Consider the following 288358-nt stretch of genomic DNA (forward strand, 5'->3'; position numbering starts at 1 on the left):
GTGTATTCATGTGCCCCGGGTTTCCACTGCAATGTGCGCCATGTCCCCTGTAGGCCACATTCTACATGCACCACCGCCTGGGTTTGATGACTGCCTGTGCACGTCCAATGTCCATTTGTGTTGGGTTGTGGCTGTCTCAGTGGCTGGTATGCCGTTAGGTACATGCCACAATAGTTTATTTTTGCCATGCATGTAAATGGCCAATCAGGGGTCACTCTCTCAGGGATGTTCATGTTCGTGTGTTTTCCGGATCATCTACAGTGGTTTTGTGGATGGGTATTGCATTCATCTCACTTTGCATACCTGTGTCGTGCCTTTGGTGAGGTTGCTCTTGTGGGTCAGGGTGAGAAGCAGCGCTGCAACACAGACAAGGTGCATTGTGGTTGTTGTGGTCCCATGTGTTATGGTGTTTTGACAAGTGTGTGCCCATCACCTTCTGTGGGTCAGGTGTGGTGACCATGTGCAGGTGTCCTTGTGTGCACACATACAAGGAACTGGTGCTGTAATGGGGCTGGCTGTGACTTCTGGTGGCATGCAAGGCTTCCTGTGGGTCTGCCCCACAGGAAGGGTGTGTACTGATCCACTATCCATGTGCATTGGGCTCGGTGGCTCTCCATGTAGGCTGGTAGTGTGCTGTTGGGCAGCACCATGGAGTCATGGGTGGATACTGGGTAGCGAGCGCAGCATTGGCTGATAGTCAGGTCTGGGCTACAGGTCATCTGCACATTGAGAGAATGGAAATGCTTCTGATTCTTGTAGGCTGCCTCATGGTCCCGGGGTGCTACCAGTGATGTGTGCAGTCTAGGACTGCAATAACGTTCAGGACTTGGCCAACGGCATAGAACTGTACCTTGAGTTTGTTAACCTGTGCCTGGGTGGTGGGCAGTGTTATGTGTTCGTTCACATGGCGTAGCAATGCATCTAGCACCTGGCCCAGGACAGCACTGAATGTGGACTGGGCTATACCATGCATCATGGCAACTGTCTGCTGGAAGCTGACAGTTCCAAGGTATTGTAGGACTGACACAAGCTTCACAAGTGGGAGCACAGCGGTGCTGATGGCAATCCTGCAAGCTATGTCAACTTGGACTGTGTCCAGCAACTGGGTGATGGTTACCCTGTCCAGCCTGTACTCAGAAACCAACTGACCATCAGTCAGGGCCCAGGCTATGAGCCTGACCCTGGAGATGGCTGGCTGCCTTGCTGGGCCTGGTCTCATCCTCCTCCTCCCCAACCCCCACCCCCTGTACCCTGGGCTGGTTGTCAAGACTCTGTAGCTGGAGGCGTAGCATGTAGAGGTCCACTTCAAGGCTCCCGACTACACATGGCAACATGGTGTTAGTGAGGGTGTGTGGGTCTTTTGTAGGCCTCTTGTGTACATTGTTTCCACCTGTGGCTTTATTGCTGTCTTCTCCCTGCTCCTAATGGCAACATGGTGTTGGGGAGGGTGTGTGGGGCATGGGTGGGTCTTTTGTAGGCTTCTTGTGTGCATTGTTTCCACTTGTGGCTTTGTTACTCTCACATGTGTTATTTTTCCTCCAGCAGTTGGCCAGGGGTATTTCCAGCGGTATTAGCGCCGGTTTTTCGGCGCTAGGAGCGCTGAGGTTGTACTTGTGATAAGTCTGTAATAGCACCGGCTGGATTACAGTCGTGATCTGGCGGAGTGGTATTGGCGACGCTAATACCGTTACTGGTGGATTTAAGGGCTACCGCCCAACTTGTGATGAGGCCCATAGACTCCTCTCCTTTCTTCCTAAGAACTTAAAGTTCCTTCCAAGTTGCCTGTGTTTTAAGCCCAATGAGACCAGTTCCTCAACAATTTCAATTTTAACAAAAAGTGCCTCTTCTTCTAAACTTAAAAATACTTGCAAATTGTTTCAGGACACAAGCTATTCCCAAGAATCAATACTACTAAATGGAAACTGCATGCTAGCAAAGGAAAACACAAAGCAATCTTAGGCTGCACAAAAAAGGAAAAAAATAAATGTAATCAGGTCCATGTGCACTCCCCAAAACCTGGAAAGGCACCTTATGTTCCTTCAAGCCGGGAAAGCCGTTGGGGCTGGGTCAGGTTCAAGCCGATGTATCTTCTTTCTTCTGCTGTGCCCGGGACTGGCTGCCGCTGTGGCTTGCAGAGGCCATAAGGGATAGTGCTGAAACCTTCTTTTTGCTTTGTACCCTCTATACATTGGCTGGTGTTGGAGCACAAAGAGACCGGCGGGGCAAATGTGCATGACGCCTGGGCTGTCTTCTAGGCGCTGTGCCTTGAATCAGTTCTCCATCTCTGAGCTTACTGGAAGTTATTTTACAGAGGCCTGGAGGTCTCGGATGATGGCTTCCATCTAGAGTAGTTTCCCCCTTCTTAAGCAGAGCTTCAGACCAGTCACCTCTCTTGAAGAAGCATAAGAAGAAATGGGGCTTCGCTGGAGCACCAACAAGGGGCAGGCAGTGACCACGAATTACTTGGGAGCTACTGCTTTGTGCGGTTTACCACCGTTTTCTTCCACTCAGACTGTGAGGCAAGGAAAGTCAGAACATGTGGCTGGTGGTGGGGGCAGCTACCCTCTTTTTCTTCAGTCACACAACAGTGCTGCAAATGCCCCTCCTGTAGGGCACCGATAAACCTGGCAGGGTATATATTTTGTTTGCATAAGCTTTACCACTCATGCTGCTGCCGCTTCAACTTTTGCCACACTGTTGGCCTCATTCTAGGTCTGGCAGTCTGGAAATAAGGGTGCCGGTAGCAACATACCCTTTCCAGACCACCAGACTACGAGAATGCCTGCAAGGGCCAGATCTCCCGGCAGGTCTGACATCCCAGGCTGCCGCGGCTTATAATGTCCCGGTGGCACCGGGATATAAGGCGGCGGGAATGGTGTTACGAGGTCGGCGGCAATGCGCCGGTAGCACTGGCGGGTTTGTCCTTTAGTTCTGCACCTCTGTGTTTCCCTCTCCTTCTGTGTTTCCTTCTGAGCACCAGCAATAAGAAGTGTACTTCCCTCCACTTTATCTTGTGGATAAATGCAAATGAGGGCACACATGCTTTGCCTCAGGCTGGAGGTTGCAATCTGTTGATTTATTGATTTGTTGCATCTCTAACTCTGGGGGGAGGGGGGAATGCAGTAGACATCCGTGCTGATTCCTCCTTGTATTTATTTGGATTTAGTTGTCCTTTTGTGTATAGTTCAGAGGCTGTGACTACAGGATGGCCGCTTGGGGTCAGAGGCTGAACAAGAGACTATATTCTTTTATCCTGACTATAATGTCTGCCCTGGGGGCACTCACATAGGACGCCAATTGGGAGGGGCTGAACACCTACACCTAAGTTGTAGGCCAGCATAGTCTCTCTGACTTTGCATATGGTGCCAGCCGGAAATGACAACTAGTCGAAAAAAAGTAGAACAAAGCACCATTGTCTCATCCTCATTAATTCTTTGAGTAGAAGCGCACAAAACAGGAACACATATGGGCAGACTCATCTCCCCACCTCCCACGATTCCACTGCAGGAGCTCTCCAGAGGGCAGCAGGAAGGTTGGCAAGGAGTGTGTAGGTGGACAGGTTTGGTATGGGTGATCTGACACTCCTTTATCTCAACGATTGTTAGACAGGATCTCGAGAGGCGAGGCAACCGTGTTTTGGTTTGAAACACACCATGTGTCGTTGCTGGGTACATGATATCTAAGTGAAAGAGGCACCTGCCAAATGAGTGGGACAAATTGGTGTGCCAGAAAAGTTGGGGGGACAAACACCCTTGTCCCGCCCTAAAATTACGCCCATGGTACATCCGGACATGAAATGGTCAAGCTTGCTTGCTGCCTTGAACGATAACTTAAGTAAGACCTACGCGTAACCTATTCTTTGACTAGACCACTGACACCCACTCCCGTTCTCTCGCTCAATCACCGGAACTCACAGTTTTTATCCCTAACTCCGCACCATCCCGCAGTCCGCTGGATGTAGCCTACTAGGACACTGCATACTGACCCCTGTGCAAAGCGCTACATTGTGCCCTACTCAGACATTCTTGTAGGCGCCTTAGCTACAAGCCTATGGCACTCAAACCAAACTGCTAAATGCATTTCCTTGCAACCTTCTTATCTTGTTTACGAAGACAAAAAACTGGCACCGAAATATCCTTCACTCACCTTTAGCTATATAACCGCCATCAAGCTGTGGCACTAAATTCTCTTTGCCCTTGATTTCAATTGCCTATAGTTCACTGCCTATGGGGGATTGATAGCATTTCTTATTACTCTCTGACGCTAATTGCTTTTGCCTGTGATACGAGTTGCCAGTGGCTTAATACCTATGGCCACGTGAAACTAGTCTATTAGCCAGATATATGTATTATTTAATGATAGCCTCCGTGGCTAGACGTATTTGTCCTTATCAGCATTTTAAAGTCTATCGCATGCTACCCATTTACTCAACGAGATCACCTTTCACTGAAATCGTCATTCTTCTAACATTGCCTTATCAGCCGTATTTCCATGCTACTTTGCAGCTTGCCCCGCCTTTTACTTGTACTCCCAGCTGTTACTTGCCCTGCCTATTGACTACATACTTAATGGGCACATCAAGTTGGCCCTGGGCCCCTTTCTGCTGCATATAATTATGGCTTCTCTGCGCAAGTCTTCGCTCCTTGCCTAGTTAGCATTGCCTCACTCTCGGTTCAACATGCCCTTGTGAGCCACCTATACATAGCACGCCTCCTACATGCATATCATTATCAGTTAACAAACGCGGCCCTGTCAAATACCCTACTAACTTAGGTTTCTCCACACTATTGTCATTAGATAACTGGTGTTGTGCTATTTTGAGGCCTAGTCTGAATTGCACCACATTGGGACTACTACTGAGACCAACTGTCTGGGTCTGCTAGAGTAGTGTTTATACAATTTATCCCCTAAAGCCTAAGCGGCACACCTCCCAGATAACACTGACCCTTCTACTGGCCCATCTATTACTACTGCTCGCCCTCCTCCTAATAGGACCTAGCCTGCGCTTCCAGCCCGCTGACAATAACCCTTGCTATGGCTACTATCCTCCCTTTATTCAACACCATAACTCCTACCAGGTTCCTGCCCCTACTCAAGCCTAACCTACCGTTGCCCAGTATTAATGCTTTTACTGTTAACGATACACACTTCCCCATCACTCCTTCACAATGGATCAATCTTTACGCATCACTGCCCACTCCCAATCTTCCCTGCCCATTAAGCATAAGGAACGCCAGACTACGGTTGCTCTTCAACCACACAAAGATGGTCAACCTGCCGCGCATTTCCTCCACTAAGCGCAAATATATCCTCACTAAAGCCACCAATTCCCACACCAAGATAAGCCTTTCTTTCAAAAATGTGTCACATCATGCAAGCAAAACCTCAGTTGCTGCAGCACCCATCTCTGATGCACCAATCATCAAAGGAGCACTCATTAACGCCAGGTCTATTATTGCTCACGCCTTGGACATATCGGATCTCATCTCAGATAACCATCTTGACTTCCTGGCAATAACAGAAACTTGGTTACACCCAGCGGCAGGGCCATCTCTGTCCCTAGCCCTCCTGGAGAACTATACCATTATCAGTGCAGACAGAGATACCTGCAGAGGTGGCAGAGTGGCTTTCATAGCTAAAACTCAACTTGGACTTAAAGAATTCTCAAAAGAAGCCTTCCCTCTGGGTGAACTCCTCTCTGTCAAACTCCCTCTGACAGCCTCTCAGACCTTGCTGCTACATCTCATATATCGACCTCCGGGTCCCATAACCTCCTTTGAGGAAGACATCACGTTCCTCCTCACATGTAACACCAAACTGAGCTCCCAAATTGTACTGCTGGAAGACTTTAACTTAGGTCTCCACGATGTGTAGGACATCAACGCAAGAGCTGTAGAGAACACTAACTCTCAGCTTGGCTTTGAACACCGCGTCAGTGGGCCCACTCACAATAAGGGAAGAACTCTGGTTTCACTGGCAGACCTAAACTGTACTACCACGATCCTGGCCAATTCACTGTGCGCATGGTCAGATCACCATTGCATCTCCTTTACCATACAAGGCAGCGCTTGCCCTACCTCTAGTAGTAGCCTAGCCCTGCAGGTCCTATTTAGAAACAATCACAACATTACTGCGGTTAACTTACTGCCGTTACTAAAGCCCATTAGCACTCCTGCGAAAAGTTTAGACAAAGACCCATCTCTACTTGTGGATTTGTACAATTACACCTTGCTCCAACTTTAAACAAAATTGCCCGTTAAAACTGAGAAAAGCTAAACCAGCAGCCCACCTTAACAAGTGGTTCACTAAAGACTTACAAGCCTTATGCAGTGCAAAAGAATCACTGAAACTGTTTTGAAAAAAAAACCTACTCTCCCCAAAAAGGAAAAGTTCTCTGACACTGCTACCGCTTACAAAACAACTATATTAAATACTAAAAGAGAAACTTACAACGCCAGAATTCAAAATGCTAAATCAGGTTCAAAAGAACTATTCACTATCCTAAGGGAATTGGAAACTCCCGTTCCTTCTACAGAATCTTGCATCAAAGACGCCTCATAGTGTACCAGTATCCAAAAACATTACTAGACAAAATAGCTCTGCTGCAAACTAAAACAGAGGCTAAAAAGCAAACTCTGACTCTAAACACCAACTTCAACAAGCCTCATGACCCTCAGCCTACACTGTGTCACCCATTCCAATTTTCTCCAGTCTCTACTAAAGAGGTAGAACACATCAGAGCCAGCCTGAAACTCTCTAGATGGCAGGGGGATATTTGCCCAGCTATGGCTATAAAAGAGGGAGCAAAGGAACTCACGCCAATCATCACAGCCTTGAATAACGCAATCCCAAACAATCTCAAGGAGGCATGGCTCATGCCTCTCCTCAAAAAACCAAACCTAGATCCAAACATTTCTTCCAACTACAGACCCATAACGACAGTTCTGTTCCTCCTGAAAATCATTGTTAGAGCGGCAAACCTCCAAATACAAAAGCACCTAGAAGACAACAACCTCCTAGACTTACCTCAATATGGATTCAAACCAAGACATGGCACTGAAACAGCCCTCCTTGATCTTAAAATCCAAATGGACAAATCAAAAGACAAAGGAAATCTGGTCATCCTCCTGCTGTTGGCCCTTTCAGCATCTTTTGATCTTGTTGAACATCGGATCCTCACCAAACATTTAACCACAGCAGCCTACTTTTCCCTTAACGCCACTACCTGGATTGAATCGTTTTTAGCGAACAGGTCCATGAGGGTTTTTGCTCCTTCGGCATCTGCCGAACTAGTACCAATCTCTTGCGGGGTCCCTCAGGGCTCCTGTCTCTCTCCCACCTTATACAATATCTTTACGAAGTTCTACTTCGACCACGTCGGCGGATTAGGTGTCACCTTCACTAACTATGCAGATGACACCCAGATCCTCATCACTCTCACAGGCTGCTATGACAAAGACAAAATCTATCTTCACATCCATGCGTGGATGGCCATCCATGGCCTATGCCTAAACAATGATAAGACGGAGCTATTAATCATAGGCTCTCATTCTCGACTAAACTAGCTTGATAAACTCTACAAATCTTTCAACATTGATGGTAACATCAAGGTCTGCAGTGAGGTCAAAACTCTAGGTATCTACTTAGACTCCACTCTCTCTCTCCCTAGGCAAGTCAATCAGAGGTATTGCGAGGGGGGGGTTGAGCGGGCTATAAACCCGGGTCTTTCAGTTGTAGCCCCAGATAGAAGTTCAGGGGCTACAACTAAAAGGCTAGCTAGCCCCGAGTCCCAACAGTCTTGACATTAGTATCGCCCCAGATCTTTTCCAGACCTAGCAACACCCCTGAAGTCAATGCTATTGCCTCAGCTACAGCTTACACTACCAAGTTGATCAATGCCTGCAAACCCTATCTATCTACTCAGAGCTGCATTACTTTAGCTACAGCTCTGATACTGTCCAAACTTGACTATTCTAACACCTTATACCTAGGTTCTAATGTACGAAACCTGAACAAATTACAAGTGCTTCAGAATAATGCACTCAGAGCAGCCTCAAACATCCAGCGATCTAACCACGTCTCAGTAATAAGACGAGAGACACACTGGCTCCCAGTGCGAGAGAGAATCTCACTTCGAACCCTAGCAGTTACTCACAAATGCCTGTCCAGCACGGCACCAAAATATTCGATCGACAAATTTGTCAGGAACCAATCTTTCAGACCGACCAGATCAAACTATTCACATTGCCTCCACATTCCTAAGTACAAACTACAAAAAGCTGGCGGGTCCAGCTTCTCGGTGCTAGCTGCCAAGCTTCGGAACTCCCTCCCACAGCACTTCAAACCCAACCATCCTTCTTGTTCTTCAGAAACAGAGTAAAGGAATGACTTTTCACCCAGCAAAACAAAATCTCTTAAAATTCTGACCAGGTCTGATTTTTGGTACCTATTGACTTCATGTAACCTTGTTTGTCTGGTTTACATAGCCGCTGCCGGGCATGATAACTTGATTCTTGCTCATTGCTTTTTATCTGTATCAGTTGTTTCTCGTTGGACTTTTGTATGCTTAGTATATTAGGTCGCTATCCGGCTTGATAACGTGTCTAATCTCACCTTACCTTGTTCACGCTCTACCTATCCGGTATGTTTACTTGATATGTAACACAAGTCAACTGCTTTTTGTTTGTTGTGTCTGTAACTATTGCTCAAGTGTAATCGCCCAGATACCCTAGGGTTAGATGTGCTTTATAAATATATGTACAAAACTAAACTAAACGACCCTGATCATTGTTCCCCCAATGGAGCCCGCTGGTTTGCTGCCGGAACAGCCCCGTTTAGAATCAATATCAGGGAGGCATTAAGATTGGGCTGTAGCCATGACACTGATAAACAGGGCAGGTGGGGACCTCGTGCGCAGCAGGAGCAACCTTCAAGGTTTGGTGGAATTATGTGGCAATCACAAACAAATAATTATGGGTTAACCAAGTAAACTAAAAGTGTGCAAAAGGTCCAACACCCTGCAGTAAAAATAGGGACCATACAGTTATGTTGTACAGATTTATAGAGCGCACTACCGCCCCAAGGCATCTTGGCACTAGGAAACCACAATAAAGTCCACCTCAATCTGATCTAAAATAGAAATGTTTTTAGGGACCATCTACATTCCAGATGATCGGCCATCTGTTTTAATGTGGTTGGCAGGGCAGTCCACAAACGTAGCCACTGGGAATGCTTGGCCCCTCATCCTAGCATGCCTATAGGCAGGGATCACCAAAAGGCCAGCTGTCCGTGAGCGCAGATCATGCACCGGGCAGTAGCGAACACATTTTTCCTGCAAATAGCCAGCCCCAAGACCCAGCAGGGCCCGGTAAACCAGACACAGTGATTTGAAGTCAATGCGCTTGGACACTGGAAGCCAATGCAAGCGTCGAAGGGTGGGGGTGATATGGGCTCCAAAGGGGGAACCAGTTGCTACCCGTGCTGCCAGGTTTTTCAGCCGCTGTAGTCACTGGATCATGCCCTTTGGTTGGGCTATATAGAGCAAGTTACAATAGCCTATTCGACTAAGGATAAGGGCAGCTACCACTGGATGACAAAGATGGGGAGGAACCAATGGCAGTACCTTATGCAAAATCCTAAATTGGACATGCCCCGATTTACAAACTGCCACCACTTGCTGGGACATAGACAGGGCAGCAGAAAAAGTCACCCCCAGGTTTTTCACCACAGAAGCTGGAGTAAGGAGGTTGCCCAGCGACAACGGCCAAAAAGAAAGCACCCATAGTGACAACCCCGCCGGTGCAAAACAGAGAAAAACTGTGTCCTCGGTCTGTGGAACACTCGCGTCCCCTGCACACTCTGGGTTTTGTCTACCGACAAACAATAAGTAAACATAAACTCATTAGGACCGGTGTCCGTTAGGTTACGTAATTTTAGAAAGCAGAATGTCCACTTATGGCTTTTTAAGCAGTGGGATAACCATCGCCTGTTTTAGCGCGGCAGGAATATAGCCCATCTGACAGGAGACATTAACTGCTTTACAGATCCAAGGTAAAATCCAAGAGGAATTATCTTTCAGGATCATTAGGGGAATGGGATCTGAGGAGGATGCTGACTTCAAGCACGCAATGGCCTTGCTGATAACCGCTTCAGAGAAAAAGAGAAACTGCGCCCAAGTAGAACTGGGCTCGAGACTTTTCTCCTCCCGGGGATTTGGCCAAGAGATCACTGTCTACAGGACTAGCCTAAATATTAGATAGAATATTTTTAATTTAGCTGGTAAAGAAATTAGATAGGACATCGCAGAATTCCTGAGTTGGAATCACTGGGTTGGCCAAGGCTGATACTGATGAGAGTGATTTTACCACTGCAAAAAGCTCTCTGAGTTGGCTAAGTGCCTTATCAATTTTATGAGTCAGAAAAGCTTTTTTAGTTTCCCTAATTAATACATCATAGTACCTAGTACACTGTTTAAAGGCTATTTTTTCAGCCTCTCCATAGGCAGTGTGCCATTTTCTCTCCGCTTGCCTCAGGACAAGGCGAGCAGACTTAAGCTCAAAAGAGAACCATGGTTCTGATAGACGGTTGCAGGTCTGGACGCTCTTTAGAGGAGCAACTATATCTGCTGCTCTTTGAAGGGAGCTAGTAAGCACCGAAAGTCGACTACTGGCGTGGATCCACAGCTAGTATTAACCAGGCCAACCAGAGTCTCCAGGTCGGGACCACTCCACTTCCGTCGTAAAGCCTTAGGTAAGGAAACCTTAGGAGGTGGCTTAGGGAGTTGAAACTGAAAAGAGACCAAATAATAATCTGACCAAAGGACGGGCTCAATGGAGAGAATCCTCAGATCATCACGTTTTGCAAACAGTAGGTCTAATATGTTGCCCAATCTTTGAGTAGCTTCTTCTACAATTTGATTAAGACCAATATCTAACATACCATCAAAAAAGTGGGTAAAAATTGGAGGTTGCGAGGAGTTGAATTTGACATTGAGATCACCTTAAATCACAAGGTGGGCAGATTTCACCTGTAGCTCTGCAACAAGATTCACAAATGGATAAACAAATGCGTTAGCTGGCCCAGGGGGTCTGTAACAGACCAATAAATACCAGGAACAGGAGGCAGAGCCTCAAATCGTACCAACAGTGCCTCCATAGGAACTAGATGACCTATCGTCTATTCAGGCGGAAGAGCTTGCACAAGTGCGGGTGCTGACGAATCTGTCAACAAGGTTTCCATTAAAAATAGAAAATCCGGTGAGTGATTGCTCATCAAGGTATTAATGAAGAGTGCAAGGATCTTGTATTGAGGAGCATGGCACACATATCACAGTCGTCAACATCCATGTGTTTAGGGCTAATAAAAGACACATCCCAATCCCTTCGGAAATACTGTAGTGGGTGGTGCCTGATCCAGAATGGTTTTACGAGAATGCCACTGTCCAGGCCCTTCCTTGGCCCGGACGGGCCCAGACGGGCGTGACATTAGCACGACTTCGGCACGTGAGGCCCTCTCCCGCTGTGCTCGACTGCTGTGCTGTTGGGTGAGCCTTCCAATTAAGGGACACATGCAGGTAGAAGGCAGACTCTGGAAGTCAGTGCATGGGAAGAATGAAAAGAAAGCAACAGCAGCAACCAAGACGAGCCTCGGAGTGCCCTGAGGCCAGGCACCCACAGCCAGCAATTCTGGCTACAAGGAAATTAAAAAGAATTCAAATAAAAGAGTAAAATAAATAATTTAAAATGATTGTGCTTGCAAGTAAAGAAGCGCCGAGTCATGTGCCAAAGCAGCGGTTAGACCCGTTGCCTAAAAGGAACAGACAATTATGCTTTCAATGTAAAACAAATAAAGAATAAAAAAGGCAGGAGCTCAGAGCACCGTACTTGAAGTATCGCTATACTGTGGGCTGCAGGGGGAATGCGTTGGCACCTAAGCCTGTGGTGGTAGCAGTTGGAACCCACTCGTCAGGTGCAGAACGGAAGTGACCCTTGACTCGGAAGTGATTAACACAATTAAGCCAAAAGTGAAGTTTTGCACCCAGAAGTAAGTGATATCAGTGGCATAATCAGCTTCTCGTAAAGAATCCAGCGCTGATTATAAAAGGATCTCCTGTAAGCTAACTCACTGTGTTCCTGCCTGCGGCCTCTTTACATATCCCAAGCTAAGAAATCGAAAGAATCAAGACATTTTTGCAGATGTATTTTATAAGGTTACAGCAATTGTTAATAAATACTGTGTTTTAAAGCGGCAAAGCTGCATCTTGAGTGTGTTACAAGGAGAGTGCTCTGTTAGAACCGAGCCCTGCAGACAAGAGGCTTTCTGTTTGTAGACCCGAGTCTTTCGGCCTTCTGTTTTTCTTTTTCCCTTATCCTGTCTTTGCTCCCGTCTTTCCCACAGCCAGTGCGGGGGTATGGAGGGGGCATAGCTGGGACTGTGCGTTGTGCCCGGAGTAAGCTTCACGAAGGGTGCGGGAAGCAGAGGAGGATCAGCGGGAGTTCCTCTACGAGCGTGACCATCCAACAGGTCCCTCTTGGTAGGAAGGAAACTCTTTCTCTTAGCTGGCAGACGCAACTCATTCTCAGCAAATGGGGCACCGGTGAGGGAGCAGACCGCTGCATATCATTTTAGCTCCAGCACAGGACGGGCCACGAGGGACGGAGCAAGGGCGATCCATGCCATGCGACAGCCGTGAGAGGGCTACTGGGAGCTGAGGCCTCTCCAAGGGTGGACCACACAATGCAGGCTTATGGTTTCTCGTCTTCTGCATTTATTTTTTATACACTCCCTTACTTGGCAGCGCAGATGCAGAGGGCAGCCTCCAAGGCAAGGCTTGGGAGGCAAGGAATAGGGCTAGAAAGGCCTCAAGCAACCCTCAAGCAAGCCTCGGGATCGAGAAGAATGCAGTGACTGTGATCACTGCTTCCCTCCGGCGTTGTAAACCCTGGTGCCTGTTTAAGGAAAAAGTCCTACTGCCTCAACCAGGCACTGGTGCAAGTAAAGAAGAAAAGAGAGGCCTCAGCTCCCTGGAGTCCTACCAAGGCTGTTGCCAGGCATGGATCACCTCCAGCCCCACAGTGTGACGGCCACTGGATTAATGTGACCAGTTAAACAAAGCATTTGCATGCAGCAAGCCTGTGAGCAAGTTCATGGAACAATGTCTCAGTGGGCAGAAGCTGATTAGGTGTTTGTTATTTCATGAAATAGCTGACAAATAGCACTAGGCTTTCATTACATAACTACGTTGTAATTTAAATAGTGTGTTAAGTCCATTCTGGGGCAGACTTTGGTGTCTGAGCCACTAACCCCAAAACACGTCCTAGAATGGGGTAATTACTGCTTTTAGCACCCTGTGCTTACATCTGGGCTGTTAATATTTATTTTGGTGGGAAAGACATCCTGTCCCATATGGTGGCATGGAACAAAAAGGCCATTGTCCCTTTACCATATCCAGAACGAGAAGGCGGACCAGGTGGCCGGGACATGGCACAGAGGCAAGTAGGTAAGTGGGAATCACTAAAGGGTGGGGGGAGGCGTGGGATTCCCGTTGGGTTCTGGGTCTTCATGGAGGAGTGGGTGTGGATGTGATGTGGGGTGTACGCAGCCCGGGGCACTGGGTGCAAGACAGAGAAATGGCTGCCAGGGGGAGAGGCGCAAGAGGCTAGAATAGAACGAGGATGTTCATTACCGGGATACTCCTGCGTGCCAAACCTCCTGATTGGCCAGCACCTCTCCCAGGGTGCTAATATAGACTAAGGTTGAACGTGGACTGCTTTGTACTTGTCACGGTAAGGAAACTGTTTAATTGTTCAAGCAGAACTTTTTTCCCGACCGTCTTCCAAAGCTAATATTTTGGAAAGGAATCAGAGAACCCAGCCTGCCCTGCTCCCAACTGTGTAAGATTACCACACAATGTATTTACACAAATGGCAATTTTTTGGAATGACACCAAAACAAGTGTCTTCTTAAATGTTCCATGCGTGTTTTACATTCTTGATTCTTAACATAAATATAAGGCTTACTGAGCCAAGACGCTTGCTTTTCTTGTTTTTTTTTAGTTTCCAATAGATTTTACTCAAATAGTTGCTCTTCGAATTTTGGGAAGCGCTTGGCTTCTGCTGTACATTCCTTGGCTTTGAACACATGAGGCTGCTCTCGTTTCGCTTTGGACGGCGACCTTTCCAAAAGACCCGGTTTTCCAAGTAATACTATGAAGAAGTCTCCTCGCTTAATTTGTGTAGGGGAGCGGGGGTGAAGGGGCGTGGGGTTATAATCTCCGTCGCACCGCAACACCGCTGCCCCGAAAGATCGATTTAGAGATTTAAAATCTGCCAATGTGTCCTTTAACTGGATCACGGGGTACGATCTCTGTATATGGGTTTTATGGGCCGGACCCTAGCTAGGAAACACAGGTGCTCTGTACAGCTCTGTTAGTCTGTTACTGGCAGGTGACCACTATTTACCAAGTGATCTCTGCCAGGCACTTACCTGTTGACTGCAACAGACTCTCTGGCACTTCCCCCTCTGTGGAACCACTAGCACTTCCCTTGTCTCCTCTCTCTCTCTCTCTCTCTGCACTTGCACGTTCTGAATGCTCACAAGGCTTAGTAGGATCACCTCTGTCTCTGTTCATCAATGTTGATTTATTTGCCTTTTGTTCCCCTGTTCCCCTCCCCTCCCTTTGCCCTGTGGGTGCTTTGAAACACAATTTCTTGATGTATAAGCACCTTACAAATGCACCCTAATTAAATAAATACAATTTTTATCAGTAGTATTTCCTTAGTTCCTATGATCGCTGGTCGCCCAAGAGCCAGATCCAATATGGCAGCCACCTTGGGAATCCTCCTAACTTGCTTTCGTTTCGAGAACCTCCACACCAAAACGACACGTTATAGGTTGTATGGCTGACCATTTATTAGAGCATGTAGGGCCATAGCACGTGAAATGCCCCCTGCTGCATTACTTTCTTTTGATCTCTCAGCGATAAAAGAAGTGATCCAGTCCTCTGCTGATATGGGGATTTGAACAGCCATTTCCTGAGGTTTAAAAATATAAATCTCTTATTTAGACGTAGGGCCTCATTAAAAGTGTGCCGTTCCGGTAACAAGGGTGCTAGTAAGCGTACTGGCACCATTGTTACCGGACCGGCACAGGTCAGACCTGGTGGGCGGGACGGCACCCGCCGGCAGACTTTGACGGAATCACCGTCCATGTTGCACACGGTACTGGTGCTTCCGTCCTCCCTATTGCCATTGAGTCCTATGGGACTCAAATGGGAATGGGGAGTAACATTTTCCGGCGCCTGACTTCACGGACCGCCGGGGCTGTAATGCCTCGTTTATTCCATGAAGCAAGGCGCCAGAAAAAATTACAACTCCAGTTGCAGCCTGCCGGTTTTACCGGCATGGCTTCCGCGGGAGTTTTAATCAGGCCCATAATGTTTATCAGGCAGGGAAAAAGGGGACTGGGGGGCGCTGGTTTCTTATAGAACAGAGCCTCTTTCCTTCACGCTTCGGAATGCACGCCATCATGTGATGTTGAAGTTTTGAAGCTTAGCAGAGAGTTTCTTCCACAGTTTAGTCTGTGCATGTTTTGTTGACATGATAGCAAGTGGCTAGTGTGTTATTAATTAGCTGTGCCTTAATGTATGCACGTCGACATATGAACACTGACCATTTGAAATCTCGTCCTGAATGTCTGCACACAAGCAGAGAAACTCTTTCGTGTTGGGTCACTCGTCACGGAGCAGTTCATTGATGGGGTGAGGAAATTACTCCAGTTCCCCCGGATGCTACCATTCAATTCCTATCCTTTCCTTTGTCCTTATTTCCAGTTTGCTTGAAGGGAGAGCTAAGATAGCCAGAGAAGCTTGGTCAGATATCGCAAGGCGGCTCGCCTGCGTACACTGGGGGAAGGGTGCAAGGTGGAATCCGAGAAGCAGTCGTGGTCCATGGACGCAGCAGTGGCGGGAGAGGCCACATGGATATGGGTTTGGCTGCCGTAGGCGAGTCATCCTCCTTCGATGCAGGTTAACTTGGTCACTCGGGCGACAATAGAAGTGTGGGATGAAACGGAACGAAAGTTGGAACTGACTACCTTTCCCTCCCCATTTACACCCTTACACCGCAACGAGGAATTTGGGCCAGCAATAGAGGGGTCCACCTTTGTGAAGTGGAAGAGGAATAAAGGGTGGTGCATTAGTGACATTTTCAGAAAAGGAGTTATTTAAACGTTTCCAGAATGCAACGAAGAATTCCCCCTCAGGGAAGAGGATAGGTACCAGTGCTTTCAGATCAGACACTGGGTAATGCAACCATGTATCCGGCTGGCGCCATACGACCTCTGCGCCCATTTGAGAAACTAAAGGTCGAGGCGGTCTCCCAGAGAGGGTCAATCTCGAACATATACAAGATCCTTGCGACGGCAACCAGGACCATATATGGACCATACATGGCTAAATGGGAGTGAGACCTGGTAAGACCAATAGAACAGAGGGAGTGGGAGGAAGCTCTAGGAGCCATGAAAGAAGCCACCAAATGCATAGACTACAGAGAGACCAACTACAAAATCCTATTGGGACGAGCCAAGAATTCTCCCAGCAGAATGACAGATGTTCCAGGGGTAGTGGGCGTGGATGCCAAGGAACAATGTTCCATATTTGGAGGGAATGTCTAAGGTTGCAGTCCTTTTTGAGGCAGGTCCATGAGGCCATCATTGAGATAATTAGTAGAGTTGTGCCATGGGACCCGAGTATTATGCTTCTTAACATGAACTTGCCAGGTGGGAGATTCCACACTCTAAACTCCCGTCATCTAACCTATCACTGGCAGCAAAAGTGGTGATGGGGGCCGGTTGTTGAAAGTTAGAGCCTCCGCACATCACAAATTGGTGGTATAGAATTTGGCTCTTATGGGGCTGGAAAAAATCAGAGAGAGCCTTAGAGACACTTTGACGGCCTTGGTCAAGGAATGGGGATGGCTAGTGGACTTCCTCTCCAGAGATAACCGAGTGCTGAGCTGCCCAATGAGACTCCGAGCCCCGAATAGGTTTGACCTGGTATGACTGGGCAAGGAGGAACGAGAGGGGAGAGGTGCAGTTCCCCTGAAACAGGCGGAGAGGCTGCAACATCCTGGCAACTAGAGGCTTTACTGCTGTACTCCTTTGGTCAAGGAGGGAGGCAGGGTGGGAGGAGTGAGGGTTCCATATGTTAATATCCCCGCTAAAATATCACCATACAAAAATATCGCCATATTTTTGCGGCGATATTAACCCATGGAACCTGCGGTGGACACTCCCGCAATGCCCATATTATTTTAAAGGGAGCGGGGGACATCCCTGCAACCCCGCTCCCAAAAACCCCAAATATGATCCCCACTAAAAATATCGCCTATGGCCATTCCCGATGACCATATATACAGCAATATTTTTGGTGGGGATAATATTACCTGATACCAGTGTGAGTGGGAGTTCACGTCTATGTGCCCTCAATGGAGGACCATTTGTCTTTGCAGAATTCTATGACTGTTTTTTTGTGAGGGGGTTTAAAAGTTGCTCTGTTGTAGTTAATGGCGTGGGGGCATGCAGACAGATATTGTAATGCTTTGTTTGAGGAACTGAAACCAATAAAAATATGACAACAAAAAATCAACAATGGATTTGCTTTGTGTGCTAAGAAGTGGTCTTTGCACATTAGGGCATGAGGTTCTCGTTGGAGACCTTGTGTGGCTAGCACAGGCTGATATGATGAATTAATACTTGCAGAACTGTGGTGGTGTTTTTGCAATAGACTGTGCACAGGCAGGCAAGAATCTGGCAGCATCATTAACTGCCTGTTCATCGTGATTCAATTAGTCCCAGGAATTGGTTCGCCCCTCCACCCCTGAATTGTCCAGGTGGGTGTCAGCGATGTCTACAAAGGTGCGTTGCATCTAAAATGCTCAACATCGTCAGATCTGCTGGTCTTTTAAAGGTCACAACACAAAGTTAAAGATTAAAGAACATAAGCTCCAAACCACAATAATCAAAAAACATAGGGGAGGAATTGTTAACTAACAGCGAACTAAAAAGATGTTGGGAGGAATATGCGACAAAAACGTGCAACTAGCCAGTACCTCATCAATGGGATCCACACAACAAAGTGCTTTTAGTGGATGCCAGCTCAAGGCTATGGGATCCTAGATTAAGGGGATCTATTGTCACCCCACTAAATGTTTGGTGACAAATGGTCTGACTGCAAGGTTGGAAAGGTAGGGCTAGAAAATACCTTGGGTCTTTTAAAATGTTCCACCATCACCAGTAGTGTGGGACATGGGTCCTGCGCAGACTGGCTTCAAGGCACAGGACTACTAAGTAACGCACTGCAAAAAGGACTGCTGGGACAGGATATTGCATCCAATAAGCCACCTCTAGAAACGAATGATGAAAAACCAGGAATAAGGATGACATTAAATTGTCTCCCCAAGGATGTTTCTGTGTAAGAGGGATATATGCTGTGGTATCGCCCTTAGCTCCTAGAACAAAGAAGCGACAAAGAGATCAACACCGCCAGTGAGTTGGGCAGGCTGATGCAAGACCAGTCTGTGTTGAAGTCAAGGTTGCAAGCAGCAATATTGTATAAAAAGTGCTGGAACGAACATTGTTAAATGTGTGGGATGAAAGATGCAAGTAAAGCTAAACTGCTGATGAATGTTTGAACTTGAGAAGGAAAGATACAATACTGTTGACAGAGTGGTCCAGCACCGTGAATGTGCTCAATCAAAAGTTTCTGTAAGGTAACCTACCAAGAGAAACAAAAGTAGAAGATTGATGAGAACAATTGTGTGAAGTGAATCAAAGTGGTCCTGCAACGGTTTAAGCAAAACCCATCGATTTTGATATCAAGAGGGTCTGAGCCCAAACAAGGGGGATCCATAATCTGAGCCTGAATGAGGGAGACCAATTGTGAACATTGTAGAAAAGGAATCTGAGCCCGAATGAAGGAGATCTGTGGTCCGAGCCCGAACAAGAGAGACCAATTGTGAACATTGTGGAAAAGGAATCTGAGCCCGAATGAAGGAGATCTGTGGTCCGAGCCCGAACAAGGGAGACTAATTGTGAACATTGTGGAAAAGGGGTCTGAACCCAAATGAGGGGGACCTGTGGTCTGAGCTCGAATGAGGGAGACCAGTTGTGAACTTGTGAATGTGAAAACCCTGACAAAGGAAAGGAACTTTTGTGTTTTGTTTGTTATATTAGGTCCTATGCGTCATTGGGAGAGAGTCTTTGGCAGAATGCCCTGATGCCTATGTTTTGAACTGTTACCTTGTGGCCAAGAAGCCAGAGTGTGAGCGAAGCTCGCACGTGCTGCCTTACCCTGTGCTGAAAACGTGGGGAAGGAAAGCCAACTTCTCAACCACCCCGACATATTCTTTCTTGAACACTTTTCTTTTGCATACATTGTTATCCAACACCATTTGTATTTAGAACTAAGGATTGGCAATAGGTTTATTAGCATAGGCCCTTTTATTTTGACAGAGACGCGACTAGGACTATGTTGTTTATTATTTGATGGTCGTAGCATGCTCCCATCCTTAGATTTAGGTTTAGATAGTCATTCAGCCAACCTATTTGAAGTTCAATAAACACCCTTGAAATGTTGTCACTTGTGTCTGTCTTCACTGTTTGATGCCATGCCTTCCTTGCAGACTCCCCGTACACCTGGTTCAAAAGGAGCAGGGGATGACCCTTATTTCAGGGCATTTTAAAGTGAATCCCGTTTTTGAATTTGGGATGTGCTTTTATATATACACTGAAACGTCACTTTACTTGCGCAAATGCGCAAGGGGGAAAAGATATTCTCATTCAGGTGTCCTTTGTGAATTGGGCTTCTCCTTTTTCTGCTGCAAGTGAGGAGATGCACTTGTGCATTGCCTCACTTGCACCCAAAAATGTTTTGAGACTCTGGCCCAGGGATCATATGCACTTCAATATTTACTGTGGGGCCCACTCTGGTATTCAGATGGGTTTGCCTTGAATACCTCATCAGTGCTGCAAGGAGGTCAGGAAGCTGGGTTCCCCAAACCCTGTAAACCAATCTGTAGGCCAGCATGAGCTCCACAAGCATAACATCATCGCTTGGCAAGAAGACAAGCGTCTCAAAATATCTGCGGAAGGCAGCGATAATCTAGAAGTTTCAAAGGGCGAAAACATCCATGCATTGGGAATTCTAACTATGTGGTAACCCCTATTACCAGACTAGACATCTGTTTTTTCAGCAACCTGGGTGCTAGCTAATCTCCATATGTTTGCTTGTTTCCTGCTTATCCCACATGGTGACTGTGATGGTCACAAAGAGACTTCTCTCCCAGTACATCACTTGATCACCCTACAATTGATGGCTTGGAAACAGGAATGATATTGAGCTCTTTGGTGGGTTGGAGACAGTATATCTGACCACCCACCATCGCCCGGTATCACACGAGAGTCAATTCCCCCAGCTTTCTTACCTATACATTCCTAGGTATATAAAAAAGGAGGCAGCGCTCTGCAGGTTCCCAGAGGATTATGTCTTATGGCAGACTTTTACACCTTATTGAATATAGATTCTAAACTGTGGCTGGATAAACAAGATTAGTGTACTTGGTGAACAATTAACTACACAGGAATACCATTTGTTTTTTGTGATAGTTTAATATAAAACTTTTAACAAAGAAGAGCAGAGCTCACAGAGCACCAACTTTCCATTTCTTATCATTATTCACCATTCAGCATGATCACATTGTTCGTTAAAATTAAAATGGTCTTATCGTCATTCTCTTTATTCATATTTTATGTTAGCGCCTCTATGACTAATATGTTGTCAAGATAGTTGATGACAGCACAAGTCATCATATGGTTATTTCTCATTTAGAGGTGCAAATTTCCCTAAAGCTGTCGTTCTTTCCGTCTTGTAAGCTAGACATTCAACAACAAGATGTTTCAGGGATTCCACTCAATGTTTACAATACCGACAGTCGTTATTCAAGGTCTTTTTGTCATGTTTTAACAGAAGCAATTCTTTCGTTGGAAGTTCATTCAACCGCAATCAGAGGAACTGATTGCAGTGATTTTTTGATGGAATTTTTTGGAGCTAACTTGGGATTTGTTTTACTCCACGGGCTTCACCACTTAGATCTAAACTGGATTTGAGCTCTGCTCTAGAGTTCATTGCATTGATCCATCCGCCATACATTACCTTTTTTTTGACTGCACAAGGATTTGCATGTAGCAGCTTCAGTGTCGCTCCGGCATGGGTCAATTGTGTCCTCAACTTTATATACCAATCTTTCAGTAATCCTTGGTGATTTCCCTTCGTTGTTACTTTTAGTATTTAGTATGGAGGTGCAGGGTTTTCTGGAGACATCTTTCTCAATAGGCAGAGCGATTTCTATACAATTATAGAGTTCAGTGATTGTAAACCCATTTGGTACCGTATCGCAGTCATTGGTATGTTTTTTGGCAGTCGCAGTACTTTCCTCCAAAATTGTCCTTCTAGTTCTGTCCATAGAGTGTTATTAATGTTAAGACCCGCTTCGCTGCCAAAGGTTATTGTTGCTACAACTTTTTGTTGGTAGAACATTAGAACCGGCATTAATGAGAATTTGCCAACCTCACAATGTAACTTTGCCCCTTGTAATTTCAAGTTCATCATTTTGCCTTTCAGGTCCTCTATCCACTGCCAATCTCTTATCGACATGTTGAATAAGATGCCAGATATCTAATATTTTGAGTTTTTTCCAATGGTAGCTTGTTGACGAACCAGTTGAAATGTCTCCCTTTTTTCCCAAGGTTCACTCTGAGGATTACGAGCTATGACTTTTCAACATTAATTTGCATTTTGTTTTGCTGGAGATAAAGCTCAAGGCATGTTAGTAGATGCCGTAGCCCTATCTGAGTGGTATCTACGAGAACGAGATCATCAGCATAGGAAGCCCAACTGATCTACTGGCCATTTAATTTTGGTGGAAACACTTTGCATGTGCCCAAGACATTCGGCATGTCCGCAATATATAGTTTGAAAAGTAGGGCCGCGAGAGGGCAACCCTGGTTAATGCCCCTATTTGTCGCAATTTTTTCTGATAGCTCTCCTTCCTCATTTAATTTCACCTGAATTGATGTTTTAGAGTCCAATTGCATGATGTTCTCAAGTAGATCTATTGGGCAGTCCCAGTTTTTCAGTTTTTCCCCATAGAATTGATCTGTTTACTCGGTCAAAATCTTGCGGCAAATCTACAAATGCTATGAAGAGATTTTTTTTGTTCTTATTGCATCTAATTTCAGGAAATTGAGTATTGCAAGATTTACTTCTACTCCGACGCCTATCATCTATTATGTTTTTTTCGATTGCCCATTTTGCCAGCCTTTTCTGCAGGAACGTGGCAAAAATGTTCCCGATGACATAAGCAAGGCAATCAGACGGTAGTTTGCCGGATTTTGTCTGCGCCTTTTTTAAAAATTGAGCCCACTATGCTAATTGCCAAGAGCTAGGGATGGATTTTGATTTTGAGATAGACTTAAATAGGCTTTCAATGAAGGCTGCCCACTGGGTTTATTTTTTCTTTAGCATCAAGTTCGTGACACCGGCGGGACCTGCAGCTCCCGAGTTTTTTTGTTTCATAATAGCTTCCTCGATATCACCTCTGTCCCAATCAATATTCCAAGCAGATGTCGAATTGATAAGCACTAGGGTGTCTTGTGCATATTGGACATTGAACACTTGTGTAAAGTGCTCGACCCATGTTTTAGCATTGACTGATATTGTCAAATTTGCTATGTGTGTTAGGGAGCAAGTATTTATGATCGCCCACGTTTCTCAGCTCTTCATAGCACATATTAGTTTTATCATTTCTTCTGCTTGCTCTTGTTCTTGTAAATATTTTAAAGAGATTATCCAATTTCGATATTGCTGCCGCCGTTTTCTTTTCATTTCTATGAACTCATCAAGTGGGCAATTGGCCTTATACCTCTATCTTCGCACATTTTATTTTTCTCTTCTGTGATTTTTTTTTGCTGAAGGGATATTTATGTCTTAGGTTATTGGTTTTAAAGCCGCTTTTATGGAATTTAAATTGAGCAACTACTGGGCTATATTCAGGGCAACTTTTTCCTCTTGCATTGTTATTTTCAAATGTTGAAGTCAGTATTTCAATCTCTGTTGCACTTATGCGTAATCGATTCAGACTTTGGTTTATTTCCAACAGTGTCGAGTAGATCTCATTCGTTGGTGGTTGAGGTCTTTTCATTGTCAAAAGCAATATTACGGCATCATGGTCACTGTGCTTCATCTGGCGAACAGACCAGTTGTTGATTTTTTGTAATAGTTTGCAAGAAGCCCATATATAATCCAAGGTCTTGTGGACGTGTTTCCCTTTCCAAGTCGGCTGTGCTGGAATATCACCTGCCATTTGTCCATTTAGCATTTCACAATTCCTATTCGTCATATCATTCATCCAACGCTTGCCTCGAGCGGAGCTTGTTTCTGCAGTTAAATCTTAGATTTTTCCATTATTATCGATCCACGAATAGTTTAGGTCTCCAAATACCACAATGTCATAATTGTGATAATTTAACATGAACTTGTCGATTAGTGATGTTATGGACCCCAAAAATGTATTTGTTAATATTTTTTCAAGGTTCCAATATACATCAACTAGCAGGATGTATTCAGTCAAGTACCGATTGTCGTCCTTAATTTGGATGATCGAGCCTTGTACAAAGGCATTCGGTTGGAAGGATTTCAGCACTTGCTGGCCTGGTTTGTTCCTTACCATGGTTATTAAGCCAGAGAGCGGTCGACCAAATTGATTTTTCTGAGCAGGATTTAGAATCAGGGTATATCATCCTTTGCATATCGGCGCACTTCTCATCCAGGTATCTTAAAGGCAAATCACTGAGTAGCTGCCTTTTTGTATCTCATTATCCTGCAACATATAAAGGAAGCCTCTTGTGTTCCAAGAGAGCAAGGAACACTCCTACCCGAGGTTTGAGGCAGTAAGCTAATGATATCTCTCATGTGTTCTTTCTCCTTGGATGAGCGGGCAGACTTTTTATATACTGGACTCTTAGCCTTTTCCAATTTTGCTCTCTGCTCAAATCGGTCTCGAAGTCTGTCTTCAATTGCTGTGTTATCTGAAAATGTTGTGTCCAGTATCGCGCGTGATTTGATAATAGCTTGACTGCAAGAATCTGTGCTGTCGCTTATCTCGTACCCAAACATCAGCAACTGCTCTTTCGCTCCTATTAAGGATTTTGCAACCAGATGCGAGTTGACATGGAGGAGTACCCAATCAGAGCGTGATTCCGATATTCTACAATGCTGATGTCGTCAGACTTAATAGTCCACAGTATTGGCACACGATTTAACAGCTTCATTATGTTTCTTCGGTTTGGATTAGCTTCGCTATTACCTCTTAATACATATTCAAGTTGTATTTTATAATTCTTCCCATCATTTGCCTTAGAGGATACTTGCGCCTGTCTATTTCCTCCGCCTGTTTCCTTTGCTTGCGAGGTGGTATATTTTGGATTTAAATTTTGATTTTCTCCATTCAGCTGATTCAAGTTTTGATTTTTAAGCCCACTGATTTTCACTGATGTTGTTTTGTTGTTACTTGGAAGCGAGGAGCAGAGTCGTTTTTCGCGACTTCGAACCTTCTATGATTTGGAGAATTCACCTCTGCTTCATCACATCTTGTACTTGCGATCTCATGAACCAAGCTGTCATTATTTGTTTGCAAGGTCTTCTGATGTGAATGAGTCTCTCACATCTTCTTCTTCCTCTTCGTATCTCGGTCATTTGTTGGCATTTCCCACTTTTTCAGATTTAATTTCCAATGGGTAATTTAGATTGTTCGAATATCGAGATCCGAGGGGATGAGGTTAGGTTCCTGATGAACTTCTTTGAACTATTGGATTTGTTATTTCGGCCAGAGCCTCTATTTGCAGCTGGAACTTTAGGTAGTTCTTTAGTTTTAGGTTGCTCTCTCTGTGTTCCTGATGCGGTTTTCTTCGGGTCACTAAAGATATCGAAAGTGAAGGTTTTCTGCAAAGCAGAAACTATTTTTAGAGGTAGATGGCTGTAAAGACTGGAGGGGAATCTGTACTTCTGCTCTCTATATGGCAGAGGAGAGGAACAGAGGACCCCAGCCAAGATTCTCTATTATTGGTACGTATGCTGCTGGATCTCAGTGTGTCATTTGACCTGGTTGATCATCAACTTTTGGCCAAAGCAATGAGAGATAAAGTGGGATGTTCCAAAATGGCATTGAAGTGGCTGGTTTGCTTCCTCACAGACCGCCAAGCCAGAGTACACTGGGGAAACAACTTCTCCGACCCTATCTCAATATTATTCAGAGTCACCCAGGGAGCCAGTCTCTCGCCCATGCTTTTTAACATCTACATGTGTAATCTGTGTAGCATTCTGGTTGAAACAGGGGTTTTCTTCACTAACTATGTGGATGATACGCAGCTCATACTAGATTTAGAGGGCTCCCATAGTACAGACAGCAAAAAGATTGGAAATGTATACAGCAAAATCAACGATTGGATGCAGCTAAACTGGATGTGTCTTAATGACACCAACACTGAACTCATGCTGTTTGGGTCCAGCCACCTGCTAGCTAAACTTGGGGTGGAATATGAGTCTTTCCATATTAAGGATGCCATAATCCAAGTATGTAACCAGGTCAAAACCCTGGGCATGATGGTGAACTCCTCCGTCAAATCAGAAGCACAGGCTAATTATCTGCAAAAAAACAGAGCCTATTGCCTGCGGCTTATGAAGGCCATCAGCCCATTCCTAAATGAAAGCAATATGTCCACTATTGCCAGGGCCATTGTGTTATCCAGGCTTGACTACGGCAATGCCCTTCTTATTGGGGCCTCTGTTAAAGATTTAGCCAGACGCCAAGTCATACAGAATGATGTTGTGGGGCTTGTAAAGCATCTTAAGAAAAGGGACCATACAACCTTGGCCAGAAGATCACTTCACTGGCCCAGGGTGGAGGAGAGAATAAAGTTCAAATCCTTGACTCCTTTACATAAATGCCTTTACGGAAAAGCCCCCAGTTACCTCAAGAATAGTTTGGTATTATACACCCCACAGAGACAGCTACGCTCCGAAGGCAAGAGCTTATTGATAGTACCCAATTACAAGCTCAAGTCAGGCATGGGTAGATCTTTTGTAGTGCTTGCAGCCCAGCTGTGGAATACTCTTCCGACGACTATGAGAATGGAAGGTAATCACTTAAAGTTTAGAAAACTCCTGAAGACTCACCTGTTTAGGTAACTCAGGAGTTCCCAGCTACTGTTTTAGTTTACTTAGTTAGAGACAGGGTTTTTTTTAGATAGCTAATGTGTTTGTCTTGTCAAAGCGCCCTGATGCCTGCGGGCGGCCGGCGCTAAATAAAATGATATACATACATACATACATACATACATACATACGTGGTCGAGCAATCAAGGTCTAGCTTCTCTGGAGGCGATGCAGTCTGGTTTTTAGGTACAGTGTATTCCCCAAGCCCCCACAAAGGAATGTCCAAAGACTGTATTAGTTAAAACACAGTCTTTATATAATTAATATTCAAGGTTATGTACACTATCACAATAATTCACTTTGTGCTCAGAAAATCTACAATGGCAAATATATACAGTTCTGAAGTGGTACCACAATTAGTATCAGATCTCATTAAAGTGCATCAACTATACTCTGGTTAAATGTAACACAGATCACTTAATAAACACAAACAACAATAGACATAGGAGGAAAGCAGTCGGTTAGAACAATTGGCAGAATATTGGCCCCTACCCACTAGACACAGTTCTGTGTGGAGATCCCCCCCACCTAGGCATCCTGTAAAGATATATCACAAGCCCAGTCCACATATTGTTCTATAAGTCTTATTTCCTTCTATAAGGTTTCTACCCACCCAATGTACCGGGTAGAGCAGAGTTATTCGATGAGGCGTCGATGGATCCTTCTTGAGTGACTCCCTTTAAAGCAGGAGCCACGGATCGTCAAGAGACGTCGAAGAAAGTGAACTTGGCATCAACGGGATTGATGAAAAGTTCGATGGTGCCGAGACCACAGCGTCGATCCAGGCGGTGCTCATTGCCGACGTCCTGCGAGGATGAGGTGTGCAGGGCACCTCAGTGTTTGATAGTTCAGGACCGCAAAGAGTTTCTGAAGAACTGTGGCCCGACAAGGGCTGCGAGTCGTCAAAGTCTTTGTGGTCTGCGGGTGGCAGGAAACCCACCGGCGGATGCTCCTAGGTGCGTTGACGGCCTGGCCTTCTCCAGTGGGATAAGGCAGGCGGCAGTGCGGACGAGCGCATCCGGGAGCGTGCGGCTCCGGTTGTCGGTGGCACGGCGTCAAGCGTTCCCCTCTTCTGGGCAACACGGCTTCGACGGGTCTCCAGCGGTTACCGCGGTACTCTGAACCCTGGTCGACGGCAATGGACTTCAACAGCGTCAATGTCTGGGTGCTTTACTTCGTTCTCCTCGGCGTCCCCGTCTCCGGTCGGCAGCCTTTCGAGGGTCTGACTTCCAGGGAGCTTTGGCGAAGGTTAGCGGTGCTCGATGGTCCCTCGGAGCACGGGAAGAGGGTGTAAAGACTGGAGGGGGGTGTATGTACTTCTGCTCCCTATATGGTAGAAGAGAGGCACAGAGGACCCAGCCAAGATTCTCTATTGGTGTAGCAATGGACAAGCAATCAAGGCCTAGCTTCTCAGGAGGTGATGCAGGCTGGTTCTTAAGTATAGTGTAGTCCCCAAGCACCCACAAAGGAATGTCCACACACTGTATTAGTTAAAACACAGTCTTTATATAATTAATGTTCAAGGTTATGTACAATATCACGATAACTCACTTTGTGCTCGGTTATCTACAATGGCAAATATACAGTTCTACATGGTACCACTATTAATACTAGATCTCATTAAAGTGCATCAACTGTACAGTTAAATGTCACAAATTATTTCGTAAAGGAAACCAACAATAGATATAGGAGGAAAGCAAGATGATGAGAACAATAGGCAGAATACTGGCCTCTACCGTTAGACACAGTTCCGTGTGGAGATCAACCTGTAGAATAAAGATATATCACAAGCCCAGTCCATATATTGTTGGTAGTCCATATATTGTCCACAAGAATCTTTCCAATAGTTCAGCATCCCCAAAGTACCTGGTATTGTAGAGTTCCTCGCTGGGAAATCGACGGCCCTTCTTGAGTGCACTCCCTTTAAGGCAGGAGCCACGGGTCGTCGAACGTCCGGCGATGAACACGGTCAACTACGGCGGTGAAGTGGCAGCTCCGTTCTTAGTGGTGCTCGTCGACGGGGAAGCGTAAACGTCCTGCAAGGAAGAGGCATACGGGGCACCTCGATGTCGGTAGTTCTGGACCGCAAAGAGTTTGAAGAACTGTGGCCGAGCAAGGGCGTTGAGTCGTCGGCATCTCTGTGGTCTTTGGGTGGTGGGAAACCCACCGCCAGATGCTCCTCGGTGTGTCGACGGCCTGGCCTTCTCCGGTGGGATAAGGCGGGCCGCGGTGCAGACGAGCACGTCCGTGAATCGAAAGTTCTAAAGCAACAGGAGCACGGCAGCTCCGGTCGGCGATGGTGGTAAGCGTCAGTGGCGGACAGCGGTCTGCGTGCTTCTCTTTGGGATTCCGCGGCAGTCCCCGTCTCCGGTCAGCAGCCTGTCATAGGTCTGTCTACCAGGCAGCTTTGGCAAAGATCAGCTGGTGCACGATGGTCGCTCATAGCTTCGGAAGAGGGCGCCTTACCAGGTCCTCTCTGGGTCAGTCCTTGGAGACACAGCAGCTTTCAGATTGATGAAGTAGAGCAACAGCAAGACTTCTCTTGCAGCAGGGCTTCAATGTTAAACTTCAGTTTCAACTCCAGTTTCTCTTCAGCTTCTGAAAACTTTCCAGTGGTGAGAGGTCCCCAGATATACAATTCTGCCTCTCATCCACACTGCTGGGTCACACTCAGCAGCCAATCATACAGAAGGGCACAAGGGCACTCATGCAGTCAGCCAATCATGCATACAGTGCATTCAGGCCATACCCCTCCCTCTCAGACACTCACAACAAGGAATGTGTATTGGGACAAGTACCCAGCCATTCAATACTACACACTGCATTCATACCAGTTGCAGGCAGGGCTGTCTCAGTAATTGTGTCATACACCAGAAACCAGACATCCACAACAAGAAGTGCATATTGGTCACACACTCCATTCACCCAGATCCCTCCCGCAGGGTGTTCCCACAACATACAGTCACTGGGAAGGCTCCAGCCAGTCTGGCCTGGACTTCACAACAACACCATATATGGAACCTTCACCCAACATCCAGTCAGGGGGAAGTGACAGAGTCAGGGCTTCCCAGGACTTTGGGAAAACAAGGTAACAGGAAATAGAAAGCAAGCGGCCACAGGGGCCATCTTGTTTCCTATCAGGAATTAACTGATTCCAATGGCAGGGCCTGGATATCCCAAAATGGTGGATACTCAGAGCACCTGTCAAATTCAGCATGGAGCTGCCACCAGCCAAAACCCTGCTCTGTGGGCCACACACAGGTGCCCAAAAACATACCAGGAGATAGACACCCTCATCCAGATGGTCAACATACCTTCTGGAAAGGCCATCTGCATTATCGTGACTCTTCCCTGGTCTATGCTCTATGGTGAAGTCTAGCCCTTGCAGGCTAATAGACCACCTGAACAGTTTCGGGTTCTCACCCTTCATCTGCATAAGCACTTTAGGGGCTTATGATCGGTTTGGACCTTGAAGGTGGACCCGGTAAGGTAGGGCCTAAAACGCCTAAGGCTCCAAACTATTCTACAACATTCCTTTTCAACAGTAGCCCACCTAGGTTCTCTACCCTTGAGTTATCTACTGATGAATATGATGGGATGTTCTCGTCCTTTGTCATCTAACTGAGACAAGACAGCTCCAATTCCAGTGTCGCAGGCGTCAATTTGAACGATAAAGGGCTTGCTGTAATCAGGCACACACAACACAGGTGCCCTACACAGACTTTCTTTCAAGCCATCAAAGGCCCTCTGATAGTCTTCAGTCCAATTAACCTTCCTAGACTGTTTGGGTGAAGTCAGAGGTGTCAGGGGTGCAGCTATGGTTCCATACTCTGCCATGAAATTGTGATAATACCCAGTGAGACCCAAAAAGGCTCTCACCTGGGTTTGAGTAGTGGGAGTCTCCCAGTCATGTACATCCTCCTACCTCATGACCAAGATATGTGACTTTACCCTGAGCTATCTGGCACTTGGTGGCCTTGATAGTGAGGTTAGCCCTTTTCAAGGCCTGCAACACCTTATCCAGATGTGTCAAATGCTCTTCCCAGGTGGAACTGTAGACGGCAATATCGTCTAAGTAAGCCACACAAAAGGCCTCTAGCCCACTGAGCGCATGATTGACCAATCTCTGTAAGGTGTCAGGGGCATTGTTCAACCCAAAAGGCATGACCCTAAACTGGTAGAGTCCCTCAGGTGTTGAGAATGTCTACTTTATTAACGAAAATACCTTAGAAGCGGAAAACAAATACCTGGGAAAACTGCCATTAAGAGTTGTATCATCCTAATGAACGTCTCGATATAATATTGATGGACAGAAACATGTTGATAGACTTTAAAAGTCTCATTCTAGGCTCCCTTTCCCCTTAAAAAGAACAGCTAAGGGTAAAGTTTGAATTGCAATTCCCCCATCCATTCGGCCGGTCATATGTGCTCATGAGTTGCTAAGAGCCACCAGACATTATTCCTCAGCTGCGATATTAATTGCACAGTGGCACTCTGCTTGCCAGGCACCCTTTCTTTTTCCATGGTCACTGTGCATTAGGACGCCCACCTGGAAACAGACGTCTCCAAGCGCCATGCTGGACTGCCTGGCGGCACCATCCATTCCAGGTTGCTGAACACATTACTCCGACCACATCTGTTTTGAGAAGCAATAATACAAGCCAGAAAATTATGTCACCGTATGAAACATATAATGCAACAAGAATACCACAAAAACAGCTACCCGCCTACACACGTGCCAGGTGTGTCTAGTTGCACAACGTGCTACCTTTCATGTCGATCAATTATTTGCGACAGAAAACATAGAGAAATACATATTTTAATTCATGGATACAAAACACTTAGAAAAATTAAAAACAGGAGAGACAAAAATGCACATAACATTCCATAAGAGAACCTATACTGAAAAACAATTGTCTTGACCAGTTGGTTTTAACTGAACACATTCGTCAGATACTGGTGATGTAGTGAGGTTAATAAACAAATAAGGTGACATCCTATTATTAAATGAAACCTTGATGCAATTCACTATCCTTGACTTTGTTAATTTTTTTAGTCCTTTGCCACACAGCCCCCTAAAAAAGAGGACTCCGCAGCTCTAACTGCTTTATTTCACCGTATGAAACATTACACAATTTGACATTTTTCACAATGATCTAATGCAGGAGAGTCTGGGCCTTGTTGTGCAAAGAAGTTGGCCTGTGACATTTTGTTTGCTTCCATGTGCAGATCGTGTGTTTATAAAATGGAAAAGGAATGGATATTGCCCCTGCGATGAAAGTCCATCCTGGAAGCACCAAAGAAACCAGTGGAAACATACTGTTGCTGTCATTGTAGTGGCCTGTCCTGTTTTCATGTTCATTCACTTTTGCATGAGTCATGACAGGAAGACCGGTGACAGGAAGAGTTCAATTACGAGAGAAGAAGAAAATAAAGACGACGTGCTTACCAGACCCTGTTGTCATTGTACTTATTATATAATATAGCTGTCACCGTTGCCCTCACACTGGGACACAGCCTTCGTGACAAGGCCGAGTGGACCGCCATGTGCCTTCCGTAAGTCGGTTCTGGCATCGTCAACATCTGTTGTCGCAGTATTGTGCACGTCGCACAGAGACGCCCGTGCGAGTTCAAAACTACCGCCCCATCCGTGCCAGACATCGTACAGGCTCATCAGTGGAGCTCTGGCCTCCTGCGAGCACTTGCTGTGGCTTATTGATGCCATAAGCTCCTGCCTGCACATGGGGCCTAGGTGGAGCTGAGGAGGCCTGTTGCAGCAGCTACACAGTGGGAAAAGTACGCTCCTGCTGCTGGAACTACATCTGGAACTACATCTCTGCTGGAGCAGAAGAAGGCTCACCCCTCCAAGTAAGATCTCCAGACAAAGATGTTTACCTGATCTGACTGGAAAACATATAAAGCGGCCACATAGGCACCACAAGCAAGAGAAACCTGGTGCAGCTGACATGGAAAGCTGACAGGCCAGTATAGCATGGTACTGATTTTAAAGTCAGCAAATCAAAAGAGGTGATGGCTGGAAGATTTAGAATTAATCTTAACCTCTGGCATTGCTCTAGGCAACCATCCAGACCATGTTCTTCGCCTGCCAAGCCACTACAAAAGGGGAAAAACCATATGCAAATCATGCTTACTCCGATCCCAAAAGGTGCAGTCCAGCCCAAACTGCATGGTCATCTCCCTTCTGCACGAGACCACAAGCATCCCCAAACATGTTTGTCCTGGTTGGGCCTCATCAGTGAGAAGTAGCTTGGGTCTCTGGGCCTAGCAGGCATGGGACCCACGTCTTGGCATACCCGTCCCACTCAGGGTGACTAGAGCAAAACAAAGAGGTGAAGGCTGGAAGGTTTAGAATTAATCTTAACCTCTGGTATTGCACTGGGCAACCCTCCAAACCTTCCTTCTTCGACTACCAAACCATTAAGAAAATTGGAAAGACCATATGCAAATCAGGCTTAGACCAACCCCAAAAGGGGGAGTCCAGCCCAAACTGCTTGGTAACATCCCTTCTGCACGAGACCACAATCATCCCCAAACATGTCATAATGTCAGACTGTACACCTCTTTGGGCACACACACAATGTTTTCTCCACCACAGGCCACTCGTCCTGAAGCTCTGCACTACGCTGTAGTTACAATTACATCAATCAAGTTGTTATCGAAAACAAGAACATTGGAGGCAATGATGATGCTAGCGCGCACGTCTATGGCCATCGACCTGCAAGCAGACGCTATGGACAAGGTCAAGAAATCATAGTCAAACAGGGCACCTGTGTGTCAGGCAAACGGAACAGAATAGCAAGTGAATGCACACAAATAAATGTGCTACAGATGTGGATATGAGCTTCTGCATGAATGACTATGCCCAGCAATAGGAAATGTTTGTGATGCTTGCGGTGGGGATAACCATTTCCAGTCAGTATGCAGCAACTACAAGCATGGCCATCGCATAAGTGACACGAAAGGATCAGTGCGAAACTCAATGCCACCTCGGCATGAGAGATCACCCGAACAAAGACAAAGGCAGGAACACCCCGTCACAACAGAATCCCCTACCAGAAAAGCACAGGAGGCAATCAACATGTCATAAAGTGAGATATCTTGAGTCATTGTCAAGGCATAAAGAAGATTCAGACTCTTTATCTAGTGGAGAGAGGAAGAGAGGATAGGTATGTGCCATAGGAAAATTGACAGCAATTGAACACAGCCCTACATCATTACTATTAGTGAACAGCAGTTCTCGTGAGTTTTTAATTGACACAGGCGCGATAGTAAATGTCATGAAGAGACATATGCAGGATTGAAATATACCCATAGGGTTAGAAGAGCCGACAATGACATATGACGGCTGGCTCAGAAAAAACACTCCCATGCAAAGGGTTGTTTCAAACCGCATGCGCATACAAGGAGAAAACAGCAAAATTAATAATCTATGTTATCAAAGGGGACATATCAGGAGGATGTATCCTCAGCTTTCAGTCAGCAATGCAGATGGACCCAGCCCATATTCGATTTCGGATGATGTCGGCATACACATCAAGTGCAAAGGACATGGTGATGAAGCTACACCACTCGTTATTCCATGGCCTTGGTAAACTAAAGGACAGACAGATAAAACGGCATATAAATGAAGCTGTCAAACCTACAGCACAACATTACAGCAGCATCCCTCTCAAGGTACATTGGCAGGTGGAGGATGAAATAAAATCATTAATGGAACAGGATATAATCGAACATGTAAAGGGACCAAGGCCATGGGTGTCCCAAATAGTTACACCATGGGTGCCCCCAATAGTGCAGGTACCCAAGAAGGAGGCAGGTGGATGCATTCACTTGTGTGTAGACATGCACATCACAAACCAAGCAATAGAGAGAGAAAGGCACTTATCACCAAGGATGACCGATATGATGCACTTATTGCATGGTGCCACTGCTTTCTCAAAGCTGGACTTAAACAAAGGGTATCACCAACTAGTTATGCCCAGATTGCTGATTTATCACAACCTTTACGATACATCTTGGTTTGTGTTGATATTAAGTACTGCTTCGGGGTGTCATCAACGGCCAAGATATTCTAAAATGAAATTCACAAGATCATACGCCACATTCTGCAATATTTAACCACAGTGACAACATTCTGGTGTTCAGGGCAAACCAGGAAGCCCATGATGATACTATGCAATTAATCTCTTTGGCCTTAGAAGAGGCAAATCCAATGCTGAATGCAGACAAATGTGAAGCAAGTCTACATTAAACGTTTTTGGACATATATTCTCCAACAATGATCTCCAGCCAGATCCTGAAAACATACAGGCTCTGATCTCAACGCCAATCCTGACCACCACGTCTGCAGCATGATCTTTCTTCGGAATGGGCAGTTATTGAGCCAGGTACATTCAGGATTTTGCATCCATTAGCACACCACTGAAACTGCTTATAGTGATCGGATGAGAATTTCTGTGGTCACCAGACAGTGACAAGGCATTCCGCACCATTAAGGAACATATATCGTCTGCGGCGTGCATGGCGTATTATGATCTGGACCTTGAAATTGAACTCACTTTCAATGCCAGTCCAGTGGATCTGTGGTGGGCTATCTTGGCGCAGTTCAAACTTGGGTCTTCCTCACTACATCTCAGAGTATCATATGGCAGCCGTAAATTGACATCAACTGAGTGTGCATACTCACAGGCGGAGAAGGAAACTTTGGCAGTAATGTGGTGTTTTGCTTTAGCTTGGCCACGTGGGGAGATCTCGTGCTTACGCTCTCCGGACCCTTGCAAAATCGGTTACTGGACTCAGATAGGGAAATAATTACACATAAAACATTAGTTATAATTATAATATAAATAGTGGGTTATAGGCCCTTTGTCCATTCAAAATATACAGAAAAAAGAATAAACACATAATCAATTATACATAGACAAAGAAAAAACTCATCAAAGTTAAGATTGTTGCAGAATACACCTTCATCTTGGCCACTATGACACTGCTTAGTCCCACAGCAGGTAGGCAAAGAGATTGATCACCCTAAAGGGATCTGGCGGGAGTGTCCTCCCTCTCAGCGAGACTGTATCACCCGGGGTCCAAATTCGAACTGCTTTTCCAAGAGTAAAACCTCTTCTCTTTATGGGGCTACTTTCGGGCCGAATAGCAGACAATAAGCCTGAGGCTCAAAAAGAGTGGAATATTCCAGTTGGAAGCAGAAAAAACAGAGTTTCTCTCCTTGCTTTCTTTTCCATAGCCCCTTATCAATGCACCTGCAGAGCGCTCTGACTCCCTTTCTGGCTTGTCCTTCAGTGGACAATACAACAACTATTCTCCCCGGCACGGTCATCTGACATAAATATGTGACCTTGTCCTCGCTGCAGAAATACATGTTTACTTGCAGTAACACATGTTACTGTAAAAATGTAGGCTTTCATTGCTATTTCATTGCGGTAAATGGAAGTGAATATCCAAGATGGCTGCGCATCAGTGCCATGTTTTCTGGCTCATTTTGCACACGCACTACATGTGGTCGTGTGAGCACTACCATCTGTTTCTATACGGAAAATGATTCACCATCACCACAGACCATCAAGCCCTCATGACAATTTATAGCACACCCAACACCAAGATGCTGCCTAGCATTGTGCGATGGGGTTTACGACTCCAGGAATATCAATTTAACATTGTCCACAAGCCGGGCAAGGAAAACAATAGAGCTGATGAAGTCGCGTTAGCACCAAGGGCATTCCCGAAACCGCAAAAGATGACATCTTTTTTATTTTTTATAAACTTTATTTTTGGTTTGCATGTCACAGTACACTTGCTGCAATTCTCATCTACATGATACAAATATATGTTACACATTGATAAACCGAAACCCATTACAGTCTTTTACATCAGGTGCATGTCTTCGCATAACTATACAGTGTAAAATTACATTTGACTAATAGTTTGGCATGGAATATCATCCGCACTTTCGCTATCAGAGTTTTCCATGTCTGGTAAGGTATCGCCCGGAACAGGGCCCAAATGTCTTTTGGTTTGCATGGAGCAGGCATCATACCCACATAGTTTTCTTCACATTCATTTACATAAGTCAAAGTTGCGAGGAACTGTTCTGCTGTTGGAGCCTGACTGCTCTTCCATTTCTGAAGGATGCATTTCTTTGCTACTGCGCAGGCGACGTTAAACAGTCTCCTCCTTTTTTCCAGAACCTTTCCAATGTCGCCAAAGAGATATTTAGGAGGGTTGAGGTGTACAGGGATTTGTGTTATTTCCTCCAGGATGTTAGCCACTGTGCGCCAGAATCCTGCTATCTGGAGACAGGCCAATACATATGAAAAGAGTCCGCACCTGGGGCATGGCATTTCGGGCAGCTGTCGGATATAGCATTGTAGAACTTTGCCATTTTTGCAGGGGTAAAGTGCTGCTTATTCAGGATCTTGAATTGTATTAGTCTAAGGCCTGCAGTTAGTGAAATCTTCTTAGAAAGGAGACAGTATCTGGACCATTTCCCTGTCTCGATTGTGGTGCCCATGTCCTTTTCCCACAATGTCTTGATGGTGTTCAGTGTTTTTGTGTGAGCCTGAACTATATTGTATAGTTTGGATACCCCTGTGCCCGCCTGAGAGTACAATGACTGGCAACATGCATGTTCAGGGGGTTCATCTAGGAATGTTGGCCACCTTTCTTTGAACGCTGCTTTCATACGATGGAATTGTAGGGTGACCAGTTGGTTTCTCCCAACCGAGTCTACAAAGTCTTCAGGGGTTACAAATTTATCATTTGGGAACATGGTTTTCATTGTAAGATTGTATTCTGGGATCCAGTTTTTCTGGATGGATGGCAATGTCGTATGTCGGCTTAATGCCTGGGAAGTTCCAGAGCGGGGCCTAGGAGTCATAGGGGGTGTCTATGTGGAGTTGCTTGCTAATTGTGGCCCATGCCGCAACTGTGCAGGAAGCAGGATCAAACTTACAATCGTCTTTATGTGATTTTGTGAATATGATGGATCGCAAATCGGTTGGCTGGACCGAGTGTCGCTCGATGGGTATATGTGGTGATCTGTCCAAGGGGTCCTGCCAAAACTTTGCATAGTGTGCCTGTGCCACGTAGTAGTATAGTTCAAAATCAGGGGCAGCGAAGCCTCCCATTTCGTAGGGTTCGACCAACTTGTCCCATTTCATTCTGTTCGCACCTCCGTTCCACACAAAAGTGGTGGGCATGGATCAGAGATTGTCAAAGAAGGATTTGCCCGGCCATATAGGTACATTGCAGAAGATATATAGGAGCTTAGGGAGTACTGTCATCTTAAGTACCGCTATTCAGCCAGCAAGGGATATGGGGAGTTTAGACCAAATTTGAAGTTTAGAGTATATGGTTTGTAGAGTGGATTCATAGTTGTCTATATAAAGAGAATTCTTGTCACGAGAGACCAGGATTCCCAGGTATCTGATGTATTCGGGAGCCCATGACAGACCATGTGTGATTGTGGGCAAGTAGTGGCTCGTGTCAACGGAAAGATCTCGGATTTGGCAGTATTGATCTTGTAGCCTGAATGCATGGTGAATTTGGTGATCACGGCCAATATAGGGGATAAGTTCTTTTCTGGTTCCCGAAAATATAGCAGTGCATCATCTGCATATAATGAGATGGCTTGGTATACGCCGGCTATTTTTATACCCCTCAGGTCTTGTTCAGCCCTAATTACAGCATCCCTGCCTGGTTCCTCTGCATAAAGTGAATTGACTGGATAGGGTTCGATTGGTTAGAACTCTGGCTTTGGGAGAGGAATAGAGAAGTTTGACACAACCTATCAGATATATAGCCATGAAACCGAATTTTGCTTTTTCGGCGTCCAGTGATGTGGCTGCTGCTTGTGCCTCTGGCTTGATCTGTGCTAGGATGCTGAATAGTCTGTGCAGGTTTAGGGCCGTGGATCTTGTTGGGATAAATCCGCATTGGTCGGGGTGTATTAAGGTGGTCATTTTCGGGAACAGTCTAGTGGCCAGTACCTTTGCGTACATTTTGGAAATCTGTATTGATCAGGGACAGGGGGCAGTAGGAGGAGCGTTCATAGGGCGGGCGTCTGGGTTTCAATAGCACCATAATAACTGCATCCGACATTGACTCTGGGAGTGAACCAGCGCTCATAGCCTCTTCCCACACGAGAGTCAATATCGGGGCGAGTATCGGGGAGTATGTCTTGTATAAATCGGCGTTCAGACCGTCCGGCCTGGAGTTTTACCCGCTGCCAATAATTTGATCGCCTCAGCAATTTCCTCGCTCATCATAGGTTGTTCAAGGGTCCAGTTGTCTTCTAATGTTAGCCTAGGGAGGGCACTCTTACTCAGGTATGTCTTTATATTGTCTTGTGTGCATCTATCATGATTGGCATAGAGGTTAATGTAATATTCTGTGAATACAGAATTTATTTCATCCTCCCCGTGAACAGTTATTCCCTCATCTGTTAGAATGCTTGTAATAGGGGTGTGGTTACAATCATTGCGGAGTATACGGGCCAGATGGTGACCTGCTCTATTGCCCTCCCCGTATCTGCGTACCCTGGCTGGGATGGCCATGTATTGTTGTTCTTTGGTTGCCAGTTCATTAAAGGTTTGGAGATGTAAACTAATGTCAGCCAATGTGCGCTTGTCATGGGTCATACTATAGGCAGATTCAAGTGTTTGCAGGAGTGATTCTGTATTGTCCAATTCGGTTCTAACGGTTCTAAGAAGGCCAGTCGTCTTGGACATCAAATTTCCCCGAACCCATACCTTAAATGTTTCCCATATGGTTGCCCAGCTGTCCACCGAACCTTTGTTCAGTTGGAAGAATTCTTTCCTCTCAGTGTGGAGAGTTTCTACTACATTCAGGTCCTTTAATATGTTGGGGGGCATCTTCCATCGCTGTGCTGAGCGATTGATGTCGGGGAACAACATGTCGAGAATGACCGGGGAATGGTCCGAGAGTGTGCGAGGGAGGATTTTGCAGCACTCGATAGAGTTGATAAGAGGGGAAGAGATGAGCCAGTAATCTATTCTGGATTCAGTATCGTGAACTGAAGAATAAAATGTGTATTTTCTATCTGTTGGATGGATCCCTCTCCATGCATCGGTCAGGGTTAGTTCCTCTTGGGCTTGGCGTGTAATGTTGGCCACTTTAGTAAGGGTTCTAGGTTTACCTGAGGACCTGTCCAGTGTGGTATCGAGGATAGTGTTGAGGTCCCCTCCCCACAATACCCAGGCATTCGTGGTCGGGCCTATCTCTGCAAGGAGATGTATGTAGAACTCTGGGTCATCTAGGTTTGGACCGTATGTGTCAACCAAGATAAGTTGTTCGCCTGCCACGGTGCCCCAGATCACGACATATCTGCCCTGTGGGTCGATTTTGCTTTTCTCGGTGGAGAACCCCATTGAGGGGTGTATTAACGTGATGACACTTCTGTTTTGGGAGGAATATTCCGTATGATGCCTATTGTTTGCCCATTGCCGCAGGATACTCTCGTTGGTAGATTTTAATGCATGAGTCTCTTGGAGCATAGCGATGTGCGGGTGATGTCTGTTGATGTATGCTCCTACTTTGCTGGCTTTCGCCCTATTGTTTAACCCACGGATGTTCCAGGTAAGCATTTTCAGTTTTAGCCCCATGGGTGTTCTAGTTTTTTGCGTGCATAATGATAAAGCTTGGGAGGGTGGGTTTTCTCATAGAGGAGGACAGCGAGTGGAGCAGTGAGTGCAATTTTTACAATGAATAAGCAAACTGAACATTGTGCCTGGTGCCCAACTGGGGCCTTCTGAGGCGTAAACATTGTTCTCGAACAATAGAACCGTCCCATGTTGCCTGTACCCACCTCCTCCCACACCATCATGCCCAACTTGATGATGAACCCTTTTTACTAACTTGTGGATATTACCAAAGAAGGGGGACGAGTGCAGCAACTCCGCTGCGCGTTCGAGTGCTTCTCATCCGGCATTATTCAAGGATGGGGAGCAGAGGTGTTTTCCAGCTTCACCCTGCTTGCAGCATTTCCAGTGGCCAAGAGAGAACAATTGTGACTGCGACTGGGCCCAAGGAATTGTCAAAAGATGACAATTTTACCCATGAGATTCTGGGAAGACGTAGCAGTGGATCTTTGCGGACAGCTTTGTAATAGCAAATACATGCTGGTGGCAATTGATGAGATGTCATGCTATCCTGAAGTACAATTGGGGTCTTCCACGGGAGATCAGTCGGTCATTTCTGCCCTTGATAAAATATTTGCAGATTACAGAATCTCGAGTATTGTATAGTCCAACAATGGACCTCCATTCAGTGAACATGAGTTTTCATTATTTGCTGAGTACTTAAAGCTTCATCAAAAGACGATTACTCTGCTGTGGCCCCATGCCAATGGAATCATAAAAAGGTTCACGGCCAACATCAAGAGGACACTTCAAATATGTAACTTCACATAAGGGTAATTCATGCAGGCTATTTGTAATGTACTGAGAGATTACAGAAATACTCTGCTAAGTACCACTGGTGTCTGTCCGTCTGAGCTCATGTTCAATAGGGAGGCCCGCACCAGAATACCTCCCATGTCAAGGGATGGATGGGGCAGTGACCAAGAGAGCAAGGCGAGCCGATGAAGCTAACAAATTGAAGGTGAATGAATATGAAGAGCGCAGATGAGGAGCTAAAGAGTCAGACATCCAGGTTGGTGACTGCGTGGTTGTACGTCAAACACAGTCGCTAAAGGATATGCTTGCATTCAATCCCAGCCCGTTGACAGTGACGGATGTAAAAGGATCTGTGGTGTCTGCTGAACGTCAGTGGCATTCCATCATGACAAATTCCTTGTTTTTCAGTAGATTAATGACTGGCACTTTAGTAAAGGATGAGGATTCTGATTGCAAAGACTCCAAAGACAGTAGAGTTCTGATAACACGGATGGGGACATTTTCTTTTATTTTTTATTTTTTTATTTTATGTATTCAGTTATTATCATTATAACTGTTACATTTTCACTTAGCTCATTATCCTTCAGTTCATTTGTTTTATACTTTTAAGATACTTTACTGTCTTTAAAATTGCTCATTACAGCCCAATCTCCGTGGTGTCACGTTGCGGTCTTTATTTTGTATGTTCTTTCTCAAGGCTTTTCGTTGTGTTTTTCATTAATATAGTTCCAGAATTGCAAAGTCAGTTTCTTGTGGTTGCCTATTAATATTGTTTCCCATCGTTCGCCCTGTGTTTTGGGACAGCAATCTGTTGGAATCATTGCCGCAAATGTTTTTTTCTTTCTGTCTTCAAGGATTCACACTCCATAAAAATATGGTAAGATGTTTCAGTTTGCTCGATGTTATTGCAGAATCGAAAGAATTTTTGATCCTTTGGAATTTACTTAGTTTTTGCAAGTATCTCTCTAGTTGGGAGCAAATTCAATCTAAGCTTAAGGAATGTGTCCCGTGTCCGTGAACAGGGGAAAAGACCCAGATATTTTGGCATCTGATTGAGTTTTCGACAGTCTATCGTACAATAAAGTGATAGGTGGTGTTCATATTTTTATCTATAGTGTTTATCCTATTTGCTTTTTGTGTTTTTCTTTTTGCTTCCACTGGTCTACAAGTTAGTGTTTCTTCTGTGATGTTCTTGTATTGAATCAGTTGTTTGCAATTTTCTTTCCATGTATCCAATATTTTGTAGTTACTGGAATTGGGGCGAGTCTGCAAGCACTGTGTCGATGGCGTGTCATCATTATTCACAATCTTCCTATATAGGTCTAAGGTTTTCCATATTACAATGGATTCCATGGACTGTAAGGCCAGTTCAAATCGAATTCGAGTTACTGGGAAAGAGAGCGGTAAAGCTAGGACTTTTCTCCAGAACCTTCCTTCTATCACATCCCACGTTTTCCATGACAAGTTTAGGATGGATTCACTTCCATATGTAACTATTGCAGTTACCTTTTATCTGTAAAACATTGTCAGGGGTTTGCAGGAGAATGTACCATACTTTCTACGTAATATTGCTCCTTGTCGAGCCAGGCAGTCGATTTTGTCAATAAATTATATTTCCATTGACTTCCATTAATGCTTTGATCGATCCAGAATCCAAGATATTTTGTTGACGGAGACATTGGCACCATGGCTAGCAGCTGTGATGAAGGTCGTGACACAGTCACAAGATTAAATCCTTCCCAGAGGGTGGTTAAGAAGCTCCTCTGATTGGATTAAAGAAATAGGTTAATCCATGTATGTATTTATTTATGCAAGGGGGAGATGTAGTGTGCTGTCCTGTTTTTATGTTTATGCATTGTTGCATGAGTCATGACAGGAAGACAGTTGACAAGAAGAGGAGGAGTTCAGTTACGATAGAAGGGAATAAAGACAACGTACTTACCAGACCCTGTTGTCAGTGTACTTATTATATAAAACTAGTGTACAGACCTGTGTATACGGACCAAAGTACAGGTTTTCATTGGCACAGTAGGGCTACTAAATATCCAAAGCCAACAGCTCTCTCTAGCGATGACAACAAGCGAAGCTATGCAAATTGACATTGTCTCTATATATCCTAAGACAACAGCTCCCTCTAGTGGTGACAACAGGTGAAGCTACTGCATTGGACAAACATACAAGGACAACATACATCTGCCCTTTTATTATATTGTTAGATAGCTGTCACCGGTGCCCTCACACCGGGACACAACAGTCGCAAAGAAAAACAGTGTAAAAGTATTGGATTTAGTGTGGATACACGATTGTATCTTTTGTTCAGCTGCAACATAACTTTGTATTTTTTTTAAAGTATACCTTCTGGCAACATGTCTCAAAGGACCAGTGAATAATTTCAGCACAATACATAATGCAGTCTAATGACGCCTGTGTAGGATTGCTACTCTTCGTAGTCTCAACTACATATATTTTAAAAAGTGGAGACGCAATGCCACCTAGCGGCTATGGAGAGAATAACAGTCTAAAAGCAGTCTGCCTTTTAGTTGTGGGGCACATGAATATCATCTGTGGTTTGGAAGGCGGTCAGAGAAATTGCATCTTTCACAAATGAAATACCATTGTCTCTACTTCCTTCATCCTTCTCCCTGTAATTACTTGTGAGGTATCATCTTCCCCTGCCAGGAATCGCTTTTCTATTTCTTTGATCATGCCCCTACATTCTTACCCGAGAGTATAACCCTCTCTATCTCTCAGCATGCACTCGTATTTTACAGTGATCTGCAGAGGCTGCATCCCCACATGCCTCCTGTTGTCAAGCAGGATGGTACTACTACATCACAAAGTTCTTGTACCTTGTTGGTCTTCTCTGCTCATGTTGCGTACAGTTCTCACCAGGCGATGATCCTGACGATGCAGTCTCTGCTCCACTTACTCTTTGCCTTGCACACTGAGATATGACTCTCTCGTCCCATGCTTCTCTTTCCTCCCAGTAGGCATCTCTGGCTCTGCTCCCTTCCTGAATGTCTTCCAACCTGTTCTCTACTTCTACCACCTCTTGTTCTCCATATGATTCTGGTGCTTCGGGTGCTGGTGCAGTGATTGATGACTCTCCAGACTGGGGGAGTCAACTTCCAAACATGTGAACTCTTATAAGATTCAAAAAATAAAGAAAGTGCAGCCTCCAAAGCTCTCCCTTGGCGCTTCCACTTTTAGTTAGTTGGTATTGGTTGTCAAGCAAAAGTTCTTCCCAAAATGTGTGGCTGCCACACATGCAAATTGTCAAAAAAAAGTATGAATGGGAGGAAAACTTCAATGTGTCAACCTAAGTGATCAATAATATTTGGAATGCTTGTGGTCAGTCAATAGATAAATCAGCTCTCTGCATTTGCTTAGGTCCAAAAAACGATAAGAAATGTAAACGCATCAAGGTGTTAATTCACACTATACAATTGTTATCTTTGTAATCTTCTAATATTTCTGTAAGTATAAGTTATAATTTCTTCACTCAAATGATGATCAACATAGATTTTCACAGCTGTACTAATATTACAATTGTTTTCTCAACACGTGTTTCCCCATTGTTAATGTCAATGGTTCATCAGGAGAGAAACATTGTTGTCTACAGAAAGAAAAAAGAAAGAATAGATAAAATCTAAAATTAAATACAAAATGCTATAATGCACAACTAATTTTAAGTAGTGGAAAAAATGAAATGTTAGGTAATCTAAATGTAATTTGTTACACAAAAAATGAGAAGATTGAGCATATGACTCACCCTATTATACTTTTTTGTCCAATTATTCAATTTAGACTTTGAAGAGATACCAGATAAGAAATCTCTTTTGTAGGTCAAAATACATAGGTTCCTGAGTTTCCTTAGCAATTAACATTTCTTACAAGTCCTTAATTTGAGCTGATGTCTCAGAGAAAAAGAGAGAAAGAGAAGAGAGAAATATAGAGAGAGAAAAAAAAGGAAAACAAGTTGTGCTTTTATTTAGTAAATTGAGGGAAAGTACTGGATAATTCTATTTGTAATTAGCTTAGTAAGAGGAACTATTCATTGTTACCTATGATGGTAAATAAAAAGAAAAAGTGGCTCAGAATAGTTTATTGTTTTTACCTTTGAGCACAATTGTAAAATGTCGCCATGATAAGCCTGGTAGCCCTGGTGTCCTTGTAAAGGCACAACTTACTTCTGTTTGTGGAGGTATTTATATCGCAGAAAACGGCGCGAGAGCGCAATGACGTCACGCACATCGTAAAGTGTTGCTGCAGTCTCTGCTCCACTTACTCTTCGCCTTGCACACTATGCACAATATGACTCTCTCATCCTGAGCTTCCCTTTCCTTCCTTCTCTGGCTCTGCTCGCTTCCTGAATGTCTTCCAACATGTTATCTACTTCTACCACCTCCTGTTCTCCGTATGATTCTGGAGCTTCGGCTACTGGTATAGTGATCGATGATTCTCCCGACTCGGGGAGTCGACTTCTAAATTTGTGAACTCTTATAAGATTCCATCTTTTACCATCTGAGGTACATGTGTGATTAGTGCCTTTTTGTGCGACTTCTACAGGTTGACCGTACTTGGATCACATCACCTGATCCTTGTGTGGCAATTTTATTGTCTCCAAGTGGCCTTCATTGACCTCTGTCCTACGAGCAGCCCTGAGAGTGTCAATCTGTGCTTTCATTTGTTCTTTTGAATTCTCCAGACCACATTCTTCATGTTGACGGTGTCATCCTGTCTCACCTTGGATAGCCACGGATTACTTACAAGCCATAGTCAAAGCACCAGCACCAAAGTCAAAGATCGAGTTGCATTCCTTTCTTGGACTTGCAGAGTACTGTTAAATTTGTGCCATGATTTTCAGAGACCACAGCCCCATTAAGAGAATTGTTGAGAAAAGGGGCAAGTTATGAATGGTGCCAAGAACAACAAACAGTTTGAAGAGGTCAAGAGGAGAATTATAAATGTTCCATGTTTGCAACCTTTCAACGCTGCGTAGGAAATGTACACAATTACAGATGCCAATGCCTATGGGCTAGGGGTCACGCTTGCCCAGAAAAAGGGTAACACCAAACAAATGGTTGCATTTGCATCTAAAGCACTCTCAGCTGCAGAAACAAATCACTCCACGGCTGAAACGGAAATGCTTGCATGCGCCTGGGTGGTGGAGTATTACAGAATGTATGTATGGGGCACAAAGTTTCACTTGGTCATGGACCACAAACCACTACTACACATGCTAAGCCAAGGGGCCATGAAGACGTCCACTCCAAGACTGATGAGGATAGCAGCCAAACTGCAAGAGTACACCTATGAAATAATACATATAGCACTGTGGAAGAACGCGCAAGCAAACTGCTTTTCATGTCTACTGGAACACAGAAAATCAGCCACTACATTCCTTCAATATGAATGCGCGGTGCGTCGGTGAGTGATCTAAGAAGCCAGGAATTCATAGAAATTGGTGAAAGCCACTGGATGGAAGAGTTAGCCAAAGACGCGACCCTGGGAAGAGTGGCCGACTGGGCTCAAAATGGGGGACCCAGTGAAATAACCATTCCAGAAGGTTTGAGACCATACTGGAAAATGAGTGAAGAAATCTATGTAGCCGAGGGGTTATTGATGAGAGGGAATCAAGTAATACCTCCAGTAGGAATGCAGAAACTAATTTTGTGCAGAGCACACTCAGGCCATCTAGGCAGAAACATGACTATGCAAATAGTGCGAGAGTCATGATGGTGGTCCTGTATGAATCAAAACATCAGGGTAATCAAGATGCCATGAGTGCAAGAACAGTGACAAGCACTGTTGATCCCCACCGAGATTCCTGAAGGAGTTTGGCAGAAAGTAGGACATGAAACTAAAAACGTGATGGGTTGAAGATTTTGAATTCATCTAAACCACTGGCATTGCTCTGGGCAACCTTCCACAACACCGTTTTTTAGCCCGTCTGCGTCATTGCAAAAGGGGTATAGCCATATGCAAATCAGTCAGGTACAGCCACCAATGGGAACAGTCCTCCCCAAACTGCTAGGGCCATGTCCCCTCTACACGGAAACACAAGCAACCTCAGACATGTTTCGGCCCTGTTGGTCCTCCACAGTGAGTTGCAGCTGGGTTCCCTATGGCACAGTGAAGAAGAAACCCGCGTCTCGACCAAGTAGGACTTGACTTCATCGGTCCCCTGGAATCAATGTCGCCAGATCGTAAATATGGAGTAGTGATGATAGACTACCTGTCAAAATGGGTTGAGGTGGAATTTGTGCCTAATATTACCATGGGTAACGTCATTGAAGTGCTGAACACGATCTTTCAGAGGGAAGTACTACCCAAAGAGTTGGTAACGGACAATGGCGTCCAGCTGGTGTCAAGAGAAACTGAGGTGTTCCTGCAAAACCATACTATCAAGCAGGTCAAAGCTAGCCTCACATCACCACCAAGCCAAAGAACAAATAAGTTAATTGATGAACCCCAAATGCAGGGATCAATATATTGCCTTTTCTGCTGCTCAAAAGAATGCAGGGCTGCTTCCACTCTGGTGCCTCTGTGGCTATCACCTGGATTTGTCACACTGCCCCTTCCAACGCATTGCATTCACATCTGCAGCCGTCGTCGTTCCAGCCATTTCTTTTCGTCTGTACAAGATCTCTTCCTTTGCTCTGATGGTCTGGATGGTGTTGTCTAAGTCCAGCTCTTTTTCCAGTATGAATTTGCCCTGCAGTAGATCCCGCAGTTGATATGTACGAACAACGTGTTGCAAAACATGTTTTCGGCTTTGTAGCCCAACCTGCAATGTGAAGCTAGCTCTCTCATTCGTGTGGCGTATTCACTTTCCTGCTTCCTCGTATAGAACTTCAATCTGTGCAGTACCATATTTGCCTTACTGGAAAATCTCTTAATAGTTTTGAGAACCACCTCCATGAAAACATCATCATCATCCCCTTCTGCTGGTTCGGGCTTCAAGCTCGCGAATATCCTTTGCCCCTCAACCCCCATGGCGTGGGCATTCTTTCTCCCTGCTGCATAGTCCATGCCTTCCAGTGCCTCTAAGTATGTATTGAACAGTGGGTCCTACTGCGGCTCTGGTATCACAAGCCTACCTGGGGACTGAATAAATGCTGGTGGAGGCATCACACCCTGCATGTCAAAGCCGGCAAGTTCTTTCCACAATCTTTGTCGCCAATTATGTTGTGGCTTCACACAACGCGATTTGCTGATTGAGAGGTTTAATGTCATCACACAAGCAACTCTGCCAGATAACAGTTTCTTCACTGCTACAAATGTTCTGTATTAAATCAACTACTTCATTACTGGGTAAGAGTCTATTAGTTAATGGCAGTTGTTCAGTCCCTTGAAGCAAATTAGTGAAGGCCCAAGACTTCATTCAGGAGGAGCAACAGGGAGCGCCCGCTGGCTCACTCCGTTTCGCTCTTCTCACTGCGCTGTACGCGCATGTGCACTGCATACTCGCAAGGTGACGCTGCAGGCCGTGATCTCATGAGGGTCCATCCCCACAGTACCATTCCTGGCTACTCTATGGAAAGTCTGCGGCAGGGCTGGAAGGCTGGACCCAGGGTGTAGCAGCTCCCGGGCTCCTTCAGGGCTAAGAACCGGGGTTGAGTAAGATTGCTGCAAGTCTCAGTCTCTGCAGCACAGGGGACAGATGTGCGCACATTGATCTGCTGAGGGCCTGTGAGCAGAGCGGAGGTGGACTGAGGGCTGAAGCAGTGAATCGGCTGCCAAGCAAAGGGTGTGGAATCGCCATGCCTGGCTGTTCAGGTATGGAGAGGAGCGAGCTGGTCCCAGGCACGTACGCAGTGCCACTTGGGACAGCTATCTTGTTTGGGAACTCCATATTCACTTCCTAGTGAGCTTGGTGACGTAGACAGGGGTTGCTAGGATGAACAAGCCGGGAAAGTGGAAACATTATTGCATTCCGGGCATGGTAGTGTCAGGCAATTGCTGAAGCCTTCAGTCACTGCAAGCACCCGTTCCTGTTGCTCACAGAGAACAATGTGGATTCAAACTGAAGGAAAAGAAGAAGCACATGGAAGTGAAAAGAAAAGGAAAAGAAAGGTGAAAGGGGTTTCTGGGAAAGAAATATTGAGGCATGTTTTCAAAAAAGCTCTCTGAGAGAGGAAGGAAAAAGGGGAAAGAAGGCCAGGACGGATTGTTCGCCTTCCTCATCATCATCTTCCTCCTCTGCCTCCACAGTGGTCGCAGGTCTAGAGGATCCCAATGGAAAGTATTTGGACAAAGAGGCAATGGCAAGGGTACTGTTGCAAGTGACGGGTGCATGGGATTCTGGGAACAGTAGCTTGTACCAGGCGAGAGAGGCAGAGAAGCCCTCGCCTCCCCACTTTAAACATACCCTAAAAACTGGACTACCTCTTTTGCAGAAAGTAAAGGATGTGGTGTTAAGATAATGGAGTAATCCAAAGAGGGCCTGCATGGCAAGATTAATTTAAAAACTGTACCCTCAGAAAAAGGAAGAGAACTCTATGCCCCATTCTCTGCCCATTGACACCATTATACACAGATTTGTATTTGTATTTATTTTTTTATATAGCGCTTTACACCAAAGCGCTGCACAATTGAACAACTTAATACATGAAACATAAACAATATAATGGTAGAAGCAAATTACAATATGAATCAGTCAACAAAACAGTAAGAAGAGCAATTAACTGAAGGGAATGGGGGCCATAAGAGACAATATGGAACAATGTGGACAAGATCATGGTCTCTACTCTGTGGAAGGTTTAAACAGGCTCTTATCTGGCTTTACGATTAGCTACTTATGCCTCCTATATGGCAGAGACAGCATTGGGAGCAGTTAAGATGCTGACACAGATGCTAGAAGATGGAGTTGATTGTGCACCTAGGTTACTAGACTGGAAGGGCCAGGCTGAACCCTTTTCAGATCTGGCATACGATAAAGTTAAAGCAGCATCAGCATCTATGGTAGCATCTATTGTGGGTCAAAGACACATTCTGGTTTTCAATTGGCATATGGATTCCCATCAGAAGTCCACAGCAATGAAGAATCCTTTGAAGGAAAGTTGCTTTTTATAGAGGACCTAGAAGACAAGGTTCATAAATTATTTAGAGCAGGGAAGCATGGAGGAAAGTTACACAAGAAGAAAGATCCCAGACCCAAATGACATGAAGACAGTTCAAGGAAATATGACAGAACCCAGCCAGCATGTACATCTTTCATGTAAAACCTATGGCAGGGGGAAATAAATGACCATACAAAAAGGGGGGGAACCTCCTGCACAAGTTTGGAATCAAAAATCCTGATGCTAGTCCAGTGGGGGGGCACGGCTTTTGGTTCTTTGAGGGGTGATGAAAAGCCCTGCCCTCAGATGTAAGGGTGAATGGCATGGTAAAGAGGGGGTACAGAAGAGAATTTTCAGCCATCCCTCTCCGGTCAGGAGCAATCTTCACTCCACTGCCCTGGGGTGTGTCCAAAAGGCTAACAATGAAGGAGAACGTTCAAGATCTCCTGCAGAAGAAGGTGAACAGAAGCGTGCCTCTCTGAAAAATGTTTGCAAGGAACTTGGGGTTGGTCACCCTGAGTTACCTGGGGGGAACCCAGGCATGGACCCCCTGCTCACTGTGCTCAGAGAGGCACAGCTTCATCTCACTGAAGAGGCCCAACAAGGCTGAAACACATGTCTGGGGTTGCTGTTGGTACACTTGTTCAAAAGCGAATTGCTTGGCATTTCGGTGCTGGACTGCCCATGTGGGCGGGACAAAGACTGATATGCAAATGGATATTTCCCATCTGTGAAAGGTACAGTGAGCAAAAAGCGTGTGCTGCAGACTCTCAATGTGGGGAAAGAAACATAGAAAAGGATATCATGCCATGTTCTTTCTGTAGAGGGGTGCCTGCTACCTTTTTTGAATCATAGTGAATTGAAGAAGAGAGATCCTTACTCACAGGAGCAGGCACTTCCTCTATTATGCGTCTGTGCAGAGCTGCTGTTTACTTAAAAGGCACTTCCATCTGATTGCCTCCTCAGAGGCTCCATAAGAAACCTCACTGAGCTTCTTCCTTGTTTAACCATGCTTCGGCTGGAGTTAGGAAAGGTAGGAAAAGCAACCATAAACTACATTCTGTGCACAATAACTTCACTTCCCATAACAGGGTTATAGTCAGATAACCTACAACATATTTGCAAATGGTGCTGTGAGAAGCGCCTTTTATACTCATGTGTAAAGAACTGCAGGTCCTGTGAAGTGGGAAATGTCCTTCCTCTCTCCCTTCAGGGATCATCGCTTGCAAAGTATGAATGCTCACAAAAAAGTGGGTTTACCTCGTTAGTTGCGAACATGTTTATTTATGATTTATTTATGATTGGTTATTCATAACACGCTTAATACCCAGAGGTTTCTAAGCGCGGACCCTGGGATCGAACCTGTGGTGCTCCGTGTTGTCTTGCTTCCAAGGCAAGCACGTTGCCCATGAGCTATCCTCCCAAGACGAACATGGAACATAATGTTCACACAAAAGCACACCATTTCTGTGCTTAGAGAAAAATCAGTAGAGGGTACATTGATTGGGGATAGATACCATGAATATTCAATGGCTGGAGGGTCTCGTATGCTTTTCCTCCGCTTCCATTGATTCATTAATTCAGAAAGCGGCGATTTAGATCAGGGATTTGGTAGCAGATGTAATTCTCCTAGGACCTTTTTGGCCGAGGAGATCTTGGTTCACGCTTCAAATAGAGCTACAAATGGTGCTAGTTCTTTGGCTCATGTCTCTTTCATGTCCTTTAGTTCTCAATTCGGAGAAGAACTGTTACAGAATTTCACAAAGGGGGCCCTGGAGATTGAAAGGGATGGGGTTGCAAAAACAGGGGCAGAACCCTCAATTGTCTTAGAGTGCAAGGGGCAAGAAGGCAAGCCAAATTGAAAGTATACAATAGGCACTGGTTTATTTCTTCTAAGTGGTGCCAGAGAAACAGATGCCAGGCACTACAGTGTCCGATTCCAGCAGTCATGCAGTTCCTACATTATGGGTTGGCTATTTCTTCCTCATGGTCAGAATAGGCTGCAATCAGATGGAGAGTCAGAGGATGAAAAACCTCATCACGAGTTGGGCGATAACCCCGGCGGTATTACCGCCGTGGCTATTAGCGTTACCGCCAAACCCCCTGGCGGTATTAGCACCGGATCACAGGTTTGGCAGAACGGTAAGTCCCGATTCCCCATTAGGCCCATTCGGGAATTCCCCATTAGGCCCAATGGGGAATGTCCAGCGCTATTAAGGGTTACCGCCAAACTCGTAATGAGGCAGAATAAGTTAATAAAAGGGCAAACAAATTCCAGACCAGCTTGGGGGTCAGGTCTTCCTGCGTGTGATCTACCATTGGTACTAAAGGCACTGCAGGGGCCACCATTCGATTTGAACCTCTGGTTGATATCGAGTTGATGTTTTTCCCTTTAAAGTCAGTGTTTCTGGTAGCTATCACACCTGCTAAGAGGCTGGGGCAAATTGTAATCCTGTTACGTAAATCTTCATACTTAGTGATACTGTAGGAGCCGCTCTTTCTCAAATGTGATCCAGCCTTTAGGCCAAAAGTGGTATCCAAGTTCCAATTTGCTCAAGAGATTGTTATTCCTTCTTCCAGATCCTGGAGTCTCCAGAGGAGGCACAATGGCAATCGCTGGACGCGCGACTTTCAGTGCTGATGCACCTGTATAAAATCACTCCAGTGCGGAAGTCGGGTAGTTTGTTCATCATTTTTGGTGGTCCTTCTCCTCAGAGGAAGGCTACAATTCCTACTAATGGATTTGTGAAGTTCTTAAACCTGCTTATAATGACTTGGGGGTTGCCCCAAGATTATAGTGGATCTACAGGGTAGAACCACTAGGGGATGTCTGCATCAAGGGCTTGAACAAGATGTGTAGGGCTGCTACCTGGGCAGATCCTTACACTTTCACACGACATTACCACCTGAATATGCACTACGAAGGAGCAAGTTCCTTTGGCACATGTGTTCTGAGTGTAGGAATGTTGTAATGATGGACTTTCACTACGTGTAGTAAATTGGTGTTGGGTGTGTGGTCAGCGTGTCATTCCTCAACCCATTCCAATGGGGGCTTTGGTATACCGCAAAAGTAAGTACTGAGATGAGGAAGAAGAACATGTAGGTAATGATCATATTACTTACTGTTAATCTTTATTACTCCTAGTCCTGCACTTCTTCATCACAGTACTTACAACATGTCTCTCCCTCTTGATGGGACTGGAATGGGTCTTGGTGATATTTAGAATAAAAATATTGCATCCTGGGAGATAGGGCTTTTCATACTCTCAGGTAAAAAAGGAAAGCATGATCAAAGAAATGGAAAACCGGTTCCTGTCAAGAGGATGCACGCTCACAAGTAGTTACTGTGATGAGGAAGAGCAGGGCCAGAAGTTATGAAGATTACCAGTAAGAAGTCAGATCAGGATTATTTTGCCATTTTACGGTATCTTCAAGTCATTGGGAAGGAAATGCAGGTGGAGGGTTTCAGGTGACATAACGTGTCAACTAGAGAAAATCGAAGGGGGCCTCTTGTTGGGAGGCTTGTTGCTTCCAATGTACCTGCTATGCAGCGCACACAGTGCTGCATCCAAGCTAGAGTCACTATCAGCCTGGCCCATGACCGAGCAATGAGCCAGAACATGTGAGTCAAAACAGACACAAGAGCAGGATGTTGGTGCTCATGCAGAAGAAATGTGTTGCACATTTTTGTTGAATTACGCGCAAAATCGGTAACTAGCACTAAACTCTTTTTGCAGGTCTGAAATCTCATAACATTCGTTTCTCAGACAGCGGCATCCCCCAGGCCGTGGAGGACATGTTGTTTTAATAAGCTGTGAGCAGGGGAGAATGGGAGGTCTCTTTAAATTCTGGCAGGCAAACGACCCCCCCCCACCCCCACCAGATGTCAGCTGTTCAGGGGCAGCCTTGCCCCCATGTGAATACGGCATGGCTACCACATCAAGCCTGGGTTTTGGTCTTTGCAATCTGACATTTGTAGTTTTGAGCTCTAACCCTTTTCCCAGCATCCAGCCCCTTTACAGTATCATAAATTAAAAAAAATACAGAAAGCAAAGAAAATAAAAACAGGACTGGATTAGCAATTCACGTCTGACATCTGGCAACCCGAAAATTTGTGATGTTAATAAACAATGGCAACAACAGGCAAACAAGCATTGGCAACGCCAATAGTTTGGGCTTTGGTATGAGGGGCGGCGAGGATCTATAAGGAGGCTATTACAGCTGGCGCGCTATATGATGCTACATTAAAAAAATAGCATGCACTACTGCATACGGAAAAGTTAGCTAGGGGCGCTACAAACAGAACAGTTGGGATGGGAGAGTGCTACACCAGACTGGCAAGTATGAAGGTGTCGACGAGAAATCCCGAAATGGAGGAGGCACCCCGATAACCCGGGCGGTGTCCTCCTCCTAAAGACTCCCTCTCCCTCCTCCACAGGATGGAGGGGAGGTGCCCGCCGAAGCGCGGCAAAGCGGGGGAAAAACCCGCGAAACGGCGCAGCGCGCCAAAAAGGAAAAAAGCCAGCGAAGGGGGCAACAATGGAAAGGGGAGGGGCTACCCCCTTTATAGTGAGTGGGCTTCCCACTGCAGGCAGTATCCAGCCTTGGCAGTGGGACGCCCGCCTGCCAACACAGGACTTCGTTTTCCACCCACCCACCCTACAAACAGAACATGCAAGGAGGCCTGATCGTCGACGTCGCAGGACAACAGGTGGTGTGGCGGTGTTTGGGCAACCAAACACAAGAGACAGACTCCGGATGAGCCAGGAGAAAGCTGGAAGGGTCTTCGCTCTTCTCAGACCAGCGCCCCTTGGGAGCCTAACACGGCAGGGGCGTCTGGGGGGAAAAACAAGGGCTCAGCTTCCCCCAAGGAAACGGCACTCTCCCCGCCCCCGAACACCTGCATGGGCAGGCGAGGCTCAGGCGCAAAGGGTTGGGAGAGTTGGGCCTATGATGGACTGTTGGAAGGAAAGGGGGAAGCAGGTTTTTGTACACGGAGCAGTCGCCGCATCTTCAGAATTATTTCCACTAATGTGTGCAGTGGTGGTTATGATATTGTGAAAATAAATCTGCGGCCTTTTTATGCCAAACAAAGCAAGACTCATGTTACACTTTTCTGGGGGGAAAAAGAGGAATGAGTTATTGCTATGTAATGGGTCCAAAATGGACGGATGCACGGGTTATAGAGATCAGGTGAGATGGGGAGGACTGCAAAGAGTTGAAATGAAGTCAGCAGGGGCTGCAAAGGAGAATGTTTACACCAGCAGGGTCAATTAGAGTAGGAAAGATCAGTAAGAAGGGGTTTTGAAACAGAGGAATGTAGCGCCAATAACGCACGCCTTCAGGTAAACGTCAGTTATTGCATTCTCTTTCAGCTCGTTGGAAAAGCACTGGCACAGCCGGCAGGTCCTAACTTCCGGGCACTGGTTCAACTTGGCGATCCACTCAGCAAGTTCTGTTCGCTGTTAAGCAAAGGGGAAGCACACTTTAGAAGACACATTTACACGCATCCTGTCATTATTGGATGGCTTAATAACATAGTTTTTGTACATAGGTGTACATGTGTTAATAACCAAACAAATCTGTCGTACACGTAATAAATGTAAAACGACATGCAACACTTAACATAAGAAAGAGTAAAAGGATATTGTGGTTTAATTATTCCATCAGTAGAATAGATTATGAGTGGCGCGTGTCATCATCCAAGGTGAAAACATTGCCACTCCAAACATGTTCGACACTTTACTATAAGCACGACCGTACTTTTTGTATGTTTACTACTGTTGCTAAGTCAAGTGTCATGAAACCACACCCAGCATTTGTAACTTGACACGCACACTTAATAAGGACACAACACCAGAGACACTGAACATACGTCTTCTTTATTTGAATTCGAATGTGTCGCATGTCGTTTTACATTTATTACGTATACTAGATTTGTTTTGTTTATTTTTGTACATTCTTTTCTTTCTGTGTCGCTCCTTATAATTACTTCTTCTTCTTTCTCTGGCTCGCTGGTGTCCCTCACCAACCTGGTGTGCACTTGTAGCGCATCATTAGTTCTGCAGGCTTCTTGTTGGTCGCTTTGTGTGGTGTGTTCCCGCAGCAGCCTAAAGAGTGCTTGATGTGGGTTGGTGGCTTCTATATGCGCTCTGTGTACAGTTTATTTAATGGAGGCCATCAATGGTTCTGTCGTTCCGTTGGCTTGTGGCCCTTTGTGGGTGGCGAATGTGGTGATGCTTCTTGAGTCCGGGTGAAGTTCCATCTGATGGTAAGCTTGTATGAGGTCAAGTTCAAGAACGTGGTTGATTTATTCAATAACACAATCATGTACTCGATGCATGGACAAGGGTGCTGCTCCCTTTCTATGGCGGTGTTTGCCATCCTCATGTCATTGCATATGTGTAGTCAGCCTCCTTCTTTGGGTACGATGACCAGTAGGGATACCCATGGAGTGGGGCCCGTTGCTGGCTCGATGATGCCATCGTGTAGTAGTTGGTCGAGTTCCTTCAAAACAGCATCCTGGAGGTGGAATCCGACCCTTCTCAGGTGTTGAGGGACAGGTCTGACGGTGTCATCTATGTGTAGCCTAACAGGTACTCCCTTGAGTTTTCCTAGACCTCTACACAAATCTGGGAACCTGGATTGGATTGTCTCTTTCGTAAAGTGGTTTGTGTTTTTTTGGGTGGTGTTGATCGTGCACACCTGCTCTCCATTGTTCTGTTCTAGCGTGGTCGATTGGATCACCTTGCCCTCCTGGATGTGGATGTCAATTAGGCCTAGACAGCATGCTGTGTGGTTGCTGAGGAGGCAGAAGCCTTTCGTCGGGCTCCGAATGACGTGGATTGTGGTGTCTAGTGCCAGACCATTGTGTTTCAGGCGTTTCCTGAATCGTCCAATCACATGTAGGGGTAGTGCTGCCCCCATTGGAAGTTTCTTGAGTTGGCCTTTGCAAGCTCGGGTCTCTCTGGCATCTGCAGGAATTCCTGTTCCCCATGATTTTCACCGTTGCATCCGAATCGATGTGAAAGCAGAAGTGTTTGGTCCCCAAACTGACTGCTATTCTGGGCGCTTCTCTTGCTTCGTTATCATCATGGATGAGATTGACGTAATCATCCAGGTATCCTTGGTCATAGTCATAGTCATCTCCACCTTGATATTGGGAGTTGAGTTGGTGTTCACCTTAGGCCTGGTATGCATTTGGGGGTTCATCATATTCATCCCCGAATTGGGAGTACCGCTCATATTGATCGTAGCCTTGGTTGCTGTCTTGTGGGTGAGCCTCTTCTACTGCTCTGATGTATCGCCGCTGCCCTTGGTATTAAGGGATGTTGAGCCTGTTTTGGTGGGTCGGAGGCTGGGGGACAGCTTTTTTGATCTGCTTTGCGGCTGAGCGTTCATTTGCGGGGTGGGGAATGGTCTTCCTTCCCTGCAGACTGACTGGAAGTGGCCTTCCCAGCCACAGTTATTGCATCTTTGCGGCAGCGCTGGGCATGTCCTTGAATGTGGGAAGTTCATGCCACACGGGTAGCATTGTCTCTGGGACCTGAAACCCATCTGGCTGGTCATCCTGTTTGGTATGGTCCCTCGGTCCGTCGGTCGTTGTGATGGCAGTTGGACTGCAGCAATGGTCTCCCCTTTCTCATGTTTGGTATTTGGATTACCTTCAATGGAGGCTGCTTGGGCATCCATCCTCTCGAAGATCCAGGCCTGCTCGCTCTCTTCATCGATTCGGGGTTTCTTTAGTAGACGGCGGGTGGGAGGCAACCGTCTGTTATGCGCAGACTGATCACCTCATCGGTGGAGAATAGGTGGAACTGGCAGTGAGCGCTTTCACCGTAGTTGAGTGATAGATTCGTTGACTGTTTTCTTGGCTTTTTGCGTGCACTGATTAAATGTGTACCTTTCATAGTCTCTGTTTGGTTTGATGATGAGTTTCCTGTTGAGGGCCATGATCACTGTGGTGAAATCTGTCTGATCCTCTGGGGCGATGGTCTTGACAATCGTCTTTATTTCACTACCCACCAGATGGATGAACACGTCACATACATTTCCTGATTTCTATTCTCCCGCCGCATTTACAAAATGATAGGAGTCCTCCACCCATTCAATCGGCCTTGGGCACTTGTCTGCCTTGGGCGTCAGGGTGAACGGGAGTGCTTTGCGTAGTAGCGCCGCCTTTGATGAGGAGGCGGGGGTTGGTGGTGGTACCTCCTGGCTACTCATGATGGCAGCGTGTTGGAGTGCAGTCTGGGTTGCAGTCTTTGCCCTTACACGTGGACGCTTGACAAGGCTGTGATAGTGGTGGTGTCGGGGGGAAATTCTCCCGGGGTCGGCTGGGCCGTCCGCGGACCTCCGGGCAGGGAGGCCCCAACTCCTCCCGTATATCCCAAAAGAATGAGTATGAGACACACGCAAGAAGCAAGGTGGTTCTGCTGTTTATTAAACAAACGGCAGGGATGAGTCAAGGATCGTACGCGTCCGTCCTGACACTCTCTCTAATCGTGGGGCTCGCAGGCCCTTTTTACCTTAGTATGACGCGCTACTTGCGTCACCTGGGAAAGTTAGCAAAAAACCTATCGCCACTCTGGATTGGTTCCTCGAGTGGTAGGGTTAGTATAGCATACGTATAGAGAGCGTTATTAGTGGTTGAGGGTCAGTCAGGTTGTATACTTGGGTTGTCCCTTCAATTTGATACATGAAAATTGTTACATGAAGACCCCTGAGGATTGGCTAATGTTAATGGCGTCAGTGATAAGAGCCCCATGTTCTGATTGGTCCACTCGCGAGCCCCCCAGTCTGGGACCATTGCTGTTCCCAGCTCGAGGTGCACCTGTTATTTGCAACAATGTGTCACTATGGGTATGTGCAGACAATGTGAGGATTTATTCATATGCTGGAAGGCAGACTACTCCCACCGTCGCAGATGTCCATTGAGTCCCTTAATTGTATCTGCCTGTGTCTTGAAACGTGGGATCCAGGCGCCTCCCTCCTCCTGGGCCTGGCACCCTGTCAGGTTCGGCTTGGTCACGTGAGGTGAGACCGTGGTTGAGGCAGAATTCTGCACAATTAATATTGCATTTTCCACTGTGTGCCTGGCTTAATTTGCAGGTGTGACCTTGGCGTCGGCTTGCGGCATGCGAGTTTGCAACATTGAGCCCTTGACTGTCTGCTCTCGCCGGGCTCATTCTGCAAGGTCAGCAACTGTACTCTTGCTCATTCAATGTTCATGGAAGCTCTTGCTTGCGGCCTACTTGGGCCTGGTGCATAGGTGGAAACGTTTGATACACAGCGCTTTAGGTTATGGTATCATATTGCTTTATCCCCAGTATCATGTCTTCGTTATATTTCTCATTGCAATGCAAGGGTTTAGGAGAAGCGTGAGCAAGCATTTTAGATGAGTTCATTGTGCGTCGTGCGTTTCTGCATTTTGAAAAGCCTATGTGAAAAATAATAAAGATGCGCGTCAGTGGGTGTGTCCGTCACCTACGTCATAGCACTGAATATGTTCTTCGTGTGGATTGGTGTGGGAGTGTCCAGTGTGCATGTTTGCACGGGTGTGCTGACCGTTGGCTAGGTCGTCATGGCATCTCTAACGATGTGTTCATTTACTGTTGCATGGTTCAGTCGAGTTCATCCATGCTGCAGGTGTCGGCATGGGCAGGGCAGGCTGGTGGGCAGGCTGGTGGGCACATCCGTATGTTCTTGTACCAGGGTATTTGGTTGTCTGGTAGATGGGCAAACTCCTCTCGTGGCGGGTGTCTGGGCCTCGATCCTCTACGCCATCGGTGTGAGGGGATTGGTGGGAGCCTTTTGTTCCATTCTCCCACTTCAGTCCCCCCTCTGGTCGACTTGTCGACCACAAACATATCCTTTTCCTTATCTCCTCTCACTCTCCATATTTTAGTTACTCCTCCCAAATGTCCATAGTGGTTGACATGGTCTTCAAATGACCAATACATATATACACAGGTTCCTCCAGGTGTGCAGTATACCCATTTCCCTATGTAGCTCCTTGGGTTTCTTGGGTTTTCGAGCTTCACAGATGGTGGGTCCAGGTGGTTGGTGATGATCTGTTTGTGCAATTTCTCTCTCTCTTTTATTATTGTGCCTGTGTGTTGGCCATCATCTGCCGGCATCAAGGGGTGCATACCAACCATTTCGATCATTTCATCTGTGGTGCGTGCCTTCCCGGCCTTCCAAAATCTTATTATGATCAGTGCAGCTCCAGCCAGAATTATGCATCCAACTATAATCTTCAGTCCGTCCAACAGCCAAGATGGCATCCATGACCATAACAGTGAAAACCAGCTGTCATCCTTCTTCACTCCTTTACTTTCTTCCATCATTTTGGAGTGCATCTGGGCCAGTTGTGATACTGCTTCTGTCAGCGTACCATTGTCAGCATCGTTAACAGGAATGAATGTGCAGCAGGATTGTCCTATCTTTGCGCAAACTCCTCCTTCCATTGCTGTAAGGAGGTCCAGTACATATCTGTTCTGTAGTGCTACCATCCTTACTGCTCGCAGTTCCTCTTTTATTGCGTTGAATCCATTTACTGTAGAATTAATTGTCATCATTAGTTCCCATCGAGTTATCTGGAGTCATTGTCATGATCTCTGCTTCCAAAAGGTCAGGGTTTTCCCAACTCCCTTGGAAGCAGATCCATAACCCAGGTTCCGAGTGCCAACCAGTCCCAATTGGGACCTTTTGGACCCAGTCCTGGCGCCAGTGGCACCAGGCTCATAAATATGCCCAGTCCCAGCGCTGGAAGCGCCGGGCTCATAATGCTTGGGTGGACTTACCTTCAGCAGACCATGCTGCTTACTTGCCTGCCAGTTGAGCCTCTGATCCTCTTCTGTTTGGAACTACTTTTCCTGTTGGGTGGGGCTGGAGCCACTCCCTAGATTGAGAACACTGGAACTCTTCTGGAAGGCAGGAACTCTTTTCTTACCAGGAACTTTTTTCTTACTTAGGCGTGGCTGTGGAAGAAGACACCTAAGCACTACAGGAGGCTATTTAAACCACACCCGGTGGATGAATCTTGCTTTGCGTTATTCTGCAACCTCTGCAGCAGAACGCTCATCGTGTCTTCTGCATCCGGTCCTGGGCCTAAGGAAAAAGGCTTACCATCCTGAATCCAGTCTTCAGCAACACCTATAAAGACAAGAAAGAACAGGTTAGCATTCCGGCATCTGAAAGGCAAAGGCTTACCATCCTGAATCCAGTCTTCAGCAACACCTATAAAGACAAGAAAGAACAGGTTAGCATTCCGGCATCTGAAAGACAAAACAAGGTGCGTTTAAAGACATTGGGGAACTTTAATACTCACGTGCCATTACTCCTTTCCACATCTAATCCAGTGGGTATTCCGGCACCCTGCAGTCGCTCCGAACTCGTACCTGCAAAATAAAAAGACAGTTAGAGCGCATAGTGAAGCAGGCAACAAGCGCTTACTTACGTGCTTCCAGGCGCTTCTATTCATCACACGGGCTCCATCTTCAACTCACTTCAGCCCGTCATCCGCCATCGCCGGAACCCGGCAAAACAAGAGACATCATTACTAAAGACTTTAAAGACATTTGAATGACTCGAAACTTACCGTTCGTGCAGTAAACGACAGACAGCAGTCCTCTGAAGTCAAGAGGCCTGCGCTACCTATCCAGTGAAGAAACTGGTTACAGCACCCTGCCCCGAGGCAGATGGAGAGCTCGGCATTCACTTACCTAAGGTGAGAGCGTTAACCTTTGGGGGTCTACAGGAGAGGAGAAGAGGAAAGAGATAGGGACACCCCAATATCCCCAGTTCATTAACCCCATATTTTCTATCTGCAGACATCTTACTCTACACGTCAGGCATACAGTGCACAGAGGTCCAGCCCAAAGAGCCAACCGGGTGCTACACATCACCTTTGAAGATACGGTAGTCGCCCAGTCAAGACCGGCGCCTCTGCGAGAATCAGGTGAGCGTTACAGAACGCAAAGCCTACCGCAAAACTCTCGCCCAGGCGCTATGGAAACCTCGGATACTGACCCCCTAGCCCGGTTACTTGGGGAACTAAGGGCAGAAGTGCATGCAGCTCGTCAGGAAACGAATGCTCTAAGAAGGGAACTAATTATTTCCAAGGAGAGAACAGACAATCTTGCTAGACAAGTGCTACAGTCACAAGCCGGACAGACCCCGTTACCCGCATCAGGGGCAAATCTTCCTTCAACATCCTCTATGAATCCAGTGCAGATCAACCTACCTGGGAATGTACCTCTGGCTCCGCCCGAACGATTTTCTGGTGACCCAAAGAGGTTTGCAGTATTTATCAATCAGTGCCGGTTGCACTTCTTATGCCGGCCAGCAGCCTTTCCAACTGATCAAGCAAAAGTAGCTTTTGTACTTTCGTACCTTAGTGGCAATGCGGCAGACTGGTCGATCCCTCTAGTTAATCAAGATGATCCGGTTCTCCATGATTTTCAAGCCTTTCAGCTTAGTATGGAAAAACTGTTCGCAAGACATTCACAGGGGCAGGCCTTGGACAATGAGCTTCTTTCGTTGCGACAGGGTAATCAAGACCTTTTGGCTTATATTGCATCTTTCAATAGACTAATAGTGGAAACTCAATGGCCTGAGGACAAAAGGATTACGCTGTTTTATAGAGGTCTATGTGGAGAGCTCAAAGACGTTTTAGCCCAAGTAGTGAATCCCCCACAAGACTGTTCGGATTATATAGACTTGGTCGTTCAAATAGATCACAGGCTGCAGAACAGGAAGGCCGATCGTTCCAAGTTTGATGCTCGAGTATTTTCCAAACCGCCAACTCCTTCCAAAGGAGTAGACTCCGGGGAACCCATGCAAATAGGGGGTCTGAAAGGTCCTCTAACACAAAGGGAGCGGGAAAGGAGGAAACAGTTGCAATTATGCCTATATTGCGGAAACTCAGGGCACTTTCTTCGAGACTGTCCGGTGAAACCTGCCAAGAAGGCAGTAGGAGCTGCAGTTACCAAAGTTACAAACTCTGAGCAGGGAAACGACCTCGCCCGACAAGAATAGAGGTCCTCTTGCCGAGCGTGAAAACCAGTTCCGTGACCTCGCATTTCATGATACCTATGGTCCTCATTAGCCCTGATAATCCAGATCGATTACATGCAATTGAAGCTTACGTCGACAGCGGTGCCATCGGCAATTATGTGGATCATGAAATGGTTTTGAGGATGAATCTAACTCTTTGTCCCAAGGCTGTAAAGGACGTCATTACTACGGTGGATGGTACGGAGATAGCCTCCGGGCCAGTAACGCATACCACTCAAGAGGTGACGCTAGTAAGTCAAGATGGACACCATGAGAAGATCGTGTTCGATGTGATCAAGGCCCCTCAGTTTCAGATTATTCTAGGAATAACTTGGTTAGAGAAACACAATCCTCTGATCGATTGGCGAGCAAGAACGGTCCAGTTTCCAGAATGTGTCTCTACTTGTCACCCTCCACCTGGTGTTGCACTGGCTGCAATTTCTTCAGAGACTCCCCAGTTACCTCCCGAATACCTAGAATACCAAGATGTTTTCCGGAAGGATCAGGCTAACTCTCTACCTCCTCATAGGTCTTATGACTGCCAGATAGACCTGATACCTGGATCTACTCCTCCTTGTAGTAGAATTTATGCCCTCACCGAGCCTGAGAACCTTCACCTTCGACAATACCTGGATCAATACCTGGCAAATGGGTTTATTCGTCCTTCTAAGTCCCCTGCTTCTTCAGCTTTGTTCTTCGTTCCAAAAAAGGAAGGAGACCTTAGAACTTGTATCGATTATCGCTCCCTGAACCAGATCACCGTTAAGAATAGATATCCGTTACCTTTGATCCCTGAACTCCTGGACCAAGTCAGAAAAGCATGCATATATACAAAGCTGGATCTTAGAGGAGCTTACCACTTGGTACGAGTAAAAGAGGGCGATGAATGGAAGACGGCCTTCCGCACCAAGTATGGGCTATTTGAATATCAGGTCATGCCCTTCGGACTTTGCAATGCCCCGGCCGCCTTTCAATATTTTATGAACGATGTCCTCAGAGAGCTCATAGATGTGTGTGTTGTTGTTTACATTGACGACATCCTCGTTTATTCTTCATCGGAATCTGAACATCGGAAACACGTGAAAATGGTCCTCGAAAGATTGCGTCAACACAAACTTTTCGCTAAGTTGGAAAAATGTGTTTTCAACGTGACTGAAGTTGAATTCTTGGGATTCATATTATCACCTGGCGGAGTGCGTATGGATTCAAAGAAGGTCGATGCAGTTCTCAAATGGCCATCACCATCCTCCGTAAAAGGTGTGCAAAGCATGTTAGGCTTCGCTAACTTTTACCGCAGGTTTATCCCCGAATTCTCTCGAATAGTCCAGCCCATCACTGCCTTGTTAAAGAAAAACAAACGTTTTGAATGGTCTACCGAGGCGGAACAAGCTTTCCAGGATTTGAAGACTAAATTTATCTCTGCACCAATCTTAAAACACCCTCGCCCCGAACTCCCCTACATCGTGGAAACTGATGCTTCAAGCCTTGCCATGGGGGCAGTTCTATCACAAAAGGACCCGGTAACCAATCAGTTGCATCCCGTTGCATTTTGGTCCCGCAAATTCTCGCCTCCTGAAATCAATTACACGATTACTGACAAGGAACTTCTGGCTATCAAGTCTGCCTTTAAGGCTTGGCGGCATTATCTGCTGGGGGCCCGACACACCGTTACTGTGATTACGGATCACCGAAACCTGCAATATTTGAAGACCGCAAAAGCCCAATCCTCTAGACAACTCCGTTGGGCATTATTCTTTGCCGAGTTTGACTTCATAATTACCTATCGACCTGGTACAAAGAACGGTAAAGCCGATGCCCTTTCTCGGATGGGAGTGGAAGAACACTTGGTCAACCCTAAACCTGTACCAATCATTCCCGAACAAAGAATTCTGGGTGTAATCGCCACAGAATCCATAGAGGAAGTTAAGGATAAAGCCAGGCAACTTGTAACTCCAGCAGACATACAGAATTGGCATCTGCAGGGAAAGGACTTTGCAGTAAAGGACAACCTATTGTATTTCCAAGAACGATTATACCTACCCAGCACAGATTTACAGAAAAAAGTAATCTCTTGTTATCACGACTCTTTAATGGAAGGTCATCCCGGTATAGCCAAGACCTCAGAAAAGATCAAGCGCTACTTCTGGTGGCCGTCTTGGAAAAAAGATATCAGAGACTTTATAATGTCCTGTGGAGTATGCGCCCAAAACAAGAGTCAAAAGGAAAGACCAGCAGGCCTCTTACGCCCTATTGACATCCCACCTCGCCCTTGGCATACGCTTTCTATGGACTTCATCACCGATCTACCTCCATGCTCCGGATACAATACGATTCTAGTAATTGTGGACTTATTCTCCAAGATGGCGCATTTCATTCCGCTCAAAGGCTTGCCAACAGCAGCAACTCTGGCCCGAGAATTTCTCTAAAAGATTGTCCGACTGCACGGTTTTCCTTCGGTTCTAATTTCGGATCGAGGTAGTCAATTTATTTCTCATTTTTGGCGAAGTTGCTGTCGGTCGGCTCAAATTGATGTGAGACTATCGACCAGTCACCACCCTCAGACCGACGGACAAACCGAGAGGACCAATCAAACTCTGGAACAGTATTTACGGTGCATGCTGCAACAAACTAAAAAAACTTGGAAAGATATCCTTTGGATAGCCGAGTATGCCTACAATAACTCTGTCCATTCGGGAACTGGGAAAACCCCGTTTTTTCTTTTGTACGGCAGTCACCCTCGAACCTCGGAGTTGGATCCCCTCCAAGATCTTGAAACACCAGCAGTAGACTGCCTGCATTCTACAATCACCCAAGCCTTTAAGGAAGCTGTTTCTCACCTTCAAAGGGCTAAAGAACAATACAAGAAAGGAGCAGATCAACATCGGAAGGAAGCCCCTCACTATCAAGTAGGGGATCAAGTCTGGTTATCCACCAAATATCTATCTCTAAAAGGGCCACGCACATTCAACCCAAGATACCTTGGTCCCTATTCCATCACTACCATAGTAAACCCAGTAGCGGTCAAGTTGGACTTGCCCCCGCACATGAAGATACATCCGGTCTTCCACGTCTCTCTATTAAAACCCGTGCAACCTCAAACCCGACTAACCAAATCTCCAAAACCTATCCTAGTGGATGGAAAACTCGAGTTTGAAGTCAAAAGCATTCTGGACTCCAAGATCTCCAAATCTAAACTATTCTACCTAATTGACTGGAAAGGCTATGGCCCCCAAGAGAGATCCTGGGAACCTGCTGAATATGTCCACGCTCCTCGCCTAATCAAAAGATTTCACCGAACATTTCCTGACAAGCCAAAACCCCCGGAGAAGCCCGGTTTGGGAGGGGCCTTGAGGGGGGGTACTGTCATGATCTCTGCTTCCAAAAGGTCAGGGTTTTCCCAACTCCCTTGGAAGCAGATCCATAACCCAGGTTCCGAGTGCCAACCAGTCCCAATTGGGACCTTTTGGACCCAGTCCTGGCGCCAGTGGCACCAGGCTCATAAATATGCCCAGTCCCAGCGCTGGAAGCGCCGGGCTCATAATGCTTGGGTGGACTTACCTTCAGCAGACCATGCTGCTTACTTGCCTGCCAGTTGAGCCTCTGATCCTCTTCTGTTTGGAACTACTTTTCCTGTTGGGTGGGGCTGGAGCCACTCCCTAGATTGAGAACACTGGAACTCTTCTGGAAGGCAGGAACTCTTTTCCTACCAGGAACTCTTTTCTTACTTAGGCGTGGCTGTGGAAGAAGACACCTAAGCACTACAGGAGGCTATTTAAACCACACCCGGTGGATGAATCTTGCTTTGCGTTATTCTGCAACCTCTGCAGCAGAACGCTCATTGTGTCTTCTGCATCCGGTCCTGGGCCTAAGGAAAAAGGCTTACCATCCTGAATCCAGTCTTCAGCAACACCTATAAAGACAAGAAAGAACAGGTTAGCATTCCGGCATCTGAAAGGCAAAGGCTTACCATCCTGAATCCAGTCTTCAGCAACACCTATAAAGACAAGAAAGAACAGGTTAGCATTCCGGCATCTGAAAGACAAAACAAGGTGCGTTTAAAGACATTGGGGAACTTTAATACTCACGTGCCATTACTCCTTTCCACATCTAATCCAGTGGGTATTCCGGCACCCTGCAGTCGCTCCGAACTCGTACCTGCAAAATAAAAAGCGCTTACTTACGTGCTTCCAGGCGCTTCTATTCATCACACGGGCTCCATCTTCAACTCACTTCAGCCCGTCATCCGCCATCGCCGGAACCCTGCAAAACAAGAGACATCATTACTAAAGACTTTAAAGACATTTGAATGACTCGAAACTTACCGTTCGTGCAGTAAACGACGGACAGCAGTCCTCTGAAGTCAAGAGGCCTGCGCTACCTATCCAGTGAAGAAACTGGTTACAGCACCCTGCCCCGAGGCAGATGGAGAGCTCGGCATTCACTTACCTAAGGTGAGAGCGTTAACCTTTGGGGGTCTACAGGAGAGGAGAAGAGGAAAGAGATAGGGACACCCCAATATCCCCAGTTCATTAACCCCATATTTTCTATCTGCAGACATCTTACTCTACACGTCAGGCATACAGTGCACAGAGGTCCAGCCCAAAGAGCCAACCGGGTGCTACACATCACCTTTGAAGATACGGTAGTCGCCCAGTCAAGACCGGCGCCTCTGCGAGAATCAGGTGAGCGTTACAGTCATTTTGCGTTTGCGTAAGCTTGTAGTCCCGGATGTATTATTGAGGAGAAGAACATTGCTGCTCTGCTGAATAGTCTGTGTTCTGGTGGGATTGAAGTGAGTGCTGTTTCCGACCTTCCCCATAGGTAATTTCCTGTCAGAGGTTCTCCTTGTCTTTTCTTTCTATTCAGGACAGTGTTGTTGCTGTTGTTTTGGTTCTCTGGCCCCTTCTGAGGTTGTACAGATCTCTTCTTCCTCTTGTTTCCTTCATCCATTTTAGGGAAGTTCGCCACGTTCACATGTTTTTGGGGCACCACTAGTGATGGTACATTAACGTGTACCATTGTGCATATACCATTCCACAGAGGGGGCAGTGTGTGGTATGCCTTGTCTCCGCAGGCCCAGTAATGGTCCATTAATACTGCTGTTCCTGCTCCCCCCTCAGGTAACTCCATCACGCTTGCACAGTTGGTGTTGTATCCCACGTCCACTTCTCCTCTATGTTGGTAGCATACCTTAGGTGCAGACAGCGGCAGTATTGTTATTGGGTCTTCATCCTTCTCTATCCACGTTAGCATGGGTACGTACTTGACCCAAGTCATCCAACATCTGTCGTTGTGTTCAGCAATAGTTGTAGTATCCTCTCTCGTTACCATGTTGCTGCCAACCACTCCTATGTCCCATTTGTTGTCCAGGTACACCTTCCCTGTTATTATTACCAGTGGTCTTTCCCAACATCCTTGTTTACCAGGAACTTCAGTGGCGTACCAATCACATGGTAGGTATTGTAGTGTTACTTTCTTTGTTTCTCCTTTTTCAGGGCCACTTGTCATGTATCTGAATGCTTCAGCATGCAAACTGGTCTTGTGGTAACTCAAATAAGTCTTGAGGAAGTTGTTTTCGTATGGATATGTGTCTCGCGTTTTCCATACCAGGTGCACCGTCGTCCCTTGAAATCTCCCTTTCGTTTGGAACAGTGCCAAGTATACTATACATCGTGCTGTCTTTTCATCTATTTCCGTGGCAACGAAAGTTCGAGAAGCGCTCATGGCGTTTGGGATCAATGAGCAAACGTAGCAGCTGTCTTCTGTTGTCTGCTTACCTATTTGGGTCATGTGTTGGTACCACATGTTGTTCGAGACGCGGGCTGAATCTTGTATGTAGTTGTCAATACCTTTATTATCTGAGTATGTGCTGCGTTTAACCCTATTTCCCTTGTGTGGAATTTTGCTAGTACCACCTGACGTAACACCTGTTGCAGCCGTGGGTGGGGGTATATTAGGTTTGGGTACAGCCAAAATATTGATAGCATAACTTTTCTGTCATACAGAGGCAGCCAAGAACCCGGTGATCATCAAAATCCCTATCATCTTTATTACAGAGGCTAGTCTCACCGGCATTTTGCTCTTAACTTACTGCAGTCCGGCAGCTTATTCTTGCGACGTTAAAGTTGCCCGCCTGAAAATTCTCAATATGCTTGTTATTAGTGTTAGTTGTTGTTTTCAAGCTCTCCCTATCAAGTAGTCGTTCAGTGCCCAGGTGAAGAGCTGTTCCCATGCCAATCTAAGCGATCTATCTCTTAGGGCAGGCAAGTGTTGGTGAAGATGGGGCATTGATTGTTCTATGGCCAAGAGAAATGCTGTGTAGTAGACACGTACCCTCCTTCTTTTCAGGTACTTTGGCCTTTTTATGTGATAGACAAATTGGTGTGATAGCTCTTCAGGGTAGTTATCATCTGAGGGTAGCATCTACTCCTGGGCAATGAACTTTGTTAGTTATCTGTTTCCTTAGCAGTACAATAATACGCGGTACCTGCATGTGCGAGAAAGAAAAAGAGAACATTCAAGTGTTTACATGTGTATATATGCAAGACAATGTCCTTCAGTTGGGTGATTACTGTAGTGGGTAGGGGGGTCGATAGGCAGAGGGTTTAGAACTCAACTGGCGGAAGTGTCTTTACTCTTTGATCGTGTGACCATGGGGTGGGCGGTATGGGAATTACCCTTCTCTATTTCAGTATTTGTCTCTGGGGAGTCTGGGGGGTGGTAGGGTATGGAGACACTTAGGTCGACAGCTGTGGTAGAAGTCTCTTCCTCCGTGGGTGACGCTGTTGCTGTTCTTCCAATGGCCCTGTCGGTGACGTTAGGGTGGGTCTGGAGTTTGCAGATCTTTACGTCGTGTAGGTGATTCCAAGCACGTTTGTCCTGTAACTTTACTGCTCTCGTAGATACTTCCTCTACCAGGTGGGGGCCAGTGAAGCGTGGGCTGTTCCACTTTCTCTTGAAATTGCGGAGTAGCACATGGTCACCTTTAGCAATTTTGCACAGTTTTCCCTTGTCCAATTCTTTATCCGCGTCTTCTTGTTGATCACTCTTAGACCCGCCCCGCGTGCGCTCGAGCTGTTGAGACAGAAACACTACACTAGTAATCAAAGAAGACACATATTGGTACATTTCATCACCAAGAACAGTTGCAGTGTTTTCATAATCTGTGAATGCTCTTGATGTTGGCGTTAGAGGAAGGCGCATTTGACGTCCGGTCACCACCTCGTGAGGGGTGAGGTGGTGATCGGAGCCTGGTCTATTCCTTAGCTCAAATAGGGCTAGCGGAAGGCAATACAACCAACTCTTCTTTGTTGTTTGCTGTATCTTTGCAATTGCCTCCTTCAGTAGGCCATTCAGGCGTTCGCATATACCGTTGGCCTGCGGGTGATATGCACATGCAAATTTATGCTTGATGTTCAGTAAGGATGTGATGTGCTGGAACATTTCATTAGCGAAATGCGGGCCATTATCTGACCGCAGTACCTCGCACACTCCCCACCTGGGGAAAACCTCCCTCACTAGAAATTTAGCTGCTCTGAATGCATCTGGGTGTGAGCAGGGTCCTGCCTCAATCCACCTGGAGAATGGGCATACTACTACAATCATATACCTATTTCCTTGACATACGTTGATCATATCAACATAGTCAATATGGATGTGCAGGAAGGGTCCGTCTGGCCGGGGTATAGTACCTTTTATCACCTTCAGCGTGTGACCGGCCGTGAACTGTTGACATGTGAGACAATTGCTGATAAAATTTGTCACATGGGAATTTAACTCGGGACAGGACCAATCTTCCTTAATTCGTGCTGCAATAACTTCCTTGCCTGTGTGGGCTGGGTGGTGGAGTTGGCTCAGGGCGGTGTTCAATAGTGCCAATGGCATTACCATCTTTCCAGTGTTACCCTGGTGCCATAGTGCGTCAGTTGGTGACATTGTACATCCTCTTTTTACCCATATTTCTTTTTCTGCCATTGGTGCAGCCGCTTGTAGCTCCATTATCTGTGTGGCTGGGAGATGGGTGTACCCTTCTCTTATCAACATCTCCTTAGCTATCCCCCTCCCTCTCCCTCTCTCTAACTCTGGGGGGTTCCATATCTCACCAAAATATGCAGCATACTTCGCATGTGCGTCTGCTGCTGCATTCCCTTTTGAGATATGATCTTCTCCATTAGTGTGTGCGGTACATTTGACCAAAGCTAATTCTTGGGGGTCATTTATTACTTCAATTAGTTCAGCTAACAAGAGAGCATGTTGTACTGGGGTGCCGTCAGCTCTCCTAAACCCTCTTCTCCTCCATTTGGACAATCCTGAGTGGACAGTAGACGTGACATATGCGCTGTCAGAATATATAGTCACTCTTTTGTCAAAGCTTTCCTTCAATGCCAAGATCAGTGCAACCAATTCAGCTGCTTGAGCAGAGTAATGCTGTGGTAATTGTAAGCATTTCATCGCCACACACACCGGTTCCTCTGTCATTTTTACCACTGCTGCCCCAGTTCTCCTTATCCATCACTTTGGTCTATTGTTGATGACCCATCAATGAACAAGAGCTCACCTCCATCTAGTGCGTTCTCTTCAACTTTTCTAGTACATGAGTACATTTCGGTAGTCTGCGTACAATCATGTGCATAGTCTCCTTCCTCAATTACTTCTGCTATAAACCTTGCAGGGTTAACCGTGCTGCATCTAACAATTGATAATTCTGGTCTAGATAAGATCATCTCATAACCTGACGCCCTTTGCGTGGTTAGTGTGGATTTAGGCTTGTTCAATATTGCAAATAGTGCATGTTCCACAAATAGTGTGGTTGGGCACCCCATTGTTATTGATGATGCTTTCTCTACCGCAAAGGCAGCTGCGGCGAGACCTTGTTCGCAAGGGAAATGTCCTAACATCACAGGATCCAAGTGGCCGCTGTAAAACGCTACTGGCTTGTAACCCATGCTTGTTTTTTGAGCCAACACTGCTTTCATTACTGCTGAGTCGCAATGTGAAAATATAAAGAATTGTTGTTCATAATCTGGGGTGGCCAGTACCGGAGCAGTTGATATTGCATCTTTCAGTTCATCAAAGGCCTCTTTCATTTCCATTGTCCACCCCAACTTTTTCTCCCCTTTGTTAGCTTCTTTTAATGCCTCAACTAGGGGTCCTATGTATGAGCTGTAATCAAATACCCAGGCTCTACAGTAATTGCACAGTCCCAGGAACTGCTGCAGTTCCCTCACTGATTGGGGCAGCAGCGTTTTTGAGATGGCCTGTGCTCTTTGTGGTGCAATCTTTCTTCCGTATTGGGATATGAGCTGACCAATGTAAAGTACCTGTTCCTGACAGTACTGTAACTTTTCCTTGTCTACCTTGTAACCCTTTTCAGCTAATATTGTCAGCATCTTCAAGGAGTCCTCTCTGCATCTTCTTTCGCTTGTGCTGCAAATTATTATGTCATCAACATACTGCAACACTGTGCTTTCCACTTCAATGTTACCCAGGTCCATCTGTATTACTCTGTTGAAAATTGCGGGTGACTCGCAGTACCCTTGTGGCAATCTGGTGTGTTTCCATTTTGTGTTTCTGTACGTGAAGCTTGTCAGGTCTTGTGAGTCTGGGTGCAGGGGTATTGAGAAAAAGGCATTTTTGAGGTCTATCACTGTAAATCGTGATGCCTCTGCTGGAATGCCACACAATATTGTGGCCGGGTTTGCTGCTATGGGGTATTCTGCTTCCACTATGTTGTTCAAGGGCCTGAGGTCCTGTATGAAGCGCCAAGACCCCCCTTTAGCTTTGCGCACTGGGTATACAGCTGTGTTACATGGTGATTCTGATGGTACCAATATGCCATTATTTATAAGGGCCGTTATTGTTTCATATATGCCCTCATCTGCCTCTTTTGATAGTGGGTACTGATTCACTCTGGGGAGTATTGCACCTTTTTTCAATTTTATTCTTACTCCCCCTATACTTTTTATGCACCCCACGTCATAGGGACTAGTAGTCCATAATGATGTTGGTACCTTTGCCATATCCTCCTCAAAGAAGGGAACTGGGGTGGATGTGGGTGCTTCAAGTGCCATTGCAATTTTCTGTGCCACTTGTTTGTACGTCACTCTTAGCCATATTTCTACACTCATCATAAATACCATTTCATCTTCTTCCTTTTCTTCTGAGAAGAGCTCCTCATCTGACACCTGGGTGAGCCTACATCCCTCTGCTAGGGCTATCACTGCCCTCCATGCTCTTCCTTCTCTGTCTTGGGCATGTACTGCGATGTAATCAGCAGTTGCTATAATGCTCTCTATGTTCACTGAAATCACCTTTTCTTCTGGTTCATTGGCTGGTGTTTCTGGTCTAAACAAATAGGCTGCTGGCCTCCTCCAGATCTTCCCTTCTATTCCTGGCATCCATGCAAATGCCATGTCTGTCCCGTACTGGAACAGTTCACCATCTACTGGCTCAGCCCTAATCACTGTCTGTCCACAGTATGCTTGCATAATTTGTCGTGCAGTGAGCATGTTTATCCCTGGAGTGGAGCAAATTATGCCGTCCTCCGTAAAGGAGATCGTCATATTCAACCTGCTCATTATGTCTCTCCCCAGTATGTTTACAGGTGAGGCCCTAGAATATAAAAGTAGGGCTGACATGTCATAATCTCCTATTGAAAAGGGAATGTTATCAGTAAAGGGAACCAACCCTCTAGCCCCAGAGAATCCTTGGGTGTTCATGGCTTCACCTGACATCTTAAATTTACCTTCCCTTATGCAAGACCAGGTCGCCCCGGTGTCAACAAGGAATGATAATTTTTTGTCACCTATCGTTACCTCTATGCGTGGTTCCTCCGCACTATTAGGTGTTACCGACAGGATGGGACACACCAAGGCCGTCTGTGGGCTGTCCTATTGTGGGTATAATGATTGACCACTTCCTGTGTAAGGGTTGTGTCCCAGGACCGTCACCCTTCCTAGTTGTGTTTGCTGTAGTTGTGTATTGGTAGAGGTTATGTTATGGTCTTGAATTTGGGCAGGTTGCTGTACTTGGGGTTGTTGTGTTATCGCTACCTGTTGTTGTGGCAGTGAATATGTCTGTGGCTGTTGTTGTGTTACTAGTTGTTGCTGCCCATTCCCCTGTCGCAATGCCTGCTGTTGCTGGGTGCCCTGCTGCTCCTGTGTAGGCCCTTGTTGTCCCTGTTCACCCCATGATGGTGTGCCTGGTCTCACTCTACATGTGCGTGACATGTGCCCTACTAATCCACAAATCCAACACACCGGTGGTTCCCTGTTCTGCCATGGAAAGCTTCCTGAGTTGTCCTGGTATACTGGTTGCCCGGTGGGGTAGGAATTTCTAAATCCTCCTCCTTGCTGTTGTGTGTTATATCCGTATCCTCTCCCCCTCATCATTCCGCCCCTTCCCCTGTTGTAATTATAATATCCGGCTCCTGGCGTTGAGTATCCTCCTCCCATGTTAGTCGTGTATGGTTGGAGTGGCGGCAGCTGTTGTGTGACAATCTGTGATGATTGTATTTGGGAGGGATCTTGTGCAGCCACTACTTGTGTGGGGTTTTGAGTCATTGTTGTATGTGTAGTTATTAGTGCACCTTCCATTGTGTATTTAGTAAGTTTTTTCTGTACCAATTTAGCCTCTTCCGTTTTTCTATCCTCTTCCTTTTGTTTCATTTTTTCTTGCCATGTCCTACAATGATGCACTATCGTCAGTTGTATTTCTGGCCATGCTTTTGCTTCCATCCCCACTACTTTCTTCAGTTGTTTCTGAACTGCTTCTGGGAGCCCTTGCACTAGTATATGATAGAATATTGCTGGTGTTTTGTCCCATTGTTCTCTAGTTTCCATACGCCACTTCTCTTGAATTTCCTGGATATCATCAACAGGATCTTCGTTCTCACGCATCTTGCGTGAGGTAATTGCTCCTATGTCTGATGTGTCTGGGTACTGTACCCTCAGTGCCTGCCATAATGCATGTCTGCAGTTTGCGAATGGTGCCCCATCATGTGATGTGTTTGTTATTGTGACCCCGGGGAAGCCTGCTCTCTTCCAGATGTCATCTGCTGCATCCCCTATTATTGATATTAGAAGGCCCTTTACATCCCCCACTGCCAATTTCTGTCCTGCGGTGTGTTTTTCCATTTCATATATCCATTTTCCCGCACCTCCACTTAATGATGGTAGCCTGCACTTTATATTTTCCTTGTCTGCATGCTTCCAGGGGACGTATTGTGGTCTAACCCCTCCCCTCTCCAGAAGTGGCATTAAGTTGTGTCCTGGTTGGCCCCTTGGGTCCCACACAATCGAATCCGTACACCCCTCCTCTTCTTCCCTGTCTTCTACATCGTCAATGGGGTCCATATTTCCCCTGCTCGTAACTCTTTCTCCTCCATCACTTCCCCTTCTTTTATCATTTCCTTTATTTAATGTGGGCGTGTGTATTCGTTCTCCCTGCCTGCGTCCAGGGAGGTCTCTAAGCCTGCCTGCATAGGGTGTCAGTTCGTGGGGGAAGGGCACGAGTTTAGATGGGCATGTTGCACGTAATGAGCGTGAGGTAGTGGAGCATGTGGGACGGGATGGTGAGGGTGTGGCTGCACGTGTCTGTCTTTCCGCTATTCCTTGCTCTTCCTCCTCACTTCCCTCCAGTTCTTCCTTTCTCCTGCAGATCCATGGTGACTCTCCATTTGCCCGGGTGATGTATAATTTATCTAAGCTTTCCCTTTCACTGTCTCTTCCTTCCTTCTCCATTCCTTCTCCTTCCTCACTGCAAAAGTCCTCCATTAATGGCAACCCCCAATCTGTCTTTTTCCCCCTAATCGTTACTGTTTTTAAGTCTATTAGATCCGTTCCTCCCTTGTCTTCTTTGCCAATTGCTCCCCTTTGTGCTGATGTTGTTGCTACTTCTGTGTCTCTGTATACATACCTCCTTACTTCGCTCCCCCCTCTCCTATCTTCTCTTTCCCCTTCATTTTTCTCCGCTATTTCTCTACCAATTTCCTCTCTTTTCTTTTTCAATTCCTCCATTACACCACTACTCATCTTTTCCATTATCTTTTCTTCTTCTCTCTTCCTTTCCCATCTCGCTCTTTCCCGCTCTAATATACCCTCTATCATCCTCCCTTCTTCGTATTTCCTGGTCGTTTCTGATAGTAATCTTCTTTTCCATATTTCCATTTCCTTTTCTTTCTCTTCTTCCTCTCTTTTCTTGTCACGCAGTGCTGCTCTGGATACCCTTTCTGCTGCTGCCTTCACCCTTTCTGCTTCTCTCTTTTGTTCTTCAGTTCGTTCCCTCATTTTTTTCAACTCATTCTTGCTTTCTTTCCTTTCCCGTGCTCTCTCTCTTTCCTCTCTCTCGAGCTGCTTGATCAGTGCATTCTGCTCATCCCTTAATTCTGCTAATCGTTCCTCCAAAATCTCTTCCTTTTGTCGTAACAGCTCTTCCCCTTTCTTTTCCCCTCTTCCCCTTTCCTTTCACTCTTCCTGGTGTTATCCTCGTCCATTTTCCTTACTACCTCCTCCTCTTCTTCTGTTAATGAACCTCGTAATTTTAATAACACCTGCGCAGCTACCCACTCATCCTGTCCTATTCCTGCGATCTGCTCTTCGCCAATCCCCTCTTCCCCTGCGGGCATTTTCTTACGAGCTGGTCCCGTCGTACTAGTCTGCTCCCTTCCCGTGTGGCTACCTGTGGCTGTATATGGTGGCGGGCTGTATGCCGGGTTCGAGTACCCCTCAGCCGCCCTTAATTGAACCATGTCTCGTAGTTCTGTTAAAGGATATAACCCCCCTTCCTCCTTTTTCACTATCTTCGCTAGGGGTATATCGTCGTTCTGTTCCTTTTTTATTTCTTTTTCGTTTATGTTGTTACTCTTCTCTCCTCCCTCTTGTCTGTTCCCCGTGTTCTGTGTGCCTTCACTCTCTTTTTCCCCACTCTCTCCTTCCTCCTTAATCTTCTCCTCTTCCGCTGTTTCCCCCATAATGAACATTCCGTTTGGTCCTGGTCGGGACCCTTGGAACATCCTCCATAAATTAAACACCTCCACGTGGTGTATCAACTTCTTCCCCTTGTATGTGTTATGCAGATGGGTTAATAGTGAATGTTGGGTATATGGATCGAAACTGCCATTAGGCGGCCATGGTGTCGTCATTTTGCTGTCCGTCCCTTGTGTCCATTCTATGCTATACTTGATCAGTTTCTCCCTATGGGGTGACAGTGTTTTACATATGTGCTGTAACGGGGTAGTGAGGGTGTTCCCCCACCCTCCCGATCCTGTCCCGTATGACATAGTAGCGCTTCACTTGTTATCCTTCCCCTATTTGGTAGCGGTTATCTTGCTAACAGTGTACACTATACAGTCTTAGATCTTTACCTGGCCCCGTAATTTTGGGGACTTGCAATTGTCCGCTAAGGAAAAATAGTAAAATATAGCATTTGCATTTGAATATTCTTTTCTTTCTTTTCCCCCTTTACCGAACACCTTTACGGCCCCCTGCGGCCGAAGCGCGCGCAGCCCCCTGTGGCTGCGTGCCCCGTGCGACGTTCTTATACAGCCGTCCCACTTTCTCTTACCCCTCCTCCCCTTTCTTCACTTGCCGTGGCCGGCATTCTCCGTGCGCAGCCACGTCCCCCTTTTCACCTTCCCGCCGATCAACTTGTTACCGTTTATCTCCGTCTCCACTCCCTTACCATAATTCTCTTCCCCACCACTCTCCAAAATTAAAAATGCCTTGTGTTCGAGATATCCTATGAAAAGCCCTACTGGTGACGTCACCGATCTCTTCAAAACTACTGGTAAGTTCTTCACATGTTTTTTTTAAAGGTTCAAAATACGCTTGCAATCCACCCCCGTTAACCCCACAGCTGTCTTCCTGTCATGCCTGGAACAAGGTAATCAACAATATAATCGGACTGCGCACACTGCGTCGCCTCGCGTGTGATACGCCCCTCGACAGGAGGGCTTAACCAGCCAATTATCTTCCGTATTAGGCAACCAGCTAGCTACCACTTACAGGGAAACGTCATCTATCTATCGAGTTTTCCTGCTCGATCAATAGGGATCCTCATCTACTCATTGATCAATAATCACCAAATCGTAGGAAACCGCACACACACCCTCACACGTGGTCGCGACCTAGGCCAATCAGTGTCTAGGAACGGTCGCACGTGATGTTTTCGTGCTCCGCCCCCTCCTCCTCCGTAACTTAGCGGACTGCTCTCGCACTTGTCTGGCTACCATTCACTTCACCGTCAACACTAATTTATCAAACCTTCGCCGCGCACCTGTGTAACATCTCCCGCCTCCCGTATTCAATTCCTCCCCCCTCCCTCACAATTTCACATTGCTTGTTGTGCGTGGCATACTCACCAAGTTCTCTTGATGCGGGGCCGCTCGACTGCGTGCACCCCTCCAAGCGGCTCGCCACCTCCCCTCGTCTGGACCACGTCTGGACACTCGCCAACCGCGGGCAGGATACTTCTCAACCGGCTCCCGAAGGCCAATATCCGGATTGCGCTGTCCGGTCTTCTGGCAGTTCCGCGATGGTCCTGTAGTCCTCAAAAGGGGGCAGCGGCAGAGGGGGCCGCACCGCCGGGCCTCCTCGCAACGGGAGTACTCGGAAAAATAAAATAAAAGCAGATCTTAAACAGATCTCAGCAGTGCCTCCAACTTGTCGGGGGGAAATTCTCCCGGGGTCGGCTGGGCCGTCCGCGGACCTCCGGGCAGGGAGGCCCCAACTCCTCCCGTATATCCCAAAAGAATGAGTATGAGACACACGCAAGAAGCAAGGTGGTTCTGCTGTTTATTAAACAAAATGGCAGGGATGAGTCAAGTATCGTACGCGTCCGTCCTGACACTCTCTCTAATCGTGGGGCTCGCAGGCCCTTTTTACCTTAGTATGACGCGCTACTTGCGTCACCTGGGAAAGTTAGCAAAAAACCTATCGCCACTCTGGATTGGTTCCTCGAGTGGTAGGGTTAGTATAGCATACGTATAGAGAGCGTTATTAGTGGTTGAGGGTCAGTCAGGTGGTATACTTGGGTTGTCCCTTCAATTTGATACATGAAAATTGTTACATGAAGACCCCTGAGGATTTGTTAATGGCGTCAGTGATAAGAGCCCCATGTTCTGATTGGTCCACTCGCGAGCCCCCCAGTCTGGGACCATCGCTGTTCCCAGCTCGCGGTGCACCTGGTTTTTGCAACAATGTATCACTATGGGTATGTGCAGACAATGTGAGGATTTATTCATATGCTGGAAGGCAGACTACTCCCACCGCCGCAGATGTCCATTGAGTTGCTTAATTGTATCTGCCTGTGTATTGAAACGTGGGATCCAGGCGCCTCCCTCCTCCTGGGCCTGGCACCCTGTCAGGTTCGGCTTGGTCACGTGAGGTGAGACCGTGGTTGAGGCAGAATTCTGCACAATTAATATTGCATTTTCCACTGTGTGCCTGGCTTAATTTGCAGGTGTGACCTTGGCATCGGCTTGCGGCATGCGAGTTTGCAACATTGAGCCCTTGACTGTCTGCTCTCGCCGGGCTCATTCTGCAGGGTCAGCAACTGTACTCTTGCTCATTCAATGTTCATGGAAGCTCTTGCTTGCGGCCTACTTGGGCCTGGTGCATAGGTGGAAACGTTTGATACACAGCGCTTTAGGTTATGGTATCATATTGCTTTATCCCCAGTATCATGTCTTCGTTATATTTCTCATTGCAATGCATGGGTTTAAGAGAAGCGTGAGCAAGCATTTTAGATGAGTTCATTGTGCGTCTTGCGTTTCTGCATTTTGAAAAGCCTATGTGAAAAATAATAAAGATGCGCGTCAGTGGGTGTGTCCGTCACCTACGTCATAGCACTGAATATGTTCTTCGTGTGGATTGGTGTGGGAGTGTCCAGTGTGCATGTTTGCACGGGTGTGCTGACCGTTGGCTAGGTCGTCATGGCATCTCTAACGATGTGTTCATTTACTGTTGCATGGTTCAGTCGAGTTCATCCATGCCGCAGGTGTCGGCATGGGCAGGGCAGGCTGGTGGGCAGGCTGGTGGGCACATCCGTATGTTCCTGTACCAGGGTATTTGGTCGTCTGGTAGATGGGCAAACTGCTCTTGTGGCGGGTGTCTGGGCCTCGATCCTCTAGGCCAGGGGTGTGAGGGGATTGGTGGGAGCCTTTTGTTCCATTCTCCCACTTCAGTGGTGTTATTTGCCACTTTGTTGGGGTGGTTCTCTTCAGCGGGGGCTGTTCCTGTCACTCCTGACGATCAGAGACTGGGGTGTTATGGCAGTGTCACTGTGGGGCAGGTGCTGCTGTTAGCTGGTGGTGGAGCCACGGTCTAATGTGGGCAAACAGTTTCAGTTGTCGTGGAGTGGTGAACTGCGGACTGCACAGGAGCAGGCACATTGCGGGATAGCTAGATGACCTGACCTGCACTGTTGGAGGCGGGATAGCCCCTGGAATGCAGTGGTGGACTGCCACAGGAGCGGGCGTGCTGCGAGATCACTGGACACCCGGGCATGTCAGAGGCATGATCGCCTGTGAAAGCGGACTCGGGTGTGCAGGGAGAAACCTTGTCGCCATTTGTAACTTGGCATGCACACTTAATACGGATGCAACACCAGAGACACTGAACATATGTCTTGTTTATTTGAATTCTTCTCCGGAACTGCCATTCCCTCTCCTAGCCCTTCTACTTCCCTTTCCTCGCTCTCGCTTCCCGCCTGAAGTCCCTCCCTTAAAGGTGCAGAGACGTCTAACAGCATTCTAACTAAAAAAGGACACTTAACGACATCCTTGAACAAGTCATTAGGGACTTTTAGCTCCTCCATGTCCTTTGGCCACTGCTGTCCCTACCGTCCCCACACCAGATCTGCTATTGCTTAGTTAAAACAGTTTCAAGCTACTTGACAGGGGTTAAAAAGGTAATGTGCAAGGGCAGCTCATAAGGAATGCTGAGCATCTGCTCTATTAAGGGGTTCAGTGGACAACGGTTAACCGCCCTATGTCCAACAGCTCCTGCAGGGCAGGGGTGTACTTTTGCAGAAGCCTCCCTGGTCCCTTGTGGGGCAAAGATGGTTTGCTTGAGAGGCAGGTGGCGAGGGCAGGCCTGATAAATGGACCGGCCAGCGTCTCAGGGAAGGTGCTCAGAGAGCAGTGGCCATCTTGGGTACGAATGTGTTGCCAGCTCTCGGTGCATGTGCGGTAATGACTATGAATAGAACGCAGTGGAAAGCCTCAGTAGTTCCAGGCCACACACCCAGAAGGAAGCACGCCATTGCCTGCAGCAGTAAGAAGTGACAGAATGAGTAAGAACAGAAAGGAGAAGAGGAAGCATGCAGAAGAAACAGAAACAGAGGGTTTCGCAAAAAGCAGGCCAGGGGTTAAAACGAGAAGGAAGGATCACAAAGAACCATCGCTCACATCGCCGTTTTTACAGCATGTCTAAAACAGCAACAGAAGGGGTCATATTTAATGAGGCCAAAGGATGTCTTTGAGAGCAAATGTGTCAAGTACATTGATGAGTAAAAATATAAGTTTTAGAGAGTTCGAACTTTAATAAACCCCTCAGTTGAACAACTTCCAAGATGCATTGGCACATGAGACAGCAGCAGCAGCAGCATGTGATGCCCCAGGGCCATCTCACCTAGAGCCCCATGCATTATCAGACCCCTCCCTCAATCCCATCCAGACACCCTCAGCATCCTGACCCCTGTCTGGCTGAACTCACCTACAGGCCCATGCATTATCAGATCCCTCCCTCAATCCCGTCCAGACACCCTCAGCATCGAGACCCCTGTCTGGCTGAACTCACCTACAGGCCCATGCATTATCAGACCCCTCCCTCAATCCCGTCCAGACACCCTCAGCATCGAGACCCCTGTCTGGCTGAACTCACCTACAGGCCCATGCATTATCAGACCCCTCCCTCAATCCCATCCAGACACCCTCAGCATCGAGACCCCTGTCTGGCTGAACTCGCCTACAGTCCCAGCAGAAGCAGCCTCGTGCCATGCAGATGTACTCATTAACAAATGCGCCAGACCTTCTTAGTGCCCACAGGTTTATCAGCGCAGCCTGTCCCTGCAACAAATCTCATGCCTGTAGGTAGCCTGCACTAAGCCTGGGTGAATATAAATGTCTATTGTATGCAGGTGATTTGGATGACTCTTTCAGAGATTTGTGTGACAGATTCAGGTGGTGCTTAAGACATTTCATGCCTGAAATGTTGATTTAAATACCGGTCTGAAGCGTTCAAAACAAACAAAGTATACAGGCAATGGAATAGGTCAGAAGTTCAGAACCTTTGCTGACATGGCTGCTGAAAGAAAAGAAAGGCTGTCTGTTTCCTTTCTATATAAACCAAACTTAAATCTTTGTTTGCAATTGCGAAAAAAATTGTAATTAAAAAAAAATAATGTAGGGCCAGATTCTCTAAAACAGGGCAAATAAAAGGAGTGCAGAGAATGCGCTCACTTCAGATGCGCTATTTTCAGAAATGCTCAGGACACCTTATTCACAAAGGTTGCCCGTGTATTTCAGTGGGAGCTGGACAATAGCACTAAGAAGCGCTGTCCAGCGCTCCCAACACTAATGCATGACAGGCTCCCAGCAAGCACGTGGTACTGGGAGGGTATTTCATTGAGACAGGCCGTTAAAGGGGCTGTCTCTGTGAAATGACTTGGGGGGATGGAAAGGCTAGTGTGACAGCTGCAGTTTAACCCATAGACATTGCACTTAAAAAGAAAATCATCAAAGGGTAAGAAATGACCTTGCTATGATTTGCACCTCTCTATGCGCCTGTTCTGAACAGGCGCAGGGTGGAAGACCTTCATTTCTGGGCGTTTTAAAGTGCATCCCATTTGTCAATTCAGAATGTGCTTTAAAAAGCCGAGAAGAGGGGGTGCGGTGATGAGGCTTGCTCTGCGTTGAGTTCTGCTGTCAAGGGCCGGTCTGAGGGTTGAGCCCCCTCTCAAAGCCCCCGCTGGAGCAAGCTAACCCCCCCCCCCACAGGTTGCGCAGCCCCCAGGAGCACAACCCGGTCTGACTCCCGGGCCTCAGGGTCCAGGAAAACCCATTGAACAAGGCTCGGAGGGAGTAGCAGATAGCACCCCTGCCCCGATCGAGAGAAGATACCCAGGAGACAATACGGCGACAGTGGAGGCGGGAAGTGGCCTGCCCAGCCTGCGCAGCTAAACGGCCCACCTGGGAAGCGGAGACCGCCAAGTATCAGCCACTCACCCCCCTCAGAGGAGGCATAGGTGTAAGGGAACCGGGGGCACCAGGAAGATGACAACGGCCTGAAGGCCCACCCACAATAAAGCAGACGGACACCGGGGTGCCCATGGGACCCCCGCTACATTACAAGGTGAGTGGGGCCAGAGACAGCGGAAACGCTGGCCCAGAGGGTCTGCCTTCACTGCGACTGGGTTTTGCTCCAAAGAAAAGCAATGCAACTCCTTCCCTCGCACTCATGTACGGTGGGGTGTTTGGTGGACTGACGTCCCTCCCCACTCCATTGGAATGCTCAGACTGGGCTGGGGCTGGTGACTCCCCCCATGGAGTGGGGACTTGATTGGGGCCCTGCGCCCTCTATTCATCCAAGAGCAGGGGTGGGGATCACCCCCAAGGGCGCAGGAACCGCCCGCAACAGGCTAGGCGCCAAAAAAGCTGAGCCCAGCGGGCCCATTGAGGAGACTGGGTAGTCAGCCCCAGGAGGGGCCCCAGCCCCCACAAGGAAAAGTGGCCCCCAGGAGACCCCCACAGCAATAGCCCAGCTGGGGCTTGGTTTAGGAACTGGCCGGGGGGAGACCCCCACCCCCCACACAACAGAAGATGTAGGAGACAGCTGAAGAGGAGAGAAGGGGGCATAGAGGGGGCACATACAGTGAGGAAACAGCCCCACAGTGGGCCCAGGCAGGAGGTGGAGGAGACCCAGGAAACCAACTTAACTTTGTAAGAACCAGTGAAGGTGTGTGTTCCCAGGTGCATACCTGGGGCATGTGCCCGCCTTTTCGAAGACTCCTCCCACTGCCCCCAGCAGCAGAGGGCCCTAGCTTGGCAGTGAAAAGAAGAGAGGACACCGCATGGGGGGAGATCCGGATTGGAGCCTGCCCCCCCAACTGCCCTGTGGGGCCCCCATAGAGTCAAGTGAGATGGGACAAGGTGAGGGCCCCCAGGATACATACCTGGGGTGTGTGCTCGCCATGTTGAAGATCTATGTCACCTGACACCACACCCCCAGGCAGTGAAGTAGAGTCGGGATGAAAACTTGACGGAACCACAGCCTGCACTGCCAACGTGAAGGGGCGCACAAGGTAAGCAGCGAGAAGGCGACACAGTTTGGCTCTGGTTCTGGGGCAGACAATAGACTTCCAATCACACAGAGGGCGAGGAAGGAGATGAGCCACCCGGTTATCCCCCCCCACACTCCCCACCTAAGTGACCTGGACTCTGGGGAACAGAATAGCGGCAAAGGGCAGCAACAGAGTGTTGGCTCCCAGAAGTGAGTGAAGCGGGTCCTGCTAAAGAGAGGGCCCAAGAACAAGGGATTTAGGGACCAGGTGAGACCTAAGAATATAGAACAGAGCCCCATCTGCCCATGGACTCCAGGGCAAAATTGGGACACTTTGAATACCAGAAAGCAGAGCTGGGGAGTACAACAACTCACTCCAACATGTCGAAGGCAGGGAGCGATGCCATGTCCACCAAAAGAGATATCACCTCCCTCCTGGAAGAGATCAGGGGCATGAAGGCAGACACTGTCAGAAAAGTAGATAGAATAAATGTCAGAATCAACAGTATGGACGAGAGGCTCAAGGCAGTTGAGAACAACCAGAACGCCCTCAAGATAATGGAAACCCAGATAGACATGAGGTTGGCTGAGCTGGAGAGAAGGGAAGGTGAGGTGGCCCTAATAATTGACGATTTTGAAAACCGTGAGAGAAGAAATAACTTGAGATTCTTTGGGATCCCGGAGAAGGAGAGCGAAACTGAAAGAGACCTAAGGAGGACCATAGATGAGGTGGAGAAGGCACTGTTCAGAAATGAGAACATGGATGAACCCAAATTTGAAAGGGTCCACAGAGTGGGATCAACCAGGAGGAGCCCACCCGTCCACAGAGCGGGATCAACCGGGTGGGACCCTCAGTGCTCGCACACTCCCATAACTACCTGGATAGACAATAAATCCTGGAAAAGGTGAGGGGTCTGGGCTCAGTGTCCCTGGAAAATGTGAAGGTGGCAATCTACCAGGACCTGTCCGCACTCACGCTGATAAGAAGCACCTATGTTCCCCCTTAATGAAGTGGCTCAGTGAGAAGGGGGTGAGATACCAATGGGGTTTTCCTTTTTCTATATCCTTTGAAATTAAGGGTTAGAGCTATAAACTGGTGACGGAGCGGAGGAAGATATACCAAGGGCCACAGAGGAGTTAATGGGAGGAGATGGGCAGAGAATGGCCGGCGAGGGAAAGAGCCTGGAGGACAGGCGATGGCGCATAAAGGGTCCAAATAGACATAACGTTCCAGGCTCAAAAAAATTCTGGAAACTCAACTCCCCCGCGGCCGGTCCATCTTGAGCCGGGGGAAGAAGCCTGGAGGCATGGCGCAGGGTCTCTGTACATAAAATGGGGGGGGATTAGCTGTTAAATTGATTTAGTTTGTAAAGGGGGCAGAGAAGGGGGCTCGAGTTAGCGTGCTTAGTTAAGCTAGTCCTTGATTGGGGAGGACCTCGGGTGATTCAATCCCGTCACCTGACGGCGTTCGCCACTGAGCAAACAACTAAAGGAATCTTCACAATCGCAACAATACGATCCAATCGGTATGAGAAACTTATTTATATTTGACCTAAGTATCCAAAAAAAACAAAAAAAAGAACTTGATTAACCCGTGCAAGCTAATAAACATGTGTACTCACACAGTACCGGGAACTGTTCCCTTTTTGTTATTCCAGATATCTGCTAAGCGATTAGAATGAGGAACACAGCTATTTTCCGAAAAATAATGTATACGGCTAGAACATGAATATCTCAGGCTGCAAGTATCAGGTAAACTGTTAATTTAGCTATAGCATCAGGCAAATCCTAGCTATGTATATTTTACAATTAACATTAAGAGGTCAAGGATTTCAACTCACTGCAGCACCTATCCTCTCTCTCCCGCCACCTTTGTTTTTACCACCACAGCTAACAAGTGCCAGCCTATGACCGAGCAAGTAAAAAGGAAAAACACAGTGGGTGCTGCATATTTACAGCTCACTATGTATTCATTTGATGTAAGCACTAACCCCAAATAAACTACCAAAACCATAGGTAATTATATACCTCCAACTTTTTCAAATGATACTGTGCTCTGAGTGAAACAATTTCAGTAGTTTTTGTCTCCCAGATAAGACTAAACTTAGTCACATGTACGATACAATAGATGCAATTAAAACTAGCTATTTGCTATTATGAATCATACAGTGTAGTACAAATACCGCTAACCAAATATTTAAAGCCTTTGACTTGAACTTAGTACTTTTTATAATGTGAATGAACAGTTTTGTCACGTTTAACTTTACTGATCCTCCCTTTTTGTTTTGTCTACCCTTCCCTCTTCTTGTTCTCTCTCTCTCTTTTGATATAAGAATAGACTGAAAGATTATGTTTGCTAAAGCAAATTTAACAAAGTCTAATGCATATACAACTTGAAATTCTAAGTGGAATAAATTCTAAGTGGAAAGATTTTGTACGCCCTGAGGACGACCTTGGAAGGTCGAAACACATGTTGGCGTGGCATGGCTAAAAACTAATTATACCTACCTATTATACTATAAACTGAGTATGTCATAAAATACTGGTGAATAAGGGTGTTTATTTATATTCATACATGTTCTATCTCCAATGTGTTTCCAATTGTTCTTTCTAATCTAATGAGTTACAAACGATTGGTTTGACACCTTTCAATATTCATATTAATACATGTTCTACCTCCAATGTGTTTTTCATTTGTCCTTTGACATGACACCAACCATTGAATAAATTAAGCACTTACCTAGTGCTACTTTGTTTTAACAATGTGTGGCTCATATCTCTAGTAGGAGTTGAGCGCAGTCAGTGAGGATATCCTTTCCTAGTAAACTCAGTTTTTTGTAGGTGATAGTGGAAAATCACCTCACTCTCCCCATGGCTGCATCCCACCAAAGCTGACAGTTCTCAAACTTAACACAGACAAGGATTGCGCACTCCCAATTTAGGGGATTTTTTCACAAAAATTCACATTCCTCCAGAAAACACACTGGCGGAGGGGGTGTGAACCCAAATTACGCTCCCAGGAGGTGGGGGAAGTGGCCCCATTATGGCCTCCAATGTCAGGAAGGGGCGTGGGCTCACAATTCTGATCTCCCCTCGGCTGGGCTTCACGATGGAAGTGGCTCTGTCCAACCCCAATGGGAGGTATGCATTTGCAAAGGGTCAGTTGCATGGTATTCAGCTTATGATGGGCTCAGTGTACATGCCAAATGTGCCTCAATGTGAATTCTGGGAGAGGGTCAGGGATAAATTAATCAAATTTGTAGAAGGTCAACTAGTGGTTAGGGGGGACTTTAACATGGTGTTAGACCAATTAAGGGACGTAAGAGAATGGGGAGAGAAAAATAAGCAAGGCAAATTTGGGTGATTCGGAACACTTTAAACAGTTTAATGATATGCTGGGGTTATGCGACTCCCTCTACCCAATACCAGAAGGAGATATGCCATTCACTTTTTACTCAGTGGTCCATGATTCCTTCTCATGTGTAGACCTGGTTCTGGTAGACTCGACCTTAAAGGAGTGGGTATTGGAGTCACTGGTAGCCCCTATCCTGTGGTCGGACCATGATATGGAGACATTTTCAGTGAAAATGAGGGGATCACAGGGCCCCGGGCGGAACTGGAGATTAACAATTTCCTACTAAAGGATAAAGCAGTGCAACAGGAATTGATCAGGGAAATCAAGGAGTACTTCCACTTCAATGATACCGTAGAGGTGGGGATCCAGTCAGTCTGGGAGGGCTTCAAGGCAACTATTCGGGGGAGCCTAATGAGAATAGATTCTAAGAAAAAGAAAGAAAGGGGGAGAGCATGCTCTGTAAGACAATAGCGCGGATAGAGCTGGGGGAAACTCAGGGAAAGTACATTTTGCCTACTGAGGCGAAGGAATTTCGATGATGTAAAACACAACTGAAGGCCATCCTGACGCAGGACACAGAAATAAATCTCCTGTTCCTGAAGCAGAAATACCACGAGAAGGGGGACAGGGCAGATAGGATTCTGGCCTGGAGACTGAGGGAGGAGAAAAAGAGGAGGACCATAGAGGCTATTAAGACAGAGGAGGGGAGGTGCGTCCACAACGCCAAGAGCAGTGGGACTCAATTTGTAAAGTAATACAGTACTCTCTACACCTCGGAGTGGGAGGAGGGGAGGAGACCCAAATAGACAAATTCCTGAGAAGGTTACCCCTCCCAGCGCTTCCAAAGGAAATGCTGGAAAACCTCGAGAACCCCATAACTGTAGAGAATGTCCTGCAGGCCATCACGGGGATGAAGTTGGGAACAGACCCTGGGGAAGACGGTTTCAAAATAAAATTCTACAAACTATTTAAATTCATGTTAGTCCCGTTTCTAGTGAAGGTGTTTAACGCATGTCTGGGAGGTGATCCCCTCCCCCCACCATGATGGCTGCAATTATTGTAGCGGAAGGACCCCCCTAGATACTCTTCCTATAGGCCCATTTCCCTCCTTAATGGAGATGTAAAGATACTGGCAAAAGTCCTGGGAACGAGACTGGAGGGGGGTCTGTTACTCCTAATACACGGAGACCAGGTGGGATTTATTAGGGGAAGACAAGGATCAGATAACATCAGGAAGACTATCAATCTGATCCATGGGCCACAAGTGAAGGGCCTGGACGCATGCCTAGTTGCATTGATCTCAGAGAAGGAAGGCCTTTTACAGGGTCGAGTAGCCCTTCATGATTCAGGTTCCTGTGGAGGATGGGACTGGGAACAAACTTCCTTAAATGGTTGTAGAACTGTACAACATGCCCAGGGCGAAGGTTTGTATAATGGGGGGACTCACTGAGACCTTCAAACTCACAAGAGGTACTAGGCAGGGATGCCCCCTCTCCCCACTGCTGTACGCCCTTGCTATGGATCCATTGCAATTTGGATGAATGACCAAATCAAGGTCATAGCGGGGGGAGAAATCGAGTGCAAAATCTCGTTATTTACAGATGACATATTGGCTTACCTTACGAACGTCCAGGAACTCACTCCCAGCACTCATGACTCAGATTGCGGAATATGGCCACCTCTCGGGGCTCAAAATCAATGTGGGAAATTCTGCTATTATGCCGATACTAGAGCAGAGTCCCCTTTTTGGCTTGAAAGAGAGTTACCAAGGCATGAGAGTTAACCAGGGGAGCATTCAGTACTTGGGCATTTGGGTAACGCAGGACCTAGAGGAGATGGTGGAGACTAACTTCAATCCATTCTGCGCTCAATTGACGGCTGGCCTAAAGAGGTGGGTACCAACCCATTGATATTGACATGGTATGGCAGGATGACCTCCATAAACATTAATGTGCTCCCCAGACTTTTATACTTGTTTACAGCCATCCCAAGACAGCTCCCAGAGATGTTCTTCTTGGAAGTTACAGGAGAGCTCTGTAGATTTATATGGGGGAACAACACCACAAGGTGGAAAATGGCAACCCTGACCCTTCCAAGGGACAAAGGGGGATTCAGGTTCCCGGACATCTGCTTATAGGTTAAGGCAGCTCAAGTTAGGGGGATGCTGGAACACATGAGGGAAGATCTGAGGACCTAATGGATCTACCTGGAAGAATGTGTTGCACACCCAATGAAGGTCAGGGACTACTTTTGGTCCCCGATTAGATTGATACCGGACCGCCTTAGGTCCCACCCCACAGTGTGTTTTTTTTGGTCAGTTTGGCGTGAATACAGAGACACACAGGGCTATACAACATGGCCCTCCCCTATGTCTTCTGTATGTGGGCCCCCATTCGATTTAGGACATCAGGGATTAGCCCGCTCACAGAGGTAGGCGGATGCAGGCCTTGAAAGGGTGGGACAACTGTTTGAGGGTGGAAACTTCCAAGAATGGGTCAAGGTGCGAGATGTACTGGGAGGGGACTCGATTTCAATATTTGAATATCTCTGCATCAATGATATCCTGAAGGACCCAAAGTGGGGGGAAGGAGTGGCTAGAAAATTAACAGCAGCGGAAAAAGTACAAGACCAGTCCACAACAAGAAAGGGCAAACTGTCCAAGCTATACAAAGCCATGAACAAGACATGTCTGCAGGGGAGACAAACCTTCCAGAAGTATTGGGTAGAGTTGGTGGGGGAAGAGATTCCCGAGGCGTAGTGGTCACTATATAGAGTGGCCTTCCAGGGTGGATCGTTTACTTCCACGATAGAACACAATTTTAAAATGCTAATGGGATGGAACAGGCACCAGGTGAAGTTGTCCAAGATGTTTTCCGGTGCTTCTCCAATGTACCCTAGGGGTTGTGGGAGCCAGGGGACCCTGGCCCACATGTGGTGGTGATGTCCTAAGGTACAAGTGTTCTGGATGGAAGAGATCACAGGGATATGGATGGGCCTGGACCTGCTGCAAAAAGATAGGGAAGAAAATAGACTCCCGAAGATGTGGGAAGCAATCTTAGGAGCGGGGAGATTGGCCATAGCCCAGTGTTGGAAAAGTGTAATGCTCCCTTCGAAAGAGATTTAGGAGGGAAAAGTACAATCCATGATGATAACGGAGAGGTTGACAGTGGTGGTGAATGATAGGATGGATGAGTTTCAAGCATAATGGTGGGCTCTGCTGCTCAAATGGAGACCGGAGGAAGGTAATATTGTGGATTGACGAAGTAATTGAATGGAATAGAATGGGGGGAGAGGGGAGAAGACCCAGAAGGGAGCCAACAATGGTAATGAACAGATACAATGTGCACTTTAGCCTCTGAGACATTGATAAAAGGGACCTACACCACTGAACAAGTGTTGATTCAGAAGAGGGGTTGTGGGTGGCTGGCAGTGGGTCTTGATAGGGGGTTGGGGCGGGCGGCCGGGGTGGAGGAAAGGGACCGGGGAGGTCGGGAGACTTAGACTGTTGACGCCAATGTGGGTTACACTTGTATCTTCTGTTATATTGAAAATGTATTGTTCTCTTTATAAATGCTAATAAAACCAAGTTTTTTTTTTTAAAAAAAGCAGAGAAATGCCCCCACCATTGCACAAAGTGGGAAAAAAGGGCATCTGAATGAGCGCATCTGATGCGCTTTGTGAATTGGGCTGCCACATTTTTGGCGCAAGCTAGGAGATCCCCCACTCTCTCTCTGAAACTCCTAACTGCAAACCACGTCTGGCCAAATCATTCCCTGAGTCGGACATCTACCTGCACATACAGGTCATTTTTGTCTGCAAGGTCCTAGGGCCCATCAGTGTGAAGCTACTGCTGTATGAATACAATTTGGCAGATAACTAGAGTGACTAACCTTGGATTATGGCCTCCAGCCCCAACAGCAATTGTTTGCCCAGATGGGCAACAAGGCCCAGGATCCCACACAGGCAACTGTGCAGGGTAGATAGAGTATGACCTAATACTACTATCAGCCTGCCCCCTGCATACTAGGAAAGGAGAAATGCAGGCCTATGCTTTTCATATCCAGAGAAATTCTTTCTCCCAACCAAAACATCAATACCTCCGAGAACCCCCGGCACTGCCCTTGGGAATCAGGGGAGTTACCAGACAGCTACCCCTTACCTTCCATTCCCTGATCCCTGCTTCACACTTTGTACCTACTGGAGCACGAAAGTAGATAGAAGAGTGAGACAATGAAAATGGGGGCTGTCTGTAGAACCGATCAGGGAGGGGAAGTTAGCAGTAGAGCGGGGGCAGTGGGCGCAGGGAAAAGGGACCGGAAACAAGATAAGAAAGAGAGCTTGGTATCCCCTGCACATATTTAAAGTTTCTAAAACTTTCGTCGTGGAGGGGGCATACTTAACTGTTGTTTAACAAAATGCAAGCTGGCAAGAAGGGTGTATATAGAACATCAAAGCAAGGTGTTTGTGCAAACACACCAACCCACACACAAACAACAGGTTTGATTTCTGATGGGGGACTTCCTACCTCACCAACACTAAAGATGTGGACGGCATTATTCCTTCCAAATGTTTGCACAACACCCCCCACTCCAGAGGACTGATCGATATCACGCACGTACTCATGCATGGCATCCACATCGCACACGTTCTCCCACCCCTCACACTGACAGCATACCACACCTACCACTAAATCATAGAATATGCCGGCCTTCCACAGACATCATATTCGGAGTGCCTCAAGGTGCTAGCTTATCCCCAATGCTCTTCAACATATATATGCGCACTTTGTGCAGCCTTTTGGTGAAAGCTGGAGTGTCATTTACTAACTACGCAGATGACACCCAACTCATATTGGAGTTGGGGGGTAGGAACCATACCACAGACAGTGAAGTGCTCACCAAGGTTTATAAGTTAATTGACGACTGGATGCAGGCAAACTGGATGTGCCTGAACGACTCCAAAACCGAACTGATGCTGTTTGGCTCCAGTCGTCAGTTGGAAAAACTAGGGGTAGAGTACAATTCTTTTCAAATCAAAAACGCCATTATCCAGGTGGTTCCGAAGGTAAAAACTCTGGGCATGATGGTCGATTCAGTCGTCGACTCTCACGCCCAGACTAACTTCCTCCAAAAAAACTCAGCATACTATCTCAGGCTGATGAAAGCTATCAAACCACTGCTTACTGAAGCAAACAGGGCAACGATAGCCAGAGCCATCATCCTCTCACGGCTCGACTATGGGAACGCCCTGTTGCTGGGAGCTGCATCCAAGGATCTATCTAGTTGTCAGGTTATCCAGAACAACGCGGTCAGATTAGTAAAAAATCTGAAAAGGAGAGACCATGTTACAGAAGAGAGGCTTGCTCTGCACTGGCTCAGAGTAGAAGACCGTATTAAGTTTAAAGTTCTCTGCCTGGTACACAAATGCCTTTATGGCTCAGCACCTACCTATTTGAAAACACACATAATGCCCCACAACCCCATCAGAAATCTACGCTCGGGTGGAAAATGCCTCCTGCACGTGCCCAAGTTTAAGCTAAAAACAGGGCTGGGCAGATCCTTTCTTGTGCTGGCTCCTAAACTGTGGAACAGCGTCCCTGAATCACTTAGGTCCGAAGTTAATCACTCTGCATTTAGGAAGAGGTTGAAGACACACCTCTTCAGATGAGATCCTGGGCGTGGGTTTGCCATCAGTGACCCGGCACGCTATAGCCAGCTGTACCCATCGTCCGTCTCTTACGTGTTGTCTGTCTTGTAGTCTGGTAGCATCAGTGTTTTATGTACAAGCGCCCTGATGCCTTCGGGCTACCGGCGCTATATAAAAATTAAATACATACATACATACATACATGTATGACAGCAATAATCCCTGACCGCACCAATCAGGAATTTCACAGTCACTCACATCATCTCAGCCCAAAAATCCAGTGAGACGGGGAACACTATAGGTACCCTCCCTCACCACCGACAGATATAGATGCTTCACCAACCAATACTACTGAGCTATAGCAGGAAATCACCGCCACAGGTGGGTCCCTCAGTTTTAACTCTACATCGTCCTGAGCACTACGAGATCAAGTAAAGGGAAGAGGCATGCTTTATAAATACAGAACTACAAAAGGTCTGGTGCCTCATGAGATATATTTCCAGTATTCAATTATCTTACTACTCGGGACATCAATGGACATGGCATGAGCCAAAAACACCTGGGAACAACAAACACAAACAATAAGCAGTGGTTTGTCGTTAAGAACAATCCATTTGATGTGAATGATAATACGAAGGCGTATATAAAAACATAAAATGCAATCTCAACATTGTTGCAAGAAAAACATTCATACTCCACAGATATTAATCAATGTCAACTTAGGAATCAAGTGCCACCCAGTGCTCTATAATAAAGAAAGTATGACTTCAAAGTAAAAGACGTTGCAGAAAAGGGCAGGTCCATAAATCCCAACCAAGTATTGTGAAATAATAAATAATGATATTTAAGCTCACAATATAATGAAAATGAAAAATACAATTCTAAATATTGTCGGCCAAATAAGGTTCCCTAATCTTGACAGGATACATAGACAGAAGGGGGAACTCTCAAATATAAAATCTGGTCAACTAGCTGGTTGAGGTTATGGCAGTCCAGTCAATATCTTTTGTGGCATTCTTGATGTCAAAATCAAAGTTGTCTTCATGTACTCAACTACTGCATCTTTCAGCCTTCCGAAATACTAGTTTCGACTGAACTACAGGGCACTTAGTTCCATAAAAGATCAACAGTCTTCATCAGGACCCCAAAGAAAAACAACTTTTACTTTTTCCTTGGTCTTTCTTTCTTTTTTCCTAAAAGAAAAATAAACACAAGCCGACACTGTAAATTACAGCATGACCGCGCAAAAACAGAAAGAAAAACAAATACAACAATCACAGGGGAAAAGGTTAAACGCCATGCCAAACGATATGCATCATACCGCTTACATTCTTTTCAGAGGTCTATTCCTTTTGCAGTGCTAAGTCGCCGCCATTTGAATTCATGTTGTGACAACTTTACAACAAAAACAATTATATTAACAAATGGTTCAGCTTTGTCATACTGCTTGTTCTGAAAAATCAACAAGCAGGTTAGCGTATCCCTTGTCCCCCCTGGGGAGCCCGGTTCTGCATGCTCACATACCTCTAATACTTAATTGTCCTTCAGAAAATATATATGATCCAAGACGTAGTGCTCCAAAATCAGCTGCAAGCTTTATTCCCAGTTAGAGTTGCAGCTTAGAAGAAGCCAGCCCTGAGACTTGCCTAGAGCCAAACAGGTAAAAGCTTATATAGGTTTAGTTTGGAATAACCTTCTACAGTCACACGCAGAGGAGCCTGGGAATACCAGAGACTACTCTATTGCATAAATGGAGGCTCATGGAACATTGTATACCTTTGAAGTGTACATAGGAGCCAGAAGACTGCAACAAATGGAGGCAGGATAGCTCGTGTGTCTTGGAAGCAAGACAGCACAGCACAACACAGGTTCAAATCCCGATCCCGCACTTAGAAACCACTCCTGGTATTAAGCGCGTTATAAATGAACAATTATAATATTGTTCATGGTAGAAGGCAGAAGGTGTGCTCTATACAAAGGCCACATTATACTACATACCAGCTCTTTCTTATCTTCATTAGTAGATAACGTATAATTCAAACAGCATTCTTATGTGGACATGCTTTATTTCGTCCAATATTGTATCTGTGCTGCCCTCACTTTCCTCCAGAGAAGTCTGCCTTGGCTGTTTTACCTACATTGTTCTAGGTGGGCTATGAGCAATTGGTAATTAGCACAACGTTGCTCAGATCAGGGTCCCTCCTGGCAATGCATGGGTGGGAGTAGGACGCAGTCCATGACATAGCATGCAACTGCTGATTCCCACGGCAACACAGGTCGCATGAAGAAACTGTGAAAGCAAAATCATCCATTCACTGATTTTCTTAATTTTTGTTAATCTTTCTCACATTTATTCATGACATTCTGCTTCCAATTTTGGTTTGTCTTTCACATGTTTTGCAAATGCCACTCATCCTCACATCTTGGCACGGAGATGTAGTTTTGGATTGACACGCTGTAATGTGGCAGAATTCGCCATTTTGTGGCTGGTCTGCCACATTACAGCGTGAATCTCGCAGATTTTGGAGAGGGAGAGGGACACACACGGGAGCATCAGTTATCAGATCCCGACACAACGTCTGCACACTTCCCGCAATGCTTCCCGGAGTAGACCCCCATTTTCAGATTACACTGCCCTACACACAGCTCAGCTCACAAGAGTGGGCCTACAGGAATGAATTACAAAAATAATAAGCACTTCTAGGATAGAAAACATATTTACGTCTGGTACGACGTACTATCATCGACTGCAATTGCAACGCCAGGCATTTCAACGTGTATATTATAACGAAAATGTACATCACATTTTATTAGGGAGGTGGGAAAGGGCAGATAAGGGGTTGGGGTAGGGAATTGGTAAACATAGAAGGGGAGGTTGGGGGAGAACCGCCCCCCAAAAAAAAGAAATGTGATGAACGTTTTCGTTAGAATTTACACGTTCTAATACCTGGTGATGTAATTGCAGGCGATGAAGGAACATGATACTATCAGATTAAGGGCCTCATTAGGAGGTAGGTGGCCACCAAATGAACAGTGCCGGTAAAGGACCGGCACCGTTAATTCCGGGCCGCCCTATTACGAGGTCTGCAGTGGGTCCCACTAAGGAACGCCTGGTCAGACCAGGCTTCCATAGCGGGACCCGCTAGCAGACCAGGATGCTAACAATGGGCCCGCCATCAACGGGCCCGTTGTTAGCATCCTCCCCATTCCCATTGAGCCCTATGGGGGCTCGAATGGGGATGTACCGGGTCCCGCGAAAGGGATTTACCTGGCCCTCCAAGGTCAGAATGGCCCGATAAGTCCCCTTTTGCGGTACCCGGACCTGGTACCCGGTATGGGGTTAGCCATGCCGTTAAAAAAGGCATGGCTGCCTCCATACTCGTAATGAGGCACTAAGTGTATATATGTATTAAAATGCATGAGATATAGCAATTCCCAGAGGCAATTTGTTTGGTCGCATATGTATCTAAAATAGAGACAAGCTGAACACATTTTGTTAATATGTGCATTTTAAATTGTGATGGTTTCTAGATTCACATGCTGTTTATAAATTACGAGGGAGTCTTCATACCCCTTTTTTACGGTGTGTCTAGGGCTGAAGCCATAGGAAATGCATTTAAAATGGTCTATCAATGCAGCAATGTTTCGTAGACCTATGGACAGAGCTCCAGGAAATTGCTCTATAAATGTCATGGAAAATGGATAGGTCAGAAGCAGGCAGCTATTGGAGGCCTGGATAATGAGCTCTGGGGTTATGACCATTATTTATGGTTGGCCTGTGGTACTTTAAAGAAAATGAGAAGCTCAGTGCTTTGCCGGACGTGAGATCCTGAAATTACCTTTGGAGAAAATGTAGGGTGCTTTTAAAAATGTGGAACTCTCGCAGGATGACAGGCTCCCAAAGCCACCTGAGGCCCCTGCTAGGGCTATTTCTACTGATAATGAGAACCTCCCCACTCATTTTGCCTTCTGTACCCCAATTACAAATCTCAAAGTGCAGTGCCCTATCTCCTTAGCTAAGGAGCCCTTCATAACCTGTGCTCTTATTAATGCACGCTCCGTAGCTGAATATGCCCTTGAAATTAATGACCTCATTACCACCCACAACTTGGACGCCCTAGCCATTTCAGAAACCTGGCTTCGCGAAGCATCAGGTCCTGCACTCTCCCTAGCCATCCCCTCCAGCTACAGAATCTACAGGAATGACAGGCTCAGATCTAAAGGAGGTGGTTTCACCCTAGTGGCAAGAGACTCGCCTGATCAGGCAGGTTAACACTACCCTCAAAGAGAATGTAGACATACTCTCCTTTATGTTATCCCCCACACCTACCTGCACTATCTCTAGTCACCTCATTTAGTACCCTCTGGGCCCCCTACTAAGTTTTGAGAACCTCCTACACATCCTAGGAGATAATATCAAAGCCTCCTCTAAAATCAATGTCATGAGAGACCTCAACTTGGGCCTTAATGACCCTAAATACCTTCAAGCCTCCTCACTTGCTAACGCCCTTGGAACCCTAGGCTTCAGACACTGTATCACTAACCCCACCCAAGCAAAGGGCCGCACATGGGACTGGATTGCCAACCTTAACTGCCAGGTCTTGATCAGTTCTTACTCCTCATGCCTATGGTATGACCACCATATTATCGACTTCTCCATCCCTCACCCGAGGAAACCCAAACTCATTGCCACACCACTACCTATGGCACTCGCACGCAGCTCACGGAAGATCACAAAAGAAAGTATCCTGCCATGGCTGGAGACTCCCAGCCTTAAGCCTCCATTCTCAAATGGCCACAATATATGCCTCAACCCTATCTATAGCAGTTAACACCATTGCCCCCCCCCCAGGCCTGCGCAAAGCCAAACCAGTCAGACATTCTAACTCTTGGTTTACCCCCGACCTCCAAGAACTGCGCAACAAAAAACATCAGACAGAACTAATGTGGCAAAAACAAACCTCAGACACCCTGAGAGGAGAATTCATCAAAATATCTAAGCACTGTCAGCTAGTGATCATCTCAGCCAAATCCACCACCTTCAATGCCAGAATCTCCAACACCAAGTCAGACACCAGAGGGAAATTCACCATCTTTATCGAACTTTAGACCCCCGTGTCCTCTCCCCCTTCCCGTCCCAAGGATGAAGCCTGGAGCACAAGCATCCAAATGGCAATAGTCCATAAAATCAACACTCTGAACAAAACAATTCTGAGCAAACAAGCCGCATGCATGTACACCCCCAGGCCACAGCCACAGCCACCTCCCCAGTCAGCCCTATCCCCATGATCCCCCAGTTTCATTTCAAAGAGATCTCTGAGGTTGAAGTCCTAACCATCATCAAACGTCTAAAACCCTCGAGATGCAAAGGAGACATATGTCCTGCCTCCACACACCGTTCCCCACTACATTCATAAACTCCTCCTTCTCAACAAGTACAGTACCTGACAGCCTGAATGAAGCCTGGGTACTCCCCCTCCTAAATAATCCTTCCTTAGACCCCTCTATTCCTACCAGCTACAGGCCCATCACAACTGTCCCCTTCCTGCTAAAAATCCTGGATCGGTCAGCCTATCTGCAAGTCCAGCATTTCCTTGAAGCCAATCACATCCTAGGTATGCAGCAGTCTGATTTCCGCCCAGGCCATGGCACATAATCTGCCTTTCTGGACCTGCAAAACCAGTTGGATGAGATCAGGGGCAAGGGAAAGCTAGCACTTCTCCTCCTCCTTGATCTGTCCGCTGCATTGGACCTGTCAATCACGACATTTTGTGCCACCACCTCACTACCTCAGCCAGTTTCTCCCCTATGGCTACCACCAGGATCTCCTCCTTTCTTGAAGGAAGAGTCATGAGGGTATTTGCAGAGAACACCAATGCCGCGCCATCCCCTATTTCATGCGGGGTACCTCAAGGCTTGTGCATATCCCCGATCACATACAACATCTTCACTAGGCCCCTTTTTGACATCCTGGATTCCATCGGCACAACTTACACTAACTACGCTGATGACACCCAAATTTTATTCCCACTCACAGACAACTATGTGGACAACACCAACACCCTTAACAACACCTACTCCATGATTCAGTCGTGGATGGCGGCCAACCGCCTGTGCCTAAACGGAGACCAGGCCGAAATCTTGCTTGTCAGACCCGCAGCAGTTCTTAAAAATCTTAATGAAAAATAAAACTGCCTTCTATATTGATAACATCTTGGCCCCTGTCTCTGCGTCTGTAAAAAACCTAGAGGTCTACCTCGATGCTACCCTCTCCATGTCACGCCACGTGAACACTATTGCCTCCTCAGCATCTTATGCCACTAAAGTATTAAATGTGCGCTATTTACCACTCTAAAAGCTACGGAAATAGGTCGGCAGCAAGTGATATCTTGCCCTCAAACTTCCTACAAAGTTTGTAATAAGTAAACAAAAGAAATCCTGGTTCGGGAAGATATCTCACACTCACACCCTACACTTGATCAAAATTTCTAATCAATATAAATCCAACAACTGTATTGTTCTGTAATGAAGCAACGTCAATCCAAGAAGTCCATCATTGTAATGTTTCTCAAAGAAAAATGTTTTTAATTTGTAAAAGAAAAACAGCCGACATGTGTTTCGACCAAAGGTCGTTTTCAAGGCTGTGTAAAATTATACAATCAATCAATATAAAACAGTTTAGAAAGATTATAACAGAAAACCATTCCACATGTCAGGTCAGGATTAGAGAAAAATGTGCACCATAATCCAAGGTTTGAATCGTTATGAAAGAGAAAAACATAAATTCAAAACTATAAATCCGTTTTTTTCCACAATAAAGCCCACTCGTTATAACTACCCCAAATTGGACTAAGTTTGAAAGAAATAGCATTTGAAATTCAAAACTTTTAGCTTCATGCATAGTTAGTTATCCAGAGAGTAGAATTTTGGAAAGTCCCAAATTCTCACCTTGTGAAACCATTCTAGCTATACCAAAGTAAAAGTATTCAAAAATGAAATTGTGAATTTGTGAATATAACTCCATTCCCCTGTCAGTACTTAGGCATACACTGTTGCTGTAACTAAAGCTTACCCCCTGTATAGTTCACTGAGATTCACAAGTTTGAGATGTAAAAGGTAGCTCAGTATGCTTGATCTTGAATTCACAATTCAATTCCTCAGATCTGTGTAAGAGATTCCTTTTTTAAGTTTTAAAATTTCAAATTTTCCTCCCTATATAGTTGTGTAACTTTCAGATCTGTTTTCTTTTCTTTTTTTTTAACTAACAAAACCTATGCATTTAAAGTTTTCTTGAAAACGAATTGATGCTATAATAAAAAAAAATTAAAAAAAAGTTTTACATTTATTTTTTGTAATTGAATAAACATGTTCCCTAATGGGAAACACTGAATTCCATAATATTATGTAGTGCAGTATCATAGTTGTAAATGCTCACCCACTTTTTACAAAGGAGTCTGTTAAGACAAAAAATGTATAGCTGGAGGCTATAAAGTCCCAATCTCTTTAACACATAAAATGTGCGCTTCCGCAATCAGAGTTCACCTACAAAAATAATAAGCTCAATTCAAAACATGTCACTTTAATTTAATCGCCTCCATTGAAGCATTGTTTGGCTAAATAAGCAATTTTATACACTATGTCGTCCATTGGTATCCGACTCTCTATGGTCACTCTCATCACTATTGCATACTCTAATTGGTCTATTATGATGAATAAAGGGTTAAACTTAATATCATTACTATAACAAAATACCACATATCTTGTTCTGATTTTTAGTATTTTGTCAAAGGATATTAGATTCTTCTCAAACAATAACTAGTGAACAAATGCGCCATATTTTCTAAGATTGAAAAAACATTTAATAATGGTTTAAGACTCTCCTTATAATTAAATATATCTTTTTTTAACTTCCAAATCTTTTTTTCTAGAGTGAAGGTTTTACATTTTTTCATTTCATCCTCTAGTCATTGAGACGGCTGAGGAAGAATCCAAAAAACAAAAAGAAGATCTACTGGCCCTAGAGAAAAAAATCAATGACGAATCAACAATCCCAGAAACCAAAGCACTGCTTGAAAAAATAGAGTATGAAATGAAAAAATGTAAAACCTTCACTCTAGAAAAAAAGATTTGGAAGTTAAAAAAAGATATATTTAATTATAAGGAGGAGTCTACCTACCCGTACATGAATGCTAGTTTTTTTCAACAGCAGAATGCTAACCAAGTGGGAGGGAGGGGTCCGCTGGGAGGGAGGGGTCCCCCTTATAACAGAAACCGTGGGAACAAATTTGTCACCTTTTCCAATCCATCCAACAGCAGTGTTTCTGATTATTCAGCAGCCCAACCCTCAACAAGTCGAGGAGGCCAGTCACAAAGAGGCGCCCAGCCCCAGTTTTTTTCAGGGACAGGGGAAACGAGGGAGGAACAGACAATGGGGCAACCGCACAATGCCAACCAGACAGTGGCAACCCCCACAGACCAACTGGTAATACCGGTCTTCAACCTCAGTTCCCATTCCCTCACTGACACAGAAACTAGTGTTTTGAGTAAGGGGTTATCTTTTGTTCCCACTAAAATTGCAGATAAATTCACTACAGAAATAGAAATGAGGAATTTCTTCAGGTTGATAAGGCTCAAGTACTTTTTCCACAATCCAAAGGAGGGGTCCACCACCGAGGACAATATAACAGGACTAAAATCCCCCTCTTCCTTCACACCTACACCAGCTATGATCTCTCCCGAGATTCTGACTTTCGAAAATAAAGTAATAAGAGAATTGGAGTATCTCTTTAAGAAGGAAAATCAGCAAAAAGACAATCTTTCTCAGCCAGAACGCGGAGCTTTAAAAGACCTGGAAAATAACACTTCCTTCATCGTGAAACCTGCTGATAAGGGAGGTGGGATCGTGTTGTAGGATGTGAATGCATACAACATTGAAATAGACAAACAATTGGGAAACCGCAGATTAGCTGGCAACCCTACCACGGGACTGACGGAGGAAATTCTGAGCCTTATGAACCATGCACATGACCAGAAATGGATCTGCAAAGATCAATTTATGTTCTTGACCAGACCCAACCCGAACCACTCCAGCCTTTTATTTACTACCCAAAATACATAAGAATGCGACTCATCCCCCAAGTCACCCAATTGTCTCGGCAATAGGCTCCCTGTTAGAGCCCCTTTCCATTTATGCAGATTCTTTTCTGAGACCGTTTGTGGCTAAGATGAAATCATACATACAAGATACGACAGCTATGATTCACACTATTGCCAGCCTACATCCCGGGGCCAACGACTTTCTGGTTATCCTTGATGCAGAATCATTATACACCAACATCCCCCAGGACCATTGCATAGAAGTACTACACAAATATCTTGAGAAAAGGGTAGACCTCACAGTTCCATCTAACTTCATCATTGAATGTGTTAGGCTGGCACTGACAAAAAACGTTTTCCCATGCAACCAAACTTTTTACCAACAAAGACATGGTACATCAATGGGGGCCACATTCGCTCCGGATCTGGCTAACCTATACATTGACCATTATGAAACCAATTTCATCCATGCAGCGACCAATCCGTTTCATGATCACATCAGCTCATGGCACTGCTATATTGATGATGTTTTTATGTTATGGCATGGCAGCCAGGATCAGCTGGTTCACTTTCTTGTGTGGCTCAATAGGCAAACCCCTACGATTAAATTGACCATGTCCCATAGCAGTGAAAGCATAGCTTTTCTTGATCTGAATATCTTCAAAAAGGAAGATCACTTGGGCACTACCCTTTTCAAAAAACCAACAGATAAGAACACTCTACTACACTTTAGTAGCTTTCATCCATCCAGCTAATGGGAAAATTTGCCCTATGAACAATTCCTAAGAATTCGACGGAATTGCAGTGATATTGCTGACTTCAAAATAATAGTCAGGAACTAAGTGAAAAATTACGACACAGACAATATCCCCGCAAAATTATCAAGAGATCTATGAAAAGAGCACACAACGCCAACCGTGAGGTCATTCTACAAAAACAAAAAAAAACAGGATGAAAGAATCACATGTGTCTCATCTTTCTCCCCCCTCAGTAACGATCTAAGGAGGGTTATACTAAAAAACTGGAAAATTGTTCATACTGAAGACTTTAGACCCAACAGTCTGAGATTTGCCTTCAAACAGATGCCGAATCTCTGAGATAAATTAGTGCACACCTACCCGATGAACAAAAATGAGACACCGACACAGTCTACACTGTGGGGTCTACCGCCAGTGAGTGGACATTATGCATGCGGACAATGCTCAGTTTGCCACCTAACCAAAAATTTGAAACAAATTGACCTCAATGGTCGGATGTGGAAATATAGATGTTTTTCCAATTGCATGACTAAATGGGTGATCTACGGGATAAAATGCCCCTGTGGGTTAATATACGTAGGTAAAACCATTAGGCCCATCAAAATGCGAATTGGCGAACACCGTTCAGCTATTCGCAATGGTACCCCTGACAAACCACTTGTAGCCCACTATGCAGAGGCTAAACACACGTGTGAGGATATGTTCTGGTTTGTCATTCAAACAACCAAAGCCCACCCACGGGGTGGCAACAGGTACCTGTCTCTCAAAAAAATGGAACAGAAATGGATTTACAATCTCAAAACAGCCCAATCTGGCTTAAATATTGCCGTGGAATGGAAACTGTTTATCCACTAATGGCACACGTACTCATTTAGTTCCAACAGATCCCCCCAGACATCCTCCACTCACCACACCATGAATAACATTGCATTTTTAGATGGTAGTTAGAATGGCTGAGAGACACTACCATCTAGATAGAACGATCATGGTCAGCTAAACTTCAACATAGATTACTACGACACATATCACAAGATGGAACACAGCAAACCATTGTGATATGTAATCGTCAATAGGTAGGTTCCCCGACATGTACATATTAGTCTCCATGCCATTATACTATATACCCTGGTATAACTGCCCATCGTTGTGTACAGAGCGATGGCTTTCGTCAGCATTTGGAATTAACCTGACCCTGATTAAACATATTAAGAACCACGTGAGTGCTCACGATGTCTGTAGTAAGACCAGCTGACATCTGAATTTAAATTAGTAACTATGACAGCATTTGGCTTATATGTGCACACGACAAATATGCACCATAGCGGTCACAACAATATCCTTGAGAGGATATGTTCCTTTCGTTCCACACTTCCGCCCTACCCAGGGATTTGGCTTGCCTTTTATTGCTTGCCTAAGTCACTTAAACCTCATCCAAAATGGCTCCCCGTTCCGCAATGTGGTCTCGATACCTTAGCCTAAGGATGCCGACATAACACTGCCGGTAGTCCTTCTTTGACGTCTACGCATGCTTTTCGAATGCACAGACACCGCACGAACGAACCCGCGTTGCACAGCGACATCTTTTCACCGCGAGCATCGATACGAGAGGTAAGCCGGTTAGGACCCCTTATCATGCATATGTAGGAACTACACATCACACAAACGAACAGTGGCCTTACCTATCCTCCTTGCCCCCATGCAGGACTAAAACCCCTTGGAGCGAGCAACTTCCAAAGCCGACATATAATAATGAAATAGAAGTGACCAACTAAAGTCAGTACGCTGGATACTCACCGTCAAGTAAGTGGTGGGTACCGGGAACTAAGACACTGACAACAATTAAAAACAAAGCAGAATTTACATATACCTCTGTGTTTTATCTATAGACTCCATGATGCATTGTGGGAAAGGTAGTATCCAAACATCTCCATAAACTGTGTCCACCGCCAACACACAACGTGGGAATCTTTAATCAGACGGTAAATATCTATTACCTTTATATATAATTGTGACAGGAATTTTCCCAAAGTCACTCCCTTATTGATTAAAATGATGTATTGATCTACAGGTAGAACTCCCTGGACGGACTTATATGCCGCCATAACTAGATTGACTGAGTGCAATCGCCTCGCCCATCACACCTCAAGAAATTACCATAAGGTTAGAAAGCTATTTTATAATGATAATCACACCACTGACACAAGGCTTTTTTACATATTGAGTAAATCTTACATTTGCCTCAATTTTTATCCATTCCATAGGTGACTAGACTGACACATAGGCGCCATGCTGACACATAGGCGCCATGCTGACAGTGTAACCTAGTTCTAAACCTACTGTGTCCTGAAGACGGGTCCTGGGACACTATTGATGAGCTTAAGACTGCAACAGTGTTGTCCTTTGCCCCAGAAACACATCAGATTGTAAGCATCACGCAAATCAATGAATGCCTATGAACATTGGTGTTAACAACAGCCCGATTTGTGAAGTGGTATTCTCTCTCTTTCTATTGTGGTTTTTACAAATGATGAACGCTCAAAATGATGTTTTATGTTTTTTATTGTTATGTGTTGAGAAAATAATTATTAAAATATGCTAATTGTATTACCTTGATCGTGGTGGTAGATATAATCTCATGAAACTTCCACTTTGATGACTTTTTTTGATAAATAGCCCCTTTGATGTGTTAGAGGTGGGTAGCTAGTGGTTAGTGTACTTGTTCCTTTGATGTATCCTTCCTCACATACCACAGCCACCTTTACAAAAAACTGAGGAAACTTTTTTTGCTCACAACATTTTTTTACCTCCTAGTACAGTGTGTGGCATACCCCTTCAGCAGCACGTTTGTGCGTATTGTGCAAGTGTGATAACCTAAGCCCGCCCAGTGTGTGGCACAACCCGTGATTTGTTGCCGAGTTGGGGGGGGCCCTCAGCATGGCTCATCGATGACATTTGTGATGTCATCTTTGATGTCCTGGGTGTTAGTGTTAGCAGTGCACGGTGGCGCGAGTTATGGTTGCTTATGTTACCATAACTGCCGAATTTCATGGGTTTTTCGGTTTTACTTTGAACCATAACGTCCCTTTAACAACGTTTTTTCACTGAATTTCATAGGTTTTTAGTAGCGCAACTTAACCATAACGTCCCTTTAACAACGTTTTTTTACAGAATTTCATAGGTTTTTAGTAGCGCAACTTAACCATAACGTCCCTTTAACAACGTTTTTTCACTGAATTTCATAGGTTTTTAGTAGCACAACTTAACCATAATATCCCTGACTTCATATACATGTAACATAGAACATACTAACCCCCTCGTAGTGATTTTCATGTCCGCGGACTACCGCCATGTCCGCGGACATATCGAAAATCTGAGCGTGGTGAATGTAAATTTAAATAGTGTGCCATTTTTTTGGTTTTTTTTACAGATGCTTGACAGACACCTGTTATTTTGTATTTTTTTTCTTGTTTTTTTTTCTTACTTTACCCCTAAAATCTTCACATAACCTTCTCCAAAGCAACCCTTACATTCCAAAATAGAAAGGCATTTCCCGTAAAAGATAAAGAAATGCCATCTTCTTTCAAATTAACAGCATTATTGGCATCAATATTCTCATTGTTACAGAAGAACATACCAGCTCTTAGCATGAAGGAACACATGCCTCGGTTGATGACACACCTAGCAATGTTTTGCTGAGGACAAAAAACTGAACTATTGTCCCATATTGCCCTAGGTAGTAATCCAGAAAAAATTACCTTCGCATTTGGAAGGATCTTCATTACGGCTTGAACCAAGCGTTCCAAATCAGCCAACAAAGTAGGGGCACTGATGTTGCCCAAATGGAAAGCACCATAGTGCAAAACTACCACATGCGGACTGTTCATCATGGTCATATCCTCACAAACTTGTACAATTCCCTGTACATTGCAATCAGGCACAGTGCTCCACACCACCTTCACTCCTTTCACATCAAAGTTCTTTGCAACATGCCTGCATTGAGGGTACTGTTGTAAACCATACACAAACATATCTCCAAGCACCATAACTACATGGACGCTACTGCATCCATGTAATATATATATATATATATATTACACAGCCACAGTAGTGACTGTGAAGTTATGGTTAAGTTGCTGTTTCCATAGGAAGAGCACTTTTTGGGCGGCTTATAACTTCGCTCCCCCTGGATGAATCCTCACCAAACTTTGCACAAAAAAAAGTATATGGCCCACTCTGAATTTTTTTGCAAAGTTCAGTGATGTTTGGTCTAGGGGGGGAAATGGTATAGGGGGGGTTCCACAACGTCTTTTTTTCCCATAGACTGAATGGGGGGAAAACTTTGCGCACAGCTACAGGTCAAACCGCTGGACAGATTTTCACAAAATCTGCAGCAGGTATAGGGGCTTGGTCCAGAAAGCGTGCTTTTGTAAATTTGGTGACAATCTGTCCAGTATTTTTCTTTAAAACGACCAAAAAGTATGTCTCAAAAAATGAGTGATATCTATGTCCGCTCCGCGGTCACACTTCCCTGTGCGCTCCACGGACAAGATAACGATTGACTAAGGGTCTCGCGTCATGACCGCGGACACGCAACATCTCTGCTGCGAGACGTGTTCTGCGTCAGATTGTTTGGCTGCACCCGACATCTTGGATCCGCCGATAGCGGAGCAACAACCAGCGTACACATGCTATATTTATAAAACTCTTTTGCTGTGTCAAAGAGTGTTGGGACAGGTTCAGACAGTAAGATATGGGTGATCAATGCATTTGTTCTGGGGGTCGGTCTTCGCGATGTATTTTCTATGGCCACCTTGTACGCACAGAAAATTAGGGGTGTAATAACGGTAGCATTTCAGTCCATGCAGTGCACAGGAAACTTGTTACTGTTGTAAAGACACGCGTAGTGGTAGCGAACATTGAAATTGACAACATGCCATAATTGCAATACTTTTTTCCTATAGGTATTATTATATTCATTAATACGCCGCCATGGGTGTGACATGCTACAGTGGTTGTGGCCAGGGCCTAGAGTCTTGGATGCATGGCCGTCGGCCGAAGGCCTTACTTCCAAGACTGTAGGCCCTGGCCACAACCACCGCAGCACGTCACACCCATGGATACACCCGTAGAATTGCGTATCGATTGCTAAATTGTGGGGAATGTGTGCAGTCTTGGGTGCATGGCCAAAGCACCCAACAATAAAGTTATAAGTACTGGACGTGCAAGCCACTGCACACCCATCCCATGTAATATCTGTGGACATACAGCTAGTTCCAAAACTCTAGACCCTGGCCACAAACACTGCATCATGTCACACCCATGGATACACCCATAGTAATGCGTATCGATTGCCTGGTTGTGGGGAGTGTGTGCAGTCTTGGGTGCATGGGTGTGATATGGTGTGGTAGTGCATCACTCAGGTGGCTGTGGGGAGGGGTTGCAATCATGGGTATATGGCAGAAGGCCATTTCCCCAAAATCACATTGGTATGTAGTGTACTTATATGCCGCAATGGATGTCATATGATGTGGTAGTAGTGGCCAGGATGCACAGTATTTGAACAAAGTAATAAGCACTGCAGTTGTAAGCAACTGTGCATTTTATATATTGTACACCCATACATTGATAATTCTATGGCCTGAAACTCACGTCTGTAGCCTATGGCAACAAACTACTGCAACATATCACAGCTATTGGTACACTTGTACTATGCAACATCATTAAGATGGTTGTGGGGAGGGCGTATCATTTTGGGAGCATGGCCAAAGGCCATGCTCCCAAAACCAACTTTGTATGTAGTGAAATGAGAAAGCACAATGGTTCCGATATACTGTGGTGTTTCTGGCCAGGACCCAGAGTCTTGACTGCATGCCCAAAGGCCATGCACCCAAGACTGAAGTCATAAGCAGTGGAGTTATAAGTGACTATGGGTGTGGTGTAATGCGCTAGTTGTGTGCACGCCCTAATGTCTTGGCTGCATGGCTGCAGACGCTGGTCCCAACAGTAAATTTATAAGTAGCTAATTTACAAGGACCATGGTTTCGATATGCAGCAATCGTTGTGGCTAGGAACTATACCCTTTGTACTTTGGTCGTAAGGTGTAGGTCGTAGGTTACACACTGAAGATGCAAGGGCCAGCCTCCAGCCACTGCAGCATATTACTACCATAGATTAGACGTCTTAGATTCGCATGTGTAGAAAATGACTGCCAATATACTTACTCCTTACTTTGTTCAGAATCCACATATATTTTTAAATGCCTTTCGTACTTGGCGGAAGTATCCCTTTTTTAATTTCTGTGATAAAAGAAAAGGGTATGTTAGTCTTTGCATTTTATGAAAGCTTACTACATTGCATAATAGAGAGTTTACCTTTTTTCTTACCCTCATATTTAGTTTACAAACCATTGTACTGTGCATTGTGCTCAGTTTCTGTGTTTGCTTTTCTAATCCTTGGGTCTGGGGAAATAAAATCCTTGTCGGATTAAAAAACCTTCATTTACAATGGTACTAACTACTCCTTGTTTCCTTTGAGTGTTTCCTTCATCTTTCTGATTAATGTTACGTTTGTTGCCTTCCTGCCGATTTTTAACAACAGTTACATACCTGTAGGCGTATTCTAACTGTGCATTTGTTCCTACAGATCTGTGATTTTCATTTATTTGTGTCGTTGTTATATCCTGTTTCCTTCATCTTTCTGATTAATGTTATGTTTGTTGCCTTCCTTCTGATTTTTAACAACAATTAGATACCTGTAGGCTTATTCTAAATGTGCATTTGTTCCTACAAATCTGTGATATTCATTTATTTGTGTCATTGTTATATCCTCTTGGGCAATTAGATACCTATTGGCGTGTTAGAACTGTTTGTAGTCTTTCACATAATTTTTTGGCAATCTTGAAGCACACATTATTTATTAAAGTTTGGCTTTAAGAAGATTAAATACGCATTTGTAAAATTAGCTGGCAATCTCTGCTTTAGAGTAATGGTGCTATCATTACATTCGAACCATCCACATTTCTTTTTAATGTATGCAGTGTAGTGACCTCCATTAGTTGTAGTTCCTGCATGGTAGATTATATCTATTGTTGTAAAGGTTTTCTTTCCAAGTGGCACTTGACCGTGTGTGAATCCAGCCAGTTTGCAGTTGTTTTTGGTACCATCTGCATTATAACGTAGAAGCATATGTATTATGTAGGCACTATGTGATTGTATCAGTAAAATGGAGCGATTGTCTGAATTGCAACTAGTACATAATCTGCCATGGTTTGCATTCTGTACAAGTTGCTGAAATGGAATGCTTTCACAATTTGGTATGGGAACATACACAAATCGCTCATTTGGGATTTCATCCTGTATCACATTGCTACAGAGAGTGCATGTATGTTTCCACATGTAGGAAATCTGGAAGATTTCATTTACAGGTATGCTTTTGTTTTCCAATACTAATAGTAAGTACATTAGACATTCCTGTGGATCTTCTTGTGAGTTCACAGTGAATCTCACCATTCCAGCACAGTCGTCCAATTCTTGCCGTATTCCATGAACACTGTATGTGTTGTCAGGATTGCTTGTTGCATTTCTATAAAGCACTAACATTTGCAAACACTATTGGTCTGTACTGTGCAAGTAAATATTGTTAACAATTGGTGGCAATTGAAATAGAATATTCATTGCTACATTTGCATAGCAATTTACCCCACTTTCATTTGCAAATATGAATGGACCAGCTAGTTCTGTATCTGAGTGCATTTTTTGGAATTTCTTTTCCTTCTTTGCCGACGTCCCTGGTTTACATTCCCTAATAGGTTCTTCTTTGTTTGTGGTAATTGCTGAAACTTTAGCTTCTTTTCTTTTCTTTGAGGAATTTGCTGTTGGATTCTGTTGCATTTCTGTTTCATTTAGTTTTCTTTTACCACGTTTTACTTTATCTGGAACAGGATATTGTTTTAGATGAGGGGTGTACAGTGAACGCAGTCTATTGTATTCTAGAATGCAAGGAATATCAGCTTTGACTTTACTTGCATCAAAGTTCATTAGCAATAGACCGTCAAGTGTACTTAAACGTGATAATGCTACGTAACTCATGTCTTCCTTAAAGACTGTGTTTACTATATCTATGAATGCTTTGTCTAGGGTAAGACCTTGGGATTTATAAATGGTAACTGCATATGCAAGAGTTAGAGAAAATTGCTCTCTTCGTGCATACATGTCTTTGAAGAGAAGGAATCGAGCAATTGAGCGCCCTATCCTTTTCACTTCTGAAACTTTATCAAAGCGAATATTGACAAACTGAATGTTGCTGTCATGTGGGTATGATTGAAAGCCAAGAACTGTACCTAGTGCTCCATTAACTAGCCCTTACTCGACATCAAGGTTACGTTTAAGCATTACTCTACAATATAAGCATAGTTTTAATATTTTTTCCAACCCAGCTGAGTTGGAGATTGAATTTTCTAAACTATTTAGTCTTGTTGTGGCTTGCTCACACATGGATACTGTCACACCATTAACGTCTAGTTTGTCTGTGGCACTGATTTCCATTATTGGTTGCATTTATTTATTTAACATTGTTTCATTGAATTTGAAACAGCTTGCAAGAGTTGACATTAAGGCCATACAATTGACATTTGTGTGCGCTATTTGTTCCATAACATCAGTTGCACATGCATTATCGCCATAAAGTGCATGAATGTGCCGGTTTTTCAATACAACTTGTGGTTCTTGCGATAGTACACCAACTGTAATACTTTTTAAGATGTTGGCATAAGTGAGATTTGCAGATTGCCACATGTTCTCATTTAATTCTCTGTATTGGAAATGTTGCCAAAGGTTGACATTACCTATGCTACCAACTGTTTTCTGGCAGAGTTTGTAGCCTAAAGTTTTAAAAATAGGTTCACCTTTCACTGGTGTCAATTGCAGAAAATCTCCAAAAACGATAATGTGTTTCCCTGCAAAGAGTTCTTCGTTGTTACTTTTAAGTACTTCTTGCAATCTGAGGTGACTCAAAGCCAACATTAGGTTAGAGACCATGCTCACTTCATCTATTAGTGGCATTTTCATTTGTTTTAATACTCTGCGTAATCCCATTGCAGCTTCTGCAGAAAGTTTATAATAGTCTAATTTATTTTGATGCTCGACTGGAAGCAGTAGTAATCGGTGTAAAGTGACACCCCCTATGTTGTAGGCAGCTAAACCTGTGGGGGCCGTTACAACAGCTGACAGTTTGTTGTTTGTCAATTGTTGAAGGAACTTGCTGATGATTTTGATTAAGAATGTTTTCCTTGATCCAGCTTCACCACTCACAGTATAGGTTTGTAATTTTGGCAGGTACATTCTTTATTTTCGTGTTGTACACCATGTACAATTTGTTTTGTTATGTCTTCAAAAATGGTGCACTGATCTTTGTTAGGTTTTGCTTGTTGTATATTTAAGTCTTCTGTATCTTCTTGATACTGATACATGGTGTTTTCTACTTCTGCCATAGCTACTTCAGCCTCATTGCTATTAGTGGTTGTCCTAGCGGTTCTTGACTTCCTGTTACAGAAGGTTGACTACTGTCGGAAGAGTCCTTATCTAGTTGGGCCTGAAGTTCTTCTTTCTTTTGCTGCTCATTGTGTAACATTGTTTTGTACTGCGTAAAGTTCACATCGGTGATAGTGCTTTCATTTGCTTTGAAAGCATCTTCATAGCAGTCATAGCTTTCTAGTATGTCTTCCTCTTTTCTCCATGGTTTGAAAAGTTGTAACAGAGACATGTAATATAGTTCTTTCTGTTGAGGAGTTTTTAATGACAATTTTACATGATTAATTAAGCTTTGTTTGGTAAGTTTCACTAAGCTCCCTTCACAATTGGTCACTCTATATCTAGCTTTGCTTTCATCGGGTTTTACGTTATTTTTGTACGCAAAGTTTTGAGCTATGTGGTAGAGACATATGCTTTCCAAAGTGCTACTCCTGTTCGGATAGTATGTGTCCAGTAAATTGGTTTTTTTAGAATGTCTTGGCTGTTGGGATCATTTCTGGCAATTGTTTCTATGTCCTCATATGATTTTAGCACTCTTTTTCTAGATTTTGCAGGACCAAGACTTAGCCATACTATGTTGTCTGATTTTCCATACAAAGCAGTACCGGTTAAACGATCTGCTGCTTCATAGGCGCCACATTCTCTATGAGAGAGCATTTTTATGCCTAGGCTGTACAATTTCTGTGATAATGTTTTGTCTGATGCTAGGTCATCCCAGAGGTCCTGAATCTCTGTTTTTTCTGCTTTTGTTAAGTAGGCTGTAACATATCATTCAACAGCAGTTGAATTGTCTGCAGTGTACTGCACATCTATTTTGCATTCCATAAGAGGGCAATGATTGCATTGTAATCATTGATATATTTTGATTCTTCCCTTCTTTTTATGTAATACATGTTCTTAGGTGATTGACCTTTAACACTATGTCGAACTGAAGACATTAAGTTGTTTACTTCACCTGTTTCTGTAACTGGTCTAGGGAAACCAAAGCAGCATTTGGTGTAGTATTTACCTTTGTTTTTGTATTTGCGGTGACAATATTTGCCACCTTTGTGTCTTTGAAATTGTACAATCTGCCCATGCAGCTCACTATGTGTCTGTTGTGAAGGGATTTCACAAGTGACATATTTTTGGATAAACTGCAAAACAGTGCTATCACTGTCTTGACCAAATTTCGGTGCACCTTTGATCCATAACAGCATGTGAATATGTGGTGCTCCTCTTGCTTGATATTCTTTTCTCCAAAAGAAGTGTTGCACTTCTCCAAGGGGAGGAACAGTTTTATTGCAAATAAAGTGTAGCATGGCAATGAAACAATGATGGAAATATCTTGACACATTAACTGGATCTAGAGAGCAAAGTTCTCCAGGTGTTAATATATCTATGTTGTTTTTGTTGCTGTTTGCTATGCGTAGGAACTCATGTCAATCGTCCCATATATATTCTGCACAACTTAGCGTAACAAACCAAGTCGGTGGTCCAAGGTTGCTGATCATACATTGCACGTCTCCATGCCATCGGAACCAGTATTCCTTTATACCACGCATGTTTGCAAACAAATTTGTTATACTTGATTGTAAAACCTCATCTTTTTCCTGTACTTTTTGTATTAACTGCGTAGCTGACATATTTTGAAAGTGGGTTCCAGATTTCAAAATGTGTGCAACTCCGTAATATAGTGTTGCTAATTCACTTTCATAGAGTAGGTGGAATATGTATTCCACATTTTGTCTAAATCTGGGATCTTGTGAATACATTCGTAAAGAGCGGTATTCTGATGTCTCAATCTGAACGTGTCTATCGTCGTATCTTCCACCTTTGCCAGTAGGAAATAGCAGTGCAAAAGCACATGCTTCTATACTTTTTTCCCCATATACTCATTGGAGACCCTTTGGTTTGTCGCATTTGGTAAGTTTCTAGTGCATCATTTATGCTTTCATTGGAATGCAATGGATGAATTGTGTAATGGTCCAAAAGAGTGGATACTGTAGCAGGATCCAGAAGTTCGAATTGTCCAGTTTCTGATGGCTCTTGAATTATTTCAGTTGTTTCCCTTAAGCTTTCATCAATATTTATTTCCTTGTAGTACTCGTCATTGTCTTTTAGATATTGCAATGTTTGTCTAACTTTATGTAAGTCCACCAGTTGTTGCCAAATTTTTTTGTCCTTTGTTGGTACACCATTTACCAAGACTATTAAAGAATGCTCTATTGAACGTTGCACTCCTAGAGTGTGTACATTTTCCATTAGATATAATGGCAAATAAACTGCTTTGCCACGAATGCCTTTCACCAATTCAGAGGAAGGTAATTTTGCTGTTTTTGGATGAAGGCGTATAATTGCTTGAAATGGGTGAACTGTTTAAATTATTATGCTCTCATACAAATTGAGTTGTTGCAGGATTTCTGGTAGTGGGAACAATTCCAAATTATTTGTAATAGCACGTGAAGGAGTGTGGTTGTTTTCTAATTTTGTAGTACAGTAACTGGCGTTCAGTTAGTTCATATTTGTTTTCTGCTAAAAGGTAGAGAGCTAATTCAAACCATTTAGAGTCTTCATTGTCTTCTATTTTGTATGCTATGTCTACATTTTTTGTGTTCCTTTTGTAAAACGTTCTGCTGCAACACACACACACATGGTTTGGTACTTCAGCCGATGACCTTTTAAATTCTACTATTTCTTTTCTGTATGTGTGTAATAGAAGGTTGCTATGTGCAGAATTGTTGCTACTATGTTCTAAAACTATAGCATTTTGTAAGTGGCTTTCACTTCCAAAATACTTTCTTTGAATACGGTCAATTTCTTCTTGTAAGTATTTGGGTGTACCATGCAGAACATTGTTATTTAAATTGCCTAATTCTGAAGATGGACTTTTTACATAGTATATTTTATACACTAGATTTCTTACATTTGAATGATGTATTGATATCCTTTTGATATCATGGAAGGTGCTTTTGCAAATAGGCGCAGAAATGCAGGCTAATGAATGTCCTTGTAGTCTTGTGTATTTGCGCACTGGACAAATATCCATATTTTGCAGCACTTTCATTTTACTTTTGTCTTTACCTTTTACATACTGATTGAAGAACTGACGTAAAGATTTGAAAGCTTTGTTTGGAATGACACACATTGATGTGCACGGCCATTTGTATACTGGACGGTGTAGTTCTGCTGAATCGAGAGGTAATTCTGAGTTTTCAGAGGATACTTTTGTAAGCAGTGTTTCTTGTTCCATGATGGTTGTATTGATTTTCTCATACCCTCCTCCACTGCTATGGATGGCAATTGTGTTTGTTTGATTTTGTTTGTATGCTTCTTCATTAAAATATGGTTCTGTGGTTGTTGTGTGACTCCATTCACCACCACAAACATAAAAAAAAATATTTTTGTTCACATTCTGTTTATTGCTGAGTTTCTTTTGTAGTTTGGTACTTAGTTTTGTTAGTGCTTTCATCCTATTTAACACTAATATAAACAACTTCCTTTTCAGAAAGACTGCACTGTCCACGAGAGTTTGTAGGATTAACTTTCTACGGTAGGTTTTAAGGGGTGAGGATGATTTCAGTCCTCTTCTTAGTATATTCTGAAGGACTCTGTGATGAAACATTTTTGATAAAATACTTTTTTTACTATGGGTTCTTGGTACACTATCAGGATTAGTAGGAGCATTGTTAGCTGTACTGGTAGCCGATTTTTTGCCAACATTTTTGTGTTTTGTGACACATTTTGATGGAGGAGGTAAAGTTTTGGTAGTTGAAGCTTCTTTTGTTTTGCTAACCGACTGCATTAGCTGGTTTCTTCCAACATCCTCTACAAACTCTACAACAGATGGATGCTTAGATTGGGCACTTTTATTTTTATTTGCTCTACTTCTGCGTTCCTTTCTATGGAGTTGCTTTTTGGTAGGCATTCTTTGGCATCTGTTGAAAAAAAGGAAGGCATACTTTGGTCTGTTGTACAATGTATGTGTGCTGTGTGCATGCGTGCATGAGTCTGATGGGGAAGCTCTTTGTCATGGTGTGTGCTGTGTGCATGCGTGCATGAGTCTGATGGGGAAGCTCTTTGTCATGGTGTGTGAATGTGCATTGGACTCTTGCAATGATTTGGTAAGGCTATTTTACTGTTTGTATACTACTAAAATGTGCTTCAGATGAGAGTACAAAGTGGGCTAGTGGGGTCAAGAAGCATTATTAATAAACGAAATGCCATAAACTTGCAACAGAAACTTCTTTTCTAAATCTAACCTTCTAAGGATTCCGTATGTTATTTGAGTTCCAAACACACAGGGATTTGTGAGCCATTCTGCCTGTTATTCTTTGTTCAATAAATGGATATTTCTAAGTAGAATGGTTCAGAAATCAATGTTTGCTTTGGTGCCCAAATTAAACAAATAACCCATGCAGCCTCTTTGAGGAGTAGTTACAATATAAAGGTAGTACTGTACTTACTTTTTTTTGCAAAATGACCAGGTTTCTTCGGATATGTCGTCTGCAGTGTAGATGCTGTTGATTCTCAGGAGAGTAGTCTTCACTGCGATTCAAAAAAACAAAATTAATTACTTTGGGCCTCATTACGACCCTGGCGGAAATCGCTGTGCAAAATGCACCATGGAGCACGGCGGAAAGCTGCCGATAGCGCCATGGGGGTTGGCGGATTTTCCGCCCCATTCCGACCTTGGCGGGGCGGTAAATCCCCATCCCCCATTTTACCCTTCCCCATTCCCATTTTTGCCCCATAGGGTATAATGGGAGTGGGGAAGGCGTTAATTACGCCACCGTAAAATACGGTGGCGTAATTAACAACAAGGTCCCGTAGCGCCATGGATTTCTCCGCCCGGAAAAACCAGGCGGAAAACGCTCCATGGCGCTACGGGAACTCGTAGTAGGGCGGACGGGTCCGCCGCGAATAACGCTGGCGTAAACCCACTCCGCCAGGGTCGTAATGAGGCCCTTTGTGTGTTTACAGCAGTGCTGATACTGCACACATTAATTGTGCATCGTTCGTCAGAGCATTTTCCTTTCATATTTGAACCCAGTGCATGTGCGCAATTCACTTCACTCTGTGCAGGCTTTGCATGGTATTTGCAATATGTTACTTGCAAGTCCTTCAAAATTGCTAACTTTTTTAAGTTTATGAAAATGCCTTGTTTTTTACAAGGTGTACTATCTATAGGAGAGAGGTTTGTAAGCGATAGGGCATAGTAGTAGATGGAAAAAAAAATTCTACTTGCAATTTAAAAGCATGATGCTGAAAAATCGGGAGACCCTCAGAGGGAGATGTCACCGCAGCAATCGGGAGCGCTTACTTTTGTCATACGATTACATTGCAAGTAGCATTACTGTAGGCCGTACACAGTATACAACTCCGACATTTTCTAATACAAAATCGAGTTTCGCCCTAAATAGGCATGGTTGCAACGTTTGTATAGGTTATGCGGAAGACAGTAAATCATGCGGTTTGTCAATGATAAATCGGACATCTTGCACTTAAAAGGGGGAGCGCTGGTATGTACTGCCTATGCACATTTAGCAGCATTAATTTGTTTTAAATTAAATCATAAAGGTTGCACATGTTCTCTGATTAAAATATACATACCTGTACTCTATACTCATGCATGTGCGCATGCATGGAGCTGTATGTAGAAATTCGCAACACTTGCACAGTAGCTTCTGAAGTAGGTGCTTTGCAATGATATGCGACTTCCTTTCAGAATTATCAACAGTAATTTTGAAGTGCGCAATGTTCATGACGGAGTTACATTTAGCGATTTTCAATGAGATTGGTGGATGGTTGTGTGACTGCTTAGTTGTGTCCAATGAGGGACTCGATTTGCTACCGCTGTGGAAAGAGTGAAAGGACTGGGTAAGAGTTGCGTGCCGCACGTAGGCAACGCTTGTCCGTGGGTAGGGCGTGTCACATACGGGTTTCTACAGAAAATCCTGCATGGAAAGGGGACTGTAGGCAACAGCCAATCAGAAGTTCACATTACTCTTTTGTGTCGAAAGACGGTGCGTACACTGAAGATGGCAGAGGTGGAGAGGGTCAGGGTTTTGGCATTTTTGTCCATGCCTTACAACATTATGCAGAGAGTAGGCATGTGGCACACCATTTCGATGTGAGAGGAGTGGAGGTGTTGTGGAACGCTGAAACTGATGCCAATGTTGCGGCAATTCTGCAAGTTTGGAGACACATACGTACGATGACCTCTCCTCATGTCGGAATTTTGCACTACGGTGCTTGCCATTTGGGCTACGTGACTGCACGTACTTTGTTGGCAGATTTGGGACAGTTGGTTCAAGCACTCATGAACATCTTTCCAACTGCGAAAGTAATTTTTTCTGGTTTACTCCGCAGAGTAAAATGGGACAACAATTATTTTTTCTGTCCAGATCAAAGTATTGGGAGGTGTATCATTAATCACGGCATGCGTGTGTTTATGTTACGCGCTGGTATGTTTTTCTGCAGCCACGAAAACATTGTTCCAAGTAATGCAGATTATTTTGAAGCAGATGGTGTTGCGCTATCTTCTTTGGGAAATGCGATGTTCTTTTGGAACGTAAGGCTTGCTTTAGAGAATGTTCTGTAATGGTTGTAGGAGTAAAGTAAGGACAAAAAATACAAAAAAATAAACAAAATAACAGACGTCTGTAAGGTATCTGCCCAAAAACAAAAAAAACGGCTCTTTTCAGAGCCCACCTTAAAGGGGAATAATACTTTAATGTATCGTCGTCACGCTCTGATCCTATACATGTCCGCGGACATGGAGGTAGTTTGCAGCTAGCGCATATCACCAATGAGGATTCTGGGGTGGAGACGCATGCAAATGAAAATGAGCGGACTGAGGGATTGGTCAATAAAGTTCAGTGGGTGTGTTCTGAATGGCGAGATTTAGTAAGACCGTCTTCTCCCTGACAGGAGACCACACAGCCATGGCTTTGCGTGCTCACAAACAGATTATATGGATTTTGGGAGACTCATGGATACATTGGATGAAGGTGCATGCAGAAAGCTGCAGTTTATCTGCAGATCTCGGATTTCCTCATGTGGAAGTGCACTGGCTTGGCGTGCGTGGCATGAGGTGGCTGGACTTGGTACCTCTCTGTGTTACTTTATTGACATAGCGTCCTCCAGATATACTTATCATTCATTGTGGAGGAAACAGTTTAGGCCATGTCTCTGGAATTTCTTTGCAATTTGCAATGAAGGAAGGACTTGCGAAGCTCATGGACATGTTTCCAAATTGTCAAATACTTTTTTCCTGTATTGTACAAAGACAAATATGGCTGTGTTCTTCTGCTTTTGGTCCACAAATGGAGAAAGCGAGACGCAATGTGAATAAGGCTGTTCGTGCCTTTTTAAGAGATATTGGCATATCCTCATTCCACAATGAAACATTTTGTTTCACAGCCCTTTCATTTTCCGCAGAGATGGAGTCCATCTGACATATGCTGGCAATCAGATTTTTCTTCGCAATGTACAAAATGCATTGCAACCTCTTTTGGATTCACAATAACCTATGTGACAATCCCTTTTCTCCAATCCACAGTTTTTGACCCACACAACACACCACCGAAAGGCTCTTTTCAGAGCCACCACTTACTCCCAGCGTACACTTCATTGTGTTTGCTCAGCTTGCACCCTCCTTTTTTTTTTCCTATGACTGTCCCCGAACCTTTCCACAACTTCGCAGGGGTCTACAACAGTCACTTCATAGTTCTATTGTTAAACTGAGAAAGGCGGCTCTGAAAAGAGCCTTTTCTGTAGTTTTTGTTGTTTTCACGTTTATTGCTTCTCAGCACACAACACACTAGGAGAGGAGGCCAAAGGAGGGTAAGGAAGGGACACCAGCCACGGGGATAAGAAAGGGCAAGTGGACAGAGAAAGATATAGGGTGAGCTTCACTTAGGTAAGGAGCAGATCTTCTGGTGCTCCGTGACTGTAGCCTCAAAAGCACTTTGAAAACTCTCCCCCCTGCAGAGTACTACGTCACAATACATACACACTATTGTCACCTTTGAAAGGTAATGGTCAACAGCATTGCCAATGGCTTGTGAGGCAGCTGGAGGGAGGCGCTCCCCCACAGGAGTGTCTCTTGTGGTGGGAGGATCGGACTCAGAGGATGCTGTGGAGGAACTCAATCGACTACGCTCTTCACATGGCACCACCTTGTGAATGTCCACAGTGTGGAACGAAGTGAGGTGTCGCTTCATGGTTGTCGTACCAAAGCTGTACGCACCAAATCTCCCGCGACTCAGCACCACCTCGCACTGGTTACACCTCACCAGGTATGCACGTGCTTTTGGTACGTTCCCATAAACGGAAAACAACCGCCACACCCACAACTCCCAGCGAGTGCTCCTAGTGCAGAGTTCCTCCACTTCATTCTCTTCCTCCTCTTCTTCCTCGCTCTCTACATCCTCACCCGTATATCTCTCTGCAGGCCCTTGGGGAGGTGGTGGTGGTGGTGGTGGTGGCGGGTTTGGGGGTGATGCAGAGGCTAATGAACCAACAGCAGCCATGGAAGCCATACCGATTACTTTCCTTTTGGTCACTACAGCATTAAAGGCAATACACCTCAATCTGCTATAGCTAGAAGGACAATGAAGATGCGCTTGGGGGTGTGGCCATTTATAGGGGTGGAGGGGCATCTTCATCCCTGCAAAGCAGTACGAAAATTTTACACAACAAGTCCTCAGGTAAGCTATTGTCTGGGATATGTGAAATGATATTTTTACACTCTACAATATTTTGCCTTGTGTCTACAAGTTCTTTTGTACTGCTGCGGAAGCACACAAACTGCACAAATTAGTCCAAATTAGTGTGGTCACATGATGACGTTCTGAACACACCCGTGACAGCGGACTGCATTTGGAGTCCGCTGGACAGCAAATGCAGAGTAACAAACTTGCGCATGCGCGCAAGTGTCCTATAGACAGTGTTCGGGTTCTCAAACAAATTCAAAGTGCGACACAAGTGAGACAGACAGTTAGGGACAGGCGCAATGTTCGCTATACTTACGGTTGTACTGTGCATGTGCATACATAATATGCTCACTGTACGGATAGGACAACTCCATTTTGTTTGACTACGAACTTGCCGGCCACCGAGCCTGTTCTACGGATGCCACCATTTTGGCTGCGGACGATACGGACAGGTATACTGTCCTTAACACACTCCCATTTTGCTCATTTACAACTATCCCGGACACCTGGTGTGTTCTACGAACATGTTTCATCTCATTTGTAAGCGGCACAGCGAGGTATAATGTCCTTAGGATGCCCCTTTCTGTTTATGTGCGCACAACTTGAACAGATGTTGCGGTCAAACATCAACTCCATCTTACTTGACATTAGTAAGGGTAGGTGTACTGCCTTTACAACACCCACATTCCATTCCTTGCGGATAGGTCGAACTGGCGCGCTGTTCGCAAACATTTTAAGTCTTTTTAAAAAAAAAATGTTTTCCCAAAAACTCTATAACTTCAACTACTATACAAAAACATTCCAAACACACACACACACACACACTTCAATCCAAAGAAATAGCTGTGGAAGCAGATACTGACACAAATATAGGGGAATTAGGATTCAACACGGGCTGGTTAAGAGGAGAAGATTTGTGAGGGGAAGAAGGGATAGATATTTCGTCAAAACGTCTATTTTCTTCTTGAAGGTTTGGGGATGGTTCACTAGGGAATGGAGAAGCGGGGCAGGTATAGGTGGGACAATGGTAACATACTTTTCCTCTCACACAGTCCTCCAAAAACTCCCTTAAACTTTTAAAATCTGTCTCGTTTGTTAGCCTTTCTTCTTTTCTTTCCTGGTCTGTACAAAAAAATATACATATGTTAAATGCCTATGAAATACTGATCAGTATTTTGCCTACGCAGAGCAGTGTGTACCATTACCTTTCGTGCCTTGAAACACTTGAAACACTTGTGTATAGGCGCGTTACAAATGCCATATCATATCATATCATACCATTACACACTGTCTTCAGACATTTCCCCAATGCCGAACATTCTCCTACAGCCACTCCAAAGTACTAGCCATTTCTGTGTCCAAACAACAGAAAGATTACACACGCATACAAAAAAATGACCTTCACTCACTATTTTGATGTAATTTCCCTTTGTCCTACTGCGTCCGTCCACTGTCAGTCCAGGCTGCAGAGTTTCTATGAAGTGCTTACGATGGAGGCATCCTTTTTTATTTATGTTACCATCCATTTAATTCCACATGGTTATTAAATGTGTTGTTTTCATTTCACACCTTTATGTTTCCGTATTTACTTATTACTACTTATAATGTCTTTATGTCCTTCTTCTACATTGCAGATTTCTTGTGTAAGACAATAGTACATTTTCAGATACCCCCTGCATCTTTGGGTAATGTTGCTCCCGTCCGCCCCCTGTCCGCAAACAGGCGCTCAGTCCGTCCCTTTCTAATATCAATAGTGAGGGGGTTCTGTATGTTCTATGTTAAATGTATATCAAGTATGTACATTATACTACATATCTCCCACAATCACATGATGACAGTGTATATTCAGCACAACAACTTAATTGACACAATGCTATGATTAAGTTCCCCTTCCAAAAACCTGCAAAATTCACAAAAAAAAACTTTGTTGAGGGGACGTTATGGTTAAGTTGCCCTACCAAAAACCTGTGTACTTCATTAAAAAAAAAAATTCTACCTCCCCATTATGGTTCAAATTAAAACCGAAAAACCCCTGAAATTCGCCAGTTATGGTAAACTAAGCCCCAATACCTGCCATCACCACTGTGCACTGCTAACACTAACACCCAGAACATGAAAGATGGCATCACAAATGTCATTGATGACATCACTGACGACATCACATGTTTAGCCCCTTTGTTTTAGTTCCCTGCCACATATATATATGAATATTATATGAATATTCAGTACAAATACTTTGTTAAATGGATGTTATACTTCACAGTGAAACCAAAAAATACTGCACATTCCCCAATTGTGGTAAGCTAAGCAACCATAACTCGCACCATCTACGTGCATTGCTACGACTAACACCCAGGACATCAAAGATGACATCACAAATGTTATTGATGACATCACTGATGACATCACATCTGCATTTAGTTTTCACGCTGCTCCTCCACTAGTGATTGTCATTAGAATATTGGCCGAAAAGTGTAACAGTTAATTACAGAACTATCCTACGCCAACTAGTTCATTAAGCAATATATTGCTAACAAACTCCATTGAAATATACCTTTCTTTTAATACATGAACGCCCTCACAAACAAACGTAGTCATACAGGCCGATTCATGGAATTAATGTACGCCGAAAATTTCTTTGCAAACGTGCGATTGGCAGTGAAAGAGTGAAAATCGCAGTGCAAGTGCGAATATCGCAGGGAAACCATCGCACCTCTATTCATGGAAGTCCGTGCGCGAGTAAAATCAGGGATGTGCGCTGAAAAAGTGTGTCGGGGGGAAATTCTGCCGGGGTCGGCCGGGCCGTCCGCAGACCTCCGGGCAGGGAGGCCCCAACTCCTCCCGTATATCCCAGATGAGATAGAGTATGAGACACACACAAGGAGCAAGGTGACTCTGCTGTTTATTTATACAAAACGGCAGGGATGGGTCAAGGAGCGTACGCGTTCGTCCTGACACACACACAATCGTGGGGCTCGCAGGCCCTTTTTACTGCATTATGACGCGCTACTTGCGTCACTTCAAAAAGTTAACAAAAAACCTATCGCCACTCTTAATTGGTTGCTCGAGTGGTAGGGTTAGTATAGTACACATATAGAGAATGATATTAGTGGACAAGGTGTAGTCAGGTGGTATATCTGGGTTGTCCCTACGATTAGATACATAAGAATTGTTACATGAAGACTCCTGAGGATTGGCTAATGTTACTGACGTCTGAGATATGAGCCCCATGTTCTGATTGGTGCACCCGTGAGCTTCCCAGCCTGGGACCACCGTTGTTCCCAGCTCTCGGTGTACCTGTGATTGCAACAATGTTTCAATATGGGTACGTGCAGACAATGTGAGGATTTATTCATAGGTGGAAGACTGACCGCTCCCACTGTAGCAGATGTCCATTGAGCCTTTCAAGTGTATTGGCCTGTGTCTCGTAGCGAGGGACCCAGACGCCTTTTTTCTCCTGGGCTTTGGCATCTCGTCAGGTTCGGCTTGGTCACGTGGGGAGGGACCGTGAAAGAGGCAGAATTCTGCACAATTAATATTGCTTTTCCTACTGCGCGTCTGGTTTAATTTGCCGGTGTGACTTTAACGTTGGGCCGCGGAGTGCGAGGTTGCAACATCGTGCCTTTGAGGATTTGTTCTTGGAATGTGAGTTTGCAACATTACGACCTTGGCTGGTTGCTCCACTGGGTTCTTTCTGCAGGATCAGCAACCTGACTCGTGCTTTGTTAATGTCCACAGGAGCTCTTGGTTGAGGCCTACTTGGGCCTGGTGCATAATTAGTCCGTTTGGTGCATAGGTGCTTTTAGGTTATAATAGCATATATTTCCATGACCAGTATCGTGTTTCCATTATACCTCTATGGTGGTAATGGGTTTCAAGAGAAGCGTGAGCAAGCGTTATAAATGAGCTCATGATGCGTCTTGCGTTTCTGCATTCTGAAAGCCTATGTAAAAATAATAAAGATGCACGTCCGTGAATATGCCTGTCGCCTACGTCAGAGCACTGAGTATGTTCTTCGTGTAGATTGGTGTGGAAATGTTCAGTGTGTATATTTGTACAGAAGTGCTTCCCGTTGTCTAGGTCGTCATGGCATCTCTAACGACGTGTGGATTTTAGTCTAGCTGATCCGAACCGCAGGTGTCGGCATGGCCAGTGCGGGCTGTTGGGCAGGCAGATGGACACATCCGTATGTTCCTGTACCAGGGTACCTGGTCGTCTGGTAAATGGACAAACTCTTCTCGCGGCGGGTGTCTGGGCCGTGATCCTCTAGGCCAAGCGCGAGAGGTGAAGGACGGGAGCCTGGTCTTCCATTCTCCCACTTCAGTCCCCCCTCTGGTCGACTTGTCGACCACAAACATATCCTTCTCGTTATCTCCTCTTACCCTCCATATCTTAGTTATCCCTCCGAGATGTCCATAATGGTTTACATGATCTTCAAATGACCAATACATATATTCACATGTTCCTCCAGGAGTACAGTATACCCATCTTCCTATGTAGCTCCTGGGGTTCCTTGGGTTCTCGATCTTCACTGATGGTGGGTCTAGATGGTTGGTGATGATTTGGGTGCGCAACTTCTCCCTCTCTTGTATTATCACCCCTGTATGCTGGCCATCATCTGCTGGCATCAAGGGGTGCATTCCCACCATTTCCAGCAACTCGTCAGTCGTGCGTGCCTTCCGGGCCTTCCAAAATCTAATTATGATCAGAGTAGCTCCAGCCAAAATAGTACACCCCACTATTATTTTCAGTCCATCTGACAGCCAAGATGGCATCCATGACCATAACAGTGAAAACCAGCTCTTATCCTTGTCTACACCGTTACTTTCATCCATCATTTTGGAGTGCATCTGGGCCAATTGTGATACTGCTTCTGTCAGTGTACCATTGTCAGCATCGTTGGCAGGTATGAACGTGCAGCAAGATTGTCCTATCTTTGCACAAACTCCTCCTTCCATTGCTGTGAGAAGGTCCAGTACATATCTGTTCTGGAGTGCTACCATCCTTACAGCTCGCAGCTCCTCTTTAATTGCGTTGAACCCATTTACTGTTGAATTGATGGTCATCATTAGTTCCCATCTGGTTATTTGGAGCCATTTTGCGTTTGCGTATGCCTGCAGTCCCGGATGTATTATTGAGGAGAAAAACATTGCTGCTCTGCTAAATAGTCTGTGTTCTGGGGGTATTGACGTTAGTTCCGTTTCCGACCTTCCCCACAGGTAATTTCCTGTCAGTGGCTCTCCTTGTCGTTTTCTCCTATTTAGGACAGTATCCTCGCTGTTGGTCTTGTTCTCTTGCTCCTTCTGAAGTGGTGCAGATCTCTTTCTTCTCTTATCCCCTTCATCCATTTTAGGAAATTTCGCCACATTGACATGCTTCTTAGGTACCACTAGTGATGGTACATTGACGTGTACCATTGTGCACACACCATTCCACAGGGGAGGCAATGTATGATATGCCTTTTCTCCACAGGCCCAATAATGGTCCATTATTACTGCTGTTCCCGCTCCCCCCTCAGGTAACTCCATCACGCTTGCACAATTGGTGTTATATCCTACGTCCACCTCTCCTTTATGCTGGTAGCATACTTTGGGCGCAGTCAATGGTAGTATTGTTATTGGGTCTTCATCTTCTTCTACCCACGTGAGCATTGGTACGTACTTGATCCACGTCGTCCAACATCGATGATTGTGTGTCTCGATGGTTGAGATAGTTTCTTTTGTTACCATGTTGCTGCCAATTACTCCTATCTCCCAGCTGTTGTCCAGATACACCTTTCCTGTTATCGTCAGTAGCGGCCTCTCCCAGCATCCTTGTTTACCCGGAACTTCAGTGGCGTACCAATCACATGGTAGATACTGCAGTGTTACCTTCTTTGTTTCTCCTTTTGCAGGGCCACTTGTTATGTATTTGAATGCTTCAGCATGTAAACTGGTCTTGTGATAACTCAGATAGGTCTTGAGGAAGTTGTTTTCATATGGGTATGAGTCTCGTGTTTTCCATGTCATGTGCACTACTGTTCCTTGAAATCTTCCTTTCGTTTGGAACAGGGCCAAATATATTATGCACTGTGCTGTCTTTTCATCTATTTCAGTGGCAACAAATGTTCGTGAAGCGCTCATGGCGTATGGTATTAATGAGCAAACGTAACAGCTGTCCTCAGTTGTCTGCTTACCAATGCGGGTCATGTGCTGGTACCATATGTTGTTTGTGACGTGTGCTGAATCTTGTACATAATTATCAATACCTTTATTGTCTGAGTATGTGCTGCGTTTAACTCTATTTTGCTTGGGTGCAATGTTACTATTACCACCTGACGTAACACCTGTTGCAGCAGGGAACGGGGGTATATTAGGTTTGGGTGCAGCAATAAAATTGATAGCATAGCTGTACTGCCAGACAGAGGCAGCCAAGAACCCGGTGATCATAAAAATCCCTATTATTTTTATTACATATGCTAATCTCACCGGCATTTTGCTCTTACCTTGCTGCAGTCCTGGCAGCGTATTCTTGTGACGTTAAAGTTGCCCGCCTAAAAATTCTCAAAAGTGCTCGTTATTAAATGTTAGTTTTGTTTCCTTTAAGCTCTCCCTATCAAGTAGTCATTCAGTGCCCAGGTGAAGAGCTGCTCCCACGCTACTCTAAGTGATCGGTCTCTTAGGACCGGCAAGTATGGGCGGAGGTGGGGCATGTAATTTTCTATGGCCAGGAGGAAGGCTGTGTAGTAGACACGTACCCTTCTCCTTTTTAAGTATGTTGGCCTTTTTATTTCGTATACAAATTGGTGTGACAATTCTTCTGGGTAGTTATCGTCTGGCAGCACCATCTACGCCTGCACACTGAACTTGTTAATTAGCTTTTCTTAACAATACAATATTACGCAGTTCCTGTATGTGCGAGAGAAAAAAGAGAACATTCACGTGTTTACATGTGTATTGGTGCAAGCAATGTCCTTCAGTTTTAATTACAATTGTACTTAGCAGTCAATGGGGGGGGGTTTTTGCTCAGATGGCGGAAGTATTTTTACTCTTTGAGCGTGTGACCATAGGGTGGGCAGTATGGGGATCACCCCTTTCTTCGTCAGTTATCGTCTCCGAGGGAACAATTGGGTCGTTGTCTGTGATGAAACTTTCTTCCGCTGTCGGTGATGTTGTTACTGTCCTTCCAATGGACCTGTCGTTGGCGCTGGGGCGGGTCTGCAGTTTGTAGATCTTTACGTCATGTAGGTGGTTCCAGGCACGCTTATCCTTTAGTTTTACTGCTCTTGTTGATACGTCCTCCACCAGATGGGGGCCAGTGAACCTCTTCTCGTTCCACTTTCTATTGAAATTGCGAAGTAGTACGTGGTCACCTTTGGCAAGTTTGCACGAGTTCTCCTTTCCCAATTCTTTACTTCCGTCTTTTTCTTGATTGCTGGTAGACCCGCCCCGTGTGCGCTCGAGCTGTTGAGACACAAACACGACACTAGTAATCAAAGAAGACACATATTGATACATTTCATCACCTAACACATTCGCTGAACTTTCGTGGTCGGTGAATGCCCTTGACGTTGGTGTTAGGGGAAGGCGCATTTGACGTCCAGTAACCACTTCGTGAGGGGTGAGGTGGTGGTCGGACCCTGGCCTGTTTCTAAGTTCAAACAATGCTAACGGAAGGCAATACAACCAACTTTTCTTTGTTGTTTGTTGTATTTTAGCAATTGCCTCCTTCAATAAGCCATTCAGGCGTTCACATACACCATTAGCCTGTGGGTGGTATGCACATGCAAATTTGTGTTTAATGTTCAGCAGGGATGTGATATGCTGGAACATTTCATTTGCGAAATAGGGGCCGTTGTCTGATCTTAACACCTCGCACACTCCCCACCTAGGGAAGACCTCCCTTACTATGAATTTGGCTGCTCTAAACGCATCAGGGTGTGAACAGGGCCCTGCTTCAATCCACCTAGAAAATGGGCATACTACTACAATCATATACCTATTACCTTGACATATGTTGATCATATCAACATAGTCAATGTGAAGGTGCCGAAAAGGTCCTTCTGGCCGGGGTATGGTACCTCTTATCACTTTTAAAGTATGGCCGGCCGTAAACTGTTGACATGTGAGGCAATTGCTGATAAAATTTGACACATGAGAGGTTAACTCGGGACAAAACCAATCTTCTCTAATTCGTGCTGCAATTATTTCCTTGCCTGTATGGGCAGGGTGATGTAATTGGCTCAGGGCGGTATTTAACAGTGCCAACGGTATTACAACTTTCCCAGTGCCACCCTGGCGCCATAGTGCGTCGGTTGGTGACATTGTGCATCCTCTTTTCACCCATACTTCTTTTTCGGCCATTGGTGCAGCCGCTTGTAGCTCCATAATCTGTGTGGCTGGGAGATGGGTGTACCCTTCTCTTATTAACATCTCCCTAGCTATTCCCCTCCCTCTCCCTCTCTGTGAGTCTGTGGGGTTCCATATCTCACCAAAATATGCAGCATATTTCGCATGTGCGTCTGCTGCTGCATTTCCTTTTGAGACGTAGTCTTCTCCATTGGTGTGTGCGGTGCATTTTACTAGGGCTAGTTCTTGGGGGTCGTTTATTACTTCAATTAGTTCAGCCAACAAGAGGGCATGTTGTACTGGAGTGCCATCAGCTCTCCTAAACCCTCTTCTTCTCCATTTTGATAGCCCTGAGTGGACAGTGGATGTAACATATGCACTGTCGGAATATATAGTTACTCTTTTATTAAAACTTTCCTTTAATGCCAATATTAGTGCAACGAGTTCCGCGGCTTGAGCAGAGTAATGCTGTGGTAATTGTACACACTTCATAGCCACACACACCGGCGCCTCCATCATTTTTACTACTGCTGCCCCAGTCCTTCGTATCCCATCTCCTTGATCAATAGTTGATGACCCATCAATAAACAAAAGCTCACCTCCCTCTAGTGCGTTTTCTTCAACTTTCCTAGTACATGAGTACATTTCAGTTACTTGGGTGCAGTCGTGGGCGTAATCTCCCTCTTCAATTACTTCTGCTAGGAACCTTGCAGGGTTAACCGTGCTACATCTAACAATTGCTAGTTCAGCTTTAGACAAAATAATCTCATAACCTGATGCCCTCTGTGTCGTTAGTGTGGACTTAGGTTTATTCAATATCGCAAATAGTGCATGTTCCACAAATAGTGTAGTTGGACACCCCATAGTTATCGCTGATGCTTTTTCTACTGCAAAAGCAGCTGCAGCAAGACCTTGTTCACAAGAGAAGTGGCCTAACATTACAGGGTCTAAGTGACCGCTGTAAAATGCTACTGGTTTATAGCCCATGCTAGTTTTTTGGGCCAACACTGCTTTCATCACTGCTGAGTCGCAATGTGAAAATATAAAAAAGCGCCGCTCATAGTCTGGGGATGCCAGTACTGGAGCAGTTGATATCGCGTCTTTTAATTCGTCAAATGCCTCCCTCATTTCCATAGTCCACCCCAACTTTTTCTCCCCTTTATTTGCTTCCTTCAAACCCTCAAGCAGGGGTCCTATGTATGAGCTGAAATCAAATACCCATGCTCTACAGTAGTTGCACAGCCCCAGAAATTGCTGCAGTTCTCTCACAGTCTGTGGCACGGGAGTGCTTGAGATGGCCTGTGCTCTTTGTGGTGCAATCCTTCTTCCATGTTGGGATATCAGTTGGCCAATGTAAAGTACCTGTTCCTGACAGTATTGTATCTTTTCCATGTCTACCTTGTACCCCTTTTCTGCCAGTATCGTCAACATTTTTAAGGAGTCCTCTCTACATTTACTTTCGTTTGTACTGCAAATTATTATGTCATCCACATACTGTAACACTGTGCTTTCCACCTCAACGTTACCCAAATCCATCTGTATTACTCTATTGAAAATTGAGGGTGATTCACAATACCCCTGTGGTAATCTGGTATGTTTCCACTTTGTATTTCGGTAAGTGAAGCTTGTCAAATCTTGTGAGTCTGGGTGTAATGGTATTGAGAAAAAAGCATTTTTAAGGTCAATCACTGTAAATCGTGATGCTTCTGCTGGAATGCCACACAATATTGTGGCCGGGTTTGCTGTTACTGGATACTCTGCTTCTACTATGTTGTTCAAGGGTCTGAGGTCCTGTATGAAGCGCCAAGACCCCCCTTTAGCCTTGCGCACCGGGTACACAGCTGTGTTACATGGTGATTCTGAGGGGACCAATATGCCATTGTTTATAAGGGCCGTTATGGTTTCATATATGCCCTCATCTGCCTCTTTTGACAATGGGTACTGTTTCACTCTTGGTAGTATGGCACCCTTTTTCAATTTTATCCTTACACCCCCTATGCTTTTTATGCATCCCACGTCATAAGGGCTAATAGTCCATAATGATTTGGGCACCTTTGACATATCTTCCTTAAAAAATGGGACTGGGGTGCCTGCGGGTGCCTCAAGTGCCATTGCAATTTTCTGTGCTACTTGTTTGTGAGCCACTCTTAGCCATATTTCTACACTCATCATGAACACCATTTCATCTTCCTCCTTTTCTTCTGAAAACAGCTCTTCATCTGACACCTGGGTCAGCCTACATCCTTCTGCTAGTGCTATCACTGCCCTCCATGCTCTCCCTTCTTTATCTTGGGCGTGCACAGCAACATAATCAGCTGTTGCAATAATGCTCTCAATGTCCATTACAAACACCTTCCCTTCCAGTTCATTAACTGGTGTTTCTGGTCGGAACAGATAGGCTGCTGGCCTCCTCCATATTTTCCCTCCTATCCCTGGCATCCATGCAAATGCCATGTCTGTGCCATACTGGAATAGCTCGCCATCTACTGGCTCCGCCCTAATCGCTATCTGTCCACAGTATGCTTGCAAAATCTGTCGTGCTGCGAGCATGTTAATCCCTGGAGTAGAGCAAATTATGCCATCCTCTGTAAAGGAGATCGTCATATTTAACCTGTTCATTATGTCTCTCCCCAGTATATTTACTGGTGAGGCACTATAATACAAAAGTGGCACTGACAGATCGTAATCTCCAATAGATAAGGGAACGTTATCAGTAAATGGAACCAACCCTTTAGCCCCAGAAAATCCTTGGGTGTTCATGGCTTCGCCTGACATCTTAAATTTACCTTCCCTTATGCAAGACCGGGTTGCCCCGGTGTCAACAAGGAATGATAATTTTTTGTCACCTATCGTTACCTCTATGCGTGGCTCCTCCGCACTATTAGGTGTTACTGACAGGATGGGACACACCAAGGCCGTCTGTGGGCTGACCTATTGGGGGTACAATGATTGGCCATTCCCTGTGTAAGGGTTGTGTCCCAACACCGTCACCCCACCCAATTGTGTTCGTTGAGTTTGGGGTGGTGGTTGTATTAACGCCACTTGTTGTTGTGGCGGCGTCAGTTGCTGTGTTATTTGTTGTTGTGGCAGTGAATAGGTTTGTGGCTGTTGTGTTTGTTGTTGTTGGTCACTCCCTTGTTGTGACATCTGCTGCTGTTGTATGCCTTGCTGTTCTTGTGAGGTCCTAGGTTGTGCTTGTTCATTCCATGCTGGTGTTCCTGGCCTGACCCTACATGTACGTGACATGTGTCCTAATAGTCCGCAGCTCCAACACACGGGTGGTTCCCTGTTTTGCCATGGGAAGCTCCCTGTGTTGTCCTGGTATACGGGTTGCCCTGTGGGGTAGTAATTTCTAAGTCCCCCAGCCTGTTGTTGGGTATTATATCCATATCCTCTCCCCCTCATAAACCCTCCTCTCCCTCTGTTATAACTATAATACCCAGTTCCTTGCATTGGGTACCCTCCTCCCATGTTTGGTGCGTGTAATTGCAGAGGCGGCACTTGCTGTATTACACCTTGTGGAGGCGCTATTTGAGCGGGATCTTGTGCAGCCACTACTTGCGTTGGGCTTTGGGCCATTGGTGTGGGCGTAGTTATTAGTGCCCCTTCCATTGTGTATTTAGTAAGTTTTTTCTGTACTAATTTGGCCTCTTCTGTTTTCCTGTCCTCCTCCTTTTGTTTCATTTTTCCTTGCCATGTCCTGCAGTGATGTACTATAGTCAGTTGTATTTCTGGCCATGGTTTTGCTTCCATCCCCACTACTTTCTTTAGTTGTTTCTGAACTCCTTCTGGGAGCCCTTGTACTAGTATATGATAAAATATGGCTGGTGTTTTGTCCCATTGTTCTCTAGTTTCCATGCGCCACTTCTCTTGAATATCCTGGATATAATCAACAGGATCCTCATTTTCACCCATCTTACGGGAAGTAATGGCTCCTATGTCTGATGTGTCTGGGTACTGCACTCTCAGTGCCTGCCATAGCGCATGTCTGCAGTTTGCAAATGGTGCCCCATCATGCGATGTGTTTGTTATTGTTACCCCATGGAATCCCGCTCTTTTCCAAATGTCATCCGCTCTATCCCCTAATATTGATATTAACAGGCCCTTCACATCTCCTACTGCTAGTTTCTGTCCTGCGGTGTGTTTTTCCATTTCATATATCCACTTACCCGCACCTCCACTTAGTGATGGGAGCCTACATTTTATATTTTCCTTATCCGTATGTTTCCAAGGTACATACTGTGGTCTAACCCCTCCTCTCTCCAGCAGTGGCATTAAATTCTGTCTTGTGTCACCCTTTACGCTCCATGATATTGAGTCTTCACACCCCTCCTCTTCCCCCATTTCTTTTACTACTTCAAATTCTTCCTTACTACCTCTGCTCCTACCTCCCTCTTCTTCCTTTCCCCTTTTTTCATCATTTCCTGTGTTCAATATGGGTATGTTTATTTGTCTGTCTTGCCTGCGACTAGGGAGGTCCCTAAGCCGACATGCATAAGGTGTAAGTTCGTTCATGAAGGGCGCGAGCTTTATTCTGTGCAGAGAGCGTGCGGTGGTTGAACATGTAGGGTGTGACGTGGGAGGGCGTGATGGGGATGTGGGTGGCGTGGTTTCATTGGTTTGTGTTTCCCCTATTCTTTTCACTTCCTCCTTACTTCTTTCCAGCTCCTCCCATCTTCTACTCATCCAGGGCGAATCTATGTTTGTTCTAGTGAGGTATAGTTTATCTAAGCTTTCCCTTTCACTCTTTCTTCCATCCTTCTCCACTCCTCCTTCCTCCTCACTGCAAAAATCATTCATAAATGGCACCCCCCACTCTGCCTTTTTTCCTTTTATTGTTACTGTTTTCAAATCTATTAGGTCTCTTTCTCCCCTTTCGTTGTTACCAACTGTTCCCCCTAGTGCTGATGTTGTTGCTACCTCCCTACTTTTATATACATCTCCCCATCTTTCACTCTCCCTACCCCTCCCTTCTCTTCCTTCTTCACTTCTCTCCTCCATTTCCCTACTATTTTCCTCCCTTTTCCTTTTCAATTCCTCCATTACTTCGTTGCTCATCTGTTCCAATATCCTTTCATCCTCTTTCTTCCTTTCCCATTTCACCCTTTCTCTTTCTACTATACTCTCTATTACCTTCCCCTCTTCATATTTCTTAGCTGTCTCTGATATTATCCTCCTCCTCCATATTTCCATTTCTTTTTCCTTTTCTTCTTCTTCCTTCTTCTTCTCTCTCAGCACTACTCTTGATACCCTATCTGCTGCTGCTTTTACCCTTTCAGCTTGTCTCTTTTGCTCCTCACTTCGTTCCCTTAATTTTTCCAATTCGTCCTTACCTTCTTTCTTTTTCCTCACTCTCTCTCTTTCCTCCCTCTCAAGTTGTTTGATCAGTTCATTCTGCTCATCCCTTAGTTTAGCTAATCTTTCCTCCAAAATCTCTTCCTTCTGCCGTAGTAGCTCCTCTCCCCTCATTTCACTCTCTCTTGCACTATCCTCGTTTGTTCTCTTTACCGCCTCCCTTTCTTCTCCAGTTAGTGAGCCTCGTAATTTCAACAATATCTGTGCAGCTACCCACTCATCGTTTCCTATCTCTACAGTCTGCTCTTCTCTAATCCTCCCGTCCCCCATTGGTATCTTCCCATGAGCCACATATGGTGGAGGGCTGTATGCCGGGTTTGAGTATCCTTCAGCCGCCCTTAACTGTCCTTCTATTTCTCCTAATTCTCTTAAAGGGTACAACCCTCCTCCCTCTGTTTTCACTCCCGGTGTTATGGGTATCTCATTGCTCGGTTCCTTTTTTATGTCGTCTGATTTATCAATCTTTTCTCCTCCCTGTCTTTCGTTCCCCGTATTCTTTGTGCTTTCGCACTCCTTTTCCCCATCCGTTCCTTCTTTCTTAATCTCCTTTTCTTCCGGTGTTTCCCCCATAGTGAACATTCCATTTGGTCCTGGTCGAGACCCCTGGAACATCCTCCATAAGTTAAACACCTCCACATGGTTTGCCAACTTCTTCCCCTTGTATGTATTGTGCAGATGGTTTAGTAGTGAATGTTGGGCATATGGATCGAAACTACCATTAGGCGGCCATGGTGTTAACATTTTGTTGTCTGTCCCCTGGGTCCACTCTATGCTGTACTTAATTAACTTCTCCCTATGTGGTGGCAGTGTGGTACATATGTGCTGTAGTGGGGTAGTGAGGGTGTTCCCCCACCCTCCCGACCCTCTCCCGTATGACATAGTTGCACTCCCCTTGTTACCCTTCCCCTTACTAACAGTTTACAATATACAACCTTGTATTGCTTACCTCGCCCCGCAAGTGTGGGGACTTACGACAATCCTTTGACAAATTATGCAATAATAATAAATATGATGTTATATTATATTCCTTCCCCTACGGCCCCCTGCGGCCGAAGCGCACGCAGCCCCCTGCGGCTGCGTACCCCTTACGACGATCTTATATAGTCGTCCAGTTTCTCCGTTCTCCTCCCCCTTTTACACTTGCCGTGGCCGGCGTTCTCCGTGCGCAGCCACGCCCCTTTCCCCTTCTTCTTTCGATCCACTGGTTTATAGTTTATCTCCGTATCAGCTCCTTTATCATGCTTCTCTTCCCCACCACTCTCAAACCCAAAATTCCTTGTGCTCGCGATATCCTATTAAATCCCTACTGGTGACGTCACCGATTTCTTCGAGCTACTGGTACATTCTTGTTATGTTCTTTAAGTTCAAAATACACTTGCAATCTACCCCGCTAACCCTACAGCTGTCTTCCTGTCTCTCCTGGAACAAGGTAATCTCATCAATAATATAACCGGACTGCGCACGCTGCGTCGCCTCGCGTGTGATACGCCCCTCAACAGGAGGGCTTAACCAGCCAATTATCTTCCGTTTTGGGCAACTACGTAACTAGCTACCGCCCACAGGGAAACGTCATCTACCTATCGAGTTTCTTGCTCGAACAATAGGGAACCTCATCTACTCATTGATCAATAAATGTCAAATCGCAGGAAACCACACACACCCACCCTCACACGTAGTCGCGACTTAGGCCAATCAGTGTCTTACGAGCGGTCGCATGTGATGTTTTCGTGCTCCGCCCCCCTCTTTCTCGTGACGTAGCCGATTGCTCTCGCACTCGTTTCGCTACCATTCATTCCATTAGCAACACTAAGTTGTTTAAACCTTCGCCGCGCATCTGTACAACACCTCCCTCCTCCCTTATTTACTTCCTCCCCCTCCCTCACAATTTCGCATTGCTTGTTGTGCGTGTCATGCTCACCAAGTTCTCTCGATGCAGGGCCGCTCGACTGCGTGCACCCCTCCAAGCGGCTCGCCACCTCCCCTCGTCTGGACCACGTCTGGACACTCGCCGACCGCGGGCGGGATACTTCTCAACCGGCTCCCGAGGGCCAATATCCGGATTGCGCTGTCCGGTCCTCTCGCAGCTCCGCGATGGTCCTGTAGTCCTCAGAAGGGGGCAACGGCAGAGGGGGCCGCGCCGCCGGGCCTCCTCGCAACGGGAGTGCCTGGAAAAATTAAAAATAAAAGTCGATCTTAAACAGATCTCAGCAGTGCCTCCAACTTGTCGGGGGGAAATTCTGCCGGGGTCGGCCGGCCCGTCCGCAGACCTCCGGGCAGGGAGGCCCCAACTCCTCCCGTATATCCCAGATGAGATAGAGTATGAGACACACACAAGGAGCAAGGTGACTCTGCTGTTTATTTATACAAAACGGCAGGGATGGGTCAAGGAGCGTACGCGTTCGTCCTGACACACACACAATCGTGGGGCTCGCAGGCCCTTTTTACTGCATTATGACGCGCTACTTGCGTCACTTCAAAAAGTTAACAAAAAACCTATCGCCACTCTTAATTGGTTGCTCGAGTGGTAGGGTTAGTATAGTACACATATAGAGAATGATATTAGTGGACAAGGTGTAGTCAGGTGGTATATCTGGGTTGTCCCTACGATTAGATACATAAGAATTGTTACATGAAGACTCCTGAGGATTGGCTAATGTTACTGACGTCTGAGATAAGAGCCCCATGTTCTGATTGGTGCACCCGTGAGCTTCCCAGCCTGGGACCACCGTTGTTCCCAGCTCTCGGTGTACCTGTGATTGCAACAATGTTTCAATATGGGTACGTGCAGACAATGTGAGGATTTATTCATAGGTGGAAGACTGACCGCTCCCACTGTAGCAGATGTCCATTGAGCCTTTCAAGTGTATTGGCCTGTGTCTCGTAGCGAGGGACCCAGACGCCTTTTTTCTCCTGGGCTTTGGCATCTCGTCAGGTTCGGCTTGGTCACGTGGGGAGGGACCGTGAAAGAGGCAGAATTCTGCACAATTAATATTGCTTTTCCTACTGCGCGTCTGGTTTAATTTGCCGGTGTGACTTTAACGTTGGGCCGCGGAGTGCGAGGTTGCAACATCGTGCCTTTGAGGATTTGTTCTTGGAATGTGAGTTTGCAAAATTACGACCTTGGCTGGTTGCTCCACTGGGTTCTTTCTGCAGGATCAGCAACCTGACTCGTGCTTTGTTAATGTCCACAGGAGCTCTTGGTTGAGGCCTACTTGGGCCTGGTGCATAATTAGTCCGTTTGGTGCATAGGTGCTTTTAGGTTATAATAGCATATATTTCCATGACCAGTATCGTGTTTCCATTATACCTCTATGGTGGTAATGGGTTTCAAGAGAAGCGTGAGCAAGCGTTATAAATGAGCTCATGATGCGTCTTGCGTTTCTGCATTCTGAAAGCCTATGTAAAAATAATAAAGATGCACGTCCGTGAATATGCCTGTCGCCTACGTCAGAGCACTGAGTATGTTCTTCGTGTAGATTGGTGTGGAAATGTTCAGTGTGTATATTTGTACAGAAGTGCTTCCCGTTGTCTAGGTCGTCATGGCATCTCTAACGACGTGTGGATTTTAGTCTAGCTGATCCGAACCGCAGGTGTCGGCATGGCCAGTGCGGGCTGTTGGGCAGGCAGATGGACACATCCGTATGTTCCTGTACCAGGGTACCTGGTCGTCTGGTAAATGGACAAACTCTTCTCGCGGCGGGTGTCTGGGCCGTGATCCTCTAGGCCAAGCGCGAGAGGTGAAGGACGGGAGCCTGGTCTTCCATTCTCCCACTTCAAGTGCGTGGCGCACGCTGGCGAACAGGTCATCTAACGGCGTGTGCTAAGGCCACAGCGAAAGCGCACATAGCGCGGCGCACATAACAAAAGTAGGCGGAACACGGGGCGTGACACGCGGAATGGGGAACAACTCGTGAAAATGTGGGCGTCACAGGGGAATGACAGGAGGCAAGTGCGCGGAATGCCCACACGCTCACCTACAACACGTATTCATGGAATCGAATAGGGCAAACCAGCGCACGGGCAAAGACGCGCACAGGCCCATACACGTCGGCCACACGAAAGCAGGCGGTAGCGTCCCTGCGCATGAAAAAAATGTGCGCCAAAATGTGCGCTAACAAAATGCACGTATGCACAGCTCTGATGAATGTCCCATACTGTGGCCCTCTAGGTGCAAAGGGGTACGTGACAAACACGGACACCCGCTGTGTGAACAATAGTGTGTGCATGTATTTGGTGGGTGCGCGGGAATTTCTACACGCGATCGGGCCTGGGGGAGCGGGTACGTGTATTTCAGGGGCTCGCAGGAAATTTAACACGCGATCGGGCCTGGGGGAGCGGGGTACGTGTATTTCAGGGGTGCGCGAGAAGTTTCACACGTGATTGGCCTGGGTAAGTGTATTTCAGGGGTGTGTGAGAAGTTTTACATGCGATTGGCCTGGGTACGTGTATTTCAGAAGTGCGCGAGAAGTTTCACATGCAATTGTCCTGGGTACGTGTATTTCAGAGGTGCGTGAGAAGTTTTACACGCGATTGGCCTGGGTATGTGTATTTCAGGGGTGCGCGAGAAGTTTCACATGCGATTGTCCTGGTTACGTGTATTTCAGGGGTGCGCGAGAAGTTTTACACGTGATTGGCCTGGGTATGTGTATTTCAGGGGTGCGCGAGAAGTTTCACACGCGATTGGCCTGGGTACGTGTATTTCAGGGATGCGCGAGAAGTTTTACACGCGATTGGCCTGGGTACGTGTATTTCAGGGGTGCGCGAGAAGTTTTACACGCGATTGGCCTGGGTATGTGTATTTCAGGGGTGCGTGAGAAGTTTTACACGCGATTGGCCTGGGTACGTGTATTTCAGGGGTGCCCGAGAAGTTTCACACGCGATTGTCCTGGGTACGTGTATTTCAGGGGTCCGCAAGAAGTTTTACACGCGATTGGCCTGGGTACGTGTATTTCAGGGGTGCGCGAGAAGTTTCACACATGGTTGACCTGGGTACGTGTATTTCAGGGGTGCGCGAGAAGTTTTACACGCGATTGGCCTGGGTATGTGTATTTCAGGGGTGCACGAGAAGTTTTATACGCGATTGGCCTGGGTATGTATATTTCAGGGGTGCGCGAGAAGTTTTATACGCGATTGGCCTGGGTATGTGTATTTCAGGGGTGCGCAAGAAGTTTCACACGCGATTGGCCTGGGTACGTGTATTTCAGGGGTGCACTAGAAGTTTTACACGCAATTGTACTGGGTACGTGTATTTGAGGGGTGCGTGGGAAGTTTTACACGCGATCAGGCCTGGGGGCGTGGGTACGTGTATTCCAGGGGCTCGCAGGTGGTTTTACACACGATCTGGCCTGGGGGAGCAGGGTACCACTCACCATCTGCCTTGCGTGTAGAAGAACGCGTAGCCAACACCCACCCGCTGTGAAGTAATAGCGTGTGAACCCCAACGCCTGGAAAACACACGCACCGCACCCCACGAAAAGCACATACAGAGCAATGGAAATCCACAGGGGATCTTCAAGCCCTGCCAGGGCAACGCCCGTGCGCGATACATCACAGACGCGCTTACGCGCTAAGAGCCTTTGGTCCAATGAAATTGCGTATGCGTGCTGACACGCTTACGCGCTAAAGGCCTTTCCTCGAATCACACGCTGACGTGCAGAATTTTCACATGTCAAATCACTCCGTATCAAGCTGGCCACACGTATGCACACGGAAGACCACGCTCCTGCCCAGAAGGCCGAATAACTGCCCCCCAGAGCCCCGAGCACGCTCCCACCTGCCATCTGCTGCTGCCTGACTGCCTGCTGCCCATGTGCCCTGCTATTTGCTGCCTGCACATCAGCCAGGGGTGCAGTTGCTGTGACCACCCCTGCTGGAACTGAAGACTCCCGACTGGGATTCCATCGCTCCACAGCCCAGCTCCAGGACCCAGTTGCCCACCCACTACTGCCTCTGGGGTTGCCATGTCGGGCACAACACCATCTGGCAGCACTGGCAACCCCCAGCCAGAGAGGCAGAGGGCCACCAGCTTCAGTGCCACCGAAGTTGGTGTCCTGGTGGAGCAAGTCCTGGGGCAGCATGATGCCCTCTTCGGAAGTATGCGCGCCGACAAGGAAGGACGGACCAGGATCTGGATGGACATCGTGACTGCCATCAACGCGGAGGGGGTGGCAGTCCGCGACTACGAACATGTCAAGAAGCGCTGCGATGACTTCAGGGCCAGGACCCTCAACAAGGCCTGGCGCCTCGTGAAGTCAGCGGATGGTAAGGGGCGCCGGGGCCACCTGTCGGAACATCAGATGAGGGTCCTGGAACGCGTATCCCCAGCGCTCCACGTCCAGGTCCTTGAGAGGCAGACCCGTCTGGAGTCGAGCGGTAAGTGTACATGCATGCTGATTGTAAGCTGTGCGTTTGGTGGTGTGCCTGTAGTGTGCAGGTTGCACATGTGTTTTTGGAGGGCCATGTATGGATGTGTATGTACAGGGCCGTGGGGCTAACACATGCGAGTCCTCTCTTGTGTGAGACACATGGATGGTGCATGTGTGTGTAAGCTTGCATGGCAAATGCAGATTTCTGAACACACATGTTTGAATGACTGTGTATGTAAGTTGTCATGGTTGTGGTGTGACACATGGATGTCGGTTCCAGCGGCATGTATCTGCACCGTATACATGTGCATGTGTGTGTATCTGACAAGGGTGCAACAGTGATGCAACATGGATGCTTGGGACACTGATATGTAGAAGACTGATTGCCTGATGTGACATGGGTGCAAATCTCATCACTGCGACAGTTGGTGGAGGTGTACACATGCATGCAGGTGTGGTGGCGTGAGTGCATGTCTAGTGCACTTCCTGTGTTTAATGTGATGTCTGGCTCACCTTTGGCTGCTCATGCTGTTGTATGTGTATGGATGTTGCTGCCTGTTTCCATATGGCTGTGGAATTGCTCATGTGTGTGAGTTGACATGCCATGTGTGTTGGGGATTGTGATGCCATGTCTGAAGTCTGACACTCATGTGCAACTGTCATGTGTGTATCAGTCCATTGTACAGTGTCCTGATGCCTGTCTCCTCTCTCTCCCTGTCTGCAGCGTCAACTGATGAAGAGGGCGGAGAGGGTGCTGTGGAGCACAGCGGCGGGGATCACACCACCAGCCGGAGACGCAAGGCCCGGTTCCCCTCCCAGGTTGTCATCTTGTCGGGGAGCGAGGAGTCCAGTGCTGCGTCCCAGGCCGCAGCTGCCAGGGGAAGGTCCAAGGGCAGAAGATGGCACGGAGTCATCCAGGTTGATGGTGGGTTTGGGGGAGGAGGAGGCCGTGCAAGGGACAGAGACGGGGCCTGGAGGTGGGGATTCCACTGGTGCTAGTGGTGCAGCGCAGGGGCAGGGACAGGAGGCAGCACAGGCCGCTGCGGAGGTGCCTGTGTGTAATCCTGTCCCCGATCCTGTGACTGCATCATCTCACACCAGCAGGGATGCCTACGTCCAGACCCGTTTTCAGGGAGGGGATAGCCGCACAACAACTGACCTTCCTCTCCCTGCAGACGTGGCTATCCGGGAACAGGTTGAGCCTGTCCTGAGTGTGGTGGCGACGCGTCAACGGGCCATGCGAGGTGACCTGCGGTCTTTTCATGAGGAGACTTCAGGTATCTCGTATGGCTCGTTGACCGCATCAGCCTACTGGGACAGGTCACCCAGGCCGGAATCCTCCGTTTACTTGAACTTGCTACGACCCCCTCCTCACCTGAACCCCCTATGCGCCAGTTGTCCTCCGTGCCATCTTCCCAACCATGTATCAGCTGGGTGCCCTGTGGAGCTGCCTCTGACCGTGCGGCCAGGCTGGTGGAGGACACATCCCTGCCACAGTCGGGAGTCGGACGTCCAGCAGGGGTGGCCACCTCGACAACTGCACCCCAGCCGGAGGAGGATGTGCAGGCAGCAGGAGGCAGGGCACAGGCACAGCAGCAGCAGCAACAAGGTGGGAGCCATGATGGCTCGGGGCCTTCGACATCGGAGGGGCAGGCATCGGCCGGAGGGCAGGAGGACCCAGGACGGGAAGTGTCTTCCGTGTGGCAGCGGTTGGGCCACACCATAGATGCGGAGCGGCAGCGGGCGAAAGAGGCACGGCTCACGATGGTCAGGGCGGAGAACCCTGAGGCGGGCCGAATGCCTCGAGGCCATTTGCAGGGACCTGGGGGTCCGGATGTCATCGTCCCTGAGAACCCTCGGGGCCATGGAAGTAGACCGCCTCCGGGACATCGAGCAGGAGTTCGATGATGCCCTGGCCCGGGAAATCAGGAAGTGAGCCGTCGGACTAGCCCGCTGCCATTGTATATAGTTAATTAGTGTTAGGTTTCCTTTTGTTTTTATTTCATTTGGGGCGCTTGGATAATGCCCCACCTTTTTGTATATAGTTAGTTTCGTAGGTAGTTTCTTAGGTAGGTTTCTTTTCTTTCGTCGGGCTCATGGACCCTTGAACATTGCTTGTAAATAGTTGGACATTGGATTCATGTGGACTTATGATTTGGATTTCACCATGGAGCAATGGATTTTACTTTTTACGTTTCCTTTGGATTTGATTTGGTGGACGGAGAGTTTGGACAATGGATCATTAGGATTTCTTTGGATTGCTTATACTTTTCATTTTCTTATTTTTTTTACTTGCTTTTCATTTCATGTTTGACTTTTTTTATGATTTCATTTCATTGCATTGATTTTGGTCATAATACATTTTTATATTTTACTTCCATGTGTGTGATTTGCTCATTGGGTTCATGCATGTCAAAATGTGGGTTTACAGTATCAATGGCAACTGGTGTGTGTGTGTGTGACAGACATCTGTTGATGTACATAGTTGACTTCTGTCTTGAGATGGCCAAGTCAGTGTGGGGTGGATTGGGAAGATCATTGCGTGTCAAGAATGGGATGGCGTTCTGTGGTATTTTGGTGGACATGAGGCCCATGATTGTGCATCTTCATGTCATGTTGGGGTGGACATGAGTGGGGGCCTGCTGGCAGGTGCCTCTGACTGCTGGGGGTTGGGAGTGCAGGGGGACATGAGTGGGGGCCTGCTGGCAGGTGCCCCTGACTGCTGGGGGGTGGGGGTGCAGGGGACATGAGTGGGGGCCTGCTGGCAGGTGCCCCTGACTGCTGGGGGTGGGGGTGCTGGGAGACATGAGTTGGTGATCATATTGCAATGTGACATGTGGCTTGGCTGGGGGGCATGCCCATGGTGGATGGGCTGCCTGCCGGACATGACATGGGGTACAGGGTAGTCCCATGTGGTGTGTGCTGCCTGCAGGGGCCATGGAGGGGGTATAGGGGACACCTTGGAGGACCCACACTGCCAATTCATGTGTAAAACTTCCCGCGCACCCCTGAAATACACGTACCCAGCCCATTCGCGTGTGGGACTTCACACGCACCCCTGAAATACACGTACCCACCCCATTCGCGTGTGAAACTTCCCGCGCACCCCTGTAATACACGTACCCAGCCCATTCGCATGTGGGACTTCACGCGCACCCCTGAAATAAACGTACCCCACTCGCCCATGGCCTACCTATCGCGTGTGAAACTTCACGCGTACCCCTCAAATACACGTACCCAGCCCATTCGCGTGTGAAACTTCCTGCGCACCCCCGTAATACACGTACCCAGACCAATCGCGTGTGAAAATTCCTGCGCACCCCTGAAATACACGTACCCAGCCCATTCGCGTGTGGGACTTCATGCGCACCCCTGAAATACACGTACCCAGCCCATTCGCGGGTGAAACTTCCCACGCACCCCTGTAATACACGTACCCAGGCCAATCGCGTGTGAAAATTCCCGCGCACCCCTGAAATACACGTACCCAGCCCATTCACGTGTGGGACTTCACGCGCACCCCTGAAATACACGTACCCACCCCATTCGTGTGTGAAACTTCCCGCGCACCCCTGAAATACACGTACCCCACTCGCCCAGGCCCTTTCGCGTGTGCAACTTCCCGCGCACCCCTGATATACACGTACCCAGCCCATTCACTTGTGGGACTTCACACGCACCCCTGAAATACACATACCCAGCCCATTCACGTGTGAAACTTCACGCGCACCCCTGGAAATACACGTACCCCACTCGCCCAGGCCCTTTCGCGTGTGTAACTTCCCGCGCACCCCTGATATACATGTACCCAGCCCATTTGCGTGTGAAACTTTCCGCGCACCCCTGTAATACATGTACCCAGGCCAATCGCGTGTGAAAATTCCCATGCACCCCTGAAATACACGTACCCATCCCATTCGCGTGTGGGACTTCACACGCACCCCTGAAATACACGTACCCAGCCCATTCGCGTGTGAAACTTCACGCGCACCCCTGAAATACACATACCCGACTCGCACAGGCCCTTTCACGTGTGTAACTTCCCGCGCACCCCTGATATACACATACCCAGCCCATTCGCGTGTAAAACTTCCCGCGAACCCCTGATATACACGTACCCAGCCCATTCGCATGTGGGACTTCACGCGCACCCCTGAAATACACGTACCCAGCCCATTCGCGTGTAAAACTTCCCGCGAACCCCAGTTATACACGTACCCCGCTCGCACAAGCCCTTTCGCGTGTGGAAGTTACCACGAAACCCGTAATACACATTCCCCGCTTGGGGATTTTGATGCCTTTTCCTTGCGCGAGGGCGTTCTTGGGGGCGTAACTGGCGCTGCTGCAGGGTCGCTGCGCCACTCTGCGCCACGGCTGGTTTTGCAGGCTAAAATCCATGAATACGCTGTGCGCTGAAATTGATTCTATCGCACGGGAACACTGTGCGCCAGCCGCCTGCGCCACTTTTGTGCGAATTTTCATGAATTACCCTGATAGTCTGCAACATGTGCTACAGAGATGCAATATTCTACATCTTCCCATGTCCGCTACTACATTGATATATGCTTCCATTACATATTTATGCATACTGTGCTACATAAACAACTACGAATGCTTCCCTTACTCCATAATTGTACTACTACTCACAAAACACAAACAGACCACAATGTATACCAATAGAAGCATATACAGGGACCGTAACGTAAGCAAAAAAAAAACTGCTGTATTACCAGAAACTATTCATAACCGTCCTCATTACTTTCATGCACAGAAAACATTTCTGTGTTACAGGATTTCTTCTTATCCTCTGTATATGTATGATATGTTGTCATTGTACCCTAAGGAAAGTATTTTAGGAACATATGAGAAGGGTTATAACTACAAATATCGCACTTTTTACCTTTTTACTTCCTGACTAATAGTGAAGAAAGGCACCTGCCTTAGATATGTCAGTGAATAAAAAATGAGGGAGCTAGACATGTGACGTCATCAGTGATGTCATCAATGACATTTGTGATGTCATCTTTGATGTCCTGGGTCTTAGTCATAGCAATGCACGTAGATGGTGCGAGTTATGGTTGCTTAGCTTACCATAATTGGGGAATGTGCAGTATTTTTTGTTTTCACTGTGAAGTATAACATCCGTTTAACAAAGTTTTTTTACTGAATGTACATATGTATATGTGGCAGGGAATGAAAACAAAGGGGCTAAACATGTGATGTCGTCAGTGATGTCATCAATGACATTCGTAATGCCATCGTTCATGTTCTGGGTGTTAGTGTTAGCAGTGCACAGTGGTGATGGCAGGTATGGGGGCTTAGTTTACCATAACTGGCGGATTTCAGGGGTTTTTCGGTTTTAATTTGAACCATAATGGGGAGGTAGAAATCTTTCTTTTTAATGAAATACACAGGTTTTTAGTAGGGCAACTTAACCATAACGTCCCCTCAACAAAGTTTTTTTGTAGTGAATATATATATATTCAATGAAAAAACATTGTTAAAGGGACGTTATAGTTACAAGTAAAACCAAAAAAACCTCATAAATTCATCAGTTATGGTAAGCTAAGCAACCATAACTCGCGCCACCACCGTGCACTGCTATGACTAACACCCAGGACATCAAAGATGACAACACAAATGTCATTGATGACATCACATATCTGGGCCACTTGTTTTTGTTCACTGACATATATATCTAGGCCAGGTAGTTTTGTTCACTGACAGAATATTAAAATTCAAAAGGTGCTATAATCTAGACATTAACCTTGTCACATGTTCATAAAGTACTGTCCTTAGGGTTTGGTCTCAGCTCATGGTGCACATACATGGGGCAATAAGCAGGCCTCACACACACAATTCATTTGTATACATGAAGATAAACTGTAATGTTATTAACATTTTCTGATGATGCTGTTTCTATCTTCCTTACTTTAATTTCCCTCTATGTGCCTCTGATTTGTATGCATTGTGGGTCTTCATATGTATTGTTTGTACTAGCACAAGCGTGTAGTAAGTCTTGAATTGTTAGCTAGTTATTACATGTTTAACATTACTCAAAACTCTGATAAGGTAGCATTCATTATTTTACCATCCTAATTACAAGTTTATAAATATTACACTTCTATGGTGCATGCTGCAGCCATTGCCTATGTTTATGTATAATAAAGTCCCTGTATTAACAACACTACAGTACAATGTTTTTTTTTTATTATTATTTATTTATATTATATACAATATATACAACATATCAGCAACAGTAATATTAACAAAAACCAAATACAGGAAGTACATAAAAAGAATTAATAAAAAATATAAACAATCAAGACAAATCAAGAAATAACCTAAAAGAAATCATTAAACACATTCCAGATCTTCTCATATGTAGAACATTTACATTTCAATTTGTAAATCAATTTCTCAGTCCGTGACAGGTTATGCATTTCCTGTATCCACTCCTCATAGGAAGGTGAGACCCGCCCCTTCCACCCACGGAGAATCAGCCTCTTGGCCACAATGAATGCACGAAAAATCCACTTTTTGTGAGCTGAGCTGACATCGCCCAACCCGGAAACATCACCAAGGATTACCGTCCTAAAATCAAGGACCAGCCCACCCCCTGCAATCCTGTCAGACACATTACAAACTTCACTCCAAAAATCTATGACTCTCACACAATCCCACCACATGTGTTCCAATGACCCGACTGCCTGGACGCACCCCAACAGTTAGAATTGTCAGACATGCCTCTTTTATGCAATGTTTCAGGGCACCAATATACCCGGTTCAGGATCTTGATCTGTCGAGACCGTTCACCCAGATTCAGAGAGCACAAAGATACATTACTACACATATTCTGCCAATCATCCAAATCAATCTCTGATCCAATTTTCTCACTCCATACTCTCCGCAAATTGTCATTACTCCGAAAATTTGACACCATTAGTTTGTAAAGCCGACTGGCCAGACCGCCACACTTCCCACTAGAATCTGTCAGCAACGTGCACACATCCAAAGAGTCGGACCAGTCAACCTCACCAACCGCCCTCTTAAGCCGTCTATATGCAGAGTCCGATAAACCCTCAAAGTTCCATCTCTCTCTCAGCTCCGCTGCAGTCAACCATCGATCATCATTCCCCAAATCAGAAACCTGTTTAATATCTACCAAAAACCATTCAGGCCAAAAAACTGTCCTCAAATTGTCCCTAATCTTAGGATTCAACCAAATAGAGGCACTCTTACACTTGAATGCATCCCGACCAAGCCATGATAAAACTGCAATCCAAGACTTGCGCAAAAATGACGTTGCCAACAAATCACCACCCTGAATCTTGGTATTAGTGGTCAACAAGGCTGTCGGTCCCAGCGGCCCATAGGCACTCGATTCTGCCACCGCCCAGTTGTCCAATTCACTAGTTAAAAATGGAACAAAAGAATGAGCAGAAAAGGCCAAATGGTAGGCCCGAAAATTCGGTACTCCCAGTCCACCTAAATGAACTGGAAGCTGCAACTTCCATAGACTGAGTCTTGGTGGCTTTTTGTCCGACAAAAATTCCTGAACTAGGCGGTCCAAATCATTCCAGTAACAGCTCTTAATTTTCAGAGGAAGCATACTAGATATAAAGTTGATCTTAGGAGTTGTATTCATCTTCAGGGCATTAACTTTACCCCACAAAGAAAGATTAAGCAGAGACCACCTTTCTAATTCCGATTTACATTCTTGAATAACCACACTCATATTCTCATCTACCATCTTGGAAAGAGGATACGTCAGCCATACCCCCAAATAACGCAAGCGAACCTCACACCACGTAAATCCCTGCCCCGTAACCAGGGTCTTATCACATCTGTTCGTCAGAGGCAACACTTCAGATTTCAAACGGTTAATTTTATAGCCTGAACAATCATGAAATTCAGACAAAAGCCTCATCAAACTGGGTAGGGACACTTGCAAATTCTCCAGTACCAATAAAAGGTTGTCCGCATAAAGCCAAGCCTTTTGAGTCACACCCCAACAACTCACTCCGCGCAAATCTGGGTCATGTTTGATGCTAACAGCTAGAGGCTCAATTGCCAGAATGAACAACAGAGGCGAGAAAGGACAACCATGACGCGTGCCGCACTCCAAACTGAAAGGTTCTGAAATTACTCCATTAGTCCTAACGGCAGCAGTTGGTCTTGAATATAGAAGAGCAACCCAAGAGATGAACTCCTCACCCAAATTCATCCTCCTCAGTACAGAATATAAATAATCCCAACTCACTCTGTCGAACGCTTTTTCTGCATCAAGCGACAGGACAGCGGCATCACAGTTCGTCCTATCCGCCATTTCCATAGTAAGCAATAACCTCCTGATGTTATTAGATGTACGCCTATTTTTCATGAAACCTGATTGTTCCTCTCCAATCAAAGTAGGCAATAAGTGCACCAGGCGCATAGCTAGGACCTTAGCAAGAATCTTATTATCTGTATTGATTAGGCTAATCGGACGGTAACTGGCCGGGAGATTACAATCTCTACTTTTCTTCAAAAATACCGAAATAGACGCATGATTAGTACTTTTAGGCAGCATCCCAGTCCGTTTGCTAGAAACAAACACATCTCTCAAGAGCTCCAAGGCTGAGTTTGGAAGAATCCTATAAAACTCACAAGGGAGGCCATCAGGACTCGGGGATTTGCCTGTATTCAGCGCAGATCATCCCCCGTAATCTCAACACCAAGTAGATCACGATCGTTATCTAATACCTTCGGCATCGGCAAATTACCAAAGAAGTTCTCACCCTCACCGGTAATACCCGCCTCATTGCTATACAGATTCTCATAGAAGTCACGAAATGTCAAGTTAATTTTATTTGGATCAAATGTAATTCTACCATCCTTGTCAATAATAGATGTAATTGCAGACTCCGAAATCCTTTTCTTCAACCTGTATGCCAACCATCTGTCACAACGCTCCCCCTTCTCAAAATATGTACATTTAGAATAGAACAAGCCTTGTTCAGCCCTCATCGTCAAAAAGTCCTCCATTTCTTTTTTAAGTTTCTTCAAAGTTGCCAAAGAAACAGAATTAGTCGGATCAAGCATCAAATCTCTCGAGATCCCACTAATACGTAGATCTAGATCACGCCTCTTACTCTCCTCTTTTTTCCGTTTACCACACGACAGCCCTAAACAGACACCACGCATACAGCATTTAAAGGCTTCCCACGTGTTCTCAACACTGATCTCCTCCGCGCGATTCTCCATAACAAAGTAATTCGCCTCTGAAACAATCCGTTCTAAAATGTCATCATCTAACAGGATAGACGTGTTCATCTTCCATGAGAGATTTCTTTTACACTGAAACTTATGTCTCAACTTCATCTCAACAGGGGCATGATCACTCAATAAAATATTACCAATACCACTTGAGACAACACTCTCCGAAACATTCCCACCAGTAAACATCATGTCCAATCTAGAGAACACACCATGCGCACTAGAAAAGAAACTGTATTGTCGCTTGTCTAGGTTCTCCAGACGCCACGTATCTTTCAAATCGTGTTCTTCTAAAAGTGAATGAAGCGCCTGATGATGATAATCACAACGTAACACACGCCTGACCTGACTTCTATTCAGATCAGGATCAACTACTGTATTGAAGTCACCCCAAGCAGAATATTAGGATTATTCAAATCTAACAGGGTCTGTGCCACCATTCTAAAGAAGGAGCCATCATCCACTGTGGGAGCATACACGTTGCAGAGGGTCAACAACTCCCCTTGAATCTCAACCAGCAAAGCAATCATCCTGCCATCCTTACCCGCACATTCCTTCAAAACTTTAACAGGCAGTTTCTTACGCAACAAAATGGCCACTCCCCTCGACCTTGACGAGAAGGAGGATCCATAAGCTGTTCCCACCCACTCCTTTTCCAACTTAGAAATCTCATCCTCCAAAACATGAGTCTCCTGTAAAAAACATATGTCAGCATGCATGTCTTGTAACATTTAGAAAACCTTCTTCTTCTTTAACATATTATTGACCCCATTCACATTCCAAGAGACAACACACAGGTCATTTGAGGTCCCACCTGTGCAAGAAGTCATTATAACCTGAAAGTCAGGAACATCCAGAGCAAAAAGAAAGTAAAAAGAAAATGAAAAGAAACCAGAAAAAGAATACAAACATGAAAATGAGCCAAAAACACAAAATAACAAACCAAAAGAACAGATAAGACTGTGAAGTCTGTTCAGCTCAAAAAACAAATGAATCCACATTCGGAACCAATCCCAGGACCCCTCCCAATATCCAATAAAACAGAGCGACCTTACCCTACCTATAAAAATAAAACAGTGCATATGTAAAATCCAAAAAACTAACATTAGTGCACCCCCGACCCCCACCACCAATGACAAAACACAAATGTGTTAAGAGAATTATAGCGCCAGACAAAAACCAGAAGCCATAATCAAACAACCCACCCACCAGCAACCACCATAATATCACCTTCAAAAACAGAACTTAGAACTGCAAAATGAGTAAATAAAGGCCAAGGTGTATGGTGTCATGTCTGGGAACTAGTCAACCACATAACCAGAGTGAACAAGAAAACCATCAAGAAATGACCTGTCATGAAGAAAACGTTTACGCCTACATGCCTTCATAACAGAATACACTCTCATATATATGCGTTGTAAAAACATTTCAACCATGCGTAGAACCATATCAAAAGAGGCCAAAACTGTGTGCTAAATGGCCAAGGTAACATGTCTTTCTGCATTAAAAATTATGAAAACATGTAATGTCATATTTTGCACACAGACAATAATCTCGGTACGTTCCAATGTGCGGAGGAAGCAGATCTCACAGATAGTCCTGGCGTGAGGGTAAACACAAGCACATAGCCAAATGTCTTAATACGATCCGTAGATGAATAACCAATGTATCTGCATTTAGGTGGTAGAGTACTGAGGGAACCACAGCTGCAACCATGATCGAGTAAGGGCATGTGCAACACTTATATGTTACTCCATTAGTCAGGATAGTCGCACACATTAGAGTAGCCCCGCCATGTCACCCGCCTCGGTGTCAGGCACCCCAACTTCACCCTCTACCTGCAGGAAGACGACATCCCACGAAGGCAATGAGAGCAGGGGAGGGTTACTCAATGAAATCCCACTCACTCCATAATCCAGCATTCCCCTCAGTCACCAGATACCGCTCAGGTCCATCGAAGCCGATGATCAGCTCCGAACGGACGTCGCATCTCACCGCAGGCCACCGCATCATTAATCGAGCGAAACGTCCCCTTCCGGTAACTGAACGCAGACTAGTCAGCTGACAGCACGCCGCGTACACACGCCGCTAGGTGCCTTCCTCAAATAAGACCATAGGCTCCCTAAACACAGCACGAAGCGCGGATCGTGGCAATGGAATCCAAAGTAAGTCACGCAGAACACCAAGGTATGCTCCATACCATTCTAGTGCCTGAGCAGGATCAGACGTAGATTTCTCCCCATCAGGAAACACAATAGTCAGGACACAATTTCTGCTGAGAAAAGACTTCAGAGAGAGCTGTTTAGCCAAGTCTTTGGCTCCCTTTAACGATCTCCTCATGAGTAAGACTTCCTTAGGATAGTCAGGATAAACAAAGATGGATTTACCTTTGTAGGAGGCATTTCCAATCAATCTTGCAGCTCTCATCAAGCTTTCTTTTGATCTTAGGTTCATAAAAGAAATCAAAATATGCCTAGCCTTACCCCCAGATGTTTACCAATCCTGAAGATATTGTCAATGTCTTCAATCTTGATGGTATCACAATGAAAACAGTCTCTAAAAACCTGAAACAGCAGGGAAGGCAGGTCCTCATCCTCTCCAGAGTCTTCCAAACCGACCAATCTGATATTTCTTGCTCTAATCCTCAGCTCCAAATCTAGACGTTGGTCTCTTTCCTTTTTCAAATCAGACTTCAGGCTCTTGTAGGCTTGGAACCTGCCAGCAATCTCAGAGCTCATAGATGTGGAAGATTTCTCCAGCTCTGTGACCCTGCCATCTAGTTGTCCGGTTTTCAAATTGAGCTCAGCCATAGTCAGCTTAATCTCAGTAACACCTTGCGCCACCAGAAGAATGGTCTTGTAAACATCTCCAAGGCTTGGGGTTTCCTCCATCCCGGGAACCTGCTTGGATTTCTTTGAGGCATGGTTATCATTTTTACCAATCTTTTTCTTAGAACTCATTTACAATTTCTTTATAAATGTCTTCAGGGAGAGGTCCAGAGCAGTTGAGTTAAGCTGCTACTCCGCTGCCATCCATTCTCACTACAGTACAATGTTGATTAGGTGAGTACATTCTTTAATAGAATAAGTAGTTCATGATAGGTCTCCCAATCACCCCTGATATCTTGTTACCAACATTCTAAACACAACCCCTTGTAGGGACTTTTCATCAAAATTAATTACACATGTGATGTTATCAGTGATGTCATCAATGACATTTGTGATGTCATCTTTGATGTCCTGGGTGCTAGTCTTAGCAGTGCACCATGGTAGCGCCAGTTATGGTTGCTTAGCTTACCATAGCTGGCGAATTACTTAGGTTTTTCGGTTTTACTTGTAACCATAACATCCCTTCAACAAAGTGTTTTCATTGAATTTCATAGGTTTTTATTAGTGCAACTTAACCATAACGTCCCTTTAACAAAGATGGTTCAGTGCATGCTTCTTTCCTACAACTTACTAATGTCATACCTACCCCATTATAGCAACATTTGTATCCAATTTACAAAGTTCCACCTTAAAACTCTGCCTTCTAGCATCATTTTTAACAGCTCTATACACTTTTTGCAATATTTTCCACTGTTTTTGCATCCGTCGACGTGCGGAATGTTTGACATCATCGTGGACCCGGAAAGTGGCACGTGTCCATGCGCTCGCACGCGGCTTGATGACATGTCTGCACTTCGCGGTCGGGTCCCTGCTTCTAGAACAGTTCGGAGCAGCAATTTCTACTGATCTAGGAACTTTCAATCTCAAAATGTACCCTTGCACAGCTCCTACACCTATACTTACTCATTATCCATTAACAATCTAGTACAAAGCACGTACTTGGAAGAATATTAGCAAAACTGCTATTTATCATAAAAATGGCATCTGGTATTGCCATCCCTCCTCCCCAAAAGCCACCACCACCAACAGCTGGAGGACCTACACAAAAAAAGCACAGTACTGCTAAAGACAATAAAGACGACCAAGAAGATTAGGTAGAGTAAGTGCCTACCTCTAGCACCCAGATAGAATGATGGGTGTGTCAGTTCTTTACCACTGTTGGGAATGTACCAAAGGCTAAAGCTACCAAAGTGAAATGCAATAGCCGCAGACTACCTGAACAGTAGTCCTACGGGACCACCTCCATTCGCCACCACACAAAATCCAACCACCGCAATGCTCTCAGAAAGGTTGTTCCTTTTTTAGCAAGTAGTAGTCTGCCTTCCTCCACCTCATCTTCCTCAACCAATACTGTAACCACACAGCCTACTTCTGTGGGACACACAATCCCACCAGCTACCTTGAAAGCAATAAAAGAGGCTGTTGATCCACATCTTTCAAAGACAACAGTCCTCTGTTTATACTGCAACACACCACTCAGCAGCAGGAAGCAATTTTGAAGTGCTTTTGAAGCTGTAATCAAGGAACATGAGAAAGACTGCCCCCTACTATAGAAGTAACACACAGGCAGCATCTTCCCCTGTCCACCTGCCCCTCCATGTTAGTGCTTGGTGTCTCTTCCTTAATTTCCCTCCCCATTTTACATTCAAACCTCTCCTGCCAACAAAAAAAAAAGAAAGGTTCCTTTAGGAATCACCTTTCACAGTTAAAAAATAGAACAACAAAATAAATCATATAGACTCCATCTACTTTACATTTCTCAGTAAGGTACATAGACTCAATAAGATTTTCCAACATTTCCATTAGCATTTTGTGTTATTCTTAAGGGAATAATGTGGTGTTCATCCCCCGTTCCAGGGACTGGAATGGGGGATAACAGCCCGGGAGCCCAAGTTATCGGGCCAAGCGAAGAAAAGTTGGATAACGAGGGCTCCGAACCGTTATCCCCCCTTCCAGCCCCTGCAATGGGGGATGAAGACCATTTGCACCCCGGTGTCCCAAAGCAGGAACCTGGGGTGCTAAAAAATAAAAGGATTTTTTCCAAGATCGCCTCCATAGAATGGCAGCCTGCAGAAGGCGAAGAGAGAACCCTATGACCATATTACCACAAGCACATTTTTTCCATTTCAAACCTATCCCACTTTTGAATAACTTTGCCACAGCCGGTCCAAAGTGGACATGGCCAATTTAACCCCATTTGTCATCCCTCATGGTCATGGCCAGTAGCCAGATTGTCTTGGTCATGACCTTATGGCATGACCCAGACAATCTGTCCACTGCCCAAGGCCACAGGCTATACCTCAGTCACCAAGGTATATCACTATGTTTTACACCTACATTAGGACACTTGTCAAAAAATAAAACACAGGCACATTTGCAAAACCAAGCTTTAAGGTCCTTGCCAATGCTCCTTAAACAAATTTGCTGGAAATCCACCCATGTTTTATTTTTTCAAAAGTGTCAACATTTATGTGCATGCAATAGTCATATAACTTAGCCCCCACTTGACAAAACCCATTCACACTTTACACAAATATTCAAGGTTGGGTCTATAATCTATCTGAAAGCTTTTGTCCACATTCATCAAACGGCAACAAAGTTATAAGCCATCTAAAAATGTTGAGACCACCCCCCTCTAATTTAGCCCCCTCTTAACAAAATCCCACCAAACTTTGCACAAACATCTATATCTAGATTTAAAATCTTTTTTTTCAAACATGTGTGTATATTCATCAAATGGCACCACATTTATAAGCCTTTACAGTATTTTGGGACCCCCCCTCTAATTTTGTTCCTTCTTGACAAAACAGCTCCACACTTTCCAGACCATTCAGAGTCAGTTCTAGAATACAATTTCAAAATGTCATGCAGTTTCATCGGGTGGCGCCAAAGTTATAAGCCATCCAAAAACTGCTTTTCACCAACCTTGTAACGAAGAAATAGGCATAGATGGCCCCAAACATCTGAAGTGTTTGCGAACATCACAGGACTGTACCCGAACATCCGGACTGTTCGCGGACTTCAGGGATGAAAAACACCAGTTATTTGACTTCTTGCAGCCATATTCCACCCCTCACCTCCCCAGAGATTGTTTGATAAGTTTGACAAGTGCAATGTTGCGTTTTTTAATATGTTTTTAACATGGCTGTCCATGGAGACAACATGGCGGGTGTTCTGGAAAAATATGACGCACCTCGCGCTTTTCACCAACCAATCAGCGGGCATGTCGGATGTCCGTGGAGATCACAATGGCCCCTCTGCCCCTGTCTGCGGAGCGAACAGGGACGTGTGTCCGCGGACCGTACCCAAATATTCCAATTTTTTTGGGACCTACTTTTAGCCCATTTTAAAGAAAACTACTGGACGGATTTACACCGAAGTTACAAAAGCACGCTTTTGGGACCAAGCTACCACTCATGCCGCAAATTTGGTGAAAATCCATCCAGCAGTTTGGGCTGTAGGCGATAGCAAAATGTTTTTTCCATTGTATCTATGGAAAAAAAAATTGGGAACCCCCCTATAACTTTGCCCCCCCACCCCTTGATGAAATTTCACCAAACGTGCCATAATTCAGATGGGCCATATACATATTTTGCAAAGTTTGGTAAGGATTCGTCCAGGGGGAGTGAAGTTATAAGCCGCCCAAAAAGGGCTCTTCCTATGGGTTGAGCAACTTAACTATAACTACAGGGCCGCTACAGCAGGCCCTGTAATATACACACTAACAAAAAACATTGTTAAAGGGATGTTATGGTTAAGTTGCGCTAATATAAACATATCCCCATTGCTGAAAAAACAATGCTAAAGGAAGGTTCTGGTTACAGTGCCCTACTAAAAACCTATCCGGTTCACTGGAAAAACGTTGGTAAAGGGACGTTATGCTTCCGTTGCCCTAAGAACAACCTAGCGAATTCAATGCAAAAACTTTTGTTACAGGGACGTTACAGTTACTTTGCACTAACCAACTAACTTTGCACTAACCACAACCTATCCATACTATGGTTACAAGTAAAACTGAAACCCCCCAGAAATTCACCAGTAATGGTAGGCTAAGCAACCATAACTCACGCCAGCACTGTGCACTGCTAAGACTAACACTGATGACATCAAAGATGACATCACAAATGTCATTGACGACATCACTGATGACATGTCATGTGCATTTACTTTTCATGAACAGCCTGCACAAGGCATTCTCAATGTAATGTTGGCAGAAAAGTATCAGAGGTCATTCGGAGAGCTATCATAAGATAGATTATTCATTACACAATGCATTGCTATAAACACCATTGCAGTACAGAGTTCTTTCCAGTGTAGAAGCCAACTCATGCAGAAATGTAGGCATTGTCTACAGCATGCACCATAGAGGATCAATATTCACATTTTTGCCACGTTGGATATTAAAATGATGAATTCTTTTGTGTCAGAGTTTTGCATACTGTGGAACATGTAATAAGTAGCTAACAACATATTTGTACTACTACACATGAAACATAAAGAGACCACAAAGCACACAAATATGCCCATATACACGGAAAGTAAAGTAGGGGATGTCATCTTTGATGTCATGGGTCTTAGCAGTGCACGGTGGTGGCGCAAGTTATGGTTGCTTAGCTTACCATAACTGGCGTATTTCTGGGGTTTTTCAGTTTTACTTGTAACCATAGTTTGGATAGGTTATGGTTAGTGCAAAGTAACTGTAACACCCCTGTAACAAAGGTTTTTGTACTGAATTCGCTAGGTTTTTCTTAGGGCAACGGTGAACTGGATAGGTATTTAGCAGGGCACTGTAACCAGAACCTTCCTTTAGCATAATTTTTTCAGTAAAGGGGATATGTTTTTAGTAGCACCACTTAACCATAATGTCCCTTTAACAATGTTTTTTGTTTGTGAATTTCATAGGTTTTTAGTAGGGCAATGTAACGGGAACGTTGCTTTAGCATAGTGTTTTCAGTAAAGGTGATAGGTTTTTAGTACCGCAACTTAACCATAATGTCCCTTTAACAATGTTTTTTGTTAATGAATTTCATAGGTTTTTAGTAGGGCAATGTAACGGGAACCTTGCTTTAGCATAGTGTTTTCAGTAAAGGTGATAGGTTTTTGGTAACGTAACTGAACCATAATGTCCCGTTAAGAATGTTTTGTCACTGATTCCTTGTCTGCCCTCATGACGAAGTTGTGAGAAGGCCAAATTCCAGTGTGTATGTATCCATTTGTGCTACCCCTTCCCTTGCCTAATAGTGTTGGTGTATTTTAGAAATTAAAGGTGTACATGTTAAGTGTTGGTGAGAGTGTGAGTGGTGTTTCTTTTTTTGCTGCTTGCCGTTCCATGACCTGTGAAACAGACACACCGACTCTGCACTGAACACTGTGACGGAAAGTGTCAAGGATTCACCTGCGGGTCATAGAGTTGGAGAAAACATTTAACTGCAGGTGTGACAGTTTGTAGTGAGTCTAGAAAATGGCAAAGCAGGTGCGTTTGCTCACTAACATACTAGTGCATGTTAAGAGAAGTAAGCAAACAGCAGATTGTTAGGAGCGCAAAGAATATCAGTGGTGGTTAGACAGTACTTTAGCCGCATGGGTCTTGCTTTATCATTATATTTCTGCTCCACGTATTGAAGCTGTGTACTGAGGAGACCCCTGGCCGGCCCATAGAGTCAGGGCTTGCTCCAAAAGTACTTTAAAATGAGATAGTTGCACCTTGAGATGGATGGGGGGTACAAATTTATTACTCCAACACCAATCAATAAGGACAACTCAATGGTTTGGCAAACGGAGTCCGTTTAATGACAAGTACAAAAAACGGGGAGTCATGGCAATCAGCAGTGATGCGATAGTCCTTCTCACTTCAACTCCCCTGAACTTCATACAAAACACATTGTTTATGCTGAAAATTTGTCATAAGCATATACGGTGCGCAGGACCCTGCATCCGTTCATTGACAATTCCATTGTTCAAATCTGAAAGGACCTTTCTTTACTTCACGTTTTTCCTTTTCCAGTTGATTTCAATTTATTTTGGTCTTGTAACACATGCCAGCGAAGGAACGCAAGACAAGGGCCGGTACGGAAGGGGAAGCGCCTACAGGGATACCATAGGGGACATGCAGAGAGAGGGAAATGTTGGGTGCTCCTCACTTAAATAGCCTCCAGTCATTTTAGTGCTCCCGGACGGACCCTTACCAAGCCCTTTTAAGTAGCTTCCCTCTGTAGAGTAGCGCGTCGCAGCACATGCAAAGTACAATACCCTTTGGCAGGTAAGAATCATTAGCGCAGCACATGGTCTGCAAGGATGTTTGAAAGCTCTGGTGCCCTACAGGAGTGTCCCTGTTGTTGGCTGCAGCCTATGTGGAGAATGCTGTACATTAAATTACCCTACTGCATTGTTGGAAGGGTAATACCCTGCCCACTGTTCCCTTATGCTTCGATTGCAGTTCTCACCACATGCAGTACTGACACTTAATGGTACGCCATTAGCCGTAGGACTAGCATGCATGGAGATTAATGAATTCTGAAATACAAGAATGCTTACAACAACGAGAAACTGTTACGCTCACCTCGTCTCTGTGGAGGCATTGGGGCACGGTTGCAGCCCTCCCGGGGGTGAAGTCGCTTGGGTCCGACTTCGCCCTCTGCGCTTATGTGGTGACTGGTGGTAATAGGTGATGCTGCTCGGGACTGCTCCTGTGTGCAGAATAGGGGGCGTGAGTATGTCAGCTTGTGCACCTGATACTCTTCCAGACCCCTTCTCCCAAACCGTGGTACACGTGGGATGCGCTGTCCCTGGAAAGCTCACCTGTTGATTTGTTTTGGTGAGCACTCCATCCTGCAGCTTCTGGCAGGGGCACTTGTATGATCTGGACCGAGTTCCTTCACTGGTCCCTTGCATGTGGTAGGCCAGTCCTGCTGCGACTAAGCCACTATACCTCAGGTAAGTGTTCCTGTTTGCCTTTGTCTTTTCTCGTCTGTTTTTGTTGTATTGTAAAGTTTGTTGTCTTGCATTGCTGTCCGTTCTACTTTTGATGTTTCCACTTTTGCTTTCTTTCCTTGTAGGTGATGTTGCCGGCCCGGAAGAAGCTGCGGAGCTTGAGGCGGCATGCAGAGGGAATGAGGAACAAAGCTGCAGCAGTACAGTAGCTGGTAAATTGTTAACTAGGGGGAGCGCAGGGTTCAAATGCGGCCTGGCCCTAGGATGGATGGAGTTTGTGGATGCGGAGTACGGTGCTGCGGCCTCGGGATCAAGATCATTGGATGTCAGGCGATGAGTCTGCAGATGAAGCTATGAAGCACCGGTTTCCTGGAGGTGAGTATGCAGGAGAATGCCTGGTTTCAAAGGTAAGTAAACTGGTCCAAGCGGAGGTGAGAGTCACATTGCACGCGAGTCCACAGTAATGCAAAGCACCGGCCTTAAGGATGGAGCAGCTTATATAGCTGAGTTTCTGAAGCCATGCCCACCAAGTTCAGCCTGCCTGCCACACCCTGCCACACCCAATGAGTCAGCACATGAAGACCAGGCCTAGGGAGCCACACCCGATAAGTCAGCACATGAGGATGTTCTCTGGAATAAAGGCTTTCAGCTCCTGGGAAGTTCTTGTAAAATAAAAGCACTCCTGCACTGAAATAAAGTAAAAGCATTCCTGCACTGAAATAAAGTGTTCCTGTTCACATCTCTATATGAGCCTGGCGCCAAAGGCACCAGGACTGACTCCAGCCAGTGCCCCCGTGTTTATGGGTCCCAAAGGGACATAAGTGAGTCAAGTGACCCATTGCCCCCATCACTAGATGGTGTGGTTTTTGTGTTCTGGGGCCTATGGCCATGACAGCATTCTCCCTCGATGCCCCTCTCATGGGTGGTTCCTCCCTGACCCTGGTTTAGTGGGGCTATTGCAGTGGAGCTGCCTGATTAATCGTGGAGCGTGGACATGCTCACGGGGTCCCAGGTACGATCTTGGGGTCCATAACCTTTCCAGTCTATAAGGTAGTATAACTTGGACCGGACCATTTTAGAGTCTAGGATCCTTTTAACTTTGTATTCTGGTTCTCCTTCAACTATTTCGGGATCCGGTGGAGTATCGATCCGTGTACCTGGCCTTAATGGTTTTAGGAGGGAGACATGAAACACTGTGTTGATCCGCATGTGGGCCGGTAATTCTAATTTCATGGCTGCATGGTTAATCACAGCTTTGATAGTGTAGGGTCCCAGATATCTGGGACGGAACGCTCGTGGTCCTTTCAGGGGGATGTTTTTGGATGCTAACCAAACCTTGTCTCTGACTTGGTAGTTGGGAGTTTCCCTTCGGTGTTGATCCGCAAACTGCTTCTGTTTCTCTTTGGCTCTGGCTAGATGCTCTGCTGCTTCCTTAAAAACCTGGGTGATGGTTTTGGGTAAGGTCGTTACAGCGGGCATTTCTAATGTTTCAGGTGGGTCGAAAACAGATGTCCGTGGATGTCGACCATACACTATGTAGAATGGGCTTTGTCCTATACTGGTGTAAATGGAGTTGTTTTATGCATATTCTGCTAACCAACGTATGTCCTTCTAGGTATCCTCAGTTTGTTGCAGCATGCACCTTATGTATTGCTCGAGGGTCTGGTTAGTCCATTCGGTCTGGCCGTCGGTTTGGGGGTGATTGATGGCTTGTAGATAACCGGAGGTCGATTTTAGCAATTTTACAACACCTTTTCCAGAATGCAGAGACCAACTGAGTTCCTCGGTCTGATATCAATATTTATTGGGATCCCGTGTAGCCAGACAGTCTGTTCCAAAAACACAGTAGCCATAGTAGAAGCAGTTGGGAGACCTTTCAGGGAAATAAAGTGGGCCATTTTGGAAAACAGATCTACAACGACTAAGATGGTATTCTATCCATTACAGGAGGGAAGGTCTGTAATAAAATCCATTGATAGCGTATGCCAAGATGCTGGGGGTACTTCTAAAGGACGTAGCAGACCTGCAGGACTTCATTTTTGGGACTTGTGTTGTGCACAGGTGCCACATGTTGCGATGAACTGGACAATGTCCTTTCGCCAAGTTGGCCACCAGTAATTTTTCTTTATTTTAGCTTGGGATTTGGCTATTCCTGGATGCCCTTCTACTAATAAATCATGATAGTTTGCGATGATTTGATTCTGTAATTTCTTATCCGGGATGTACAATCGTCCCTGGTAGTATGGTCGGTTGTCCACGATTGTATACCGGTCTCCCTTCCCTAGCCATTCCTGTTGCGCTGGTGGACTCAGCAAGTGTTGCAGGTCAGATTTTAAGTTGTCTAGAGTGGTGGTTGCGGCAATCATGCCTTGGATTCATCCTTCAGCGATGATGGTCCCTGGTTCTGGTGTAGTGAATGCCTCTTCTCCCTTACTCATGCGAGACAGGGCGTCCGCTTTTCCATTGCGTACTCTAGGTCTATAGGTGATGACAAAGTCGTATTCTGCAAAGAAGAGAGCCCAGTGGAGTTGGCGTGATGATTGCACTTTAGCGGTCTTCAGATATTGTAGATTGCGATGATCCATGATGACGGTGACTGTATGTCTAGCTCCAAGAAGATAATGGGCCTCATTACGAGTCACTCGGTATGGAAATAATGGTGGCGGTAAATCCGCCGCCACCGTTGTTTCCATACCGGGTGATCTCGAGTCCTACAGACGGAGGTGTCATTCCCGCCAGGTCTGACCTGGCGGGTTTAACACCACCCGCCTGCAGGCGGATGTGGAAACACCGGCACCATCACAAGATGGTGCCGGTGTTTCCACTTCCCCATTCCCATTGAGTCCTATAGGACTCAATGGGAATGGGGATTTACCGAATTCCGCCTGCAGAATTCCCGGATCACTGGGGTCGTAATGCCCCGTTAATTCCGGGAATCACAGAGGTGGAATGGTAATACGAGTCCGGCGGGAACCTACCGGAATTTCAGGCACGGTTACCGCTGGACTTGTAATGAGGCCCGTTGTCTCCAGGCTTTGAACGCTGCATTAATTGCTTGCAGTTATTTATCAGTGATTGCACATTTCAATTCAGGGGCTGAAAACTTGCGAGACCAGAATGCCACGGGATGCAACCGACCTGTTTTGGGGTCTCGTTGTGACAGGACTGCTCCCATTGCTATGTTGGAAGCATCAGTTTCGACCACGTATGGAAGTTCTGGTCGAGAATGCCGTAGAATTGGTGCTGTGGTAAATGCTTGTTTTAGCTCCTGGAAGGGTTTCTCTGCCTCTGCGGACCAATTAAATTGTTTATTTTTCTGTAGTATAGAGGTGATTGGGTGGATGATTTGGGAGAACCCAGGAATGAACCGGCGATAAAAGTTGGCGAACCCGAGTACACTCTGTACTCCCTTTATGGATGTCGGTGAGGGCCAGTTAAGGATAGCGTCTACTTTGCGCCTGTCCATGCATACGCCCCGTGGTGTGAGAATAAAACCGAGGAATTCTACCTCTGTCACATGAAAGAAGCATTTCTCCCATTTGACATATATCCAGTGTTGGCGCAGTTTCTCCAAAACTGCCCAGACATGGTTGACGTGTTCCTCCTTGGTGGTTGAATAGATAAGAATGTCATCAATATAGACAAGAGCACAGATGTCCAACAGTTCACGGAGCACGTCATTCATGAAAAATTGGAATGCGCCGGGGCATTACATAGTCCAAAGGGCATAACCTGATATTCATAAAGGCCATATTTCGTGCGAAAGGTCGTCTTCCACTTGTCTCCTTTTTTGATTCTTACTAGATCGTTTTTGACTTGATACAAGAGCTCGGGATAAGCGGTAACGGGTACCATTTTTTTACTGTGATCTGGTTAAGTGCTCTGTAGTCAATGCAAGTTCTCAGGTCTCACTCCTTTTTAGGCACAAAAAAACAGGGCAAGGATGCAGGGGTTTGGATAGAGGAATGAAGCCATTTGCCAGATACTGATCGAGGTAGGTTTTTAGATGCTGGTTTTCCTGTTCTGTTAGGGTGTAAACCCGGCTGCAGGGAACTTGAGCTCCAGGTACCAGATCAATTTGGCAGTCATACGGTCTCTGCGGAGGTAGGGTTTATGCTTACTCTTTTTGAAAGACATCTTGGTAATCCAGGTATTCAGGTGGTAGTGAACTGGTGAGGTCCAGTATGGTTTCTTTCTTCAACGAACCTGGGTTGGTAAGACCTTTTAATGAGAATCCCTTACTATAACAGGTGTCGGCACAGTCTTGGGGAAAGGTCAGAACCCGTTTTCGCCAGTCATTCCTGGGATTGTGGGCCTCCAGCCAGGGCATTCCCAATATCATCTGAAACTGAGGAGCGCCAATGAGATCGAAAATGATGTCCTCTTGGTGACCACCCTGACACAGAAGAGTGACCTTCTTGGTGTAATGCGTCACTGGGCCGGATGATAGCTGAGATCCATCAACTGCTGTGATGTTTTCCGAATCCTGCTTCTGTCAGAGAGGAAGGCCTATCCGGGTAGCCAGATCTTGGTCCATGTAATTTCCCACAGCCCCACTGTCAATGTATGCCTCCAAGGCATGTACTTTTGACGGTTGCTTGTGGATTACCAGGAGCACAGGGATGACTAGATGTGAGGTCTGTATAGGTTCCTTTTCACAGCTCGACAAGTGGACCCCTACGCTTGCCGGGCGTTGGCGTTTCCCGAGTCCTGTTCTTCTTCACCCTTGTCAGTTGCTCCAACTGCTTTCCTGAGTGGTTTCACCAGGCATTCTCCGAGATAGTGACCTGCCTTACCACAGTACAAACAAAGCTGCTGCTGTCTCCTTTTCTCCCTTTCTGCCTTGGTGAGTGGCCTCCGCAAGCCTCCGATTTGCATTGGCTCGGACTGATCGTGTGATTTTGATTCTTACGGGGTCGCACGTAGACCGACCACCCCTCGGCCTTGGCCCGATCCATCTTCCGATCCTGCAATCTGTGATCGAGCTGTACTGTCAGGTCTATGTATTCAGCACATCTTTCCGGGGGGTTTACTACTTGGGCTAATACGTCCTTAAGTTCCCCTCGCAAGCCTCAGTAAAAGAGTGTAGTTCTTTTTTCCTCTGGCCTGTTAGTTTGTGCTATCAGACGATTAAAGGAAGTGATATATGTTAGTAAGTCTTGATTACCCTGCTGTAGTGATAACAGTTAATTGTCCAAAGCCCGCCCTTGAGTATGCCATGCAAATAGTTTCTCCATTTCACGCTGGAAACCTCCGGAAGTCTCGAAGCAAAGGATCGTCCTGGTTTACCAAGAGTATTGACCAGTCCGCTGCACTACCTCCCAAATATGAGAGTACTAATGTCACTCTCGCTTGATCATTGGGGAATGCCCCAGGTCTGCACAAGAAATGTAGGTGACATTGATTCATAAAGATGGCGTACTTATTCGGATCGCCTGAGAAGCGTTCTGGTGGGGCCAGGGGAACCCCCCCTGGAAGAACCACCTGTACTGGCGTGGGCTGTGGAGGTGCGGCAGAAGGGGCATACCCTGGCAGTGGGACCTGGCCTGCCTGTGCCTGAAGCATTTGCCTTGCTAGTTCATCTGTCTGCTCCCAGTTCACAATTAGATCTCTCATTCGGGCATTGGTTTCCTGTCTTGAGGCATATACTTCAGCCTGTAACTCTCCCAGTAATTGGGCCAACTGGTCCGTTTCAGAAGTTTCCATATGCCCTGGCAGAGATTCATAGAGGCTTGATGTTCTGTTATGCTCACCTTGTCTCTGAGTCATTGGGGCACGGTTGCAGCCCTCCCGGGGGTGAGGTCACTCGGGTCCGACTTCTCGCTCTGCGCTTATGAGGTGACTGGTGGTAATAGGTGATGCTGCTCGGGACTGCTCCTGCATGGAGACTAGGGGGTGTGAGTATGCCAGCTTGTGCGCCTGATCCCATTCCAGACTCCTTCTCCCAAACCGTGGTACCCGTGGGATGCGCTGTCCCTGGAAAGCTCACCTGTGGATTCGTTTTGGCGAGCACTCCGTCCTGCTGCTTCTGGCAGGGGCGCTTGTATGATCTGGACCGAGTTCCTTCACTGGTCCCTTGCACGTGGTAGTCCAGTCCTGCTGCGACTAAGCTACTATACTTCAGGTAAGTGTTCCTGTTTGCCTTTGTCTTTCCTCGCCTGTTTTTGTTGTATTGTAAAGTTGTTGTCTTGTATTGCTGTCCTTTCCACTTTGGATGTTTGCTCTTTTGCTTTCTTCCCTTGCAGGTGATGTTGCCGGCCCGGCAGAAGCTGCAGAGCTCGAAGCGGCAGCTGGAGGGAATGAGGAACGAAGCTGCAGTGGTACAGTAGCTGGTGAGTTGTTAACTAGGGGGAGCGTGGGGTTCAAATGCGGCATGGCCCTAGGACAGATGTTCTAATCTTGTCTTTCTTCTTCTTCACAGGGCCCGAGTTCATGGATGCGGAGTGCAGTGCTGCGGCACCGGGATCAAGATCACTGGATGTCAGGAGATGAGTCTGCAGATGAAGCGATGAAGCACCGGTTTCCTGGAGGTGAGTATGTAGGAGAATGCCTGGTTTCAAAGGTAAGTAAACTGGTCCAAGCAGTGGTGAGCATCACATTGCATGCGCGTGCACAGTAATGTGAAGCACCGGCCTTAAGGATGGAGCAGCTTATATAGATGAGCTCCTGAAGCCATGCCCACCAGGTTCAGCCTGCCTGCCACACCCTGCCACACCCAATGAGTCAGCACATGAGGATGTTCTCCGGAATAAAGGCTTTCAGCTCCTTGAAAGTTCTTATAAAATAAAAGCACTCCTGCACTGAAAAAAAAGTAAAAGCACTCCTACACTGAAATAAAGTGTTCCTGCTCACATCTCTATATAAGCCTGGCGCCAAAGGCACCAGGACTGCCTCCAGCCAGGGCCCCTGTTTTTATGGGTCCCAAACGGACATAAGTGAGTCAAGTGACCCATTGCCTCCATCACTAGATCGTGTGGTTTTTGTGTTCTGGGTCCTGTGGCCATGACAGAAAACACAGCTGTAGAGGAGGTCTCAAATAAAGCCTGTACTCCCATCGCCCATTTTGAAGTACCAGGAACATTCAAACGAAAATATGTGACGTATGATGAGCAAATAAACCATCAGAGAGCCGCAGTAGGGCTCTACCCAGTACCCATCAGGAGAGCAACACCTATTGAAGTGCCAATAACCAGATAACCATGGGCAGTTAGGTATCCATTTAGAAAACCCTACCAACAAATGAAACAAAATGAAGATTGCCTAAGTACCGTCCCGGAAGAAACCAAAAAGGTCTTAATGGAAGACGAATGGTGACGACAAAAGAGCCCGGACCGACTCACAGATAGAACAAATAACGAACCAAGAATGACATAGGGAGACGAAACGCCATGTGAAAAGAGAATGTGAGCTTATAGTGATAGGAAGCTATCAAAATGTAAGCGAGTTAAGCTGTAAGCAAAATGACTACAGTTGATCAGTTTATGCCTGTACATATGCTTGAAATGCAAGAAAGCTAAGAAAACAGTATGGCTTGCTATGCTTCGTAAAAGAAAAACGCGGCAAGTGCCATGTTTACATAATTTACCTCAAAACGAAGCACAGTATTATAAGTGCAAGTCCACTTTGCATGAAAAGCAGAAGCAATTTAGGTTACTGTAGGCCAAACAAGATTCATATTCTAGCAAAATGAGAAGAGACGGCTGAATCGAAACTCAGCAGATGCAACTCATGCCAAAGGAGCCAAGGTCATACCAATAGAAGGAACGAACAGTAGCTACGTCTAATTGAAACCTAAGAACAGAATATCCTGCCTCTGGAAGGTCAAGATAAGGAAGCGTAGGCAGGTGGCAAGCTGAATAAGAATTAAATGCATGAATCGAGAGAAACTAGGCACATTTACGGTCTATGCATCATGTGACCATCCAAGCGAGGAGAAGCAGGAGTTCACACCTATGCGTGGCATCCGCCCAGTAGAAGATAGCAGAACTTTCTCAGGCAGAAGATGCAGTTTTGAGGCCATCCACAGTAATATAATTGACATATTGTTGCTGAAGTGATGATTGATTGTAACCTTCATTGGAGGATGGCCGGGTAGCTGATGGGGCACCCTGCACCTGCTGTCCATTCTGCGTGCTGCTAAGCAAAGTGGAAATGTAGGCATGCGGTTGGTGCCAACCCAATCACAATGGACCAAATAATCTAGGGTCCTATAGTTAGTAGAGCCTGCATTCCCAGAACAAATGAAAAATAACACAGCGACATCGGTGTCTACGTAATGGGATAAAAGATTATGCAGGAGACCGGAAATAGATGCATGGCCTGAGCAAGTGCCTCTTTCAGCGCAGACGCACTGAAAATCGTGTAACATGTTATGCAATTTTCCCTCCACAATGAAGAACAATAATGTTGTCATGATCGCGCGTCACCAAAGTCTCACACAGACAAACCAAAATCAGTCACTTCATTGTAGGTACTCCATAGGAGTACAAATCCACATGATACAATCCAAAATGAGCAGCCACTGCACAGTGTTTTCCATTCACTTTCAATCAATGTATTTAGAACACCCAAAAACAAAATACACAGCCATAACCTCACCCTCTGCATTTCGGTCGACAAACACACCGTGTACCAAAGTCTGTGCATACAATCCACACCCAGAATCCTTATTGACCAATCCCGTAGCCTCCACAGGCCCAATTCTATGGCCGCCATCTGCAAAAGGGGCATATGTGACACGTGCAACCCTGCAACTATCGCTATTCCGTGGACTTTTTGTGATGTGCGCACACAGGAGTGGGGGAATACATTTCAACCAGGGTAGGGGAATTCATTAGTAGTGGCGGCTCTGAAAAGAGCATTTTTTTTGTCTCTGTCTCCCCTCTGTTCCACTTCCCTTTCCTCGGCGAACCTTTAAACACTTGTGTATATGTGCAGTATAAATGGCATATCATACAATATCACATCATATGATATTATACATACATTGCATTCATTACAACAGGATGCCTGCCACTTAACTTGTACACTTCACAACCTTTATTTCTGCAGCACCCAAGCACCCCACTTACTGCAAACGTATGAAAATTATCACAGGAATGCAACACTAAGTGTATGTTACCAACTTCAAACAAGTACATACAGTGCATGCATACAAACAGGATGCCTGCCCCTTACCCTACACACGTCCACCATACTCTTCCACATTTCTCTGTAAAAAGAGACCTTCTACCACAGTTTTTCCATACACACCACAAACCTTATTGAGCAATCTGTTTGACTGCACAGTCCCATTTCCATTACTACCATCCTGAAAAGGGCTGCATGTGGCACTTTTAATCCTGAAACTACCGTGGAGGTATCGTACTAGGAAGGTGTGGGGATGAGGGGAAGAAGTGTGAAACAGGTTATCGGATTGGGTCTGTTTTATTCCATTGGAAAAGAGTTTTTTTCTGGATTTTGTTTACGTGCTTACAAAGAGCTTTTTTTGGTTTTGCCCTTTATCTGACTTTCTCTTTCATTTGCCTCCTTACATTGTTAGAGGAGTGTCTTCAACAAATGTTGCACAGTGTACATTTTTTTAAAGGTGCTTCCATGAAAACACCTTTTGTGCTGTTTTTATAAGTATTTTTGTGTTTTGTAGTTCATCTCACATTCTTACAATACGGTCTTCAGTGCAGCCTGTAGATTGGAAAACAAAATCTTATTGCCACTGGTCGACAAAGAAATTCCATTAGCTTTGAAAAGGTGTATATATCGAGAACCAATGTTGTTCTCACAGGAGAACATCCCACTAGCACTCAAGAACTCCCATGCTTCTGTTGATCAGACCACTTCCATCCTCTGGCTGGCGACAACAATCATTGGAATAGTCCCACACTATTCGTGGTGGTATACATGAGAAAAGCACCTTGGCAGTGGGAAAAATTTGCTTCACTGCTTTCATCAACTTCTTCAGTTGACGGTACACACAGGAAAAAGCCATGGAACCCAAATGCAACGCTCCATAGTGCACGACCACACCATATACAGTTGTGAAAGTGGCCACTTGTTGACATTCTGCAAGCAGACCGCCGACATTGCGCCCATCGCCACAGCACCACAAAGCGTCCACTCCCTCCAAATTGAAATCACAATGAAAGCCTTTTTGGATGGCATGCTGGAACAGATCTTCCACAAAGCCATCACCGACTACCAAAACAGTGCGTCTGTCCATCTCTGTCTGCCACCCTCACTGCACAGAGTAATGGAAAAAAATGTTGCCGCCCTTTCCCAATCACCTGATTAGACAATCCCCACAGTCCCATTTCCATTGGCCAGCGTTTAAAGAAGTGCAGAATATGGCACATGTGGTTTCCCAAATCCGTGAGGGCTGCACCCCAGCAAAGCAGCAGCAGTCCTTCTTCCCTTTCCACTATTTTTTGTCCTTCACTACCTCATTGGCTACTGGTGAATACTGACACATGCATCCACCAATGGCATTCATGATTTTAGCATCTTACACTGTCACTTCTGTACAACACTTCATGTGTGCCGTTGTACAATAAGCCTCCAAGTGTCGTGTCATTGGAAAGCATGGCCAGTGGAAAGTTCATTAAAAGAATTCAAAAATTGTGCATCGACATTCATCCACATGAGCACCGATGAGCACAAATTGGATGTATGAAAACTTTTTCTGCAGTATGTTATCAACTTCAAACAAATACATACAGTGCATTCATACAAACAGGATGCCTGCCCCTTACCTTGCACACTTCCACCATACTTTTCCGCATTTCTCTGTAAAAAGAGACCTTCTACCTGTCATGGCCACAGAACTAAGGGCCAGTCCTCCCTCATCCCCGGGGTCCAAATGGACCCAGTCCTGGTGTCCCTGGCACCAGGCTCATGTAAAAGAGTGCTTAGCACACTCTGTGCCTAAGGCACGTGCAGCAGGGACGGGCGTGGCCATAGAACAACTTTGGAAGGCACGTGCAGGAGTCCCTGGGTGGGGCAAGGTGGAGCCACTAGGCAGGGCTAAAGGGAGGGGCCAGGGCCAGCCTATATAAAGCCAACCCATCCACATGCCTCTGCTTCGCATTGTTCTGCTTTTGCAGAGTAACGCTTACTGCTGTTCTTACCTGCGCACACACTTGATTCCAGCTGCTTCATCTCTGAAGACATCTTACCAGATTCCAGTATCTTCACCACTGAGGGTGCTTCTTACCTGCTTCCAGCCACTCCATCACTGTACATGCCTCTTACCTGTTTCCAGCTCCTCCATCACTGTGCGTACCTCTTACCTGATTCCAGCTACTCCATCGCTGTGTGCGCCTCTTACCTGAATCCAGCTACTCCATTGCTGTATGCGCCTCTTACCTGATTCCAGCTCCTCCATCGCTGCGCGTGCCTCTTACTTGATTCCAGCTACTCCATTGCTATGTGCGCCTCTTACCTGAATCCAGCTACTCCATCGGTGTGTGCGCCTCTTACATGAATCCAGCTACTCCGTCGCTGAGAGCGCCTCTTACCTGAATCCAGCTACTCGTTCGCTGTGCACGCTTCTTACCTGAATCCTATCACTACCAGAGTCAGAGCCTTCTTCTCACCTGATCCGGGTGTCCAGCTACCCGGAGCTCCACTTCGTTCCTTTTCTTCACAACGTCTTTACCTTGCAACCGCGGAGCTGCATCAAGCATCCGGACTTCGTTCTTCACCGTTGGCCTTCTCCTGCAAGAGGAAAGAGAGAACAACAGGTTACAATTCATAACAATAACGAACGCTTGGCCGCCATACCAGTGCCTAGAGTTCCATTATAAAGGTCAACTTACCAGTTCCATCAGGCTCAAGGAACTCCCCGGATTCGCTCCATGACTTCAATCTGCTTCTTCATACCTATTGGGATGAGATTAGACATTGCAAGAATTATTATCGAACAAGACAAAGACATTATAATAAATGAACTATAATCACAACCAAAAGACTTACCTTCTAAGTGAATTGGTTGCAGCTGGTCTGGATCAACAATTCCACAGACCAGTGAAGCAACTCGGTCCGCTCTACGCGTCCCTGCTATGATAAGCAGGATGGATAGCTCAACATTACAACACAACAGGTGAGCTTGCATGGGAAAACGCTTGCACATTTCATTTTGGCACGAGAGGGTCGAGGGAAGTTACGATACCCCCACGCCATTCTCATTAGCTCTCATCTTCTCTCAGGGGCAATACCAGCATCCAGAACAGCAGGCTCTGCAGCAACCGGGAGAGGGAGGCGATCCAGAGGAGCCAAGTCGAGGGAAGGCTCCAACCGTGCCCCAGCGCCCCCGCTGAGACCAGGTGAGCATAACACTACCACAGTTTTTCCGTACACACCACAACCACAAACCCTATTTAGCATTCCGTTAGCCTCCATTACTACCATCCTGAAAAGGTCCACATGTTGCACTTTTAATCCTGAAACTACCGCAGAGGTATCGTACTAGGAAGGCGGGGGGATTTTAGGGAGGGAAGAAGTGTGAAACAGGTTATGGGATTGGGCCTGTATTAGTCCATCGGAAAAGAGGTTTTTTTCTGGGGGTTTTTTGTACATGCTTACAAAGAGCTTTTTTTTTGTTTTGCTCTTTATCTGACTTTCTCTTTTATTAGTCTCCTTGCATTGTTAGAGGATTGTCTTCAACACTTGCTGCATAGTGTACAACAAAACAGCATTGCCAATGTTGGTCAAATAAATGCCAATTGCATGGAAACCTTGCAAATTTCACTCATTAATGAGGTCATAATCGGTGGAGAACATCCCAGCAGTGGCCATAAATTGACACATGCTACTGTTAATGAAACACCTTCAAACCTCTGGCTGGGGACAAATTACTCTGGCATGGTCCCATGCTCCCGTTGGTGACATGCTTGAGAAAACCACATTGGCAGTGTGAAAAATCTGCATCACTTCTTCCATCAACGTCTTTAGGTGATGGAGCAAACGTCCACATGGCATGTACCCCAAATGTAGAGCTCCATAATGCAGTACGACATCAAGTGTAGAGGAGGTCCCAAGTACAGCCCACACTCCAACCGTCCATTTTTAAGTAACAGGAACGTTCATGCCAAAGTTTGTGATGTATGAAGAGCAAATAAAATAGCAAAGAGCCGCACTAGGGCTCTGTCCAGTACCCATCAGAAGAACAACGCCTATTAAAGTACTGATACCAAGGAAACCATGGACAGTAAGGTGCCCATTGAGAAAACCATATCAACAAATGAAACGAAATGAAGATTGTCTAAGTGCAGTCCCTGAAGAAGCCAAAAAGGTCTTGATGGAAGACAAACGGTGACATCACAAGAACCCGGACTGACTCACATATGGAAGGTATGACGACCAGAGAATGACATAAAGAGATGAAACTCCATGGACAAGGGACATCGTGAAACTAAAGTGAAAGAACGATGTCAAATGCAAGAAGCTTGTGCTGTGAGCATGACAAAGATGTTCAACCAGTTTACGCATGTACATATGCTTAGAACCGCAAGAAAGCTAAGAAAATCGTGCAGCTTACTATGCTTAGTAGAAGACAGATTGCGGCAAGTGCCACCTATACATATCTACCTCAAAAGAAGCGTGTTATATAAGTATACTTCCACTTTGCACAAGAAGCAGAATCAACCAAAGGTTACTAAAGGCTACACGAGGAGAGCTTCATATTTAGCAAATCGAGAATAAGCAGCAGAAACGAAGCTCAGCAGAGGCAAATCATGCCTGAAAAGCTAAGGTCGTATCAGTTAAAATAGATGAACAGTAGCTACAATTAATTGAAGCAAAGAACAGAATATCCTTCTCAGAAAGGTCAAGATAAGAAACTGAAGGCAGGTGGTGGGGAAAAATGAAAATCAAATACACAAATTACATGAAAAAGAGGCATATTCACAGTGTCTGAATCACGTGACCAGCCGAGCAAGAAGAAGTGAGACTTTCACACCTACGCATGTCAGTGGGCCAGGCGAAGATATCAGAACTTTTCCAGACAGGAGATGCAGTCTCAAGGCCAACCACAGTGAAATATTTGACACATGGCCACTAAAGTGATGATTGATTGTAACAATAATTGGAGGAAAGCCGGGGGAGCTAGGGGACACCCTGCACCTGGCTGACCATTCTACGTGCTGCTAAGCAAAGAGTGGGGGTTGGTGCCAACCCAATCATAATGGACCAAGTAATCTAGGGTCCTATAGTTAGTAGAACCAATGGACGTCATACTTTTAGTGCCGTCTACAGTATCCATTTTGAAGGAAGGGCTAAGATGCTCCACCTGACAGTGTTTATCCAATCCCCTTACTCTGTTACCATATACAGATATAGTACTTATATATTGAAGTTACTTTCTTAGAACCAATAGAATTACATGCAAACTTTTAAGCATTAAACGTCAATGATGATGAGTTTTCAGTATAAAGATTATGTTTTTTATGAAGTTCGTTGGAGTTGTGAAGCGAGAGAGAAGATCACGCATCCGCTGATATTCATATGACTCCCCGTTTTTTGTACTTGTCATTAAACGGACTCCCTTTGCCAAACCATTGAGTTGTCAGTATTGATTTGATGCTTCAGTATAAATCTGCATCCCCATCCATCTCACGGGTGCTGCTATTCCATCTTAAAGTGCTATTGGGCAAACCTCAGCTCTATGGACTGGTTGGGGGTCCTGGTGCACACTTGGTAGCAGAGAATTGGATGGTTTATCGATTATCAATTAGATAAGACACCCATTGACCGTCGACATAAAGTAACTCTAGGTCCTCGGCAATATCACAAGTCCTTTGCCATCTGGCTGAGTAGATCGTGAAGCTCCCCGTAGATAGTGGTTAGAGTAAAAAGCAGAACCTGCAGGCAGAGGTCTGAACAGACCTGTGTTTCCCCACGTAACCCCTTCCCACTCTCATGGGCAGCTGAGCGGGCAAACGGCAGGAGAGGCGGTGACGAAGACGGTGATCCAGAGCATCCAGAGAGGAAACATGAGAACAGTGAGTAAAAAAGACTAAATGCTTTGGCAAAATGTGCATGCCTTAGAACAAGTAAGGGAAAGGTAATAGAGGGAGGAGGGAGAACAAAAATATAATTAGAAGTAGAGTAGAATGTATATAGATATATAAGGGGAAGGAAATAGCATTCAAAGAGTGACTAAGAAGAGAAAGGATACCATAGAGGACACCCGAGAAGAGAGAGGATACCGGGAGGGGGACACCCGAGAAGAGAGAGAGGATACGCCTAATTCCTACACTTTGATATAGCAGCTAGAAGAAACTTGCATCCATAGTCCTGAATAAAATAGGAACAAATAGGTCACCACAGCGGTTAAAGACGCTTGTGAAAGGGATGAGTTTACACTCCATGTCAGGGTAACATTAGGGGCAGAGGTCTGTGTAGCCTGCTGGAGTTTGTCTAGTCTGTTAACGTCTATCTTATGTGTTATTTGTTGTGACGTCATAGGATGACATTTTTACTTCGAGGAACTAGCATAAAAATTACACGATTGGATACTTGAAATATTGTAGAATGTAACTTGATGTTTGTTGATTAAAATAGATGATATAAAATGTTGTGAAAAAAACGGGGTTGGAGCCTGCGATGATTGGTGCTAGCTCATGCTGTTGAAATTGTTTAAGTAATGAAAGACACAACAAGCGTTATATAAAGAGAAAGTGAACAGATTTAAGCATGGAAGACATGACTCCATGTAACGCTCACCTGATATCCACAGGGACGCCACTCAGTCTGGTTGGGCCACTTCCAACCTTGAACCCCCTCCCTTGGACTCTTGTTCAGCCGAGAACCGGGTCTGAAAACACAGGAATTTGGGTTTAGTTGTATTATCTCTTCCAGCCTGGATCCCACCTCCCTTGTGGACCCCTTTGGTACTCTCCTCACCTTGCCTTATTATATGGTGTGCTCTCCGTCCTGCTGCTCTGTGCAGGGGCGCGTTGTTGGATGGGCACGGCGCAGCCTAGTTGCTTCACTGGTGCGGGCCCTCTTAGTCCCGACCTGCTGCGACTACCGTTTGTCCAGGTAAGACTGCTGGTTTGGCAGTTTGTCCTTTACTTTGCAATTGCCCCTATTAATGTCTCTCCTTCTTCCTTAGGTGTGAATGGAGTTCTGGTGGTGCCATGCTGCTTGGGGTTGTGCACGAGATGGTAAGTGAAAGCGTGATGCGCGGCGCTATGTGCCTTTTCTTGTGCTGACCTGTTTGTTCTCTCTACCTTAGAGGCCGCTACGATGTCCCGGAATGGATGCTGCCGAGAAGATGAAGATCGGTGAGTAAAGCGTAGCACGTGCCGCCTACTTGATCTCTAGAGCACTAATCAGTGTCTTCTTCCCTCTTGCAGGTCGTTCAAATGGCCCGGAATGGTCGTGGGCCACGGGAGAGTCAACCCCAGGTAAGCGTGCGCTTACTTTGCTTGTTTTCTATGTTGGAGAATAAACACTTACTAATGTTGCTTTTCCGTTCTCTTTTCTTCCCAGATCGAAGGAGCGCTCGCCAAGATGCTGTATATTCAGGACCCAGAAGCGGAGGACAGAAGCAGAATTTGCTTGCAGGTAAGTGTGTACTAACAATGTTCTTGTTCTTGCAGGTAACAGGCTCAGGGATGCAGATGAGGATCCAAACAGAATGTGGTGAGCTTCACGCTGCAGCTAGCAGAGTAACGCGAAGCGTGTTTCTCAGCTTGGGCATGGCTTATATAGCCTGCAGGTATCCCAGGTGCCCCTAGTTCTGACCACACACTAAACACTAGACCGCATAGCTCAGTTCTGGGACTGAGCTATGCGGGGGCATCCATGTTGTCCAAAGGCTATTGCAAGTCCCAGTACTCAAGTTCTCTGGCTTCACATATGGGCCTGGCGCCAAAGGTGCCAGCACTGACACCAAGAGAGTCTTGGGTGGAATGGTAAGGCCCTTGGGGCCGTGGTGCAGCCCTGGTGGCTTGCCTGTTAGGGCCAGGGGCAGGGGGCATGACACTCCATTGGTACACCTACGCAAACAGTTACCAAAACATGCACCTAAGCTGAAAAAGTACAGTGCAGAATGGGTTAAAGCAACCGCAACCAAACTGTTTATGCCATGGCTCCAGGGTGGATCGTTATCTAAGACGGTCCTACAACACATGACGACATACTTGCACGCTACATACACTGGATAAATGTTAGACAAATGCCTAGCTAGTTTAGAGCTTTGGAAGATGTATCAACTGGATAGGAGAAGGAGCCGACGTTAGATTGGATACTTAACATATGCACAGAGGTGGGTGAGACGCCTTCAGTGCCACCTGCCCCATCTGAAATGAAAACTGAGGGCAGTAAGGACGAAGGGTTATACCCACTAAGAGAACTTAAAGCAGCTACAGGGTATAGCAACCCGGCATATGAGTCACCTACGAAAAGTAGTGATGAAAACCCTGACAAAGAGAGATAGAGATATCCCCTCTAAAGTCCCGAGGGACAAGGAGAGAAGCGAGAATGAGAGAACGAGACAAAAGACCAAACACAAGCAAGTACATCTCTCGACACAGAGAGAGAGGGCAAAAGATGGAAAGGAAACAAGGATAGAACTGATGAGATAGCATTCACACAGAACGAATGGATGAGAGGTCAGATTTTCTTGAAACTCGATGGTAAAGGCATTGACGATGCGAAACAAAAAGGGAAGCTAGAGGAGTTACAGAGAAAGGAGAAGGAAAAAGAAAATGGATTGAGGGATGAAAGAATAAGGAAAAAAGACAGGCAGAGACGAGAACGGTTATATCGCGAAGAGCAAGAAAGGTTACACGATCATAAAAAGAGGGCAGCTAATGATCAGGACAGACGGGAGCAGCAAAGAATAGAAGAAGAGGAAATGATACAGGAGAAAAGAATAAAGAAATGAAGGGATGAAGAAATCCAAAGGGCAAATGAACATAGAAATGCAAAGAAAGAGGAAGAAGATAGGGTCTTAGAAGAAGCAAGGAAGCGCAGAGAATTCAATGACATTGTAGAATGTAAGCGAAGACAAAGAGCACGCGATCTTGAATATCTGGAAAGGGAGGTTAAGAAACCCGATCCAGTAGTAGATTGGGAAGATATAGAAGAATTCTTTCCTAAGTACGATTCAGTACCAGGTACGTCTAGGGCAGATATCGAGGATGACTTCGACACCAGAAGCATCAGAGAGACGATCGATAGACTATATGATGAAATGGGGCTGGATCAAGTACCTCAAGGGGGGGGAGATGAGCTTCTGGAGAGTACTCAGCTTTACGATGTGAAGGCTTTCCGAAGTAGTAGGAATAGAGAGTTGTCTCTTGATAGGTTGGAAATCAGTAAGAATAAGGAGGATGGGAGAAGTTGCATGAGTTGGACACAGACAATGTCAGATACCGAAAGAGAGGAGCATGAGGAAAAGGAGGAAGAGTGGAGACGCGAAAAATGATTCTCAGGAGGGAAAGGGACAAGATGGTCAGATTCTAGTGGGTCTGCACCGAGGGCATCAGAATCAGCCACACAGTCAGACTGACACGAATAAGTGTCTCACGGTCAGAGGGGGGTGACTCCACCACCCTATGTGAGCCGACTAAGGACATTGCCAGGTAGGCGGCAATGCAGGAACATTACTCCTGCAATATACAGAAGAACAATGAGAGAGGGCTACGCGTCCCAATTTCCATTACTCGAGAAAGATGGAATGAGACCACAGTATAGTATATTCCATGGACACACATGGATTGGGAAAACCTGAAAAATAAACTTCCAGTGTTGACATCGGGAGATGGAAAATGGATACACGAGCTAGAATAAATGACGGGAGGGAACACGTTAGCTATAGGGGGTATCAAAGATCTTTTAATTGCCATACTTGGTGATAGAGCAGACGATGTGTGGACCCGGGCAGGTTACCCTCGTGTGACCACAGTTAATACGGCGCATGATGGAGCACCATTTAACAATTGCAGAGCCGCGGTATGGAAAGCATTACAATTGCTATATCCAGATACTTCTGACATGGGAGCCATCATGACTCAGAAAATTAAGGAGTCGGAAGACCCTTTGCTTTACATCCAGAATTTCCAAGACGCGTGGATACACAAGACTAGTGAATCTTGGGGGAAATCTATACCCATGTTTTACCACATATTATGCCAAGGGCTGCTAGATCTGGTACAGAAACAGCTCAAGAAATTGGTAGGAATCGGGTCCAAACCATGGTCTGAAATACAGTTGACCATAGCGCACTATTGCAGGCTGCTGTAAGAAAAGAATCACAAAAAAGAGGCTGCACAAAAGGGCTAAGAGGCAAAATTAGTGCAGAAAAAATTGTCAAAGTTTGCCATTGAAGGGGCAATGATAACTAGCACAGACGGGTCGAGCATTCAGCAGGTCAATAGTCTGCAGAAGAATAATCAGGGCAATGCTGGGTTTTACCCAGGGGCAGAGGATTTAGGGGAAGAGGATGCAGAGTAATCAGGGAGGATTCCAGAATAATCAAGGAGTCTTTCAAAACATGCAAAATGGCAATCAAGATATGTGAAATGGACAATCAGACCACTGCCACTATGTTGGTTGTGTGGGATGACAGGGCATTTAGCACGCAGATGCAGAAGTCATGGCATGTTGCAAAACAACCACGGAACAAGAGCAGGTATGGTGAATCCATCTGTGTTTTTACAGCAGGGAGGGAATGGAATTGCACAGCATCACACGTTACAACAACAAATGCCAGGAGCGAAGCAAAGCTTGAACCTCAGAATTTGATAAGCTTTCCACAAGGTCAGTCGCAACAATCGCCTATGCAACTGTCACAGACAGTAAGTGCAGAGCAGGCTGTGAACCCTGGAATAAGATGTAATACTGGTGATGGAGGAAGTCCATTAACGCAAGGTGGGACAAAGTTGTATATGGACTAGGATAGCTCACTGAGAACCCTGATGTGTTCTATCCTATCAGTGATACCAGACCCTCACAAGGAACCAAGGGTGGATGTTGTTATAGGGGATAAGGAATATTCCTTCTTAGTTGACACGGGTGCAACATGCTCATGTATACATGAAGGCAAGTTTTCTCTATCTGGAGATGCTATAAATACTCAGGGCTTCACAGGAGCTACAAGTTGTGTTCCTTTTACAGACAAACTTTCAATCGCCATAGGAGAATGTGATATGAAAGTACCACTATTATATTCACGACAAACCCTAGTAAATATCTTGGGTCGAGATTTAATGACAAAGTTAAACATGACAATCTCGTTCACAGAGAAGGGCATAATATGTTCAACTCCAGGAATGCATTATTTGAAAGTATGCAAGATGATTAGAGCATACGCAGGACACAAAGCTATGGGAGCTACCCCATTAGAGCCAGAGATATTCACGTATGGAATACGTGTGCTAATGGCAGGGCTGCCAGGCCTTACAGACAAAACCATGAGGATCCCAGATGAATTTCTTTGTAGGCCAAGAATACCTATGCACGAAGAAAAGGGACAAGTATTTCCCTTGGTGATACACACAGCCACGATACAAGCGAAAATGGCTTTGATCGATGGGTGTGATGATGAATCCGACAATGGTGCACAGTAATCGCCATTGAAGAAGGGTACAGATTGACTCTCGTCACTGATGATGATCTGTTTAACAAACAATCAGATGGGGGAGAAACAACAGTTGAGGTAAATCTCACCTTCTGGGTAAAAAAGATCAAAAGAGAAGTGCCTCAAAGAATTATGTTGGCGCAGAACCGTCCAGAATATTTTGACGACAATAGGGCCCAGGTCCCTGTCTCAGTATGGACCACAGGCCCCTATGACGTAGGCTTATTGAAAGGAGTCAGAGAAGTCAAAATTAAACTGAAGCCAAGAGCAATTCTACCAAAAGCACGACAATATCCCATGTCCAGGGAAGCAGATGAAGGGATTTTTAAGACAATTTCAGCTATGATGGAGCAGGGCATCTTAGTGACGTCATGCAACACTGCAGTTTAGCCAATTAAAAAATCAAAGGGAGGGTCTTGGCATTTAATCCAGGATTTACGCCCGATAAATGATATTGTGGAGGCCGAGTTCCCTTTAGTACCTAACCCGGCTACAATTCTATGTAATATACGTATTGAGGCAAATAATTCATGGTGATTGACTTGAAAAATGCATTTTTCTCAATCCCACTGCACCGAGACTCACAAGATCTGGCGTAATTTATGTTCAGACAAATGCGTCTGAAAAGCACGAGGCTACCCCAGGGGTACTGTGAGTCTCCTATTTTTAACAGGGTCCTGCAGATGGACCTAAGCAATATTGCATTAGAAAGTGTTATCTTGCAATATGTGGATGACATCTTGATTTGCTCACTACAGAGGAAAGATGCAGACACGATTCTATTCAGCTATTGACCATATTGGCTGAGAAAGGATATAAAGTTGAGAAAGAGAAATTACAATATTGTCAGCAAGAAGTGCTGTACATAGGCCAGCTAATCTCACATGAGGGGAAAAGGGTTACACCAGAAAGGGCTGAAGCCATACTGAACACAGCCAAGCCACACACGATAAAGCAGATGCAGAGCTTTTTAGGTCTCTGCAATTAAGTCAGAGCATAGGTATTTGACTACAGTTCATATACCAAGCCCTTGTTACAGGCCCTAAAGAAGGCACAGGTGACAAAAGAGAAGATTGACTGGTCTGAAACCATGGAAGAAAGGCTTACTGAACTCAAGAGAGCCATTTGCATGGCACCAGTTTTAGGGATTCCCAATTATGCAGAGGAATTCTACTTGTTTTCACACACAAATGGCAGCGTTATGACGGCAGTGCTCACACAGAGAACCACATTGGGGTACAAACCCCAGGCCTATTACAGTGGACATTTGGACCCAGTGATGAGAGGTAATTTCCCTTGTGAACAAAGTTTAGCTGCCGCAGCATTCGCCATTGAAAATGCTACAACCATTGTGATGGGATGCTACATGACACTGTACGTCGAGCACGCACTATTTGCTATTCTTGAGAAACCAAAGGGCACATTGACATCTCAGAGAGCTTCTGCCTATGAAGTGATCATATTGAATCCATCAATTAAAATAGTCTGATGCAATATAGTGAACCCAGCTATGTTTATAGCTATGTTTATAGCAGAGCCAGTCACTAAAGGAGAGCCGATCCATGACTGTGCCAATTATAAGGAGTTCTATGACGAAATTCCCAAAGTAAAAGAAAATGCATTGTCAGAAGGAGAAATTGGCTTTGTTGACAGTTCCTCGAGAATCGATCAAAATGATGGGCAAAGATATACATGCGCTGCTGTAATAAAGCACACAGCAAATGGAGTATTTCGAGTACTCAGTGCATGATTACCATCACATTATTCAGCACAGGCTGCAGAATTATTGGCATTGATACTCGCGATTGAGAATCACGCAGACCAGGAAGCAACGGTGTACAGTGACTCCGCCTACGTGACATCAACAGTACACGCAGGCTAGCGCGTTAGAAAAGGAGGGGCTACCTCTGAGCGGCCGGCACGCCAGTGCAGCACGCAGCCTTATTGGACAGGCTCATTAAGGCACTATAGCTCCCAGTGGGCATAACAGTCATGAAAAACACCGCCCACACGAAAGGGACAGATTTTATCTCACGAGGAAATCAAGCAACAGACACGGAAACCAAACCTATAGCATCCAAGAGCGAGACGATCATAGATGTGGAAATCACTGATGTGAACAAAAAAAAGATTGTTGCACGAAGTGAACCTGAAAGCTACAATAACATGGGACAAACGCAGTTAATGGAACTCCAAGAGGAGGCACCACAGGAGAAGAAAAATCTCTGGAAGCTGTGAGGGTGTTCTTTAAACCCCTCCGAAAGCTTGTGGTGACAGGACAGCACTGGTAAACCGGTGATGCCTATAGCCCTGTTAAAAATAGCATTGGAACAGTTACACTATCCAGCGCACATGACAAAAGAGAATCTCGCAGCAATGCTCGCTGAAGACTGGTTCATACCAAACTTAGCAGAGCACGTTGCATTTTTTATGCTGAACTGTATAATCTGCCAACAGTTCACGGCTGGGCACACACTAAAAGTAATTAGAAGAGTCATCCCAAGGCCCAATGGACCTTTTCAGCACTTGCATGTCGATTATGTCGATATGATTCAAGTATTTAACGGGTATAGGTATCTAATTGTTGTGGTGTGTCCATTCTCTAGTTGGATAGAAGCAGGTCCATGTACACACTCAGACTGTACCTGTCCGGCTAAATTTCTAGTGAGAGAGATATTTTCCCAGGTAGAGGGTATGTGAAGTCATGAGATCATATAATGGTCCTCACATTGTTAATGCAGTATTCAAACAGATTAGCTTGTTGCTTGGTATAAAGCACAAGTTTTCATCGGCGTATCACCCACAAGGTAATGGAGTATGTGAGAAGCTCAACGGCTTGTTAAAGGAAAGGATAGCCAAATTGAAGCTTACTCTAAGAAAGGGATGGTTACACTGCCTTCCTTTGGCACTGTATGCACTCAGAAACCAGCCTGGTTCTGATCATCATCTTACGCCACACGAAATAGCAACAGGGAGAAAGATGCGCACTCCCCTGACAACCCGAGACAGAGCTATATGAGATGCCCAGGTGACAAAAAAATCTTAGGGTCTGAACTGCAAAATTACTTGATTTGCATGACATCTTGCCTTCCTGTAATTTCAGGCCAGCTGCAGTGACGGCGAAAAGGGTGCAGGGCAGCACAGAACACAGAAGGAGATACTACAAGGGACCAAGTTCAAGGACTACGCATTCCATCAATCTTCCCTGGAGACACCGTCCTGGTGAAGAACCACACGAGAAAAAAGTGGGACGAGCCAAGTTTCAACGGTCCCTTTACAGTTGAAGACTGTACTCCCTCTGCAGTGAAGCTACATTGGAGAAGGCCCCCTGCCTGCACCCCACCGTGAAGAGACTACAGATGAAGGGGAAGAACCACAGCACATGCACACGAGATCCATGACGAGGAAGGAGGACGCATGACCAGCAGCAAAGCAAAGACAAGGAACTTTTGTGCAAAAGTTGTGGCTTCATTTTGAACATTCCTCTGAGCAAAAAAGAGGTTAAGGACAAAAATAACTGACACTCTGTGCATCCTAGTTGCAGGGTGAAGAAGAAAAGTGCACGTGTAAACCACAACACAGTCTGTTGACTTTGAACTTGGGACTGAGGCATGCTGAAGCCTTGACGGGAAAAGAATATGCCAAATGTTGATCGAGGACACATAAATTGGAAGAAAATACAGTATCCAGATTCTTTCAACACAGAGACTTTGTTCTGAATCACTTATGGTGTCCCAAAGTAGCAACATCACCAAGGACGTGTTAACATATTTCGATCTAGTGCTGAGATCGTACCCTTCACTGGTGGGGAGGCTCACCAGTATCACTGACTTTCTTCAAGATCCTGAAAACGAAAAGACTATAAGGAGGCTGCTTACTGTAATTGCCGAGCAGTTCCTCCTGCTTCCAGAATACAAGGAAAAACCAAATGTCCCAAGCAGAGGAAGACGCGAATAGGCTAATCAACGTACTGTTCTTTCGTTTCATTGAAGACTGTCCAGATCTTGTCAGAAGAACTACAGACATTTTGACACTTCTTCGAGACCCAGCAAATACAGAACGTTTAAACATAATCCTGAATGGAATAGTTATCCATGTTGCTCTTCACGCACAACACAATTGCAGAAACTGGCCCTCGCTCACTGTGAACAAACAGTCCCAAACTTCAGCAAAGGCAGGACAAATGTCCCTGCCACCAGAAGATATCAGATTGGCAAGTAACGTCTTTTTACGCCTAATCGAGGATTTTCCAGAACTTGTGGGGAGACCTGTCGGCTTTGACGTACTCATGTTCATCAGAGACCCAGATGATTCTGCGCAGCTGGGCATGCTCTTGCATGGTATTGTGATGCAAGTGGAACTTTCTAACCATCAGCAGAACTATCTGTGAAGATTTTAAACTTTCCGTCAAGGGACAGATCGAAAGGGTATCACCAGAGACTTCACTTGAGTATACTGAGAAAACGAGATGTCTTCAGGAAGGAAGCAAATATGAGGCATCGATTGGGAACTCATATATTTTTAATGTACAGTAAAGAGTCCTGCTGAATCATTATCTGATTTTGACATTTCCCAATAGCCTAGCAAGAGAACTGTATCCAGAGATAATAGACAGTCTATTGGTCAGGCAAAGAGGGACAATTGTTTTAGTGTCTGCAACACACAAACAGAACCGGCAGAATCCAGAAATAATATTGTTTAAGAGTGTATTAAAAAATAGCATCTTTCACCGGACGATCGAGATGGGGATTCAAAGCAGCAACCTCGTCCTCCCTCAGGAGGAGAGACGTTCGTACTTTTATGGAAGTAAATGCTATAGATTGACCTATAGGTAATTATGTACTTATGTATTACATTCATCATTGTTTTACTGTCACTGAGGATTAAAACTGCTTTTTTCTTGGTGCAAAAAGCATTCGAATTCCAGTGCACCCACCTGTTGATGCACGCGTGAAGCCTACAAAGGCACCCAGACCTTACATAGTCATTCCAGTCCCCAGGAGATCTGATGGTGGAATGAATGAACTTGAGATGGATGTGATTAGCAATGACACGCACGCATTTATGGTAACAAGCTAATTGAAAAGCCGGAGAGTGGTTCGGCAGAGCAAGAATGGAAGAGGGTTAATGACCACCACACGCATGCAAGCAATAAGTGCACACATATCAGGTCTAGTGTCAATAAGAGCAGAACCTCAGGCCAAAGAAGACAAGTGGGAAAAACTGAATCTTTAAAGAGACAAAAGGAGTTGGAGAATGAAACAACTGAGACAGCATTGATGAGCACACATGATCCAATGAAGGGGACAAGTATGAGTTCTACAATACAGCCATATACTGGACCAATGGCAGAGTGGATATGGACATTTATAACCAAAAGAAAAAGAATGCAAGAGGAGAAGGAAAGAATTGCCTGACTTTTGCCTTCTCCACTAGTGCAGATGAAGAGACATGCACCATGGATCAGGATACCTGAGAATACTCCAGCAAGAAGAAGCCATACATAGGCATTCAAGGATGTAGTTGTAGCAAACTACATGAAAACCTTAAGAATCAAGAGAAACATGTAAGGAGATGACAGTGAACTAAAAGATTACTTGGACAGCACCGCACATTTGGGAAACAACATCTGGTACCAACACATGAAAGAAGTTGGAAGACGAAGTTCAAAGGGAGAATGCTTTGTCCTTACAGCATGGGGAAGTCAAAGATCTTCGTAGCTGTAGAAATTGATGTCCAGACAGCACACTGTATGTCACACGTGGCAATGTGCAAGACCAGAGGCCAGTTCATGGGTAGTGATGCCTCACTAAAATGGGCAACTGAACCAACAGATCCAAATGAAAATGATTATGTCCAGGACATAAAGACAAGAAACAATGGAAAGACGAAACACATTGTGATCAGATACGAGAAGCCTGGAGTTAAAGGAGCAGAAATCAGAAGAGAAGCAAACCAGAAGCTAAATGTACAAGGAAAAACTTCACAAGAGGTTTGAAGTTGGAAGAGCAAAGGCCAAATGTAGATTTGGGGAACAGTGCTTTCACCAGACGAATGGGAGAAAGGAGTAGTGATTTGCAGAGCATGGATGGTCATTGGAGCCTGCAAAGAAGCAATTGAAAATGCACAAAGCATATGCAAGCCATATGCAAAACTGCTAACATGGGTGGAGGACAGAGGAGGACCCCTGAAGATAGTACCACTGGAAAGCTCAAAATTGTGCTTCAGGAATAATGGCACAAGGAAGATGGGAGAGAATCAGAACTGTGGACGAATCTTTGATGCTCCAGGAGTGGAACTGCAATAATTATGGACCATTATTGGGCATGTGGATCCAAAGCATACATCAGACTGCCGAGGAACTGGGGAGGTATGTGCACATTAGTTAATGTCCATGTTCCAGAGTTGGTGATTCCAAAAAGTGATCTGAACATTGACAGTTTCCCGAAAGCAGATGTTCACCTGAGAAAGAAGAGATCTGTGGAACTGATGAACCAAATAAAGAGAGAGAACTACTTTTCTGCCAAATCAGAAGAAGTTTTTCATGCGATCCCGTATGAACACAGGCTGTTCAGCCTCCTCTCATCAGTGTTCATGACAATCTTCATGCTAAGAATTCAGGTTGGAGCCAATACTAAATGGTTGCAGATAACCAGATGGGAGTTACTGCAGACCATCAACACGACAATAAAAGGATTCAATGCAATCAAGGAAGAGTTAAGGGCGATTCGACTCATGACTCTCCAGAACAGATATGTCCTTGACATGATCACAGCTATGGATGGAGGTGTTTGTGCAAAAAATGGAGAATCAAGTAGCACATTTATGCCATCAAACAATGAAGAAAATTGACCTCTAACAGAGGCCATAGGTATGCTGACGAAACTACAGAATCAGATGATTGATGAAACTAAAGAAGTTGACGATGAAAGATGGTTTGGATCACCATTTTCATGGGTTCCACAATGGATGGCAGATGCATTCAAGTTCCTAGGAGCCCTGCTAGTGATGATATTGCTTGGATTTTGTGTTGTCAAGTTAATAATCTCTCAGTGTTAGAAAACTGCGAAAAAAGCTATAGGGATGAAAATCATGATTGATGTTGAGCCAGGATGGAAGCCTAAAGAACTGACTGACAAAGAAATAAGAGACTTTGTGAAGGCCAGCATTCATGCACCAGAGGGAACTAAGTTTCTATATACCAGGAAGCATAGAAATTATGTGGGAAGATGGATTTACTGCAGCCCAAATGGACAGTGTCAACTAATGACATGGAACAAGGACAAACACGTGAGAACAGCAGGAAGTTTAAAAGGAGCCATAAAGATATGGGCCCCAAGGAGACATTTCTTCAGACCATCATGTATGGAGCCAGAAGATGGAGAGAAAATGGACCCAGGCGATGAAGTGAAGGCGAATACAGAGGAACCAAAGAAGATGGATCCAAAGGAAGAGATGAAAGTGGTTGATGAATCGCCCAGAAGGGGGAGTGTAGAGGAGGTGCCAAGTACAGCCCGCACTCCAACCATCCATTTTGAAGTACCAGGAATGTTCACGCCACAGTATGTGACGTATGACTAGCGAATAAACCAGCACAGAGCCACAGTGGGGCTCTGTCCAGTACCCATCAGAAGAACAACGCCTATTGAATTACTGATACCAAGGAAACCATGGACAGTATGGTACCCATTGAGAAAACCATATCAACAAATGAAACTAAATGAATATCGTCTAAGTACAGTCCATGAAGAGCCAAAAAGGTCTTAATGGAAGACGAATGGTGACATCACAAGAACCCGGACTGACTCACATATAGAAGGTATGACGACCAGAGAATGACAAAAAGAGACAAAACACCATGGACAAGGGACATTGTGAACCTAAAGTGAATGAACAATGTCAAATGCAAGAAGCTTATGCTGTGAGCATGACGAAGATGTTCAACCAGTTTATGCATGTACTTATGCTTGGAACTGCAAGAAAGCTAAGAAAATTGTGCGGCTTGCTATGCTTAGTAGAAGACAGGTTGCAGCAAGCGCCACCTATACATATCTACCTCAAAAGAAGCACGTTATATAAGTATACTTCCACTTTGCACAAGAAGCAGAATCAACCAAAGGTTACTAAAGCCCCCACGAGGAGAGCTTCATATTTAGCAAATCGAGCATAAGTGGCAAAAATGAAACTCAGCAGAGACAAATCATGCCAGAAAACCAAGGTTGTATCAGTTAAAATAGATAAACAGTAGCTACAATTAATTGAAGCAAAGAAGAGAATATCCTGCTCAGAAAGGTCAAGATAAGAAACTGAAGGCAGGAGGTGGGTAAAATGAAAATCAAATACACGAATTACATGAAGAAGAGGCAAATTCACGGTGTCTGAATCACGTGACCAGCCAAGCGAGAAGAAGTGAGACTTTCGCACCTAAGCATGGCAGTGGACCAGGCGAAGATATCAGATCTTCTTTTCCAGACAGGAGATGCAGTCTCAGGGCCAACCACAGTGAAATAATTGACACATGGCCACTAAAGTGATGATTGATAGTAACAATAATTGGAGGAAGGCCGAGGAAGCTATAGGGCACCCTGCACCTGGCCAACCATTCTGCGTGCTGCTAAGCAAAGTGGAAAAGTATGAGTGGGGTTGGTGCCAACCCAATCATAATGGACCAAGTAATCTAGGGTCCTATAGTTAGTAGAACCAATGGGACATCGTACTTTTAGTGACGTCTACAGTAGCCATTTTGAAGGAAGGGCTTAGATGACAGTGTTCATCCAATCCCCTTACTGTGTTACCATATACAGATATAGTACCTATATTAAAGATACTTTCTTAGAACCAATAGAATTGCATGCTATCTTTTAAGCGTTAAACGTCAATGATTATAAGTTTTCGGTATAAATGTTATGTTTTTTATGAAGTTCATTGGAGTTGTGAAGAGAGAGAGACCATCATGCATCCGCTGATATTCATATGGCTCCCCGTCTTTTGTACTCGTCATTAAACAGACTCCCTTTGCTAAACCGTTGAGTTGTCAGTATTGATTTGATGCTTGAGTATAAATCTGCATCCCCATTCATCTCACGGGTGATGCTATCCCATCTTAAAGTGGTATTGAGCAAACCCCAGCTCTATGGGCTGGTTGGGGGTCCTGGTGCACACAATAGTACAGACAAAGGCCACACATCTGCAAAGGTTAACCATACTGCCGAAAGTGCCCTCATAGAGAGTGCCCCAGAAAGCCTCCACTCCTTCCAATGCAAAATTAGCAGCTATGCCTCTTTGCACGGCATACCTGTACAGATCGTGCACAAAGGTATTGCTCACTACTAGGTCTCTGCGTCTTTCCATCGCTGCCTGCCACCCTCACTGCACAGACTGATGGGGAAAAATAGTACCAGTCCTTCCAGTAAGGCACACCCTCTACACCTGATACTTCCCGCAGTTCCATTTCCATGTCCACCATGCTTAAAAGGGCAGGATGTGGAATGTGAGCTTTCCGAGCTACAGTGAGGGCTGCGCCCCAGTAAAGCAGGGACAGTCCTTCATCCCTTTCTACTGCAGCCCTGCATCCAAGGCGCTAGGCCCTCACCACAGACAACACATCATAGTACACCCTATGTTTAAATGCTCATGTCATGGCCAATGAACTTCCCATCTGTAATTGAGGGTGCCAGCTTTCACCCTGGCCGCATATTTGCATGCATGGCTGCATAACGTTGCGTTGGGTGTGCTGAACTTTATGTAGGTGCCTGTGTACATTGGCCATATTTTACATGTGTGCTGCTGAGCACTTCCTTTCATGCCGCAATATCGTAAAGCACTTCATAAAGCAAGGTTCATACACAGGACTAACCATAGCAAATGCAAATGGTCACATGTGGCTCCCTAGTGTGCAACAGGTGCAATGATCTACACCATATGCTATTCTACGCATAGCAGCTCACTTCTGCTGTTCTAGCAAGGCTACAACATACTCCTCAACCATTGTGTAACAGTCACTAACTTCAAAGACATGCAGAGTTACAACTGCATGCCTGCATTGCGTTGTGGTAGCTGTGGAGAAGGGCTACGCTGTTGAGTGCATGGCCTACATCCTACAGCCCTTGGCCATGCACCCAACAGTCTAGCCCTTGCCCACACCCACCACAACAAAAAAGAGCCATGCAGGCGAACATGTAGCCAGGTTCCATAATTCACAAATGCTACATAGGCACCAGCACTTCTACCCAACCGCCGCCCCAATAATCCAGCGATGCATGCAAACATGTTCCATTTACCATAATCCACTAACATACCACACTGGTTGGCACCCCTACCCACTTCCATTCACAAAGCATTCCATTACTGCTAACCAAACAACAAAACCTTGACACCATTGGTCCGGCTCCCATCACTCTAGTAAGTGCATAGAACCAGTACTGCATAGTGCATGACAACACTTATTAATCTGCACAATACAGAGTACCCAAGTACATATAGGAACCAGTACAACCATACCCTCTTCTATATGGGCACTATTCGAACACTGCACCCAGTAGACACGCTGCCACACTGCTCACTGCAGCATCTCCACCCATGCAGCGACAACTGTAAGAAGTAACTACATACAAGCATAAATGCACAGTGCAGTACAACACTTACTAATCTGCACAATGCAAACTACCGAAGCACATATTGCATCCACTTCAACTGTACGCTCTCCTATACGGAAAATATTCCAACACTGCACCTAGTGGACACACTGCATGACTGCTCACTGCAGCATCTCCACTCATACACCGACAACTGTAGGATGTTTCAACAATGACCACACCCATGCAACCAACCATGTGTGCAATGCTGCCAAATCACACACTCAAAGCAACAGTGTGATGCCTACTTGCAACAAGTGCATACCTTTTCAACCAGTGGACATACTTTCCCGTGCAAGGGCTGCAGCCATGCATGGAAGGAGCTACGGACTTACCACACACAACACACCATTGTACATGCTGTGTGTAAAAGTTCATGTCATGTGGAATGCACTCCCCTTCCACAATTCAGCCTGCCACCACTCATCACAGAAAGAAATCGCTGCTGGAGCTGTCATGCCATAACGAAGGCTGCCTGCACTCACCACACAAGGTGGTTGCCTGTAACCGCGAATTAGCACACTAGGGACGCGTACCGCTAGCACACCACCATCTTCTTCTAATCACATATGTCAGAGGAAGCACTTCTCACTTCCTCACACTTTTCATCCCTTCTTCCCACTACCAGATGCTGTACAGTATGTTTTCCAGGCTCTTTCGCCGCTGCATTATCCTCTGGTACAACATGACAGCGTTATCGAAAAGTTATGACGCACATCACGTCACCGCACACTGCAGCGTAATCAAATTTTTGACCATTCAGTGAACAGGGAAATGGGATGCCGGAGCAGAGCCAGATATGACTAATTTCAGTGGCCACATTTTAACGTACAAGAGCACCAGCCATGCACACAATGCCTTAGGAGCTTGGACACACACCACAAGACTATCTTCCGATACACCATGGCGGCGTTTCCCAAAAACGGTGATGCACCGCACGCTTCCCTCCAGCCAACCACTGTCCACATCCAAAGTTTGCTGACAACACGCCGCACCGCAAGCCAATGAGACTTCTGTCCGCATTACTTAATCGGAGAGACGCCATATGTTCAACCCACTGGAAGGAAAGGAACGAAGAGTCCCCTGTTAAACCATGATGTTCCTTTCCTGCCAGCGGGTTGAACATACGGCGTCTCTCCGATTAAGTAATGCGGAATACACTGACCAGAAGAACTATCTGCAGACTGAGAATTTGCACACTCTAGCATTTCAGAGATCTCCGGCCACACGCCAAACATCATGGCTTAACAGGGGACGGAGCAGCTCTTTCATATTGCCTGATCTTGAGGCAAGCTGGAAGACTGAAACATTGCAGAAAACAGTAATGGTCCTGAAGAAATTATTAAAACAACATAAACCATTGAAACCGGTCAACCTTTTTTGTCATGGGGGCGCCCATGACCATTTAGATATCCCTGACAATTAAGGGGGATACGAAAACATAGCGATACTTTCTAAAACTCACATTATGTGAGCCTTTTAAGGTGTTCCAGTTAGCTGGATACATTTTAACACATCAATTTAACAAGCACAACCTCTTGAATGTGGCAAATTTGATGCCCTAGGGTGAATAAAACATACACAGAAATTCCACGGCTAAATAATGTCCATGCTAGCTAATCAGCTGTTCCAACAAGATATAATAACCAGTCTTGTTGTTTGCAGTATCTAATAGGTTGTGCTGTGCTGGTTGCTGTTTTGTGATTAAATAATCGTAATGAAATTTGATATACCCATACAATCGGTAGAGATGAGGGACAGCTTCCTCTCCATCTATCCCTGTTACGATAGGTGTTGCACCATTCGCCATCTTGGGGCAGGCACTCCCGCTAGGGTCAGGGTGTTCTTCCTTCAGGGATAGATAGCACATTGTTTACCCAATTGTTGTTTGTTTTAATAATTTGTCAACCAAGGTTGCATCAACACTGTTTCTCCCAAAGAACCATTTATGTCACCACACACACCTAGCTTGGCACGATCTCGGGACGCGTGATCGCTTCCATGCTCCTGATACCACCAAGGATATGCCCTGCAGCTAGTCCGCTCCTGGCCCTGGCAACCAATGTCCATCCTGCTGAAGCCTGCCACTCTCTGTGGAGCCAGCCCAGTCTCCCGGCAAGTAGACGCGGATGGAAATCGCTGGCTCCCGCCCTTGAGGAGCCATCCCAACAAGAAGACCACCTCTGGAAGCTGACATCTGCTGCCGCGCTCCCCATGCAGGTGGATGACATGATGCTGCCAGTAGAAAGATCAGGTATGGCGGGCAGCAGCCAAAAGTATGTTAATGAGAGGCTCCGACAACAACCCTGTGTCTGATTGCTGGTGGGTTTGCAGATGTATTTTGCCCCGGGGCCTGGGGTATGAATGCCCCGATGCAGGCTGTGCTGCACGCTGGACCATTACAACGGTGCCCCATGCTCTTTCAAAGAAAGGCTGATCAGTGATGTCCATTTGTAACGTTGACCAGATTCTAAGAACAACTATGTCAGGGCGGGAAATGCTGGGTGCTCCATTGTACTATACAGTTGAATTGAGACTGGCAGTGAGCTGGATTTCAGTATGATAAAAGAGACTGAAAAGCGCAGAAGGGAAGGTCTGCTGCAAGGATCAAGATGGCAGGCAGCAATATCCATAGCTCACACTATATGGTCCGTACTGATCCCTGCATTGAATGCATATAGTCGTGTGCATGACCCTCGAGCAAACCAGAAGGAAAGGCTTCTGTATGGTGTAAGGAAACCATGGTATCAACAGTAAGACGATAGACACAAGTGATCACAGTTCAAGGGTGTTTATTGACATGAGAAGGGTTTGAAAAATCCCTTTATAATCCTAAATCTACAGATGGGAGCAAGCTACGACCATCAAATAATAATAATGCTGTCCTAGTGGTGTCTTGTCAAAATAAGGCTTATACTAATAAACCTATTGCCAATCCTTACCTCTAAATACGAATAGTGTGGGGGATAGTGTTTATGACAAAAGAAAGAAGTGTTCAAAAATTATATGTCAGGATGTTCAGGCCGTTGGCCCCCCTTCCTCCCTTCCCCACGTTTTCACCACGGGACAAGGTGGTTCACTCGAGCATATAACAGTCTCTGGCTCCTTTAGCACAAGGATACAGTTCGATATTTAGCATCAGAACTTCTGTACGCAAGTCTCTTTGCTTCTCAAAGGAGTTCATTCAGAGGGCCTGATGCAACCAAAATAAACAACAAGTTCTTTTCCTCTTTGAATTTTCACAAGTATTCACTTTAGGTTATTCACTATTTACCAGGATCCCCCTCAGTTGGGCTCAGATCTCTTTAGTTCAATGTTCATTCCCTGTGGATCCCCCTCATTCGGACTCAGATCCCTTTTCCACAATGTTTGCAGGATATTCTTTTCGGGTGACTCACAGTCCACCCCGGATCCCCCTCAGCCAGGCTCAGATCCCTTTTTATCACAATTAGTCTCCCTCAGCCGGGCTTGGACCAATTTCAATCAAGTATCGAAGACTGTCGAATGTGCACAGGGTTTGGCTTGACCCATGGCAGGACCACTTCGATTCACAACTTATTAATTGCAAGCCCTTTTGGTGCTTGAAGTTTTCAACAAAAAAAATGTTTTGGACTTCAAGTCCCATAAAGCACTTCTGAATATTTTGCTCACACTTCCCCAGCTACCCAAAACAGCCCTCTCACAGTTTGGGAGCATTAGGAGCAAAACGGGTCTTTTGCTTGAGGTCAGGGTCCTACCACCTGCCCCTCAATGGCCTGGGCTCTCTGGTTTGGCCCAGGGTGGGTGCCACCATGTGACCCGCAGCTGTCCCTGGTTTGGCCTCCTGGAGGCACAGCTTCTACTCCACACTGCAGACTCCCCTTTGCTCACCAGTCCAGTGTCTAAGAAGTTTTTCCTCCTCCAAGCCTTCAGGGTTTCCTCTGGCAACAATGGTCTCCCTCTGGCATCTCAGCACCCTTCAGCATCCCCATCTCGGTCAAAATGCTGTTTCTGGCTGCTGCTTTTATTCTCCCAGCTAGAGTTCATTGGAGTCAGGTGTGAGTAGTTGTCTCTCCCTGTCTGACTCTGCCTAACCTCATTATCAGGACAGCATGGAGACTGTCCATAGAAATCCATTGACAATTGATTCCTCTCGGTAATCCTGATGACTCCCTTCTGCCTCTTTTTCATCCCAGTCCTGGGGTATTTCAATAGGGGAATGGGGTTATGGGAATTATGATGTTCTACAAAAATGGGATAAAAATGTTGTAGATTTTTGTCAGGAAAAGGGGGTTGAATGTAGGGTTGTTGAAAAGTGGGTTTCGAGGAAAGAGGGGTAAAACTCATGTTGGAATTTAGGGATTGTCTTTGTTTTCCCTGATGGTTTTGCCTATTCCTTACAGAAAGGTACTGGGTTATGATGGAACTCAGTTTACAATATCCCATGACAACTGAGGGGATGTCGGGTAGGAGTGTATCGGAGCGGGAGGAATACCATGTCTCCTTCGAGGGCGTGTCTCCCATAGTCCCCAAGAACCCCCTGCCCAGGTGATCCTCCCTCACTTGTTCGCCCCCATGGTTGGGATCTAAGAGCGATGGCCCTCAGCTGGCCACCTGAACAAAGGATCCTCGGGAATAACTTGGGAGAAACACCTCAGGTTTCTCATAATGGACACCATGGTGCAGACAGTCAATGTATGATACTGGAGGATGGATGATTTACCTGTGCCCACGATCGCCAGTCTGAAAAGGTGGCCCATGCCAGCTCCCAACTGAGCCAGTTGACAAACCAGTAGCATAATCCAGTTGTGTAACAGATAACAGGGACTTGATTTGTTCTCCATGAAGGACTTCCGGCTATGGAGGACACCTGTCTCTGAGGGTGTCTCTCCAAAGACCGAGTTGCTGAATGAACTGCTTCCAATTTTGGGTATGCCACCTGCAGCTGCAAGCCCACCCCCCCGAGGACTACGGGCTTGGTGCGAGGCAGAGATTGTCGAATTGGGCCGTGCAGAATATTGAAGCATCAACGCCCATGTGCTATTAAGCCCCTGCTTGCAGGGTTAGGCCCTCAAACGCATCCGAATCAGAGACGGAGCACACGGATAATAAATGCCAGCCCTGCACTACATCACGCAGATCCACGCGGCACTCTACCAAAATGCATGTCCCAGCCCAACTCCAAGCGATCCTTGCTGACGCACGCAAGAGACAAATGGTACGGGACAAGACACCATGAAAGAGCTTAAGGACATCAATGGGTGGCTTAATATTCAGGCAGAACACACCATGGAAAATGAGCAGTGAATAAGCGCTCTGGAGGATAATCACAACACACTTGCATCAGAGTTTGATGCCATGATCAAAAAGTGCAGTGCCTTGGCGCCAGGGTCGAGGATCAAGAAAACAGGTCCAGGCGTAATAATCTGAATCTGGTTGGAGTACCGGAGAACACAGAGAACGTGGATCTAGAAGGCCTTCTATACGACCTCTTCAAGGATAAGCTAAAAATCCTGGATTCCTGCAGCCTGATTACAGAATGTGCGTACAGAGCCCCCATAGCAAAACCCAACGCAGGACAGTGGCCACGCATCATCAATTTATGGCTCCTTAACTTTCAACATAAATTTATAATCCTGAAAGTCTACCATGCAGTGGGCACACTTCAGGTTTTAATAACACAGCAGTCTGACTATGCAATGACTTCTCGGCAGAAGTCTTCAAACACCGAAAGGACTTTAATCCTGTCTTCAAATCGCTGAAGGGGAAGGGTCTCAGGCACTACCTCAAGTTCCCAGTGTGTGGTGCATCCAGCTCGACGGCCAGTGGCACTTCTTCAATGTCCCCGTTGAGGCCTGGCGATTCCTGCACCAATGGGATCTTGTCCCCACAGAAAACATGCCAGGAGGGACCTCCTGTGGCTCTCTGGGACCCCTGACCAAAGCCAATTCCGACCACCTCAGCCAGATTGAAAAAGACTGGTGGAGCACCAGTGGGGCCTGGACAGACACAAGAGAAACACCCAAGAAAATTATGCTGTGCAGATCGTCATCCTTTGTGTTATACTTCTTGCGCTCACACCATAGCTCTCCTGCTCACTTCCATGCGGGTGACTTTACCCAACTTCTACTATACCGGAAATGGGGACCTGGAGACCGGCCCTGATGGATACTGGTCGGAACGAGGCCCGGCCAGCCCTGCACACTACCCAAGGGCCCAATGGTGTCCGTCTCTCCACCCGGCATGGGACCACGAGACCCGACATGTTAAGTGCCCTTCTTCTTTCTGTTGTCTGACCAGATCGGCTGACTATTCCATGGCACTAGTCTTCTTGCTCCCTATTGACACTGGCAGCCTCCCTATACTTGTCCATCTCTGTGGCTCGCCGGAGACCGTATGATCCAGCTTCCATACCTCATATCCTCTATTGCGTATATCATACTTGGCAGGCAGTGGCCCTACGACTTTCCTTGGTATCTGATCCCATAATCTCCAGTGGGTGTTTGGTTACGTTTTTGTTCCACAACTGCTTGTTACCCATGACACATCGACAACACCACTGTTTGAAACGCTTGCTAATATTTACTCTTGTTGACTTTGTTTTTTTCGGTCCCTATAGTGGGGCCTTACCAATGCAGTAATCAATGGTTGGCCCATGGCGTGCTCCCCTTGATGCCTACTGCATGGGTTGCTGAAACCCAGTATGGGGAACCTGTTCTTACATCCCAGGTTTACAGGTTGCTTATTGGGAAAAGTATACATTACATTGGCTACATGTGCTTGAAAGTGTCCTGATATCTTGCTATATATATGAACTGGGTTTTGCCTATAGGTATCTTGACTGCACGTCCGCTACACTGGGCCCTTTTAGTTTGATAACACTAAACAACATGGGGAGGAGGGGCTGGGAGTGGGATGCACAACAGCACATCGAAGCCAGGATGGCCTCAACCGAGCCCACTATGCGGCCATATGTGATCCTTTTCCATCGTCGAATGGCCCTGCACCCCAGTTAATATTCTTGCTCAAATGCATCACTCTTAATGTTCAAGGGGTGGCCCATCCCATTAAAAGGCGCAAGCTGCTCAACTATCTAGGGGATTTACAAGGGGATGTAGTCTTCCTTCAGGAAACTCACTTAGATGCTGGTGAATCACTTAAATTGAAGAGGGGATGGGTTGGGGAGGCTGCTCACTCGCCATATCACAGGAAACGGGGTGTCTCAATTCTTATTCATAGGTGGATCCCCCTTAAGGTACTTCACACTGTGCCCGATAGCGAGGGGTGGTTTGTCATGATACACAGGACACTATACCAGCAACAGATTGCGTTCCTCAATATCGATGCCCCCATCGTTGATTCCCTGGGTTTCTTCACACACGCCTTTGCATCTTGTGCCACTTACAAGGGCTGGGTGACCCTCATGGGGGCGCACCTCAATCTCGCCCTCACGCCCAACATTGATCACCATGGGGCAGAGCATACTCCTCAACAAACCCCTAAAAGTGTGTTGCCCTTGGCGCACTGATGAATGAGTTCCACCTGGTCGATGTATGGAGGCATGGGCACACAGATTTGAAGGATTATGCCTTCTACTCTAACCACCATCACATTTACTCGAGACTGGACTATTGGCTACTCCCTTCCAATCCCCTCCACACAGTCTCGGGAGTCAACATACTACCAATGGCCATTTCAGATCACGCACCTGTCACCCTAACCTTCAAGCTCCAAGATGTAGCTCCCAGAACCCTGGCCTGGTGTTTAAATCTCATGGTTTTCAAACACCCGGACATTCTGGAATATCTTGGACAAAACACAGTAGATTTTTGGCAGATCAGTGAGCGAGGCGACTACACTGCTCTTAGATGTTGGGATGCTTCTAAATCCTACATACATGGACAATGCATATCCCCATAGGCTCACAAACGCAAATCATGGCTGACCCACGAGGCACAGCTTCTGTCTAACTTTTGCGCTGTTGAACAGACACATAGACACACACTGCCCTGAGGTCCATGCACAGATGATTAAACTATGCTCTGAAACCTCACATGTAGCCACAACACAAACCCAGAAAGCTTTCACCAGATGGACCCAACCCTTTTCATGCAGAAGGGGATAGACCTTCCCACATGCTTCCCTTCGTTCTTAAGAGTGAACAGAGCAGCCAAATCATAGACTCTATTCGAGACGAACACGGCACCCCACTCTTTGGTGATGTGAACATTAACCACAGGTATGCAGATATGTACAAGGTTTATAGGTGGGGGCTCCAGCGAGAGATATGAGTCAGTCCATGATTTCTCTGCTCGATACGACTCGTTAGTCGCTCGCCTGCAGACCTGATGACTTTGAACGCTCCTATAACGGAAGACAAGGTGGCTAAAGCCATAGTGGCCCTTGGTGCAGGTAAAGCCGCGATCTTGATGGTCTTCCCCTGGATCTTTACAAGCTACTCGTGGACACACTGCCTCGAAATTGGAGCAAGTCTTCTCTGAAGCAGTGGAAACTGCTCACCTCTCAGACTCTATGCTGCTGGCGAACATCGTGGTATTCCATAAGAAAGGTTGCGATCTATTGGAATGCAGCTCATATCATACTATCTCTTTAATAAACTTGGAGGCAAAAATCTTAGCAAAGTGCCTGGACAGGCTTATGCACACCCTAGTGCATAGAGATCAGACAGGGTTCATCATAGGCTGGCACTCCACATAAAATGTACGATGCCTACTTCATCTACTTACAGGCAATGCTGACCCCAAAGATGGGGTCCTATCCTTAGATGCCGAAAAGATGTTCGACAAGGTGAGGTGGGACTACATGTTCACTGTACTGGGTCAGTTCGGCTTTAGTGGACGGATTATGCTATTGATCAAACTGCTCTATGACAACCCACAGGCAGCCATCGTAACCATTGGTCGAACATCCAAGCCTTTCTCCCTAAACACGGGCACATGCCAGGGCTGCCCACTCTCACCCTTGTTATATGCACTTACCATTGAGCCGCTAGTCGTCCGACAGAGAAGATCCCCAGTGGATGGGCATTACCAGAGGCAATGAAGAACACCGAGTCTCGCTCTATACCGACAACATCTTATTGTTTATTTGCCGCTGCTCTAGTTGCCTTTCCTGTAAACAGACGTAAATGCAACAATATGGTTTAATAGCCGGGTATAGGGTAAACTGGGATAAATCTAAGGTTGTTCCTCTTTGGTTGGATATTCCGTGGTTTCCTGGCTGGGGTATTGCCATTTCGACTCCAATTACACTATATGAAATATCTGGGAATTCTGATTAGCGCGACGCTAATTGACCTGGTTGCCCTGAATTACCCGCAAGTTTGGCCAACATCAAATCGGATTTGACCAGGTGGCTATCATTGTCGCTCTCCCCCTCTGGTAGAATTAATGCTTTTAAAATGACCTCAATGCCAAGGATTCTAAACCACATGTCTTTGACGTTGCCAAGTGGACGCTTGGCATAGCTGACATGGAGTGGCTGCAGTATGCCACCCTACTGTCGGATATCTGACTGAACACGACCGATGAATCACGTGATAGCTGTCACGATGTGACCCTGGAATCTGTGGGCAAGATGGAGGGTCGGCAGTAGATCGCCTTCAACCCCTCGTTAACGGACTAGATGTCCGTGGTCCAGCCTTACATATTGTAGCCACGCCCCCTGCTCGTAGCGTTGCAACTTTTCAGTTACCGACGCTCGAGCTGTATCCCGCTGGTTCATGTGATTCCGTTCCTGTTCCTCGCTTGATTCTGTCCGTCCTCCCTCTCAGTTTCCCATTTACCCTTCGTGGCCCCCTTCTGTCCTTTGTTCCTCTTGTGCCCTGGCCCGGTAGCCGGCTCTGTTTTTGTCCACTTTCATTTTCAGAGCCAACCTGCGGTTCCTCCTTCTGACGTGCACTTCTGTGTGGGTACTTTGTATCCTAGGCTGTTCTCTGTGTCGGCTCCTTCAACAGGCAGTTTTGGAACTGCATTTCTATTCATTGGGTGCTTACTTATTTCCCTTTGTTCCCATTCCAGTTTCTTTTGTTAATTTTTCCCACGCTAGATCTCTTTCTTTCTTTCTTTCTTTCTTTCTTTCTTTCTTTCTTTCTTTCTTTCTTTCTTTCTTTCTTTCTTTCTTTCTTTCTTTCTTTCTTTCTTTCTTTCTTTCTTTCTTTCTTTCTTTCTTTCTTTCTTTCTTTCTTTCTTTCTTTCTTTCTTTCTTTCTTTCTTTCTTTCTTTCTTTCTTTCTTTCCCGCTGTCTCCTTCCCCCTCTTTTTTCTTTCTGGCAGCCCTTCTCCTTCATATGGACATATTTCTCTGTGTCCATACAGCATCAGCCCAGTCTTTGAACTCCTTTTTCTTTGCTACTGTTCCCTTTTTTTTGTCCCGGTCCTTGAGTCCAGCTCTTCTCCTACGACCCCTGCTCCAGGCCGGAGCTCTACATTGATTCTACCGCCTCTACTTACCTCCTTACTAACTGCCAGAGGTACGGCGTCCTACAAGACAGTGGACAGGTTTTTTTGTGCCTATTTTGGCTTTTTCCCTGTTAGGGGGCTGGCTCCTCTGGATACCACTTTGGCTGTGTTCCTTTGCGGTCAAGGTGGCTTCTGGGGGGGCCCGACCCTACCTACACGAAAAGAAAAGAGAGAGGAGAAATAAGAAGAAGAGGAAGACTCTAAAAAGACAAGAAGAAAGAAGAGGGTTGATCCTCCAGGCAAAGCTTCAGAGACTTCAGGTGAGGAGAGCCGGTGGAAGGAGTCCTCTGAAACTAACAACAGAAAACCTGTGGCAGTCGAAGCTCAACTGGGTCGTGCTTTGACAGACTACCCAAGACACAAGACATTTTATAGTATGTGTATCCCAAACAATCTGTCAAGAAATACCACGCTGGCTAGAGGTTGGTCTGAAGATCTGAACATTGAACTTCACGCTGGGGACATGTATGACTTCTTTCCAGTGACTAGGGAAGTGGTATATAGCACCAGGAATAGCCAAGTACAATAAATGATGCTACAGTGGGCTTACTTCACTCCCACTAGACTAGACTATTCAGTATGCAACTGACTCAATCTTCAACCTGTTGGAGGGAATGTGTACATGCTGGGACAATGGGCATATGTTCTGGTCATGCCCAAAAATTGTCCCTTTCTAGCATGGGGTTCATAGATATGCCTCTAGACTCCAGGGTGTCACTATTGAAATGTCCCTGAGGGCCATGGTGTTTGGAGCTAATGCGGAAGACTGGCATGAGGACTCACTCACGAGACAGCTCCTACACATCTTGTTCTTCACAGCCCGGAAAGTCATTCTCCTCAATTGGAAGGGGGAGAAGGGTGATGGCCTGCGCATAGTGCACCGTCATGGGTATAAAAGGGGGCAGGGAAGGTTCAGGAACAGGCGACGGTTGAGGACGAGCATTTGTCCGGGTCGCCTGCTCCTGAGCCTTCCCTGCGTGGGCCCATCGTTTTTGGCAGTTTAGCGGCGGTGAAGCAGGGCTTTCAGTTAGCGTTTAGATCATGCGGGCGGGTAGGTATAGCCAGGTGTTTTTTCTTTTTAATTTAATCAATAATATAGCCGGGTGTACCGTAGATAAGGTACACCCAACCTTACCTTGGGGGAGCGGCTCCCAAGCAGTTCGGGCGGGTCCGGAGGTGGGTTTCTTCTCAGCATGTCAGCGGGGTTTAGGGAGTGCCGACTGGGTTTCCGCTGTGCCTTGTGGGGGCGTTCCCTTTTGCGGCCGTGGCGGGGGAAATTATAACGGGCATTTTGTCGCCCCTTTTAGGAAAGTGGGAGCCCAGGATGCATCTGCGCTGGGCCATCGGCCAACTCCGGCGGCGGCACACGAGGGTGTGCACTTCAGGCGCGGTGCCGTATCGGGGCCAGCAGGGGCAGGGCAGAGCCCTTGAAGGGGCCACACCTGTTTTTGGATGCCGTGCCACAGGGTAAGCGGTGCTGGAGGGCAGCCATTTCAGCTGGGTGGCCAGTTAGCTTGTGGGGGGTACTGGGTCCCCCCCAAAAAAAGAAAAAAAACAATTGAATAGTCAGCAGAAGAAACCCATAGGAAACTCACCCTTCAGTGATCTGGGTTTCCTAGTACGGGCTGGGTCAGAGGCTCGTTACCTGTCAGCCCCCTTATTTGGGCAGGCCACGCATAGGGAACTTTTTGTGGCTCAGGGACTATCTGATTTTTGGGGAAGCAAAGGGCGATTGCACATGCTGTAAGAGGGCTGCTTCAGCAGGATAGTGGGGCAAGGGTCCGGGAAGAAGGGTTTGGTGGATGCCCAGGCCCTGAGGGAGGCACCAGATATTATCAGCAAGGCAACCAAAGCCCAGCTTGAGGGGGCGGTGGGTGAAGTTACAGGGGAAAAGGGGGCCGGTGGAGGGAGGCCTCAGCGGAGAGCAGCGGCAGATGGAGCTCTCGTTGCAGTGGTGGCGTTTAGCCCTGCGGCCAGTAGAGGAGAGGTTTGGAAGAAAGGGGGCAGGAGGAGCAAGAAGGAAATACCCAGGAGAGTGCTCAGGGGGTAAGGTGAGGTAGGAGAAGGGTCAGGGAGTGAGTTGAGGGATGGTGAGCCGGTGGAGGGCGCCATTGGTAGGAGATCGCAAAAGGGAGCAGAGCAGGCTGGGGGTGAGGAGAGAGGTGCTGGGGAGCAGAGAGGGGCAGTGATGCGGAGGGGCAAGGGAAGAAAATACCTGCAGAAGAGTGCAGGTGGGAGGAGAAGAGAGTGGTCCTCTTCGAGTAGTGAGGAAAGGGCCTCCCCGCCTGGTAGGATCTCAGGTGGAGGGCATAGTACGGCCCCCGTGGTTCCGGAAGAAGAGTGGGGAGAGGGCTTAATAATGGTGTGCAGTCATTTTTTCGAAAACATAATGTCGAAAGACAATAATGTCGAAAAAAAAATATATAAAAAAAAGTCGAATTCTTTTTTTAAAAATTATATATTTATTTTGGGGTCCGGGAATAAAAAAAAGGGGTAAAATAAAAAAAATAGAAAAAAGGGGGTTGGGGGTTCCACCCCAACCCCCCATGTTGAAAAAAAACATATTGAAAAAGAAATTGGACATTTTTGTTTTCGAAAAAATGACTATGAACCCTTAATAACGGCCCCTCTGCAGGAGGTGTGAGGACAGACTAGAGGGCGCAGCACAGCCCCTAGCACGGAGGACCAAAGGGTGGAGGAGAGTACCCCTTGCCCAAGAAGGGAGGACCAGACGGGGGTTCCTATGGCCCTGCCGATAAGACGCTGACAGAGCAGCGGGGCAGATGCCCCAGGCTCACCTGAGATGGGGCTGCCCGGCCCGAGCATGCGCTCGCAACAGCCATCGTACTACATTGGGGAGGGAGAAGGGTAGGAGGAGTATGTGGGACAGTGGGAGGATGAGGGCTACAATGGTTCAAGGGGGAGGGAGAGGATGAAGGGTGCAAGAGGGGAAGGGGAAGGTCAAGAATGGGGGAGGGTGTGCAGGGGGACGGTGGGCTAGTTGGTTAGGTGAGACTGCTGATATGTTTTGTCCCCGCAGCAGGAGCCCGGTGAGGAAGGAGAGGAGGAGTGTTGGAGTGGAGGCCAGGCTGCGGCTGGACCACATCAGGGCAGAAAGAGGTGAGAGGGAAGGGGATTGGTCAGCGGCCTGGCACAAAGGGGGCGCAAGGTGGGGGACAGTAGGGGAAGGTTTTGAGATACAGGAGACTGGGAGAGAAGGGCCTGTGGGCCATCGGGCCGCAGAATTGGGGAGAAGGGTATCTTCGGTGGAGGTGCAGAAGGTGAAGGTGCAGACGGACAAGGTGGATGAGCCCATTGCACCCGTGGCATCCGAGGTACAGGCCCCGAAAGAGAAGGCTGCGGAGGGTATAGGGAAAGATAAAATGTTGCCATATTTAGGCATTACGAAGCCATTGCACGCGCATTTCATGGGGTCAACAAAGGATAAGATATGGGCCGGGGAATTTGTGGACATGTTCAAGCTCCTACATAGAGAAGTGAGAGCGAGGGAGGGGTCTAAGCAGGAGGAGAGGGAGTTGGCTTCCGGTCCAAAGATGCCTGTGATGATTGAGAATTGGACGTCAGCTTTTATTATTTACGCAAGCGTTTACTGCGTGAAATTCCCAGAGAGGTGTGTTGCACTGTTAAAGTGACTATGGATGTGATAAGGAAGGCATTCACGAGATTTGGGTGTTTCACGTGGGTGCGTTATGATGAGGAGTTCAGGGCGAGGATAGCAGAGGACAGCCAGGCAGTCTGGGGGGAGATTGACATGGATCTCTGGTTGCAATGGATGGCGCCGACGAGGCCAGCTCCAACTTTACACGCGGCGAGTGGCTTACCCGTACCTTACCGGCCCTTTCTTGGTTGCCCCGCCCCAGAGGGGGCATGGGGAGGAGGCAGAGGTCAGCCTTCAGCAGCATGTTGGGCCTTCAACAAAGAAGGCTGCATAAGGGTGGTGTGTAGGCTCAGATACGAGTGCAGTAGATGTGCAAGGCGGCACCCAATCACGCAGGGCAGGGGGGGGGGCGAGGATCAGGTCGAGGGGTTTTGGGGAAAGGCTTCTACTCCAGTTAAGGTGAAGGTTCTGGAGAAGTGGCTTAGTTTTCACCCGGACAGGGAGTTGGGGCGAAGATTTTGGGAGCAGGCTTTCGTGAGAGTTTCAGGTTGGGTTATCAGGGTCCAAGGGTGTGGCGCAGGGTGGAAAATCAGAAGTCGGCTAGGGAAAATGTTGAAGTGGTAAAGGAAAAGTTGCACAAGTAGATGGCTGCAGGGAGAATGGTAGGGCCATTTGCAGATCTGCCGGGTGACTTGGTGGTGTCCCCATTGGGGGTCGTGCCCAAGAAGGTACTGGGGGAATTTAGATGAATACATCATTTATCGTGGCCAGAGGGCATGTCAGAAAATGATTTTATTACCCCGGAGGAGGAGGAGTGTGGGTTGTCAATCACAAGCGTGGATCAGGCAGTGGGTCTGGCGTGAAAGGCTGGTTGCGGGGCGTTCATGGCCAAGTGTGACATCAAGGCAGCGTTTAGGTTGCTGCTGGTGCACCCAGAGGATTTTTTGGCTGCTAGGAATGCAATTTGAGGACCGCTTTTACATAGACAAGGCCTTGCCTATGGGTTGCGCAAATTCTTGCGCCTTGTTTGAGCGTTTTAGTTCATTTTTGCAGTGGGTTTTTACATATAGCTCGGGTTCAGAAGGTGCATTGTATTACCTGGATGATTTTCTGTTTATTAGTGGGACGGGCAAAGAACTGGAATGCAAGGAGATGCTAGGGATTTTTCAGGCTCTGATGCAGGAGTTGTGGGTGCTGTTGGCAGAGGACAAAACTGAGGGACCGGCAGTGGTGTTGACCGTTTTAGGGATCGAATTGGATTTGGTGGCCATGACCTCATGCTTGTCGCACGAAAAGGTGAGCAGGCTGGTAGGTTTGCTGGAGAAGGCGGTAGTTGCACGGAAGATTACATTAGTGGAGATGCAGAGGTTAGTGGGGCATATTAATTTTGCATGTAGGGTAGTGGCCCCTAGGCGCACTTTTTGTAGGAACATGGCGCGGTCTATGGTGGGAGCGAAGTGCCCACATCATCAGATAAGGGTGTCGGGGGCGGTTCGGGAAGATTGTAGAACTTGGCTGCGTTTTCTGGAAGGTTTTAACGGGGTATCCATGTGGCTACAAGGGGATCCGGTGTCATGGGAAGTGCAAATATTTTCAGACGCGGCAGGCGCAGGGGGGATTTGGAGTTTTCTGGGGGGGGCAGATGGTGCGCAGAAAAGTGGCTGCCGCGATGGCAGAAAGAAGGCAGAAGCATAGCCTTTCTGGAATTATTTCCTTTGTTGGTTGCAATGGAATTGTGGGGAAAGGAATTGAAAAACAGGAAAGGAAATTTCAATATTGACAATGAACACATGGTTAACATTGTGAACAGGCAGCCGGCAAGGGACCAGAGGGTGCATTATCTCAGTTCAATGACAGAGATTCCGTGGACTGGCACCAGGAGTGAAGCAGAGGGGGCACCGGATCCCAGAGGAGGGGTGTATGGACAAAGGATGGTCGAGAGCAACAATAGACGGGAAGCTGGCGGGCATCACTTTCTATGGGAAATGGTTTTGGGGCTTTCAGCCGAGCGGCAGAGAAATGGCAAGTAGGATACAAGAGGGTTGGGCGAGGACAAATAGGAGGGAGAAGGACAGCAGGAGGCCAGTCATGGTGGCTTTTTTGGTCAGATTATGCCGGGCTTTGGATGGGGTCTGCTGGTCGGCTTGGGAGGGGGTCATGTTTTCGGCATGTTTTACTTGGTTGTTTTTTCAGGCATTTAGGTTGTCCCAATTGGGGGGGGGGAGAGGGAAGGTGGTCTGCAGTGAGACAATATTTATTTCTCGGAGCTGGGATTGGATATTAAGATTAGGAGGTCAAAGATGGATCAAAAATGAAGGGGCTGTTGGGTGTTGCTGGGGTGGGGTAGTAAGGAGCTGGCCCGGTAAGGACAGGTTTGGCTTGGAAGGAGTTATGTGAGGGAATATCGGGGTTGGTTTTCCAGCATGAGGACGGGGCGGTAGTGTCGGCAGCTCAAGTGTTGGGAGTAATGAGGAAGGGTTGGTGGCCGTGGGTGAAAACGCAGAGGAGTTTGGAACTCATTTGTTCAGGATGGGGGTGGCATCTGAAGGTAGCCGGTTGGGGTTACCGGAGGATAAGGTAAAAGCTTGGGTCGGTGGAGGTCAGGGAAGTACAAAGGTTATATCAGGGATTTGGGAAAGGGGCTGTCAGAGTGGGACATAGGGCAAAGGGAGAGACTGGGGGATTTCGGGAGGTTGAGGAGTGGAAAGTGACAATGTAATTTATTTTGCAGATGCGGCTCGTAGGAGGGGTGAGTTGCCGCAGATTTGGATTGTTGGACATTCGATTGTGAAATGGGCAGGGAAGGCGTAAAAAAGGATTTTTGGTACTCAATTGGGGTGCAGTTACAATGTGGCGCTTGTGAGATGGTCGGGTTTAGGGGGGCTTTGATGGGATCAGCTGATGCCCATGTTGGCGGAGCTGAATGAGCGCTATGGGGTTCTAGGAGGGGTGATAATTCATGCAGGGGATAACGATCTGGTCCGAGACACAGGTGTGGCTCTGTTGAGGAAAATGAAGAGGGATTTGGCATGGCTTCGGGAGATATGGCCCAAGGTAAGTTTGGTATGGACGAAGCTGTTGCTGAGGAGAGTATGGAGGGGCGGTAAGTGAGGGGGCAGTAAGGAGAACTAGGAAGAAAATCAATAGGGAGATGGTCAAATTTTGTAGTTTGGCGGTGGTGCCGGTACTGGAACACAGAGAGAAAATGTATGAGGATTTTTCGGTTTTCCAGGAGGATGGCGTTCATCTGTCGGTATTTGACATTGTAAGTGCAGGAAATAATTAAGAGTTTGGTGTAGAGGGCAACATAGTATGGGAGGAGCAGAAAGAAAACCTCAGGGGAGGGATTTTCTGATGCCGGGGGCATGGCCCTTTGGATAAGGGGGAGGGAAGCACAATGGCGGAATAGTGAAAGGAAGAGGGTGGTGCTGTTTGCACAAACGGGCTGCCCCGGGGGTACAAAGAGGGGGAACAGGTATTGAAGATGGAGGGGCATTGCCCCAGGGATAAGATGGGAGAAAGCGGGAAGGAAGGCTTGAGAGGTTAAGAAGACGGTAGGAAGCAAGGGATGGGTAGAGAGGAATTTGAACTGATTTAATTATTTAATTGTTGGGGGAATTGAAAGTGTTTGATTATTAAATTTGTTTGGCAATGTGTTAAAAACAGATATGTTAGTCTGTAAGGCCAGGGAGCCAGGTTAGCGTTTATTTGTGAGCTTTGGCCTGTCACATTAAAGTGACCTTTTCCACTGCAAGTGAGTCTGGGTGTTTTTGTGCAGTAAGCACAAAAGCTTCATGCCCCCCATGCATAAACAATGGGCAACCTTTTGTCCACAATCTGCTCCCTCAAGAGAGGCACCTTCAAATGTAATATGAACAACGAGAGAGCAGAAACATTTTGGGAACTCGTCGACCCCTTCATACGAGGCATGGAACCTTTACAGGTGCATTTCGATGGCGATTGACCCTGTCCTGGTCTCTTCTTTCTTCTTGTCGTGGGTGCTAATCAATTACCGATCTTTAACCAGTGACCCAAGTCCAGCATCCGAAGCCCCTGTTTGTGCACTATTTGTCAGACCCCAATGTGGCGCCCTAGCCGCTTAGGTCTCCAGGGAGCATGCAATGATAGAAGAAGGATGCTTTTATGCCAGTTACACTTTTCAGGCAAATTGTTATCTTTAGCAACTTTTATGACCCTTTGTAATGTTGCTTGCAGTGTTGGGGTGGGCTTTGGGGGGCAGGGTCTTAATGGTCACTGGAAACTTTGGCTATTCTTTATGCAGCAAGCTTGCCGTATTTACTTTGCCCTTACTCTGACTATTATCACCTGTTCCATGGGTCTATGCTTTAATAAAAAAGATCAAATAAAACAAAAAAGAAATGTTAGGATGCAAACAAACAAAAAATGTTGGCCATAATAAAAAAGACATATTAGCATTCTTTTAAAAATAAATTCCTATGGAAAATCAGGACTGGAGTCACCGGTGCATGGTGGGAGCCACCCTCTCGAGTCAATTGATAGCGCATCGCGCCTCTTAACCGGTGCTGGAGGGCCTTTACCTCGTCCTGCCTTGCCAATGCTACATCCCTTGCTGGACAGCCCAGCAGTGCAGAATGTCTCTTATCCCATGCAGTGCCTCATGGATGTCACTGTTAGTGCGGTGTACAGTGTGCAGATTGTTCCAACGTCCTGGCTTGGAGCCTCGATTAACATGACAGTGGAAGTCCTACTGTCGAGGTGTTGTGGTCCCTGTGGGTGCTGGTGCCGTAGCTCCGCTTTGTGTCTTTTGCACTCACCACGGGTTGCTGGGGCACGTCTGGCCTGCAGTTGCTATCTCCATTACCACCGGGCATCCTGGGACCTCGCTGGGACTCTTTAATTCTTGCTGCCACCGGGAGGCCTGGGATCTTTCAATGGGGCCCCTTTTCGATGCCAGGAGCTCCGATGGGGAGCATACTTCTCTTCCTCACTGCTCCTTCCAGAGCACAGTGGCTTCTCTCCAGCAGCAGCTTGGGATCTTCTTTGGGGTGCGTTGGGTGATTTGGCCCTCTGCGGGTGCTGCCACTCGTGTGGGTCTGGCAGCAGACACAGGCAGGGATGTCGCTGTTGCCTATCTTTGTTTGTGTGCTATGACCATAGTAACAGTCACCACAGGGTGCTCAGGATCCTGCTGGGGCTTGCCCAGAATCATGCTGGGACTCACACGGGTGCCTCTTCACGCTGGAGCCCCCTTTTCCATCACCACCGGGCCCGAGATCATGCTGGGGCTTCCGGCAGGTGTTCGTTCTGCTCCCACCAGAGCACTGCGGCAGTACTTCCAGTTCACCGCCCGTTGGCCCGGGGTCATGGCAGACCTGTCCTGTTGCTGCACCTCTGTGCCCTCACCGTCAGGCCCAGGATTACTGTTGGGGCTGCCTGCACTGAGTGGTTGTAGTCATCTGGGCTGTCACAATGATGATTTTCGTTGTTCCACCATGGAGCATATTACTATTCACCGCCACTGGCCTGGGAATTACGCAGGGGCCTCTCCTCCTCACCAGTTCGACACTGGAGCTATTTGAATTTTCACCCCTGTGGGCCTGGGATCTCAGTGAGGGCCTTCACTTCCCTGCACATCTGCTCCGATGACAGGAGTACTACAGTCTTCACTGCCGGCGGCCCAGGATCACACAGCGGGGGCTGCCGGCACCCATAGTTCCAGCGATTGCGGGGCCTACATCACTCACACCCCTCAGCAGCCCGGGATCTCACACGGCCACATTCACTTTTGTCTTATTGCGGCGGACACCGCAGAGATGTGCAGGTTGGCTCCCTCCCCAGTCGCATGAGCACCCTCAGTGCAGAGGGCCGCGGCTAGGGAGGATTGCAAGCTGGGCTCCTCTACCCCCTGTCTTTGGCTGTGCAGGGGCATTGTCATGACCACTGTGAGGGGGCACAAGTTGTGCCACAAGCAGGCTCCCACCAGAAAACTGAGGGCCTTAAAACCACTGCAAAAGGGCTCCTGGCACCAGGCTCATATGTAGGAAGGAAGGGCTGTTCAAACTAGGCCCTATTTATGTACATGGGCCTTTATATCCAACATGGAAGCACCCACACAGTCTAGTTCTAAGAACCAAGCCATGCAGTCTAGTATTTTGGGTGTGGCAGGCCTGGAACTACTTTCCCTGGTACTACTTTACCTGGGCTATATAAACCACACCCTGACTGCAGAACATGCTTTGTGTTATTCTGCAACCAGCAGCGTGTCCAGCTCCTGGTCTTCAGCATCTTCCTTTAATCCTGCAATAACAAGACAAGATAAGATTCTGTCTTACCTGAGAAAACACCATCCAGCACTCAGCATCTCAACTGGGCTGCAATCTGTGGAAACCAAGAGAAGAAGAAACATCACTCACCTGTGAATACTAGTTAAAGGACTTCCGGCGAACCGCTACCGAAGCTGCTGTTTGAACATTGTGACCTGCAATATTGAGAAATGGAAAAACAATATTAGAACGTACGCTTCCAAAACATCGAATTCCAGTCAGTCTTACCTGAATTCCATCGCGCTATGCCACGCTTCCATCCGGAGCACCACAGCAACATTTGCAAAGGAAAAGAGACATATTCAGGTTCACTTTCAATATTAAATAGCCGCACAACGCTGTACTTACCTTAATGGATTCCGGGGGCCTGTTTTTCATCGCACTCTCATCCACTCGCAGCACCACAGTGGCCTGTGAGGAGAAGAACGAAGAAAACACAGGTTAGCTTCAAAAGACAATAAAGGTGCTGCGCTTCGCGCTTTCTCTTACCTACAAACATGCCTCTCCATCCGGCACGCCAGCATCAAGACCTTTACACCTGAAAAGAAGGATGTTAGGCAGAAACCTGTGCAGTTCCCTTAGGGAACACTGCAAAAGATTTAAGACTACAGGTGTTGGCAGTAAACCCACTTGGTAGCAGTCTGTACCACCCAGATTTACCTGGTAGCTGTGGCTGAGCAGTCAGACTTCCCTCAAGAGAGTTAGGCAGTATGCAAAGTATACACAATAGGGACCCAGATACAATAATACAAGCAAACACTGACCAGAGCTTTGGTATCAAAGTATATAATTATTTATTTAAAAACACACGGTTTGAAACACTCCAGCACTCTTGTTGTAAAATATTCTAAACACAGTTACTATTGTAATATGTACACCCCTTTTTCCTTATCAGATAAGTCACAGTAAAACACCACTTATTTTCATACAGAGGTGAGCGCTTAACTAGATTGCGCTCCAATAAGTTTGTGAGAAAGGGAGGGAAAAAGACAGAATATGGAAAGTACACCACTCTAAGGTTCAGGAACACTGTTAGCAAGGCAGAAGAGCAAAAGTCACTGGTGAGCCAAAGTCCAAAGGCTGGGCCCACTCTTAGAGAGAGCAGAGCACAAATGCGCCCAAGATCACACAGTTACACTAGGCTTAGAAAGTCTTGCAGAGAGTTCACAAAGAGTTTAGAGAGGTCTAGGAAAGTTTAGCCAGGGTCTCCCAGGCTAACCCAGGTTCGAAAGCCGGGGACTAAATCTACCCTGTACAGTCGGTAGCAAGGGAAGCCAGGCGGGACACGGTACCTTAAGTGGAAAGGATCCTCCAGCGGTGGCAGTTGTTCCTGGTAGTGGGTGCAAGTTCCGTTGTCGTCCAGGGGAAGAGAAGATCTTGACTTGGAGGAGAGATGAGGGTCGTTGCACTATCAGGGAAGAAACCAGCCGCAGAGTTTTCCGGTTAAAGGTGGGACCTTCGTTCGCGGTCGTGGTAAAACGTGGTATCCCGGTTGCCGGGGTGCTTGGCACAGGCAAGGCGGCCACGAGGTACATCGGGAAGGCGAAAAGACGGTGAAACTGGTTATCCCCACCAGTCAAAGGAAGAAGACTCTCCGGCGGGAGATCTCCTCTGTCGTTGGGAAAAGTGGTGAGACGGTCCAGCAGGGCTCCACCGGTGGTGGTGTCGTGGCAGGTCAGCTCAGCTTCAACCTCATCGGATTCTTAGGTCCTGTGGCGACTTCTGTTCCAGTCCCCAAAGCCCTGCTTTTATGCAGAAATTCCCCCATTCACTCAGCCTAGCTGTCACTCAAACATGCTAAGTGGTGAGCCGGCCGGCTCACCACTTGGGCCAATCAGGACGGAGTGCGACTTGAGTTGCCTAGGCAACTCAGTCCAGGGTGCCTAAATCCCCCTCCACCCCTCCTAAGTACCCCAGACAGAGTGGCACCACTTTGGAGGGCTTCTGTGGAGAAGCCCGCCAAAAAGTGGAACAAAGGGCTCGACTTGGCTTGGAGTCACAGAAGAGAACACAAACGCCATTTTAGAATCAAGTTTTGGCAAAAAACACCAACCGGAGAATTAATATTAATTAAATAAACCGGCGGTATGTTTGAGGCTACCGTAAATAATTAAATAAAGATAGTAGCCTAAATCAATGGGAAATCCCATAGGAAAATATTCGCGGTTGAACATAAAAAGTAGTATCCACTGCCACCAGCCAAAACTCGATCAGGGGGGGCGGAGACGTGCCCCCTCGACTAACAGACCCTGGGGCAATCAAATTGCCCCAGCCAGTACGTTGTTGGGTTTTACTTACTCTGGTCTTTCCCTGACATGTGTGTTTGAGTTTAGAGTGTTCAGTATGGAGTGTTGGCTGTGGAATGTTATTGGGTAAAACTGCTTTCATTCCATAAGATATCAGTTGGAACTGAAACCTAAGAGCAGGAGGACCGGTGGATGTCTCTCTGGTTACGAACTTGTCCTGATTACCTGATGTATGTTCCTGTTGTGTTCCCTGTAACCACAAACCCAGTAAAGCAGTTCATGTTACCTGAGGCTCCCGTGTACTCTGTGCTGATCTCATAACCCCAAAACATAACACTGGCGACGAGGATCTAGAAGAGGTTGAAAAAAGAAAGCACAGGAAAGGAGCAGGATCAAGGGATTGATCAAGCTGGAACTGAAGGACAATCGGTGGGAAGGAAATAGCCACCAGAACAAGCAGAAAGGAGAAACAGAGGAATCCGAGGCATCCACCGGCCCCCCGGCCCCTAAGGTAAGCGCGCCCAGTTGCCTGTATTTAAGGAGGCAGGCTATCTGTGCTGTCAGGGGCTGCGCTGCCTGGCTGTGATGAGTTTGGAACTGTAATTAATTCATCACTAACTGCACGCAAAGGGGCTGGGTAACTAGAAAAGGAAAAATATTTGCACCTCGCATAGGCAGCTTTATTAGCGCTCCGGTAAACACTAAATGTATGAACAGTGTCCTGAAATGATTACCGTCATGAAAGTTGGTGGAGGTGCATCTGCGCTCGCATATTGCTGCTGTGATATATCAAGTTGGGCATCTGTCCTGTGTGTGACAGTTGGCCTGGAGAGCTCTGTTCGTGGCTCTGCAAATCCTTGTTGTGGTGACGTCACAGCGTGGCTGAGGGTACTGGTGACAATTGCGAGTACAGAATGTTTACCCCAACGTTCCGAGTCTCTGCAGTGTAGAGCATTTCATTATAAGAAACTCATGGGAGTTTCGAAAAGTGCACCTTTCAACGTGCTCATAACGTGCTGTACTTCCGGGTCTGCGGCATCTGTTCATCTGCGTACCATGGATGATTCATCGAGAAAAAGGACTGCAACTAAAGTAAAAATGTTTTGCGGAATAGAAACAACATTTGGATCAAAGCGCTCGTCTCGTGGCAGTCGGAAAAAAGAAAAAAAAAGGAAAGTGTGCAAGTTCACACGTGGATTAACTGTGTTAGCTGCCAAAGGGGACAAATTTGTTTTTTTTCTGCATTTATTACACACTGAACCATCGGAGACATGAGGTACTGTTCCAACGTTTCTTATGCAGGATCGGATGGCCATTTATACGGCTTGATTGTTATTTGCATCTAGTGTCATTGACATCACTATTCCATATGGCCTGGTATTTTTTTTGCTTAAAAGCAACATGTCACGAGCTAATGGAATTTCCATCAGTAATTGAAAGGCCATCGCAAAAAGAAAAATGTCATGCTTTCTGAAATTGTTGTGAGTTGTTGGGATTATTTTCTTGTATGCACCCAATCTTGCGTTTTTTGGTATGGGGATTTCTCGTTGGTTGTGCTGAGGTAATGGGCATGTGTGTTGCTCCATAGTGTTTATGAGTTTTGGTGTTCATTATTACATCCAATATAGTTGTTGGTGGGTGCCAACTGAGTAGGCATCGTTGTTGCCAAATAGTTGGAAATTGTATTTAGGAAGGTTTGTGCCATTCTACGCTATGCATCATTTGGTGCCAATGTTGTTGGTGCCGAGTTCTGCGGGAAATGTCAATCAATGAAATATGTGGTGCCAAATTTGTAGGAATGTGAGTAGCCAAAAGTGTGTTGTGCGAAAAAATTTCACAGGTACACAACCAAGATGGACTCTTCAATTTTAAAAGTTGAGACTCAAATGTAGTGTTTACACATTCTCTCTTCACTTTTGTTCCAAAATGTAATTTTACCAAAATGATCCTATTGGTGTGTGTGAGTCATCGTGTGTGATTTTATGCATTTTGAATGAGAGTGGAACGAATGGTTACTCATGTCAGGGGTGTATAGTTGGTGTCTTGTGTGGTGTGGGTTTAATACCTGGTTGAGCATATGGTTGCTCAGTTTTCTTATTGTGGTGTGGGTTTTGAATACCCGGTCGAGCATATGGTTGCTCAGTTTTGGTACCTATTGTAGTGTGGGTTTTGAAAATCCGGTTGAGCATATGGTTGCTCAGTGTTGGTACTATTGTGATGTGGGTTTTATTACCCGATAGAGCATATGGTTGCTCAGTTTAGGTACTATTGTGGTGTGAGTTTTGAATACCCGAGTGAGCATATAGTTGCTCAGTTTTCTTATTGTGGTGTGGGTTTTATATACCCGATCGAGCATATGGTTGCTCATTGTTTGGTACCTATTGTGTTGTGGGTACCGATGCCCGGTGGAGCATATGGTTGCTCAAGTATTGCACCAACTTTTGGTTGGTGCCATACGCAGTGGTATGTGGTGCCGATGTTATCGTCTGGTGCCATAAAGTGATTTGTAAGTGTTGCTTTAGGCGGTCAGTGGGGTAGAACCCTGTTTGTTTGTGTTTTGGCACAACCAGTTGTTGGTGGATGATGAAGTAGGGTACAGTAGTGATGTATAATTGGAGTAACAATTGCGCTGGAAGGTGGGCTGGTTCCCAAGTGTTAGTTCCGTAATAGGCCTGTTATGGTACTGGTGATAGTTCAGGAGTGGTGTGGCGTCTTGTAGCTACTGCAAAGGTCTCTGTAAGGTAATAGCTTGGTTGTTTGGATGGGCACATTTTAGGAGGATGTTTGTGGATTGTTTTCTCTAGGTGTTTAACTCCAAATTGCATAGTGTTCACCATCCCTCTGCCTTCCCATCATTTCATTGTTATGTAAGGGGGGAGATGTGTTGGGTTATACTTACTCTGGTCTTTCCCTGACATGTGTGTTTGAGTTTAGAGTGTTCAGTATGGAGTGTTGGCTGTGGAATGTTATTGGGTGAAACTGCTTTCATTCCATAAGAGATCAGTTGGAACTGAAACCTAAGAGCAGGGGGACCGGTGGATGTCTCTCTGGTTAAGAACTTGTCCTGATTACCCGATGTATGTTCCTGTTGTGTTCCCTGTAACCACAAACCCAGTAAAGCAGTTCATGTTACCTGAGGCTCCCGTGTACTCTGTGCTGATCTCATAACCCCAAAACATAACATACGTCCACAATATGATGGTTTGTACTGGTTCTGTTCAGAATTTAAGACTAGTAAAGTCAATGGTGACTTTACATGCCCTGGGAGACAGTAGTCAGTCCCAGGGTATGGAGTCTATACTGGGGGGTCACTATGACACCCCTGTGTCACTGCACTGAGGGTGCTGTGTAACACACATCACAAAAACACATGAAGCCCTATGGAGTAAAAGACCCAATAGCCCATTAAACACATCTAGATTCAAAGAAACACACTCAAATCATGCCCAAGAGTGAGGGTAAAAGAGTCTCACTCTTGGCAGGAGAAAAAAAATAAACCCCAAAAATCCAGCAAAGCTGCTGGGGGACTCACTAGGTTAGGAAATGCAGCCTAAACAGAGAATTCTCCCTAACACTCCCCCCCCCCCAGACTAAGGGACAGGAGGATTTAATCCACTCCTTGATGGTGACACCCTGACCTGTGCTCAATGGTGAAATCAAACCCTTGCAGGCAGATTGACCATCTCAATAGTTTTGGATTTTCCCCCTTCATTTGCATTAACCATCTCAAGGGTTGGTGGTCAGTCTGAATGACAAAAGTAGAACCATACAAGTATGGCCTAAACTTCTTCAGTGCCCACACAATAGCAAAGCATTCTCGTTCTATTGTTGCCCACCTTGTCTCCCTACCCTTCTCATCCAGTTGGCTTAGAACTGCACCTATACCTACATTGGAAGCATCAGTTTGTACAATGAAAGTTTGGTAGTAGTCAGGAGCTCTCAATACTGGAGCTTGGCAAAGAGCTTTCTTCAGTTTTTCAAAGGCCTGATTGCACTCCTCATTCCATTTGACCTTTTTAGGGAATTTTGGAGAGGAGATTACATTCAGTGGAGAAGCTATGGTCCCATAGTTCTCAATGAAATTCCTGTAATACCCAGTGAGGCCTAGGAAGGCTCTCACTTGGGTTTGAGTAGTAGGTGTTGTCCAATTTTGCACAGCTTCAATCTTGCTGAGCAAAGGCCTTATTTCTCCACCTCCTACCTCATGCCCAAGGTAGACCACCTTACTTTGACCTATCTGGCATTTACTTGCCTTGATAGTCAAATTGGCCTGTCCAAGAGCCTGCAAAACATGTCCTAGGTGGTTCACATGGTCCTCCCAGGAGTGGCTGAAGACTGCAATGTCATCCAAGTATGCCACGCAGAAGTCCTCCATCCCAGCTAGAACTTGGTTCACCATCCTTTGGAATGTAGCAGGTGCATTTTTTAATCCAGAGGGCATGACCTTAAACTGGTACAAGCCAACTGGGTTGGAAAATGCAGTTTTCTCCTTGGCATGGTCTGTCAAGGCTATTTGCCAATAGCCTGACGTAAGGTCAAATGTGCCGGGGTACTTGGTTGCACCAAGTTTATCCACCAACTCATCTGTCCTTGGTAAAGGGTGGGCATCAGTCTTGGTGACTGCATTAAGAGCTCTATAGTCCACACAGAATCTCAAGTCTTTGGATCCTGCCTTTGGTACTAACACGACTGGGCTAGACCATGGACTAGTAGAGGGTTCTATTACCCCGAGATCAAGCATCTTCTTGACCTCCCCCTTGATATGGGTTCTCACATTTTCTGACATTCTGTATCCTCTGCTTTTGACTGGCAGACAGTCACCAGTGATTATTTCGTGCTGTCTCCAAGGGGTCAAGCCTGGTGAGAGTGAGAATAGGGAGGCAAACTGATTTAACATAGATTTGCACTCCTCTTGTTGCTCAGGTGTCAGATCTGAAGAGAGATTGACTCCTTCAATTTTCTCATCTAAAGGTACACCTCTGAGGAGATCAGGGAGAGACTCACTCTCTTCTTCCTCTGCTGCTGAAGCTAGAAGCAAGGCTCCTACCTCAGGTCTGGAGATGTATGCTTTCAGTCAGTTGGTGTGGAAGACTCCAGGAGCTTCCCTGGGTCTGCCCAGATCCACCAGGTAGTTGACCTCTCCAAGTTTTCCCACAACTTTGAAGGTTCCCATCCATTTGTCTTGCAAGGCCCTCTGCCATGTTGGGAGCATAACGAGAACTAGCTGTTCTTGAGTGAACTCAACCACGTTAGCCTTTTGATCATTCCAATGCTTGACCAAAGCTTGTCCAGCTTTCAGGTTATCACTAGCTTCTGCCATCCTGTGTGACATTCTCCTTCGGAGACCTATCACATAGTCAGTCACTCTGACTAGCTTGAGGGGAGGAGCACCTTCCAACCCCTCCTTAATCAGGGCTAATGGACCTCTGACCGGATGGCCATAGAGAAGTTCAAAGGGAGAATAACCTACTCCCTCCTGAGGGACTTCTCTATAAGCAAAGAGAAGGCATGGCAGTAGGAGGTCCCACTTTCTTTTCAGAGGGTCCTCTAAAGCACCTATCATGTTCTTCATGGTTCTGTTAAACCTTTCTACCAACCCATTGGTTTGGAGGTGGTAGGAGGTTGAGAACTTGTAAGTAACTTCACAGGTTTTCCACATGGCCTTCATGTAGTGGGACATAAAGTTTGACCCCCTGTCGGATATTACTTCCTTAGGAAACCCAACCCTGGTAAAAATACCAAGAAGGGCCTTAGCCACAGCCGGAGCTGTAACCGACCTCATAGGAATTGCCTCAGGGTATCTAGTAGCATTGTCTACTACAACAAGGATAAACCTGTTGCTCGAGGAGGTAGGGGGATCAAGGGGACCAACAATGTCAATCCCTACCCTCTCAAATGGGACTCCCACAACTGGGAGGGGCACTAAGGGTGCCACATTCTTGGCGCCAACCTTACCAGAAGTTTGGCAGGTATGGCAGCTCTTGCAAAACTTATCTACTTCTGCCCCCATTTTTGGCCAATAGAAGTAGAGTGAGAGCCTTTCCTTGGTCTTCATGAAGCTCAAGTGACCAGCCAAAGGAATCTCGTGGGCTAAGTGCAAGAATTGTTGTCTGTTTTCTTGAGGTACTACAAGGCGTTTGTAGTCTCCCGGTTCAGACTCAGTTGGTTCACTGTAGAAGAGGCCATCTTCCCAGTGCAACCTATACTTCCCAGGCTCTTGCCCATCAGCCTGAGCAGCTGCCTGTTGGCGGAGACCCTCCAGAGTTGGACATTCTCTTTGTCCCTTACGGAAAGCTGCCCTTCTGGGCCCACCTTCTGCCAGTAAAGACTGCAGCTCAGGATGGTCCTCAGGGTCTAAATCTCCAATAAGGTCTTGGCCTCCCACTAGCTCTTCTTGAGAGTCTAGTTCAACCATACAGGGTTGTTCCTCCCTCTCAGCCTCAGCTGGAGGTGGAGTTACAGGTGTAACTGTTGGAAGCACTGGAGTGCTTGCTGCTGACTTTTTCCTAGGAGTCTTGGGTTGCCCCTTTGCTCCTGATCTGGTAGTTATGTTTGTTTGTTTGTTTGTTTGTTTATTTATTTGTATAGCGCTCCTGACCCAGAGGTATATGGGCGCTTAAGCATCAGGTTACAGGCATAGGTAAGAACATTTGTACATTTGTGCAGTATAAGTATAGTTACAAAAGCAGTTATGAAAGCAGTTATAGTGGAATTAGTAACATCGTAGCGGATGCATACATACATGCAGTGTTAGTTATTTGTTGAGTAACCAGGTGATGATCTTAGTTCTGAAAGGTTGAAATGTAGGGGTAGATTTGATGTCCAGAGGAATAGTGTTCAATAATTTTGAGGCTAGAACTGGGAAGCTGGAACCACCGGCTCTTTTTAGGGAGTATTTGGGCACTGTCAGTTGTAGTGTATTAGAGGATCTGGTGGCTCTAATATTCTGTCTTAAGGTGAATTTATCGGTTAAATAAGGTGGGGCCAGGTGGTTAAGAGCTTTGTAGGTGAGGCAGATAGTTTTTAGGTCTATTTTTTGTTGGATCGAGAGCCATTTGCATGAGATTCTTGTGGCTGAGATATGTTCTCTTCTGGGAATATTAAGGGCGGCACGGAGTGCATTGTTTTGTAGAACTTGCAATTTATTGACAACCGTTTTATTGGCACCTACATACAGGCTGTTGCAATAATCCAGTTTGGATTGTATAAGTGCTCTGGCTAGAGTAAGGCAATTGTTGGGTGATATTAGAGGTCTGCAGGCTCTGATTAGTTTCCCAGTGTAAGCAGTGGCTGAGGCAGTCATATTAATTTGTTTGGCGAAGTTGGTGTTAGTGTCGAGATAGAAACCCAGAGTTTTTACACTTTTGGCAGTGGGAATGGTGTTGCCGTCAATGATGAAGCAGGAGTAGCTAGGGCTGAGATTCCGGATGGTGTTGGGTGAGCCGACAAGGAGCAGTTCAGTCTTGTCATCGTTCAGGCAGAGGCCATGTGTGGCCATCCATGCCTGAATGATGGAAAAGACTTCACCGATCCTGTTGACGTCCGCGTTGTAGTTGCCTGATAAAGTGAGGAGTATCTGGGTGTTATCTGCGTAGTTAGTGTAGGTGACACCCAGATGGTCCAGTTTATCGAATAGGGGCTTTGTGAATGTATTGTACAAAGTGGGTGAAACACAAGATCCTTGTGGGACACCGCAGGTAATGGGAATAGGGTCGGCTGCTGCTATGGCTGAGAAGACTCGCATGGTCCTGTTGTCCAGGAAGGATTGGATCCATGTGACCGCCGAGTGGGAGAAGTGTGCTGCCGATGATAAGTGGTTGCACAAGATTTTGTGGTCAACCAGGTCAAAGGCAGCGGAGAGGTCGAGGAGAAGCAGGATGGCAGCCCTCCCTTTATCTTTGATTTCGTCTATCTGGCTCTTGAGATCAACAAGGGCCGTTTCCGTCCCATGTTGGGGACGAAAGCCAGATTGGCGAGTACCTAGTAATAGGTTAGTTTCAAGGTGATCCTGAATTTGTAAATAGGCCACTGTGTCAAGAATCTTTAGTAAAAATGGGACAGTGGTAATGGGTCTATAATTTGTGGGTATGTCTGGGTCGAGGGACTGTTTTTTTAGCAAGGGTAGGACCCAGGATTGTTTCAGATTACTTGGGACCATGTTGTTAGAAAAAGACAAGTTTATTAATTTGGTGATGAAGGGGGAGAGATCCCTAGCAGCATCCTTGATAATCTGTGCGGGGCAACTGTCCCCCTTGCAGTTCGAGGGTTTCAAGGATGCTATAATTTTTTGTACTTCAGGTATGGTAACCTTTTTGAAGGTGAAGCCTGAGCTAGTGGCGGTGAGTGGGGGATGGGTGGGTCTGGAGGTGGGGTCATGAGTGAGCTGTTGCCGTTTGTTTCCAATTTTAGTTTGGAGCCCTGAAATTTTGTTGGCAAGGGCATTCTGGATCCCTGTGCACCAAGGTTTATCCTTTGTGCAGGTATCTTCGGGAGGAGTGGGGTTTTCTAATTCCTTTAAAATGTTAAAGAGCTCTTTTGTGCTGGAGCCTGCCTGTGAGATCCTGAGTTACTGCAGTGAGTTGCTCCAGTGGTAAAGGAGTGATCTCTGTCATCATCTCCTGAGATAACCCTCACAGGGTTTTCTCTCTTGCAGGTTTTGTGATCTCCTGTAACCTTTTACTAGGTGGTCTGGGGGTATGTGACACAACTCCAAGAGCTTTCAGGTCAGTACCCAACAGAACCCTACCTGGCACTTCACATTGTACACTGACAGGTATTTTTACAGCCATGTCATTACACTGGATGAGAACTGGTAACTGGGGACACATCTGCACAGGCCCTCCAGCTAACTTGGTGAGGCATTTGGGTGCCTTAGCAACATCCTCTGCCTTGAAAAATGATTCATCCACCACAGTTATGCTGGGCCCAGTGTCTCTAATGGCAGGGGTCTCCTGACCATTCACCTGGACACTGTCTTTATAATACTCTTTAGTATTATCTGGGATAGAATTATACACATCTACGTTCTGTTGTTCCCACAACCCCAGAGAGACTAAAGAAACACTGGCTGAGACACCAATGGGTTCATCAGCCAGTAGTAGAAAGTTTCCACTTGCCATTGGGACTTCCTCTTCTGGAGCGAAGGCTAAGGAGGCAAGTTGGATCCCTGAAGGTTTACCCTTGCATCTGGGATCTCCTTTCACATGGTCAGTAGAGCCACAAACAAAGCATTTACCAAATGCCTTCTGGAATGGTGGTTTGTTCTGACCTCCCTCTGGTTTGACACCAGAGGAGACACTATCCTGCTGTGGTTTCCCTGGTGGCTTACCCTTCTGGTTTTGTTTGGGGCCCTCTTTGGAATTTGCAGTATTAGAATTCTATTTGGAGTCCTTTTTAGGCTGTTTCCCCTCATCCTTTTTCTGAGTTACCCCAGAATCCTTGTTAGTGGCCCTGTTGGCAACCCACAAGTCAGCAGCCTTAGCTAGTTTTCGGGAATCTAATTCCTTTGAATCAGCCAAGTGCTGTCTGAGCTCAGGAGAGCAGGCATCATAAATTGACTCCAACATAAAAAGATTCTTCATACCTTCATAAGTGTTCACCTTGTAACCCTTAATCCATCCCTCTAAGTTGTTCAACCCTCACTCACCCAGGTAGCCCAAGGGGTACCATCATGCTTTTTGAGGGTTCTAAACCTCTTAAGATACTGGGAAGGGGTCTTCCCAAATCTAGCTATCAGAGCTAGTTTCACACATTCATACTCTTTTTCCTATCCTCCTCCCCCAACTCCATTACCACATCAGTTGCAACAGGGGGAAGCCTAGAGAACAACCAGGTGAGTAAGTCATTTCCTGTGATGTTCTGGAGCCCATGATTATATTCAAACAGAGACAACCAATCCAACACATTCAACTTAGGCTCATACATACCAACCAATTCTTTAGGCATCCGGGGTCTTTTAGGACTGGAACTTCTAGAGGAGCCAGAGAGAGAAGCATTTTCTACAGATAATTTCTTCCTTTCTAGCTCATGCTTGAGCTCCATTTCCCTTAGCCTTAGTTCTTGATTCATTTCCTGATGTCTCTGTTCAGCCAGAGTATTCAGTCTCTTGAACTCTAGTTCAAGTTTCATTTTCTCTAATTCGAGATATTGAGGACTAAGTGTGGGACTTGGCAAAGGCCCAGTAGGTACAGCAGGTAGAGCAGACAGAGGCCTAGGGGGGACAGTCACAGCAGCCTCACCCTCCTCTTCTGACTCTTCCTCCAGATTATCAACATTTTGATCAATATCAATTTCTATACTGTTATCTACATTTTCTGGCATGGTAGGTTCCTCAGAACCATCATCCAGTCTTTGGTTAGCTAACAACCTTTCTATTAATTCCATTTTCTTGCCTTTAGTCAGGAGGTTCTTATGCTTACATAATACTCTTAAACAATCAGCAGTTTTTGTAGCAAGGGACTCTTGACTATAAGTTTCCATAGCTGACATGTTAGAAAGATTACTTTTTTAGTGCTAAGCTTTGTGGTTAGTTGTACTAAGGTATCCTCAAGCACTCTAAAGTGTATACTCAATACAAATCCCACCGCTGTACACCAGTGTTAGGCAGAAACCTGTGCAGTTCCCTTAGGGAACACTGCAAAAGATTTAAGACTACAGGTGTTGGCAGTAAACCCACTTGGTAGCAGTCTGTACCACCCAGATTTACCTGGTAGCTATGGCTGAGCAGTCAGACTTCCCTTCCCTCAAGAGAGTTAGGCAGTATGCAAAGTATACACAATAGGGACCCAGATACAATAATACAAGCAAACACTGACCAGAGCTTTGGTATCAAAGTATATAATTATTTATTTAAAAACACACGGTTTGAAACACTCCAGCACTCTTGTTGTAAAATATTCTAAACACAGTTACTATTGTAATATGTACACCCCTTTTTCCTTATCAGATAAGTCACAGTAAAACACCACTTATTTTCATACAGAGGTGAGCGCTTAATTAGATTGCACTCCAATAAGTTTGTGAGAAAGGGAGGGAAAAAGACAGAATATGGAAAGTACACCACTCTAAGGTTCAGGAACACTGTTAGCAAGGCAGAAGAGCAAAAGTCACTGGTGAGCCAAAGTCCAAAGGCTGGGCCCACTCTTAGAGAGAGCAGAGCACAAATGCGCCCAAGATCACATAGTTACACTAGTCTTAGAAAGTCTTGCAGAGAGTTCACAAAGAGTTTAGAGAAGTCTAGGAAAATTTAGCCAGGGTGTCCCAGGCTAACCCAGGTTCGAAACCCGGGGACTAAATCTACCCTGTACAGTCGGTAGCAAGGGAAGCCAGGCGGGGCACGGTACTTTAAGTGGGAAGGATCCTCCAGCGGTGGCAGTTGTTCCTGGTAGTGGGTGGAAGGTGCCTCGTCGTCCAGGGGAAGAGAAAATCTCGACTTCGAGGAGAGATGAAGGTCGTTGCACTACCAGGGAAGAAACCAGCCGCAGAGTTTTCCGGTTAAAGGTGGTACCTTCGTTCGCGGTCGTGGTAAAACGTGGTATCCCGGTTGCCAGGATGCTTGGCACAGGCAAGGCGGCCACGAGGTACGTCGGGAAGGCGAAAAGACGGTGAAACTGGTTATCCCCACCAGTCAAAGGAAGAAGACTCTCCGGCGGGAGATCTCCTCTGTCGTTGGGAAAAGTGGTGAGACGGTCCAGCAGGTGGTGTCGTGGCAGGTCGGCTCAGCTTCTCCCTCGTCGGATTCTTAGGTCCTTTGGCGACTTCTGAAGTTAGAGTCCCCAAAGCCCAACTTTTATGCAGAAAAACCCCCATTCACTCAGCCTAGCTGTCACTCAAACATGCTAAGTGGTGAGCCGGCCTGCTCACCACTTGGGCCAATCAGGACAGAGTGCGACTTGAGTTACCTAGGCAACTCAGTCCAGGGTGCCTAAATCCCCCTCCACCCCTCCTAAGTACCCCAGACAGAGTGGCACCACTTTGGAGGGCTTCTGTGGAGAAGCCCGCCAAAAAGTGTAACAAAGGGCTCAACTTGGGTTGGAGTCACAGAAGAGAACACAAACGCCATTTTAGAATCAAGTTTTGGCAAAAAACACCAACCGGAGAATTAATATTAATTAAATAAACCGGCGGTATGTTCGAGGCTACTGTAAATAATTAAATAAAGATAGTAGCCTAAAACAATGGGAAATCCCATAGGAAAATATTCGCGGTTGAATGTAAAAAGTAGTATCCACTGCCACCAGCCAAAACTCGATCAGGGCGGACGGAGACGTGCCCCGTCGACTAACAGACCCTTGGGCAATCGAATTGCCCCAGCCAGTAGGTCCACAATATGATGCTTTGTACTGGTTCTGTTCAGAATTTATGACTAGTAAAGTCAATGGTGACTTTACATGCCCTGGGAGACAGTAGTCAGTCCCAGGGTATGGAGTCTATACTGGGGGGTCACTATGACACCCCTGTGTCACTGCACTGAGGGTGCTGTGTAACACAGATCACAAAAACACATGACGCCCTATTGAGTAAAATACCCCATAGCCCATTAAACACATCTAGATTCAAAGAAACACACTCAAATCATGCCCAAGAGTGAGGGTAAAAGAGTCTCACTCTTGGCAGGAGAAAAAAAATAAACCCCAAAAATCCAACAAAGGTGCTGGGGGCCTCACTAGGTTAGGAAATTCAGCCTAAACAGAGAATTCTCCCTAACAAAGGAGATAAAGACATTAACGAATTCCCACCATAAACAGAACAAAGACTTACAATTAACAAACCTACCTGCCTACCAGCAGATTCGGGGTCACAGCAGGCCTGGGCCCAAAGAAGGCGTGCTGCACCAGTGAAGCAACTCGGGTAGCTCGCCAACAAACGTCAAGTGCCCAGCACAAGAAACGCAGGACGGATAGCTCACCCTACAAATAACTAAGGTGAGAAAAGAACCCAGTTGAAAGGGAATAGGTCTGAGGGAGATTCACCCATTGGAGACAGTTATCACAAATCCTCCCTTCTGTAATTGCAGATTCATTATTCAGCACTGGGCCAACTATGCATCCAGGGTTCTAGATCTCAGAGCCTTCCAGACGCTCCCGGGGATATCAGGTGAGCGTAACAGGCATCTCCACCCTTCCTTTGGTCGCAGCAGCGGCTGTTTCACTTCTCTGTGGGGGAGGGAGCGGGGCCAGCACAGCTTCTCTCAACGTGGTGGATGCCGCTTGTTACTTCTTTACTGGTAGGAATTCACACTTCTTTATCTCGCGGTGGGAGGTACTGCCGGGCATAGCAGCATGACTCACCCGGGAGGGGGTGCCACACCGCTGCAGGCATGGCCGCACCTCCGCCGCCTCCTCTTCATGTTTGCTCCCGATCGGAGCAGTCTCCACTGTTGCCGGGGCCGGGATGACACGGGGCCCTGGCATGTCCTCTCTCTGCAGTGGCAGACGCGCCGGGTCAAGCAGGCACGACACAGCGGCTCTGCACAGTGGATGCCGCAGGGGATCGCCGCCCGCTTCCCCTATCACCGCAGATGCTGCAGGGGCAAGATGGCTCCCTCCCCGGCCGCACGCGCACCCAGAGGGCCGCGGCTGGGGAGGATCCATCTGCAAGTCCCCCCGCCACCAGGCTCATCCCGGCAAGCTGGAGAGCAGCGCTGCTAGCCCTCTCCTGCGGCGACAGCCGCCTGTCTTCATCTGTACGGCTGGGTGCCACGGCACACACCTCACTGCAGGATGGCCTGGGCCGCCAACATGATGCAGGCAGGGGGGCGTCGGCCACTCCTGGCTTACGGTGAGGTCTGGTGCTCACTTCATCATCATCCTCTCTCAACACACACGAGAGATGGGCCGTCGACATCTCCTCTCCTCTCAAGGGTCCGACTTCCTTGTCACCAATGTTGGGGGTTGCCTGCCATCCGGCAGGCACCCCTGGTGCTATTCTTTACAGCACACAACAGGCCCAGTGCCTGTGGGGGATGGGGCCTGCCTTGGACATCCGGCAGGCCCCCTGGTGCTATGGGGCATCAGCACCATCGGGGGTGGGGCACAGCCTGCCAGGCCCATGACCATGCAGACCTCTGCCACCGTCTTGGCAGAGGGTCCCACGGCATCAGGGCCTGCAAGCCTGGGCCTCCACGTGCAGGCCTGCAGCCTACATCATGAAATGAGACACGGACTCAGGAGCTCTTCTTCTGGAGTCTGCAGTCTTTCTGCTTCACATGCCTGCAGGGGCTCCCTTTATTAACTTGGGCCATGACAAAGTCATGGCCCATCTTAAAGGGGCAATACACGTGGGAGGTTCACACCTAACAGTCCGGGGGGGAAAGGGTGTTGGCCCCCTTTGGGCCTTACTGCACATTCTAAATGATCACACAGGAGCCACGTCTCACTCGCGCATGCACGTTGGAATTAACGAGGTCTCGAGACGGCAGTTGCCGCCGGGACCCCATACCAGCAAGACGTGTCTGCGTACCTTTACTGGGCATGTGTGTGTATGCGTGTGGGGCGGCCTGGGGCATACCCGCCCGGTAACACTGGTGATGAGGCAGTACTGTGTGTGTGTGAGTGCAACTTTTCTGCAGCGATGTTCGAAGTCAGAGAAAGTGTTTGTCACGCCACGCGGCTATGGACCCGACGCAGATAGCCGGCGTCCATCTTACCTTCATCGATCACGACGGTTGCGGCCCAGAAGGGTGCTCATGCGCCGTCGGTGGTTAATTGAAAAACATTTTTGGACAATCCACGGCTTTTAGTGACCTAATGGCCGTGGCTACAAACATTAAATGGTGCAGGAGGCACCCCAAGCGAGAGCTGACACCTAAGCCCTCTGGCCTGGACAAACCATCACACTCTGCTGCACAACTAAAGGCATCTATCCCAGAGGAGAGAAGGTCAGTGGGACCACATCGTGCTACGAGCATCCTGCTATCCGTAGGGCTGATAACTCAGCTGTATCTGCTCGTAAACTGCTGAGATGGGTGAGCAGGATGATGGGGATGGTGCGCCTGGCACAGGCAACAAGGTACTCTGGCTCCCATGCCAGAATTCGACCCGCCAGGCCCCCCCCCCTCTAAACTTGGACCTAGATGGCTGTTGTGGGTGAAAAAACTTGAAATGTTTGTTAGAGCCACTGGAGAGACAGGTGATGATGCAAAAGTGCCCACTCTGGTGTACTCAGCAGGCACAGAAGTACACAGGATTTTCTGACTCCCTAGACCTTCAGGTGATCACTTATGATGCTGTCAAACTGGCTCTCCAGAACCATTTCCTCTCTATGGCGAATGTGGACTTCGACAGATGTGTTATGTGTGCGGAGAAGCAACAGGGCAAAGAGTCCCTAGACCAGTTCTGTGCACGGCTGAGACACCTGGCGAGTACCTGCTGGTGGATGTATGAAGAAGAGATGGTGCATAACCAGCTGATACAAGGGTGCAGCTCAGGGAAGCTGCAAAGACAAGTCCTTCGAGAACCAGGTCTGACGCTCACGCAGACCGTGGACACAGGGCGCGTGTATAAACTGGCTGAGAACAGGGGCGCTAGGATGGATGCGGCAGTGCGCCCGGGAAGGAGTGAGGACACTTTTGCTGTTGGTCGACCTGCACCGGGGAAGTCACACAGGGGCGTGAAACGTGCCGAAGGCCCTCCAACGCCTTTGAATCCACAATCCTGCCAGTTCTGTGGGTATGATCTGCCGCACACGGGGGAGTGTCCAGCGAAAACAAGGGTTTGTGGCAGATGCAGTATGCCTGGACATTATGCAAGGGTGTGTAGAGCCGCGGTCCCAGGCATCTCGTCAAGGGGGCCAGCAAGAGTGAGTGGGGGCTACCCCAGAAGATCCAGGAATGTGTCAGCTGTTGAACAGGGAGTGCAGGAACTAGACATTGCCGAGGAAGAGGAAGATGAGGAGGAGGTCTTCTTCATATTAAACCTTGCCACAGGTGCCAAAAAGAGGGGGCAACCAACATGCACAGTGAACATTGGGGATGTGCCGACACCTGTCCTGATCGACACAGGGGCGTCAGTCTGTGTCCTGGTGGCAAAACACTATGAGGCTCTTGCAGGCCTGCCCAAATTGGAACATTCCAAAGCCAGAATATATACTTATGGAGGGGACATACCACTACCAATCCATGGAGTCTTTGTGGCACCTGTCTCACATGGGCAGAATACAATCAAGGCAAGATTCTTTGTAATCGACGTAAGCCCGCACTCCCTATTAAGCTGTGCTGCCTCTGAGGCCTTAGACATTGTCCACTTCACCATGGCGGTATACCAGACTGATATTAACTGCCTTCTTTGCCGGTTCGAGAGCATATTCCAAGGAGTGGGTAAACTGACAGGAGACCCAATTAGACTTCACATTGATGGGTCCATGAGGCCAACAGCCCTCAAGCATAGAGGGCGCAGGTAGAGAAGGAACTCCAGTCACTGATCGACATGGACATCATTGAAAGGGTAGAAGGACCGACACCGTGGGTGTCCCCTATCGTAGTGGCACCTGAGCCCAAACAGCCTGGAGTAGTCCGCATCTGTGTAGACATGCGGCTGCCAAACACCGCTATCAAGAGGGAAAGACACCTCATGCCCACGATAGACGACATCGTGGGCAAGTTGCAAGGGGCTAAAGTATTTTCCAAGCTCGACCTACGATCAGGTTACCATCAGCTGGAACTTCACCCAGAGTCACACTACATAACAACATTCACTATCCACGGAGGGTTATACCAATTCAAAAGACTACGTTTTGGAGTCTCGTCAGTGGCAGAAGTGTTCCAGAACGTCATCCGTGGAGCCCTGGCGGGACTGAAAGGGGTCATCAACATGTCCGATGACATATTATTCTTCGCGCAGTCAGAATCGGAACATCTGAAGAGGTTGGAATGTGCACCGGCAAAGGGTAAAAAGCTTGGGCCTGACACTACACAAGAAGAAGTGTGAGTTCTTCAAGGACCGCATCGAGTTTTTCGGGTTCGTCTTTCACACCGGAGGCATCTCTCCCTACCCGGAGAAGGTGCGAAACATTTGCGAAGCAGCCCCCCCAGAATCGCCAGCTGAGATAAGAAGCTTCCTAGGCATAGTTAACTCCTGCGGGAGGTTCATTCGCGATCTGGCGTCGCTATCAGAGCCCCTGCGAGCGTTGACGGGAAACAATGTGGCATGGACTTGGACAGCCAGATAGCAAAGGGCATTCACAGACATCAAAAACGCACTGTCGGGCTAGGAGACAGTGGCATATTTTAGCCAAGACAGGGAGTCGGAAATCGTTGTGGATGCCAGCCCCGTTGGACTGGGTGCCACTCTAATGCAGGCGGACGCACAAGGACATATGCGCCCCATAGCATATGCAAGCAAGGCTCTCACGGAGACAGAGAGAAGATACTCTCAGATTGAGCGGGAGGTGCTAGCAATACTGTGGGGGTGCAAGAATTTCCGTTTGTTCATTCTGGGAAACCCCGGGGTTGTCATCACCGATCACAAGCCACTCATACCAATCATGGCTGGGGAATCCTCCAAACCACCTCCACGCATCGAACGGTGGATGCTGTCTTTGATCAAGTACGGTGTAAAACTGCAGTATAGGCCGGGCACTCACAACCCAGCGGACTACCTGTCCAGGCACCCAGGGGCCGGTCGCGATCAAGGCAACGTTGAGATGGTGGACTGCATCAATATGGTCCGCAACATTGTGGAGGCTGCTCTGCCTGTAGCCCTGTTGCGGCAGGAAATAGCTGAGGCATCCGAGAACGATGAGATATTCCAGGTAATCAGAATAGCGATGGTCAACGGTGAGTGGAAGGAGTTGCTCGCTAACAATACCCGGCAGGAGACCGGGGCGCAGAAGGACTTACAGGCGATGTGGAAGGCACGCAATGAACTCTCGGTGACAGATGATGGACTTCTCACCATTGGGACAGTGCTGCCACTTCTCACAGAGGCTTCTACACCTTTTATAGGGCAGCACTGATCCAGCCTACTGGACAGCTTCACTTTTAATGGCACTTCTCAATAGGACTGCTATACTCCAATAGGAAATGACCAACACTATCCCGCAGGAGATTGCATACTCTTGATGCCACCAAAGCAGCACTTCCATCCACCACAGCTGCTTTATTTTTAACGGCAAAGTCTGTGTACTTCTCAGCCAATCTGCTTTACATTTAAACAGACCGAAGTGTAATTTCTCAGCAGGACTGCAACACTATACCATTGTGTTCTATATGTTGAGTGCTTCTTCACCACCAATGTGGGTTCATGTCACTCTCTCAGTGTCTAAATAGTAGATCTGACTACATTCAATTGGCAACCGGCATGTCCTGAGCTGCCTGCTGTCCATAAGCTGCCGCTCAGAATGTTGGAAGCCGTGATGGGGCAAGGGATAGAAGGCTCGAGCCTGTAGGATAGCAGAATCAGCAGGGTCTTAAAACCTGCTCCGTCATTCTGGAGTGAGGGGCCATGGGGCAAAATGAGCCTGATCCCACATACAGGGGGTTGTTACATCTTTATCTCTCCTGAATGAAAGAATGAGCTCTCTCAGATGCAAGTTATCACCCCTGTACACACAATGAATGAATATGGTACGGATCTATAGATCGAGAAAACTGGAGTGAGAATTCAGAGTGTTTTAACAGAAATATAATTGTCTTCCCAGATGGGAGACTGACTCCATTAATATACATGGGGTAACTGAGATGACCAAGAGTGAAACTGTATGTTACTTGTCTTTAGTATATGCAGTACATGCTAGCCAATGTTTCCACTGTTCTGCGCCCCCCCACCCTCCTCACAGCAAGTTGGCGACTACGTGCAAATGCGGTCATATAACTGCTGGTGATGTCACTTCCTATATTTGGGCACCCCCCGGGAAATTTTTAAGTCGGCTCCCCTGGCTCAAGCGAGTAACGCTTGGTGTCGAGAAATACATGACGGCTTCTCTGAAAAAACTAGCAAACACCAACAGGCTATCGAAGCCCAGAAAAAATCATTTTCTGACCCCAAGAATAGCCTCCATGCCGCACCTATTACCAAGAGTGACCGACCGGATAGCCAACCAGATTTTTTCTCCTTTGAAAAGGTTTCCATGTCAGAGGTATGTGAGTTCATCCACAAGTTAAGCCCCTCCTCTTATCAGGGGGACATTTTTCCAGCCAAACTATTTAAGGATTTTACAGACACCTTAGCACCCTGCGTAGTTCAATTTGTGAACCAATCTTTTGAAGAAGCATATGTCCCAGTAGACCTTAAAGAGGGATCGATCACTCCACGTATTAAAAAGGAGAACTTGGATCCTTCAATACCTGGAAATTTTAGGCCTATTACGAACGTGCCTTTCCTGCTCAAAATCATTGACAGGATTGCGTACTTACAATATCAAAAGTTCATAGAAACAAATGACCTACTGGCCAGTGAGCAATCTGGTTTTTGAGCAAAACATGGCATGGAGACGGCCCTCCTCGATCTCCAGGCTAACATCGCTGGTATCATTGAAAAAGGAAACACCGCTCTACTTCTGTTGCTTGATCTCTCCTCTGAGTTTAATCTCATAGATCATGATCTTCTGGCCAAGAGGCTGAGAACAACTGGCAGATGTTCCCCACTCGCAACAAAGTGGTTTAAATCCTTCCTGGGTCCAAGGATGGCTGCAGTGGCAAAGGGAAACTTCTGTTCCCTTAAAACATTGCTGACCTGTGGCGTCCCGCAGGGATCATGTTTGTCCCCTTTTCTTTTTAATATTTTCTCGAAACTGCTGTGTTGTATGCTTCAAAAACTGGGTGTCCGGTTTACTAATTATGCTGACGACACCCAGCTGGTATTTGAACTGTTTGGTATTCATGAAAAGGATGCACAAAGAGTCAATGAAGTGTTTAGTGCTATCCAAAAATGGATGGCAGGGGTGTGGCTTGGCACCATGTGAAATAGCAGCCTTTAGCTCTGCACTCCGCTCCGGTGGAGGTATATTGCCTGTTTTTCTCCATTCAGGTATGCTGACTGGACTCCTGTAGTAGCATGTGCATTCTGCTGCGGTTTTCAAAGGTGTAGAGAAGATTTGGTGTGCTGCGCCGGGATGGAATTCCATCAAGTGAGACTTCAGGAACTGGGCCTCAAGCACTGTCATCCCGTTTGAGGCGTGGCTGACAGTTCCTGTCAGCTGTGAGGCCGCGGCGACGTCGGGGGCCCACAAAGCATTTGGTAACGCTTATTTCTTCCTAACACCGGCAAAGATCTTACATATGCAGTTTTAAACTACGATCTATCTGATTTCTGAAACATATATTTCCTCAAAGCTCCTGTACTGCATTTTCTCAGTTTTTCCATTTTCTGACTGGATTTTACATTTTACTTCCCTGCACATCACTCTGTGGTTAGTCTTCCCATCTGCCTTCCTCCACAATAAATCATCTTGGCCAAACCACTGTACTTCCCTAACCACAAAACATATTTTTGAATTTTGTGGATAAATAAGGGGATACGGGGAGGTTGGCTGTGGAGAGAAGTGAGATTGGGGCAAAGGAAATAGAGAAGGAAGGAAGTAAAGGAAGAAGAGAAAGGAGAAAGGAAAGAAAGAAAAGGATTAAGAAAGTAGGAAAGAAAAAGTGTGGGAAAAGAAAAGGCAAGTGAAAGAAAAAGCAAAGGAAGAAAGAAAGAAGAAAGGAAGTACATTGGAGAGAAAGCGAGGAGGAGAGAGGGAGTACTAAAAAGGAAGGATACAGGAGGAAAAGCACCAAGAGAAAATAAAAAGTGAAGGAAGGGAAGATATTATAATCATATACTCTCGGATTATATTATGGCCTCAAAAAAGGGACAAGCTAAAGAAATCCCCATGTCATCCCCTACCACACTCAAAAGACAAAAAAGCAAATCTCCTACACCTAAAGAGGATGTGACTGCCCCCATAATGCAAACTATTTTATCAGAGATGAGAGCACTGAAACCCTTCATGGAAGACACCAACGCCAAATCACAACAACTATATAACAAGTGGATCTTATTTAATGCTAGAATGAATGAAGTAGAAAGAAGGGTTGGAAATGCGGAAGATATCTCTAACAAAGTGACCAAACTAGAAAGTATTGTCGCTACTCTGAAACAACAAGCTGAAAATCTCGAAAACAGGAATAGAAGGAACAATCTTCGCATTATTGGCCTTCCAGAGGGAATTCAAAAAGATAACCCTATCGCCTTTGTACATGAAATCTTGCCTCAAATACTAAACCTACCTATGTCAGTGTAATTTAACATACAAAGAGCGTATCGAATAGGTCTTATTAGACGGCCCGAAGCTCACAAGACTCTCCCAGGACCCTCATACTCACTCTCCTGGACTTTACTCATGTAACCTTAATTATGACTAAGGTTAAAGAAATCAAGCACTTGGCCTGGGAAGGGAAAATATTTTCATCACCCAAGATGTTTCCAAGACTACAGCAGCAAGGAGGAAGGATCTCCTAACTTTTAGACCAGCCCTTAAACAACTAAATGCAAGATATGGTATTATCAATCCAGCTACCTTAAAAGTTACTTTAAATGGCCATAGATCAACTTTCCAAAATACAGGAGACTTAAGACAATACATTCAATCTCATAAAAGGAATTATATGGATACATAAAATCCTATCACATGAAAGATGATCAGAATCTAGCTCAAGTTAATTGCTTTTATGTTTTGAATTCTCCACCGGGGTGGGGTTTTGGCGGGCCTACCTCCATTTTCCTTTTTCAGCTCTCCCCCCCCATCACTTCACTTTTAGACATGGTTTGGTGTGGCTGGTTCCTGTTCGCCACCGTCTTTTTTGTTTTTTGTGACTATAATTATTTTTTTACCAATCTTCATGTCTTTATTGTTTGTCTTACCTCCTCCCTCATATTTTATTCCATTCATGTTGTCCTTCGCCTGGTTGGGTACATATATTTCTACTCACTAAAAGGAATTTTTGCTCTAAGGTTACAGCTTTACTCAAATTACTGCATCCGATGCACAATTTATTAACTTTATATCTGAAACAGGTCTTAGTGATGCTTGGCGTGTACTACATCATGGCAATTTGGAATTTACCTTCCATTCCACACACCATAACTCCTTTTCACAGCTCGATTACATGGTTAGCTGTTTACTTGATGCCCAGATAGAATCTATCACAATATCTGACCACGCTCCTGTGCATATTCAAATTACTACCCCATTAACCTTGTACAACTCTTCCAGATTGAGATTTAATACCAGTCCATTAAATGATGCATCTTTTACACAATTAATCACACAGCAACTTAACAATTATTTCTCTGAAAATAAAGATCAGGACACCTCTATCCCTAATAATTGGGATTGCTATAAAGCGGTCCTTAGAGGTCATATTATCTCTTTTGTAGCAAACAAGAAGAATAACCTTAAATCCGAATCTGAATCCATTCTTAAATGACTTAAACCCCTAGAAATCCAATTTGCCCGCACTAATTCTTAGGAAGTCCTTAGGGACATTCTAAAACTGAGATTTCAATACAATAAACGTATTATACAGTACTCATGCTCCAATGTGCTTAAATACAAAGCCAAAATATATCAATTTTCCAATAAATCCAGTAAAACATTGGTCTCTTACCTTAAACTCAAAAAAGAAAAATCCAAAATTGTTGTTATTAAAGATCACTTGGGGAGTAGGAAATGTTCTGATAAAGAAATTGTGCATACCTTTAAGAAATTCTATTCCAACCTATACACTTCCGAAGCCCCATCTAATAATCCTGCTATTAATGACTTTCTATGCAAATACCTCATAACTCATATCCTCAAACAGATCTCTCGTCACATAATGTACCAATCACTCCCCTTGAAATACATTTAGCGATTAATAACCTTAAAAAAGGTAAAGTCCCAGAACCGGATGGTTTTCCCATTGATTTTATGGCCCATGTTTCAAATCTTTTAGTCCCTAAGCGCAATAAACTTTATTCCCATTTTATTTACAATAATATGGCCCAAGGCTCTTTTTTAGAAGCTATGCTAGCAGTATTCCCAAAACCTGATAAAGATCCTGAACTCCCCCAAAATGACCGCCCAATCTCTCTTTTTAATACTGACTGCAAAATATATGCCAAAATCTTGGCCAATAGACTTCTCCCTTTCCTAATCTCATTAAGCAAGATCAGGTTGGATATGTTAAAGGTAGAGTGTCATCCTCCCATATTAGACTCTTTCTAAATATTATTGATATATTAAACAAATCTAGCGACACCTTTGCTGCCATAACCCTTGATGCTGAAAAAGCTTTCGTAAGAGTTGAATTGGACTTTATGTTCCAAGCGCTCAAGTGGCATGGTTTTGGTCCCCCTTTTTTGGATATCATTAAAGTTCTATATTCTATCCCAAAACAGCAGTATTTGTAAATGGTCAACTATCCTCCTTCTTCCCCTATCTAGAGGAACACGTCAGGGATGCCCTCTATCCCCTATCCTCTTTACCATAGCTTTAGAACCATTTCTTGAAGCCATTCGACAAAATGACAACATTTCGGGAATCTCATTTGATAATTTACATATTAAAACAGCGGCATATGCCGATGACATACTTTTATTCTTAGAAAAACCCTCAGCATAGCGCCCAACACTTACTCAATATTATATCTAGATTCTCTACTGCGTCAGGATACAAACTCAACTCTGACAAGTCAGAGATTCTTCCACTTAATAGACATTGTACCCCATTTCATACCAGTACCTTGGGTATGAAGTGGTGTCCCCTAGGTTTTAAATATCTAGGTATCCATATCTCTGCTACCATTAATAGTATTCGTAAACATAACTCGGATAGTATGTTAGCCAGAGTCAAATAGCTAGTGTCCTCTTGGTCCCCCATTCACCTCTCCTGGTGGGGTAGATTGGAATCAATTAAGATGATAATCTCCCCCATTTTACTTTATCTTCTTTATATGTTACCTATTCCTCTCTCTCATTCCTTCTTCAAATCTATAGATTCCAGTCTCACTAAATTCTTATGGGAGAAAAAGAAACACAGAATTTTGCTTGCTAAGCTTAAAAGATCCCGATCTCATGGAGGAGTGGGTTTCCCAGATTAAAAAAAATATAATTTAGCATCTACAATTAAGCAAACACAGTGGTGGTTTTTTCAAGATATATCATTCCAACGCCAAGGTGAGTGTCCCTAGAGAGAGCTATGGCTTCCCCTATGCCCCTTGCTGATCTTTACCTTATTAAAGTGAAAAATAAATTCACTAAATACTCCTGCTTTCGTCAATCCACCCTTTCCCTTAAGATATTTATGTTCCCATTCATCGCAAAGCAATCCTCTTTTATATCCCCTCTTATTTGGTATAATTCCCTGATTAAAATTAAGGGGGGATCCATCATCTGGAAGCCATGGCTCTTGAAGGACATCACATTTTGTTATCAACTATTTAGACGTGGTGCTCCCATTACATTTGATGAATTCATTGCCAATTTCCATATGCCTGAGTCGTCTCTAATGCAATTTCTTACAATTATTGCTGCGATGGAAGAAAATTTCGAGACACTGATGTATAGCTCCAATAATCCTAATGCACTAAGACTGCTTCACATGCTCAACGCCAATACGACGGCATCTACCTATCATAACATTCTATTAAGCACTGCATCTACTCCGAGGACTGAGTTTCTTCATAAGGAGTGGAGAAAAGACTGCTTATTGTTAGATCATCAATTCTACTGGCCTCCTCAATGGCAATGTATTTCCAAAATTACCACCTCTCCTAGACTTATCCAAACCTTATTTTTGTTTCATCGTAGAGCCGTCATCACTCCTGTATCCCTTTTCAAATGTGGTCTTGCACCTAATGATAATTTCTGGAGTTGCTTGCAAGTTCAAGGCTCGTTCAAGCATATGTTTGTAGAATGTCAATACGTCAAGCCATTTTGGAATTCTGTATGGAATGTTATCAAATGTATTTTTAACCTTTCAATGGATTTCTGCTTTGATTTTCTTATTCTAGGTAGCTCCATGCTACATAACAATTCTGTTAACAAACATGCTAGATATCTGATGGTAGCTATCCAAAATATCACAACCAATTGGAAAAACTTTAATAAAGGCTGGTGGAATTCTATATGTAATATTCACAGATTGGAATGTTGTAATGAAATGCATCTACTCCCAACCTACAAAATAAGTATCAGTTGAAATGGCAATCATTTATTGACTATTTATCCATGTAAACCCTTTGCAGTAATGTGATAATCATTATCCTGTGATAAGGCCTGTTACATCTGTACGTCATACCTCATCCCATTCCATCCTTCTTCCCCTTGTGTGTGTTCTGTCCAGTAATTTGTCTTGTTGTTTGTATTGTTTTTCCCCTTAATATTTTTAAAATTATTAGTTCTTTTCAGAATTATATATTATAATGATACTTGGCCCACTTCGGCTTTGTTCTATATTATATTATATACCAAGTGTTATATCTGCTGTACTCTTACCTGCAATGTTTGTATTAATTGCCTTGTATACCTACTTCTACGCAATCAAATCTTTACACACAAAAATGGATGGCAACTAACTCTGTTGCACTCAATGAAGCAAAGACTGAACTCCTGATACTTGGCACTCCACAGAAAATAGAAAAATTAAACGAACAATACAAAAAATGTAAGAACAACAATAGCTACATTGAAGTCTCAGATCATGTTAAAACTTTGGGAATTATTATAGATTTGCACCTCTCTTTCAAGAGACATTTGTCTTATTTAAAATCAACATGTGCGTTCCACTCAAATCTGATATGGCAAATCTGACCATACCTAACTGAGCATAATCTACCTCTGATTGCGGGAGCCATAATTAGCTCAAAATTAGACTTTTGTCATAGTTTCCTGATGGGTACGTCTAAGAGCAACATCACAAAAATGCAAACTATACAAAATGGAGTGATTAGGGCAGTTTTTGGACTGAGTCGACGGGAGAAAATCTCAGCAGCCTGGAGAAAACTCCATTGGCTGCCAGTCCAACAAAGGATTAAATTTAAGTGCACCATCATACTCTTTAAATGCCTAACCGGTACCGCGCTCAATTACGTTGTCAAAAAATGTACTAATGCACCTTTCCGAAGAGACCTTTTTTTCTAATGATAAGCACAACTTATTTCAACTACGAAAAAATGTGGTACAAACTTTGCCTATTGGGCACCAAATGATTTTGAACTCTACGCCCCCTCTGATTAAAAACAGCGTGTCCCTCACTGTCTTTAAGAAACAACTCAAGACACACTTGTTTGATGAGGGAGAAAACTAAAACCTTGTGAACCTCTTTGGTGCTCTACATACCTGCTGTAGTACCAATCTATATGTTTTCTTTTGTTTCGTTTCTGTGAGCGCTCTGAGGCCTAGCGGTGATATTGTGCTATACAAAAACCATGATAGATAGATAGATAGATAGATAGATAGATAGATAGATAGATAGATAGATAGATAGATAGATAGATAGATAGATAGATAGATAGATAGATAAAGGAGATGACCGGGAGGGACGGGTTGGGACCAGAAACAGGCCTGGACACACAAAAAAAGTGGCCCACCTCTCACCTCAAAAAGTGGCCCTCAAACCATCATACCTGAATAGTGTCAATTCATGACTTTACAGAAGATGCTATCCCAAAAACTCACACCTGGATAAATTGCCCTTTGCAATAGGGTGGCCAACTTTTCAAAATGGCTTTGCAGGACACTTTACGCACGGATGACTCCTGTACTGGCATAGTATCATAGATGGGGTCTCTTGTACTGGACACAATGTTATTGATAGGTACTTCTGTACTGTCATACTATCACAGATGGGTCACCCTGTACTAGGCACAGTATTATAGATGAGGCCTCCTGCAGTGGCACACTATCATAGATGAGGCCTCCTGCACTGGCACACTATCACAGATGGTGCCTCCTGTACTGACATAGTATCATAGATGGAGTCTCGTGTACTGTACACAATATTACAGATGAGGCCTCCGGTACTGACATAATATCATAGACGAGGCCGATGCACTGGCCACAGTGCTCCAGATAAAATGTCTAGACCCGGGCAGACATAATATAGAGAAGGGGACACACAGTTCCACACAACGCCCCAAAGGCTATCCTATTTAGGGCCAATACTATAAACGCTGCAGCCAATAGCCCTCCTGCTGATAGTAATGCTAATAGCAGAATTATCATTCTTAATACTCCTATTCATGATAATGATAGTAACACTGTCATGAACCTCACTATGACGACGATCATTCATCTTCTCATTATTGGTAAACGCTCTCCTACTCTGATGAAAAGAGTGATTATCACTCTGATCGCTAGGGGGACTAGTAGCAGTGTCAATAATAACAACCTGGTTGACTTCTACTACCAAAAACAATACCAATACTAATTATAGTGTTACTGATGGTGAAATAATAATAATAATTATTAATAATGTTAATAATAATAATTGATGATCTTTGCCATGAGCGGCACACAGCTCATTCACTCACCTGGATGTGATGAAGGTGTCACTGCCCAGGGATATGTCCAATCCCTCTGTCCAATCAGCGCCGAGAATGCCCAATGACATCAATGCCAGAGGAGTCTGTCTGGGAAATATCTTGTGCTTTTCAGAAATGGCAAGCACAACTTTTGAGACCTGGGAAGCGACTTTCTTGTGTGACCAGCGAAGTGCAGGGTGCAGAGGACAAAAGTGCATTCAGGGTGCAGGGTGCCAGTCGTGCACCACCGCCCGCTGATTTGGGGATAAGAAGCTTTTTTTAGAAATCAGAAATGCAATTGGAGGGGGAGTTAGAGGGAGAAGGCGGGGGATTTGTTAAACCTCTGAACTCAGGGATTTCCTGTAAATTTTGCCTGCCGAGTGTAGCACGCTCACATTCTCTGTGAATTCTGAAGAAAGCAATAAAGCAGCTGCTGGAGGGGGCGGGCGGGAGGGTCTTTATCAACCTAGTGCAAACAGAAGATAACAGCAGTGCCAGTAGGTTTGGCTGTCACTTGACAAGTAAAGCCTCAAATGCCCGAGAACTGCAAAATCTCACGGGATATGCAGTGTACACGTAGGGGGGCAGAGCTGCTCCGCCCCCCTAATCCATGCTGTTGCGGGTGCTTTTTTTTTTCTTCTCGCTCAAATAGGCACAGTCATGGGTAGAAACCAGCCCCCAGGGACTCGCCGAATACAAATGATCTCGGCCTGGCCACTGGCCAAGTGGGCCAATCCGACCCTGATGACCGGGCTCAACTCCTTCCTTTATTAAACTAACTCCCCTCCCCAACTCCCCGTCACTTCACTTTTTCAGGTTCCCGCCCCGCCCTAATCCCACCTTCCACATAACGATGTGGAGGGAACTTAAAGGAATGGTGCGGTCAAAAATATTATTGTCCCTATGGTTCGGCCATGTGTTTTTAACCATAAGTCGATCGATCGTACAAACATTTCCTATGCACCTTACCTGAGTTTTCGTCTCTTGAACACAAGCGAAATCAGGCAGCAGGGCGCAGCCATTTTGTGATAATCTTATCACTTGCTGCATCGCCCTGGGTGACCTTCCTTTGCAGCACTAAATCATAGCCCCCGCCCCTGAGGCTGACATCACTAGACGCGTACCACCCATTTCACAACGCCAAAGCACATCCCGTGTCAAAATTCTCTGCGCTTCAGCTAATGACGTGTCACCATGGAAACGGCAGGAAGCCTCTTTCCTCGATAAGTATAAACAGACCGTTTCACAACACACAACAGCAGATTTTCTTTTCTATTCCTCTCAATGTATTTCTTTGAGTATTCTGTGACTTGTTTCTGTGCTCTGGTCTGCTACCTTCGTAGCTTGTAGCCCGTGTGAACAGATACCAGTACCATCGCTAGAAATTATTTTCGTTTGTTTACCACACAATGGCAATAATAATGCCCTACCAGTACGATCCCGATTATTCCGACGAGGAATTACTAGAAAGAGAAAGATGCAGAAACGATGGGGCTTCGGACGACAGTTGGGAGGACGATTCAACAGATGAAGAGCCTGGGCCTAGTCGCATGGACGGTGTTTACACCTGGTGTACCTGCAATCGGTGCGCGCTAATGCCAACCGAGGAGGAGAACTGCTGTTGCCGAGAAAACTCTGGATGCTTGTCCTACATATCGGAAGATGAGACACGGCCGCAATGTGTTACCGAGCTGCCAGACTTCCGGGCAGCCTGCCTCACACGGTCAGTGTTGAGGATTTTGATGGTGCTTATGCACGAACTTCGTGCAACAGTTTGCCCTTCGTAATCCAAGTAACGAGTAAGTATACTCTGGTTGTGATGTCAGTTATGCCTCTACTATTTCATGGTTGTGTACTATATTCTCGTAACTTCAATATACCATTTTCATATCAATGTAGTCTTGCAATTCATTAGTAATAGTCGTATAAAAGTCGTTCAATATTGTGCAGTGTCTAGTGAGCATTTGTTCTGGCAAAAATGCCATTGAATACAAGAATTGTCATTGACAACTAAGGTTTAAGACACTTATCTTGGTCATTTAAAAACAGTTTGTATCTTTCTCTTTCACAGGTGGTACCGGCTGGTGGCCTATCGTTCTTTTATATGGTGGCTTCATGGAAGGCTTGTACACCGCGTTCGACGAGTAATGCCTGCCTGTGTCGTTGGTGCCATTAGAGAAACTTTCCCCAGTGACAGCGGTCAGTACAGGGGATTTTCCCTCGCTGAGCTGCAACCAGACCTTTGCAATGTATAGTAGTTTTGTGCCATCAAAATAAGAAACAAAATGAAACACAACATATTTTTTATCAATGGTTGTTTCAGTTTATAAGTGAATCAAGTGTGTCTCCATTCAGCAGAGTTCTGGTGCCTTATCTGCACGCCCCCGGCCCATCCATCCACCCCTCCACTATCAAAGGCAGTTCGCACCAGTGGATGTGCGCTGCCAAGGGGTGCTGTCAGGGGCACGAACGGCCAAGGTGCCAAAGACCATGTACACTTCAAAACTATCTTTCGCGCAGGGGACATTGTTCACATGGACTCCTCAGACCCGTGTCTCCAGGCAGGCTCCCCCTGAAGCAGGCCACGCCCCTGCAATACACATAATACCACGACATATACACGTCATTCATTCACAAACACACCCCTTTTTGAAATTCTTTATAAACCACTTGATATTTATCATGAGAACATCTTCGAGCACTGCAAGTCAACTCGCAAACATGCTACCTGAGAACCCCGGTGACCGATGCTAATCTGCTCGTCGTCGCGCTATCTGTGAACCTTTGTGACTGCTTCGAGTCAACTCGTCAGTGTGCCACCTGTGAACATCTCCCTGTTCTCCTGCCACTAAGTCCTCTGCTTGTTGAATCTAACTATTTTACAACAATGCCTGCATGTTCGATTTTCGGTTGCCCTTCAAAGACCCATGCCAAATCTAAAAGCACTACAATGCATGTATTCCCTAAAACTGTAGATCGAATAAGAGAATGGGTCAGATATTGCGGATATCCACCTGAAGAGCTTGAAAGTAGAGTAAAAAAAGCCTTGGGACGACAAGAGGGGTGATCGATATCGCATCTGCAGCCGGCACTTTACCCCGAATATGTACGACACATCCTCGTACACAAAGAAGAATTGACTGAGAACGGCTCCAAAATTGCTCCCAAACGCTATTCCGACTTTATTCGTTCACATGCCGCCACAGGTGAGTCACGCTTCCGGATTTAGCTTTAGGCCTAGCGGTAGTGTGCAGGTAACAAAATGGATGTGTTGGTATTTTAGGTGTAAATGTCACTTATAATACTTTCGATATTTATAAGATTGTATAGCTTTTTAAATAATGACAATTTTGCTAAACCTCAGTCTTTGTTTTTGATTTATGGTCACAGACAACTATGCTATATTAGGCATTTACATAAGCATAATTTTCAGGTATTCAGTCTCCTTACATGCCAACTTTTAATATTAGCATTTCTAAATCAAATAATACTTTCCCTTTACAACTCAATTACAATCCACCGAATATGAAGCAACAAGATTGTACATCCATGTCTTGCCTGGAGTCATCAACCACTTCAAGTGCGTATCAGGTAATCTTAATTAGCTATTCTGTTCCAGATTTGTTTTATGCATGGAATTAGAGATAATGTAATCATATTTGCGTATCGTGTAATTCTTTCACACAATGGTTGATTTGTGGTTTGCTATTTACGTGTACCTTTGTCGTCTTTCTAAAAGATGTGTTCAATTTCCAATATTTTCATCCTTACTAATGCATGTACTGTGTTTCAGGGAGATGCTGAAGCGTCCACAATTACAACATCCCTTGTGGTTGATCTGGAGCCAGTGGTATGGGTACTGACAGTTCCATCGAATGAGATAATATGATCATATTTAGATATCATGTAATTCTTTTAAACAATGGTTGATTTGTGGTTTGCTATTTATATGTACCTTTGTTGTCTTTCTAAAAGTGTGTGTTCAATTTCCAATATTTTCATCTTTACTAATGCAAGTCGGTCTAATTTTTGGTGTAATGCAAATGACTTATTTTAAATGGATACACTTTTCTAGGGATGTACACAAGATCCGTATATTGAACGGGAGGCATGCAGATCTGAGTAGGTGCACCAGCTTGCTGATGGTGATGTCACAGTAAAGAAGGTTTCAAAGAAAAGAAAGAAAACTAAGGTTAGTTATAAACAGTTTATATTATATAATTTATATGTTTTTTTAATGTAAATTGTACGATACTGTATGTTGGATTTACACTGAACATCCTTTTGCCTATCTGTCCTGTAGTTGCCCGATGAAGTACGGACTATGCAGACACAGAGTGTGACACAAATGAGAGATGCTAGCCAAACTTTTTTCACCATGGAAGAAATATTAATTGAGGTGAGGCGTGTTGAGACTCGAGATGCCATTGTCCAATGGCCAGAAAATGAACTTAATGTGACCGGCAAATCCAGCAAAGTGTTTTTGGACCATTGCTACAATGCAACAGCTCCACCAGACGAAGATGAAACTGAATGTATAGAAGATAGTTTTACATTACTCGCAGAGCACTTGACACAATCTACACCCGCCAAAAAAATGCCACCCAAAAAGCAGTCGACATTGATGTTTTCTCCTATCCATGGTGAAGTAACAGATGTTGAAATGGCAGAGACTGAAGCATCAATGCTATTGACCGGCGAACTAGACACAGATATCAACTGTAGTATGGCCAGTTTAGCTGATATGTCCACAACAGCTCAGTCCGAAATAACAGTGATGCAGGATGACAGTATAAACAAAACCGAAATTTCAGGGTGAGAGGTCACAACACTCCAACATTCTAACAAATATAACAGTCACTAATAATGCATTTTTTGCCTAAATGTATTTTAATAAAATCTGAATAATATTAGTGGGGATAGAGCACCGGGGAGTATTTAAAAACACAATACAGGTAGGTATGATCCAGTGAAAAAGACTGGATCTCAATGGAATAACAACAAACAAAAAACTGCTGCTGTTGGTCAATCATTTCAATTGTGCAGTTACAGGAATGAACATAGACCCAAATTCTTGAACATATATTCAAGAAAGCACAACAATGCTTGAATTGTGCACTGTTCAGATGGTATTATCGTCAACACAATGGTGTTTCGGCCTAGGAGAGCTATCTCCCTCCCTTCGGACTTCCGTGGCGGCGGCGGATTGGTGACATTTAGGATGACGCCCCAACAGGGGAGCGCCACCAAGTAGCCAATCAGCACGACCCATGGGTTTGATTACCCAGGGTCGTCATGGCCACGGTTTCACTCTTTCGCCAGCATTCGCATAACAAAACACTGCGCCGCACAGCCCTGATTAACACTTCGAGTGATAGAAGTAAGTACTACAAGATGTGACTTTATTTAGGGCCACTCTACTGAGTTTAGTCCAGTCCGGAGCTAATACAAATATTAGATTTTAATTTATTTTGTCTTCACCAATGTGGGTTGGTATCTTTTTTAGCTCTTGCACGACATACGCTTTTAGAAACGTCAGTGTGTTTACCTGTATGTACGGCTTGTACGCAGGTTTTTCTATTTTGAGACTATTTGGGTCAAGTTTAAAACCCCTAGCCAATACAAATATTACTTTGAAATATTGCTTTCACTAATATCAGTTAGCTTTTTTATTATTATTTTTGTTCATGCATGACACAGCTTCAGTAACGTTAGTTTGCTTACTTTAGTGTGCTTGTACACAGGGTTTGTCACTTTTGGGACAACCTGGGCCAGCAGCTACCATCCACAGTGGGTGTCTTCACCATTATCAGCATAGAAGACACTACTTACCGCCTGAGGTAAGTTGATACCCATTTCCCTATTCACTTATAAGTGGAACCAGGATCCGTACATAACCCTTACCGATCCCCAGATGTCGTTACCGGTACACACTTTGTTACCTTGACCACGCATTGAATGCCGTCCAGATATCCATACTCATGATGGATTCTCTCCTTACCCTTGCACTGGATAAGTCTTCGGTAAGAATAAGGCTCCCCCACAAGGGAGTGTTTTCCTTCTTTGTAAAAAAGCATTCTGAAGGAGCTTTCTGAATCATCATTTTATATTTGAGGTCACCACTCTACTCACCACACTCCATTTGTTGTTTATAGATAGAGATCCCATTCTTCCCATCACACGTCCTGATGAAGGCCTGCTTTCAAAGCTGCACCATACAGCTCTCCTAGGCCGAAACACTATTGTGTTAACAATAATACCAAATGAACAGTGCACAATTCAAGCATTGTTGTTGTGCTTTTTTGTATAAATGTTCAAGAATTTGGGTCTATGTTCATTCGTGTAACTGCACAATTGAAATGATTGACCAACAGTAGCAGTTTTTTGTTTGTTGTTATTCCATTGAGATCCAGTCTTTTTCACTGGATCATACCTACCTGTATTGTGTTTTTAAATACTCCCGGGTGCTCTATCCCCACTAATATTATTCAGATGTTATTAAAATACATTCAGTCAAAAAATGCATTATTAGTGACTGTTATATTTGTTAGAATGTTGGAGTGTTGTGACCTCTCACCCTGAAATTTTGGTTTTGTTTATCTAAGTATACCCCCCTGAGTTTTTCAGGGCTTTGCCAGGTGCCCTTCAACTTTAAGGATGACAGTATAATAAAAGAGGCCAAATACATAGTATTCGACAGCAGCTTGATGGAGATTATAAAGATGCTGATATGTGTGCATTCAGTAGAAGGAGAAGTATGTGGGAAGCCATTGGTGAATGTGACTCGTCTAACACAAGGCAGTAACCTCAAAATACATGCCACATGTGAAAAGTTACATAAAACATTTTCATGGTCCGCTCAACCGATGCTGGGGAAAATGCCAGCTGGCAATCTACTGTGTGCAGCAGCTTTACTTTTCAGTGGTTCTAGTTTCAGGAAGTTATCCAGTTTCTTTCAGTTTGTGGGAATCCATTTAATTTCTAAAATGCAGTACTACAAATACCAACGTGAATATCTATTCCCTGCCATTAGTGAAGCTTGGAAGATTAAACAATTGTCTATTCAAAGTACATTCTCCGACAAACGGTTCAGGCTAGCCGGCGATGGACAGTGTGACAGCCCCGGATTTTCTGCTAAGTACTGCACACACCATTTTCAGGACATGGAAAGTAAGAAAATTGTGAGTTCGGTGGTCGTGCAGGTGTCCGAATGTAAATCCTCAGTGGCCATGGAGAAACTGGTTTTATAAAATCACTGGACTATCTGCAATCGAGGGGAATACAAATCGACCTCATAGCCACAGACAGACACGTTTCAATAGCTAAGACAATGAGAGAGCAGTTTCCAAATATTAAACATCAATTTGATGTATGGCATGTTGCCAAATCAATCAATAAATAAATCTCGGCTGCAGGGAAAAAAAGGTTTGGAAAGTATTTCACAGTGGTCCCAGTCTTTCAGCAACCATCTTTGGTGGAGCTCCAAAACATGTGATGGGTCTGTGGAAAAAATGGCGGTCACTAATGCACCACTGTTCCAACGTTCACCACTGGACAGAAAACCAACATTTCCACCAATGTGAACATGGCCCTTTGTCCCCAGAGCAGGCACGGAAGAAGAAGTGGTTGATTCCATCTTCACCTCCACACAAAGCCCTTGAGAAGATTGTGTTTGATAAAACTCTATCAAGAGATGTAAAGGGACTCACAGAATTCTGTCACACAGAAGATTTGGAGGTGTTCCACAATATGTGCCTAAAGTACAGGCCAAAGAGATTGCATTTTGGCATAGGAAGCATGAAATATAGGACATTATTAGCGGTATAAGCGCATAACGAGAATGTAGGCCGTGAACAATCTAGGACTGCAGGAAACATAGGAATGCTTCGCTGCACTATGGCCTTTACGAAAAGAAGCAAAAAATGAGTGGTCAAACCAGTATATGAGGAAATGGAATTTGTTTTTGTGAAAGATCTTACTATTAATGCCATAGAGATGCATACTAATGTAATTGCGCACAAATCTGTTCAGAGCACACATACATTACCACAAAACATTGCCAACGTGCCATGTCCACCCAAAGCAGAGCTTGTTGAAAAGTTCAAATCCTGGTACAAGTGATTACCATCTGTTTTTATTTTTGCCCAAAATGTTTTCATAAAGTGTCCAAATAAAGTGTGCAATCTTTCTTTTGAAATCTATCCTCTTAGCCATTTAAAAAAAAAAAAATAGTACAATTATTAGGATTGACATACAATGTAACACTGCTTTCAAATTTCACAGTTTAGTCGAGCTACTGTGGGACCTTCTTTTTTCGTGTTAGTGCCCGATGGATAACAGTGTGTAAGAATCTTTGGGTTTAGCAGTTGACTTGCCGTACAGTTCCCCAAACAACTGAATATCTGCTCGTCACACAAAAGGGATGAGACCTAGGCTACATAAGATACTAGGCATGCAAGAAGTACTGACTGTGAAAACATGCCATAGAGTAGGAGGCCGTGAGATAAGCATAGGTGGGCCTATTACTAGACACAGTTTGGCTCATTTTTTGTGTTTCATCGACTATCATTTTGGAGTAGTGCGCATTCTGTCATTGGCAAGTTTGCCCTACCCCTCAGCAGCGCCATGAAACAGCGAGCAGTGACAGCCCACCATTTTTTCCTCCAGAGCCTGTGCTTTAAAATTCAAGTTCTCATGGATGCTTTGACATGGGATGTTGCAAACTAGGAATGTATGTTCATTGTGAGTGAAGGTCACCAGCTTTGAATTTTTGCTTGGGAGCTGGGAAGGCCCACGCGTCACTCGCACAGTATAAGGTTCTATTGTTTTTTTACCTTGAGCGACAGGGACCATTCCGAAAGGGATTGAATTGAAGTAGGGGAGCAATAACGTAAGATATGATAAGGTTGTCCATTCCGAAACTGGATCTAGTTACATGTAAGTTCAGTTTATGAAAAATCGTTGACACGAACGGAGTGTGAATTACGGTCTGTATTACGCCAAGAGAATGGAAATGCCAAATATAATGTAAGTTTCTCTTTAGCCGATTTTGTACCAGAACTATTCCAAATACAAATAGCTGACCGTTATTGCTGGGTTACATTGTACTCGTTCGTTATGTGTGGCATATTGCAATGAAGTGCTAGTACAACCTTTGTGTGCTGGTTTTTCGACCGGGCACATCGGCAGTCCAGCATCGACACGCATGTAGACCGCCGCTCATTTCCCCCTGGTTCAACACTAATAAAACATTACATTGTGTGTGCACCTCAAATTGTTGCCTCAGTTTACGCATTACGTTTAGAGCTGAATATACTCCATTGCACTATCCTCGGAAGTAAATAGCGGCGTACTTTGATATTACACGTTATATTCTCTCAGTTCACATTGCATCACTTCTGCGCTAATAAATAAAATTATTAATTGTAATAAAGATCGGCTACTGAGACACATTTCTATTTTTATGTTTTGCAAACAGGTACATCATGCCATTTTGCGATTGGCATCTATTCCAGACCCCAACCGATGGATTCTTCAACTGCCAGCTGCAGCTACATGTCAATCACTGGATTTATTTGACTCTGTTTTGGGATGATCGCCAAAGGCCAATATGCCCTTACGCTGTTCCGGCGATTAGGAGCAACATAACAACCTTTACGGTGGTCTAGTGCCAAGCTGATGCAGCAGCCTTGCAATTCACCGTGCGACCAAAGTGCTTCATTTACCCAAAACGAACACCTTGTGTACCAAAAAGGAACAGCGCGTGACTCACGATAAACATTTGCGGATCGAGAGCAAAGAAAAAAAATTCGGTTTTGATTGAATATGTCACACGCCGAATGTTCTCGAAATATTTAATGTGAAATAAATGTACTTTACCAATTGTACAGTCTTGCTGTTTCCTTTTGAAGTACAGTTTCATATTCCGAATTGTGACGCGCTGTGTTGTGGGACCATGTGTGTTGTTTTCCGGGTTCTGCGTCAAGTCGCGTAGATGTTATCACTTAAGCTCTGCGGACTATATAAAGGATCAGGCTTGTAGGAGCAAAGGCAGAAATAGACCTTGACATAAGTCAGCAAATGAATCAAACGTAATATAATAGTAATCCTACCTTGTCTTGGGAAACCCAATGTAGAAAGGAGGAATCTACCAGGCACCCCTTCACCCGGCCTGTAGAACAGGTGGGGAGAGAAGGTGCCAGGGAAACCCTTGTGGGGAAACAAACCCTGTGTAGCTAGGGAGTGATGTGGAACCAGTCCGTTCTCACTGCCAGAAAGCGCTGGATTTAGGAGACGCTGGAGGTGGCTAGTCTTGTTTTCTGGGTTTCGAGGGCTGGCTGCCCAGATAAAGGATATGTGTTAAAGAGGGATTCAGGTAAGAAAGTTGTAAAGGAAAGAAAGATATGATTGGCAATGGTCCCTGAGATTCTAACGAGTAGGTCTTAAGCGGACTGAGGACGGCAGAAGCCGTGGGTACTTCCAAATCTGTGAGAAATGAACTGAACTTTTTGGAATGTAAGAGGTTTGTGCTGCGGATGAAAGAAATACTATTAGGAGAGAGATACACTGCTTAACTGGATTGAACGGCGTAGAAACCGCACCTACCGATGGACAAACGTGCTGAAAATTAGCTCTGTTTGGATCTGCTTGCACTGTACTGCAAGGATAGCTGGGAATTGTGGTCCCGGGTTGGTGGAGAGTGTGTTCCTGTGGATATGAGCACAAGCAGGAGTGTAAGTGTGTCAGCCTGACAATCGAATGGAAATCGAGAGGGGAGGTTCCGGATTTACGGTAATGAAAGGGGTGTGTGGACTTTACGCTGATTAAGAACTGATCGATTCCGAGGTTTCGGTTCGTAGGAGGAGGAACCGCTGCTGACAAGGGGCATAAAAGAGGTAGGATCAGGTATCACAGTTGAGAAAACTCACGAAGCGTGGCCGGTGACAATCGTAGCAATGCACTGCCGTGCCTGTTGAGAGTCCTGAAATACTGTTTCCTGTATACGGGGAGGAGTCGAGGTCCGTCTCGGCAACTGAAGAGCTGAACCGGCCCTCAAAGTCCATGCCGCCATCTTGGTAGGGTATACACTTATGGAATGTATACCACGCCAACGGCACCAGAGTGACCAGTTCCGTCTAGTACCCATGACAGTAGGTGACGACTGGGCGCGTTTGGCTACGCTGCCAAGTAACGTCATGGAGAGAGGCGGAGAATATCAATGATTTGGTGATGTCAGGCTCAGGGGCGGGGACTATGATTTAGTGCCACAAAGGCAGGTCACCCAGGACGATGCGGCAAGTTAAAAGATTATCACAAAATGGCTGCGCCCTGCTGCCTGATTTCGCTTGTGTTCAAGAGACGAAAACTCGGGTAAGGTGCATATAAAATGTTTGTACGATCGATCTATCGACTAATGGTTAAAAACACATGGCCGAACCATAGGGACAATAATATTTTCTGACCGCACCATTCCTTTAAACCCCCTTGTAACAACATGACAACCTCTACCATGAGATGGAAGAACAAATGCTCCAATGACCCATGTGCTGCAAGGCCCTTTCATTACCTGGAAATTGCCAACCAGAAGAGAGGAAGTTCTGCTAATGCAAAACAATTATAATAGGGGAGGACGTACATGTTCTGTGGCTCTGAAGTTGCACATTCCAAAGATCACTTTGTAGACACCTGAACTAGATCTCAATGCCGCGCGGGAGTACAACAGGCACAGCCAGGCCCAAATGGAAACTAACCAGAAAGGGGGAGGGGGGGAATAGTATAACTATTATCTCCTGGGATGAGGGTTTGCACCCAGAGGCAGAGGGTTTAGATTTCAAGCTCAGCAAGTAGGAGGGTTTACTGGAGGGCAATCACAATTTGGAGGACCACCAGTGTTGGACATGTGGCAAAATGGGGCACATTTCATTGGTATGCAGAAGTAGGGGAGGAATACAACAGATTGGCAACCAGAAGACACAAGAGGGGGGCAGCATACCCCCACCATATAGTGCAGAACCACCAGCATATTATTCCCAGGATGACATGCAGTATCAGGAACAAGCACCACGAATACAACAGACACCAATGCAAACATAGCAAGCAATGATGCAGGCTCAGGCACCAGCACAACAGTACGCAGTGACACCCTGGAACGCAAACATATTGTCACAGTAAAAAGGTGGTCAGGGCGCCCCTCTGCAGGGAAGAACAGAGCATGATAACCTTTCCTATGGGAATGTACCCACCCAGCAGCCACATGTTTTAGCTCACAAAGGAGGAATATCCATTTGCATACGAGTGTGTGTCCCACCCACTTTGGCAGTCCAGCACTGAAATGCTATGGCAATCCTCCTTTGAAAAAGAGTACCAACAGCAACCCCAGACACGTGTTTTGGCCTAGTCTGGCCATATCAGTGAAGTGGAGCTGTGCCTCTCTAACCACAGTGAGCAAGGGGTCCACGTCTGGACAACCATAGGTAACCTAGGGTGACCAACCCCAAGTTCCTTTTACATCCAAAAAGCGGTCAGGGCACCCCTCTGCAAGGAAGAACATGGCATGATAACCTGTCCTGTGGGAATGTACCCACCCAGCATCTGCAGCCACATGCGGGACCAAGACTGCTATACAAATGGATATTCCTCCTTTGTGAAAGGTACAGTGAGCTAAAACATGTGACGTGCAAGGATTTGCCGGGGTGACAATGAAGTTTCCTTTTACACACAGCTTACCCCCAACCATAGGAGAACATGACATGACTATGCTGTTGTTACATTTCCACAAGACGCCACTTAACCTATTGGGGAGAGATTTGTTGAGTAAACTAAACATGACAATATAATTTACTGATGAGGGATATGTTTCACCCCAGCGATTCACTATGTGAATGCACAAGAATTGATAGCAGCATTCTATGTTCATATAGGACAGAGAGGAGTGCCACTAAACCCAGAGGTTTTCCTTTATGCAGTACACAGATTGCTAGCATGGCTTCCAAGAATACAGGACACAATATTGAGGCTACCTGCTGAGTTTTATTTTTTTTTCCAGAAGTACCCACAGACGTGGCAGAAGGGCAGATAATTACAACTGAGCTAAAAGCAGCAATTGTAAGAGAGGATAGAGTAATTTTACATGGGATAGACAACAAAGGAGTAAATTGGTGCACAGTAATAGCACTTTACGAGGTGCATAGACTCACAGGGCCTCATTACACGGACGGCGGTGGACCAAGGTGCTTTTAGCACCTTGGTCCATGCCGGTAAAATACCGGCACCGCCTTGGTGGAAAGGGGAATTACCGCCCTATTCCAAGGTTGGTGGGGTGGTAATTCCCCCTTCCCCCATTGCCCTTCCCCATTCCCATTTTTGCCCCATAGGGCATAATGGGAATGGGGAAGGTGCTAATTACGGCACCGCAAATTGCGGTACCGTAATTAGCTCCCTGGCCCCTTTGCGGGTTGGTTTTTAACGCCTGCAAAAAGCAGGCGTTAAATTCTCCAACCCGCAAAGGGACCTCGTAGTAAGGCGGTAAGGGTTAACGGTCACCGGTACCATTAACGGTCAGCGTTAACCCTTACCGCCGTCCGTGTAATGAGGCCCACAGACTTGACAGATGAAGAATTGTTTACAGATAAGAACTCAGACAACAAAGTGATGTTTAGCATCAGTCTCACATATCATTTACAAATTGAGGGCAGGGAGATTACCCAGAGAATGTAATAAGTGAGGAAAGTACCGTCTTTTCTTCAAGAAGATTTGGTGCACATACCAAGCTCACTATGAACCAACAGTTGATGTGAAACTATTAAAAGGAGTAGGGGCAGTCAAAATGAAAACTAAACAAGGGGGCTATTTTAGCATGAGTAAAACAGTATCCCATGTCAAAGGAAGCTGGCAAGGGTATCTATAAGTCTATTGCCACCTTAGTGGGACAGGGGATAATAGTGCCTTCAAAATCCATATGCAACGCGGCTGTGTACACAATTAAAAAGGTGACAAGGGGGGGATCGGGTGGAGAGTTACACAGGATCTACGCTCCATGAACAATATTGTTGAGGCAGAGTTTCCATTGGTGCCAAATCTAGCCACAATATTATGCAACATCCCGTCCAAAGAGAATTCTTTTATAGGGATTGATTTAGAGAATGACTTCTTTTCAATTCCCTTGCATCCAGATTCTCAATACTTGTCAGCGTTCACTTACCACGGGATTCAACTTTAACATACACTTTACCCCAGAGGTATTGTGAATCACCCTCGGTCTTCAACCGATTGTTGCAAATGTACTTAGGAAAAGTTAAACTTGACAGTGCGATCATCCAATATGTGGATGACATATTGGTGTGCAGGACCATGGAGAAAGAATGCAGGAGACACTAAGTGAAGCTAATGACAGTATTGGCAGAGAAAGGGTACAAAGTGGACAAAGAAACATTTAAATATTGCCAGGAAGAGGTTCTATACACAGGTCAGCTGATATCAAAAGAAGGGAGGAAGGGGACACCTGAAAGAGCAGAAGCAATTGTAAAAAAAATGCAGACCAGAAACAGTGAAAAAATTACAGCAATGTATAGGCCTTTGCAATTACTGTAGGGCAAGAGTCTTTGGCTGCAGCACATATATCAAGCGTCTTTTAAAAGACATAATAGAGCAAAGAAAGATACATGTGACATGTATAGGTGAGATGATAGATGCCTTTGATGAGTTGAAGCTATCAATTTCCACAGCTCCAGTGTTAGGGATCCCCGATTATAATGAAGATTTTTTCTGTATTCCCATTCAAATGCAGTAGCGATGGCAGCTGTCCTCACACAAAAAAGTACCCTGGGTTACAAACCATTAGCATTTTAAAGTGGGCTCTTAGATCCAGTAATGGGAGGCCATTACCCATGTTAGCAAGCTCTGAATGCAACAGCTTTTGCAATTGAGATGTCTGCCAGCATAACGATGGTCTGTTCTGTTACGTTATATGTTGAGCCATCCTTGAAAAGCCGAAAAGTACATTGACTACACAGAGAGCCACAGGCAGATAGCTATCTTGGGAGGATAGCTCAGGGGCAACGTGCTCGCCTTGGAAGCAAGACAACCCGGAGCAACACAGGCTCGTTCCCCGGGTCAGCGCTTGAAAACCTCTGGGTATTAAGCATGTTATAAATAACCAATCATATTATATCATATAAGGTGATTATATCTAATGCATCAATCAAAATTGTGAGGTGCAGAGTGGTAAACCCAGCGAGATTCAAAGCAGAAACTGTGAAAGAGGAAATGCATAGTAGAACAGCAGTGGTAAAGGCAGGAGAGAATGACAGCTTTGGGATAGTGAGAATCGCGGGATTGCCAGCACATTTTTCAGCACAAGCGGCATAGTTGGTAGCATTGATATTGACACGTGAAGCACATGGGGTTGAGGCAGAAACAGTGTATTCCAAATCCACCTACATGGCATCAACAGTACACACAGGACTGTCCCACTGGAAGATGAGGGGCTTCCTGCACACAACAGCACACCAGTACATCATGTGCCATTACTAGACAGGCTCATAGCACACTAGAACTCCCATCGGCTATCGCCATGAAGTGCACAGCACACACCAGAGATGAAAACTTGATTTCTTGTGGCAGCAAGGAAACCAATATAGAAGTAAAGAGAGCAACATATGTCCCAGACGTAGCCAACATTGCAACTGCACCAAACAAGTGTACACATGTGCACTAAATTGTGTTGAAGGAGGGCTTTAATATGCTACCCATAGTGCAAATTATCAAATTTCAGTGGAGGTCACCACCAGAAGAACAGGAATTATCGAAAAGGAGGGGGTGCTCATTGTCCCCTACAGAATCAATGTGGCAGCAGGACAGCACATCAAAACCAGTTATGCCCTGGAGCTACTTACAGTAGCAATGGAACAGCTACACTATCCAGCACACATAACAGGAGAACGCCTTGCTGTACTGATTTCTGAGGAGTGTTTCGTCCCCAACTTGAATGAGCACATTGCTAGTTTTGTTATGAACTATTTGATCTGTCAGAAATGTACTGCTTACCGTACCCTGAAAACAGCGAAATGAGCAATACCCCAATCCTACAGAACCATTTCAGCATTTGCAGATCGACTACGTGGATATGCGCCATATTTGTAATGGCTACAGGTATATGATGGTAGTCTTTACTTTACTTTAATTATTTGTATAGCACAGGCCATGAACCCGAAGGCGTGAGGGCGCTGACAAACAAAAGGAAATAACCCAAGAAAGGACAATTCAGCAAAGTGCGGTTGATAAAAGATTCCAACAAAGAGAAGCGAGGTAGCAATTATACGAACAGCCAGGTTTTTAGCATTCTTTTGAATGATTGAAGCTTATTTTGGAATCTAAGGTCAGAAGGCAAGTCATTCCAGGTCTTAGGAGCGACTATACAGAAAGCTCCCTTTTCTGTCTTCCTCATTCTACTTCTCGGAACAATTAATAATTTTTGGTTATTCAATCTGAGAGATTGACATGCAGTCTTTTCCTGGATAAAAACCTGTAAGTAACTGGGCATAGTGCCAACAATGCATTTAAAAGTCATCACAAGGAGGCGAAAACAAATTTGAGCCTCTAACGGGAGCCAGTGCAAGGCTCTTCTGGCCTCCGAGACATGCTCACGTCTAGAGAGGCCCATGCCCACCCTAATAGCCCCATTTTGAATTATATGTAGTCTATTCGTGTCGGATTTACTAAGACCGGCCAAGAGGCTACAGCAATAATCCAGTTTAGCACTGATTAGGTCTCTTGCAATAGTCTCTGCATTGGCCTGTGTTATTAGGGGTCTCAAATGTGCCAAAGGTTTGATGTAATATGTGGCCGCAGAGACCAAACTCCCTACGTTGGCCTTCATGATGGGGCATTGATTGAAGGTGACTCCCAGCGTTTTGACTTTCTTAAGGGGGGTTATCTTAACATCCCCCAATAAGAATACATCATAGATGTTTGCTCCTTTTCCCATTGGATCGAAGCCCATCCATGCACACATTCAGATGCCACATATGCCGTGAAGTTCCTCGTATGTGAGGTATTTCCAAGGTGGGGAGTGTGCAATGTGCTACATTCCAACAACAGACTGCACTTTATAAAGAGGTGTTTCAGCACATCACTCTCCTCTTGGGGATAAGGCAGACATTCTCATCCGCCTATCACCCACAAGCAAATATAATTTGTGAGTGTCTCAACAGCCTCTTAAAAAAACAAATTGCCAAACTAAAAAAGACTTTGAAAAAGAGTTGGTTACATTGCCTTCCTCTGGCTCCATTTGCCTTACAAAATCAGCCAGGCCATGACCATCACCTGACTCCACATGAACTAGTGATGGGATGCAGAATGCATACTCCCAATGCTCCTCCCACACAGGCTCACACTGATGCAGAAAATGCTTCTACTTTGTTAGGGAAGGAAATGCACGATTATTTGACAGCTATGATGAAATCTCTTAAATGTATGATATGCTATGATATGGCATTTAAAGCGCACCTGTACTCAAGTGTTCCTAGGCATGACAAGACAAAGAAGTGGAAACAAAGGGAGGACAAAACAGTGATCTTACTAGGCCTTTTGTCATTCAGATCGCACAAGTGCAGGGAAGTGAAAGGGGAGAAGTATCGGGGGTAAGAGAAGTGCAGGTAATCAAAAGTGCAGCCAGCGGGTGGCTCAGTGCAGGTAATCATAAAGTGCAGCTAACGGGTGGCTCATAAGTGCATAGAGAAGGGACGGTAGGGTAGGGTTACAGATACAGACCACAAATACTGGGAGTGCCAATGGGCAGTGCAAGGTACAACTGGACAGGCAGGCACCTGGGTCCAAGTTCAAAGGGTAGCCAGGTGACCAGTGCATGGAGCAGAAAGGTCATCGGCAAGTGAGAGGAAGAGAAAAAGCAGAAACAAAGAGGAAGGCCTTGAGTTACTTATGGAACCGGAGGTAGTTCTGCTCAAGTTTGAGAGAGAGAGGGAGGCTGATCCAGGGGGAGGCCCCCGCCAAAGAAAGAAATCTGCCCTCAACTCTCTACTTAGAAAAGCAACGTACCCTCAGAGAGTTGGAGGTGGATGAGCAGAGAACTTGAGAAGGGAGATGTTTAGGAAGAGAGTGTTGGAGGTAGTCCGGTCGCAGTCCCCATCAAGCCTTGTGGACAATGCAGAGGGTCTTGAACTTGATCCTTGCTGCCACTGGGAGTCAATTAAGAGATTTCAGAGCTGAAGAGATACGATCCCTTGGCTTGAGGCCAAGTCAAAGTCTCAAAGTCCTCTTCTGGATAAGTTGTAGAGGTCAGAGAGTAGAGGCAGGCAGATTTAGGAAGAGGCTGTTGCAGTAGCCCAGCCTAGAGAGGACCTGAGCTTTGGAGACAGTGAACTTCTGGGGGAAAGTGAGGAAAGGAAGAATACCTCTAAGTAAGTGTAGCTGATAGTTTGACTTCTTAGAGATGTCAGAAATATGAGGAGAGAAGGAGAGGGTGGAGTCGAAGATGACACCAAGGTTCTTAGCCTCACAGGTCGAAGCAGGAAGAGGGCCCAGAGTGGGTGGCCAGAGAGAGAAGGAGAGAGGGAGGAAAGGAGGGAGCTGGTGTTCTGATGAGGATGATCTCCCTCTTACTGGTATTAAGGCAAAGATCATTGGCAGCACACCACTCCTGAATTGCGGACAGACAGACTGAAATGACGGAAGGAGTAGAGGGTTCGATGTTCTTTCATCGCCTGCAATTATGTCAGGCATTATTACGTGTACAATCTAACAAAAAAGTTCATCGAAAAATACATTTTACATTTTTGGGGCATGGGGTTACCCCCACCCAAGCCCCCTCCCCACACATCTATACCTGTTTCCTACCCCCAACCCATTATCTGCCATTTCCCACCCACCTAAAAAATGTGATGAATGTTTTCATTATAATATACACTTTGAAATGCCTGGTGTTGCAATTGCATGCGATGAAAGGACATCGTACTGAGTAGAAAGAGCCTGAATGAGAGCTAGGTGTCATCAGCATAACACTGAAAGTTGGAGCATAGAGCAGCGACGCGGTGGGCAAGAGGTGCCAGGTATTGGTTGAACAGCCAGCGAGAAAGGTTAGACACCTGGGGAACACCACAGGTAGAGAGAGGGATAGAAGAGAGGATGCACCCCAACTGGACCAGAGAAGGTCGACAAGTGAGAAAGGAGGTCAGCCAGGCCAGGGCCTTATCAGTAATAGCCAGGTTATCACACAGGCGACTGAGCAGGATGGCATGGTTGACCGTATCAAAAGCAGAAGAAAGATCATGAGACATGTTGGCTACCTTGATCATAGCAACATTTTTACATTTTGTGGTATTTTATTTTCATTGCATTAGGAGAACTGGTCATTAATAATATAGCTAGACCAGTAAACATGAGCGGAACTACTTTGACATAGACAAATGAAATGACACCAGAACAATTACCTGCATTGAGGCCACGGATTAAAAGATTGAAAAGGAACCAAACTACAGTGTACAGATGGGATCCTGACCATCGAAAAAGCAACTGGTAATAAATTATTAGCCCATCTTCCAACGAACATCAACAAATTGAAAGAACCAATGGCATATTGCAAACGATATCCCAACAAAGCCTTAATGAGAACCTTCCTAAAAGCCCGTCTCAACGTTCTCCCGACGCAGGAAATTCTGGCGATCAGGACAGGATCCACGACAAAAGCCTGTAGACTTTGCAAAAACGCTGAAGAAATAGAATCCATCAGACACCTGCTAATGCTCTGTCCTGCTCTGCACCAAGAAAGGATGGCCTTTTTCAGCTCCCTGACTGCTAACTCGTTTGCAAGCAATGAAGGCATCTGGTGGAACCGCTTAATTACTGGGGACAAGACAAGATGGCATACGGCGTCAGCTAAACTGTTGAACTTAGCATTCCAAAAAATTACTTTGACCACTGCCATTTGACGCAGCATCTCTTTATGGGTGGAAGCTTAGTCCTTGTTCCCCTGGTGATGCTTTTCACTCTCCTTCTTCTCTTGAGCTCTTGTAAAAATCTTGTTTGATTATACACAAGTAATTAAAAAAAAAAAAAAAAAGATTGAAAAGATGTGTGCTAGATGACTCAAGACAATTGTATGTCTCAATGGGTGCAGACATGGCAGGGGGTTCCAAAAACAGATTAAAACAATGAACAAACTGACCCAGAAAATTTGTTGAAATCTCTTTTACTCTATCCAGGCAATAAAGTGTTGTGCCATAATTTTGTTCAGAAGTGGCACAAGCCACGGTTTCAAGGACCTTATATTGTGGAAGCTGGCATTCCATCTGTGGTCAAGGCTGAAGTAAGGAGAGCAATGGAGAGAGCATGGATTCATCTCAATAATGACAAACTGTATAGAGATGAGACCCGCCCTGCCTGCAAATATTGAACCTGAAGAAGTTTGCGATGCCAGACGCGAGCGATGACCAGAGCGAATCAGCTGCAGGAATTGCAAGAATAAGAGGCACATAACCAAATTTCCAGGACAAGAACATTTATCTTTCACATTTGTCAAAGGACGCAATTGCACTTTTCTAGTCCTTTCATTTCTCTTGAAAACGTAATCCTTTTTTAGGAGCTTGGAACATTAGGACAAAAGTTTGTTTGAAATTGAAAGAATATAGCAGTTTAGAAAAACAATTTTCTTGCACGCTTAGCTGTAGTTTTTTGATGCACACACTTATCACTTTAAAGAGATAGGAGAGACATTTTCTCTGATAGAACAATGCATTTACAGAATGAGATTAGATATCCTATTTTAGCACATAGGGGGAATTATGCCCCTAGTTATCTGCAAAAGGTAGACATATTGGCTGCCATGATCATAGAACATTTATTTTGCATTTTGTGGTATTTTATTTTCATTGCAGTAAGAGAACAGGTCATTAATAATATAGCTAGACCAGTAAACAGGAGAAACTACTGTGACAATGACAAATGTAATGACACCAATTACCTATAACAAGTACACAGATTACAAGATTGAAAAGATGTGTGCTAGATGACTCAAGACAATTGAGCAGGTATATTAATGATTCTGTCCATGTCACCAAACCCTGTGGTATAAAGACCTGAGCAAAGTGGGACGAGAGACATCTGAGGAATTGTTTTGTGTTCTCCCTCATACCCTATGCCATGAGTGCCTCCAGAATGTTCATAGCAACAGAGGTACCCGCGAGCACTCCACATTGCCTAACACAACTTGCACTATATATGACCCAAGGAATATTGCTGGGTCAGACAGCTTGCATAGAGTGGGTAACAAAAGCAGATTCTTCACGGAAGGATAATTTTATAAAGCAAAAGTGCATGATGATCAATTCTAAAACACAAAACAAGGTGATGAAATACATACCAATAGACATGAGTGGGGGGTCTGAATAGAAGATCACAAAATGCTGCAATGTAATTCACAAGGAAAAAGAAATACCTGGATAGTGGAATAGAGACCAGTTACAAACCAAAGGAAGTGAACGTACTGATGAAGGATGGGTTGAAGGATTGATAGGGTGCAAAGCATTAGCACTCCTAGGACAACCTAAAGAGGTGAGACAACCTAAAAAGGTGCTACAGCACGCAAACAACCAGTGTCTTAAGGAATGGCCTGAATATATGAAATGGGTCACCTGGGTTGAAGATAAGGAGGGACGAGTGCAGATAAGACCACTGAAAAATGCGACCCTATTCTTCTGAAATTAGGGCACTAGGGCACAGTGAAGGTGGGAATGAATACAGTGTGGGGGCATTTTTGACATACCAGGCATGAAAGTAGGTACAGCAGTGATAATGGACCATTATTGGGCTTGTGGTTCAAAGGCTGACATGCAGCTTCCCCCAAATTGGGGAAGCCTGCGCTCCCTGGTGGTAATAAGTGCACCAGCCATGGTAGTGCCCAGAGTGACGTGCAGATTGGTGATTTTCCCTGAATTAGCGCACACCTAAGAAATTATAGGTCACTATCCCTTAAATGCACTAAAAGGGATAACTATAACTTGGCAAAGATGGCAATGGCATATAAAGACTGTAAGAGGTCAAGAGTAAGAATAAGAGGCATGTTAATTGATGTTTATAGACTATTTCCAGAAAAGAATAGGATTGGGGATAGGTAGGATATTCCCCAACCCTTCTTAAGGGGGGTTTCCGTGCCTCAAAAAAGCTCAGGAATGTCTGTGTCATGATGTTAAACAAAAGAGCGCCCTCCGTCCTGTGACCAAAAATCCTAATCTGACCCTCACACTCTAAACTCAATATAATGCATATAGGGATGTTCTGGTAAAATATACATTTGCAGTTTGTTTCAAAAGCTCTTAACATAAAAGTTGCAGAACAAAAGGGTAATAAAAGATTCTACCAGAAAAGGAGTCTCCCATCCCCTAGAGTAATTCAGGCCATTCTGGCCATTCTAAAGTGTCTCTTTCTCGCAATTTCACTGTGTTCCAAATTACATGAATCTTACTTTGAGTTTCCTTCCAGCATAAGGTTTCTTTATAATGTTAAATTTCTCACACTGTGTCCACTTTCTACCCCTGGCGTACTCTCCTGCCACGGTATTTGTGACTTTCTTTTCAATCCTTGAAAGGGCTAGGAGTCCTCCCTGTTGTATCCATAAAGTTATGTTTATTTGCCCTTGTACTCCTGGTTTACTCCCTTGCCATGATATCACCTCACTTCTCTTCTGGTTTACCTTCCTGCCAAGATATCACTTTGCTTCTCGCTCCTGGTTTACTCTCCTGCCAGGATATAACTTCACTTCTCACTCCTGGTTTACTCTCCTGCCAGGATGTCACTTCACTTCTCACCCCTGGTTTACTCTCCGGCCAGGAAGTCACTTCACTTCTCAGCCCTGGTTTAATCTCCTGCCTGGATGTCACTTCGCTTCTCACCCCTGGTTTACTCTCCTGCCAGGGTATTCCTTCACTTCCTATCCCTGGTTTACTCTCCTGCCAGGGTATCACTTCATATTTTATCTCCCCCTCCCATGTATGAGTCTCAGACTTCTTGGTTGCGTGGTGCACTAACCTGCCAGGGCTTTCTTCTTCTTTATTCACTCTTTCCTTCCTCCATGTAACAGCTTTCCATATTTGGGTCACTGACCTCTTTCTGATAAAGTTTGTATTTACTTTGCCTCTCCTTTTTAAGGGTTGGGTTTCCGTCCCCTTTTCAACACTGTTCTTATGTATAACAGTTCCTCTTTTTAAGTTTTGTGCTTTCATCTCACTTTTAACAATGTTCACATTCACATTCTTCCTTCCTTTGGAACACTGGTTCACCAACCCTTCTTTCACAATATTATCATTTGCATCAGTACCTTTATTATTTGTATGGCTTTCTCTCAAATTCTTAGCATGACGCAGTATTCGCTCGCAGGCACCTTGGTAACCCATTCTGTCTCCTTGGGCTTACCGGGTGTTTCTGGCGGTCCTCGCGACTCCTCTTTAGCTTCTTACTCGGTCCACTGACTAGGCATACGTCCTGTCAGCCGGTCTGTTTTTGCTTTGGTTTATCTTGCTCTGGGTGGCTCCAGCTGCTCCCAGTTAGCAGGGATCAGGCTGCTTTCGGCACAGTTCTTTCTCAAACTGTCCTTTTTAGTCCCCAGGCTGCAGCTCACAATATTCTGATTTATGGCGTCTATGTTGGCTTTCACACAGTTTGCCGACCGCCTTGGATATTGCCACACTCTTCTATTGCCATCAGCTGGAGCAGTTTTAAACTTCCTGGCATAAGTAACATTTTTTCAAAGACTAGAGGTCTAGAAAGCAGCGTTGGCTTACCGCCTCTAGTCATCTTTATTACTCCATCTTTCTTACTCGTCTCAGTACTTAAATGGGGGCAGGGTATTTGACTGGAAACACCTGGCATTTCTTTCTCTATGTTACATTAAGCCATACAGGTATGTTGTACAGGTGTATGCACCAGGCTATTTTGCTCTATGGGTTTCCTACCTCTCTGGAGTTGGTCTTCCCCTGTATGGTATTCCCACAGATAGCCACCCCAGGGTCAGAGTCAGGTAGCTTCTGCCATCCCTAGCCACATAAGGGAAGCTTCCCTCCAGAGAGTCAGTGACAATGTTACTAGATCCATCACATACCCTTCCCCTAAGGTGGTTGGTCTCTTTGACATTCAGGGGAAATGATCTTGGTGATTCAGTTTCCCTGGATCATTCCCTTATTTGCATTCCCTGGAGAAAAAAAATCAAAGGCAAGAGACCAGCAACTTATTTTTCTGGATTCTCCTTTTAGAAAGGACGATGGGATTTCTTTTGGTTTCAGAAGGGTTGATTTAATCGAGAGGAACATTATCCCCTTTTGATTTCTATTCATCCCTATCCAGGCCAGCTGGGACAACCATTATTCAAACTTGGGTACATCACTCCCTATCTTCATTTTGACTGGTAATTCTGGGATTACAGCTGCTGGTACCCTGGTTTTCTTCCCAAAGATGGCAACAGGAAATGTTGCAAAAGGCTGTGTCCATGGACACAGCAAATGTCTTCTGTATGGATCCTTCTCCAATTTCTAGGTATTAATTCAGGTCTAACAGCACATTTTCGACTGGCACTATCCAATTGGGCACACACCTGTTTTGGTTAGATAATGATAGGTAGTTGGTACATAGGGTTATCTTTCACATAGAAACATTTGGTCTTCTTTTTACCACTTTTAATTTGCTTCTCTTTTTTTGGAACTTCCCTGGGTTCCCATCCCAGCTTGTTATTGTTTCACTGGGTTGAAGGTTCAGCTGTTGATTTTCCAAGTCCCTTCTCAGGATGGTATTCTTTTAATGGTGGTATGATTGAGGCATAGATCCTACTTGATGAACAGTGTTTAGTCAGGTGTCCACATTCACCACAGAAATGACACTTTTGGTCTAGTATATGGGACGAAGCTACAACACATGATACACTTTAATTTTCATGCTCTTTCATTATAGTATCTGGGTTCAATCCACTATCTTCATGTCTGCCAAGTATCTCTGATCTTTATAACTCACAAGGGTGGGTACCCGGGGAAAATATTTCCTGCTTCTCCTCTTCTACTAGGTGGTACTTTGGAGGGTACCCAATTTTTCCCACGAGGGATCTAGTTTGTCTTTCATGGAAGAGGGGAAAAGGTAGAGTAGTATCTTCTCCTATTCCTTTTCCATTATGGACCTATGTGGGGATGAGACTTTCATCAGTGATAGGGATAGCTTCTTGTCTCTTATCTGGCAGAGATCGATCAGAAATCCCTTCCGATAACGTGGGAAATGGTAGTTGGGTACACTTATTAGTCAGAGGGGAATTTTTATTTTCCTGATTTTCAGATTTCAGGAAAGAGCATGGGGTAATTTCGGGGGTGAATGGTTCCCCTTCTTCTAATTCTTCCTGAAGACAATCTTGGAGTGAGTTTCCTGAATGAGGTTTCTCATAAACCTCTTATTTAACGAAGGGGGAAATGTTAGGACCAGGGTTTTCTAGGGCTTCTGAAGACTGCAGGGAACGGGCAAGACTATTAAGTTTCTCTGTAGTGGTCTTGAGTAAGGTTTTCATGGTTTGGAGGGGAAGTTGTGATTTCTCTACTGGATGTTCGGAGATTTTAACCTTCTCAAGGTATTGGGTGACATTATCACCTTTCCCATATTCCGTGAGGTTCTCATCTTTATGTAAGGACAGGGAGGATCTATGTTCCCAACTTTCAAGGTTTTCTATTTCCAGGGGAAAAGAACCTTCCAAAAAAGTTAAGGTACTGGGAAGGTTTTTTTAAAAAAAATAATCTTTATCAGAACTACATACAGATCCTTCTGCCAGACAACATAGTGACAAGGATATGGGGCCATGTTAACGATTATCTTCCCCAGTGGAAATCACACTATAGGAGTACTTTCCGTGGGGAGTGGGCTAGAATTTCTCTTCCGGTATTTCAGGCGTTTGCAACCACTACCCATTAGGCCATCCTTTTGTGGTGGAAATATTGAGGCCGTAGTCTCTAGAGCAACACAACCTTATATTTCAATGGGAGAGGGATCTCTTCTGATCGTGGGGTATTTGGAGATCTCAGGTTTGGCTGGGACAGAGGTTGCCACAGGGTTTTATTTACCAAGAGTCCTATCAGCTCACCTCCTAACCTGCATCAGGTTGTAGGATACATTTTACAGGGCAATTTGTATCTCTTCTCCACTGGATTGGAGGGCAGTACTCTTAACTTCCTCCTCTGCCTAATTTCATTCAGAGGCATTAGATAGATAACTGAGTTGGAAGGAATCTCTAACCCAAGTTCCAGGGAGAAGGTGATTTTGTCCATAATGGGAAATTGGCTTGTGGGAAAAGAAACGTTTACAAGTCGTCCCATCTACCCTTTCCCTAGTGGATAAAATGCCTTGGGAAGTCAAGGGGAAAAACCTGACTCCACTCTTGTGCCCGGATTGCAAGCAGGCTCTTGAATTCTCTCTGAAGGATCCAGCACACTGGAAGAAAACATATGTGGGGAGCTTTTCTACAACATACCACTTTTGGGTCTGGAATTAGTTTTGGTTATTTTGGAAAATCTCGGGGTCCCCCAGTTTGTATCAGCTGAATTGGATCCCACTGCTGATGTAAGGGAGGGGCCAGTTGGTATTACGGTGGAAACAGACGTAACACCGGGAGACCCAAAATCTGGTGTTGATATCCGGAAACCCAAGTTAGGTCCTCCTGTAAGGAGGGGGCCATATGGCTCCAAGGTGGAAGTAGACACAAAACAGAGAGTTTCTAATTCTTCAATTGAAAGGGATGCAAGGAATCCCAAGATAGGCCTATGTGAGGCAGATCAACCCGTGAAAGGTAGTTTTTCCTCATCTATTTTTAAAAACATCAGGTAAAAAACCCCATCTATGCCGGACAACACCATACGAGACTTTGTTGTGCATGTGTTATGCTCACCTGGTCTCTGCAGAGGCGTTGGGGCACGGTTGCAGCCCTCCCTGAACTTGAATCACCCCCTTCAGGCCTCTCCCTCAGTTGAAAGCTGTGAGCGTTGGTAAGTGGTGATATTGCTCCTGCGTGGAGATAACAGTGTGTGAGTGCTCCGATCTGTGATTGTTGTACCTCTTGAACCCTTCACCCCAAAGTACGGTTTCTGTGAGCATACGCTGGCCCATAAAGCTCACCTGTGAATTATGGAAGATAAGCTCTCCATCCTACTACTTCTGGCAGAGGTGCGTCGAATGGGATCTAGTTCCTTCACTGATCCCTGATAAGGATTAGTCCAGTCCAGCTGCGACTATGCTTCTCCTTATGATTGGTAAGTCTTCCTTGAGCTCTTGTGATGCTGTTCGTTCTGTTTAATGTCTTTATATGTAGCTCCTATTTATGCCCGCAATAATGTCTCTCTTCTGTTTTCTTCCCTTAGATGGAAATGCGGCCTCAATGCAGCTGTGAGACGCAGCCGGATGGAAGATGAATGCTACCGCAATGTTCGACAGCAGGTAAGTGCTGGTTTAAGGAAAAGCGCGAAGTATGGCGAAGCGCAACCTTAAACTGACTGTTTTTTCAATGTCTAACCTTGTCTTCTGTTTTTCCTTGCAGACGCTGCTGTCGACGATGAAGCGTGTCGTGCTGTGGTGCCAAGATGAAGATTTTGGCGTTCCAAAAAGTGTAAAGATGAATACTTGGTTCACCGAAGAGATGTACAGGTAAGAACAGCTTCCCCCAGTTGGTAAGTATGCTGGCAGGAAGCAGGATGTTCAGGAAGCAGGATCTTCAAAGTTAAGTCTGACCTCAGGCATCGGTGAGCGTTACGCTGCTGGCAAGTGCAGAATAACGCAAAGCATCTGTCTTGAGGATCGGGGCAGTTTATATGGCTGAAATCATGGGCACGCCCATTAGGGCCGGCTTACCAGCCACACCCTGCCTCTCCTAGAGAGTGAGCACGTGCAAAGGCAATCCATTAGCAGCCACACCCAAGAATACACTTGGGGCTGCTTATGATTGGAATGTTCAAGGTGAATGCATCATGCTTAATGGATGGAATGTTCAAGGTTAATGCATCTGAAGTGCTATACCCATAATAAAATCTTTTTGGTTTTAAATGGATGTTCTTGTTTACTTTTGTTCATGAGCCTGGCGCCAAAGGTGCCAGGACAGTGTCCACCCAGGACTCCTGTGCATGCGACCCCTGCATGCCTATGCCCCTGACTTCATGACCATGACAGCATGATAGAAATTTGATCATAACTGATACAGAGAAACCACAGGGGAAAGAACCAAGAGAGGCATTAAGGAATAAGGTCTTGTTCTGGCTTTGGCAAAGAACAGAGTGGTCAGATGTTCAGATGTGAAAATTCTACAAAGGCTGAAGATCGACGAGTGGTGCTCTAGAGAAAACAGGGTTTGAGTGTTGGTGGGATGCAGGGCTAGTAATCTCCCTGTTTTTCTAAGCAAATGTAATTATTTGCCCAAAGGCTCATCGAACTTGAAACTCATTGTGAATTAGCCTTGATAATTCAATGTTATGTTTGGAATGTTGATACCAATGATAATTGTTAGTGATTTTAGCCTCTGTCCATTTTTGACCTGTTATTTATGTTTTATGTTGTAAGCAATGTTTGGTTTCAGCGCTCAGATGCATGCGAGCTATAGCGCTCTACAAATATATAAATATGGCAGCTCCACTTTTTAAGGTTTGCACTTTTGTCTCCCTTATAATAATGTTCACATATACATGATTCCTTCCTTTGGAATACTGGATCACCAACTCTTCTTTCACAATATTCTCATTTGCATCAGTTCCTCTATTATTTTTAATGGCTTTCTGTCACATTATCAGCAAGATGCAGCCTTCGCTCTTAGGCGCCCCAGTAACCCATTCCGTCTTCCTGGTCTCTGGCAGTCTCGCATCTCCTCTTTGGCTTCTCGTTCGGTCTGCTGACTAGGCATACGTCCTGTCAGCCAGTCCATCTTCGCTTGGTTTCTCTTGCTCCAGGCGGCTCCTGCTGCTCCCGGTTAGCATGTGGCAGACTGCTTTCGGCATGGATCTTCCTCACAGTATCCATTTTTGTGTCTGTGATCAGGCTCCCAATCTTCAGATTTCTGGTGTCTGTCAGCATTCACACAGGTTGCTGACAGCTTTGAACTGTGCCACTCTCCTCTATTGCCATCACCTGTAGCAGTTTTAAACTTCCCTGCATACCTCAAAAGACTAGAACACAGCATTGGCTTACTACCTCTAGTCATCTTTATTACTCCATCTCTCTTCTTCGTCTCAGTGCTTAAGTGTGCGGGGGACAAACAGGATATTTGGCTGGAAAAACCTTGAATTTCTTTCTCTTTGTTTCAATAAGCCATATAGGTATGTTGTACAGGTGTATGGGTGTCATGTGGAATTAAGATAGACAGGTTATTTTTCTCTATGGGTTTCCTACCACTCTGGAGTTGCTCCGCCCCCCCATGTGGTCCTCCTGCACATAGCCACCCCCCAGGATCAGAGTTAGGTAGCTTCTGCCTTTCCCTGGCCACATAAGAGAAGCTTCCCTGCAGAGAGTCAATGACGATATTACTAGATTCTTTGCACGACATAAAATTGTTCAGAATAACAGAAATGCTCTTCCCATCCCGGTTTACTCCCGGGTTGTAGGCCAATACGACTTCCAAATGGTTGCAAATAACCTGTTGGGAACTGTTGCGAACCATAAATACAAATGTAAAAAGCTTCAATGCCATAAGGGAAGAGCTTAGAGCAAACAGGCTCATGACCCTCTAAAATAGATACATTCTCTATCTGATAACAGCCATGGAGGGGGGTAAGTGTGCAATACAATGGGCCTTCTTGCTGCATATACATACCCATCCATGAGGAGGAAAATGTGATCCTCACAGAGGCTTGCCACCTTGATAGAACTGCACACAGAAACGGTGGAAGAGGTGGAAGACATTGCAGATGATGGATGGTTTAACTAAGTGTTCTCATGGATACTCACCTGGTTGGCTAATGCATTCAAAATACTAATGGCCAAACTAGTACTAGTACTAGTACTAGTACTAGTACTAGTACTACTAGCTTCCTGTGTTCTAAGAATAGCAATAAGCCAATGCAGAAAGGCATTAGGAATGAAAATAGTTACAAACCTGCACACTCACATGCACAGGTCAAAATTGATATATCCTTGGGACCCTCACAATTACACCGAGCAGTGGGTGTATTGTGATCCCAAAGGGGAATGCTGCTACATGACATGGAGTCCAGATGAACATGTGAGACGTGGCGGTAACTTGAGTGGTGTGGGGGGTTTGACTAAAATATGGATACTCAAAGAGCGCTATCTGGGAGAGAGCAGAAGGAAGAGTGTGATCGAGGACTCGACTAGAGGCGGAATATTGGCAGCCAGATGAAAACATCATCCATAGCTTCTGCCCCTTCCCCCCAACCAATACAACTTAAGCAGAAGATGGCAAAAGCAGACAAACTAATGTTGTAACAGTAACAAGCGCATGAATTAGACACTACGCAAACATGCACTCCACATGAAGAACAGGTACACTAGGTCATATATGCATTTATACATGAAGAATATTAACATCCATCCATAAGACATGAAGAACATGATCATTGTATAAGTTGAATGCAACATGAACGATACGAGAATATAGCTCACTAAAACAGAAAAGAGATTAATTGGGCAGCCATTTTCTTAAAATTGGAAGCCGCAGCATGCTTTTAAATGGGCAAGGGCATCGGGACCTCATAGAAAACTCAAAAAGCTGAATCCACAAAAATACAGCGCTTTGCAGAGCTCAGACAGTAGCTGACAATGAGTGCCATAGTTAAAGTGGAATAAGGGAGGATGAGAACAACAGAACTAAGGCACAAGATGGCAGTTCCCAAGACGCAAGCAGGATATTTCCAGATCCATTAAAATTTCATAAGAATACAACCAATCTTTGTTAGGCAGGTGCAGTAAAACATCAAGCCTAAAGATTCCAGGAAGAATAACTTAAGAGTGTCCTTGGTGGCAACAGAAAACATGACACACACGTTAATATTGGCTAAAACCTCAATAAATGGAAGATAATTCAATTTCCTACACAGTCTTCTAACACGTGACATATACTTGGAGAACACCGACAATTGATTAGAAGCCTACATAGATAGGACACCTGCAGTACTTCCTAAAAGCACACACAGGCGCAAGGCCAAGTACAAAGAGATTGCCCCATCTCATGGCCTGGGAATGAGGGACGGTAACTTCTTTCATTGAACAAAGGACAGTCCACAGGCCACTCTCCCCCTACTCTCTGTTTGGCTCATATCTTGGCAACCTGTGTCCAAGGTTGGGTAGCAAGGAGCCAACCTATCAAACCCTTAGTGTCATGCCGCCCATTGAGTATAATGCATACCAATTATGTGTTGTAGAGATTATGTATTTTTGCCCTTATCAATATAGGTGTGGTTCCAGGTGGGCCCATCAAATATGTGCAACCCAATGAAATGTTTAATCTTGATATTATCTATTTGTAGCTAAACCCACTACCCAATCCTTGTAGGTTTTTTAAACTGAGATTATGTTCATACGTCATTGATAACGTGTTTGTAGTACTTAAACAATTGTCTTGTTTTAACGCATCAAGACTCACAAGATTTGAATGCTTGTATGCTGTCCCGATTTCATTTAAAATGATTATTAAAGCTGGATTTTGCCTTGCACTTTGTCAACTCCATCATTGGACTGACACTTATTCCTCTGTGTCTGTTTGGGATTTTTTGGGACTGCTTTAACATACAGATCAGGCCACCAGACTTTCAACAATATAAGAAAAAGTTACACAATTGCATGATAAGGTAAAGAGGTTTGAGAGGGTCACCCTTCATGTGAACTCTAGATAAAGAAAAGGCATTTGAAAGTCTCCACTGGGATTCAAAGGAAACATTTAAAGCAATTATATTCAGCGAGGTAGAGTTCATTCTTTGCAATCTATAGTAATCAAACAAATTAGGCTTCATGGCATTTATTTAGTTTTTTTTATTAGCATTAAACTAGAGAGAGGGACTAGCTGGATCTGTCCCCTCTAACCTCTGGAACCTTTTCCATTTGAGCATTCAAAATTTAAATAGGTTATGTTTGTAAAGGACATCCTCTCAACTTTCCAGGGCCCTGTCAAATCTGAGGGGTTTGTTCTCAAACTAGGGATCAATAGAAAAACAATCAGCTTCACAATTTCCCATAGACTGCTTGTTTTGGGTACACCTTATGGGTGGGACCTGAATGAATGGAAAGAGGAGTCAACTCGCATTCTGTGTTGTGGGTGTCTGGTTTTGGTTGTGCGTCACTATGCCTATGGTCTACCCGAGCCAGCCCTGTCTGAAACTGGAGTGAATACAGTTTGTGCTCTGAAAGGCTGGGAGTTGCCCTCATTACAAGTACTCCGGTCCGGACTTAACGCTGCTGGTATAACCATACCGGCACCGTTTACACGATCGCTGAATTATGACCTACAGACCCGGAAATAGCACCACCATAAACCGCCACCGCGGAGTCAAAGCACCCGTAAACTTCGCCTGGACGGAAACCCCCCCGTTATCGGCAATACTAAAACACTACGAGCATCACAAGTAGCATGGACATGAAAACACAGCCACAAAAATGGTGCTAAAACTGTGACCGCCACCGCGAACATGACGTTAAACAGTGCCTGGTGACCTGAATCAGGCCACAGGTGCACCAAATGGACCCAGCAGGCCACTGGGAGCCTACAAAAGGGCCACACCCAGGCCAACTCCAAACAGAACTATGCAGGCAGCAGCTCTAGTAGCATTGGGACTGGGGCTACTCAACCAACAGGCAGCACTGCACATGATGGCAGTAATGGTGCAGAGGAGGAGAGAAGGAGACGGAGGCGGAGGAGGCGCAGGTGGCAACTAGCTAACCCTGTACCCATGGCAAACCCTATTGTCCAGCCAGCACCACCCCGTAGGCAGCCTGCAATACCACGCATCAGAGCCTCACCCTGGAACCTTACCCCAGGACAGATCCACACATTACACCGGCTGGACTGTCCAACAATCCTTTACATCACCACCATGATAAAGGACATCAGCAACCACATTGCAATCACCACCGCCACCCCCCTCCTGAAGGTGGTGTCGGTACTGCATTTTCTTGGCACCGGAACCTATCAGCACACAGTTGGTGAGCTGCACCGGCTATCACAACCCTGTTTCTCTAAAATCTTGGTACAGGTACTGGATGCCCTGTTCTGCCATGTGTCTGAACAGATCGCCCTACCCCGTACCCTTCCCGAGGTCATTGCCACCAAGTTGGCCTTCCATGCCATTGCAGGCATGCCAAATTGCATAGGTGCAGTCGACTGCATCCACATTGAGCTGACAATACCATGTGCTATCGAGATGGTGTTCCGCAATAGGAAACAGTACCACTCACTGAATGTACAGATGGTATGTGATGCCGCACAAGTGATAACACATTGCTGTGCCAGTTTCCCGGGCTCAAAATATGACTCAATGGTTCTGCGGAATTCGACATTGCCACGGTACATGGAACACTATGCTGGACAAAGCACATGGCTATTGGGTGAGCACAGCTGCCAATGCACAGGCCCTGTGGAAGGGGGGTGTGTGTCCAGGGCAATGATCAATGTGAGTGGGCTGCTGCGACTGCACATCCATCACCCCCCGCCCATTCACTGAATAGACAGCACAAACCAAACATCACAAAGCTACACATGACAGGTTGCCACAGTGTGCCCGTACACACCCTGCCACATGACACACACAGCCGATACTACCACTGGCCCATATACCTGGAGCCACTGAATACATCCACCCACAATATTCACCACTGCCCCCCAATGCACATGATGCCTCCACATGAGACATCCTGCATCAACAACATCATCACAGTCGACTGATTGACTATGCCATGTGTGTACATCACTGCACAATGCCATAATTACCAACCAATGTCACCCACAGGACAAAGTACACATGCACACCAATGCGTTGGTCAATTTCCAGATGACAACGTCCACTACAATGACCCAGGAATGGTAATCACCACCGGTCCAACCAATGCTTGCCACATATGCATGAATGAACAATGACACAAGATTGCACTGCATCTGATGAAGACATGATACAACAAGCACTGACATGTCCCCCACATCTACATCCCATGTAGGTGATGCTGGATATGCACTCACGCCATGGCTGACAACGCCTGTACGGAGGCCAAGGAACAGGCATGAGGAGGCGTACAACAGGGCACACGTCCGCACACGTGGCATGATTGAGAGGACATTTGGACTACTGAAGGCCCGGTTCCGCTGTTTGAGCAGATCTGGCGGATCACTGCTGTGCAGCCCAGTTCATATGGGTAAAATTACGCTCGTTTGTGCCATGCTGCACAATCTGTGCCTGCGCAGGAACATTCCAATGCCCCAGACTCAGAGGATGAAGATGGGGATGGAGATGGGGATGGGGATGGAGATGAAGATGGGGATGGGGATTTGGATGGAGATGGGGATGGGGATGGGGTGGCTCCACCTCCTCCTGGGGGTGCACTAGATGGACAACGAGCACGGGATGCACTGATTCGCATTTACTTTTGAGAGACTGCACATTGACAGCATTGCATGGATATGACGATGCAGTAAACAAATTGATGTACTGCAAATGAAATGATAGATGTCCACTCATGAATGTTTTTTTCAATGATGATATATTCATAACATTACAACATGGAAGGAGGTGCAATGGTTAGGGAAGCTGTACACCCGTGCCCACCCACCACCCAAATGTACCCACCCCCCAAATGTAACCACCCCCAACAAGGCCCCAATTCACTAACCCCCTAATGGACCTCCCCCACCACCCAAACGTACCCACCCCCAACCAGGTCCCAATTCACTAAACCCCTAATGGACCTCCCCCACCACCCAAACGTACCCACCCCCTTAACCCTTCTTTTTACCTTGTGTCCTGCAGTGCCAAACAAACATGCCGTCATTTGCATGTGCGCTTCGGCGCTTGTGCATCCTTGCCTGAGGGCCCTTTTAGGCGACTTGCTCGCCTCCGTGGACTGGCAGAGGTGGAGCTGGATGGGGTGGTGCTAGTGGATGGCACTGTTGCTGGCATTGGTGGCAAACGTCCAAGATATGCCTAGTGGGCAAGCAACATAGACTCGGCAATACTGGAAGTGTTGTTATTGCCCTCCCGCACATGGTTTGTCCGGGTCACTATTGTGGTGGCAAAGCATCCAATTGACCTTGAGAGACGACGCACAGATGTGCTGTAGCTCTCCCACTGCAGCCTGGATTCCTCAAGCTGCCTTTCCACCAGCTGGGTGAGGGTAGCCTGCTGCTCCTCCATCCGCTGCATGCGGGCATTGAGCTCAGCCATTGAGGGGGTTGGCGACCTCATTGGACTGCGGAGTGATGTTGGTCTGAACTCCAGTTCATGGAACGATGCCAAGTCATCCAGGTTGGGCGCCTCCCCCTGTGGCCCTAAATCAGACTGCAGTGCTGGGGCACTGTTGTCGCTACCTGCTGCCTCCTCTGCAGTGCCAATACTTTCTGGGGTGGGTTGTGTAGGCATGAGGGGTGCCCGTGGCACCTGTGTTGCAGCAGGCATCGTGGAGATGCTGGAGATGGTGGTGCTGGTGGCCGGTACATGTGTACCAGATGCTACTGGGGCAGAGTTGGGCAGGGGCGCTGGCTTGCACACGTGCCGGAGCCGATTGCCTGGGCTGTTGTGCGGTGTCACTGTCACTTTATATGGCAATTAGTTTTGTGGTGGTGCCTGATGGGTGCATCACATGCATCAGACAGGTTGATCAGTGAACAATTGCATTTACACGCATATGCTTGTTGACGGTCATGTATTGTAGTGATGTGGATCGTCATCTGGATCATGATTGTGTCCTTTGGGGCACTCATGCACTGGCTGAGGTGAGGTGTTAATGGGTCCTTTGGGGCACGCATGCACTGGCTGGGGGGAGGGGTGTTAATGGGTCCTTTGGGGCACTCATGCACTGGCTGGGGGGTGTGTGTTAATGGCTCTTTTGGGGCACTCATGCACTGGCTGGGGGGGTGTTAATGGGTCCTTTGGGACACTCATGCACTGGCTGACGGGGGTGTTAATGATATGATATGATACGATATGATATGATATGATATGATAGTCCTTTGGGGCACTCCTGGCCTCAACATGTACTCATATGGTATTCATATTTGTGCACGTACTAGCATCTGCAGGTGGGCTCGCTCCTGCCTCAGCATCCCCAATCCCATGGATGGCCTCAAGGTGGAGGACACTGCTGCAGCGCCCCTCCCATGTCTGCAGCCTCAGTGGGGAAGGGGGCCCTCCACCTGTCCCACTGCTGCGTTGCCGGTGTGTTGAGATCAGGTTACGCACCCTCAGTCTGAGCTCGTCCCACCTCTTATGGCAGTCCTTGACGCTCCTCGTAGTCACGCCCACAGCGGTGCACTTGCATACAGATTCCGCCCACACTTCCTTCCTGCGCTGCTGTGTTGCACGCCGTTGGTCTGCACTAAACAGCATCTCGGCATGCTGCACTATATGGTCAACCAATACAGTGAGCTCCGCTTCACTAAAGTGCTGTTTGCGTTGCCTCTGGGCAGGGATCCTGGCAGACATGCTGGTAGTCCTTTTTGCCTTCTCACTGTGTAGATTTAGCTTGTGCTGACTCTGGATGGCAGTGGATTGTGCTTTATATGATGGCCGCCTCTCTGTTTCCGGTTTTCGCGGACATGGTATTTCCGTTTCCGTGTCTGTGACGACAGCGGTGTGCACGGTTTTTACACTGCTTGTGGGGCTGCTTTGTCCATTTCCGAGGTGTTTACGTGGCAACGGTGACACCGTTTCCACATCCATGTGGTGCGCGCGACCGACAGCCTGTAATCGGTAAATCTTTCCGCAACCTTGCGGATGCGGAAACTTTATTACCGTTGCCGCGGAATCACTGCATTCCGGACCGGGAAACTTGTAATGAGGCCCATTGTCTGTTTTGGGTGAATGTCCTGAATGCCTGGGAACCTGATTGGGTGCTGCATGATGAATGCACTTGTGTGTGATTGGCTGACTGTGCCTAGCTCAGCCTGAGTGAATGAGGGGATATGTGCATATCAGAAGACCCCTCACTTACCTATGGGACAGAAGCTTGCAGTTTTTCTGGAGGCATATCCTGAATCCAGCTGGAGGAAAAGGTTCTGCCGCTGCAACTCTGCACAAGTACCAAAGACTGCTGTGCTGCTTTAATGTCAGATCATCAAGAGAGGACCTGAACAGGCAACCTCTTCTTGTATCTAAGAGGGGACATCTGCCACTGCTGCTCTTCATCTGAAGTGTCCTGGAAGCCAGTATTGAGTCCTGCTGTCCATGAGAGGTATCTTCGTGGGGCCAGAGAGTGATCGGACATCTTGTTACCAAGAAGTCCACCAGCATTGTCCAGAGGCTGTTTGTGATCCTTGGAAAGCCAGATTGCAGTGTATCACCCAGAAGAAAGGGTACCCCGACAGTGCTGCTCGATGCCCGGAGCTTGCCAAGTTCCAACCAACTGAAAATAGTTCAAGTGGCACTGCAGACCCAACATCTGTCCACTTTTCCACAGCTGAGGAAGTCCAATGTCGCAGCCTGCAGAGAAGTGCCCACCGCTGTGTTTCCCCCCACTTTGCACCGAGGAATAAATCCTGAATGTCCAAACTCGGTGGTGACCCACAGATAAGTTCAGTGCTCAAGGCCAAGTCACCAGAAATCATCCTGTCACCCGTGCTGCAGCACTGAAGAACCAAACCACAAACCGACAAAACCCGACACCTACTTATGTCACTGCACTCGCCAGCGCCACTGAAGGTCATTGACAGAAATCAAAGGACTCATTCTCACCCCCCAAGCCTTGTCGAGGTCCATAGTGAGTTTCAGCTTAGTGGGACATCCACCGCTGGCATTGCAAACATACCAAGGAGACCACTACTACACACCTTCACTGCTGCCCTTCTGACCCTGCTTGGTTCCCTTCTTCTGCTCGACAGTGCTGGGATGCATTCCCAGCTCCCCTGTCCACCCCCAAATGGTTTAGATTGAGAGCAATACCGTAAGAAGGTTTGTAAATAATGACACAAGTTGGCAGGTGGGAGGTGCACATCAGGGAGCGCAGGAGCATGCATTAAGTGTAGAGGTTGCAGAAATATACTGAACCGCTGCCATTTTGGGAGCTAGGCCGAGAATGGGCAGGACCCAGTATCAGGGAATAATAGACAGAGGCCTTAGCACTAGGGCACATTCCCATTCTCATCTCGAGCAGTAGGCAAGAAGGTAATTCTATCAATTTAGACATAACCCTTCATTGTTTCACACTTCAGGCCCATGTAATTCGAAAGGAATGTGAACAGCGAAGCATCGGTAGGGTTGTTCCTGTCACTAAAGGACAATCTCATGGGAGGCGGGGCAGTGGTCTTGAGCTGCCAAAAAACCCATCCCATGCCCCCAGATCCACAGTCATCCTATTTGAACTACCAGATGCCCACTATTGGAACCCCTAAATCCCTCAGCGTGTAGTTGATTAGTGTGTTTACAGAGGGCGGCCCAGAGAGGGGGCAGATGCCAAGGAGGGAGCACAAACAGGATGCCCTGTGAATTGCGCTGCAAGATGTGTGGGGTGAGAGTAACAAATTTAGGCCAACGATGGGAGTCATGGAGAGGTGCCAGAGTGTCTGGGATTGAACGAAGCTCCTCACATTTCTGAGAGCCATCCTGACCTCGAGAGTATCCACTGAGCTCATATCTTATTAATAGGTGCATATCACGTGGTTGATATGTGGGGAGAGGAGCCTTTTCAACTCATTAATTAATTGTGTTGGGAGGGCCCAAAATCAGCACAGCTGAGGACCACATGGAAGACGATCGACACAAGGAACTGTAACCAATCATATTGTGTCTGCTAGGGAGAAGACCATATGTATATAGGGGACCACCATTGAGGATGATGAGTAATACTGTATATTATTTGCATCAAGAGCATACATGCCAACCCTCCCGATTTAGGCGGGAGAATCCCGATTTTTCTGTGAAAAATATAGCTATTTTTCACGGTCTCCCGTCTAAAATAAATGTAGCCCCAATGCATTGCTATAGGGAAATGTTGGTCTCCCGATTTCCCTGATGAAATCTCCCTCCCAGGTGCGACCAAATGTTGGCATGTATGCAGGAGTGATGCTGCTGCCCTTTAAAATGTTGTCTTTTCTTTAACTAACAGTGCACTGTGGCAGTAGGGCTTGAATGCCCCTGCTGGCATGTATTTTCTTTTGTGAGAATTAAAAGGTTATCCATGAAAAAGGTGTATCCAGTTTTTTTTCCCTAGAGGATTGCATATTTTTCTGGTTGTCTAGAGGCATGTCCTACAAATTTAGTGACCCCGACTTCATTCCAGATTTTCCTGCACAGATGAAGGCTTCCTGGCCGCACATCTGGAGGTGTCGCCTGCAGCGGCCAGTCCCTTGTGCACAACCTGGAGTGGTTTACATGAGCCATGCTGCCAGAATTCCTGTCTGTTCTTTGGATCAGGGTGCAGCTCCCGGATGGTGCAGGCCATTGATGGGACCCCATAAAGGTGGAACTTGGGAGAATGAACAGACATAAGTGCACCTTTTGTGGGACAAAACAACATGGGGAGGGAGAAAAGGGGGTGGTGAGTGTGGTTGTTGAAGAATGCGGGATAGTGAGGTGGTGTAGGTGGGTGTGCGGAAGGACCATGCAGCGGCTTATTATTATTTTGGAATAAGAGGATAAAGGAGTCACAGGATCCTTCTGGATTGGGGGAAGAAGGCAGTGCTGTATCTTAAGGAGACAAAATAAAGGAAGAAGGGTAGAGGCCCTCTATATTTAGGGTGCCTGGGATCTCCTCACCCGATATAAGGGGGGGGGGGGGTTTGGAACGATGCATAGTCGTATTTGTGTTTTCTATTGAGTTTGTGGTTGTTCTAGCTGGGAGGGGTCCATGGTTTTGTTGTGTGGTGTGGTTGAGGTGGAAGGGGAAGTGTGAGTGATGAGCATACTGGAAGGTGTTCATTTGAGGAATGAGTGAAAGGGGAAGGGGGCATTTAAGAACAGGTAATTGGATTAAAGGTGACTCAACGGGAGGGGGAGACAAGAAGGTAAGAGAGCCGCTGGGTGGGCCCTCCGACAGATGGACAGACTTTTGTGTACCAAAATAGACAGGGAGGGCAGAACCGAAAATGGGGCTGATCACTCCTTTAGAGTATATGTGTGTCGCTTTACCACTATATGAAGATAAGAAGTATCACAAGCAGTGGGCGGCCGAGACTCGACGGGGGAGGTTTCAATGATGGCCAGAGCAAGGAACAAATAAAGAAACATTAGGGCATATGTTTACATTTATAGCGTCCAAATGCAAGGCTAAAAAGCTTCAAAAAAGTATTAGAATTGTGGAAGATGATAGAAGACTTAGAAGATGCCACCCCAAACCAAGTGAAATCGCCCATGGGAATGCCAACATTGGAGAATAAGACTCTCCCCAGTGCCCCACAGGGGGTTGGTTGTTCTAGACCAGATGCAGGGATACAGATGCCCACAAACCCACCACAGGTACTACCTCACCCGTGCTGCCTTAGGATACACCAACCCAATGTATGTTCCCCCCTGCATATCACCGCCCCACCCCTATCATTACCACAGGCTCAGTATCAAAATATTTCCAATTCTATGTTATTGGCAACAGCGAGAGAAAATGAAATAGGAAGTCTTGATAAGAAACCCCATAAAGTGCTAGAAGAAGATTTAAAGGAGGCGCAGGAAGAGTTAGCTTGATCGAGAATAGAAAAGAGGGAAGGTCAGAAAGCACTATGTGGACTAGAGGAGGGATGAGCAGGAGATATTTTGTTTGGAATTGATAGCACAGATATCAAAGATGTGCATTTCGAGGAGGATAAGAGAAATAGAAGACAGTGAACAGGAAGTTTGAATTATGGTGCAGTGAGGTCGGAAGATGAGATGGGTGAGGACCCAGTAGAAGGAGTGGGATACGGTGGACGAGGTGGGAGAAGAAGAGGCCCCGCTTGTAACATCACCACACGTGGAGAGTTTATGGGGTCCCCGGTTAAGAAACAGATATGGGCGCGTAGCGCTGGCCAAAGGGAAGGTGTGGGAAAAGAATATGAGGACGGTGACGGGACACAGTTCCCCTTATTGTATAAAGAACCAGGAAGGGGTCAGTATATTCCATGGCCACGCATGGATAAAAACTATTTAATAAAAAGTTTACCATCTCTTACTGCAGGGGCGGGAAATGGATCTATGCATTTGAGAAACAAACAGCGGGTGTACATTGGCTGTGGGAGACTTGAAGAGCCTATTTGTTGCTATATTGGGAGATCGGGCTGATGATATTGGGTGAAAGTGGGGTAACCAGGCATGCAATTGGGGGATGATATTCATGACAGCGCCCATTCTAATGATATTAGTGTGGGCTGCCTTGCACTGACTGTGCCTATCCCAATATGCCTGATTTCCAATCCATCATACTGCGCTCAATGGGAGAGGATGAAGACCAGGGCTGGACTGCCCCAAACGGGACACCGGGACAACCCCCAGTAGGCCTCTGGGCATAGGGCCTCTTTACAGGCGAGGAACGATACAAAAAAGTGTGCGCCTCTGCCTCGCGTGAATCCGCCTGGGTGATTTTGTGGAATTGGCTGCCTGCCGCCACCACGGCACGCTGGCGCTGCAAATGTCTTTTTCTTCACAGCACGCCTGCGCGTTAGAACAGAAACCACACATTCCCACTGCCCTGCACACACATTGCGCAGCAGCGCAGGGCAGGCTGCAGGCAGCAGCCAGGCAGTGTGAAGTGTTTGGTGTTTGGTGTGCGGTGCATGCCACTGCCAGGGCAGCGGTGGTGAGGCCTTCACTATGTGCCATGTGACATGTTAGTGATGCGAAGGTAAGATAGACCAACGCTTGCTTTATTGTGCATTACAATTAAAACTAGGAATGCTAATAAAATGTCTCCATTAAGCACAAGATTGTATCACTGCATTTATTGGTTCCTGTGCATTCTGCTGTCAAGGGCTAAGCCCAGGAGTGAACGGGTTAAGGTTGTAAAGTGCTTTATTTTCCAGCCACCATGCTATGGTAGCCTGTGTGATAAACCTGTAATGCTGGAGGTTTTTGCAAACATTTTCTTTCCTGCACACTGTGGCTTGTCTTTCACATATATTTGCGCTCAATCCTTCGCTTGGTTTTGCCTTGACCAATTTGTACTTGGTTGAACCAACAAATCAGAGGCTGTTGACTTAGCGCTATACCTCCTCAGTGTTCGTGTGAGACAACCGTGCCAGCAATGTGCTAACTAATAATCTGGGGCCGGAAGACGTATTTTCTTCCACTTTACAAATGCGCATAAGAAAAAAAAAAGAGAAAAAGTTCTGAGAGAGTTGATAATCTCAAGCAACAACCGCATGCATCTCGAGCAAAATCCAGCAATGTTTCTTACTTTCGTAAGTGTAATCACTTAACCAAATGAATACACCTTATCGAACAAAGTGTGGAATTATCATCTTTCTGCTGATAAGACATGGAGCTTTCATGTTCTTTCTAGCAAACATGGCCTCTCAAAGACTCCGCAATAGCTATTTCAGGAATTACCCAGTGGACAAATTATGCATTCTTTCATAACACCACAAAGTCACGAAATGTCTCATTTTAAGGAAATTATCACTTTCATGCGTCTTCCACCGGTGACAACGCTGTACTTTGGGAACTTCTTTAAAACGTCAGAAAAGATGCAATTGTGACCCGTGGTGTTTTTTTTGTTTTTTCAGGGGATGGGGGTACTTTTGACATTAGCACACTTGTTGAACTCAGCGGTGTGTAGAGCAAACGGAGTCTGAAACCTGGACCTGTCGAGCAGTGTTTACAAACCATGGCTAATGCAGTAGATTTAGCACATGAAAAAGAAAGACATGTCTAATGATTAAGCCGTGCTCGTGTGTTGCTGCTCAATGCAAACGGGAAAATAAAAGCACCACCTCACCAGTCATAAGCAGTCCAACGGGTTTTCTCTACTATGGGGCAAGTGGGAGCAGGAGCAGACAGTTCCCTTTGCTGGGATTCTTGTGCACAGGGCGCTTCCAGGAATGGCGATTGTGTGGAGTTAGCTAGTGGTGCTGCTGCTTCTGCTGTCTCTAAATGTGGAAGCAACCCCAAAGACCAATCCTGAGCTATGATTTTCTAGCAACAAAAAGCACCATCCCAATACTTTTCCAAACTGTTGTAATCCTAACCCAAAATAAAAGAGGTGATGGCTGGGAGGTTAAGAATTCATTTTAACCTCTGTCATTGCTCTGGGCAACCCTCCAGATAATTGTTCTTCGTCCGCCGGGCCATTTTGAAAGGGGAAATCAGGCTAAGCCCCACCCCAAAAGGGGCAGTGCAGCCCAAACTGCTTGGTCACATCCCTTCCGCAAGAGACCACAAGAATCCCCAGACATGTTGCTGCCTCGTTGCCCCTCATCAGTGAGAAGCAGATTCGGTCTCTAGGCCCAGCAGGCATGGGACCCACGTCTGGGCATACCCGTCCCACTAGGGTTAACTAAGAAAAACAAATGAGGTGATGGCTGGAAGGTTTCAAATTAATCTTAACCTCTGGTATTGCTCTCATAATTCAAACCGCCCGGACTACAGATTTTGAGAGCATGCCAAATATTTCTGAAGGTTGCTGTGAGGGTGGTGGGTATGAGGACGGCTCATCACTTGAAACAATGTTCAAAAAATAAACTTTGGAATTTCTCTGACATAATTTGAAAAATGTTGCCTACAGACCAGTGGGTTTTAGAGACATTACTGAAGAAAGTGTGCATGAAAAATATCCCCTAATGTATTCCGGCCACGCTACCCCAGCAAAAATGGGCCCATCAGGAAACTGTGTGCCTGGTGAAAACACAACATGCCGGGCAGAAAAATGCTTGCAGAACAGAATAAACAAGCATGGGCCATTGCAACAGTGTGGGCTTTTGTGTAGGCATGACAAAGGCACATGCAAGGTACTGGCATAGTGGTATTAGCTGGCTATTGATGGTAGCAGGTGCATTAGGGAGCAAGTACCTCAGCATGTAACAACAGTGCCTGGGAAATGCCTAATACTTAGGCAGAAGCTAAAACTGTTGGATTTGCCAATGCATGTTTTTACAGGACTTCTGGAGAGGACATGCATAGTGCTTATAAATTGAGTGGCTGAAGGCAGACCTGGTTAAGATATTTTATTACACCCATAGCACCTTAACAGCTCCAATTAAGTCATTACCTCCATGAAAAGACTGCTTTGAAAAACACTGGCAAGCACTTTGAGTGCAAAATATGATGGTAAGGCTTGATTAAAGCGAGCTCAAAAAAGTCCCATGCGGAGGTGTTTTGGGTGTAGAGGGGCAGGAACTGGGTGGGAATGGTTGTAGCTAGAAAAGCCATGCACATTCACTGAGTGGGCAAATAACCAAACAACACCTACAAGATATGCCCCTTTTTTAAAATTAAAACTTTGTTTATAGTTTCTTCAGACATTTTAAAACTTTTATAACATCACTAAAAGAAAAGCAATGTTTTACACTAACATATATCTAAAAAAAACAATGGAAGTTGTTACATTTCATTTAAATCAATCACATTACATTTTATATATATACCGTCTTCCTCTTGCAAGTTTTCAGACGGAATCCCACACTAAAGTTCATTTAAATTCGACAAACCATGGCAACATTGGTACACAGAATCAGTCCAATTACATTGTTACTAAAGTTATACTGGCATTGAATGTTTATCATGCTCGGCACTAACCGTTTGCAAGACCCATATGTTCATTTTTCTGTGAAATTTCTAGATCAATTTTCAATAAAATACGTACTAGTGCCAAAATCAACCGCGTACTATTCCCATACATGCATCTCTCCCAAAAAGAGCATCTCTTTCTATGTTTTTCAAAATATGTACAATAGACCACAAGATGTTTCAAGGTTTCGAGCTGTCTTCCACATTCGCAGAAACGACAGCTTAAGTTATCACTGTCCATAATAGGCAAGTGCCAACATTGAATACGTTGTAATGTGTGAAACTGATTCAGTTTGAAACGCAAGTTTACACTTTGCACTTTACTGGACGGGCATTTAATTAGGTAATCTGATCGCAAATCTCTCCTCCTTGATCACAATGCATACTCATATGTTTTATAGTTTTTGTTACGATCTAAAGTTGCAGACCAGTCTCGATCGTATAGATTGCGTTTAATCTTTGGTAGACCTAAAATAAGATCTTCAGTAGAAGAGTCAATGTTGTTTAAGATATCATTCATATGGTTTTCAAATCTTGCCAAGGATTTAAGGGTTGCATTAGTGAGTAACACATTTAAATCAAGGAATAGTGAGTTCTGAGGTGGCGACAGAATGCTTGCATATCTAGATAGCTTACGCCATGCCCATTTAGCTGCCAAAGATGACAGCCCCATTTCGTGTCGCACAATGGAATTCGGCACCGATGAAGACAGGCCCAGAGTCTCTTCCACAGGTTGCCCTGTATAATGTTTAACACCTCATCCATGTCCAATAGACACATGTCCAAGCCAAATAGTAAGATTGGTTCAACCTTTAATAAATAAAAGTCGATAAGTGGCAACATTGAAAATTGACAATACTTGCCAAATATCACCTTCATCATTGATGCCAATGGGCGCACTTTGTTTTTCAAATATAACTCCAATGATTTCTTTGAGTAAAGCTCCTTTAAAGCATAGTCAAGGTAACGGATTGAATTAGCGCACTCAATTTTGGTTCCTGCCAAGTGCCAGCTATAGGATTTAATTCTTTTGTTATTACGAAAAATCAAAATTTACAATTTAACAGAATTTGCTACAAGATTGTGAGCTAGTGCATATTCAGAAAGTGATTCAACTTGCTTTGGAGCCCATATGGGGTTCGATCAAACTGCACGATATCATCTGCAAACAGAGACAAGAAATGTGCAGCTCACCCAGTTTTATTGGATACATTCCAACCTCGTTCCATAGCATGTCCATGTCACAAAGGTATAAATTAAACAAGGTGGCCGCAGGTTGCAGCCTTGTTTTACACCAGTCTTTGTATGAATTGGGGGTGTAAGTGCTCTTGATTTAGTTACTCTAATCTGAAAAGTTGTGTCATTGTGTAACAAGGCGATCAACTGCACCACCCGCTTCGAAAATCCCAAACGCAATAATTTCCTCCACAAAACTTCTCTTATTACCATGTCGATATGCCCTTTCACCCTATGTGTACTCTAATGAAATATCCATGCCAGGCTCCATTAAGAACACTGAGCCCATACTGTCATGAACTCTGAAAAGCGGCGACAGGTTCCATTATTCCCAGTTGGCAAACTAAACACAAATTCCAAATTCCCCAAGAAACACAGCAGAGCCAGATTTAATTATGCCCATTTAGCACCACACAGCATACTTCATTTCGTTTTACGTCTCCCCCGGCCCCCAGGATGTATCATAACACTGTAAGGCCAGATAATGCTATGTCCAATTAGTACAACAGTGCCATTATGTGCAGTTAGCACATCAGTCCCAGATTCCATTATGATCAATTAGAAGAGCTGTGCCA

Source organism: Ambystoma mexicanum, chromosome 9 (assembly GCF_040938575.1).
Source record: "Ambystoma mexicanum isolate Mex_15411 chromosome 9, UKY_AmexF1_1, whole genome shotgun sequence".
NCBI lineage: Eukaryota > Metazoa > Chordata > Amphibia > Caudata > Ambystomatidae > Ambystoma > Ambystoma mexicanum.